This window comes from Molothrus ater, chromosome W (assembly GCF_012460135.2).
Source record: "Molothrus ater isolate BHLD 08-10-18 breed brown headed cowbird chromosome W, BPBGC_Mater_1.1, whole genome shotgun sequence".
NCBI classification, from domain to species: domain Eukaryota; kingdom Metazoa; phylum Chordata; class Aves; order Passeriformes; family Icteridae; genus Molothrus; species Molothrus ater.
This window is the reverse complement of record NC_050510.2, coordinates 116,193-404,550: the sequence shown is the minus strand read 5'-3', so window position 1 is coordinate 404,550 and position 288,358 is coordinate 116,193. Positions and strand designations below refer to the sequence as shown.

At 42.8% G+C, this 288,358-nt stretch overlaps 2 protein-coding genes across 2 annotated transcripts; one reads left to right on the top strand and one right to left on the bottom strand.

The window, feature by feature from the left end:
- Positions 1-54,242: 54,242 nt before the first annotated feature.
- On the bottom strand, positions 54,243-85,550 carry LOC118701515 (uncharacterized). Its single transcript, XM_036406171.2, has 5 exons — positions 85,415-85,550; positions 63,149-63,299; positions 59,483-59,584; positions 55,902-56,119; positions 54,243-55,139 (listed from the first exon to the last, which is right to left on the bottom strand). The coding sequence occupies exons 2-5, from the start codon at positions 63,259-63,261 to the stop codon at positions 54,754-54,756; spliced, it is 819 nt and encodes a 272-aa protein (XP_036262064.1). The 5' UTR covers positions 63,262-63,299; positions 85,415-85,550; the 3' UTR covers positions 54,243-54,753.
- Positions 85,551-85,755: 205 nt separating this feature from the next.
- LOC118701514 (guanine nucleotide-binding protein G(q) subunit alpha) lies at positions 85,756-281,110 on the top strand. The gene is made up of 7 exons (XM_036406170.2): positions 85,756-86,300; positions 182,808-182,992; positions 222,844-222,998; positions 250,496-250,624; positions 251,585-251,714; positions 269,662-269,815; positions 276,443-281,110. Exons 1-7 carry the CDS (start codon positions 86,165-86,167, stop codon positions 276,631-276,633), a joined length of 1,080 nt encoding a protein of 359 aa, XP_036262063.1. The 5' UTR covers positions 85,756-86,164; the 3' UTR covers positions 276,634-281,110.
- Positions 281,111-288,358: the final 7,248 nt, after the last annotated feature.

The following is a 288,358-nucleotide window of genomic DNA, read 5'->3' as shown; positions in this document are numbered from 1 at the left end:
AATTTGCTTAGGTTTTGTTAAAATTCTTTAATTCACTAAATAGTAAATCCAAAAAATTTAGCCAAATCATAATAATTTTAAAGCTTTCTGAAGCAGAACTGGGAAGCTTACTACATATTTGTATGATTTCAAATATATATAAATTATTATACCAACTTTCAGGATAAAAATGTTTGAGACAAATTATACATCCATAAAACCTTTAGCCACACCATTTTTCAGTAAAAAGACAAAACAAGTCAGACAAAAATCAAACTCAAGATTATGTAGAATGCTTTAATTAATATTAGATCTCCCACTGTGGAAACCCAGAGCACTGGGAATACTTCTCTGTCTGCTCTGGGGTGCCCTGATCCCCAGGGGAGCACTGACTTTGACCCTCATTCATGGAGAAAGTTTCCTAGACTTTAGATAGACTAGAATCCACAAAAGTGGGAAATAGATTATAGAGAGTAGTGTAGGTGTATCACTTGGTGAGAAATTTAGGTTTTGGGATTTTTAGTATGTTGTGGATGGAAGCAAGATGGAGGGCACAGGGTGTTGTCCTGAGTTTCTTCTTCATGCTTCTTCTTCCTTCTTCTTCATGGGTTTGGGTGGCATTTTATAATTGAGCAGAAAAGTCTGCATTGCGGGCTCTTTGGGATCAGTTATTGGGTTAAAAGGGAAAATAATCTAGGTGTCAGTTCTTAATTGGATAGTTTAGTCTTAAAAGATCTTGTGAAAAGAGATTGTTAGCCATTTTGTGACTTCTAATGAAAAGCTGCCGAACTCATGGTTGTGAGACTGTTTTACTGATAAGAAATAATAAACACTTGAGTCAGAACATGAGCTACTGTTTCAAGTGCTTTCAATCCAGACCCAGAGTAAACCTACAACTGGTACCCCTGACATCCCACCAAGTCACTTGCAATGAAAACACGAACAAATCACAAACATTAACAAACTGACAATGCAAGCAATTATGGTGGCACTTTAAATTTCATCGATTTTCACACAGCTCCATTGCATGTGTTGGTAGGTTCCTGTAAAAGAAAAGTGAAAATTTGGCCCACTAGAGTGATTATTAAAAGGAAGTAAAAACTTCTTGTGGCTAACAGAAAGTGACAGGGTCCATGTGAAGAAATGGTTATCACTTTTAGGTGTGATTTTGCTACTGGCAAGTTCTGTGCTCTCAAACTGTTTTCCATATCTTCAATGCAGGGATGTTTGAGATTCCAAGAAAAGAAAAAAGAAACAAACTTCCCTGGCAAAATATGCCTGAACAAAGCAAGTTGCTAATTGCATTAACTTATTCAGGTGGAGTTTTAGCTTTTATTCTATGAAGTGCTTGTAGCACCACTTTTGTTGTTTCCCACACGTTTTCAGTGGGATTTCCTCTGATTGATTGTTCAGCCATGGGAATGAGACTGCTTATAAAAAGTTTTGCAATGGTTGCAGCCTGTAAATTAGGCATTTGAGTTGCTTTTATTTCAAGATTTTAGCAGGATTCTGCTTTTCGCCCTGGAGCAGTTCGCCGTATCAGTTTGCTTCTTTTGTTCCAGTGGTTTTCCTTTCAGACATGATCGAGTTTGGCAGCAAGCAATGCCACTGCCTAAAGCTTTTCTTAATAACTAATCACTTTTATAGCAGTCAATCATCTTTTAGTAACCAATTGCTCCCTATCCCAATTTCTTTTTTTTTTTTAATCAAGTCCACCCCAGAGGTAGGAAGGCGACTAATAAATTAACCAAGTGTTATAAATACATATTATAATATTGGCCTTTTGAATGCTATATGTATAATGTTTAAATAGCTTTGCTATAAAGATAGTTTTTTATTTCTGTTGTTAACTAAGCTTAGACATAGTAGTGAAATAGCTGATATAGTATGCTTGTGTTAAACTGCCTGCTTCATTGGGATAACATTCAATGAACATATGATAGAGACCCCTACTACTTACATGCCAATTATCAGCACCCACTGTCTGTAGAAAACATGGACCAAAGCCCAAACTGGAGGTGATAACAAGAACGGACTAAAACCACAGCCAAGAAATGTGCATGCTCTAAAAAGGAGGACCCGAGGAGGAGACATGCTAAATAGTTCTTAGAACGTGTAAAATCATTTGGGGAAAAGTTTAAATATGCATAATTGTTTTTGAATATGTAGTAGGCTGATGCAATACAAAGGGTATGTAAAGGGCATCTCCAAAATAGCGTGTGCTCTTGGCAGAATGCCAAGCACCCAGCCATAAATCTTTGCTTTATTGTCTTTGTCTCCTATTGTCCTATATTAAACTTTTAAATTTTACCAGGAAAGTGAACCTCGTTTTTCACACAAGGAAGGATAACAAAATATTTTCTCCTAAAGTTTTCCCCCACAGAGGAAGCTGCATGATAAATACCTAGACTTGCATAGGGACAACACCATCCCCACCAGACAGCAGCTACAGAACTGGCCTCCGAATTAGAACCTGCCAATTTTAGTTCTCCACAACAGACCACAGACTGGTGGGGGGAAGGTTCCCCACAAGATAGGAGTTGCAGAATTGTCTTCAGGACTGAAACCTGACAATTCTTGCTTTTCACAACAAAAACCACAAAAAGCACAGGAGCATGAGTCCCCTCCAAACAGGAACTTTAGGTTCTGCACAAAACCAAACATAGACAAAGGAATCAAATCCCCACATTCATTTACCACAATTTCCACAATTACCTCACAGAAAGATGCCTTTAAACTTCTAAGCCTACAGAAGAAACTACAATTTCCACGACCCCTTGAATAATCAAAGATCTTTTTGATGATTTTCCCCCCTTATTGATAAAATTGAAGGTGGATCAAAAGGCCCTCATTTCTACCAGGAAACACATCTCCTCTCGATCGTAATTCCAAATCCAGTGAGCAGATCAAAATGGCCTCATACTTCAGCAACCTAGCATCCATGAGCCATTTATCTGCCTTTTGTTGTAGTATACCCTGCACGTTATGCCATGCACATACTACCAACGGGGCCCCAAAAGTTACTTTCTTTGCCTCCTCCAGCAACAATGCTGCAGCTACAATCACTTGCAAGCACATGGGCCAACCCCTGCTTACAGGGTCCAGAAGCTTAGACAAGTAACCGACCGGTTTCCTGGCCTCAGCCCAGTCCTGCGTTAGCATGCCATGGGCTGTGTGACTGCTGACATCCACAAACAGCTGAAATGGCCGTTTCACATCAGGGAGGCTCAGCACTGGTGCTGCCACGAGTGCTTCCTTCACTCCCTTAAATTCATCCTCATCCTTTTCTGTCCATTTAATTTTGTCTGTGGTTAGTTTTTTGTATAAAAACTTCACCTTTCCACTGTATCCTTCAATCCATTGCCGGCAATATCCCAAAAACCCCAGTAACTGTCTCACCTCTCTCTTTGTCCATGGGGGAGGCAGAGCGATAATCCCTGTCACCCTTTCAGGATCTAGTTTCTTCTTTCCCTTGGTTAACCAATGTCCCAAATACCTGACCTTGGGTTCTGTGAACTGCAGCTTTGACTTTGACACTTTTAATCCTTTTTCCCCCAGGAAATTCAAGAGCCCTATGGTGCTCTTCCTTACATCCTCCTCCCTTGGACCTGCAATCAACAAATCATCCACATATTGTAACAATTTGGTTCCTTCCACTGGCACAAAGTGACTCAGCACTTGTTCAAGGGCTTGCCCGAGCAAGTTCGGGGAATCCATGAAGCCTTGAGGCAACGACATCCACCTAAATTGCTGCTTTCTGTTCGTTTCTGGGTCTTCCCATTGAAATGCAAAGTAATCTCTGCTGTCCTTTGCTAAAGGACAAGTCCAAAAAGCATCTTTCAGGTCAATCACACTGTACCATGTGTCCTCGGGAGAGACGTTATTCAACAAAGTGTAAGGATTTGAAACCATGGGGAACAGTGTCTTAGTCCTCTGATTCACAGCCCTCAACTCTTGCACTAGCCTGTAGCTACCGTCCGTTTTTCGCACTGCCAAAATTGGGGTGTTGTGTCTGGACATGCACGGCTCCAGCATTCCTTTTTTCACTAGTTCATCAATCACCGGTTTCAGCCGCTTCCTTCCCTCCATAGGGATTGGGTACTGTTTGACCCGAATGGGGTCTTCTGGCCTCTCAATTTCAATGTGAATTGGCTCAATGTCCAATCTCCCGGCCTCCCCTTGGATGTACCAAACCTTTGGGTCAATTTTCTCCTCGTCCTGGGCAGTGAGTTGATACAATTTCACTGTGAGCTGGGAATTCTGCACCACTAGACCGATTTCCAGTGCCACCATCAAATCCCTTCCCAGCAGATTGAATTCTGCCTCTTCTATTAACAACATATTTTGAATGCATCACTTGTTTTCTGATTCTATTTAAACATCTTTTATGAGCGGGACCTTAAATGGTTCCCCCTTTGCCCCGACTACCATCACTGTATCATTGCTTATAGAACACCCTTGTGGTAATCATTGCACTGTGGTCCGTTCAGCTCCAGAATCTACTAAAAATCATACCTCCTGCCGGTGGGGTCCTAGTCTCAATTTTATCAAGGGCTCCTTCGGTGTTCTGGACCCCAAACTAAAAAGCCCCTGACACCTCTAATCTTCCTGAAACATTTTCTCATATTTGTCCTTCTTGGGACAATTCCACCGAATGTGTTCCTTCTGCTTGCAGTAATAGCACACAAAGTCCTTTTTCTGGTTGAGCCCTTACCTTGGGAAGGGTTCTGTTTTTTCAATGGCGCTGACTTTGCCGAGTCTCGGACCTGTTCCTGTTTTTGTGCCTCCCTTGCTGCAGCCACTAACACTTTTGCCTGGATTTTCTGCTTTTCTTCATCTCTCCTCATGTAGATTTTCTGGGCTTCCTGGAGTAATTCCTGCAATTCCCTATCCTGCCATCCATCTGTCTTTACTAATTTCTTCCTTATGTCTTCCGATTATTTTGCCACAAATTGGGTTTTCTACAGGACCGCCCCAATCGGGGAATCAGGGTCCTTCCCAGAATACATTCTGAGGCTTTTCCGGAGCCTTTCCAGCCACTCTGTGGGTGTCTCATCCTTTCCCTGGTATTCTCTGAGCACCTTACTCATATTTTGCCCTTTTGGCACCTCCTCCTGAATACCTTGTATCATCATATTTCTAAGATTTATCATTTTCTGTCTACCTTCTTCTGTCTGGGCATTCCAAGACGGCTTCTGGTCCGGCCACCTCTGATCCCCTCACTCCCCCTGTGGGTTCCTGTGTTCCCAGTCTCTGATCACGGCTTGCCTGATCATCTCCCTTTCCTCATTGTTGAACAGCAATCTCAAGATTGCATTGAGATCCTCATAAGTGTAGATGCTGGTCCCCAGGAACTCATCTAATCTCTCTGCCACCCACAATGGATCGTCCATCAGTTTTCCCATTTCTTTCTTGAAAGCCCTCACATCTCCGGTGTCGATTGGCACGTGTACGAAGCCAATGACTCCCGGAGCAGTTGGTACCTCCCGTAAAGGGAAGAGATTGGGCTTTTCCTCCTCGTCTCCACTATCGCCAGTGGTCACTTTCCTCGTCCTTCACCCCGTTTGATGGGCCGGAGGAGAGTTAGCTTGGTTCATGGGAAGGATCTGTTTCTCCTCAGATTTGGGCGGTGGCAGGGGCTGGGGCTGCTTGCATGGGAGCAGAGATGCCAATGCCCATTCACATGGGAAGGGAGGAGCTGTCGCCTGCTCCGGCGGACATGGAGGCACCATAGCCAGCTCTGGTGGGAGCGGAGGTGCTGAAGCCTGTCCCTGCGGGAGCGATGCCTCTGGGAGCAGTGCGGATACCTGAGGTACTTGGGCTTGCATGGGCTGGGGTGGAGGGACTAGATAGGGAGGTGGAAGGTTCTCCAGTGGCTCCCATTCCCTGCCCCGAGTTGCTGAGCGCCTGTGGGCTCTTATCGGGAACAATCCCAAGCAAGCAGATTTCCACATCTCGGCATACTCAATCTCTTCAAAATTCTGTGGGTACTGATCGACTATGTGGTTGTACAAGGTCTCGCACATCCATATTTCAAAGGTGCCGAAAACTGGCCAGACCACGTACTTTGCGATCTCCTTTCCTCCCCACTTTTCCATACAAAAATGGATCCTCTTTTCCTTGGATTTCCCCACCCTCCTGGGGCTGTCTTCCCAATGTTCTAACATCCACCCCAACGGGCTTCCCCTTGGGATTTCTGGCAAAACCTTTTCGGGAACCTGGGGAGGGTTTCCCTGCGGTTTTCTTGGGCACTTGCTCTTTTTCAGTACCATCTTTTGAAAAAAAAAACCCCTTTTGCTATTTTTCTCACCTCAAGTCCTTTTGGGTGGGATTCTCGGTGTGAATCCTGAGTCTCTGTCCTGTACCGGTTTCTTAGTCTGTGAAAAACTACCAGTTTACTTGGCCACACAGAGAACTGTTCCGTGGGCTTTTCGACTGGTAAAGAGCTCTCTTACCTGATTTTTTGGGATCTGAAGGTTTACCAGCTCCCAAACCTTTTGGGAACGTCTCTTCCCTCCTGATCCAAACCGTGATTGAACCCCTAAACTCCGTACGAGTCTCAGGTCCCACGTGCGTGGCAAGCAAAAGCGCACACTTCCCCGCAACCACTTCCCTCACGGGAGAGTGGAACTGTGATCTTGGGGTCCACACTTGCTTCGTGATAGAATCACGTCTCACTCACACACGCTCGATCACACCCCACTCAACCACACGGTACTCACAGTTCCTTTTCCTGCGTGGATTCTTGGTGCACGTAGATTTTCCGAGTGAAAAAGCACCGCGGCCTCAGAGATGCCTCTCTGGATTGCTCTGAGTTTCCCGAGAGATCTGGGCCCATTTTATCCCTCTTTGGCTGTGATTCTGGCTTCGGTTCGGTGTCTGATTGGTTTCGCTGACTCCCAATCCTGTCAGACCGCAGTAATCAGCAGGGTGCCTCCTGACCAGAGAGGGGTCCCTGAACCCCAAATTCAGATCACATTGGGGTCACCAGAATTGTTATAAATGATCAATCGAAAAGCCAAATTTATCAAAATGCGAAAAAGATTTTATTTTTCTCCGCGACCAAAATACGGTCCTCAAAAGCTCCACAGCCAAAGAGACAGCATTGAGCCCAGGATCGGCGCTGGGTGAACCTAGATCTGACCTCTATTGCATCAGACCTTCCTCTGTTCACGAGTGTCGCTTCTTGCGAGGCTATTTTATACAGTTTTTTATGCTTGAGGCAGAGGCGCCCCAATTTCTTTTGTAACTCTGCATATTCAAGACAGTTTAATTCACTGTGCAGAGCTGGACAATCGCTGTTTCCTGAGCGGTAGCCGGTGTTGATTGGGTCAGGGGAAGTTGCGTATTCAGATGTATTTTTCTGGCGACTACTGCTATCTCAATCAATGGTATCAGTTGGGCAATGATCATCCTTGGGCATCTTCTGATCACTCTGGAGAGCGGCAATCATCGCACTGGCCACGTCTATTCATAAGTAAACTGGGTATTGTTCTCCTGCAGCCTTCAGGAATCTCGAGATTCCAAGTAGACATCTGCCTCTGGGCTGCTTGTGGTCAGAGACTCGTTTGGATTTCACAATCTTATAAAATACATTCTCTCTATAAGCATGAATTATTTCATAACATATATTACACTATAGATGACTTTTTAAGCCAAGACAGCCCTAATGTTGTGGTATGGACACCAGAAGGAAAGCAAAGCTTTAGAAAATTCAAAGACAAATTGGTTAATGCCCCAGTCTTAGCTCTTCCAGACTCAGAAAAGGAATTTGAGTTATATGTGGATGTTAAACAGGGCCATGCTAAAGGAATTTTGGTACAAGAACATGGGAGAACACAGTGGCCTGTTGCTTATTTTTCTAAGCTGTTTGAGTGGCCAAAGGCTGGCCTCATTGTCTGCAAAACTGTGCAGCCATAGCTTTGATGGTAACTGAAGCCCAAAAACTGACAATAGGAGGATAGCTGATTATTAAAGTTTCACATCAAGTTAACCCTTTGTTAAGTGAAAGACCCTCTAAGTGGATGACCAGTGCTCGGTTACTACAGTATTGTAGTGGTTTGGTTTGCCAATTTGGGATTTCACTAATCTTGAGATTTCCCATCTACTGGAAATCTCAAAAAGGAAATCTCAAATCTCGTTCCTTTCTCTCACTCGAGGGAGGATTGAAGTATTGAAAGGGTTAACATCTCACCGGCCCTCTGGTTTCAGCCACATGATCTCATGCTGCAGTAGCGCTGGGGGGAGGGGACTTGATGGTCAGCCCTGCTCCGGTCAGGGCTCTGCAGCCTTCCCCACTTTCCTGCCTGGCAGCTGGCGGCCAGAACAGGCTCGGAGTCCCCTGGACCCCCGGAGAGGGGCCCGGCCCCCCGCGGCAGAGCCTGCCTGGGCCGGCCTGGGCCGGGGCCAAGCTAGGACGGGACCCAGCGGGCACCCCAGAAAGGGGGGCGGAGGGGGACAACGGGCCCGTGGCAGGGCTGCCCGGTCCGGCCTGGCCGAGACAGGGGCTCGGGGCGCTACCTTCTTGCTGACCGGAAGAAAAGGAGAACTTTCCCGGGATTTTCGTCTTTAACATGTGTTTTTCACAGAGGCGCGTTCAGCTAGCTTCTCAGTGGTTTAACAGACTGTGAGTTACACAAAAAGCTTTTGCAGCACTTCCCTAAATTCCTCCCATGTCAAACTATGACATGTATGAATCTTGTTTAATGGAACAGGAGGATTTAGAATTGAGAAGCCAGGAAGGGTTTAACCCAGCCTCCTGTCTGAATGGCCCAGAAGAGGGGGGCCAGGAAGAAACCCATGACTGCATTCAGGTGATAGATCTCCAGACCCAGCCTAGGGAAGATTTACGAGACACTCCCTGGCCTGAGGGAGAAAATGTTTATTGATGGGTCTTCAAGGGTCGTAGGAGGGAAGTGATTTACAGGACACATTAATGGAAGGGAATTAAAGGAAGGAGGGAGGTTACCGCCCACATGGTCAGCTCAGACAGTGGAGCTGTATGCGCTTATGAGAGCCTGTGAATTATATTGGGACAAGATAGTGAATATAATATACTATATAATATATTATATAATAATATATTATAATATATAGTATGCATATGGGGTGATACATGCATTTGGGAAATTATGGGAAGAAAGAGTTTTATTAATCCTCAGGGGAAAAAACGTTAGCTCTTGAGAGCCTAATTTCTTGCCTATTGGAGGTGGTGAATTTACCAAAACGGGGGGTGCCAATAATGCATGTTAGGGGACACCAGGCAGGGTGCTCAGAGCAGGCAATAGGTAACTGACTGGCTGATGAAGAAGCTTGGAAAGCTGCACTGTTGCTAGAAATCTCTAAGATCCTCCCTTTTCTCCCAGTAACCCCACCACTGCCAGAGAAACTGTCTTTTCCACCAGAGGAGCTTGAGCTAATTAAAAAGAGTGGGGCAGAGGAAAGAGGGGATAATTGGTTTACAAAGAATGGTAAGCAGTGGATATCAAAAGCTCTGGCCTTACAGATATTAAAACAACTCCATGAAGGAAGTCATTGGGGCTCTCAAGGACTGGCAGAAGCCTTCCTCAAAATGTATGTTGCTGTGGGTCTTTTTACTTTGGCAAAGCAAACTATTAAGGGTTGTTTGATTTGTGCTAAAACCAATAACAGGGTTGCAAAGAAAATTGGCAAGGCAGAGAGGCCTTGGGTTGTATGTCCTTTCCAAAGATGCTGGTTGGATTTTACCAAAATGCCCCGACCATCAAGGTTTAAATATCTTCTGGTAATAGTATGTCAGCTAACAGGGTGGCCAGAAGCATTTCCAACTGTTTCAGCAACTACAGGATCAGTTATTAGTTTTGGAACTAATAATTCCAAAATATGGGATTGTGGAAGCAATAGACTCAGAGAGGGAAACTCATTCTACAGGAAAAAATTCTTCAAGGGGTTATGACTGCTTTAGGAATATAATGGAACCTCAATACCCCCTGGCACCCCCAGAGCTCAGGCCGGGTTGAAAGAATGAATGGAGAAATAAAGAAACACCTTTTGAAGCTGGTGATAGAAGCTAACATGCCATGGGTACGGCTCTTGCCACTGGCTTTAGCAAGAATAAGGGCCAGACCGAGAAAACAAACTATCTCCCTTTGAATTGATGTTTGGAATTCCTTACCCTTGTAATTCTCAATCAGTAGTTGGGTAGAAATAAGTGATGCATATTCAAAACAATACGTGGTCAGGATACTGTGTCTTGTGAAATCTTCTCGACAGGAAGCTCAGCTGGCACAGACCCTGCATTTGGACTTTGCTGTTCATAACATCCAACCAGGAGACTGGGTTCTAGTTAAGGAGCAGAAAGAAGCACCACTGATGGCGAAGTGGCGTGGACCTTTGGAAGTGCTACTGATCACAGAAACAGCCATCAAGACAGCTGAACATGGGTGGACCCATCACACTCAGGTCAAGATGTCCGAAGCCCCGGAGATTTGGACATCTCAGCTGGAAGAGAAGGACAGGAGACCGTGAATGACACTCCACAGGAGTGCACCAGAGCAGTAGCCAGTGTGTGGACATTGGGGGAAGCCCTGTGTGCCTACCCACAGACTGCCTGCTGAAATAGTCTGTATGGCCATCCCTCCTTTCACATCTCTAGTCACTGGGGGGCTGATCCTTGCTGTCATTGTTTTCTTTATTTTAAGTTGTTTCTGTGCCTTCACTTGCCACAGGTGGTATGGAAGACAATGTGAGAATTACATTAAGTGATTAGATTACACCATTAGAATGTTTTTCTTAATAATCGTACCTTTATATTGTCAGTTAGGTTTGGGCCAGAGGTGGGACAATCATTCTTTACTCCTAGGAGAAGAAGTAGCAAAAGCCTTTAACCTTAGCAATTGTTGGGTCTGCGGAGGGCCAGGAAGATCTGAAGACTGGCCATGGATGGCCAGCCCAGTCGAACCTAAATGATGGGTCAGCATTCTGAGTGAGGTCCATAATGGATCAGGATTTTGGGATGAGGAAGGAAGTCCATGGCAGGTTCATTCTTCTGAAAGAGGCATTTATTGTCTAAATAGAACAGGAGGTGTATACGTGGGGAAAAGTGTTTGTGAGTGGATTTTGTCTTTGGGTTTAGATTGTTGGACCCCCAACTGCCCTCCTTACGACTGTTCCAAATATCAAGGCAGATGGAATCAAACACATGTTAAGCTCTCTAATGGTAGCTGGGTAAGGTGTTCCTACCATAATTATCGAAGGGATTTTGAAAGCTGTAAAGCAGTGGGGAAGGGCAGGTTTTTTGACCACTTATTTTTAAGCTGCTCCCGAGATAATTCCACAAGTAGGACACATGTTGTCTGTTGCCCCATTTTTTAAGTTTTTCTAAGCCTTGTGATGTTTACATTTTTGTAACGAACTTTCTCACACACTTTATGTAAATAACTTATTGTTATGCATTCTTTTATGGAGGAGGAGAAATTTGATGGACTGTTGGTTTGTCCAGTGTCATTGGAGAGGTGGCACTTTCACCCTCCTCACCCTCCAATCCACTGTCACTTTTGGAAACCTATAAATGTTGGAGTCAGAATTAAACTTCACTCTTTTTTGCCTTGGAAAATCCAGTGTCCGCGTCTTTCTGTTTCGTGTCCTAGAGTGACAGTTGTCCATGACTATCAGTGGAAGTGGCAACACTGGAATGGAACTCGAACCCTTTTTAATAGGTTCTGGTCCAGATCAAACAAAACAGTTGTGGGATGTAACTCTAGGTGGAAACCTCATGTGGGAGCTTGGAAATACAAGTACTGTGATTCTTATGATGGGGCAACTATTGTTGGAGGACCGTTAGGCCCAGGAAGCAAACTGTGTTTTGACTCACCAATTGATGATGAAAATTGGGAAGGCCCCTTTGGTAACAGGACCTGGGCCTTTAAAGGGCATTATTGGATTTGTGGCCAATATGCTTATCACAGGTTACCGCCAAACTGGTCAGGAATATGTTATGGAGGTTATATTATACTGTTCTTTTTGCTACCACAACTTCAGGGAAATCAGTTAGGAATCAAGGTATATGACCATCTAATTAGAGAAAAGTGGTCAATTGATAGATCTCTGGATGGAGGGAGGTCCCAAAAGTGGGGAAAAGGTGAATCCTGAGATAATCATGCACCAGTATGGACCAGCTCCTGGGAATCCAAAATAATTGATATCAGGTACCAGAGAACCCATTTACAATTTCAATCAGATAATTAGGTTACAAGCTGTCTTTGAAATAATAACCAACCAGACAGCTACAGCTCTTGACCTTCTTGCTGACCAATCCACTCAGATGAGGAATGCAATATTTCAACATCAGATGGTATTAGATTATCTATTAGCAGAAGAAGGGGGAGTGTGTGGAAAATTAAATTGCTCTGCTGTTTGCAAATAGATGACAATGGAAAAGTAGTGAAACAAAGAACAAAGGGAATAAGAAAGTTAGCTCATGTACCAGTCCAAACGCGGAAATAATTGGAATGGGACATGTTTCCATGGTTACCTGGTGGACTATGGGTTAAACTGTCACAGACATCTTTTTATGAAAATCCTTTCTTAGGATTTTTTCTTCCTGAGAAGCTGAAAGGCTCCAGGAACAAAATGTAAACAATGGTTATCTGCTGCTGTGGAATGCATCAGGTGGATTTTTGATTGGCCCATCTTGGATGTTTATAATTAATGGCCAATCAAGGCCCGAGCAGTCTCGGAGAGAGTCCAAGACAGCTGCCTTTTGTTATCATTCTTTTCCTATTCTATTCTTAGCTTAGCTAGCCTTCTGAGATGAAGCTTTTCCTTCTATTCTTTAGTATAGTTATAATGTAATATATATATCATAAAATAATAAATCAAGCCTTCTGAAACATGGAGTCAACATTCTCGTCTCTTCCCTCATCCTGAAAACCCCTGTGACCACTGTCACATTAAACAAATGCTTTTTTTCCTCTTATGTGCTGTAGCATGTATGATTCCTTGCTTAGTGCAACTTATTCAACATGTGATCCAGGGGAGGCAGGTAGTAGCCATGCTTACAGATCCAGAAATAGCTACAAAAGGACAGAAAAATTATGTCACTGCAAATAATTGCAAAACCAAAAAGGACCCAGGAACAAGAAATTAAGTCAATGATAATTGAAGTTTGTAAAGACAATTATTGAGAAAATAAGAAGAGAGACTGAAAGGAATGAAAAGAAGGTGTCTTTATGAACAAACTGTGGGCCTGATGGTAGATAAGGCCAGATACTGAGACGTGAATGAAGCAGTGGGGGGAACCATAAATTCCATAGGAATTCCACTAATTGACACAGACTGTTACTTACTCAAGACTGTGCTAAATCTCTTGATTTAGAGAAAAATAACAGAGACCCAAGGAAAAAGAAAGGGGGGGGGGGGTTACACATTAGAAAGAGGTCTGTATTAAGCAATTTGTGAAGTCTGTACCTCTCAAGTACCTCAGCCAATGGGGAAAGAGAGAGGGACATGCAGCTGGGAAATTAAGATAAAAAGGAGTCTGCGTCATCTAACAATTTGAGAGACCCCAGGGGAAATGCCCATGACCTCTCCCTTTATTAGAATGAAGTTACAGGACTCCTCTGTCTCCTTTTTGGACATAAACCTCTGGTCTTGGTGGATTAATTTTCCTGACACCTGGGCACCCCTTGCTCTGTCCGTTTTCTGGCAGCAGGGTCTCAAAGAGACAGTAATAATTTTGGGCACAGATATATGTTGCAGCAGAGATGGACATGACACTCCAAGTTTCAAGTGGCAATAGTGATATTTAAGGTTCACAGATCATATTTATATGGTTTTCAAAAACCGCATAGTCGATCCCAATTGTCTAGTAACTTGTTGCCACCCAGTTCACTGGCCAATAGCTGCCTGCATATGTACTTGCCAAAGATTGGCCAGCATCCATTCCTTGCAGTTAAGTCCTTCCACTTTTCAGTGCTTTCTTCCTTAAAGATGTTTACTTCCTTTTCTCACGGATACAGGCTGATCAAGTCAAGGTCAAGGTTACTTGCATCTGTGAGGCCTTCAGGCCAGCTGTTAGCCTTCACAGATAGATATGGAATACAATAACATTTTGGGTTACCCAAGACACAAGTCTACATCTTTCTTGTGCTGAGGACACCAGAGCTGTACGTGGTACTCCAGGTGGTGTTTCACAAGGGCAGAGTAGAGAGGGAGAATCACCTCCCTCGACCTGCTGGCCAGGCCTCTTTTGATGCAGCCCAAGATATGGTTAACTTTCTGGGCTGCAAGTGCACACTGGTGGCTCATGTCCAGCTTTTCATCCACAAGGACCCCCAAGTCCTTCTCCACAGGGCTGCTCCAAAGGAGTTCATCTCCCTGTCTGTACTAATGTCTGGGATTGCCCCAACCCCAGTGCAGCACCTTGCACTTAGACTTGTTGAACTTAGTGAGGTTCCCATGGGCCCACTTCTCAAGTTTAACCAGGTGCCTCTGGCTGGCATCCTTTCCTTCTGTTGTGTCAGGTGCACTGCTCAGCTTCGTGTCATGTGCAAACTTGCTGAGGGTGCACTCAATTCCACTGTTTATGTCACTGATCAAGGTATTAAAGAGCACCAGTCCTAAGACAGAGCTCTGAGGGACACCATTTATCACTGGCCTCCACCTGGACATAGAACCATTAACCACAAGTCTCTGGCTTTGGATGCCAATTCCTCATTGTGAGAGACTGGACTTTTATGGGTTAATAACTCAAAACATTCCTTAGTTGGTGAAGGAGCCAGGGTGCTTTGTGGAGCTGTGTTTGGAGGTGAAGCAGCCAAGCTTTTGGGTGTGTAATGGCTAAACGTCCAAGACAGAGGGTGAACATGGGCTATGGGTGAGATAAGAGAAGAACCTCTGGAGACAGGATGAAACCTCTTGTCATGCTAAATTGCCCTCCCTTGTACAAACCACTGGGTTATAAAACTCCCTTCCTTTCCCCCCCCCACCAAGGTCTGATGGGGCATCCCTGGCTCAAATGCCTCAGAGACAGCTGTCATGTCTTAGAAGGTGTCATAAACAATCAAAGACTTTCAAAGTGGCCCCTGACTAATTTCTGAGGCCTTTCACCAGAGGACTGAAAGTTCCCCACCTGATGGGAGGTACCTGAGTGTTCCCTAGCGTCACCTAGTGTACACCCAGCCTCAGTGTATTTTAACCCATCGGACTTTGTGTTTTGTAGACCTCTCACCCCCCCCCCCCCCCTTGTGACAAACCATCACTTCGATCACAGGACATCTAAGCTGCAACAATCAAGACTCATCAAAGGCAAAGGTCAACAGGGTGATGAGGTTTTCACACTCTTGTTCTATCTCTCTTTCTTTTCCCTTATATGTGTCCATGGGTAATATTTTTGTGTTTTCATATTGTAATGCTTTCATATTGTTATAGACAATAATAATAATCATCATCATAATCATCAAAATGGCTACATACCTGCTTTCATTTGCAACCATATAAACCCTATAAAATAGACCCTATATACATATATTTACACACACATCAATCATCCAGTATTGTTTCACTCTAATCCACCACAAGGGATCTATTAACAAGAACTTGGGTTATTCTCATCTCCTGGGATGGGTCATAACATACATCCACCAAATAGTCCACCCTTCGAATCCATGTGTCTCCAATTTGGAAATAAGGATGTCATATGAGACTGTATTACAGGCCTTACAAAAGTCTAGGTAGGTGACATGGGTCATTCTTTCCTTGTTGACTGTTGCAGGCACTCAATCATAGAAGGCCACCAGACTGGTCAGGCACAATTTGTCCTTAGTAAGCTATGCTGGCTGTCTCCGATCACCTCATTGTCTTGCATGTGCCTTAACATTGCTTCCATGAGGGTCTGCTCCATGATCTTCCCAGGCACAGAGATGAGACACCAGTCTGTAGTTCCCCAGTTCTTCCTTTCTACCCTTTCTAAAATAAGAGTGATGTTTCCCTTTTCCCAGTCACTAGGGACTTCGCCTGACCATCATGGCTTTTTAAATATGATGGAGAGTGGCTTGGCAACAATATCATCCAGTTCCCTCAGGACCCTGGGATGCATGTCATCAGGCCCTATAGAAAAGTGGTCTCAAACCATCCCTTCCCTTACAGTGGGAAGGACTTTGCTCCTCCAGCCCCCACCTGGAGGTTCAGGGATTTGAGAGAAGTGGGAAGACTGATTGCCAGTGAAGACTGAGGACAAGAACTCATTGAGTATCTCAGTCTTCTCCGTATCTTTTGATACCAGTTCTCCCTTCTCATTTATCAGAGGGGGTATGTTGCTGTTGAGACAGTCATAACAAACAGAAGAACACCATGTATTTGAGAAGGCTTCTCTCTGTTTAATTTAGCAGCATGCTGTCTTTTATACCTTCTCACAAAGTTTATACCTATTCATTGGCTACAATAGATCAACATAATGTTCATTGGTGCAAGGTGGTCTCCAGCACTGTTTTCTACCAAGGAAGGGACTGCAGGCCCCTTGTTTATCTTTTCTTCTCCTCTGTTTCCATGCTGACGACCTTGGTAGAACTCCTTTCAGGGGCAAAGATGACTCTTATCAGCTTCTCTTCTTCAACTAACTTTCTCTGGCTAACAGACCAGCTGTCAGCCCCTTCCACAGGGATACACTTGCCTTGGCCTTTCTTTTCTGACCTATGTACTTACAGATCCCCTTCTTGTTATTCTTTCACATGCCTTTCCAAGTCCTGTTCCATCCGGCTTTCCTAACCCCCTTCCTACACATCTGAACCATATCCCAATATTCTCCCCAGGTCACTGGTCCCTGCTTCCACTGGCTGTGCATTTCCTTCTTACTCCTCAGTTTGAGGAGCAGATCCTTGCTCAACCATGCTGGTTTCCATCCTGCCCTGCTTGATTTCCTACACACTGGGATGGAGAGCTCTTGCACTCTAACAAAAGTGTCCTTAAAGAGTTGCCAGCTCTGGTCAGCAACTCTGTCCCTAAGGACAGTTACCCAGGGGTTCTCATTCACCAACTCCTTAAACATCTGAGAGTTAGTTCTTCCAAAGCTCAGGGTCCTAGTTTGTCCTCACCAGGCTCTTTGAGATCACGAACTCAACCAGGGCATGGTTGCTACATCCCAGTCTGCCTCCAGTCTTAATTTCTCTGATGAGCTCATCTGCACTGGTGAGCACCAGATCCAGTAATGTTTCTTCTCTGGTTGCTTTGTCTAAATATAAATGGCCTTCTTATCAGTCTTAGTAACTTAAGACAGGAAAGACAATTTTACTACTGCCCTTTTTTAATCCATCAGACACCATATATTGTGACAGACTTTCATACCTCTAAAGCAATATAGTGATTAATTGGTTGTACCACATAAGGCTATCATCTGAAAGAAAGCAAATGAAGAAAACAATACCTGGTCAATGCAGAAGTAAGCCAATATAATGAAATGAACTTTCAAATCACATCACTGTGTTTACTTTTCTACTTTCAATTTTTTTTCCTCTTTTCCCCTTTATAATTCAAAGTAATTCAAAGAAGGTAACAATCTTCCCTTAATCCCTTCACTGTTGTGGTGGGTTGACCCCAGCCAGCAGCCAAACATCCACCCTACCTCTCACTCACTCCCCTCTCCTAGGGGATGAAAGAAGTAGAAGGAAGGCAAAAAGATTAATGGATCGAGTTAATGACAATTTAATGTGTAAAGCAAAAGCTCCCTGGGCAAGGAAAGCAAAAAGAGCAGTTCATTCTCTACTTCCCAACAGCAGGCAGATGTCCAGCCACTGCCTGGGCAGCAGAACCACAGCACATATAGTTGTTGCATGGGAAGACAAACACCACAATCGTGAACATCCTTCCTTCCTCCTCCTTTCACTGAGCTTTTATTGCTGGGCACATCATATGGAATGGAATATCACTTTGGTCAGTTTGGGTCAGCGATCCTGGCTATTCCCCCTACTAATCTCTGGCCCATCCCTAGCCTAGCCAGGGCAGGGGGAAGAGAAAAACCTTGAGACTGCGGGAGCACTGTTCAGCAGTAGCCAAAACATTGGTGTGTTATCAACACTGTTTTTGGCACAAATGCAAAGCACAGCATCGTACATGCTGTTATGAAGGAAGTTCACCCAGTCCAACTATGTTTCTTTTGTTTAATATCTTATTCAAACTTTTTAATGCTCAAAAACATCCTACTTCCTTTGTGTTTGTATTTTCTTTTATATCTTATACCACCAACAATGCCAAATATAAAGCTTGTTTTCCTCCAACAAACCCCTTTGTCCTAGGGTGACGTTATGATGCTTGTATCCCCATTCATGTGTTCTGTTAATGTTGGATATTATGTTCTGTACCTTTAAGACTGGCTCTGAAGAGGGAAAGTTTTGTTTTGGTTTTCTTATCAGCCTGGCAGGACACAGAGACTGCAGCTTTTGCTTTTTCTGCTTTTGCTTTTCGCTTTGCTCTCTCTCGCTCTTGCTTGCTTCGCTTCTGCTTGCTTTTGCTTTTGCTCATTAGCTAGTTTAGCTAAACTGTCCAAATTTCTTCCTGGACTGTTTCTCCTTTCCTTTTTCTGACCATTTCGAACCTGCTCCGGACTGGGACCTGGGAATACCGAGAGTTTGCACCTTGTGGCCTGCAGCAGCTGCCCCAGTGCCGGAGGGACTGAGAACAGAGCGACCACCCCCCCAAGAGAGACTTTCTGAATTTGTCATCTTTTTTCAGAGCGGTGTCATCCGCTATTGTTCATTTTGTGTGCTGAGGGGTGCTGTGCCTGTTAAATAAACAGGTTCTTTCCACTTGTCTCTGAGGAATCCTTCGCGAACTGGTTGGGGGGAGGGGCCGTGTGGGTTTGCTTACTGGAGGGGCCCTCCTTTGGAAATTCTCTTCCAAATTTGCCCTAAACCAGGACACCCTTTCATCTACCTTCTTTACCTGAAATTCCTTCCCAGAATGCACCTGAAAAACCACTATCCATTTGCAGTGGTTTAGGAATGGTACTCCCCAATTTATTTGTCCCACTGAGCCTCAAAACCCTCCCTCGCTGTTACAAATGGAAGAGGGAAGACCTTAGACAAATCCTTGCGTTTCCAGGTTTCTGGAAGTAGATAGCAGTTTTATTGAGGTAGCCACAACCCCAATACCCACTCTCACTCGTGAGTTCTTAATAATGACCAATCAGGCCTACTACAACATGAATTATTTATTGAGGAGATCAAGGAAAACAGACATAAGACTTAAACAGACTTACTACACAGGAAAAACAAAAATAACTACTAGTAGATAAAGATACAGTGCATGATTATAGCGGTACCTGTGTCACAGCTAGCAAAGAAATAGTATAGATTAGGATTAGGAATCAATGTCAATTACCAAAGAATTATAGCCATGTGCAGAGAATCTCCTTAATTTCTCTCAATCCCAGGGAAGTAACTCGATGCAAACATCTTAACATTGAGGAGAACTCTTGTGGGTTAGGATCTTTCCTTTTGTTTCTTTTTCCTCATGGAATTTTGTCCCATAAATTGCTAGGAAACAGTATCGAGTGGGTACTTAAGAGCGACAAAAGAAGTGGTCAAGCTCAGGGGAGGAGGGCATCTGGCTGAGCTTCTCTTATGTGAGAGTTTCTCTTGGAGGGGCAGAGATACCGCGAGATTTTGGCTGGTAAAAGATGGGGCTGGGGCAGCTGCAAGCACTCTCTCTCTCTCTTTTGGCTTTGGAGGAGGACGGTTGGATCTGCTGCTTGGGTGTGAGAAGTGAAGCCCACTCCTTAGTTGAATTTTTAAAGATTGAATAAAGGACAATGTTAAAAATAGGTTAGAAACTGTTGGAAAATAGTTGATAGATCATTAAGCATGTACTGTTAGTTTGGTTATTGTAAAAGGGGTTAAAAGGGTAGTTATAAGAAATACGGTACTCAACGTACCATAACACACCTAAGTAAAGCGCACCACCCCCGAAGCAAAACTAGCCAGCCTGGACAGAACTGTTATGGGGAAATCAAGCACCTTAAACCATCATGCAAATGAAAGATCCAAAATGAAACCAATCCAAAGGGACAAAAGAAAGGATAAAAAGGGGCTTCTGACCCACTGAATCTGTGCCGCTTCATCTGGGACATCGGGGACATTGCTACATCACTGCTGAAAAGAAGACCCAGCGCCGGTGTTGCAGCATCCTCGATGGGAACGCTCCTGCTCGGCCTGCGGGCCCACTTGCTTTAGGCCTTTCTTTTTCTTATAATAAATGCTGAAATCACTTTAGTACTGGGAGCCTGCTCTCGTTTTTATCAGACAATAGGGGACAAAATCAATAAAGCAAAAGTAACAGTGCTGGGTGCATAGCCGTAGCCAGAGGCACGCCAGCTAAAAATAGCAACCCTTCTTATATACCCTTTCTATTGCATCAGTCAAATACATATTCATAAACAATTATACATATCAAAACATTTCTTTTAACTCGTTTGCATATTCCAGGAACTTTTTAGCATGGCCCCTCATCTGATCCACCTTTTTAGAGCATGTGCAGTTATCTTGGTTGTGGTTTTGAGGGTCATGTGTCACCCCCCCCCCATCGGCCCCCTGTTCTGTGGTTTCAGCAGGTGACAGTTGTTGATAGTCAAAGTGTCAGTAGCAGGGGTCCTAATGTTATCTGACCATGCAGATGTTTTAGCTATTTCAGTTATTGCAAGTTAACCACAAGTACTCCAAATAAACATCAGCTACTTCACAAATATGTCTGAGTTATTTTAATTATTGCCAGTTAGGTACAAAAATAAAAGCATTAGTTATTATTTCACAACTATAGCTACTTCTGCAAAAGTTAACATTATATTATAATGCACAACACATAGCATTGTAATACATGTTATGAAATAATTCATGCTTATAGAAAGAATGTATTTTATAAGATTGTAAAATCCAAACGAGTCTCTGACCACAAGCAGCCCAGAGGCAGATGTCTACTTCGGAATTTCGAAATTCCTGAAGGAATAGACATGGCCAGCGTGATGATTGTCACTCTCTGGAGTGATCGGAAGACACCCAAGAGCGATCATTGCCCAACTGATACCATCGATCGAGATAGTAGTCGCCAGAAAAATACATCTGAATACGTGACTTCCCCTGACGCGATCAACACCAGCCACTGCTCAGGAAACAGCGATTGTCCAGCCCTGCACAGTGAAAGAAACTTTCATGCATATGCAGAGTTACAAAAGAAATTGTGGTGCCTCTGCCTCAGGCATAAAAAACTGTATAAAATAGCCTCCCTGGAAAACGGCATTCATGAACAGAGGGAGATCCGGTGTGATAGAGGTCAGATCTAGGTTCACCCAGCGCTGATGACAGGCTCAACACTGTTTCTTTGGCTGTGGGTTTTTGAGGACCGTAGTTTGGTCGCAGAAAAATAAAAACTTTTCGCATTTTGATAATTTGGCTTTTCGATTGATCATTTATAACAGCATCTACTTTAATATTTTCAAAAGCCAAAACTATAATATGTGTTTATCACATTGGGGGAGGGAATTCACTGTCACCACCGTAGCCCAACCTTGTCCTGCTTCTTCTGCTGTGCGGTGAGCCTCTGCTTGTGAGAGCAGCCACTGAACTGGGACCTTATTAACACCCTACCTCATTAAAAGAGGGACTTTTCACCACCTGCTTGGGTCCTGGGGAGCCCGAGCCCACCTTTGCCTGCCCTGCTCGGATCCAAGCTGCCACTGCCCTGCCGCTGCTGCTTCTTTGGCACTGCTCTGGGTTTTCACTACACTCTGCCTGCTACAGCTGCGGAGCGTCTGATACATCTCATCCACCACCCTGGGATTTTTGTATTTTGCTCATTCCTGCCATTGCAGCTTCCTGCTTTCGAGAGTCCTACTGGGGCACTGGGATCAGCAGCCCCTGGGGGGTTTGTAAAGCAAGCCTTTCTCCCGTTCCTTCCCATCTTGGTCAAGTCTGCCATTACCATGCAGTCCTCAAGCTCGCACCAGAGCACCCCTGCAGCCCTGCAGGAATCACTGAACCAGACCTGCCCAGCAGGAGCCCGCCAGCACCCCTGCCGGCTGTTACCATAACTAAACCAAAGGGGAAAGTGCCTGCAGCCAAGAAGGCCATTACTGGATTTCTAGTTCTGTTTGTTGTTGCTGCCATAGTTATCGTTGTTTGTTTGCCTTGTTATATATACTAGAAAAGAACTGTTATTCCTATTCTCATATTTTTGCCTGAAAGCCCCTTAATTTCAAAATAATTATAATAATTCAGAGTGAAGGGGGTTACATTTTCCATTCCAAGGGAGGTTCCTGCCTTCCTTAGCAGACACCTGTCTTTTCAAACCAAGACAGGTTTTGGTGCCCAATATGGGACCTGAGGGCATCTAGAGAAAAGGGTGAAAAAGGAATAACAGTTCCTGGGTAACATAACTTTTGTGTGCTGAATATAGAAACCTCGTTAGGCAGCACCATGAGGTCTAGCTTACCCTGGTTCAGGTGGCACCTGTTCACAGCTATATTTCTCCCATTTGCAGCTCTTTATCTAAACATGGGTTCTATGACTAAAGCTACTGTGGCTGTTAACCAATTTGCACTATGGGTCATTAAGGTGAGGAATTTGTGGAATTTTAACTTCCTCTGGAAGGCAGGCACATGGATACAGGGCTATCACATACTAACTGTATGTTTTTGGTGTTACGTTAGCAATGGTACCTTTTGTAAGGAAATAACACCAGGGGAAGTTTTCTCCCAACCCTTCAACCACTTCTTTGAGCCTACTCCACCAGCTTTTGGAGGGTTTAAATTTCCTCTAGATACTAACCAAGTGTTGCTGATAGGCCTAGTCTATTTAGCATTCAGAGATAAGGTGAGGTCGACTCGGATAACCTCCCAGACACCTACCCCAGAGACTAGGGATGTTGCCCCAGAACCTGACCTTGCCCCACTTCTTGACCCTGCCCAACAGCCCAATTCAGAAATGAACCATCCAGACTGGATGGAGGTATTGGTGGAGAAGATGAGCCATATGTTGAGGAATGCACCTCCCTAGCTGGTGGCAAACCCTGTCCCTGCCTCAAAGAGGGAGAGTCTGATGGTGCAGCAGTGGAACCCATGGATGTTACAACCATCCGTGTTCCAGCTGAACCACAAGGGCAGTCACAGCCAGCAGCAGTAGCCCCTGTGCAGAGGAGGAAGTATAAAACCAAATCAGTGTACTCAGTTAATGATGAGGGGGAACCAGGGCCCTCACAACCAGCAGGGGAGCTGGAGCCTGAAATCATCACCAAGTCCCCGTTGTATGACACTCACTGTAATCTGTGAAAAGACATTGTGTGACGGAGGCCCAAGGCTTGTGCAACCTGGTTATTTCGGGTTGGGGACCTTACGGGTACAGGCGTGCAACTGGATAGTGGCAATATGGAGAATCCTCAGGATCTTTCCCCCACAGGGAATTCCCCAGAGCCCTTCCCTGGAGAGACCCACCATAGAATTTTCCCCACCTGGGCGGACAGAAAGGTCTTCCTCATGGACTCTTGCATAACAGTGATCCATCCCAGTTCCTTTCCTGTCGCAGACATCTTTCATGAAAAATCCTTTCTTAGGATTTTTCCTTCTGAGAAGCTGCAGTTTCAGCAACCAAAAGTAAACAATGGTTATCTGCTGCTGTGGAATGCAACAGGTAGACCTATGATTGGTCTCCTATGGATGTTTGGATTTCCCGACCACTCATGGCAGAGCTGGCTCTTGCTCTCTGTCTGAGACACAGATCTTTGTTATTCATTCTTGTCTATTCTTAGCTTAGCTAGCTTCTGAAGAAACCTTTTCTTTTCTATTTCTTTTTAGTATAGTCTTAATGAAACATATATCATAAAATAATAAATCAAGCCTTCTGATCATGGAGTGAACATTCTCGTCTCTTCTTCATCCTGAAAACCCTTGTGACCATGGTCACACTTTCCCCATATGTCCCAGCTTCCCCTGGTTTCTCCTTTCCCTGTTTCATCATTGGTTGTGGTACCCCTGGTAGCCAGTCCCTTCTTCCCTGAAAGCCAATCCCCTTTGCCCTGCCCCTTGGTACTTCCCCCATAGCCTCCCCTACTTAACCCTTGTGCAGAGCACGTGGTGTGTCTTTTGTCTCTAGTTCCCTTTTGGTGTGTTCAAATAAACCTCGCTGGAACTGACCGCATAAAAGGCCCTTCTGCCTCTCCTTGCTGAGCTTGCTGTGGTGAGTGTGGTGTGTGGACTTGACTGCCTTGCCTGAATGTTTACCCAAGCAGTATTTCCACAGGAGATGCTTATTGGGAAATAGGTAGCAGCAACCACTATCTAAAACCCCACACTGCTACAATTGGTGCACCAACAGGGCCTTGACTGTAGAGCTTCCAGTTAGCCCTTTGAAAGCGTCTCCACTGGCCAGCCACTGGATTTTAAGTCAAGTATTCCAGTTCCTCTAGAGAAAAAACCCCAATTTTCTGGGGAATTTCTCAGGGGCTGACTGATAACCCTTGAGGGCCGGTCGAATCAGTCAGACTCCTCTGAGATTTTTCTTTTGATCCATTAGTGTGGTAAGTGAACTCTAGTGAAGGTCAGCTTTTTGGGTATTTTTTCCTCTTTTTATCTTGTAGGAGGGAGAGGGCTCATGGGTTCTAAACTAACCATTGAGCTGAAAGAAGTTTATTCCCAAGTTTCTAATGCCCTTGTTAAAAATAATGTTAGGTTCTCTAATAGGGATTTAAAGGTTCTTTTTCTTTGGGTCTTCAAATTCTTTCTGAGTGTTACATGTGAGGTAGTTTTGTCTGTTAAGTTTTGGGATGATGTTGGGAAAAACTTGCTTCATCTCCAAATTGAAGGGGATTTTCAGGGTGGGAAGTTCTATCCACTTTTTCATTTTATCTGTGAGGTGATTCAGGGTTTGGGAGAGGGTTCTGAGAAAACTAAAAGTTCTGTTCCCAGTTATTGTGTTCCTACCCCCCTGTTCCTGTGCCCTCATCACCTCGGGACAGGTCTGGAGATGGAAACTGTCAGCGATGGAGAGAGACGGGGAGACTGACTTGGTGATCAGAATCCAATTTTACTGTGGGATACGAGCACTTATATACTATTTTAGACAAGCACTTATATACTATTTTAGGGAGACCAGTAATGTGTACTACAATGATTAGGTTAAAATCACATACACAAACTTATGCATGTAACAATATCTCTTGCTTGCAGAGTTTAATGGGATTTTCTTTTTCTGGTAAACCTGTCTGATTTAATCTTCTTGCAATCTAGGTCTAATTTTCAAAGTTCCATTTGCTTTTGCCAAGGCATCCTGTAATCAAATCTGTTACGTTAACCAGGTCCAAAGTCCATCATCTCTCTTGTGTCCCCCAACATTCCAAGATGTCCCCCTTTCCTTTCGACCAAAAATACTCTTTTGATGGCTTTAATAATTAATCTCTGCACACATTGAAAGGTATCATGATTAATACAATTATTATCAAAATTACCAAATACATACCTATCCCAAAAAGAATCTTTTAGTTAAAAACTCTAGCCTCTAAAAGGTTTAGGTTTGATCTTTATAAACTAAAAACATTCCTGATGGTAGCCACATGACTGGATTTAGAAAGGCTGCCAGAAGTGTAATTGTACCAAAAGTTTTGATTCTTATACACAGGGTGATAGGTAGAAACATTTTTAGACTGATTCCTTCCCATGTATATAAAATTAACACAAAAATCCAATTTCACAGAACCCGGGAATTCTAATTCTTGGGGTTCCACCAATGATGTTTCAGGAGGGTAAGGGATCCAATTTAATGCTATTTGATCTGCTTTCAAAAAAAAATTTTTAGTGTAAAACTCTGGAGGAGCTATATTCCCCCCTAATTTTTTGGTTTTTAATAACATGTGTACTTCTCATTATGAACATGAAGATATCATCAAAGCAAAACAATATGTAGCATAACAATTCACTTATACTAAGTAAAAATAAATCAGATAATAGATACAATTAGTATTGCACATGAAAAATAAAATGGTGATTTAAAACAATGCCTTATCAATTTCTTCAGTATTGTACTATTACTTTGAGTCTGTAGTAATTGGCAAGCTTTATTTTTTAAAGCGAGGGCTTGGAAAATCATTTTGGGGTAAGATTTCTAAGTTCCCCTTAAAAGGAGGTTTAGCTGTTATAGGTCTAAATTTGGTAAGTCAAAATTACTTGAATATAATTTTGGTGCAGAAAAATTTCTCTATTAGTTAAGGCCAGGACTTGGCAAGGGTCCAGGCTTTTAACTGGAAGAGTCTTTTTAATATATTTTATAAACCTCTTAGTAATAGTAGTTAGAAAAATAATATATGTTTTATAAATAGTCATACAACAATAAGTGAAGGTTTTTAAAGTAGCTGGCTTTCTCATTTGTCATCAGTTAGTCAATGGTACAATAGACAAATAGCAAATGAATAAAGTAATGCTTGTTATAAAAAGTCAGTGAATTCACATCACAAAATCAACAGCATAATCAATGTTACTTAATATATCAGTAGAAATTATCTTAAGAAATTGAGGTTATATTTCCCTAGACATATATGGCATTAAAGCAAAAAAGTAAAAGAAAGCATTAAATAACTCATAACTAACTACAGTCATAATATGGAGACTCATTCTTCAGTACTACATATAAAAAATAAAATAGCAAAAATTGTTTTTATTTGTATCGTCAAATAGCATTATCTTGTAATTTAAATGAGCACATTTTGACAAAAATTCATTCAAACTTTATGTCATTCACTTTTATAGCAAAGGAATTGTATCCTATAACTCAAACAGGTATACTTCAACAAAACTTAAAATCAACTTCACTAAAACTTAACCTTAATGAAATATCTCTAAAAGAACTTAAAGTTAACATCACTGAGACTAAATAAAAATAAATCTTAACAAGAATTAACTTATTTAAACTATTATTACAAAAAGGTTACTGAAAATTTGTCATATAACAGTTAAACATCAGAGTAAAAAACATGCAAGTAAACAACTGTACTGAAATCTTTACAATAAAATTACCTTGTTAGAACTATGGAGTAAAAAGCAAGCACTTAATAAAGCTGACAGTGGAATTAAGTCTCAAAAAATCAGCATAGATAAAGTTCAAGGTTTGTCTTGAATGTGAGCTAAAGAATCTTGAATTTAAAACTTATTTAATTCCTCTTAGTGAACGATGTAGTTTTGCTATGTTACTAATATGTAAAAAGACACCACCTCTATACTAACACCTTTGAATTTTTTTAGTAACAATCTTGTTAAAAATCACAAATCACAAGTTAGAAGGTAAATCTCAACACTGGCTGGTGCCAGGAAGGCAGGGCTGCACCCCCTGCAGCAGCTTTAAAGATTGCTTGTAGGATAGATTTAAGCTTGGCTTAGTAAGAGTAATGGTGTATAAACATTGAAGGCTAAACTAAAAAGAGATGTAGTTATATAGTACTAAATAGCTGTACCAAAAATTCAAAACAAAATACATTGTTAAAAAAAAAGGCAAGTAACTGGAAATTTGACCAAAGCTAGGTGTCCCTCTGAAATAGAGATTTTTGGAGTTCACTTGAATTAGCACTATGAATTTAGCATTTAAAGTTTAGCCTGTAGAACTATGTATTGAATTTTAACCTTTTTACTTAAGAAACCTCTGGCATGGTACAAAGGGCATAGGAAAATGCAAATTTCTGAAGTTTCTTGCATAAACAACAATACCAGAGAAGACCAAGAGATGCAAAAAAGCCCAGATAAAGGGACTCCTCTGTCTCCAAGCTAATCAAGGCTGACAGATGTACTCAGATAAGCACCAAGGGACCAAAAGCACATGCGCAAAGGAGAAAAGTTCAAAAGTTCAGTCATGAGGAAGACCACAATCTTCAGCCTCAGACACCACCAGAGACCCCCGTGCGACCACCACAGCAAACAACACATGCCCAGAAGGATGTGGATCTAATTACCATGTGAGGCGAGGACAGGCGGGGCCAGAGGTTGAATATGCATGGAAAAGTTGTGCAATGTAATGCATATGGAATACCTTTGTGAATAAAGATGTAGCTCAGACCAGGGCTCGAGGCACAAGTTTTCTCGAGAGCTATCTCGCTTGTGCCAGGCGCTGACATACATACCCACTTCATAACTATATCTGGTTGTGGAGTTTATTTATTCCGTGTATTGCTTCACCTCAGGGCTTTAGCTCTGTATGAACTGTGGCTTTTGATAGCTGGGCTGCTCCTTCTAATACTTGAAAGTGCCTTGGGCACTTCAGCCAGGGACCATTGTGGGGGTGTCAAGTGTTCCAAATGACTCCTGTACAAAATCTGAATGCATAAAAATTCCCCACTGTGTTAAAAAAACCCTCCCCCACAAAACCAGGGGGACAGACAGTAGAAAAAGTTTAACTCTGGCGATCCGCCCATCAGGCCCTGTTATTTGCACCAAGTGTTGGCTCCCCTCCTCCCTGCTAGAGCTTCACTGCTAACAACCATGAGAAAGGATGCCTTCCCTTCCTTTGTCTGGGCGGGGGCGAGGTTGATGGCTGTGGCCGCTCTTCAGTACCAGAGGTGCCAGTTTCAAGCAGGCAGGGAGAGTCAGAGTGAGGAGAGACAGAGCAGGGTAGGGGGCCGGCAGCATCTGGCCGCTCTCGCTTTTTCAAGGTCTTAAAAAGTATTCTCCAGGATGGGAGTAAAAGTGTTATAAATGATCAATCGTGAGCCAAATTATCAAAAATTTCAAAAAGATTTATTAATCTTTCTGCGCGACTGAATTTCAGTCTCTGAAACTACCACAGCCAAAGAGACAGCGTCCAGCCCGGGGTCGGCGCTGGGTGAACACAGATCCGACTTCTATCGCATCGGACCTCCCTCTGTTCACAAATGCCACTTCTTGCGGCGAGGTTTTATACAGTTTATTGTGCCCGAGGCAAGGGAGTCCCAATTTCTTTTGTAATTCTTCACATTCATCGTTGTTCTTTTCAACGTGCAGAGCTGGACAAAGATCGGCTCCAGGTGCATAGTCAGCGTTGATGGGCTCCGGGGAAGCCATGTATTCAGATGTAAAAGTTTGGTGTCACTGGCTATCTTGATTGATGCAGTCGGCAAGGTGATGATCGCTCTTAGGTGGTTTCCCACGACTCGAGATACCGGTGATCATTGCCCTGGAAGCGCCTATTCTTACGCTAAAGCGTTGATCATTATCTTAGCTGTGTCCGGGAATTCGTTGGCATCTAAATAGACATCTGCTCTCGGGCCGGGGTGGTCAGAGACACGTGTTTGGATTTTACAATCTTTTATAACATACATTCTTTAATAGCATGAATTATTTCTACCATATATTATAATCCCTCCCCTTTAATATCACCAATTTAATTCATGCTCCCTCTATTACCCAAATTGCTAAAATCTATTTTTTCCTCTTCTACCCGCCACCTTTAAGGGTCTTTCACAAAGAGAACAAAACTTTATTAAATCATCCTATGCTCTCCTTGTGGAATCCCCTGATACTCAGTATTGTTTACACTCGTTTTGACTCGTTTCTCAAACTTTGCCAATACTTCAGCAGCATTGCTCGCATACTTCCTCTCTCCCAGGCTCATGATTTTAGATGTGTTGCTTCCAGAAGCCAATTCTGGGTCCACGGGCACTATTGCTATTTTCATCCCCTGTACCACGGAATGAATCAGTCTAATAAAACAAGGAATTAGACATGGAAGAAATAGGATTCTGGCTACTGAACACAGCACAAAGAATATTATTTTGTTCCACCAGGCCCCATCAAACAATCTGTCCCACCAAGATGATTGCAAAATCGAATTCCATTTTTGAACTGGTACATGGGCCACTTTCTTGATCTCAGCTGCCAATCCTCTTATGGTTTCCCCATAATCATCAATCTCAATACAACATTCTGATTCATTGAACTTTCCACACACTCCCCGTTCTTCGGCCAGCAAATAGTCTAAAGCTATTCGATTTTGGTACACAAATGCCCCTACCTGGGTGTGCTGCTGACTTAGTAAATCCAGGGCCTCTGAGGTGTGATTCAATATAATTTCTACCACTGCTTGCAGCCCAATCAGCTGGTTCAGTAGATAAATCGGAGTCCTATATCTGTAGCTTCCATCTTGAGCCCATGTGGCCGGCCCATAATAATCAATTATTCTTGCAGCCGGCCCCTCTTCCTCCCCCCAAGTTTGCCTGCCACTTTATGACAGGTATCATCTTTTTCAGACTTCTTCTCTCCCTCCTCACGGTCTCATACAAAGGAGCCCCTAGTAGGTTACTTTTCATTCAAGGGAGAGTAATGAAGACCGGCCAGATCATGCCCAGAGTGCATGATCCCTTCCACCTCGGGCGTAACTCACTGTATGCCTTTTTCCTGCAAATCCAATAAATTCCATCTGGGGCTTTCCATCTAATGTTCGTTTTCCCTGGGTCTCCCCAGTATTCTCTCAGGCCCTCCAAGGATTGGTAAGGGTTGGCTCCAAGACTTTTGACCCAACACAGTGCTATCTTTCTGTTCCATTCACAATTGGTCTCATTTTTCCGTCTCCAGTACCCCGTAGGGGGTTCCGGTTGCCAGACCTTGCCCTTATTGTTTGAATTTACCGTCAGGGTTGTTATACACAGAGTGTATCCCACCATTTCGGCATATTCCTTTCCTTCCCGACTGATGCAAATGGTTCCAATCACCCTTTGGTCCAAAATCCACCCTTCAGGCCTCTGTGCCAATTTTGACACCCTCGGATTGTCCCATTTCAGAAGCTGTTCTGGAGCCAAACCTTCCCCTTTCCATGGCCATTTCTCTGCTGACTTCAGCCCCTAGCAAATCCAGCAATTTGACAATCCCAGTTCAGTTGCAATTTCTTGCATTAAATCGATAAATAAGTTTTGATCCGGGGAAGGTAGTTCCCCATCAGCGTATTGTTTCTCAAGCAATTCATACTGTTCTCCCAGAGTTTTTAATCTCTCTTGTTCAATTCTTTTCTTCCTCAATTCTCACTCCCTTCTCGTCAATTCCTGAGTGATTTCCCTCATTCTTCCCTCAGGATCCTCACCGTCTTTGTTTTTCACAAAGCAGACAACTCTGTCATATTGCAGGCACGCTCTATCATCATTTGCCTGTGCCAAATCCAATATGATTGGTTCCCTGCTTAGGGTGAATTTGCAGTCAAATTTGACATTTCTTCCCATCCAATACATTTTCCTGTTCATCATGCACATCCCCAGCCTCACATAGTCATACACAATGGATTCACCTGGTGATATGCGACAAAAATTGATTCCGTTTTTCCCCCAACCCACATTGTTCGATTACATTGATTGCAAACAGGGATTGACATTATTTCCACATTCCTTTTCCATATCTCATGCTGGTGCTTGCCTGACTGCCCGTTCTGTGCTCCTGCCTCGGGATCGATACACCAGATCCCTTTGTCCAATTTACATAATTTGACCCTCGTGCCGTTCACCCAACAGTACCTGCCAGGCTCCCTGATGCACTCCTCCGGGGCTTGGTATGCTGAGGTTTCCCTGTCCCCTCATTCAACTGGGACCACCTGAGTGCAATAACCACACTCGTCTGTGGAGCTCTCATTTCCACCTCTCATCGGGACCTCAATGTGCAGACTCTGCGTCCCGCACATGGCTAGGCTCAGGCCAATCAGGATTTCCACCAGGCGTACTCCTCTGCCTTTGCCTCCGCCCCCTGGGGTGCCACCAGCGGCGAGGAAGACCATCTTCGGGGCAGCAGGAGTATTCTTCAGGGAATATATTTTCTGACCTTGCCACATACCTCCTTTTGAAGGCGCCCCACCGTGAAATTCTGACGGCATCTGAGCTGCACAGTACCTTGATTGATTTCCGGCACTCCATATCCAGAACCTCTGCCTTAGACCTGAGCTTTCCACGCACCCCGTTCTGAAAAATTTGGAACCACTCCTGCGAGTCCAATTCAATGATTCCTAGATTTGTGGCTAGGGTTAGGATACGGTCAGTCAGCTCAAGCTCCTCTTCCAGACACTGAGTGCACAATCCCTTTGGCCTCTGCCCCCTTCTGCACTGTACAACAAAAACACCCTGACAATATTCACACTTAAAATGTACAAATGGATAGCATACACAGTCAGACAGTATACAACTTATCCGTTTGCCGTCAGTCATTTACAAGTATGTTGGAGTTTGATTTTCAAGTCACCTGGGGAAGAAATGACCCTCCACTTGGGTGCTCCCTCATGGTGTTCGACTTTCTTCACCCTAGACGTGTGTGTCCAGCCTTTCTCCGCAGTCCGAATGGTTGTGTCTGTTGTCAGGAGCACAAGAAAGGGACCTTCCCAGGGAGGGGAGAGGGGTACATCTTTCCACACTTTCACAAGCACTCTGTCACCCGGTTGAATTTTGTGGATAGCAAATCCCAGAGGAGCACTCTGAGATGCTATCCCTTATTTCCTAAGTTCCTGTAAATTTTTGTTTATCGCAACCAAACATGGTTGAATCTGGCTGTCCTCGAGCCTGGGGTGTCCCACCGGCATCCCATGCCTATATGGCATTCCATATAGCATCTTGAATGGTGAGAGCTCCGTCTCCAAATGAGGCCTCGTCCTGATATTAAGCAAGGCAAAAGGTAGGCATTTCAGCCAAGACATCCGAGTTTCTAAAATCCATTTAGATAACTGTGCTTTCAAAGTCTGATTCATCCTTTCCACCTGTCCTGAGCTCTGGGGATGCCACAGAGTGTGGTATTCCCATCAAATGCCTAGTGCCTCAGCCATCTGCTTAATGATTTTTGACATAAAATGCGTTCCTTGGTCCAAATCAATGTAATTCACCATCCCATATCGGGGCACAATTTCCTCCAGTAATTTTCTGGACACTGTCTGAGCCGTTGCCCGTGGACTGGGGAAAGCCTCCACCCAATGGGTCTATTTGTCCACGATCACCAGCACAAATTTGAATCTCCCCACTTTGGGCAACTCTGTGAAATCGACTTGAATCCTTTCAAATGGTCGGTACACAATGGGGCGACTCCCCGGGATGGCCTGTCTTGCCTTAGTCTTGTTAATTTTCTGACAAATCAGGCATCCTTGTACCTCTTGTTTGGCCAATTTGTAAATTCCCCAGTACCCGAAAAATTTCAAAAATTGCTCTGCCAGGGCCTGTGCCCCCCAATGTGTTCGCTGGTGAAGTTTCCTCAAAATCCTCCTGGTAAAACCTTTAGAGACTAGTTCTCTCCCATCTGGCAATTTCCACTTACTTTCTTCCAATTTCCCCCCAATCTTCTCATAGCTTTCAATCTCCTTTTGGGAGGGTTGAGGAGGGTCATCTGGGACCTCGATCCCTTCAATCTCTGGGGTACTTACTGTCATCAGTGCCACGGTCTTGGCTTCCTGGTCTGCCAAATTGTTTCCCCGGGTTCGGAACTGAATCCCTGCCTGGTGTCCCTTCACGTGGACAACCGCAATTTCCTCCGGCCCCCTTAGAGCTTCTAAGATTTCCGGATCAATTCCCCGTGCATCAGTCCCTTTCCCCTGGTGTTGATCAGCCCCCTTTCTTCCCAGATTTTCCCAAAGTTGTGAACCACTCCAAAGGCATACCTAGAATCTGTAAAAATTGTTCCCTTTTTCGCTTCCAGTCCTTTCCAGGCTCTCAGAACTGCGTACAGTTTGCAAGCCTGGGCCAACCAACCCGCTCTCAGGGGACCTGCTTCAATCACTTTTCCCATTCATCTGTCCACGACTGCATACCCCGATTTTCTTTTCCTGTCAATCACCCTGCTTGACCCATCTACAAAAAATTTTTCAGCTTCATCTAATTCTTCCTCCTCCAAATCCTCTCTGATCTTCGTCTGCAACTCAACCACTTCCACGCAATCGTGAACGAGCTCCTCTGAAGCTTCACCAAACAAAAACTGCGCAGGGTTCTGCACAGTTGTTGTCTGCAGTTCTAAATCCTGTGAGTGAATCAAAATGGCCTCATACTTCAGCAATCTAGCATCAGTGAGCCATTTGTCTGCTTTCTGTTGTAGTATGCCCTGCACACTGTGCGGTGCAAATACTACCAAAGGTGCCCCAAAGGTTACTTTCTTAGCTTCCTCCACCAGCAATGCTACAGCAACAATTGCTTGCAAGCAGGTGGGCCAGCCCCTGCTGACCGGGTCCAAAAGCCTCAACAAGTAACCTACTGGTTTCCTGACCCCTGCCCAGTCCTGTGTCAGCGCCCCGTGTGCTGTGTGATTGCTCAAGTCCACGAACAACTGGAATGGTCGCTTCACATCAGGGACGCTCAGCACTGGTGCCGCTGTGAGTGCTTCCTTGACCACCCAGAATTCCTCTTCATCCTTTTCTGTCCATTTGACCCTGTCCGTGGTGAGTTTCTCGTATAGAAACTTTACCTTTTCGCTGTACCCTTCAATCCACTGCTGGCAATATCCCAACAGCCCCAAAAGCTGTCTGACTTCCCTTTTTGTTTGCGGGGTGGTAAGGCAATAATCCCTGCCACCCTCTCTGGATCCAATTTCTTTTTTCCCTTGGTTAACCAATGTCCCAAGTACCTGACCTCGGGCTCTGTGAATTGCAACTTCAACTTCGACACCTTCAACCCATTTTCCCCTAAAAAGTTCAAAAGTTCAATGGTGCTCACCCTCACAACCTCCTCCCTTGGACCTGCAACCAACAAATCGTCTACATATTGTAGCAATTTTGTCCCCTCCGTTGGTACAAAGTGACTCAGCACCTGCTCAAGTGCTTGCCCGAATAAATTTGGGGAATCAATGAAGCTCTGAGGCAACGATGTCCATCTGAGCTGCTGCTTTCTGTTCATCTCTGGGTCTTCCCATTGAAACGCAAAATAATCTCTGCTGGCCTTTGCTAAAGGACAGGTCCAGAAAGCATCTTTCAAATCAATCATGCTGTACCACGTGTCCTCGGGAGAAATGTTATTCAGCAAGATGTAAGGATTTGAGGCCGTGGGGAACAAAGTCTTAGTTCTCTGATTCACAGCCCTTAAATCTGGCACTAGCCTATAGCTACTGTCCATCTTTTTCACAGCCAGAATTGGGGTGTTGTGCCGAGACATGCACGGCTCCAACGTTCCTTTCTTTATTAATTCATCAATCACCGGTTTCTATCCTTTCCTCCCCTCCATGTCTCGGGTCGGCTGTTTGTCTCTGCCCCGAGACGCGTGGGATGGTTCTGAGGCAGCCCATGCTCCGAAGAATGAGTCTGGACTCTTCACTTTTCAGTCTTCAGGTTGTTTATTATTTCTTATCTACAAAATTTTCTTTCTGCCCAGCCGAGGTCTGCACAGCAAGGCAGCCACAAGCACTCTGACCACCCCTGAGGCTGTGTCGTCTTTATATACTACAAACTACATATATCATATTTACTTTTAATTCCCAATACCTATCATCTATGTTAGACAGTGCACTTCTACTCCAAACCAATCCCCAAGTGCCAACATCACAGCAGAAAATGGAGAACACGAAGAAGAAAGAAGGACGAGACACGCCCTGATTCCTCCATCTTGTCTCCATAACCCCTGTACCAAAAAACCCCAAAATCTATATTTCCACCCTGTAAATACATCATTCTTGCACTATTCAAACCCGTGTGACTCTCATATCCTCATACACAGGTGGCAATTCGCTGGAAGGATCAAAGTCAAGCCACCAGGTGTTCCAGGCAACATGCCAGGGTCTTCGAGCCCCCCGAGAGGGTTTTCAGCAACTCTGGACATCCAGAGGGATGCGCTGAGTTCCCACATCTCCCCCTTCTGTTTGCACCAAAAACACCTCTTTTGCAACTCGACTCATGACTTGCCGCACACACAAAAAGATGCATGGCATGATGAGCATGAGGACTAAGAGCACTATTAAAACATAAAACCCTATTCTTAGAAGTTCTTTCCACAAAGGAGAAAGATCAAAAAATCCAACCAAATCATTGATCCAAGACCCAGTGATTTCACCAAGTTTCTTTATACTGTCTTTTATCTTTTGAATATTTTTGTGAATTGACCTTGAGTGATCTGAGAGATTCATGCAGCAGACCCCTTCGAATTCTTCACACCCACGTCCATGTGCAAGCAGCAGATAATCAATTGCCGCTCTATTTTGAAGAGTTGCTTGTCTTACACTGTGTATGACTTTCAACATGTCGCTCAGTGCAAGAGAGACGGATTGAGCATGTTTGCTCAACCAGCAACCCATGTGGTCCAGTTGAGTCAAGGCCACCCCTGACGCTGTCTGAGGTGAGAAAATTGCTGTTGCAATTCTCCGTGCCTTGTCCCAAGTGTACACTCCACCATCACAATCCGCACTATAATGTTGCAATGATCTTTTCTCTTTATGTTTTTGTTCGCTCAATAATTTCGAATCTGGTGACAATATTGAAATCCTCCCAATGCTGCATGGACCACCTTTGACATTTGCAGGGATGCCATGCCAAATTCTGTCCCCACAAATGAAAAAGAATCCTTGTGGCAATTGCACTGGAACTTGGAGCGATCCTCTGGTTGTCGCCTTGGTGTATTTGCACCAAGCCGATGCATTTCTATAAAAAGCATGATTCGGACTGACATCAATGATCTTATTTTTGTCACATCCGGGATTTCAAATTTCATGCATAGTTCCATTGTCGTGGACCCGAAAATTTCCAATTCCTGAGGTTCAGTAGAAGCCACAGGAAGGGGATGTGGCCAAGAACACCACTCATTCACAGGATCTTTAATGACCTGTGAAATCTTGACTGGAGAGTGTCCTGGAATTGGCTATTCGTCCACTGGCAATCCAACCATGCATGTCGAGAATGGTCTCCCTGGTCTTGAGTGTGTCAGGCAAATACTATCTAAATTTGCTGCCTGGGCTAAAGCCTCCCAAACATTTTGTTTTGGTTGATCAATGGGTAAATTTGCCTCATTGCTTAAAGCAACAGATGAAGAGATAAGGCACATGAGCATTATGAAGCTCATGACTTCATTCTTGTTGAAAAGCATTGCCATCTTTTGTCACTCAAACCCCAGAGGAAAACCCTCAAAGATCTTGTTCTTTTATTTTTCTTCCGAGTCGTTGTCTGCAGCTTGAGCCTCTTCTTCCGTCTGCGTCCTGTTTCTCTGCTTCCAGGATCAGCGCTCTCTTGCTCTCGCGTCCAATATGGCTTCACGTGTCGCGCTGACACCCACTTCAGTCCTTGTCCTGTGATGATTAGTTTGAAGGGACCCTCTATTTGTCCTGTTTCTGGGTTTCTGATCAGAACCAAAGGATTTTCCCTCAGTTTTGCCTGAGAGCTGTTTGAAAAATGTCTCAAGATTGGCGGATTGGGCTCTGAAGACAGACTGTTAAGAAAATTCAACACATACAATGCTTTGTTCAATTTCATGTGAGGCGTTGTCTCTGGCTCCCCCCTTTTCTGTTTGTCCAAAAGGGTATGATGTGTTCTTTCAATGATTGCTTGTCCTGTGGGACAGTATGGAATACCAAATGTGTGTCTGACACCCCACTTTTTCAGAAATTTGTCAAGCACCCTGCCTGTATATGTTGGGCCATTGTCTGTTTTTATTTCTTGAGGTACACCTAATGATGCAAATGCTTGCAGAAAATGTCGACAAGCATGTTCTGCTGTTTCCCCTGTATGTGCTGAAGCAAAGACTGCTCCCAAAAATGTGTCAACTGAAACATGAATATTTTTGAGCTTCCCAAATGATGGATAGTTTGTGACATCAGCTTGCCACAGTTGAAGACTTTGCAGTCCCCGTGGATTGACTGCTCCTGTGGAAGCAGGTGGCTGCACAAGCTGACAGTCTGGACAAGCACTAATGATTTCCCTCGCCTGACTCTTTGTGAGATGAAAGGATTCCATCAGTGCCTGTGCATTCTGATGAAAAAATGCGTGGCTTAATCTTGCCTGCTCAAAAATGTCCGGAAGGGTTTGTGAAATGGGCATTGTCAACCTGTCTGCCTGAGCATTCCCTTCTGCTAGAAATCCTGGAAGTGATGTGTGCGCTCTGATGTGAGTGATAAAATATTCGTGTTCCCTGCTTTCTAGCAATGTTTTCATGCTTGCCATGTATGAATATAAAACTTCATTGCTGGTCTCTTTCAAAAGCGAACCTTCCAATTGTTTGACCACACCCACGACATATGCGGAATCTGTGACCAGATTGAGAGGTTGTTTGAACAACTGAAATGCTCTGACAACTGCTGCCAATTCCACAATTTGTGGAGAGCCTTGAACTGTCTTCACATTTGAGTCCCATTCCCCTGTTGTTGAGTTCATCCAAGTGATCACTGACTTGTGTGTTTTCCCTGAACCATCAGTGAACACTGTGATCCCACCCAGTGGTTCTTCACTTATTCTTGGCTTTGCTCTGTAGCATATTTGTGATTGCAACACTTTGGGCTGTGGGAAATGAATTGTGCAAATTCCTGGAAAGCCTAACAATGCAATTAGCAAGTCTTTCGATTTTTGCATCGCCCAATCGAAATAATCTTTTTTCAGTGGTAAATGGATGGTTGAGAATTCCCTTCCTGCCATTGTCAGCAACCTTGTCCTCGCTTTTATGATGATCTGTGCTGCCATCTCCAGATCTGTGAGAATTGTCTTTGGAGGCCTGTATGGTAGAAAAATCCACTCTATGATTAATAGAGAGTCTCTTTGAGACGAATCCCACTGAAAGATGAAACCATGGAATTGCGCTTTCTCTCCAAGCACTGCTAACTTGAAGGGCAACGATTCAACGAATCGGTGTGCCTGCCTTTCCTGAATGGCATTTGTAACTTTTTCCAGTTCCTTCCTTGCTTCTCGCGTGAGTGTCCTGGGAGATTTGATGTCTGTGTCCCCTCTCAGAAGATCGAGCAACGCTGGAATGTCACTGTTCGTGATTCCCAAAATCGGTCTCATCCAGTTGATTTCTCCTAGGAGTTGTTGTAAATCATGCAAATTGCTGACTTTCATGCTGACCTCCATCTTCTGAGGTTTTAGTGTTTTCTCTGAGATCTTCCACCCTATATATTTCCAAGGTGCGACCTCCTGAATCTTTGAAACACTGATTTCCAAACCTGCCTTCTGCACTTCTGCAATCACACAGTCACGAGCTTCTTGCAGCTCCTGTTGTGTTGATGCCGCAATGAGCAAATCATCCATGTAATGAATGATTTTCACCTTTGGAAATTTCTTTCGCACTGGCGACAAAGCTCGCGCCACATACCATTGGCAGATTGTTGGCGAGTTCTTGAGTCCCTGAGGAAGAACCACCCAATGTTACCACTGCAGAGGCGTTTCCTTGTTGATACTTGGAACAGAGAAGGCAAGTCTTGGAGCATCATCCAGATGGAGTGGAATACTGAAAAAACAATACTTGAGGTCAATGACCACAAGCGGCCAATCTCTGGGAATCATCGAGACTGAAGGAAGTCCCAATTGAAGTGGTCCCATGTCTTCGAGGACTTTGTTGATCTTCCTGAGGTCATGCAACAGCCTCCACATGCCTGATACTTTCTTTTTGATGATGAACACTGGAGAGTTCCAAGGGCTGTCTGTTGGCTTGATGTGTCCCTTCTGCAATTGTTCTTGGACCAGGTTTTTCAATGCACTCAACTTTTTCGCTTAAGGGGCCACTGATCCACCCAAACTGGATCATCTGTTTTCCAGGTCAACTTCAGTGTGGCGAGTGCCGCAGTGACCCCCACTAAAAATCCACCTCGATCTTCATACCCCATTGTGCCAAAAGATCTCTCCCCCATACTGTGATCGGCTTCTGCACAACAAAGGGATGAATGATCGCTGTCTTGTTTCCTGGTCCTGTGACAACGATGGAATTCTCACTCTGCAGACACAGAGAAACTCCCCCTATGCCTGAGAGAGATCCCAAGGGTGCAATCAAGCTCCAATCACGGGGCAAAAAGATGTAAGATATTACTGTGATGTCTGCCCCTGTGTCGAGCATTCCTCTGACGATTATTATTCTGTCTCCACAAGTCAACTGACAAGTGAGAGTGGGTCGATCTCGGCCTATATTTTTCACCCATGTGGTATGTATTTCAACATGTTCCTTCAAAGGAAACCCTTCTTCGTCAAACACTGACATGACCTGTTCCATGGCATGTGGTGGCAAGGCGAAAGCTCTTGCTACCGGAGTATTTTCTGCCACAATCAACGGTGGACGAAGAGCTCTGGCCAAAACTGTCAACTCTTCATTCTTGTCTGCTGAAACAACTGAAGGATAGATGATAAGTCCAAGGATACTACTTCTGTCTTAACCTATTATTAGGAAATCTTGTCTCTTGGGTGAAGCCCCGTTGACACCTGTTGGTATCACTGTGTGACTTCCGTCCAAGAAGCATACTAATTTGGAAGCTGCCAATGTGCACTGCGCTGCTGGTGGGAGGAGTTCTGGAACACTGGGGAGTCCACTGAGGACTTTGCTTGAGGGCGTCAGCTTGATGTTCTCCAATGACTGTCCTGTCTGCTCTTGTGTCATCGCCATCACTTGTGTCAACACACGCTGACAATTCTGCGCGCTCTTTTTGGCGTTTCCCAGACACTGCAAGGGATTTCCTTCCACATCCGTCTGAGAATAACATTCTTTCGCAGAATGTCTTCTGTGGGGAGCTTTGTGGATAATTGGCTAGCTGAGAAAGGTCACTTTGGCATGATACCGTTGGATAAGTTTCAAGGAGACAAGCTGGGGATTAAGTAGTCAGTGTCCAATCACTGACAAGAGTCATGGTGACCTTGCTGCAACATGAAGATGGGGGAGAGAATCTTTTGCCAGAAAAATGAAGATAGCCTTGGTAGAATAGCCGCAGGAATGTAGATGTAGAAACAAAATAATCATTAGAGCATAGAAGTAGGTGTGGTTGATTTATGTGTGTTTAACCAATAATGAGCTCAGCTTTGTAATATGTATAAGCTTCATTAACACCAATATAAATATGTGTGAGCTATCAATAAACTTTGGGATTTGCATGATCACTCATATTGAGTGCCGCTCTTCCTCCGCCGACCCGACAGTCTTCCTCTTCCACACCATGGACAGAGTGGCCTTTCCGTCTTTGGTGCATGCACTTGTGCGTTCGCTTGTGCGTGTGCTTGTGGGCAGTTCTTCTTCATGTGTCCAAACGCCCCACACTTGTAGCATTGTCCTCCTGATGAGTTGTTCTTCTTCTGAATGGTTGCGAGAACTTTGTCCATCTTTTCATTCTGCTGTTGAAGCATTTTCTCCAGCACTTTCTCTTCTGACTGTTTTTCCAAGTGTCCTCTCATCTGTTCTTCCCATTCTCCTCGCAGCTCCTCCCTCACGATTGATACAACATGCTGAGGTGTTCCCACTTTGCTGCATGCCTCCACCAACTCTGCCAAGGACGGCCGTCCAGGGATTGCACTGATGACCCACTGACAATCCGGGTTGGCATTGCCAAAGGCTAGACTTTCCATGAGAGGTCTCTTCACCGCCTCATCAGTCACTTGTCGATCCACAGCTTGTGTGAGTCGATCTATGAATGATGAATATGGTTCTGTGGGACCTTGTCTGATGCTTGAGAAGGGAACGTCTGGAACTCCTGCTGGAGCAATCTGCAGGATCGCTCTTCGCGCTGCTTCCTTGATGTCATTCAACACTCATTGTGGAAGTCGCACTGCTTGCTCTGCTGGATTGTCACCTGGAGGATCCCCTGCTAACTGTGCCACTGTGAGATTCGCATTTGGCCCACCTTGGTAACCATTCCTCAACTCTGTGAGATACCTTCTCCATCTTCTGTCCCAGATGAGATTTTGCGTGTTGGTGAGAATCATTGACACAAGGCATCGGATGTCATATGGTGTAAAATCGTACATATTGAAAGTCCCCTTCAAGAGCTGCTTAAAATATGGTGAATTCAGCCCATTGTCTTTGATGGCCTTTGCTAAATCTTTGATCACATCGTGACCCATCCTGTCCCACCTTGAATTCTGACCCTGTGCATCATATGTCACTGGCATTGTGAGATCTCCCGAACCTTGCAACAAATCCTTTTCTTTTGACAATGCTTTTTTGATGTTTTTCCAATCCATTGTTTTCACTGGCTCTTCTTCTTCCTCCTCTGGAAACTCCATTGGTATTTGCATGCACAGTGGAGTTGTGGAGGTCATTGGTGTCTCCGAGGTCCACATTCTTTGCCTTGAGGTCTTTGGCCTCGCTCCTAAATCCGAAAAAGGAACTTGAAATTCTCGTGGTTGTGCCCTCTTGGCTGTATCAGAAAAATGCAGAAAACTCTGCTGCTTCTGCTGCCGAAAACATCCATGCTGGAATTCCCTCTGATGCAATGATTCATATCATATCTTCTTGTGGTTGCGCTTTATCTGAAGTGTCTTGAGCTTCACGAAATTCCGAAGTTGAAGGATAATCCATTTGTTGTGTTGTTGTTCTCAATGTGGCTTTCTTCTTATATGGTGTTGGAAAAAATCACTGCATTGTTGCAGTCCTACCACCAGATGGCGCTGTGGCTTGGCCGAACAGGTCTGGCATGTCCTGCACTGCGGTCATCCCACCATAAGGTGGCGCTGTCATTCGCCTGGGTGACTGCGATGACGTCACAAACTCGATCGGCTCTTGCTCGGCTGACTGCAGCACTCGCGATTTTGAATGAGACTGAGACTGTGCGATTTTTGACTGAGCTAGCAATGGAGATTGGATACGTGAACGTCTCCCCGGGATAGGAGAGGTTTGGATCATAGGGACTGGGATTGAAGGGACCGGAATCGGAGAGGGGGTGGAGCCCCGGGATGTCGAACCCCGAGCATGCCCCTTCCTCGCCCGAGTCGTCACAGGGGATCGGACCTGCCTCCGACCGGGCTCCGCCCGCACCTTCCGCGCACGCGCGCCCTCGGGAACGCCTCCTGTCTCCCCTAGACTGACGTCACTGTCTCTGTCCCGTTCCGCTTCCGATGTCTCCCCCCTAGCTTGATTCGTCTCTGATTCCTTCTCCTCCTCCTCCGACGCTGTATCCACATCCCCCACCGGCACGTGCAATTCCCTCCCGGCTTGTGCCTGTGCCCGTGCCGCAATTAGAGCAGACCTTCGTGTCCCGACTTCTGGGTATGGCGTCATCACCGCACGCCTCCTGCGTCTCCCTACGGGTGCCGGCTGGGGCTCTGCAGCTGCCCCGTCAGGCTTATCCCCCGCGTCTGACGCTGTGGCCTCGGTCTGAAAGCCCTCCCTGAATGTCTCGCGAGTCTTGCCCTCCGCGCGCACTTTTGGCATCGCGCCGCTCGAAATCTCTGCCGGCGCCGCGCCCGCAGAAACCGCACCAGATCCCATGTCTCCCACCACTTCCATGCCCCCCCCTCTAGCTAGCACCACCTCCGCGCACCCGCGCCCGCTGCGAGAGAGCGCTTCTCCCTCCCCCTCTGGTCCCGCTTCGACCCCCCTTCCCGACTCTGCCGTTTCCCCTCCTCTACATCCCTTTGGCTCCTGCGAATCGGGGGGACGCGCCCCGATAGTGGTGCGGTCCGACCCCTCGATCTCGCTCGGGGAAGTCTTGACTCTGAGCTCTTCCGGGATTGAGATGGTGTCTGAGTCGGAGCCTGAAGCCCCTGCATTCTCTGGGGTTTCTGGGCATTTTAGGGGTCCCTTGGACTTTCGGGGTGGTGGAATTGGAGTTGATGAAATTTCCTCCTGCTCCCCTTCCTCGGGAGCTGTCTCCCCCGGGACAATTGGGACTAGAGCCAACCTCCGTTTCGGGCTTTGCTCCCCTCCCTCCACCCCTGTGGGATTTCTAACAAGCTGTTGTCTGGCAAGCCTCCTAGATTTCGTTGAGGTTGCCTCCAACATCACCCGTGCAGGTGATAAGAGTTTCAGGGTCGTTTCATCCTTTCTGGTAGCTAAGAGATAAAGATGCCTATTAATTTCCTGCCAAAAACCCACCTCAAACAACAGACGCGTCTCTCAGTACAGATAATTACAGCGTACCCATAACAAGAGATCTTCAAGCTCTTTCTTTGAAATTGCCATGGGATGTGCCTCTGCCACGCCCTGTAAGGCGGACAAAATCCCTAACTGTTCTTGGGACTATGTGCCCCCCATGTTCTTGATTTTGACCTTCTCACCAAATTTTGAGTCGTCAGGGCAGTCCGAAGGCTCCTGGTCACCGGCCAGCAGGTCACAGGAGAGTGGATCCAGGTGCGCTTTCTGGCTCCGCTTCGGACTGGTCTGCTACGAATCTCTTCGGCAGAAGTGAGAGTGCGATGGTCTCGAGAGTGGCTGCTGCTTCTTCAGGCTGTTCTGGCTGCTTCCCAAGGAGGCTTATCAGTGCCCTCCTGGGAGCAAGTCCAGCTCAGGAGCTGCCCGCTCGGTGCCTGGGAGGTGCCCACCCAGGGACGCCAGGTCTCGGGTCGGCTGTTTGTCTCTGCCCCGAGATGCAGGGGATGGTTCTGAGGCAGCCCACACTCCGAAGAATGAGTCTGGACTCTTCACTTTTCGGTCTTCAGGTTGTTTATTATTTCTTATCTACAAAATTTTCTTTCTGCCCAGCCGAGGTCTGCACAGCAAGGCAGCCACAAGCACTCTGACCACCCCTGAGGCTGTGTCGTCTTTATATACTACAAACTACATATATCATATTTACTTTTAATTCCCAATACCTATCATCTATGTTAGACAGTGCACTTCTACTCCAAACCAATCCCCAAGTACCAACATCACAGCAGAAAATGGAGAACACGAAGAAGAAAGAAGAAGGACAAGACACACCCTGATTCCTCCATCTTGTCTCCATAACCCCTGTACCAAAAAACCCCAAAATCCATATTTCCACCCTGTAAATACATCATTCTTGCACCATTCAAACCCGTGTGACTCTCATATCCTCATACACAGGTGGCAATTCGCTGGAAGGATCAAAGTCAAGCCACCAGGTGTTCCGGGCAACATGCCAGGGTCTTCGAGCCCCCCAAGAGGGTTTTTGGCAACTCTGGACATCCAGAGGGATGTGCTGAGTTCCCACATCCATGGAGATGGGGTACTGTTTGACCCGAATGGGGTCTTCTGGTCTCTCAGTTTTGACACGAATCGGCTCTATGTCCAACCTCCCAGCTTCCCCCCTGACATTCCAAACCTTTGGATCTATTTTCTCCTCGTCCTGGACAGTGAGTTTATACATCCTCACCCTGAGCCGGGAATTTTCCACTGCCAAGCCGATGTCTAGGGCTACCATCAAGTCCCGCCCTAGCAAATTAAAGTCCGTGTCCCTTATCAGTAATATATTTCCTGTACATCTTTTGTTTTCTGTCTCTATCTCTACATCTTTTATGATCGGAACCTTGAAGGGTTCCCCTTTTGCTCCGATTACCATCATTGAGTTGTCGCTCAGAGAGCACCCTTGCGGTAGCTGCTGCACCGCGGTTCGTTCCGCCCCCGAGTCTACTAAAAACCACATCTCTTGCCTGTGGGGTCCTATTCTTAATTTTATCAAGGGCTCCCTCGGTGTTCCGGACCCCAAACTGAAAAGCCCCTGACACCCCTAATCTTCTTGAAACATTGCCTGGTCCTTGACTTTGTTGGGACAATTCCTTCAGATGTGTCCCTTTTGCTTGCAGTAATAGCACTCTAAATCCTTCTTTTGGTTGTTTGGTCCTTTTCCTTGGGAAGGGTTTTGTTTCTTCGCCAGCGCCGCTTTCGCAGTGTCTCTGACCTGTTCCTGTTTCTGTGCTTCCCTTACTGCAGCTACCAATACCTTAGCTTGAATCTTCTGCTTTTCTTCGTCTCTTCTCATGTAGACCTTCTGGGCTTCCCGGAGCAATTCCTGCAACCCCTTGTCCTGCCATCCATCTATCTTTTCTAACTTTTTCCGTATGTCTTCCCAAGATTTTGCCACAAACTGAGTTTTCAACAAAACCGCCCCAATTGGGGAATCGGGATCTGTCCCCGAATACATTCTCAGGCTCATTTGGAGCCTCTCCAACCACTTTGTGGGCGTCTCATCCTTTCCCTGGCATTGTCTGAGTACCTTACTCATGTTCTGCCCCTTGGGTACCACTTCTCTGATACCCTGAATTATCATGTTCCTTAGATTTATCATTTTCTGCCTCCCCTCCTCTGTCTGGCCACTCCGGATGGTTTCTGGTTTGGCCACCTCTGGTCCCCGCTTTCCCCATTGGGATTTCTCTGTTCCCAATCCTTGATCACGGCTTGTCTGATCATCTCCCTCTCCTCATTGTTGAACAGCAACCTCAGGATCGCGTTGAGATCCTCACAGGTGTAGGTGCTGGTCCCTAGAAATTCATCTAGCCTTTCCGCCACCCCCAAAGGATCGTCCATCAATTTTCCCATCTCTTTCTTGAATGCACTCACATCTCCGGTATCGATCGGCGCGTGTATGAAGCCGATAACTCCCGGAGCCGTCGGCACTTCCCGTAAAGGAAAGATGCCAGGCTTCTCCTCCTCATCCTCACTGTCTCCCATGGTTTCCCTCCTCATTCACCACCTTGTCCGATGGGCCAGGGGAGAGTTGACTTTGGGGAAAATTACCTGTTTTTCTTCAGTCTTGGGGAGGGTTGGCGGCAGAGGCTGCTTACTTGGGAGCGGAGGTGCCGCCGCTTGTTCACGTGGGAGGGAAGGCGCCGCAGCCTGCGCCGGTGGGAGTGGCGGTGCCGAGACCTGACCCAGCAGGATCGCCGCCTCGAAAGGCAATGCAGGCACTGGCGGTGCCTGGGCTGGTCTGGGCTGGGGCAGAGGGGCAAGGTAGGGAGGTAGAAGGTTGTCCAGGAGTTCCCATTCCTTTCCCCGGTTTGCCGCACGTCTGAGAGCTTATACTGGGTATAAACTCATACAAGTGTATCTCCACATTTCGGCATACTCAATTTCCTCGAAATCCTGCAGGCGGCGATCAAATACATGGTCATACAGGGACTCGCAAGTCCATGCCTCGAAAGTGCTGAACACCGGCCAGACCACCTATTTTCCGATCTCTTTCCCTCCCCATTTTTCCATGCAAAAATGTATCATTTTCTCCTTGGACCTCCCCTCTCTCCTGGGGCTGTCGTCCCAATGTTCTAGCATCCATCCCAACAGACTTTCCCTTGGAATTTCTGGCAGAACCTTCCCAGGACCCTGGGGAGATTTTTCCTGGGGCTTTTTCTGGAACCTGCTTTTTCCCAACCCCATTTTTCTAAAAATCCTGCCTGCGAATTTTCTCACCTTGTCTCCTCTGGCTGGGACGCTCGATATGAGTCCTGAGTCTCTGTCCGATGTCAATTTCCTGAGCTTGCGAAATGCCGCCAGTCTTAGTCACGCAGAGAACCATTCTGGGAATTTTCGACTGATCTCTGATTTTCTTACCTGTTTTCTCCGGAACAGAAGGCAGACGGGCTCGCAGAATTTTCCAGGACTGTCTTTTTCCCCTTTTTCTGACCCAACTGTGACCGATTTCCCCCTGAACTCCCTACGAGTCCCGGATTCCACGTGTGTTAAGAAAAAGCGTTAGCTTCCCCCTTGACCGACCACGTCCCTTGCGAGATGGTGGAAATGCGATCGTGGGGTCCACACTTGCTTCGTGATAGAATCACATCTCACACACACGCTTGGTCACACCCCACTCAACCACGCGATACTCACGGTTCCTTTCCCGCGTGGATTCTTCATGCATGTTGATTTCCAAGTGGAAAAAGCACCTCGGTCTCAGAGATCCCCCCTGGATCTTGCCGAGTTTCCGAGAACTGGGCCCATTTTTATCCCTCTTTGGCTGTGGCTCTGGTTTCGGTTCGGTGATTTTTGATTGGTCTCGCGAACTCCCAATCCTGTTCAGACCACTGAAATCAGCAGGGCACCTTCTGGTCGGGATGGGGTCCCCAAACCCCAAATTCAAATCATGTCGGGGTCACCAGATTGTTATAAATGATCAATCGTGAGCCAAATTATCAAAAATTTCAAAAAGATTTATTAATCTTTCTGCGCGACCGAATTTTGGTCTCCAAAACCACCACAGCCAAAGAGACAGCGTCGAGCCCGGGATCGGCGCTGGGTGAACACAGATCCGACTTCTATCGCATCGGACCTCCCTCTGTTCACAAATGCCACTTCTTGCGGCGAGGTTTTATACAGTTTATTGTGCCCGAGGCAAGGGAGTCCCAATTTCTTTTGTAATTCTTCACATTCATCGTTGTTCTTTTCAATGTGCAGAGCTGGACAAAGATCGGCTCCAGGTGCATAGTCAGCGTTGATGGGCTCCGGGGAAGTCATGTATTCAGATGTAAAAGTTTGGTGTCACTGGCTATCTTGATTGATGCAGTCAGCAAGGCGATGATTGCTCTTAGGCAGTTTCCGAGGACTCAAGATACTGGTGATCATCGCCCTGGAAGCGTCTATTCTTACGCTAAAGCGTCGATCGTTATCTTAGCTGTGTCCAGGAATTTGTTGGCATCTGAATAGACATCTGCTCTCGGGCCGGGGTGGTCAGAGACACGTGTTTGGATTTTACAATCTTTTATAACATACATTCTTTAATAGCATGAATTATTTCTACCATATATTACAAAAGTGACTTAAGGTCTTCCTTTAGGATGGGGGACTCATGCTTGCCAGCAAGCATGGTATCATAGACGTCTCTCTCTTTGGGCATTTCCCTTCCCATTCCTTTAGTTCCCCTGGCTCACCTGTCAGTAGCAGCAGACAGGGATTGCAGGCCCAAACACGGCTCTCTCACTGTCACTATCAGTTGCAGGGGTTCGCCGACTGCCGCCAGTCAGGCCGGTTCATTTCCTCACACGGAGGCTCCAATTGTCGGCAATGGAGAGAGATGGGGAGACTGACTCGGTGATCAGAATCCGATTTTACTGTGGGATACAAGCACTTATATATTATTTTAGGGACACCAGTAATGTGTACAGCAATGATTAGGTTAAAATCACATACACAAACTTATGCATATAACAACATCTCTTGCTTGCAGAGTTTAATGGGATTTTCTTTTTCTGGTAAACCTGTTTGATTTAATCTTCTTGCAGTCTAGGTCTAATTTTCAAAGTTCTGTTTGCTTTTGCCAAGGCATTCTGTTATGAAATCTCTTATGTTAACCAGGTCCAAAGTCCATCATCTGTCTTGTATCTCCCAACGTTCCAAGAGAAACCACCTAAAACAGGCACAGGAGAGCTACCCGCCTTCTGCCACCTCTAGCCCTCTCCTGTCCCCTTTCCAGGCTAGTACTGGCCATGCTAGCCTGGGCTCTTACCCAACCCATTTTCCTACACCTCTTTACCCTGTGCTTCCATTAACTTCTATGGGACAAGATGGTGATGGCCACATGGCCGTATCTTCCATTTTGAATGCTATGGCAGGAAACTTTCCTGCCCTGGGCACTCAAAATGGTGTTTGGGATCCACCTCTGTCATGATCCGCTATTGCAAGTGGGGGTCGTGATGGTTCCTTAACTGATCTCAGAGTGGAAAAACAACACAGAGGGGATTTCAGTATTAATCAAAACAAATGTACCTTTTATTGAGTGCCCACAGCAAATGCGATAGAAGGATTAGAAAGGAGATAAAGGTTAGTGAGAGAGAAAAAAAGGGGGAGGATATAGCTACCAACAGAGAGACAAAATCCTTGTGGTCCAGCCAATAGATCTGTCTTGTCATGTTGGGGAGAATCTTAAAGTCTTTGGTTAACTCTGGGGTCTTTTATAGTCTTATGTCGATGGAACAAGTACAGGACAGTGGATAATAAGTCCATTGAGAACAAGTACAGACAGTTCAGTTCTGAACAGGACAAACCAGTCCCAGCAGTGAGTGGGGCCCATTGTTTCAGGACTGGTTCTCATGAGAAACCACTCTTGGTCCAGCAAAGACACCTGTAGGCAACACTTGGCAGACATCCCACTTCAGTCAGGCCAGCGCCCCTGTGTCAGAATTTTAAGGGTGTCAGTCTCAGTCCTTGGGAGGGAGCTTCAATCTCCGTCCTTGACGGTGGTCATGAGGCAGATGAGGGATCTTCCGTGGGGGATCACCAAAGTTAAAGCGAGTGGCATCTGGCCAAGAGGTGGGGAAATTCATGGGCTATTGTGATGAGCGAGGATCAAGCATCCACCTCAACCAGGCCAGAACTCCAGTCAGGGTCTTCAGGGTCTTAGCCTCTGTCCTTGTGACGGTCATGTGGCAAATGAGGGAAACTTCGAACCGTCTCTTACGACCTCCGAGCCCTGCCTCCGCAGTGGGTGCCACCTCTGCATTGGGCATTCCTCCTGAGGCAGGCACCACCCCTGTTTCCACCCCCGGGCCTAGTTTCCCCACCCCCTTGATCGCCCTTCCCCTCGCTGTGGCCCCTCCTCCCGTCACCGCCCCTACGCCAGAGTTCCCCACCCCCGTGTCAGGTTTCCCTGTTCCCACAGTTGCCCCTCCTCCTGCGTCTGCCCCTCCTCCCATCGCCACCCCTGTGTCGGGTCTCTCTACCCCTGCTCTTCACTCCGCCCCGCCTGCCCCCGACTCAGCCCCAGTGCCGGGCGTCCTGCCATGCCTGCCACTGTCCCTGCGGTCAGCCTCCTTCCCTTCTCCCCCCCGCCAGCCGCGGTCACAGCGGCCATGCCTGCGGCCCCCTTCCCCTCAGCCGCACCCTCTTCCTTCTCATCGCTGGTGGCCGCGGTCCCCGCGGTCAGTCCCCGTCCCCCCTCACTCCTGCCTGCCCCTTTCGCAGCTGCACCCTCCCTTTCCCCAGCCCCGGTCCACCTCACAGCCCCCCCCGCTTGTTCAGACAGCAGTGGTTTCTCAGTGGTTTCTCAGTGGTTTCTCACGCGGCTGCGGTGGCACTGGGTTTCCCCGCCGAGGCACCAAGTTTCCCTACAGCTGCAGCTTCCGTGCCGAGTTCCCCCCCCCCCCCCATACCGGCTATCCTGGATGTGGGGATTCCCCTCCCAGGAGCTTCCCCCCCATGCCCTGCGCGGATCCCCCGCTGGGTCTCCCCCCGCCGGGTCTTCCCCCGCCCCCTCCGCCTGCTCTCCTTCTCCCCCCACCAGGTTTCGCCCCCCCCCGTAGAATCCTGCTGCTGCTCCCCCGGGTCCCACCCCACACCCTACACCCCCAGCCCTCACCAGGAGGGAAGCTAATCAAAACCAATAATGTTTAAGCATGAAAAGCTCCAAGCACTGAGTGTTCCTCAGCTGGGGATCTGGTGCTCAGGCTAGCACATCTGCCTCCTTTCCAGAGGAAAACAGTGATTCCTCAGTTCAGACAGTGAATTTCAGGATCACTGGCCAAAAGTTCAAAGGGAAGCAGTTTCTGATTCTACTCGGGATTCTCGGGATTTTGCTCAAAAAATTACAAGTCCTCACAGCCCCAGTTATATACAAAAGAAGGAGAGTCCCTAAATGGGAATCTATTCCATACAGTGAACTAAAAGAATTATGCAAGGCATCTAAAGACTATGGATGAAAATCTCCATATTTTAAAAATCTGTTACAATTAACTTTCTCAGCTCACGTGCTCGTCCGCCATGATCACTGGCATGTCATGTCCCTCCTCCTTTCACCTACAGAGCTTCTTCTGTGGGAATCAATTTGGAAAAAACAACTAAAAGCATTAGTAAAAAATTACAAAACTGAGGATAAGCAAGCTTATTTTACAGTAGAGCACCTGAGCAGGGAAGGACAATTTGAAAATCCACAGCAGCAAGCCCTAAATCTATACCCAGCTGTTTTAGAAGCCATTAAAAATGCTGCCCAGAATGCCTTATTCCAAACACCTGATGGTACCACCCCACAACAAGCTTTGCTGACATTCATCAGAGTATTAATGAGATATTTTAATATGCACTGAGACTGACTATTATTTAGAGATTGTTCTCAAAAAGGTAATTCAAGCCATTGAAGGAGCAGGATTTGAAATTGCTATGGAGAAGATTCAGCACACCTGCCCGTGGACCTACCTTGGACTCCGAATTGGTGAAAGGACCATTGTACCCCCAGCAGCTCACCATCAAGGACAACCCAAGAACCCTGAGGGACCTTCATTAGCTCTGTGGGAGCATAAACTGGGTTCGTTCACTGCTAGGGATCACGACCAAGGACCTTACACCCCTTTTCAACCTCCTGAGAGGCTCTGATGACCTAGACTCACCACGAACAATCACACCAGAAGCCCAGGTTGCGATCGAAAAAGTATCAGAGGGACTGTCCACGAGACAAGCCCATCGTGCTGATCCTACTCTGCCTTTCCAATTTGTCATCTTAGGTAAGTCACCCAAGTTCCATGGGCTCATTTTCCTGTGGGACCCCACTCTGAAGGATCAGCTTTTAATCACAGAGTGGGTGTTCCGATCGCACCAACCACATAAGACTATCGCTACACCACAAGAGCTGATGGCTCAGCTCATTATAAAACTAGATCACACCTCAAAACCCTAGCGGGATGTGAGTTCATATGCATTTACCTTCCATTGACATCAGGTGATCTGGAAGCTTTGCTCCAGACCAATGAGCACCTCTAGTTTGCTTTTGACAGCTACCCAGGTCAAATCTCTATCCACCTACAGAAACATAAACTATTTAATGAGTGTTTTAATTTGGTCCCAAAATCATTTAAAAGTTGAACTCCTTTAAAGGCACTGACTGTTTTTAGTGATGGCTCTGGAAAATCCCACAAGTCAGTTATGACTTGGAAAAATCCTGACACTCAAGAGTGGGAGTCTGATGTTCAAATTGTTCAGTGATCCCCACAAATTGCAGAATTATCAGCCGTTGTCAGAGCCATTGAGAAGTTCAAACAACCCTTGAATCTGGTTACTGATTCGGCCTATGTTGCCAGAATAGCTGAAAGAGCAGAACATTCCTTATCAAAGGAGGTGCCAAATCCAGATTTATACAGCTTGCTTTCGAAGTTAACATACCTCCTCTCCCACTGAGAGCAACCATATCACATTATGCATGTGAGGTCACACACTGACCTCCCAGGACCAATTACAGAAGGCAACCACAGACATTTTAGCCATGGCAGGGCAGACCACCCTACCAGACATTTTTAATCAAGCCAAAGTGAGCCATCAATTTTCTCACCAAAATGTACCAGCCCTTGTCCATTTGTTTAAAATCACAAGGGGAAAGGCAAGAGCAATTGTGGGCTCCTGCCCCAATTGCCAGGAGTTTGCTTTGCCCTCCATGGGAGCCAGGGTTACCCCCCAAGGCCTCAAAAGTTTACAATTGTGGCAAACAAATGTCACACACTACACACTCTTTGGGAGACAAAAATACATTCATGTGTCCATAGATATGTTCTCTGGGGCTGTATTCGCATCAGCCTACTCAGGAGAAAAGGCCAAAGACATTATCAAACATTTTCTCCTAGCATTTCCCACCCTAGGCATTCCCCAAGCCATCAAAACAAATAATGGTCCAGCTTACACCTCCAAAAATTTCAAACAGTTCCTAGATCATTGGGGGGTGAAACACACCACTGGCATACCCCACTCCCCAACAGGGCAATCTATTGTAGAGAGAGATCACCGTACCCTCAAGAGAGTCCTTGATCAGCAGCACGGTAGAGTTGAAACACTACCAAATGTAGAAAGATTATGTAAGGCTCTTTATGTCATCAATTTTCTTAATAATTCATTCACAGAGCCAAATCTCCCCATTGTCAGGCACTTCTCCAACACTAGCAGAGCTCAGCTCAGAGAGAAACCCCCTGTGCTGATCAAAGACCCTGAATCCAAGGGAATAATGGGTCCATTCCCATTAGTAACTTGGGGCAGAGGCTATGCTTGCGTGCCCACAGAATCTGGCCCAAGGTGGATTCCTGGCAAGAATGTCAAGCCATTCATCAAGTCACCAAATGCAGCACCCAGAGGCACTTTCTCAGAACCTCAGAGACAGCAAAGAGATCAACCTCAGGTAGCATGGAGGAGAAGAAAGCAAAAGACTAAATGCAGACATTTGTCACAGAAGAAGATGACTCTCCATTGCTCCAGAAGATCATAAGACTCTATTGAATTTTATTCGCTCATTGTTTTGCACTGTTTTCCCTCTTTAGTTGGTTTTACTGCTACCTCACTTTAGTTTGTTGCACTGTTATCACTTCTTGTTTTCCCACCCCTTTTCTACTCAGTAAAAACTTAATAAAGCCTCATTTGGCATTATTATAATGCAGCAGTGGCTCTCAATTGTCAGCGTCCGGCTAGCTCCAGCACTGCTAGCAGCACGAGGGGGCCCTTCTCCCGAGAGCTGGCTTTGGGATAGCGCCTAAGGCAGTGCCCAGCTTGCGGCTGTAGGCACACCTTGTGCAGGACGGAGTCTAGTAAAGGCTGCAACCAGCGGAAAGAAGACGGCGGACTCCAACTGTGGCTTAATCCAGGCTTTAATGAATCCCGGAGGGACTGACAGGAGAAGACGGGGGGAGGCTGACAACAGGTTTTAAGGGGTAGGGAGGTGCCAGGCATTGGGCCAATGGGGGTGCAGTGGGGAGTGGGGTCCAAGGGATTGACACGTGGGCAACACCAACAGGAAACATTCTGGGGGGGGGCCCCGGTTCCTCAGCCAACCATCGAACTCCCCTGCTGGAACATTCTAGCAGTAAGGGTGGGGAGTGAGAGTGATTGGCGGGGTACCGGGGAGGGATCAGAAGAAAAAAATACAAGGGTTTCCAGGGAAACCAGGGCGGAGTTTAGGGGATACATTGTTGGCTGGGGTGGAGCCAGGAAGACAGACAGCTCCAAAGGCGGGAAGGGAGAACTGGGGCAGAACCATTTTCAGACAGGAGGGGAATGGAACAAACCAACCTAATAACTTAACAAAACACATTGCAACATCTCCCCCTTTTTCATTTAAAAAAAGAAAAATCAAGTGAAGGCTTAACACACATCTTGCGGGTCTTGACCTTCAAGTTCAGAGTCCATGTGTAAGTCTTCAGCGTCTTGTAACTCAATAGACTGTCCCTCTTCTTCGGCCGACACTTGATTAACATTAGGGGGGGACGTCAACTTAACTAAAAGTCCTTTAACTAATCTCCAAACAACCGCTGACGCAACCAAAACTGCAAGTATAACCAACAGGACTAGCAAAGCTGTCTTTAAGATTGAGCCGATCCAACCAGAGAGGCCCCAGTTTTTGAAAAGGTCCCCCAGGCAATCCGATGTGTCTTGCTTGATCTGATGGACCATGTCCTGCATTTTTTGAATGGAGGCTCTCGCGTCCTCGGCCCGGGATGATAAATTCAAACAGCAGAGGCCCTCGAACTCTTCGCACCGATGGTTATGTAAAAGCAACAGGAAATCAATTGCTGCCCTATTCTGGAGCGTTGCCTTCCTCGTTATTTCCTCGTCTGATAGGAGGTCTGATAAGGTGGCTGATGTAAGATTAGCTTGCTTAGCAACCCAACACTCTAGGCGAGCCAATTCTCCTAGTGACTTAGCCACTGACACCCAAGGTAAAAACAAAGTGACGGCTACAATTTTTGGCTTGGACCAATGGATAATTTCAGAGTCACACTCCGGATCGAGATCCTTAAGGTCTCTTTTGGACCGGACTGATTCCGGGGCAGCTCTTTTCACCTTCCAATCATTAATTTTGGTCAGGTTGGGTGTAAACAGCGACAGCCGACCCAAAGTACAAGGACCTCCGACCAGGCGAGAGGGGATGCCTGCCCACGCTCGGTCTCAGCAAATAAAGAAAATTCCCCGGGGTAGGGACAGCGGCTTGCTTCCCAGGGTGGATGCAATGCGTATTTTAACGGCCGTCTCACACCACTGGGCAGCAACATATTCATTCTTTATTGGTTTTATACGAATATACCTGCTGTCCCAGGGGGCTGGGGAAAACCAAAACAGAAAACAAAGCGAGGCATTAGCGGAGCCGAGCAAATCCAGTTCTGGAGGTTCGGAGGTCAGAGGGGCCAGCCCCTTGATTCCATCCCTCCAGACATCGCTGGGATTCCTACGGTGAGAAAGGGTTTGGGTCACGAATGGGACAAGGGAGGAGTTGAAAGGGGAGGGCAACTCGCCGGGAGAGAGAGGGATCCCCACGAGGCAGGTCGACATCGGGTCCTCTGCTGATGCCATACTGAGGCAAATGTGTTCTTGGCCGAGGGCGTTGGCGAGAGTTCTCCAAACGTTGGCCCTTGGCTGGGGGATGATCCACGGGCTCGCAGGTGGGATAACGGGCCACAGAATGATGGCCAGCAGGAACATAACTGAATAGGGAGCCATCCGGAGGGAATAACTAAAACAGCAAGAGAACAGAGTTAACAAAACAAAGCTTGAGGTTTGGTTCTGCCCTCAGAGTGGGGTGAGGTTTGAATAGGAGGGTTTCCGCTTCCTTCTCCAGCAGACCTCCTCCACCTGTGCCACACTGCCAGTTTGTCTTGACCGCTTAGGGAGGAAGGGCCTGACCCACTTCGATGGCACCCACCTTAAACCTGAGGGGGTGGATACGCAGGCGTATCCCCTTCCCCAGGTGACCAGGTCGTATGGCCCTTCTGTCTTCCAGGTCTCCGGATCTTTGACTAAAACCGGAGGCCTGGCCTTTAGGTGCAGCTGCTCATGGTGACCGAAGTGCCGCACAATTGGGGGATTTAAGTTATCAAATGAACAGTTCAAAAAGTTGATGGTAAAGAGTGCCTTTGGCAGCCGGACGTGAGGGGACTCCACCTTCACAGCCGTTCGTTGTTGTTCGAGTACCCTTTTCAGGCTCTGGTGGGTCCTCTCTACCACGGCTTGGCCTGTCGGGGAATAGGGGATGCCGGTCTTGTGCTCTACTCCCCATTGCTGCAGGAAGCTCCTTAGCTCCCTGGACTTGTACGCTGGACCGTTATCAGTTTTGATGACCTTAGGGATGCCCAGAACAGCGAAGGCCTGCACAAGATGCTTTTTTACATCCGCTGCTCTTTCCCCTGCGTGGGCAGAAGCATAGACAGCACTGGAGAAAGTGTCAACAGAGACGTGAACATAACTGAGCCGGCCAAAGGAGGGGACGTGAGTCACATCCATCTGCCACACTTCACAGCTAGACAAGCCTCTGGGGTTTGCCCCAGAGCTGAGGGACGGAAGCTGATGAGATTGGCATTGGGGGCATGTAGCCACAATTGCCTTGGACTGCTCTCGCGTGAGTTGGAATTGACGAACGAGGCCAGGGGCATTCTGATGGAACAGCTGGTGGCTAATCTTTGCTTGATTGAATATGTCAGGGAGTGGGGCCATCTGGGCTGGAGCAGCAAGAGCATCAGCTTTTCGATTGCCCTCTGCAATGAACCCCGGCAGGTCAGTGTGTGATCTGACGTGCATCACAAAGAAAGGTTGCTCTCGGTGGGAGACTAAAGTAATCAACCTTGAGAGCAAATTGAACAAAGGTATGTTAGACACCTCTTGAAGGACTGCGTTCTCTGCTCTGGACACTACACCTGCGACATATGAAGAATCTGTAACCAAATTGAATGGTTCAGAGAACCTCTCGAAGGCTCTGACGACAGCGTCCAACTCAGCTACTTGTGGAGAACCCTCCACTTTAGCAACATCAGCCTCCCACTGCTGAGTTTGAGGATCCTTCCAAGTCACTACGGACTTATGGGATGCTCCGGACGCGTCAGTGAAAACGTTCAGGGCTTTCAGAGGGGTTTGACTCTGAACCTTTTTTATTGATAATGTGAATTGGACGTCCTGATTAAATAATTTATGGGCCGGCCGATCAACAGCAATTTGACCGGTGTAACTGTCCAGTGCAAATTGTAGCGTCTCGTTTTCCTCAAGCAGCCTCTCAAGGGTTTTCTTTTTGAATTGGCCCGATCGCAATTGAATGGGAATGTGAATGCAGTCAAAATCACAGCCTGCAAGCTCCCTGATCCGCGATCTTGCTTTGCGGATGAGTTCTGCCACCAGCTCCTGTGGCTGTGTCATTCTCTTGGACCGGTGATGACTGAGAAAAACCCACTCTATAATCAGAAGAGGGTCTCTCGAGCCTTGGTCCTTGCCCCTAACTGGCTTGTCCCATTGAAAGATCATACCATGTAGGTGTGGCAGTTTCCCCAAAACGATGAACCTGAATGGCAGACCCGGTTGATATCTGTGGGCCTGCCTGGCCGAGATGGATTCCTGGATTTTCTCCAATGCTGCCTGGGCCTCTGGGGTGAGTGACCTGGGAGAGCTGAGCTCCTCTCCCCCTTTCAACAAATTGAAAAGGGGGGCTAGGTCTTCGGTTGGAATGCCTAGCCAAGGCCTCACCCAACTTAAAGACCCACACAGTTGATGGACATCCGCTAAGGACTTTACCTTCGTTTTAATAGCCAATTTTTGCAGAACAATGGTCCGCTTGGTGATTTCCAAACCCAGGTACTTCCAGGGTGGCATCCTCTGAATCTTGTCCTGTTGGAGCTCGAACCCTGCAGCAATCAATGCATTGATTGTCAAGTCAAGCGCATGGGCAAGTATGTCATCGGTCGGAGCACAAACTAATATGTCATCCATATAGTGATAGATGATAACGTCCTCCACGGCTCTACGAATTGGGGACAGCAAGGAAGCCACATACCACTGGCAGATGACAGGGCTGTTCTTCATGCCTTGTGGAAGAACACGCCAATGGTAGCGTTTCCTTGGGGCTTCACGGTTGATGGAAGGAACCGTGAAGGCAAAACGTGGTGCATCATCAGGGTGTAAGGGAATTTGGAAGAAACAGTCCTTTATATCTACGACAGCCAGATTCCAATTTTGTGGGAGCATCGCTGGGGACGGCATCCCTGGTTGGAGAGATCCCATATCTTCAATGATGTTGTTAATTTTGCGGAGGTCGTGAAGGAGCCGCCACTTGTCTTTATTAGGTTTTTTAATCACAAACACTGGGGAGTTCCAAGCTGACATGGACTCCACCAGGTTTCCTTTAAGTAACTGCTCCTGGACGAGCTCATTGAGCGCTTTCAATTTTTGTTTGTTGAGCGGCCACTGTTCTACCCATACTGGTTCATTTGATTTCCAATTCAGTTTCTGGGTAGAGCGCTCTTCAGTGGCCACTGCCCGAAAAATCTGGGGAGCTGTCGGGAGGTCAATTCTGGCTCCCCATTGGGCGAGGAGATCTCTCCCCCACAGGGGTTCCGTGTAGTCTAAAATGAATGGACGTACTGACGCCAATTGCCCATCCGGACCCCGAATTTGGACGATGCTCTTAGATTGTCGGGCCAATTGTATACCCCCAACACCTTGTACGCGCCCAGCCACGTCCTGCAGTTCCCAATGTGACGGCCATTCCCGAGAAGGAATGATTGTCACATCTGCCCCTGTGTCCAGGAGACCTCTGATTGATCTGTGGTCCCCTCCCCTCGAGAGTTGGCAAGTAATTCGGGGCTTTTCTCTCCCCAAGACTTGAGCCCAGGCTACTGTTGGAGGGGTGTTCTGTTGAGATGGTGAAAGTAGCTCTGGACACAGCCTCAACTCTGGCACTGGGATGGCTTGAGCCACCACTTGACCTTTGGGGAGGAAGAGGGGAGGGCGGACACAGTACAGCCCCATCGAGAACTTCCCTGGGTCAGCTGTCAACAAGCCCGGGATGACATTGATCTCGAGTGGAGTGAATTTTGTGTCTCCGACAACGACATACCCACAACGTCCGAGCCGTCTCCACTGGCCGGGGCACTCTGGGCACACGGTCACCAGCTGGAAATCAGTGTTTCTTAGATGCAGAGGTCGAGTCAGCTGCAACCTATAGGGAGCAGATTTAGATGTTGTGGTCAGAATAGGCTGTGGCTCAAGACAGGCTAAACAGGTCAAGTCTGGTGAGAAAATAGCATTGGGCACAGGCGGTTCTCCCCCTTTCCCCTCCCCGCAAGATGTTATTGAACCCGCCTTATTTTTATCGTAGCACGGGGGGGGACTGCGCTCAGTCTTTCTTTTTTTGTGGGGGATTCCCCCTCTGTGATTTCCCCCTTTTAAAATCCATGAACTCCCGCCTTAGGGGGCAGTCTGGCATCCAGTGCCCCAGCTTGCCTCACAGGTGGCATGGAGAGCCTGCCTTCCCATGTGGTCCCGGGGCGGATCGGGGTGTTGGGTGGTCATTGACAGGAGTGGCGTCTACTAAGGAATCATCCAGGGTATCAGCAGCAGCAGCTGTTCGGCGAGGTGGCATGCGGGCCCTCTGGTCCGGGTCTCCTGCTGTTATGGCGACCCGGTGTGCGCAGACTTCAATCATTTGCTGCAGGGTTGGCGGAGGATCTGGTGGGAGGCTAAGGATAGCCTCCTTGCAAGCAGGATTGGCGTTAGTACGGGCCACCTCCCTTAAGAGCTCCGCTCTGGTTCCCTCGCTTTTCACCTGCAACTCAATAGATTTGCGAAGCCTTTCCACAAATACAATGAACGGTTCATCTGCGCATTGCTTAATTATTGAGTAGAAAATGGGGGGTGCAGTTGATGGTAATCTCAGGAAGGCTCTTTCTGCCGCCTTACTGCTTTCCCGCAATGCCTCAGGAGGGATGACCCTCGCCTGAATGTGCCCGTCTGCCCAATTCCCCACGCCACAAATATGATCAATTGAAATCATCTCCCCATTTGAGTCAAGCCCAGTGAGGGGATTTTCCCACAATGATGGTAGCACCTCTACCACTTCCCTTCTCCATATTGTCTCCCATAAAGATAATTCAGTTGGGTTCAGAAGACAGGAGAAAAGGGTTCGGAGATCACTAGGGGTGACCTCCGGCCCTGCTATTGTGGCCTTCAGGATCCCCCGGAAGTACTCACTCTCCCAGGAGAAATCCTTTTGGGCCTTACAGAGCTCTTTAATCTGATGGTGTGGGAAGGGAGTCCACTGAGTCACCACTCCTCTCTCCCCTCCTGGATGGTAAATAACTGGAGCTGCTGATGGAATAGGAGCAGGCTCTGGCTCAGGGGTTCCCACCCCTCCCCCCCCGGACGCCAAAGCGGGGGGGAGGCTGACAACAGGTTTTAAGGGGTAGGGAGGTGCCAGGCATTGGGCCAATGGGGGTGCAGTGGGGAGTGGGGTCCAAGGGATTGACACGTGAGCAACACCAACAGGAAACATTCTGGGGAGGGGCCCCGGTTCCTCAGCCAACCATCGAACTCCCCTGCTGGAACATTCTAGCAGTAAGGGTGGGGAGTGAGAGTGATTGGCAGGGTACCGGGGAGGGATCAGAAGAAAAAAATACAAGGGTTTCCAGGGAAACCAGGGCGGAGTTTAGGGGATACATTGTTGGCTGGGGTGGAGCCAGGAAGACAGACAGCTCCAAAGGCGGGAAGGGAGAACTGGGGCAGAACCATTTTCAGACAGGAGGGGAATGGAACAAACCAACCTAATAACTTAACAAAACACACTGCAACATTATAAAGCAGAGCAATAGGGCTCAGGAGCTCAGTCCCTGGGCAGGGACCGGGTGCCCGAAGCTAGCTCGCTCATGCCAACGCTGCGGGGCTACCATCTAGCAAGCATGGTGATTATCAGCTCTATAGTGATTGCAAGCTCTCAGGATTTCAGCTCTGCTTGCTAGGTAGTGGTGCCCTGGGCTGGAGGCTGCAGCAGACGGAGAGAGAGGAGAAGGAGAAGGCGCAGGCTGTTCCACGAAGATGGCTTTATTTGGGGAGGTCCGTGAAGGGTCTCTGCTCTTCTTCTTTCTCAACTAATGGGGTACAGTATGCTTCTTTTATAGGGTTGGAAAGGATCCAAGCTTGACCAATGGGTAAGGGGTTAACATGACATTGCCTTATAGGGTTACAGAGATAGGTTAGGGGTGGAGGACAGGCAAACAGGAATTTTCTTTTGCTGTTTCAGCATTCCTATTGTTCATATCCTCCATGGTGCTTTTCCTAAATCTATGGGGTTTACTACAAAAACTGAGGGGATAAGATGGGAAGATGTGAGGGGCTGTAAAGTTATATAAGTCTAAAAATCCATTTTTTCAAACTCACAGATCAACTCATCACCCCCAAGCATCCTGCCATGTCTCCAGCAGCAGGGAATCCCCAACTATTCCAGATAGGATTTTGGATGCTCCTCATCTTTCCATCAGCTTGTACGTGGATCATCCCTCAGCTCAATCAGAACATCTGGGTCACACTAGCCAAGACTTTGAAGCAATAAAAACTATGCCTGTCCATGGGCAGTGTGGACAACCCTCTCTCAATGTGCCTGGTAGGGATTCCTTTAGCAGCAAATGAATATACATATACAGATAAGAAACCAAATCTGGTAGACACCTAGGATGGGTGTACCAAGACCCTACCTTGAGCACCAGAGGAACCCCAGTAATTAGATCTTTTGGGGTCCTCTAAAGCTCAATACTGTGTCTAATTTCAATATCAACTTCCCGACCACCACTTGACCTGCCTTGAACTTATTAAGTCTACCCATAGGAAAGATGTAACCCCGTTTAATAAAAATTATACCACTCCAAATTGGTACAATTACACCAGTCCTACACTTTCTTCATCCTCACTTCATCCCAAAGCGCTGCCCAGGAGAGTGTTTCTTATCTGTGGAGACCAAGTATGGGCCGGTATCCTCTCATGCCTTCAAGGGGGTCCCTGTAGCCTTGGCCAGCTTACTACCCTCACCCCAAACATAACTTTACTCAAAAACTGGAAACAAAAAATGAAATTGGCATGCCAAAAGAAATCATATACTGAATTTTTTGAAAATTGCCATAGCCAAGTTTACAATTGGAACAAAGAAAAGAGAGCCACGGTCTCAATGTTTTTACCTTGGGTGGCCGCAGCCAAGGCTCTTGGTGAGCTTTCTCACATGGAATGTTGGCTTGGTAAACAGGCAAACGTTACCTCCACTGCACTCAGTGACCTGCTTAGTGACACTGAGACTACCAGGCACACAGCACTGCAAAACCGAGCCAACATAGACTTTTTACTGCTTGCCCATGGACATGGCTGCCAAGACTTTGAAGGAATGTTCTGCCTCAACCTTTCTTTACAATCAGAATCTATCCACACAAGCATCCAGAAGCTGAGAGAACAAATAAAGGACTTAAAGGTGGAAAAGAACCAAGATTGGATCAATGAACTTTTTGGACAATGGCGGTTGACAGGATAGGTTTCATTTTTTGTTAAAGGAATTTTTTGGATTGTAATCATTGTTTTTATTGTTTTACTCATGTTTCCCTGTTTAGTTAAGTGTCTGCAAAAGTCCATTGGGGAAGTCTTCATAGTAGGAAAAAACAGGGGAGATGTGGAATCCTCAGGATCTTTCCCCCTCAGGGAATTGCCCAGAGCCCTCTCCTGGAGAGACTTACCATAGAGTTTCCCCTACCTGGGCGGACAGAAAGGTCTTCCTTGTGGACTCTTGCATAACAGTGATCCATCCCAGTTCCTTCCCCTATATGTCCCAGCTTCCCCTGGTTTCTCCTTTCTCTGTTTCATCATTGGTTGTGATATCCCTGGTGGCCGGTCCCTTCTTCCCTCTGATATGCGGGAAAAAAGAACTAACTCCACAACTTGTAAAAGTTGTAAAGCTGGTATGTTTATTACAGTGCTGGATGCATGTGGGGTTCGTTCCCCCTAAAAGACATGCGCACCCCTGAGAATTCCCGAACCTTTTTTTTATCCCCCTTTACTTGTACATATGCATAGAGTTTCACAGTAGGTTCATGCACATTCATTTTACTGGTTTCACATTACAGCTTGCAACTAGTCCTTGTACAGAGAGAACTCTCTGGTCATCCTGTCTGTCTCTTGCCTTCATTTCAAAGTTCAATGGGCCCCTCTTATCTTTTTAGCTTGGAAGTTCATATTCTTTTTCCTTGGCTTAGGCAGTTTTGCGAGCACAGCAGAGTTAACAGACTAAACAAGTTAAAACAGCATATTTCATCTATGCTAGCAAGCTACAGACTTAATAATTCAAAGTGGCACATTTCACCTAAATCCAAAATGGATTTCTACCCTGTTAAATTTCCACTCTGTTTCATTCCCCCCTTTCCTAGAAAATAAGTAAATTCTTTTACTCAATGAAAATCCCAATGATAATAAGTGTCCCTTAATGCTTTACCATGTACATTTGATAAGGAGGTTAACACAGCCACTCGCTGCAGTATTCTCCAATTCCAAATTAGCAATATAAAAGATAACCCTAAACTTACTCCAACTAATACCAAGAAAACTACAATGGGGTGACACAACATATTAAAGATCCCATTTGCAGTTGGTGACCATCCAAATATTACATCCCACCAGTGATGATCTGCATTTTGTTTTATTCTTTGAAGAATTCTGGTTATTTCTTTTGTATCATGATGGACAGTAATTAGGGTTTTCTCTCCCCTTTTTTTTGGATTTTCTTCAAGATCTCTAATAGGTCTTGGTGTTTAATTAATTGTTTTACCAATGTGAGGTCCATTCCAATAGGAGTAGGTGATAGTCTTTGATACATTGTGTAATTGGTTTTAATCCACTGGTGGGATGTCACTGGGGCCAAATATGAAAAATCACACCCGATAATCTTAAGAAAATTACAAATACAAAAATTAGAATGATTTCTACTAGGCAAAATAACATTGTTGTCATGGATTTTTAGAATAGCACAAGCAGTTCTGAAGCATACACAACCTTTACCAGTATATACAAGAACAGTTTTCTGATCAGTGACTGGATGAATCTTGAAGTGGGAAATACTTTGGTGTCAAGACACACATCTTGAGCATTAATAGTATTGCTTTCACAAATGAATCTTAGTTGTTCCCTGTGGAGACCCTGGGAGGCATTCCCTGGTTTAGGGAGACACAAGAAACTCCCCTCAAAAATCTGTTAAGACCCCATTGGCTTATTTCCCTGTTCCTATGTCCCTGAGCCACTCCCTCCCTATTCCCTGATTGGCCCTGATCTTTGTACTGCCCCAAGACCAGGTTCACCCCCGGCCCCCCTTGGGAGACTGAAAAAGGTAGACCCTCCATGTGTGTGTGCTGGGGACTCTGAACGGCTGAATTAAACATCTCTTGATATCATGCAAAGGCCCTTTTTGCTTTCTTACCCTGGACTTTGCTAGCAGCTATTCAGGCTGCTACAGTAACCTAGTAGCACAAGATTCTAAGTTTACTGTTTGCCACTTTTCATTCACCTTTCATGCACATACCCTATGTTCTGAGGGGTAGAACACTGTTTTTTCATTATTTAATCCTAGTCCAATGATGGGGTGGATAACGTAAACAATGGCATTACGTATGGTAAGCACAAAGGCAGTGACCACATTAGAAGCAGGATCATAGGTTATTAAATAGTAACCCCAAATGTTTCGGGGTGTGTCCTGCCTGGCTTCGTCTGGCCTCGCTGCTGGACCAAAGGCAGCAGCTGTGGCGTTTTTCACCCCAGAGATGCCTTTGGCTGGCTAGGTGCTGCAGCTGGGCGCTCAGAACAAGTCCAGGCAAAATAGGAACTCAGTTTACCTTTGGTGGAAAAGGTTCAGGCAACGGTGAAGAGAAAAGAAGCGGGTTCTGCCATGGAGCTTAGATCCAGAGTTTTATTGTAGCATGGTAGACTTCTGAATGTGGTAACAGCTCTCAGACAGACAGACCCGGCCACATGGTCTCGTGTCCTTTTAAGCCCCGGGGACAGGGGGAGGGGAGGGACAGGTGAGGGACAACCAGGTGTGAGCAGGGGAAGGGTCAGGGGATGTGGATGCTAGGACAAACCAATGAGCCCAGGCCTGGGGGGCATCTGCCAATCACACGACGCCTTGCTGGAAGGTGAAGATTAATGGACAGCTCCCAGGCAGGAGGGCAAAGGGGGAGGGGGAAAGGTTGGCGTACCTGAGGGGGATGGGATAGGTGAGACAGGAAACCACACTGCAACAATAGGTGAAATTTACCATAGTCCACCAGGACTGAAACTTCCTTTCAAAATCAATCGCATTATCCCAGACAACTTTCCTAATTTCAGCTGGAAAATCACCTTCACCCCCTTCTCGTATGATCAAAGCTGCTGTTGCTTGCATCCATAACTGTGCTTGTATACAACTGAAAGCTAAAGACACATTATCTTGAACCATACTAAGTGCTTCTACTATTAACTTGTGGTCTTGGTCCCGATCCTTTTCTCACTTCGGCAGTACTTTTGAAATCTGCCACTGGCTAGTTCTTAATGCCAATAGAGATGACAGTGAAACAGAGTGGAAATTTTCCAGAGTAGAAATTGAGAGTGGTGGATCCAGGCATTCTGCTCTTTGACCTTGATCGTGGTGAAGGTGGTGAGAAGGACCTGGAATGGTCCTTCCCACTGTGGTTCCAAAGTCTTTTCTGTAAGAGACTTAACATATACATAATCCCCAGGCTGTATGTTATGTACTGGCCCATCTAACTCCCTTCTCCGAGTTCCAGCCACATGTTTCTCAATTTCTCTGAGCTGTTTACTTTAATGAAATGTGATTCTCTAGGATATTGTAGCTGGAACTCTGAAATGTGGTATCATTTCTTGTAATAATACCCTGGTTACCTCTCAAGCCTTGACAGTTCTGGTGGAGAACGCTTCTGGCCACCCTGAAAATGTATCTGTAAATACTAATAAATATGGATACCCCCCTTTCCTTGGGAGTTCTGAAAAGTCAATTTGCCACTGCTGTCCAGGCCCATGGCTCCTTCCAATATGACTAAGTTTTGGTCTGGGGGTATTTTTGGGTTTAGTCTGGTGGCAAAGATCACACTGTTGGGTCACTTGAGTAATAATGGCATATAAATTCCTGGCAATGATTCTTTCAGTCAAATAGGTGTTCAGGGCATCTATTCCCCAGTATGTTTTGTGGTGCACCTCCCTTACTAGTGACCACAACAAATGGGAAGGGATTACCAGCTTCCCTTCAATGGTAGCCCACCCCTCTTGGTTGTATGTCCCTTTTGGATCTTTGAATAGTTTTCTTTCTTATTATGTTCTGGCTTACCTTCAAGGGAAATTTGTCCATCTGGAATTAGAGCTCCTTCAATAGTTACCTCACCTTTCACTGCTTCCTTTGCCTCTCTATCCACCAGCTCATTTCCTTCCTCCAATTCTGAGCTCACTCTCTGGTGTGCCTTAATATGCATAATTGCTACTTTTTCAGGCAGCTGAACTGCTTCGAGCAGCTGGATTATCTCTTGTGCATGTTTGATGTTCTTTCTTTGTGAAGTTAGCAGTCCCCTCTCGCTCCAGATGGCTCCATGTGCGTGCACAACTCCAAATGCACACCTCAAGTCTGCATAGATGTTTATTCTATTTCCTTTTGCCATTTCCAAGGCACAGGTCAGTGCAATTATCTCGGCCTTCTGCACAGAGGTGCCTGTTGGTAAGGGTCTGGATTCTATTACCTCTCTGCATGTAATCACTGTGTACCCAGCATGTCGCTTTCCACTGGCAACATGGCTACTCCTGTCAGTGAACCAGGTCTCTGCATCGTCCAAAGGAGTGTCCTTTAAATCTGGGGGCTGGAGTAAGTAACTTCAATGGTCTCCAGGCAATCGTGGTGTACTGCTTCTCCTTGATTTCCATTGAGAAAGGAAGCTGGGTTGACAATATTTGTCACCACTATCTCTACATCATCTTGTTCTACCATGATGGCCTGGTATTTCAGGAACCTCTGTGGTGAAAGCCAGTGGCCGCCCTTTACTTCCTGTACTGTGGCTGATGAGCCGTCCATAATTAGAAAGCCACAGCGGCACCACCCTGCCATGCCTAAGAAGGTTCAGAGTTCCTTTATTGTCTGGGATTTTGGGGTTTGGCATATTGCTTCCTTGTGAGCCTGCCTGTCCTAGGGTGACGTTATGATGCTTGTATCCCCATTCATGTGTTCCTTTTATGCTGGATATTACGTTCTGTGCCTTTAAGACTGGCTCTGAAGAGGGAAAGTTTTGTTTGGGTTTTCTTATCAGCCGCTCCCCCATGACTGGCAGGACACAGAGATGGGGCAGTACATAGTGCTGCTTTTGCTTTTTTGCTTTTGCTTTTCGCTTTTTGCTCTCTCACTCTTGCTTCTGCTTTGCTTCTGCTTGCTCTTGCTTCTGCTCATTAGCTAGTTTAGCTAAACTGTCCAAATTTCTTCCTGGACTGTTTCGCCTTTCCGTTTTTGAACCAACTTGAACTTGCTCCAGACTGGGACCTGGGAACACCGAGAGTTTGCACCTTGTGGCTGCAGCAGCTGCCCCAGCGCCGGAGGGACTGAGAACAGAGCGACCATCCCCAAGAGAGACTTTCTGAATTGGTCATATTTTCAGAGTGGTGAAAGAGTGGTGTCATCCGGTATTGTTCATTTTGTGTGCTGGGGGGTGCTGTGTCTGTTAAATAAACAGATTCTTTCCACTTCTCTCCAAGGAATTCTTCCCAAACCGGTTGGGGGGACGGGCCGTGTGGGTTTGCTTTCTGGAGGGGCCCCCTTTGGAGATTCTCTCCCAAATTTGCCTTAAACCAGGACACTTCCCTAAAGTCCGTTGCCCAGCGCTGACCTCATACCCCAGGTAGATTACTTTCTGTTTCACTACCTGTGCCTTTTTCTTTGATACTCTGTATCCTTGGAGTCCTAGGAAATTCAAAAGGCTTACCGTCCAGGCCACACATGCTTGCCTTGTCTGAGTGGCTACTAGAAGATCATCCACATACTACAATAGCCTTCCTTCTTCCTGTGGAGCTTCCCAGGACTCTAGATCTTTTGCAAGTTGTTCCCCAAACAGAGTAGGGGAATTTTTTGAATCTTTGAGGGCCTTGAGGCAACATAATCCATGTGAGCTGGGTTTTGCGCTTGCTTTTAGGGCTTTCTCATTCGAATGCAAAAATTTTCTGGCTGGCATTGTGGATAGGGAGGCAAAAGAAGGCATCTTTCAGATCTAAAATGGTAAACTAGGTTAGTTGAGGTGTCAAACATGTTAGCAAGGTGTATGGGTGTGCCACCACCGGGTGCAGATCAGGCTTTTACTGCCTGACCCTAACTGGTTGTCTTCCTTAACTTACACACAAGGTGCCTTATGCTTACGAGTAGCTTATGCTGGACTCTTTTTGTGTAGCCATGGACAGAGCCGTGTTTCCTTGTGATACAGGGACTGCATTCTAGGGGAAGGCAATGCCTCAGGACCAAGAGGGTTCGGTGTGGGTACCCCTCGGCCCCAGGGGGTGAAAAATATGGGGGGGACAGATGTCCCAAAGTTGAGACTGTGCCTTTTTGGAGTGGGACGAGGCATCCTTAAAAGTCGACCCTAGAAGCAGCTCTGGTCCGTGTTCAGTGGTGAGAGCGCTGGACATGAAAGGAAGAGGTCACCATTGGCACAAGAAGGACTCCTCCTCTTGATGAACTGAGGATTGAGTATTCTGAAGGGTGGTGCCAGACTGAGAGTCAATGATTTGGGGGATGTATTGTATTGGGAATTTGGTGGGGAGGAGGAGGAGATGTATTTGTGAAGTTTTCATTTTCCTTGTGTGTTTCTTTTTTTGTTTTTTCCCTTTCCCTTGTAGTTTAGTTAATAATTTTTTTTTCCTAAGTGGGAGCCTGCTTTGCTTATTCCTGGTCACATCTCACAGCAGAAACCAGGGAGAGGGTATTCTCATGGGGGCGCTGGCATTGTGCCAGTGTCAAACCATGACACTCTTGTTTACGAAATCTTAGTCTTTTCCAGTTCTCTTCCCACACAATCTAATTAAAACATTGTTTCCACTGACACTCACTTTGCTGCCTTGCAAAAGGCTGTGTCTGTTACAGCAAAATCTCTGATATGTCCCCAAACACAGACCCCCCCCCCCCACCCCCCATATCTCAAATTCATGAGAGTCAGGGCTTAAGTTGCTGTGGGAGGGGAATTCCTGGAATTCCTTTTATTCGTTTTACCACAGTTAAACATAAATCACTATACTGTAGTTTTTCTGCGGAAAATGCTACACTTGTTGTAAACAAAATCCTAAAATCTCCACAAACACAACCATACAATCCCAAGAATCAAATTACCACAATGCAGGGGAAGAACCACACAAATTCACTGGGAAAGGGGGTATCTCTCTAAGTGCCCACTTTTCTCAACACAACACAGCACACAACACTTCAGCATCTACCTACATCAGCTTTCTCTGGTCCTCACAAACTCTGGACACAATCAAAATAACAGCACACAGTAAAATTCCAGGGATCAAGTCCAAACTACTGGGGCAGAGGAACCCCCTGAGTTCATCTAGCCATGGTTAAAATGTGCGCAGTCTGCACAAATCACCACCTTTAAACACAACAAATGTCCTCACCCACATTTCTCCACTTGTTCCACTTCTCCGCGGGGCACTCTCTGCCCCCACAGCCTGCCCCAGCCTGTGCCCCGGGCCTCACCCGGCCGCTTCAGACACAGGTAGAACTTTCCACCCCCTGCACACCGTGGGTACGCTCACTCGCTCGCTCTCTTTTATCCACCACACACTCACATGATTACAAACACATGTTCGGACACCACAAGCACACAAATTTCGGGTTCACTCGACTGACCCCCAGAGTCGCTAGAGGCCAGTCTATCGAACAATGAACCTGTTCCCCAAGTCGTTCCATCAACCGGGGACTTCTGCCACTGACCGTGCTGTCGGTCGATAGCTGCCTGCAGGCACAGGGACGAGGCTGTGCGCTCAGATGTCTCTGAGCGACTTATTAGCCTATTTCTCTCTCCCCCAGGGCCCTCCTCTGATATACATACCGTTTATCCACACACCAGCAGGTCCTTGTCTGTCCCCGCAGGAGGCAAGCCGAGACAAAAGGAGCTCGTCTAGGGAAAATCCGGGGCGCGCCTAGGAGTCTGCCCCCCCCTCCACCCCTGGGAGGACAGAGACAGTCTCCTGGCTGGCCATGCCAAAATGATTTGCAGATAGAAAAAACTCCACAACTTTGTAAAAGTTGTAAAGCCGATATGTTTATTACAGCGCTGGATGCATGTGGGGATCGTTCCCAGTAAAGGACATGCATACCCCCTGAGAACTCTCGATCCTTTTTTATCCCCCTTACTGGTACATATGCATAGAATTTCACAATAGGTTCACACATATTCATTTTACTGGCTTCCTGTTACACTTGCAGCTAGTTTTTTTATCAGAAAGTACAGAAAGAACTCCTGGGTCATCTTACCCTGTTTCCCGCAGCCTCAGCTTTGGTTTTCATCTGTTTCAAAGTTCAAGGGGTCCCTCTTATCTCTCTCGCATTTTTCCTTCAGCAGAGGCAGTTTTTTTAAACAGCACATTTCACCTAAATCCAAAATGGATTTCCACCCTGGTAAATTTCCACTCTGTTTCATTTACACAAGTAAACCTGGGAGGGTACCCATGGAGGGGAGCACTGGTAAACCTGGGAGGGCACCCATGGAGGTGTGAGAGATGTAGTATATGGTAGAGATAATTCATGCTGCTTAGGTATAAAATATTGTAAAATCCAAGCTATGTCTTTTGACCACCCCAGCCGGGAGCAGAGTCTTATTTTTATTCAATTAGTTCCCGGACAACTTAAGATAATATCAAGTTTGTTAACGTATGAATGGAACCTTCCTGAGTGATGATCAACGACTTCCCTGGAATGTAGGAGTGATCTGCACCTCCAAGATTGCATCTACTACACTTAGCACCGGGCACCACCCTGTTACATGTGAATGCGGACTTCTCCGAAGTGTTCTGACTACATCTAGACACCTGGAACCACTTTTGTCTATCCCTGCACATGTATGGCCCCAGTTCTGCATGTGAAGAGACACAAAGGAACATTCGGTCATCTCTGCCTCAGGCAGAATAAACTGTATATAAGCTCGCTGTGTGAAGCAGTCGGGGTGAACCGAAGGGGAGACTGACATTTTGGCGGTCAGATCCAGGTTCACCTAGCACCGATCCGGGGGTTGACGCTGCCTTGGCTGTGGTGGTTTTTTTCCTCGAAATTCTGTTTTGCTGACAATCAAATCATTTCTAAATTTTCTTATAAATTTGGCTCCCAATTTGATCATTGATAACAAGAGACAACTGCTCACTTTGAAAATTTAAAGAGGTTTATTAAACCTTAAAAAAAATACAACAAAGGACTACATAAGGAAAAAGCTGCAGCGCTGGGAACTGCCCTTCGTGCATACCACACAGCCAGTTTTTCTTTAAGATGGATGCTCAGTCTTTTATACCCCTGGGGGGTTGCCTCAGCTACCCCTGCCCCCCCCCCCAAAGTCTGTCAGTCAGCTCTTCTTTGCCATTTATTGGTGGAGACTGCTTTCTTGTAACTTGATTGGAGGTAAGATGTTGCCATGCCGCACCGCCCCAGCAATAAGCTTTTCCATTCCCAACTGTCCCAGGTAAGGGACACATGTGCACTCCTTCTTTTTACCTGTTCTAGACAAGCCTGGCTGTCTGATGGCAACAATACAGGGGGGGGAAAGGGAACTATGGGGAGAACAGAGGACATCTAAACTACAATAACATAACTATAAATCACTTAAAGCTTTTCTTAATATTCACGTAATAGTTATCTTTTTATTGCGAGAGCAAATCATCTCATTATCCATCTATAACAGAGGGTAGCACAGGTAAACCTGGGAGGGCAGCCATGGAGGGTAGCACAGGTGAAACAGGCACCCATGGAGGGTATGATTTGCAGAAAGAAAAACTAACTACAAAACTTTGTAAAAGCTGTAAAGCCAGTATGTTTATTACAGCACTGGACGCATGTGGGGATCGTTGTCCCCTTAAAGGACATGCGCACCCTTAGGAACTCCCGATCCTTTTTTATCTTCCTTACTAATCCATATGCATAGAATTTCACAATAGGGTCATACATATTCATTTTACTGATTTCCCGTTACACTTGCAGCTAGTTTTTTATCAGAAAGTACTGAAAGAACTCCTGGGTCATCTTACCCTGTTTCCCGCAGCCTCAGTCCCGGCCTCCGTCTGTTTCAAAGTTCAAGGGGCCCCCCCTCTTATCTCTGTCGTTCCGGCTGAAGCACTTTCTTCAAGCATAGGGTTTTTTGCAAGAACAGGCAGTCAGACCTAACAGCCATGTTTGCAAGCTACAGACTTAATTCAAAGATGTACATTTTACCAAAATCCGAAATGAATTTCTGTAACTGCGGGCTGTGGTCACAGGGAATATGTTCTCCGGCCAGCTCACTCCCCGAGACCAATGGACAGTCACAAGAGAGGCCACCCCCAGATCTCTATGGAGACCTTCCCAGGTGGCAGTGCGTACAGGGGCTTGCAGCTCCCTGTAGCAGACAGTTGTGGCGCGGGTGACACAGCAGCAACCCAATACGAGGGACTGAGGCGAAGGAATCAAGAGGGATCACTTGTTTAAATTCTAAGGAAGGTTTATTTCCCCAGAGGAGTCAGGGACAAGTGACAATAACTGAGGGCAAAAAACTGCTTTTAAGGAGGGGAGGGAATAAGGGGAGGACACAACCTTTTACTAATAGGAAGGCATTAGGGAAGGAGTGCGGGGTAAGGGCTATCCAATAGAAGCCAACAAGGGGAAGGAGCAAACCTTGCAATCCAATCTTGCTTCGAGGAAGGGATGAAGGACAAGGAACAAAAGGCTGTGCTATCTTTGATAGACAAGGGGATTGACATACACTTGGCGGGAAAATCTTGGGGTAAACAACTCAGGACTGAACCATCAGGGAAGCCAAATGAGGTACATGGAACGAACCATTACAAACTTATAACAAGGAATATTTAAAACCCACTACAGAAAAACAAACTTTAAAATAACAGACTACCACAGATTTCTACTCTGGAAAATTTCCACTATGTCTCAGGTAGCACAGGTAAACCTGGGAGGGCAGCCATGGAGGGTAGCAGAGGTGAAACAGGCACCCATGGAGGGTTGCAAGGGTAAAGCCAGGAAGGGGCCCCAGAAAAGGATGACGATCCCATAATACCCCCAGAGAGTCCCTTGGTCTTGGAACCAGATTATACATTCACCCAGAGGTAACTATGGAGATCATGGTAAAATATTGTTATTTTCTGTGGTTAGAGTATAAGTTGCTGAAGAGGCTTAAATGGCCACCTTATGGAAAAGACAGAATTTGTTTGTGTCAGATTTTGTGGAGGTACTTAGAGGAGAACTGGAAAGGATGGATTGAAAGGGAATGTGGATTGATATGGATTAGACAAGCAACAGGAGAAATATATGTGTTAAGAAAAAAAGGGGAGGAAGAGGAAAACAGTGAGGATTGGGATGCAGGTCCCCTGTATCCTCACCTCCCGGAGCAAGGGGATCAGGGAAACGCTGTACCTATGGCCCCACCTGAGAATAATGATGGTGTAGGGGGAGGGGAGCAGCATATCATATCTCCCCCTAGAACTAGAAGAGGAACTCAATTTAGAACATCAAAAGTCCCCTGGACCCAAGAGACAGGGGTATACCAGATGCCACTCTGCCAAGTTCCTTTGAGGGGGTCAAGGAGGATGGTTTGGGTTTGTAATTGTACCACTTACTACCCAGGATATAAGAGGGTTGAAAAAAATAATTACCCCCATATTTGGCTGATCCCATAGGGGTGGGGGAAAAGATAGAGGAATATTTGGGAAATGCGGATTATACATGGAAGGACTGGAAGGACTGGGATTTTCTGTTGGGGATTTTGTTCGGGCAAGCTTTGCAGAAAATATTAAGAGAGCTTATTCCACCCTCAGGAGTTAGGTTGTTGCAGTATGTGGATGATTTGCTTTTATCAGGGGAACAGGAAAAGGTGGTTGAGGAGGCTACTGTAAAGCTAAGGAAAAAAAAAACCCAACAAATATTTGGGACACATTCTGACTGGGGGGATTATGGTGTATTGATCCAGACAGAATACAAGGGATTTTACAAGTGCCGTTACCCTGGACAAGGAAAGGAGTTGCAGCGGTTTTTGGGGGTTGGTGGGGTGCTGCAGAGCATGGATTGAGGATTTTTCTGTTGTGGGCGGACCTTTGTGTGACTTTTTAACCCAGGATAGTCCTGGTGTAGTGGTGTCTACACCAGAAGAAGAGCAAAGCTTTGGAGAATTGGAGGACAGGTTGGTTGATGCCCCAGTCTTGGCTCTTCTGGACTCGGAGGGGGAATTTGAACTATATGTGGATGTTAAACAGGATCACACTAAAGGAATTTTGGTGCAAGAGCATGGGGGAACACCGAGGCCTGTTGCTTATTTCTAAGCTGTTAGAGCTGGTAGCCGGAGGCTGGCCCTTTTGTCTGCAGAACTGTGCAGCCACAGCTCTGATGGTGGGAGAGGCTGAGGGCTGACAAGGGAAGGGTATCTGATTGGTAAAGTTTCACATCAGATTAAAGCTTTGTTGGCTGAGAGAGCCTCCGAGTGGATGACCAGCGCTCAGTTGTTACAGCTTGAATCTTGTTTGATGGAAGAGGAGGATTTAGAGTTTGGAAGTGGGGAGGGGTTTAACCCAGCCCCCTATTTGGGCGGCCCTGGGGAGTGGGGCCCAGAGGAGACTCATGGCTGTGTTCAGGTGATTGGCCTCTAGACCCTGGCTGGGGAGGATTTGCGGGATGCTCCCTGGCCTGAGGGAGAAAATATGTTTATTGATGGGTCTTCAAGGGTGATAGAAGGGAAACTATTTACAGGATACTCTATCATTAATGGAAGGCAATTAAAAGAAGGGGGGAGGTTATCGCCCACCTGGTCAGCTCAGACAGCAGAGCTGTATGCCCTTGTGAGAGCCTGTGAATCAGATCAGGACAAGACAGTGAATGTTCTTACTGATTCTAAGTATGCATATGGGGTGATACATGCATTTGGGAAATTATGGGAAGAAAGAGGTTTTATTAACTTGCAGAGGAAAAAATGTTATTTTATGAGAACTTAATCTTTTGCCTATTGGAGGTGGTGAACTTACCAAAAAAATAAGAAGTTAGCAATTATACACATCAAGGGGCACCAGGCAGGGTACTTGGAGGAGGTAATAGGAAACCGACTGGCTGATGAAGAAGCTCGGAAAGCTGCATTGTTGACAAAAATCTCTAAGATCCTCCCTTTGCTCCCAGTAACCCCACTGCTGCCAGAGAAACTGTCTTTTCCACCAGAGGAACTTGAGATAATTAAAAAGAGTGGGGCAGAGGAAAGAGGGGATAATTGGTTTACAAGGAATGGTAAGCAGTGGATACCAAAAGCTCTGGCCTTACAGATATTAAAACAACTCCATGAAGGAAGTCATTGGGGCTCTCAAGGACTGGCAGAAGCCTTCCTCAAAAGGTATGCTTGTTAAAAATAGGTTAGAAACTGTTGTAAAATAGTTGATAGATCGTTAAGCAGGTACTATTAGTTTGGTTATTATATTGTAAAAGGGGTTAAAAGGGTAGTTATAAGAAATATGGTACTCAAGGTATCATAATACACCTCAGTAAAGGGCACCACCTCCCAAGCAAAAACGAGCCAGCCTGGACAGAACTGTTATGGGGCAATCAAGTGCCTTAAACCTTCATGCAAATGAAGGATCCAAAAAGAAACCAATTCAAAGGGACAAAAAACAGGATAAAAAGGGGCTTCTGACCCACTGAATCTGTGCCGCTCCATCTGGGACATCGGGGACATCGCTACATCACTGCTCAAGAAGATCCAGTGCCATAGTTGCAGCATCCTCGACGGGAACGCTCCTGCTTGCCCACAGGCCCCCTTGCTTTAGGCCTTTCTTTTTCTTATAATAAATGCTGAAATCATTTTAGTACTGGGAGCCTGCTCTCGTTTTTAACATGCTGCTGTGGGTCTTTTTACTCTGGCAAAGCAGGCTATAGAGGGTTGTTTGATTTGTGCTAAAACCAATAACAGTTACAAAGAAACTTGAGGGGTGGAATGGGGGTGTCATGGTTTGACGCTGACACAATGCCAGTGCCCCCATGAAAAATACCTTCTCCCTAGTGTCTGCTGTGAGATGTGACCAGAAATAGAGCAAAGCAGGCTCCAACTTAGGAATAAAGGAAAGAAAACTATTAACTTACAATATATAAAAGAAACACACAGAACTCAGAATGAAAACCTTCCAAAACCATTCCTTGTCCCCCCACCAAATTTCCAACACATCACAGTAGTACAAAACCTTGGATTCTCAATTCAGTTACCACCTCTCAGATCACCAACTCTCAGTCCATCCCCACCCTTTAGATAATCAATTCTCAGTTCATCAAGAAGAGAGGAGTCCCTCTTGTGCCATAGGCTTCCCCAGGAAACACAGTTGAAACCTCGTGTGTTTCCATGTCACACGTGGCACCACCCGGAGAACATTTGCCATCATGACATCTTCCTTCCATGTACAGTGCTCTCACCACTGCACATGGACCAGAGCTGCTTCTAGGGTTCCCCTTTTAAGGATGCTTTGCCCTGTTCCAAAAAAGAGCACAGTCTCTCACTTTTGGGAAACCAGTCCCCCCCAAATTCACCCCCTGGGGCCGAGGGGTCTTGAGAACAGAGATCTTCTTCTTCACTGAAGATCAAGGGCACTAACCACCCTCCTCACCCGTTGTCTCTGTTCCCGCACTCCTTCACATAACATCACTGCACTCCCTTGGCTTCAAGCCATTGCCTCCCCCTAAATGCAATCTCTGTGTCAGGAAAAAATGGTTCTGTCCATGGCTATACAAGAAAAGTCCAGCCAAAGGCCACTCCATCATCTCCTCCCACCTAGGATTCTTCTCAACTCTTTTGACATCTTTCACTTGCACAGACTTTCATCACACTTGCCCATTTCCTGCTATTTCATATCTATCTCTCTTCTCATTCAAATCCAGGAGGATCAGTATTTGTAAAATTTCCATCATTCAAGAAAAGGGTTAAATATCTCAGGCTCTACCTGCCCAGAACTCCCACGACTGCCCTGCCTGGCACCTACTCCACGCTGCACCCCCCCTTCTCCTTCTCGGCTCAAATTTCAAGGTGGCACAAGCACAGGCACAGGCTCTCTCTCTCTCTCTCTCTGGAGGGGAGGGGGGTGGCTGCCCGATGCCTCTCGGTGCTCCTCCACCCTTCCATCCTGCAGGGGCCTTCACCCCCTTTCTCTGTCCAAGGCCCTGGCCTACCTCACCTGGCCCCATGGCTTCCCCTCCCCCGCCCAGCCTGCAGCTGGGCAGGGGAGGTCTGACCTCTTTCACCCACTGGAACCAAGAGAGCTTTCCCCTGAGAGTTCTCTGCTTTTAACCCCCTCCCATGACTACCCTGCCTTGTGGGGGGAGGCCTTGGGCTGTACATCCCTTCCAGAGATGACAGGTGGATTTTACTGAAATGTCACGAGTAGCAAGATTTAAATATCTTCTGGTAATACTAAGTGTTGGAAAGAATGAAAGTTTGACAAGAAAGTCTCAGGTATGTATGCTTGGCAGAAAGATTTTTGAATGTAGAATCTGAAGAAGGAATAGAAATGGAAGCAAGTTTTGATATAGAAGAAAAGAATTGCTGAGCCAGTCTTACTGGATAACCAAGGAGGCAAAGGGTATGTTAGTTAGAAGGGGTTTCTATGACTTAGAGCAAAGGATAAACCCACCTCAAACAAGATGTTTTTACCAAGCAGAAAGATAGCACAGGCAAACAAGTCTGCCGATGCTGCAAGTAGAAAAAAGGTCTCAGAATTTTCCACTGCAAGAAAACTGAAAAACCTCTAGCTTAAACTGTAAGGTACTAACTTTTAGTGATTTGAGAATAGTAACATGAATATGCTAATTATAGTAGCTATGATAGGCTATAGGTAAAAGTTAAGGTATGGATTGGTTCCTCTGTACTAAGATGCTCAGAAAAGTCTATAATGCATTTTAACCAAAACCAAAGGGTCTCCAGGCCTGCCTGCAGCTGGAGCTGACAGCTGTAGGCACAGGCTCTCTCACCCACGACCCTGGACTGCTGTAACTCTTGGATACAATAAACTGCATTTTGAAGAGCTGCCTGGAGTCCCACATCTCTCATTCAGGCTCTTACTAGTATGTCTGTTAACAGAAGCATTTCCAGCCATTTCAGCAACTATGGGATCAGTTATTAAAGTATTTTTGGAACAAATAATCCCAAGATAAAGAATTGTGGAAGCAATAGACTCAGAGAGGGAAACTCATTTTACAGGAAATATTCTTTAAGGAGTTATGACTGCTTTAGGGATACAATGGAACCTCCATACCCCCTGGCACCCCCAGAGTTTGGGCCAGGTTGAAAGGATGAATGTACAAATAAAGAAACACCTCCTGAAGCTGGTGATAGAAACTAAGATGCCATGGGCATGGCTTTTGCCACTGGCTTTGGCAAGAATAAGGGCCAGACCCAGGGGAGATATTCAATTATTTCCCTTTGAATTGATGTTTGGAATTCCTTACCCGGGTAATTCTCAGCCTAGTGGGGGGGAGGAGAGATAAGTGATGTATATTTGAAACAATATGTGGCCAGAATTCTGTCTCTTGTGAAATCTTTTCGACGGGAAGCTCAGCTGGCAGAGACCCTGCGTTTGGACTTGGCTGTTCATAACATCCAACCAGGGGATTTAGTCCTAGTTAAGGATTGGAAAGAAGCACCACTGATGGCGAAGTGGCGTGGACCTTTCCAAGTGTTGCTGACCACAGAAACAGCCGTCAAGAAAGCTGAACATGGGTGGACCCATCACACTCAGGTCAAGGTGTCTGAAGCCCTGGAGATTTGGACATCTCAGCTGGAGGAGAAGGATGGGAAGCCACAACTGACACTCGGCAGGGGTGGAATGGAGCAGTAGCCAGTGCGTCGACCTCGGGGGAAGCCCTGTGTGCCTGCCCACAGACTGCCTGCTGAAACAGTTTGTGTGGGCATCCCTCCTCTCAGATCTCCAGTCATAGGGGGCCAATCCTTGCTGTCATTGTTTTCTTTATGTTAAGCTGTTTCTGTGCCTTCTCTCACCACAGGATGTGTGGAAGACAACATGAAAGTGAAAATTAGGTTAGGAGATTAGATTATGCCATTAGAATGTTTCTCTTAATAATCTTACCCTTATATTGTCAGTTAGGTGGGGGCCAAAAGTGTGAAAATAATTCTTTTAACCTTGGGAGAAGAAGTAGCAAAAATCTTTAACTTTAGCAATTATTAGGTCTGCAGAGGGTCAGAAGGATCTGAAGACTAGCCATGGGTGGCCAGCCCAGTTGAGCCTAAATGGTAGGCTAGCATCCTGAGTGAGGTCCATAATGCAACAGGATTTTGGGATGAAGAAGGAAGTCCATGGCAGCTTCATTCTTCTGAAAGAGGCATTTATTGTCTAAATAGAACAGGAAACCTATATGTGGGAAAAAGTGTTTGTGAGTGGACTTTATCTTTGGGTTTAGATGGTTGGACCCCCAACTGCTCTCCTTATGATTGTTCCAGATATCAAGGCAGATGGAATCAAACACATGTTAAGCTCACTAATGGTAGCTGGGTAAGCTGTTCCTACCATAATTACCAAAACAATGGAAAGGTGATGGTCCAAACATGGAAAGGATGGGAATGGGACATGTTTTCGTGGTTACCTTGTAGACTATGGGTTAAACAAATGCTTCTTTCCCCTCTGATGTGCTGTAGCAACTCTAATCTTTTTACCATGCATGATCCCTTGCTTAGTACAACTTATTCAACATGCCATCAAAGTGATGCAGGTTGTAGCCATACCTACTGATCCAGAGATGGCTACAAAAGGACAGAAATTGATGTAACTTCAAATAATTGCAAAACCAAAAAAAACCCCAGGAACAGGAAATTAAGTCAATGATAACTAAAGTTTGTAAAGACAATTATTAAAAAAATAAAAGAGGAGGGATTGAGAGGAATGACAGATTTGTCTTTACAAACAAGCTGTGGGTCTACTGGTAGATAAAACTAGCATTGAGAGATAAAAGAAACAATGGGAAGGATTCCACTGATTGATGAATGGAAAAAGATGTTTGTTTTTACAAATAAACTTTAGGTTTGTTGATAAATGAAATTGGACATTGAAAGATGAAAGAAACAATGGGGAAAACCCCTAAATTCCATAAGAATTAAAAATTAAAAGGGACGGCTATACATTAGAGGGAAATCTTCGGTATCAGGCGTATCGGGAAGTCTGTATCTCTCAAGTACCTCAGCCAATGGGGAAAGAGAGAAGGGAAATGCAGCCGGGAAATTAGGATAAAAAGGAGGCTGCGTCCTCCAAAAATTTGAGAGACCCCAGGGGAATGCCCCATGGCCTCTCCCTTTATTCAAATAAAGACAAAGGACTCCTCTGTCTCCTTTTTGGACATAAACCTCTGATGTTAGTGAATTAATTTTCCTGACAGAGCCATCAGGGACTGGTTCTTCCAGACATGGTGGAAGCTTCTAGCAATTTCTCACAGAAGCCACCTCTGTAGCCCCCCCCCCCCCCCCCCCACCAAAAACCATGCCATGTAAAACCAACACTGGGTGAGAAGGCTTTCTATGGACAGAAACTTAATAATGATTTCTGGTTTGGATTCCTCTGTGGGCTGTGAGGATCCTGGTTCCGCATCATCATCCACTGGGTGAATTAATTTGGTTTTTTGTTTCCTTCTCCGGACAGGGGCAATTATTATTGGCTTAGGTTCTCAGTCTAGTTTAGCTGCAGCCTGAGTGACCGGGGTGTCTGCTGATTCATCCTCCCACCCCTCTGGCTGTATCTGCTGCTCTACAGTATCTAGCAGCGTGTGCTAAGCATTAGCCAGGGCCCAGCTTATTGCAATGAGCTGCTTCTTGTTACTTTAACATCAGACATATAAAATCCATTTTAATATTTGTGAAAAGCCAATATTATAATATGTACCTATAACATAAAGTAACTTTATTATAAAGATTTAGTTTTTATTTCTGTTGTTAATTAAGCTTAGACATAGTAGTGAAATAGCTGATATAAGTATCCTTGTGTTAAAATGCCTGCTTGGATGGGATACCATCCAATGAACATGGGATGAGGACACCTGCTACAGGTATGCCAACTATTGGCACTCACCGTCTGAAGATAGTGTGGGCTGGGGCCAAAACTGAAGGTGATGATAAAAAAAAGGACTAAAACGACAGCCAAGAAATGCACATGCTATAAAAAGGTGGATATGAGGAGGAGCCATGCTAAACAGTTCTTGGAGCATGCAAAATAGTTTGGGAAAAAAGTTTACTATGCATAATTGTTTATGAATATGTAACAGGATGATGCAATAGAAATGATGTGAAGGGTGTTTCCAAAATAGCAGGTGTGCTCTTGGTGCTCTTGGCTGAGTGCTGAGACGCACCGACCTGCACCGACAGTAACATCTTTCGCTCTATGGTCTTTGTGTCCTATTGTCCTTTATAAAAAGTTTTAACTTTTCACAGGAGAGTGAATGTCTTTTTCCCAATGCCTAGGTGCCAGAGAGCCATTATTAAATCAAGCAGCATGGTGACAACTGATTGCTGTACACCAATACAAAGTGTTTCAAACCAGAATGTATTTTTTTTTTTTTTACTGTCTCCTGCCCCTTAAAGATAGGCACCAAATTTTGTCCCGGTTTAGAGACAAGTTTAGGAGAAAACTCTCTGGAATGAGTGTTTCCTCTAAAGAAAAGGGCTTCAGCAATCCCTTTCTGCCAATGAGAAAATGAATACCAGTGGGTCAAAGTGAAAAAATCCCAACTGTTTATTGACAAAGTGCCCACATGGCAAGGGGAAAAAGAAAGAATAAATGCTAGATATTTAACCGTCAGAACCTTACTTCCCACCCTGCCCCCTCCCCTATCCCTCAGCAGAACAAAACAAACAAAGAAAAAACCCAAAATGCCAGGGGAAGAAACAATCCGGCTGGCCACGTGGCAATGGGGAACAAAATGGCGCCGGCTTTTTGTCTCAGGGAAGGGAAAAGAAGTTCATGCAACAGCTCCAGCAAAACAGATGGGAACATGTTGAACCTCTGGCAACGGTCTCCTCCTCAGAGCAGATGAAGGTGATGGATTTTGGTGTCCTTTCTCTTGCTGATTCAGCTTTTCCCATGGTCTGGGGCTGGGCGGAGTGGCTCCCACGGATCCTGGCCGACTGTCGCCCTTATCGATTGTCTAATCTTGGACCAAAAGCAAGCCGAACAGTTCAAGAAAAAACAAAAGCCGCTGAAGGATTGCTGCTGCAGTCTCTTCAAGGCCAGGAAAAGGGGAAAAAGAAACTTCTTGCCTAAGCTAACAAAAAACCCAAGCTAGCTAAGCAACAAAGTAATGCCTGTCCATAGAGTACCAAGCACGACCGGGTGTGAGGCTTTGAACAAAGCTGCTGCAAGAACACCCCCAGGGCTCCCGCCCCTCCCCCAAACCCACCTTAAAGTTACAGCAACCATTTCTGGCCATAAAGCAGACAATCAGGAATAGAGTATCATCGTAAAATCGCCCCAAGACAGTCTCAGGTACCAATAATTATACTTTTCTATCCGTAAATATAATTTGAGCCTGCTATTTACTTAATAGATCTCTTCCCAAAAGAGGAATTGAAAGGAATAAGAAGGAGGTGTCTTTACAAACAAACTGTGGGCCTGATGGTAGACAAGGCCAGAAAGGGAGAGGTGAAAGAAGCAATGGGGGGGACCATAAATTCCATAGGAATTCCACTAATTCACAGACTTAAGACTATGCTACATCTCTGGATTTAGAGAAAAAGATCAGAGACACAAGGAAAAAGAAAAACAGGGGGAGTAGACATTAGAAGGGGATATTAGGTGTTTTAGGAAGTCTGTATCTCTCAAGTACCTCAGCCAATGGAGAAAGAGAGGGGGAAATGCAGCCGGGAAATTAGGATAAAAAAGAGGCTGCATCCTCTAAAAATTTTGAGAGACCCCATGGGGAATGCCCCATGACTTCTCCCTTTATTCAAATAAAGTTACAGGACTCCTCTGTCTCCTTTTTGGACATAAATCTCTGGTGTTTGTGAATTTTCCTGACATTCTTAGCACCAAATTTTATATTAATACATTAATCTGGGACAAGATAGATACATATATATACCTACATACATATGAATTTTAAAATCCACATCAGGTAAATTAAGAAAATGCTTTTACTGAAATATCATTATTAGTAGTATTATAGAGTTTAGAATAAAATTCACATATTCATTTACTGGAGTTAACATACTTAAAATATTTAAAATTTTCTTAAATGCTTTTAAACATTATACATAGAAAACTGTTATAAATCTAAACAAAAATTACTCATTTTGTAAATAACAAAAATATTTTAATGCTCTAAAACTGAGAACTATATTATTCTATTGACTATTACATTTTCATTTTTTAATTTCCTCTTAGTCTTATGCTTTATGGTGGACTCAATTCATATTGACAACATATGTGCACAGTTGTAAGAGCCAGCACGTGATCAAAACAGGTGCTGGAGAGGATATTGCATGTGAAACTAAAAGATGGAGAGTGATGCACCCCTCTAACTACCTAATAGACTATTATGACTTTCCTGGGAGATTTTTCAACATTCCCAGCTATTTATTTATTATGGAGGTGGGAAAAGGTAGGGCAGCTGTGGGAATTTTGAAATATTTTACAAATCCACTATTGTAGCAAGGCGACCCCCGTGGCAGGGAGAAATCATGAGGAGGACTCCATGAATAACAGAAGGCTAATTAATTACTTTATTATACTATATAATTCTATACTATATTACATTACATCTAAACTGAATCTGCCAAGCACTCAACTGCACACAATCTCGTGACTGTCAGCCGACAGTCCCCACACACACACACGTGGATTCAATTGGTCAGTGAATCAAAACACTCACACCAGAATCCAATTACCAATTCCCTTCAGGTAAACAATCTTCCACAATGCATTCCACTTGCGAACAACACAGGCACAGCAAATGATATAAGAATTGTTTTGATCGTTGTTTTCTCTACTTCTCTCAGGTTTAGAGAATGTAAATCCCACAATCCACAAAAACTAGAACTTAATATTTCCATCCAATTGTGTGCTATTACTCTGGGAGCTACTAAAGGCTATGTTAAAGACAGGCTTTCTAGTACTGGAATTGAAGGCAAACTGGTCTGGGTTTGTGAAAAAGGATGGTAGCGAAAAGCATTGGTTGAATAAAGGTTACAACCACAGGATAGAAAATGCAATATATCGCTGCCTTGAAATGATAGAATATTAGGTTCTTACAAGCAAGGGAAGTATGCTACTGTTTTTATCTGTTGTAAACATCTTTTATTTCTTCTGCATATAACAGAAGTATTCAAGTATTTTTCAGGATTACCGGAACAAAAAAGTTACTAGTGTCTAGTATACTTTTATCCCCCACATTTTAATTGCCATCTAAAGGTGGAGAAGATACTTCTCCCCTTGTGTAAATTATTATATTCCCCCCCCTTTACCTATGAGCCAAAGGCATCTCCTCTAGGAAGAGAATGCAGGGGTAAAATAAAAATGTGCATTTATCGACTAAAACCAAAGGTAGCAAAAGCAAATAAAACACGCATGATCGGGAGCTGCACCCCAGGAATTCCTGTCTCCTCCAGCCGCTCATTCCCATCGTGCAGCGGCGCAGGGAAAAAGTGAAGCGGCAGCGACAGAGGCAGTCCGCCATATTTCTACCTCACCACGCCCGCAGAGACAAGCCATTGAAAAGCCCATTGAGCTGGGCTCATAGTGTGCATGCTCTAGTTCCCACCTGCTTTCTCTTCCTCTCTGGTGGAGCCCTTTCTACTCGTCCTCCCTCTCTTCCTTACTACCAAGGCAGGAACAAGCCGCGACAGCTCTTCAGCAGCAGTTCTCCTCGCGCGAGGGGTGAGCGACCGTGCCTGGAAAAAAGGTTCACCTTAAGGAAGTTCTCCCGCCAGGCGCACGCTGAGATTGCCGGGCAGCGGCTTTACCCACTTTCGGAGGAGCCGAACTCTCGCTTTAGGACAGAAGGAGCGACAGGGAAGCGTAATTGACGCGGAGGGGAGGGATTAACGGACATTAGCATTTCCGTGGGGGGTGGTTATTTCGGAGGGCGGTGGGGGTGTAGTTTGCGAGGCATATTCGGGTGGTGGTAGCGGTAGCAGAGGCAGAAGTAGTAGTAGTAGTGAGGGAAGGAGGGAGAGGGGTGTTTGTGCTGAGCAGTTTGGCTGGTGAAGAAAGCACTGCTGCCGCCACGGCTGTAGTGGGGGCTGTTTTCATGTTACTTGGTGCATAATTTAGAGGAGGAGCTGGAAGCGGCGACTATTTGAGGCAGGGAACGAGGGGATTTGTGCTGCTGGGGGCCTGCTTTTTCTTTATCTGTGTGTGGCATCGAGGCAGCTCGCTGCACTTGCCCTACAGTGTCCGGGTGGGGACTTCCGGGTAGAGAGCGTCTTGTCCCCCAGGACTGGTGCTCTGGTGGGGTGTGTGTGCGCGCGCGTTTTTAGGGTGGGGGTTGTGTCTGAACCAGTTAGGAAGAATGACTTTGGAGTCCATGATGGCGTGCTGCCTGAGCGAGGAAGCCAAGGAAGCCCGGCGGATCAACGACGAGATCGAGCGGCAGCTGCGCCGGGACAAGCGGGACGCCCGTCGGGAACTGAAGCTGCTGCTGCTGGGTGAGTGTGGGCCACCATCAGCACACACGCCTTAAGAGCCGCTAGGGTGTAGGCCAGACATTGCTGTCCCAGGCCCTGTCCGGCTGGCCCCCTAATGCATTACATGGCGTGGTTGGTTCGGTTTTCCTCAGGTGCCTGCCACCTTCACCGCGGGGCGGCCGTGGAGGTGGTGGCAGTGAACCGCTCGTCGTTCCTCCGCCACCGCGTTGTGTGCGCGTGCTCGTGTGCAGGCTTCGCCGAGGCGCTTATAGCTGGGTAAATAACCGTGGTTACTGTGGGTGGGTTTGATATGGTGGGGAACCCGTCCTTCCAAAATGGAGAGGGAAAGGATGGCTGGTCAGTGGAGGGGGTGTTGGGGGAATATCGGCGATGATGTGTATAGGAGAGTGATGGTAAGGAAGCAGATTAATGAAAGAACTTGCAGGGGGATTGTTTTGCAGATTTCTGGTGCATTGTTCTCTGAGTCTTAGGTTGCTGGGTCACCAGTTGCATTTTTTTCATTGTGATTTTTATTCAGTGAGGCAAAATGGGATAAGGGGCTTATGCTCAGATTGTAGACTGACTTTTAAAGCAAAAGGAGAAAAAAATCATAAAGACCAAGATGCATCCATGAAGGCGAAAAGTAACCTTAAAGTATACTGGTGGATAGCAGGATCTTTAAGACCTTTGGAATTCACCCACTGTTCCAAGAAGTAAAATCTATCGTTTCATTTATCTTTAATTAAAACAGGTTGTTATTTTGGAGCCACGAGTGTGCAAAGGCAATGTTTGTTTAATAGGAATTTGGCTTGTGTTAAAATAAGCTTTTTAAATTAAAACACATTTGTTTGTATATGAGGTGCTCTACTACACTCTGTAGTTCTTGTAATACAGCTTCTGTCGTAGACTAGCAGGCCTTGAAATATGTCTGCACCAGTATTTGGGTGTATGGGAATGTTCCAAGTGGATGTGGGATGTTTATGCCAAAGACTTTAGTCTTGGGTCAGGTACATGAAAGTAATTATTTATATTGGGGAAATAAACTGCCTTTACACTAAGGTGATTTAAAAGGAACTAATTTATTTTAGTGCTTGCTTATGAACGTGTTACTTTCTACTTTAAATAATACAGCTTGTCTCCTGTATATGGAGAAAGGTATTGGCATCCTTAACTGATGTGGAAAAAGGAGGGGTGGAGACAGATACGATGCTACCAGTAATAACATTCTGTCTCATTTCGGCCTAATTTTGGGTTGATGGAAGTGTGTGCTGTGGCTATTTCAAGATCCAAAACCAAGATAAAATAGAGGACAGATAGCTTGCATTTTAAAAATTTTATGGATGTTCAAGTATAATTACTTAACTATATGCATTTGTTGCAGGAGAGGCAGTTGATGTTTGACTTGTTACTCGGGTCAAAATTGTTGCTGCATTTCCTGGTCTTGTAGTAATGCTAGAGGTTTCTCCCAAGTTTTTAAAAATGCATGAAACTTACTGAATGGTACCAACATATAGTGCACAGAGAAGGAATTCAGAGATTTGATTCCACAGTCAGTAGTGCAGATCTGGTATTGTTTTATAAGATCCACCCACTGGTAATGGTAAGTGTATGGTAATGGTAGATTAGGCCCTATTTGTGGCATTACTTTTAGAACAAATGAAATAAAGTGTTTTCAGAGCAAATAGACAAGAAGCCATCACTTAGAAGAAAACACACTGATTGCCTGTATGAATGTTTTCTTCATATATCAGTGTCTGTATAAACTGTGCTTCTGAACGTGTAAGCATGATGTACATGAAACTGAGGTAAATATTCTGCTTCATACTTGATAGCATATCTGCATTTGAGTAGAAATCAGTATAGAAATTGTTCTTGTGTACACATTTTTCGTGTTGTACTTTGTCAACTGCAGTCACATTTGATTGAAAGTGTTTGTGCACATGCAGCTGTTTAACAGTTAATATTGTAAAATGCAGTATAGCAGTAAACTACTGTTGAAGTCACGGGGTTGGATAGAGAGTCAAGTTTCAATTTATTAAAAAACCCCAAACAAACCAAAACTCAAAGTTTCTAAAAATTTGTTTTAATTAGTGTATTTCTTTTAGGTATCTGACAGTACTTTCAGTCACTCTCCAGCCTAATCATTTGTTCAGTTCTTAAGCTTTTGTTATTTGTTTGGGTAATTCATATGGTTAGAATGGACAAAATCATTTTAAAAATGGGAAAATAATAATTAAAATGAGGAAACTGGGAAATGTCTGTAGCTGTTTGCCATCCATTTTTTAAATTGACTTGACCTTTACTGTCCCATTAAGTATCTTTAGTCATCAAAACTTGAAGTAACAGTAGTGCTTAACTTTATTTTATGTAAATGTAAGGCAAACTTTTAAAAGAAGTGCCAACTTCTCACTCCCACATTGAAAATTGTTGTTGGATTTAGAAGCCTAAATGGGTTAAAGGCTCTTGAACATGGAACAAAAGGTATATCCTTTTGATAATAAGGTGAAAACACAGCTTAAGCTGAGCTCAGTTAGCTGACCACATGTGCTTTTTGAACTTGTCGCAAGTGCGAAGTAAAAGGTATTAAATCAAAAGATTTTAAGGAACAAATGAGCATGTCTATGCCATATTTTTTGATCTCATTTAAAAATCAGACATACATACAAATGCACACATGTAGCAAATATAAAGAAAAATTCTGTGTCAGAATAGAGGATATTTTCCCCTCCTTTACTTGTAGAAATTATAGTGCTTCCTTGCAAAATGAAATATTTCCCTCCCATCTATGTTGGTTACTGTTACTGTGTGACACATTATGCTGTGTGCACCTTTCTTGTGTATTAATGATATGTTTTTACTTTTCATGGGATCAGAGTTTAAAATGTTGAAAGCAATTTCTGGAAAACTTTTTGCATGGTAAGATTATTTTAAATTATTAGTTAAAAAATAAACTCTCTCCATGATTAAACATTAAAATACCACTTTTAGGTGCTGCATTGAACATCATTGTCCTGTTTTAATCTACTGTAAAAAATTAAGCAAAGTCTCTCTTACTATTGTAATTCTAAAAAGTGAGAACTCTAGCATATACACTGAAAATAGTTCAGCTAGCACAAGTTGGTTGCAATGTTTAATGTACTTTGGAGCAAATTCAGTCTTCCACTGATTTGGTTTTTATCTCCTGTATTTTTGAAATTCTTCTGTATTCCATTACTACTGAACATTTTGTAAAACCTTATGATTGTTCTCCAGAGCATAAAGTTGTTAGCATTTATTTGTTGTTTGCTGTTGTAAATACGTATGTTGCTATAGTACAAAAAAGTCATGTGTTTTTAGTGTTTTATATGGATATGCACTGAACAATGTACAGTATACTGCATGCTTATATTTTAAGCATGTATGTATGTATTTATTGTTAAGTAGCAAGAGGTATGTGATCTAACTTTTCTATGTATATAATTTTGACTGTCATCAGTGGAAGTTTTACCTGGTTTCAGAAAGCAATGTTTGGGCTTAAATGTTAGTTTGTAGCCATAAGCCTTCACTACTGGACATAATATGCCTGTACACTGTATGTATTTGTGTTATGCATTATTTTCTCTTCAGAAGTATCTAAGAAAATAATCAGCAATATCTATAAGTTTTGGCAAAATTAGGTATTGGAGATGAATCAGTGAAGCAAGGTGTTAAATATGAGTATCTTTTCATTATCTATATGTTACCAAAGAAAACAGGTGGGACGTAAACCAATTGAATTTAGCATGAATTTCAACTAGTCTTGAGTAGAAAACTTTGTTTCTTTGTTTTCCAAACCTATAGGATATATATATGTTGTAGGGTTTTATTTGTATACCTGTGGTAGCTGAATGAAAGATTTGTGTACAGAACTCTGCAAATTAGCAGACTTAGACTTCAAAAACCTTGAAGAGGAAGTGGGCCCGTCAAGCCAACAATCAGTCTTCTTTCTCTGCTGTAATCTGAAATATGTATGCCAATAGTCTCATCTACTTATATAATAGATAAACTGATACTACAAGTTTGAGGATTTTTCGTGCACAATTTAAAAATGCTGGTATTGATTAGCATATCCTAATTGACTATTTTCTTTGCTCTTCATTAAAACAGAAAATGTAATTATTTTGAAAGAGCATTGCAACCTTTTTTTATTATCTTGTATTGATCCATACTTATATTTGCACTGAACACTTGCAAATAAGTTTAGGTAATTACAACAGTATGTATTTATGATTAGAAAACAAGCAAATAATATATATCTTGATTATCTATGTTGAAACTAGATTGGTAAGTATATCTTAATTTGGAGAAGCTGTTTCTAAGGTTATGTAATTTGATTCCGGATGACAAACACTGATCTATCTTATATATATAGACATATACATTCATTTATAAAAATAATTTTTTGAGGAAAATGTAAATCATATTGATATCTATGTGATATTGTGATTTCACATTTGCTGGAAAAGAGCATATTAATTTTTTAATGCATGATAAATGAATATTTTATTTTCAGCTCTTATAAAGAATTTTCTTCTCGGTTATTTTGTTTTGATTTTCCTCCTTCTTTAAAAGTTATCTACTTTAGTTAATGGAAATTAGTTTAGAACCTTAATACTCAAAAAATTCTGACTAACTTAGTTTTGCTCATATGTCAAAAAATCAAGGGACTCAAAATTTGTACTTCCTTTTAAAAACGTTGAATTTGTATGGGAGGGAAACATGATAAAACAGAGGACTCTCTTGAGAAGGGACTTTGGGGTATATATTGTAATGTTTAGAAATATTTCTGGTTTTAGCTACTTCAAATTGTTTGGTGTGTAAAGGCAGTGGTAATTTAATAAGAGACAGCATTTCTTTTGAAGTACTATGACAATCTGCAAAATTAATTCCGGGAAGGGAGAGCATGATAAGGTAGATGTGTGTTTCTTGCTCTGCTGAATGGATTAATACTCAGGGAATGTGTTCTCATACTTGAACAAGATGGCATGCAGCCGTTGCTAATAAAATTATGGGACATTTTTCAACATTCAACTGTTATTTGCTCTACTTATTTAAAAAGTAACTTACAAGAATCAAGAGCAACAAAGTAAAATAAAAACTGAGGAAGCACTTGAATATTGGAAATACTATGAAGCTATATAAATAGTATTCTTAAAATCAGAGAAGTAAGTGGGCAACAGGCTTTAAGTATTGTGTTAACACTGTGCAAAGAAATAAGATACTGAAGGACACAAGTCTAAGTGATACCACAGTTTGAAAAGTTTTCAGAGTTCCCAGGGAAGTTCTAGGAACAATATATATCTGTGGGTTCTTTTTTTTTTTTTTTTTTTTTTTTATTATTATGCTAAATTTGAGAATAGAATAGTTCAAATGCCTGACCACTTCAGGGTGGATCAAAAATTAAAGCCTGTAATTAAGGGCATTGTCCAAACGCCTCTTTAACATGGACAGGCTTGGGGCATCAATCACATCTCTGGGAAGCCTGTTCTGGCATTTGACTACCCTCTGGGTAAAGAAACACTTCCTAATGTCCAGTCTAAACCTCCCCTGGTGCAACTTTGAACCATTCCCACACATCCTCTCATAGTATCATTCTGGACAAAATGTCTAGCACACAGATGGATAAGCATGTCATGCAATGGGTGAGCAACTGGCTCATGGGTCAGGCACAAAGGGTTATAGTGAATGGGGTAACATCAAGCTGCTGGCCGATCGCTAGTGGGGTTCCACAGGGCTCCATCTTAAAGGCAGTTCTCTTCAACATCTTCATAAATGACTCGGACACATGACTGGAAGGGATACTAAGCAAGTTTGCAGATGATACAAAAGTGGGAGGAGCTGTTGACTCCCCTGAAGGCAGGGAGGCCCTGCAGAGAGACCTCAACAAATTAGAAGACTGGGCAATCACCAACTGTATGAAGTTTAACAACGGAAAGTGCTGGCTTCTGTACTGAGGGTGGGGCAGCTCTGGATGTATGGACAGACTTGGGAATTAGATGCTGAAGAGCAGTGTTGCAGAAAGGGACCAGGGAGTCCTGGTCAATGGAAAGTTGAATATGAGTCAGCAGTGCCCTGGGGCGCATCAGGCACAGCATCACCAGCCAGTTAAGGAAGGTGATTGTCCAGCTCTGCTCTGGGGCAGCCTCACCTTAGATATTGTATGCAGTTTTGGTCACCACAATATAAGAAAGCTATAAAGCTACTAGAGAGTGTCCAAAGGAGGGCAATGAAGATGGTGAGGGGCTGTGAGGGGAAGCCATATGAGGAGTGGCTGAGGTCACTTGGTCTGTTCAGCCTGGAGGAAACTGAGGGAAGACCTCATTGCAGTCTACAGCTTCCTTGTGAGGGGAAGAGGAAGGGCAGACACTGATCTCTTCTCTGTGATGATCAGTGAAAGGACCCAAGGGAAGGCCCTGAAGTTGTGTCAGGGCATATTTGGGTTGGATATTAGGAAGAGGTTCTTCACACAGAGGGTGGTTGGGCACTGGAACAGGCTCCCCAGGGAAGTGGTCACAGCACCAAGCCTGCTAGAGTTCAATAAGTATTTGGACAATGCTTTTGGTACATGGTATGACTCTTGGGGATGGTCTTGTGCAGGGCTAGGAATTGGACTTGATTATCCTTGTGGGTCTCATCCAACTCAGCATATTCTGTGATCTTGTCTGGATACCAGGGAGAAGAGATCAGCACCTCCCTCTCCACTTCCCCTCCTCAGGAAGCTTCAGAGAGTCATTAGGTTGCCTCTCAGACTCCATTTGTCCAAACTAGACAAACCCAGAGTCCTCAGCCACTCCTCACAGGATGTGCCTTCCAGTCTTTTACCAGCTTTGTTGCCCTCCTCTGAGGGCACTTCAAGGACTTTCAAATCCTTTTTTAATTGTGGGGTAAAGAAGTGCATGCAGTACTCAAGGTGAAGCCACTCCAATGCTAAATACAGAGAGATAGTCACCTCTATTGACCAGCTGGTTGTGCTGTGTTTGATGCATCCCAGGATGTGTTTTGCCCTCTTGGCTGCCGGGGTACACTGCTGACTTCAATTGAGCCTGTTGCTGACCTTCACCCCTAGCAGGGCTATTCTCTAGCCACTCTTCTCCCAGTTTATACTCTTAAATTGTTAATCTGAATGTTAATTCTCTTGGTCGTGTTAGAGAACGTTGGATAAAAATTCCTGAAACTACTTCTATCCATGTTTCTGGGTAAATGGGTTTCAGCCAGAAAGACAGAAGTTTTCTGTAGCAGCAAATGCTAACTTATAATGCCAGAAAAACTGAAATGCATGAATGCTGAGAAAGGTGTCAGGTGGTTTTAGGAACCTATCAGGCTTGGGAAACTGAGGATCTAATATGGGACTTGTTTTTTTCTAAACCCTGATATTTGCTTTACTAAGTATTAGGCATGTCACTTCATCTCATAGACCAGGGCAATGCTAGCAATAAAAATTCAGTGCTGTATCTGGATGTGATGGAGTTAATTTTCCTCATAGCAGCCTGTATCATACTGTGTTTTGGATTTGTGACTAAACCAGTGTGGATACCATCAATGTTTTGGCTATTGCTGAGCAGTGCTTTCACAGTGCTAAGATTTTATCCTTTTTTTCCCCACTCTGCCCCGCCCCCCCTTCCCCCATCACTGATCTCAAGTCATTAAGGGGGGTGGGGGGCTGGTAGGATGTGCTCAGCAATAAAAGATCTGGGAAATAAGGAGGAAAGAGAGAAATGCCATTTATCTTCCTAAATAGCATTGTACACGCTGAGGCTCAGAAAGTGTCAAAACAGCCTCATTTTGCTTTACTTACATGTGTAGCTTTTTCTTCACCTATTAAACTATCCTTATCTTGATACATGTGGTGGTTTGACAGGAAATATGTTTTCTGGGATGCTGTGGTCAGGCCAATGGATGCTCAGATTTTAATATTGGCACCTAATGTGGCCATTGGGACATGGATCTGCCTCTGAGAACATGGGGTTAAAAGCAGAGCTCTCCCCTGGGAGGCTCTCTTGGGTTCTGGTCAGTGAAAGGTTCAGACCTCCCCTGCCCCAGGGTGGGGGAGGGGAAGCCACCCAGCCCGGTGAGGTGGGCCGGGGCCCTGGCCAGAAGGGAGGTGAAGGCCCCTGCAGGATGGAAGGGTGGAGGAGCACTGAGAGGCATTGGGCAGCCCCCCCCCCCCCCCCCCCCCACCGCAGGAGAGACAGAGAGAGAGCTGGTGCCTGTTCTTGGCCGGCCGAGAAGGAGAAGAGGGGAGTGCAAGAAGGGGCCTGGCAGGGCAGCCATGGGAGTTCTGGACAGACAGAGCCTCAGATTTTTAATCCTTTTCTTGGATGATGGAAACCTTACAAATGCTAATCCTCCTGGAGCTGAATGAGAAGAGAGATAGAGATGAGATAAGAGGAAATGGGCCACGAGAGAAATAGAGAAGAACTCAGGTGGAAGAGATGATGGAGTAGCTTATGCTGGACTCTTTGTGTGTAGCCATGGACAGAGCCATGTTTCCTTGTGATACAGAGACTGCATTCTAGGGGGAGGCAATGCCTCAGGACCAAGAGGGTTCGGTGTGGGTACCCCTCGGCCCCAGGGGGTGAAAAATATGGGGAGGACAGATGTCCCAAAGTTGAGACTGTGCCTTTTTGGAGTGGGACGAAGCATCCTTAGAAGTCGACCCTAGAAGCAGCTCTGGTCCGTGTTCAGTGGTGAGAGCACTGGACATGAAAGGAATAGGTCACCACTGGCACAAGAAGGACTCCTTCTCCTCTTGATGAACTGAGGATTGAGTATTCTGAAGGGTGGTGCTGGACCGAGAGTCGATGATTTGGGGGATGTATTGTATTGGGAATTTGGTGGGGAGGAGGAGGAGATGTATTTGTGAAGTTTTCATTTCCCTTGTGTGTTTCTTCTTTTTCCCTTTCCCTTGTACTTTAGTTAATAATTTTTTTTTTCCTAAGTGGGAGCCTGCTTTGCTTATTCCTGGTCACATCTCACAGCAGAAAACAGGGAGAGAGTATTCTCATGGGGGCACTGGCATTGTGCCAGTGTCAAACCATGATAATACACAATGGCAAAAAATGCACTCGAGCTAAAAACTCTTACAGATCAATATGCTTGCACAATTCTTGGTATGTTATAAAAAATAACTTTCCCCTGTGAAACATTGTCCTGTTCTTACCTTGAATTTCTCCAGGATTTGCTTCTAGTCACTTGTTATATTTTGACCTTTGATATTAGATATATGACCCATGAGCACTTAGAAACTGAGACCAAGATAGTAATTAATCTTTGTATTGATTATGAAGCTAAATTAACTGATTTCCTAATGCTAATTGTAGGGTGAATTTTTGAGTCCTTTAATCATTCTTATAGTTATCTTTCTCATCCTTTCCAACATCACTTCTAAATTACAGACTATGAGAAATGAGCACTGAGGTGTATACATTCTTTGCTACAAGTGCAGAAGTAAAATTTTTCTTGTGATAGTTGAGTTGCCACTGTTGAGATTTGTACAAGGAAAAAAATGACCTTTTTAGTTATGGCATCAAACTATTCATCTTTAAATGGCTATGTACCATAACTAAAATATTCTTCAAAACAATTGCATTTCAGGGTAGGTTGATTGACCATTTGCAACCTGCTTTCTCTATTCCTGTATAGTTAACCTTATATTTACCTGTATTCAGAAGCACAGTCTCTGCCTGTTCCCGGTTTACAGGTTATTCATCGTCATATCCTCTTTGTAATTTACCAGTTCACAGCTTTTGTATCACCTACAGATATTGTCAGTAGTAAGTTAAGAGGTATTTTTTTAATCTCATGGGAAAAGATATTTAAGTTTCTTATCAGAATAGGGGTATCACTGGGATCCTGTTAGAAACAAAGCTGCCTGAGGACTTTCTCTTATGTAATTTAATACTTTCTGCTTAAAGAAGGAATGTGTGCTGTTTGTTTGTTGTATGATACCAAATCAGTTGCTTAGCAGAAGCCTAGTTCCTCAAAACTGCTGCATTTATAAACCAAACCACTAGAACTGTTGTAACTGCTTAACTCTTGGTATGCAATCTCTCCCACGTCCCATTCTCATCCTTGGGGTTTTGGGGTTTTTTTTGGTGATATTTCAAGATTTATGACAGAAGGGCTTCTTGGTCAGTTATCCCTTTGATAAGAGGTGTCCTGACTTACTGAGTAACGATAATGTTCTAACTTTAGTAACTGCTCTGTAACTAATATCTTCAGTAACTGCTGTAGTGGAAACTCTTTCAGTGTCACTTTAAATATGATCTGTGTTTCCCTAAAACCAAAACAGAAATATTTGCAAACTGTATGTGGATTTTTTGGTGTTAATATGAAGAACCATATCCATTTAATAGCGGACCAATGCAGTTTTAAGTTTTTGGTTTTTGGGTTTTTTTTTTTGCATGAAAATATGAAGTTTAGAAAACAACAAAAAAAACCCCTCCCCAGTCTTTGGAACCCTTTAGTTCTTCATTTGACTTCTCTTCCCCCCTCCCTCCCCCTTAACAATTTTTAATACTTCTGAAGGTTTTAACTTACCTATTTCAACTTTCTCTTTACATCCCCTCTTATCCAAACTACTTTTACTGTTTTTCATGCCTTCTTGTTTTGTGGAATTGAGGCTGTCTAGCTATTTAATGAAATGTTATGAAATGCCTCTTAGTTGTTCCCATTTTAAATTTAATTGCAGCTGTTCTCACTCCTAATTCTGTCAGGTTTTGTTCAAGTATCTCTCATGAAACATGAAGTATTTGTACTACTAGTTTTGGACTTTTTTTGCTTGCATATAATAAATGTAATCAAGTCATGATAACACCCTCTAAAAATTACTTTTTACTTCAGTTCTGACACAAGTTCTTTTTCTTCATATGATAAGATGTATTTCTGTATGGTGCTTTTCTGTGTTAGAAAATCATCATTTCTGAAATACAGACATTCCAATGTAATTTGATTGGGACTTGTAGCATCAATTATGTTGCCCTGGGAGACTGTTACCTCCTTTTGTTTTCATTAAACCATTTAAAAAACCCCACTCAGTTGTTTGTCAAATCACGTGTGACATGGTTATCTGACATGGTTCTAGCTTTTGTGTCAATTCTTTCTATTAGATTTTAAAGTGAAAACCTTAAAGATTGCTGTCTAGAAGCCAATTTTGAAGCACAGAAATGTTAATCACTGCACTTTGACTCATGTAAATCTTTGCTTCGATTATATCTCCCTTTTTAAATTTAATTTGTATATTAGCAAGCTTTTGGGTTTACCACCTATGCATCTAGCATTTTTGTAGACAGTTAAATTTCCTCTTTTAATTTGATGCTTTGTTCAATTTTAATCTTATTTTTATTTTTTTCTGCTAAATAAGTACACTATTGTTTTCCCTCTCATCCTTCTCTTTCAGTAGTGAAATAATACTCTGGCCTCTTTGTCCAGTCTGTCTTTCTGAATGTTTTTCATTTTAACAATGAGAACTATCCAAATTCTGCAACTCTGTCTTCCACATACATCCAGTGATGCTCTATCATATATTCTTTACCTGTCCAGGAATTTACCTTTAGGTGATCTGGTGTTTTTTTTTTCTCCTGGTATGTAACAAAATTGTCATTTAAATTTGATGCCAAGCTAATAAATGTAGAATGTTTAGATATTTATTATTTGGAAGAATTGCAATTATTTGTTTATTGGCAAAACTGAAGTATCATCAGTGGATATTAACAAATGACATGTTCACATATGTTCACTTTTGCTGTCATTGTCTGTGTTAAGCAAGTTCCTTCATCTGTTGTCAGGGACTTACATCCAAATAGAGTGCACATTAATGAAATAGCTATCCCAGCCATATGCGCCTACCCCTTGGGATACCTGCAGACTTCTCTTATGTACTGTATATGCTGTGTTCATGGCTTGTCTACCTCATGAGTACAATATGACTATAAATTAATGTCTTTGTGAAAGGAGCAATGCTTGGTGAATATTGGCAGTAGCTGTTTAGCATTTCTGTGAAATATGAAAAAAGTGTTGTTACACCTTGAGAAACAATGACTTTAGAGGACTATTAGAAGGCCTTCTGCAATTTCTGCAAAGGGTCCAAGTTGTCCTTAACAGCTGTGTGGCTCTTGTTCTCCTGAAGGAATTGAATGCTCCAGGACTTAACTGCAAGTGGAAGGGTCTGGGATGCTTACTGTTTAAGAAAATTCAGACCCTAGGTTCTGAAGCAGTCGATTTATTACAGGTTGAGCTGAGTGCCTCCAGACAGACCCTAAACAAAGAAATCCCCGTGCCTTTATACCTTCACAGTCTGTGCACCTGATCTTCATGTGTTCTTCATGTGCCTTGCACACACCTCTTGGTCCAATGGTGATTTGTGGTCTGGGGTCTTCTAACACCTCACTGATTTTATCCACACGGGCTGTGCCAACTTCAGTAGTCCCACATCTGTGCTCATCCAGCTCCACAATATCTTTGGGACTTTTCTCAATTCTGAGGGTATTCCAAAATAATTTCTGGTTATACCTTCTTACATTTTTTCTTTTATCACATTCATTCCCATAACAATTAAATCTATTCCTTCTGGTGCCAACCTTATTTCTATATCCAAAGCCTGCAACAGATCCCTTCCCAAGAGACACACTGGTGAGTCCTCAGCTATTACATTTTCCCCATACACTCTTATTTCCAATCCTTTGTTTCTATCCTGAAATTTTTTGCCGACACTGTCACCAATAAATTCCCTTCCTGTTCCTTTATCTTTCTTTTCACCTTCCATTCTTCCACCTTTTGCTTTTCTTCCCTTCCATCGTATACAAACATGGCTACACTCAGTATTTTTTTACATGTTTACACTTTCACCATACTAGATTTCACAGAATCACAGAATCACTAGGTTGGAAGAGACCTTTAAGATCATCGAGTCTAACCCATGCCCTAACACCACCTCGACTAAATCATGGCACTGAGTGCCACATCCAATCTCACAAAAGCTGAAAATAAGGCACATGAGCCTTTATATATACATTTAAACTTGAAACAGCTCTAAACAGCATCCTCCCTTAGCCTTGGCATTTTACTTCCCCAAGCTGTTAATTCTCCTGAGGACCACAGATAATGGTTGTAAAATGCTAACACTGGGGCACTACTTGGCAGAACCCTATGTTGCATAGCAGTGGGATTTGGCACCATGTGCAGGGGCATAGGATACAGCCCTGCATTTTGCAGCAGCAGGGAGGTAGGAGCAGGAGCAAGCGAAGGGACAGCGAGCAAAGTGACAGAAGGAGATAAAGCAGCTGCAGTTTGCCAAGGTAGGGGGTAGAAGAAAAAGCAAGCAGAGTGGCTGAAACAGCCGCAGCAGCTGCAGTGTAGGGAGGAACATCCTCCCCCATTTCAGATACTAGTTCTGTGATTGCAATCACCATTTGCTTTCTGACTTAGTTTTAGGTTTTCTCCTTGCATAAGCCAAATTATCCCATATAAACTGATGCCGATTTTTGCCCCAAAAGGCGAGAAATTACTGCTTAAGAGACTCAGTCAAATAAGCAGGAGGTATTTTATTACGACGTCGGAGAAATCCTAAAATGGGATTTCTGAATCCTTACAGCAAAAGCGTACCTTTTTATACAGTTTTAGGTTTGGGATTACATCATATTCATGCATATACATATGGGGAGTGGTGTAGGCGGAGCGTGGGCGGGGACTTCTCTTTTGAGGATCTTCTCAGGGGTCGTTCCGGTCGGCCTTCATCAGCTTCGAGGAGTCTTCCTCTTTAAACTTTTGAACCTCTCCCCAAATTTGGTCAATTCCCGGTGTAGTTGGCTTAGTCTCCAGGCCTTGGCAAGGGTCTCAGGGTCAATTTGACATGTTGGCCCTAAACGTGCTTTACCCAGCAGTTCTTAACTTATCACTGTCTGTCCTTATCTCTTCCCTGTCATTGTGTTCCATACCTTACCCAATTTATTGCTCTATGTGGTTTCCTAACATTGAATATTTCCCATAACTGCTTTATATTCTATGCTTTAACCCATCATCTCTTGAAAGTAACTGTTTTAGGGGCTTCAAAACAAATAACACATATGATTAGAATGATGATTTTCTAAAGATATTCTTAAAGATGTTTGATGGTTTTGATCAAATGTGTACCACAACCTGGCCAGGTTTTCTATGGATTTATCCTTGTTTTTGTAGTGACAGATGGGCATTTCTCCTGATGCAATTCTATAGCACACTTTTTCAACAGTTCTTTTGTTCCAGACTTTTGTTTTTGTTTTGTTTTATTTTTTCTTCAATTCTGGAGGATTTCAGCCAAGGGCATCCCCTTCTCTACTCTGGCCATATTCCTCAGTTTTACCTTGTTTCAGAGCTCTAACCTCAAATTTCCTTTTACCTAATTTCAGTGACTTGAACTCCAAATTTCTTTTTTACCAAAATACAGGTACCATTTTTCAGAGGACTTAAAACTCTCTTAGACAAACTCCTTGTCATCTCTTATAGAGTAAGGCTGGACTCAAACCTGCCTCCTTGGAATGCTGAATTTGAACCTGCATCCCACTTGCCTCTGTGTCAGAATTTAAACTCATTCTAGAGAGAAAGCTTCCACTGCAAAGAGCCCCCATGAACTCACCTGTCTGCCAGCAGTATGGATATTTGGAGTCAGGAGGATCCAGAGGCAAGACCTAGGATCCCATCTGAGTTGCTGTTTGTTTAAGAAAAGTTCAGACCCTGGCTTCTGAGGCAGAGTTGGTTTGTTTCAGCTTGAGCTGGTGGCTCCAGAGAGGGACCCCGAACAAAGAATCCTGTGCCTTTATACCCTCACAGTCTGTGCACCTGATCTTCACATGCTCTTCACGTGCCCCAGGCATGCCTCTTGATCCAATGGTGATTTGTGGTCTGGGTCTTCCAATACTTCATTGGATTCTTTCTTCATGTCCACCTGGGCAGGCCATTAACTGCTCTTATCTTCCAGCTTGGGCCAGCCTTGGGGCCCTCTAGGGTCTCAACCCTTCTCTGAAGGTATCCAATCTTCCTCTGTTTTCTCCCCTGCTTAGCAATTCATGCTGACAGAGTTCTTTTAGAGTTCACCTCTGCTAAGTTTTGAGCTGAGCCCACTCATGCTAAGCTGTAAGTTACAATTAAGCTTAAACTTACCCAATTAATTTCTAATATTCTATAAGTAATTTTTTAAAGTAAATTTATAATCCCCAGCACTTACAGTACATCTTCTCTCTTTGATCATAGTCTAGCTTTTGGACATGGCCAGACAATCTCACCAAGATGAGGATTTGGAGCCTGTGGGACTATGTTGTCCTATGTGCTTGTGGTGACTAGCAGGTTATGTATAATTTTCAGATGTGAATAAACATAGCTGAAACATGGTTGGGATTTGACTCCTGCTCTCCAGCGCTGACTCATGCAGTCCAAGCTCTTGTACTCCCTGAAAATGAGTTTCCTTGTGTAGTAGAACTTTTAAACCCCTGACTCATTCTGCTTGGTGGGCAGGGATTTTGAGGCTAGTGAGTTCACAGTGAGCATGCTGCAGCATCATCTTGCAGATGTGTATGAGCTATGTTACCAGTTCACCCAGACATTTAATTAGCGTGGCTGGAATCTTACTATGTTGTCCCTCACCTATCAGTTCCTTGTGTGCCTAGGGATTTATAAAATATTATTTTGCAGACACTCCTGGGCCGCTATGACTGGCTGCTTGAGGAAAATCTGTGAAAACCTTAGTTCTGCAGTTTTCAGGACTTCCAGCAGTAGTAGGCCAGCAGACTTCTCAGGGAATAGCAGCCTCTGCTAGTAGTCTATCATGTAGGGTAGACAGCAGGATATCTTGTTACTTTGGATTATGGGCTCCAATAGATAGCCTAGGTCTATGTTTCAACTGAGCTCTGAACATCTACAGGATTGAAGCAGAATGCAGCTTCAAGTAGTTGACTGTAAGCCAAGAGGCATTAAGAACTGACCTGGTGTAATAAACCCCAGTGTGGTCAGCATCATACCACACCAGTACCAACACCTCCTGATAAATAAGGTTTGATCATTATAAAAAACTCAGGTCTTCTGCCCAGTGCTCAGAGGTTCAGTCTACTGCCAGCAAATTCCCTTTGCACACAAAACAAAGCCTTTAAGTAACTATATTGGGTTTGCATGGACAGATTTTGGTAATGGGAAGGCTATTGGGGTGGTTTCTGTGAGAAGCTACTGGAAGCTTCCTCCATGGCTGGCAGAGCCAATGCCAGGTGGCTTCAAGATGGACATGCTACTCACTAAGGCTGGGCCAATCAGAAATGGAGGTAATACCTCTGTGGTAATATATTTGAGAAGAAGAAAAAACCAAACAAGGTATTGCACAGATGTAATTGCAGCCAGTGAAGAGCAGGATGAGAATATGTGAGAGGAACAGCTATGCAGACACCAAGGTCAGTGGAGAAGGAAAGGCAAGAGGTGCTCCAGGCACTGGAGCTGGGATTCCTCTGCAGCCCATGGTGAAGACCATGGTGAAGCAGCTGTCCCCCTGCAGCCCATGGAGGACCACAGGGATGCAAAGATCCACCTTCAGCCCCTGGAGGAGACCCACACCAGAGCAGGTGGATGCCTGAGAGGAGGCTGTGACCCCGTGGGAGGCCCATGGTGGTGCAGGTTTCCTGGTAGGGCTTGTGACCCTGTGGAGGACCCACAGTGGAGCAGGATGTGCCTGAAGGACTGCACCCCAGGGAAGAGTGACCCACATTGCAGCAGTTTGTGGAGAACTGTTGCCTGTGGGACAGACTCGCCTTGGAGAAGTTCATGGAGAACTATCTCCCGTGGGAGGGACCCCATGCTGGAGCAGGGGAAGGACCCCTCTCCCTGAGCAGTAGCAGAAAGATGAACTGACTGTAACCCCCATTCCCCATCTCCCTGTGCTGCTGAGGGGGAAGAGGTAGAGCTGGGAATGAGGGAGGGGTGGGGGGAAGGTGTTTATAAGGTCTTATTTTACTTCTCATTATCTTGCTCTGATTTTGTTGAATAAATTCAATTATTATCTCTAATTCGAGTCTGTTTTGCCCATGATGGTAAACAATGAGTAATCTGTCCTTGTCTTTATCTTAACTCATGAGCACTTAATTATATTTTCTCTCCCCCGTCCAGCTGTGGAGGGGAATGATAGGCTTTGGTGGGTCCCTGGCATCCGGCCAGGGTCAACCCACTACAGTCTTTTTGGTGCTGTGACTCAGAGCATGATTTTGAAATAAGGATAGTAATTGGGAGAGGTAAAGGGGAAAACAAGTACTGAACAATGTTAAAGAATAGAATGATCATGGGAAATTGACATTCTCATCTCTTTCCTTCCCAACACTTACTAATGTAAGCGTGCTATAAAGTCAGATCTTGCAAAGGCCAAGATCTATCTGTAGGTTCCTTTTTAAATGTAAAACTGCTTTTCAGTGCCCTTGTGATAACTAGGCAGTGAAATCCTTGAAGACAGGCCTTGACAAATAGGAGATTTTTAGCCTTGAATTAATCATTCTTGGCTCTTATCAATTATTTTCTAAAAAGGGCAAGCAGACTTCTGATTTTTCCTATTAATCCCTCCTAGTGTTCCTCCATTATCGAAAGAGGCAGGGGAAAGGGCACATCGTGAGAACAGAAGCCACCCCTGTAGAACCCTGCTACTAAAATCTTGCCACACAAACCCAATACATCTAGAAATAAGGTTTAGGCTTGCATTTGTAAATTAAGGTTTTCCTTCCTGGCATTCTCCTTTTTAATTTAATTGTTTTACTAATGAATACTCTTTCTGGAGATTGTAGGTCAAGATCTTTCTCACTGTTTTCCAATTTGGATGATTTAATTGAAGAGATTAAATCTATAGGAAGATGACTTGAAACAAGACAGGAAATAATTGATTCCCTTATCATTTTCTCTCAGAGTAGAGAAAATGATTCTCTGTGTGTTTTTTAAGTGAAAAACCTCACTGACCAATTGATATTGCAAATTCAAGCTTTTAATGCTTTCACAATAACCTTGTTCTGAATTTGGGCAGACTTTTAAGGCTGTCAGCAAGCAAGGTAGATTTGTTTTCTAATAATGCAGACTATTGCAATTGTATATTGTGACAGAAATGTTACCTAAGAGTGTTTATTCTTAAGCTAACAGTATCTCTGCAATGATAAGTATCATGGACCTTATTTACCTCCCAGTAATCTCACTGAAATAATAGTTCTTCAGAAAAATGCTGGAAATGACACTAGATTTTGTTCCTGGATAAATTAATGAATCCACACTCACCATTATTTCTCAAATAAAACACTGATTCAGGCTGATCTAGGTTTTGGATGTTGGGGTTTTTGTTGGTTGGGGTTTATTGGTTGTTCTCTCCCCCATTTGCTTTATAGTGTGTTTATGTTGTAAATCACCAGATATTTGGACAAACATTTCTATTTGTCTTTGAACCATTTAATTACTATGACCTGGATCCCGCTGAATGATTTGGTTTCTAAATGATAAGGAATTTGCTTTTAAGTGAGCGCCATGAATAATTATTTTCATATAATAACTTTTCTGTTTGGAAAAGTATCATACTGATGCTAAATATTCAAGTTGGGGGAGTAGAGAGAATATATTACTCTTGTAGATGATACTGTTATCACCCAATTTATAGGCTGATATGGAAAAGAGACAAAGGTACCAAAGCAGTAGCTTTTACTAACTTATGTTGCACTAGAAATGCTTGCCGAGGAGTAGTAAGATTTTTGTGTTACCCAGACATAAATGCTTGAACTAAGCTTCACGTTTTAATATATTGGGGAACTTGTCATAATTCCATTAAAAAATACTATTTATAGGACTTGCTTGGAAGATGGAACAAATAATATAGAGATTTTTGCAAACTAGTTTGCATGAATAAAACAGAAGAGTAATCCAGAAAATATTACTTATAAATATTTCCGAAACTTAGAAATGTTCATGAAGAATTAGACAAAAAATTTTGTTTGAAATAAGTTGCAATAGTTCAGAAATTGAAAGTAACAAAAATCAAGAAAAGAAAATATAACAAATATAGCTATTAAAAAGTGACGGGAAAAAAGAAAATTTACAGCAGTTTGCAAAAATGCAGGTGGCAAAAATGCCTTTATTCCACTTGTGGCATTGTGTGTCTGTGTTGAAAAGAACCTAGTTAATCAGCAAATCTACTCTTTCAGTACACTGTTAGCCTATGTTAAGGAAACTTCCCAGTCTGACCATTCAGGAGCCACTCAGGCAGTCACACTCCCAACGCCAAAGACTAACTGCTGGGACCGAAGCGGGCGGCTCCAGTTAGCCGACGGGTGCCCGGGCACTCGTCTCCCTGCACACGCCACTCACATACAGTCAGGTTTCCCTTAGCAGAGTCTCGGATGTCTCGTTCCATAAAGCCATTTAATCACAGCGCAGTAACACTGAAACAGCCCTAGCTGGTGTCTCCGAGGAGGGACCCCCAACAAAGGAGCTCCATGGCTTTTATCCACTCACAGTCCATGCGGAAGTCTCTTCCTCCCGATTCTTAGGCTCCTGTTATGTTTCTCAGTGTCCATTCACCTAGCGCCCGGCGCCACTGTTTTTATCATCCTTTGTTATGCAAAGGGTTGGGAGTTCACGGCCTCTTGTCTCTGTCCCACCCAGAGCTCAATCCGCATCTTGAACTGCAGCTTGCAAACAGAGCTACCTACATCACATGAATTCCTCAACAGTCCTTCCTTTGTTTTAATTGAGCATTCCTGCTAATATACTAATTGGAAAAAAGAAACAGACTTTCAAGGCATTTATCCACTGCCCTTATATACAACATTGTTACAAGTAACAAACATAACGATTTAGGCTAATAAGACTGTCATAAAGAAAAGGGAAAATAAACCCTTCAAGGCATTTAACCATTTGCCTTATTATTGCAAGTGATGAGCATTGCAGGATTAAGGCTAACAAGGTTATCATGGGTAGAAATTATTATCAAGATACAATCATGAAAGAGTCTCAGAAGCCAGTTATTGACCAACTGGTTGATCATTCACTACTTGTTTGATATGAAAATGGTGTAACTGGTTATCCGTATCCAAGACTTTAGCAGCAAAACAGAGAACACTATAAGACAGTATATGGTCACTTCCATTAGGTTTTAATTTGGATTTTCATGAAAATATCTTGACTAACACTTCATCCCCAGGTTGTATAATACATACTTGTATTTCAGGTGGGCTGGGCTGAAACCATTTTGCATACTTTCTTCACCCTTTGAACCCTTTCTGTATACTTATAACATACTGAGTCAGGCATTCATATCCTTCCAACACGCTGGTCTTAGCTAGGATATAAGTCCCTGGTGTAGCTAAGTGCCTCTCAAAGAGGCACTTATGTTGGTATTAGTGTATTAGTCCTACAGGTTGTCTCCGAGTATTCCAGACATCCCAAAGAGCCAAATTTAAGGCTTCTGGCCATTTCAGATTAGTGCACGTGTATATTTTTGCTATCTTTTCTTTTAATGTCCTATTCATCTTTTCTACTTGTCCCAAAGATTGTGGGCAATGCAGTGTATGTAATTTTCTCTCTGTCTTCAGTCTTATACAGCTGTTCAATTATATTTGCAGTAAAATGAGCAACTCTATCTGATTCGTATAGAGGTTAACTCGTTTCCCTTTTCTCAGATGTGCTGCATGCATCAAACCTACTAGTTCTGCACCTTGTGAGCTCATCCTTGCTGGGAGTTGTTGTGCTTCTATCACCTGCTTCTGGCTCACCACAACACACTCAGCCCATCACTACCCTTGTAGGTAGTAGGATGGGCCATCTGCAAATAGAACTGTATCTGGGTTATGTGAGGGAACATCAGTTAAATCAGTCCATGGTTTACTTGGGATATGTATAATTTGCTCATTGGTGATGTTCTCCGTCATCAGGTAGAGGCACTAGGCTTGCTGGATTCAAGGTGTTATATCTTTTTAAGATTCCATTATCTGCTATTAGGAAGATCAGTTCATATCTATGTGCCTGTTGTGGCATCAAAGCTTGGGTCACACACTGTCTCACCAGTATTTTCACCTCATGTGGTGTCATTTTCCACCTATTCTTTCCAGATCTATTCTCTTGATTCAAAGAAAATCACTTGACAGCCTAAACGGTTCAGAAAGCATTCCTTTACTCAATGTCAAGAACATGCTAGGGGTGTCCTTTCCATAAGCACACGTTCTCAATCACTGTTCCCTCAGGTTTATTTACATTGTAATATTCAAAAATTCCCCAAACCATGACCAAAGTCTGTCCTCCTTTGTTAAGTAATAGGTATGTAATTTAATATTTCTTGGATTTTCAGTCCTTTGTGTTCTCGTGGAACAAGATAGTCACCTATTGTCCACTGTTTGGAACTGCATCCCCCCTGTTTTATGTTTCAGGGTGTTTTATTTGATTCCAGAGTCTTCCTCATCATGTTCTCTGTTTGAACTTATAGGCTTGCGCACATGTCAAATTCCTCTTGTGCTGAGTTGTGCAGTTCTTATCTGGTAACATAAGACTCATACAATTAACCTCAGTGTCTCGGTTTGGAAAGACAGGAGTCTGCTATGGAAGGCAGGAGCCTCCTCTGAAATGCAGAATGTAAACCCTTCCCCACCCCTCCGAATTTCTATAAATTTTAAATTAAGGGGCTCTCAGGCAAAAAATATGGGAGCAGGAAATAACAGTTCTTTACCAGGAAAAAAAAAAAGGATAAAATAAACAATGCAGTACACTAGAACAACACTGACAGAGTCAGAACCCAACCTGACACCCTGTGGGTCAGGGTGTTGGTGGCAGTCCAATTGGAAATGTGGCTGCAGTCCTCCTGAAGTATCAGGTGTGGTTCTGTTGGAGCAAGGGGGATCTGCAGAGAAGGGTGTATTCCTCCTCTGAAGATCCAGTGGAAGAAGAGACAGCTGCTGTTCTTCTGGGGAATCCGATGGAGAAAGCCATGAGGGTGTTTCAAAAACTTCTGGATTATATCTGGGTAGCAATGCTTGGCTCCTCCCTCTGGGCGGAGCATCTCACAATGGGATGTTATAGTTCTTATCAGTCATGCAGTGACATTCAATAGTCTGTTATCAGCAGATGTCCCCACCCAAGGGAGGTGTGAATGTGGTCACTCAAAGAGAGAGATAAAGCAAACTGCCCACTTGATAAAGGTAATCTGCCATACAGATGGTAATGGAAAACAACTTGCATTGCAATCTTCAACACTCATCAAGGCAAAAGTTAAGACTTTCATCTAGACAGGTTTTGACTTATTTAGTGCTCTGAAGGTCTTAGGTCATTGTGATCAAGCCACAGCTGGCAAGGTTTGCTCATCTTCTCAGCCCCATGCTATCAATATTCCAGTATGAGCTAATAGTAATTAAAACAAAGCTACGAATGTTGGTTATATGGTAAAACCAAACTATAGATTAAAAGTTACAAAGTTTAAGCAAAATTAAGTAAGTAAAGCTAAATTATAAAATGAAAGTTGCAATATTTTAGGCAAACTACAAAAACAAGTAAAACAAACTACCGAATTAGGCAAAAATACAGGGTTCTTTGCTTAAGTCTGTTGCTGTTTTCCCAAAAGCAAGCCTAAATATGTAACTTTCTTTTGACCCAGCTGAAGTTTGGATGCAGATGCATGGTGTCCTCTTTTCACCAGGGCAACAAATAAATTTATAGTGTAATATAAAGGCATTCTCATCACTACTTGCTAATAACAAATCATCTACACACTATAGAAAACCTGATTTGCATGGTGATTTCATACCCTTTAAATCAACCTCCAATATTCATGGAAAAAATGGTAGTGGATCCAAAAAATTCTTGGGAAAAGCGTGTCCAAGTTAGTTGCTGTCTTTTCCAAGGCAAGGAAAACGAAAGTTAATTTTTTTCATCTAATGGAATACTTCAAAATGCATTGGGCTAAGTATTGGTTTGTCTGCTTCTGGATATTCTTCTTGTCTTCTAGGGGAATAGAATCCTGTCTCCCTTTATTTTAATACATAGGGTCTGTGTTGAGACCAACAGTCCCCCATCTGTACTGGTCCCTGCCACACTGGCATATGTTTCTTAAAATATCTTCTGATGTTGGGGGCTGCCTGGTCTACAAAGACACTAACTGCAAGTGTGTCATTAAAGTTTTGTGATGGTCATTGCCCTGCTGAGCAAACAGACCAGGTTATAGCTGGCCAATTCTCCTGGCACAATGTTATTGCACAGTCCTTGCAAAATTCTACTGTACCTAAAAATTTTTCCTAATTTTGCACAACCATGGCCAAGGGCATCCCCCTAATCTATGCTGGGTTTATTTAGCATCATTTCAAAAACTACAATGGACTTGATACCCCTTTTTACATGCTAAAAAAGGGACTTATCATGGTTTGACACTGGCCAAATTCCCGGCACCCATGAAAGTCGCTTACTCACACTCCCCTGCCACAGCTGGGCAGAAGAGAGGAAAAACTAAACAAAGGGTTCATGAGTTGAGATAAGGACTGGGAGAAAACACTCCAAGGGCAAAACGGGCTCAACTTAGAAGTACAAAGTGAATTAATTACTAACAAAATCAAAGGAGGATAATGAGAAATAAAATAAGCCCTTAAAAACAACTTTTCTTTCCCCAACCCCTCCCTCCTTCCCACTGACAGTGCAGGGAGACGGGGGTGGGGGTCCTGGTCAGTTCGTCACCTGAGGCTTTTTTCTGCTGCTCAGGGAAATAAGTCATTCCCCTGTGAGACCGTGGGGTCCCTCCCACGGGAGACAGTTCTCCGTGAACTCCATCATGGTTCCAATCTCACAAGCAGCAGTCCTCCCAAAACTGCTGTGGCATGGGTCACTCTTCCACAGGGTGCAGTCCTCCAAGGACAGGCTGCTCCAGCTTGGAAGCAGGGGCCCGCTCTCTTCACCGTTTCTTCCACTGGATCACAGCATCCTCCAGGCATTGTCCTGCCCCAGCGTGGGCACTTCCCCCATGGGCTGCAGGTGGATCTCTGCATCCCTGTGGACCTCCATGGGCTGCAGGGGACAGCCTACTTTATCATGTTCATCACCACAGCCTGCAGAGGAATCTCAGCTCTGGTGCCTAGAGCACCTCCTCCCCCTCCTTCTTCACTGACCTTGGTGTCTCCATGTTGTTCCTCTAACATGTTCTCACCTCCTCCTCTTCTCTGGCTAGAAAAAACTGTGCCCCACTTTATTTTGATTTTCTTCTTAAATATGTTATCACAGAGGCATTACCAACATCTCTAATTGGCCCAGTTTTGGCCAGCAGCATGTCCATCTTCAGACCCATCAGGGATTGGTTCTGCTGGACATGGTGGAAGCTTCTAGCAGCTTCTCACAGAATCCACCTCTGTGGCCCCCCACTACCAAAAACCAGGCTGTGCAAAACCAACACAGACTTCATCCCCCCCTTCTGTGTGCACCAATGGACTCTACCACTTCTTGTGCAGTGTGAGTGACTCCATACCCCCTGCGTGGTACAATGGACAAGCCTGTCACCAAAAACCAGGAATAAAGCTCTCTAACACTCTAATTCCAGTATTAGAAAGCAGCATTACTTTATTTTGGTGCTGTGTGTGCAGGGAATATCTCCACCTATCACTGCAGCTAGCTAACAGACTAGTTTATATCTATGTAACTTATACATATGGGCTAAATGTCCCGGGAATTCTTTTATGTATTTAAATAACTTCTTGGAACTTATATGCATTAGAGGATCTCTGGTAGTCATTTAAGGAACATCCCATTCCTCAAATTATCCTTTTTTGGTCACAGGCCTCAAAAAACCCATTTTCCTCTTCTTGAATGCATCCCAGAGATGTAGTCTGGCCAAGATATACCTTCTTATCAGCATTGCTCAGGCCCATAGTCTTTAGTCTCAAGGCTAAGATATCCACTTGCACACATTAATCACTGATATGGGTGAATACAGGACTAAGCACTGTCTGTTAAAGCTAAAGGAATGCACAAGACTTAAACATTATTTATTACAATTAAACATTTTCCCAATATTCCTCCCCTTTGATACTTGTTGAAATTTTCAGCAAGTCTCACTTAAAAGCTATATAATATTTTGGGTTACAAAATTTAGTACAAAAGTTCACATAAATGCCTACAAAGACTATAATCACTATCATCACAGTCACTATAATCCATTTGACCCATTGAGATAGGTGCGGAAACCAAGATGATATCTTTTCCAACAACTCCTGAAATCCCCAAATTGTTTCCTAATTAGTTGCTACTTTCTGAGTTTGATCAATATAAACACAGCAACTACTGTTAGTTATGGTACAGACTCCCCCTTGGGAGGCCAACATCATATCTAAAGCCATTTGGTAATAAAGCCTCTTATTTGGCCTTATCATAATGCAGAGCACTAGGGCTCAGGAGCTCAGTCCCTGGGTAGGGACCGGGTGCCCGAAGCTCGCTCGCTCATGCCAAGACCGCAGGGCTACCATCCAGCAAGCATGGTGATTATCAGCTCTGTAGTGATTGCAAGCTCTCAGGATTTCAGCTCTGCTTGCTAGGTAGTGGTGCCCTGGGCTTGAGGCTGCAGCAGACGGAGAGAGAGGAGAAGGAGAAGGCGCAGGCTGTTCCACGAAGATGGCTTTATTTGGGGAGGTCCGTGAAGGGTCTCTGCTCTTCTTCTTTCTCTCCTAATGGGGTACAGTATGCTTCTTTTATAGGGTTGGAAAGGATCCAAGCTTGACCAATGGGTAAGGGGTTAACATGACATTGCCTTATAGGGTTACAGAGGTAGGTTAAGGGGTGGAGGACAAGAAAACAGGAATTTTCTTTTGCTGTTTCAGCATTCCTATTGTTCATATCCTCCATGGTGCTTTTCCTAAATCTATGGGGTTTACTACAACTCCACTTTCTGTTTTTACAAAAAAGGCATTCGCTATAGTTCTTTTGAAACAGTGAACAAGGCACGAGAACATAGCTAACACAATAACAACTACAAGGAGAATCAACAACATTCCCTTAATCAAGGATGCAGCCCATCCTGTTAATTCCCATTGCCCAAAAAGTTCATTGACCCAGTCTGGGATTCTTTCTACTTTCAAGTCCTTCACGAGATCTTTCAGTTTCTGGATGTTCGCATGGATGGATTCCGAGCGTGAAGAGAGGTTGAAGCAGCACATCCCTTCGAAGTCTTCACAGCCGTGTCCATGGGCAAGCAGCAGGAAGTCGATTGCTGCTCGATTTTGGAGCGAAGCCTGTCTTGTGGTTTCTTCTTCCTTTAAGAGATCACTCAAGGCTGCAGATGTAGCGTTAGCTTGTTTACTGAGCCAGCACCCAAGGTGATTGATTTCACCGAGGGCTTTAGCTGCAGCTACCCAGGGTAAAAACAGGGAGACAGCAATCTTTTTTGGTTTGATCCAATCGTATAATTTAGGATCACAATTTTCATCAAATTCAGTATAGGACCTTTTTTGTCGTTTTGATTCGCTTTCTTTTTTCCAATTATGTAACAGGGTGATGTTTGGTGTAAGGGTAGAAAGTTTTCCAAGGGTACAGGGACCTCCCTGGAGTCGGGAGGGGATCCCAGCCCATACTCTGTCACCACAGATGAGAAACATTCCCTTGGGTAATACTTTGGGATGGAGAGAGGACACAGAAATCACACGAGCCGTGTAATTGCACCGATCGTGAGAGTTATAGGCTTTGTTAATTGGTGATATCTCTTTTCGATATGTGTTTTTGTTCTGGTCAATTTCTGGCCAATTGTTTTTTGGACGTCTAAAGTAAAATTTGACGCAGTATGTGGCCTTGGAGGACCCCAACAGATCTAATTCTTGGGGTTCCTCTCGAGCATCTGGCAGAATTTTTGTCCACTCGTCCCAAGTATCAACCACATTGGGTCTCTTACCTGTGGTGCGGAGAATCTCTGAGTTATAGACAGGCCAGTCATCTGCTACAAAGGGAATTCCTACTAGACATGTGGAAAGTGGGTTATCAATGCTTCCCATGGACAAGCACATGTTGTCCTGTTTTAATGTTTTTGCTAAGGTTACCCAAACATTATGGCTAGGCTGTGGGCTAATCCAGCCGAAGGCACACGGTACGGTGAAGAACATCCAGGCAGCAATGAGGACAGCAGCAACGGAGATATTTTTCATCTTTGGGCAGGAATAGGGCTTCTGATAGGGAATATAAGCAGAATTTGTTATCTTTATGATGAGAGGGTTTTCTGCCTTGTTCTTTTCTTGTTCCCCTCCTCCCCCCCTTTTTCTTTTAATTTCTAAGCTACACTATGGGAGGAGGAGTGGGTAGAGGGTTAAGGGGTTTTAAAAGATTAGGGAGGGGGAATAACGGTGTTTCTTTTTTTTTTTTTTCTTTTTTCTTTCTTTAAATACAAAAAAAACCCAGTGTAACAACATATAGTTCAGAGAACACTTTTGTGTTAAGGCTATCTATGGTCTGATGCAGCAGACTGTTGTTTAGCTTTTCAGTTTTGTCTGCTGTCTTGTAATGGGGTGGTCTGTTCTTGTGTTTGTGGGTATTCGGCGACGTCTTCGTCTCCAGGCAGAGCTGGTTTGGTTTTGAGGTGGTCTTGTGTTTGCCTCTGGAGCGTTCTTGTCCCCGTTTGCAGGAGTAGTGTTCTCAGTGCCTAGGTATGGCTTTATGTTTTTTCCGGGGTACCACCTCGGACCGGATGGTAGTAGCACGCACGCATATCCTCTACCCCAGGTAATCAACTGGTGAGGCCCAGAAATTTGGTGTGTTTCAGGGTCCTTCACGAGCACAGGTGGTTTCTCAGTGAGCTTTGCTTGGGTGGTATTTGCAAAGTGGCGAAGTATTGGTGGGTCAGGCTCTGATGCTGTACAGTTCAGGAAGTTGATGACGTAGAGAGCCTTGCAAAGTCTTTCCACTGGAGATGTGATTCTCATGTCTCTGTTCTGTTGATCAAGGACTCTTTTGAGGGTTTGATGTGTCCTTTCCACGATGGATTGTCCTGTGGGGTTTACAGGTATGCCGGTCTTGTGTGCTATTCCCCATTCACTGAAGAACTCCTTTAACTTGCGGGAAGTGTAGGCTGGTCCATTATCTGTTTTAATCTCTTTTGGTACACCCAGGGCGGCAAAAGCAAGGAGAAAGTGTTTTATTGTGTGCATGGTATTTTCTCCTGCATGTGATGATGCAAATACTGCTCCTGAAAACGTGTCGACCGATACATGCACGTATTTTGATCTTCCAAAAGGTGCGAAGTGAGTTACATCTGTCTGCCACAGCTGGCAGCTATTCAGACCTCGGGGATTGACTCCCATCCCCATGGATGGTATCTGATAGTTCTGACAGTTCGGACACGTAGCCACGATAGCCTTTGCCTGATCCTTTGAGAGCTTAAACATTCTCATAAGGGCAGGTATATTTTGATGAAAAAACGCGTGTGACAACTTTGCCTGGGCAAAGATGTTAGGAACATTAGCAGTTTCTGCTGCCATTGCTAATGCATCCGCTTTTCTGTTGCCTTCTGCAACAAAACCTGGGAGGTCTGTGTGTGACCTCACATGCATTATATGGTAAGGTTGCTTTCTGTGGGAGATTAGGGATATTAATTTAGAGAGCAGTTGGTACAACTTTGGATTAGAGACCTCTTTGAGAAGAGCATGTTCTGCTCTCATCGCTATCCCAGCGACATAAGCTGAATCTGTAACCAGATTGAAAGGCTCATTTTCAAACTTTTCAAAGGCTCTGACAATGGCTGCTAATTCTGCGATCTGTGGAGATCCCTCCACTATTTGTATGTCAGAGTGCCAATCTTGTGTTTGGGGGTCTCTCCATGTAACCACCGACTTGTGGGAAGACCCTGAGCCATCTGTAAAGAGGGTTAGAGCCTTGAGAGGTTTGCTACTTTGGATTTGTTTTGGAATCAAATGGAAGGTTACATCAGGGTTAAAGAGTTTGTGTTTTGGGATCTTAACTGAAATTTGGCCCGTGTAGCTATCCAGGGCAAACTGGAGGCTTTCATTGGTCTGGATCAAATCCTCAAAGTCTGTAAGAGTTATTGGTAAGTATATGCATTCGAACTCACAACCTGAAAGAGATCGAAGGCGAGTCCTTGCCTTTTTTATTAAATGTGCTATGACCTCCTGGTAGGTGGTAAGTGTCTTTGTGGGCTGGCTATTTGTAAAGATCCATTCCAGTATCAACAAAGGGTCTCGAAGCTGTGAGTCCCATTGGAATATCAGTCCATGGAATCGAGGTGCTTTTCCCAGGATGATGAACTTGAAAGGCAGACTGGGCTCGAAGCGATGGGCTTTGCATGAAGACAGGGCTTCCTGGACTTTAGTGATGGCACCTCTGGCTTCTTCTGTGAGAGTGCAGGGAGAGTCCAGGTCCTTAGGTCCGCGAAGAAGGTTGAACAAGGGAGCAAGGTCTTCTGTTGTAATTCCTAGCAGTGGACGTACCCAGTTGATGGATCCACACAAGCTGTGTAAGTCCCTGAGGGTTTTTGGGTCGTCATTTATGGTGAGCTGCTGAGGTACGATGGTCCTTTCCCGGATCTGGACTCCAAGGTAAGTCCATGGCTTGGTGTACTGGATTTTATCCTCACAAATCTCCATTCCTGCCTTTTCTATGGTTTCAATAGTCTTTTTAACTGTATTGTCCAAGTAAGCTTTGTCTGAAGCACACACCAGGATGTCATCCATGTAGTGATGGATGATAGCATCGGGGAATGATTTCCGAATGGGAGACAGGATGTGAGCCACGTACCACTGGCAAATAGTGGGGCTGTTTTTTAGTCCTTGAGGAAGATAACGCCAATGATATCTTTTGAGCGGGGCCTCCTTGTTAAGAGAGGGAACGGAAAAAGCAAACCGTGGAGCATCCTCAGGGTGCAGAGGAATGCTGAAGAAACAGTCCTTAATGTCTATGATAGCAAGTATCCAGTCTCTAGGCAGCATCGATGGGGAGGGCAGGCCAGGCTGGAGGGGGCCCATGTCCTCGATGGCCTCGTTGATTCTGCGAAGGTCGTGGAGGAGCCTCCACCTGTTTGTCCCAGGCTTTGGTAGAACGAAGACTGGAGAGTTCCAAGGGCTGTTGGACTCCACTATGTGGCCTTTTGCGAGCTGTTCTTCCACGAGGGTGTTTAGGGCGCGCAGTTTGACTTTATTGAGGGGCCACTGTTCAATCCAGAGTGGCTTGTGACTTTTCCAGGTGAGACGAGGTGTTTCTGGCAGCGCGCTTACTTCAGTGACCCCAATTAGAAATCCTGAGTGGGAATATGTAGAGAAGCTCCCCACTGGGATAGAACGTCTCTGCCCCAAAGGGTGATGGGGGCCCTTACCACAAATGGACGAATGGTTGCCAGCTTGCCTTCAGGCCCTTCCACAAGGATGTTGTTCTTGCTTCTCATGGACACTGTGGCTCCACCAATCCCTGAAATCATGCCTGCAACAGGTTGTAGATCCCAGTGTGCTGGCCATTCTGAGCGGGCAATGATGGTCACATCAGCACCAGTGTCCAGCATCCCTGGTAGGTGGGTCTTCTCGCCTTTGCAGGTGAGGCCGCACTCGATGGTAGGCTTGGATGGTCCCACAACTTGTGCCCACATAGCTGTAGGGTTGAGAGGAATCTGTTCCCTGTGATCCTTTGGGAGTAAAAAGGCTTGTGCTATTGGAGTTCCCTTTGAAAGAAAAAATGGTGAGTCTATGCAGCATACCTGGACGAGAATCTCTTGTCCTGGCTGCACTGTCAGCACTTCTGGAACAACGAAGATCTCCTTTGGGCTATTAAGAGAGTCACCTATAATTAAAATATGCGAAGGACCACCTTTTGGCCCATATTTGCCTGTGGGAACACGGTGAACATTCTCATTATTAAAGTCAATGGACAAAGCAGTTACCAGTTGACGGCGGGTTCCCATCTGGGTTGCCCCGTGGGTTGGATCCTCTTCTTGTGGTCCGGAACATCCTGGGCTGGTGCGGGGTTGGGTCTGGGTGGCCTTTGATTTGTTGTCAGCGCCCGGGGCTCGACCGGGCGGGGCAAGAAGTTTCCCGAATGCTGCTGGTAGCGCTGCTGATTCTGGGGTCTTTGGTAATTGTTACGGTGGTATCGGGGGTGTGATCTCTCTGGGCAGTCCTTTATATAATGTCCAAGATCTCCACAGTGATAGCATTTAGGTTGGTCTTTAGAAGCTATTACTGCATATGCACCAGAAACTCCTTCAGCAATACCTTTAGCAACTGCTTGGGCCACTGTATTTTCCGTGGACGTGTGACGTGTACAGCATTCCAGCATTTGCTCTATGGTGGGGTCTGTATCCATGGGTAGAGACCTCAAAATGGCTTTGCATTTTTCATTAGAGTTACACAAGGCAAGTTTACATAAGAGTTCCTTCTTTGCCTCTGTGCTCTCGATCTGTTTCTCCAAAGCATCTCTAAGTCTGTCCACAAATTTGATAAAACTTTCATCTGTCCCTTGTTTAATAGCAGAAAAATGCATTGTTGGCATTGACTCATCATGCACGAGAAGTAAAGAGGTTTTTGCTGCAAGAGCGATGTCCTGCAGTGCCTCTTTATTCAAGGTTTCCAATTGGTCTGCTGGTTTCTGTAAGTCACCTTCACCAGCTAGTTGGGCTACTGTAAAATTCGTCTTATTAGCATCCGCAGAATATGAATCTGATAGCGTTTTTAAATGTCTTTTCCAATGCCTGTCCCATAACAAATATTCTGCTGGGGACAGGAGGCAGTGTGAAATATTTTTTACATCGTGGGGAAGTAAGACATGTGCTGAGAACATGGCTTCTAAGAAATTTCTAAAAATATGTGAGCTTCGCCCATGTTCTTTGGCTATATTTCTTAATTGCACTAGTTCCTTATTGGAGTTAGCTTTCCACGTCTTTATAGCGGACTCACCACCATTCCGTCCTTGCTTATATTCTACTGGGAAAGCATTAATCTTCTGTGCCAGCTCCCAGTCTCCAGCCTTTGTCGCTTCTACTTTAATACGAGCCCATGGATCCGTGTGGATCGTATCAGAATCAGATTCACTGCAAGAGCTCTGGTCCTCTGAGGAGGACTGAGGGAGGGTTGCTATCCGTGACTTGCGCTTTTTTCGTTTAGAAGCGTTTTTCAAAGGTTTCAATGGCTGGGGGGGGAGACATGGCATGACCTGGCTGGGGGGAGGTGCCACTGGAGCTGGGATGGCAGCACAGCACGCACAGGACCGGGTGGGGGGGGTAGCACCGTGGGGGGTGTCTGGGACTGTGCTTGTGTGAGGTGTCCCTGCTGTGGCAGGCAGGGAGCAGGGGGAGGGGGCGGGGATGGACAAGGCCTCGGGAGCGGTGAGGGTGTGGCTCGGGGAGCCCGCGGGAGGGGCCGGGCCGGTCGGAGCTGGGGCGGGGGGAGCGGGGGCGGCGGGCGCGGCGGCGGGAGGGATGGTGGGGGACATCAGCGCAGGGGTGGGGGGGTACCCAGCAGCGGGGGGAAGAGCCGACGCAGGGGTGGAGGGGGCGGCAGAGGCAGGAAAAGGGACCCCCGGGACCGGAAGCAAGGAGGAAGCCGAGCCAGGGGTAGGGGGGATGTGTGGAGTTACAGATAAGATAGGATTCGCGGAGTTGGGCAGCGCAGGTCCTGCAGGAGTGGAGGATGTGGCGGGGGGAACTAGGGTGGGCAGCGTAACCTCTGCTTTAGGAGTAACGGAGGCGAGAGGGACTTTAGGACCAAAGGGGTGGTGTGAGATATGCAAGTGACATTCCTCTGAGTCCTTATCGATCTTGTTACTATTTGAAGAGGAAGTATCTGTTAAGCCCTGCAAGATTTTTTCTCTGTTAAATCTTTCAACGGTTTTAGTTATTATATGGAATAAAGGCAAATAGTTAGTTACAGAGAAATCCTGGTTTGTTTGGGAGATATATATTGTGTTCCCGATCATATCCCAAAACGAATTTTCAATGACTGCTTTCTTATCAGTATCAGGGTATTGCGAAATAATCCAAGTTACAAATTTTTTAAGATTAGTTTTTGAGAGCTTGCCTTTAGAAAAGGAGAAGTTGTTAGCAGATAAGATTTCTAAAATAGTTGAATATATCTCTCTCTCGGTTTTACTTAGTTTTAAAGTACTAAAAATTTTACCCATGTTAATGGTTAGCCCTTCCAGCAGAAAAAACGTGAAAAAAAAAAGAAAAAAAACCCGAAAAAAAAGTTTTAGAGCCCCAAAGTTATGCGCGCAATATTAGCTAATACTTACAATTCCTGGGGTCCAAGATCTGTGGAAGGGGTCTGCTGCGTCAGTTCTCCTCGGAACTTTCTGTCGTTCAGATGTAAGTTTTGAGTGTCGAACTGACCCTCCTGGGGAAAGGATTTTCTAAAACGAAAAGTCCCTTCACAGAAGGAGCGGCTTCCCGAACAGGCAATCACAGAAAACCCCAGGGGGGCTTCGTTGCTCAACCGACGGATATCGCCTCTGGGGGGGGGTCCGAATCCGAAGTCGTTGGGCTGCCACTTTAATAAAGCCTCTTATTTGGCCTTATCATAATGCAGAGCACTAGGGCTCAGGAGCTCAGTCCCTGGGTAGGGACCGGGTGCCCGAAGCTCGCTCGCTCATGCCAAGACCGCAGGGCTACCATCCAGCAAGCATGGTGATTATCAGCTCTGTAGTGATTGCAAGCTCTCAGGATTTCAGCTCTGCTTGCTAGGTAGTGGTGCCCTGGGCTTGAGGCTGCAGCAGACGGAGAGAGAGGAGAAGGAGAAGGCGCAGGCTGTTCCACGAAGATGGCTTTATTTGGGGAGGTCCGTGAAGGGTCTCTGCTCTTCTTCTTTCTCTCCTAATGGGGTACAGTATGCTTCTTTTATAGGGTTGGAAAGGATCCAAGCTTGACCAATGGGTAAGGGGTTAACATGACATTGCCTTATAGGGTTACAGAGGTAGGTTAAGGGGTGGAGGACAAGAAAACAGGAATTTTCTTTTGCTGTTTCAGCATTCCTATTGTTCATATCCTCCATGGTGCTTTTCCTAAATCTATGGGGTTTACTACAATTTGGTTCTAATTTGCTTATAAAATAAAACAATCACGTTACATTTCATATGGTTTCCTACAAAAGTGGTGTTAACACAATCCACTTTACCTAGTCCTTTTGGGGATTACATCTGTTTATACATGTTCTAGGATAAAGTGATTCCTCCACATCCCATTCCTGATCTACTTCTTGACTTATATTAAATGAGGTACTTACCCACAACGTTGCCCATTTTATATCAGTAGGGATTGGAACTCCAATTAAGTGCATTCCTTTTCCCAAATGTTCAGGCATATGAACACATATCCGACAATCACTCAGATTATCTGTCTTTGTTACGTCCTCTATCAATTTCAGGTGGAGATTGAAGCTCCATTGTTTTCCCAGACCTGATCTCAATGGTATTGCTAAACTTAGTCCACTTAACAAGATAGTTAAAAACTTCATATTGCTTTAAATAGAAATATCAAAATAAAAATACAAACACTATTGTAACATATCTTTGTTTACACGTTATTTCCCAATAACTTGTAGTCCTCTCATGTACAGTTTATGTGGGATCTTATTAAACTTTAATTGTTGAGGTCCAGTTGATTCCACTTTCCATTTAGACTTCAGTATGGCTTAAAGTCTGCTGTAATGAATCCATGGACCGATTCCATCAAGCTTGGCTGCTGTATGGGTGGTTAACAGAACTTAATATGGTCCTTTCCACCTTTCCTTTAAAGGTTCATCATTCCAGGTTTGAAGATATACCCAATCTCCTGGACCCTGAGGGTGTGCTTTAACATCTAAGGTCACTGGTGATGCTAAAACAATAAACCTATACACGGATGAAAGTGTTTTTCCCAAAGATATTACATACTCCTGCAAATTGTGATTCCCTATTATGTGATTTTCTCCAGGTATAATTACAGCCTGATATAGTCCCCTATAGAGGATTTCATATGGGCTTACCTTCTCCTTAGAGCTTGGATGAATTCTAATTCTCAACAATGCCAGGGGAAGAGCCTGTGGCCACTTGAGTGATGCTTCCTGACAAATTTTACTCATTTGCCTCTATGCTCTGATTCATTCTTTCAGCCTTCCCACTAGATTGTGGTCTCCATGATATGTGGAGATCCCATTTTATTCCCAGATTTCTGCTGAGATTCTGAACTATTTCTGCCACAAAATGAGGTCCTCTGTCTGAGGACATACACAGTGGTAGCCCAAATCTGAATATAATTTTTTTAAACAAACATTGGGATACTTCTCTTGCCTTGTTGGTTCAACAGGGAAAAGCTTTGGGTCACCCAGAAAAGGTATCTATTAGGACCAAGAGGTACCTAGATCCATCCTGCTGAGGTGACTTGGAGAAATCAATTTGTCAGTAATCTCCCACACTATTTCCTTTCTTAATAGTTCCTAGTGGTGGCCTTTTAAGCATTTTTGGGTTGTTTTGTAGACAAATCCAGTATTTCCCTACTATACTCTTAATAATTCCTACCATCCTGATACTAAGCACCTGTGTTTTTAAGTTCTCCATCATTGCTTCTCCTCCCCAATGAGTTTCATTATGTTCTTTCTCTGTTATCTGTTTCATTATTACTTGTGACACTATTACTTGTCGGGTTGGGGTTACCCACCAACTCTTGGCATTTAACTGAGCCTTTAAGGCTTTTGCAAGCTGTTAAACTTGATCATAGTACCTAGGAGTAATTTGGGGAAGCATCCCTTTGATGAAATTACAAGTAGAATACTTGGTTCTGCAACCTCAACTTTTCATTATCATTCTACTTAACCTTATGACCTAATATGTGCCTTGCCATTCATTTCTCTCAATTAATTCCCTATCTCACAGTGTTCATCAATTAACTGCATTCTCCACCAGATGATGTGGTGGTTTCAGTTCAAAACCGGGCAGAAACACCAATTTCGTGTAGTGGTTTTGGTTCACCAATTTGAGATTTCACCAATTTTGAGAATTCCTGGCCAACGCACCAAAGAGTGTGGTGGGTTTCAGTGCTGGCCAATCACCAGTGCACTCACTTCCTGCTGTGAGATAGGATTAGGAGGAAGGCAAAGCGGGCTCAAAAGTTAAAAAGAGTATAGAGAAAAAATTATTAACAGTAGCTAAAAGAAAGAGTAATAAGAATCAGAAAAAAGCCTTCAGAACACTTCTCCTACCCCCACAACCTTTTCTTTCCCATGGACAATGTAAAGAAACAAAACCAAAAATTTCAGTCAGTTTACCACCCCTAGAATAGTCTTTCTTCAGTTCACTTAGGGAGAGAAGTCCCTCTTATTAAGATTATGGAGACTTCTCCACAAGAAAAAAAACAGTCCTCTCATGGCTCTCTCACGAATAGCAGCTGCCCAGAGAAATCTGCAATCATGAAGTCCTTCCCATTTTCCACAAGTTTTTCCCGCAGCTGTGTTTATGGGCCATGTCAACTTATGGGGTAGTGTTTTAAAGATGAGCTGTTCAAAGGCAAAAGTTCTCATTATCTATCTCTAAAATCATCTTCATCTCTGGGAACAGAGGTCTTCTCCTGGGGGCACAGGACTACTCTTCTCTCCTTCTGTGTTCAAACTTCCCATAGGATCACAGCTACTTTAACATCTGCTTCCTTTGGCATGGAGGCCTTTGCTTGATATCAAATTGAACCCTTCATCTCCCCATGGATTTCATGTGTTGTCGGGGCCTCTCGCTGGTCAGAGTGACCCCAAGAAATGTTAAAAAGTCTCTTTTTTGAGCCCGGCGCTTGAAGAAGGAGTCAGGGCTCTTCATTTCTCAATCTCAAGGTTGTTTATTGTATCTTATCTATAAAATTCTTTCTCCTGTCCTGCCGAGGTCTGCTCAGCAAGACAGTCAGAGGCATTCTCCCTGCCCCCGGGGCAGTGTTATGTCTTTATACTAAAAACTACGTGTACACTATTTGCGATAACTTCCCAATACCTATCACCTATATTAGACAGTGAGCTTCTACTCTAAACCAATCTAAAAGTGCCAACATCACAGCAGAAGATGGAGGCCAAGAAGAAGAAGAAAGGCAGGACACGCCCAGATCCCTCCATCTTGCCCCCTGAATCCCCATTCAAAAAACCCCAAAATCTACTTTTTCACCTTGTGATAAATTCACTATCATTCTACTTAATTTGTCATGGCTTGCAGATCTTCATCTAAGTTTGGTAACTTGCTCCACGGGTCATAATGAAAACCACAGGCATTTTGGGCTCTGTGCCAGGGTCTCTGAGACCCCTGGCAGGGGTCTTGGCTGCTCAGGACAGCCAGAGGGATGTCCTGGGTCCTGACATCTCCCTCTTCTGTTTGCACCAAAACCACCTCTTTTTCAACTTTGTTCATGGCCCGCTGCATGCACTGGAAGATTCATGGTAAAATGAGCAGAAGAACTACAAGCCCTATCAAAATATAACAACCTATCTTTAAAAGTTCCCTCCACAATGGTGAAAGGTTAAAAAATCCAACCACATCATCCGTCCAGGATCTAGTGACCTCCCCAAGCTTGTTAATGCTTTCTTGTAACCTTTTGATGTTTTCATGAATCGATTTTGAATGATCTGACATGGTCATGCAGCACATCCCTTCAAATTCTTCACATCCGTGTCCATGTGCCAGCAGCAGATAGTCAATTGCTGCTCTGTTTTGGAGGGTTGCTCGTCTCACACTGTTGATGTCTGTTAACATTTCACTCAGTGTAAGAGAAACAGCCCGAGCATGCTTGCTCAGCCAGCAACCCATATGATCCAATTGAGTCAAGGCCACCCCTGCTGCTGTCTGTGGTGAGAAAATTGCAACTGCAATTCTCCGAGCCTTGTCCCATGTGTGCACATTGTCATCACAATTTGGACTGTATTGTTCCACTGATCTTTTCCCCTTATACTTTTGCTCTTTTAAAATTTTCAAATCGGGTGTTAGCAATGAAATTTTCCCAATGCTGCATGGACCACCTTTGACATTTGCAGGGATACCAGGCCAAATTCTGTCCCCACAAATGAAAAACATTCCCTGTAGCAACTGTGGTGAAACCTGGAGTGATGCTTTGGCTGTCACCTTGGTGTATTTGCACCAAGTAGATGCATTTCTATAAATTATATGATTTGGAGTGACATCAATTGTCTTATTTTCTGTTTGTGTCACCTCTGGAAGCTCAAATTTTATGCAAAAATTCATTTTTGTTGACCCTAGAATTTCCAGTTCCTGAGGTTCAAAAGGAGCCACAGGAAGGAACTGTGTCCAAAGACGCCACTCATTCACAGGATTCAAAATGACCTGTGAAATCTTTAAAGGGGTGTTTTTTGGAATTGGCCACTCATTCACCAGCAAGCCCACCAAGTATGTTGAAAATGGTTTCCCTGGCCTTGAATGTGTCAAGCAGATGCTGTCTAAACCTGCTGCATTGGCCAAAGCTTCCCAAACATTTTGTTTTGGCTGGACCATGGGCAAATCTGCCCCATTGGCTAAGGCAGTAGGTGGGAGAATGAGGCACATGAGCAACACTTGATCGAATCTCAAGCTCATGGCTTCACTCCTTGTGAGAAGCTTTGACATGCCGTGACACCCAAGCTCCTGAAAGAAACCCCAAGTCCTTGAACTCTTTATGTGCTGTTCGAGATGTCCACGTTCTTGTCTTCTGCTTCCGTCTGTGTGCTTGCCTCTTTGTTTCCGTGATCCATCTTCTTGTGTCCAAGTCTGATAGGGCTTCACGTGTCTCGCTAAAACCCACTTCGGACCTCGCCCTGTGGAAATACAAGCGAAACCCTTGCCCCACGTGATTAGTATGAAAGGCCCTTCAATCTGTCCTGTTTCTGGATTTCTGACCAAAACTAAAGGATTCTCCCTTAGTTTTGCCTGAGTACTGTTAGAAAAAATGCCTGATAATTGGTGGAGTGGGTTCTGAGAAGGAGCTGTGGAGAAAATTCAGCACATCCAATGCCTTGTTCAACCTCATGTGAGGCGTTGCCTCTGGCTCCCCCCTTTTTTGTTTATCCAAAAGGGATTTCAGGGTATGGTGTGTTCTTTCAATGATTGCTTGACCTGTGGGAGTGTGGGGAATACCGAATATATGTCTGACACCCCACTTTTTCAGAGATTTGTCAAGCATCTTCCCTGTATATGTTGGACCATTCTCTGTTTTTATTTCCTGAGTCACCCCTAATGATGCAATTGCTTGCAAAAAGTGTCGACAGGCACGTTGTGCAGTTTCTCCTGTGTGTAATGATGCGAAAATTGCTCCTGAGAACGTATCAACGGAGACATGGATATTTTTGAGCTTCCCAAAAGATGGATATTTTGTGACATCAGCTTGCCACGGCTGGAGGCTTTGCAATCCTCTCGGATTGACTGCTCCTGTGGATGCAGGTGGCTGCACAAGCTGACAGTCTGGGCAAGCACTAATGATTTCCCTAACCTGGCTTTTTGAGATGTGAAAGGATTCCATCAGTGCCTGTGCATTTTGATGAAAAAATGCATGGCTCAACCTTGCCCGCTCAAAAATATCCGGTAACGTTTGTGAAATGGGCATGGTTAACGTGTCTGCCTGGGCATTCCCTTCTGCTAAAAATCCTGGAAGGGACAAGTGTGCTCTGATGTGAGTAATGAAATATTTATATTCCCTGTTTTCCAGCAGTGTTTTCATACATGATAAGTATGAATATAAGATGTCATTGCTTGTTTCTTTCAAAAGTGAACCTTCCGATTGTTTGACCACATTCGCAACATAAGCTGAATCTGTGATCAGATTGAGAAGTTGCTGGAACAATTGAAAGACTCTGACCACTGCTGCCAATTCCACAATTTGTGGTGAACCTTGGACTATTTTTACATCTGCGTCCCATTCCCCTGTGACCGAATTCTGCCACGTGATTACTGATTTGTGGGTCTTCCCTGAACCATCAGTGAATACTGTTATCCCGTCCAATGGTTCCTCAATTATTCTTGGTTTTTCCCTGTAACAAAATTTTGATTTCAGCAATCTGTGACCTGGAAAATGAATCGTGCAAATGCCTGGCTACCCTAACAAAGCAATTAACAAATCGTTTGATTTTTGCATTGCCCAGTCAAAATAATCTTTTTGCAATGGTAAATGAATTGTAGAAAAATTCCTGCCTGACATTGTCAGCAACCTTGTCCTTTCTTTTATGATAATTTGGGATGCCATCTCCAGGTCTGTGAGGATCGTCTTTTGAGACCTCTGTAACTTTCTCGAGTTCTTTCTGCGCTTCAGGTGTAAGAGTTCTGGGAGATTTGATGTCATTGTCTCCTCTCAGCAGATTGAGCAATGATGGGATATCATCATTTGTGTTCCCCAAGACTGGTCTCATCCAGTTGATTTCTCCGACAAGCTGTTACAGGTCATGCAAATTGCTGGCTTTGGAGCTGACTTCCATTTTCTGTGGTCTTATTGTTCGCTCCGAGATCTTCCACCTTGGACAGAGGCCCAACGGCTTTTCAGTCCTTGGAATTTGTGGGCAGTTTCTCTTAAAGTGTCCAAATGCCCCACATTTGTAGCATTGTCCTCCAGAATGGTTGCTTTTCTTTTCAAAGTTCGCAAAAACTTTATTCATCCTTTCATTGTGCGCTTGGAACATTCTGTCCATCTGTTCTTCCATTCATCCTTCCAGTTGTCCTTCCAGTTCTTGCTTCACGATGGATGCAACATGCTGAGGTGTTCCCACCTTGCTGCACACCTCCACCATCTCTGCCAGGGAGGGTTGATTGGGCATCGCATTGATGACTCGCCTGCAGTCCTGGTTGGCATTGGCAAAGGCAAGGCTCTTGATGAGGTGTGGTTTCGCTCCCTCATCAGTCACCTGTCGGTCCACTGCTTGTGTGAGTTGATCTGTGAATGAAGAAAAAGGTTCAGTGGGACCTTGCCTGATGTCTGTGTAGATGGTGTCTTGGACTCCTGCAGGTGCGATTTGTAAGATTGCCCTCCGTGCTGCTTCCTTGATGTCATTCAGCACTTCTTGTGGAAGCCTCGCCGCTTGTTGCACTGGATTGTCCTCTGGAAGATCACCTGCCAATTGTGCCAAGGTGAAGTTCGCGTTTGTTCCACCCTGCTATCTGGCTCTCAGCTCACCAAGAGCTCTTCTTCATCTCTGTGTGTCTGTAAGAATCATTGACACAAGACATCTAAGATCACAAGGTGTTAAGTCATATGTGTTGAAAGTCCCCCTCCGCCCTCCTTCCCCTGACTGAGTCCGTGTCAGAGGACCCGGAAGGTTCTGGGGATTCTGGGTGTTCTGGGGACCCATGGGACCCTGGAGACTCTGAAGATGATGCCAATTCCTCCCACACATGTTTGGTAGGGATTGTTTCTGCCCCTCCCTGATCGGTAAGAGCAACTGCCACCTGCTGATGGCAGGGCGATTCCTTTTCCCCCATCCTTGGGGGACTATTTGGCTGCCTGCTGATAGCTGGCAGACCCCGTGGATTTCCGAGGAATTGCCTCTAGCATTACCCTTGCTGGGGATAAAAGCTTCAAGGCCGTTTTATCTTTTTTTTCAGAGATTTTCACAGGGTGTGTGGCTGCCACGCCCTGTAGGGCTGACAAGATGCTGAGTTGTTCCTGGGAGCATGTACCCCCCATGTTCTCAATTTTGACCTTTCTTACCAAAAGCTGAATCATCTGCAAGGTCAGTCTGGAGTTTGTCCTGGTCACTGTCCAGCAGCTCGCACGTGGGGATTTTGAGGCTGGCTTCTGGTCCTTCTCCTTCCGGGTCGAGCTTGAAACGAGTCGTCTCGGTAGAGGTCAAGATGTTCTCTCTGGATTTTTTCCTTGAGAGTGCTTGTTTTCTTCTTAGGCTGGGTTTCAGCGGCTGATGGCTGGTGGCATGGCTGCTTGCCAAGAGCCCACCTGGGTGCTCTCTTGGAGCCCACCCAGGGAAGCCAATGTGTCGATTTTGTTTTGGCTGGTGCCCGGTAGTTGCGGTGGTAGAATCTTGGCTGAGCCAGCTCAGCCCGGGGCTGCTCCTGGGGGCCAGCAGGTTCGTCTTGGCCCTTGGCTAGTGGCAAGATGTCAGAAATCGCAGCCATGGCCAGGCCCACGGCAATCCCTCCTCTACCTGTAGCCGATGGGGGGAGCTGGCAGGTGCTCCGGAGGAAGGGGCCCTGCCTGGCCGAGACAGAGGGCCGTGCCGGCCGGAAGAGAAAGAGAAGTTCCTGGGTTTCTTTTGTCTTTAACGTGTTTTTCACAGAGGCGTGTACAGCGTTCTATTGGCTAAAAGCTTTGCATCACTTCCATAAATGTCTCCCATGCAAAACCATGACACATACTTAGAATCAGTCCATATATTAACTTTCTTACCTTCTGATAGTCCTAGAGCTCTTTGTAAAGCTCTGCCTACTGTGCAGATGTATTGACAGGTAGTGGGTTGGCTTCAATTACTTTACTGTGGGTTACTACAGCATATTCTGCTTTCCACTTGCCTTCTGGGGTAAAACTACTGCCGCCTGTAAACAGTTCCCCGTCCAGGTTTTCAGAGGGAATATCCTTTAAGCCTTCCCTGCTGGAATAAATTTGTTCAACAGTTAATTCTCTGATCCAGGATCAAGAAACATAGCAGGATTTAGAGCAGTGATAGTCTTCAATTCCTGCTCCAGCAACACAACCTGATATTTAAGCATCATGCTTGGGGACAACTAGTGGTCCCCCTTTTGTTCTAAAACAGAAATGACCATATGTGAAGCATAAACAGTCATCTTTTGGCCCAGTGTCAAATTCCAGGCCTCTTGTATAAGAACTGTGGCTGCTACTATTCAAAGGCAGGCAGGACGTCCTTTACTTACATTGTTCAACCACTTGTAAAAATATCCCACAGCCCTCTTCCAGATTCCCAACTTTTGAGCTAATACACCTAATGCATAGTGTAAGTGCTCAAATGTTTCGTTAAGTCTAGTAGTCCTAATGCTGGGGCTGACATCAAGGCTCTTTCCATATCTCTAAGAGCAGTTTGGCACTCAGGAGTCCATTGTAATGTTTCCTTAGAATCCTTTAAAGTCTCATACAAAGGCCTAAGTAACAGTCTGTACTAAGAAATCCATAATCAACACCACCTAGCCATCCTGAGAAATGTTCTCACCTGGCCCACTGACCTTGGTTCTAAGGTTTGACAAATTGCCTCTTTTCTTTTGTTCCAAGGCTTCCCTGTCCTCATAAGATGGTGAATCCTAAATAAGTCACATGTTTTTAAGCAATTTAAGCCTTCTTCTTGGATACCCTGTAACCAGCCTGTTCCAGAAAGTTGAGTAAAGTTATAGTCATTTCAGTGCAGGTCAGCAAAGTAGCTGAGCCTTATGGCCAGTTGAAGGACTTTCCCATTTGAAAGCAAAGGCTGATTTTCAGCTTCTAGAGGTATGCAGAAGAAAGCATCTTTAAGATCTAAAACTGTGAACCATTCATCCCCTTCTTTAATAGTAGTCAAAAGTGTGTATGGATTTGCTACTATCAGATGTAGATCTATCACTATTTTATTAATAGCTCTGAGATCTTCTCTAACCTGTATTCATCTGAGTGGGGTTTCTTGACAGGTTAAATAGGTGTGTTATATTCAGATGCACATTATTTTAATAGTCCATGTAACTTGAAGGTATGAATCAACTTCTGTAACCCTTTTCTAGCTTCTAATTTCAAAGGATATTGTTTCAACCTTACTGGTTTCGCCTCAGGTTTCAATTGTATTTTTACTGGTTCAGCTGCTTTTGATTTCCCTGGAACTCCTGTAGCCCATACCAATGGAGTCACAGCATTTTTGACCTCTGGAATTTCCTCTTCTTTCTTTTCAGGTTGTTGTAACATAAAAACCTGGGCTTCCAGATCTTTACTCTCAGGAATCTGCACTTCTATTTACATGTCTTTGAATGAAATCTGAGCATCCAATTTGCTTAAAATATCTCTTCTTAACAGGGGTATAGGACATTCTAGCATATATGAAAACTGGTGGGTTACCCATCTTTTTCCCAATTTAAACCTTAGAGGCTGGAAAAAGTGTCTGCTTTCAGCCTCCCCCGTGACACTGATGCCTTTTTCAAACTAGAAATGAAACAACACACACTTTCTAGATAATATTAGTACAGGAAGTAATATAAAAGTGGATCTTTAATGGAGCTCCAGGGGTAGCTATGGAAGAATGTCCACAAAAGTCCACCCCCATGGGAGTGAATACAGTTTTATAAGTTTGGCAATTAGCATAATTGACAAAAAAGTACCAATTAGGAGGACAAGTGGTGATGCAATTCCCCCCAGGTCAAGCCCCTTCTCTGGAGCCCCTACCCCCCTTGGTACTAGCTATACTTTGTTTATGAAAATGTGTCTTGAAGAGTTGGTCTCAACCTTGGTACCCAGTGAGAACCAAGATAGGATAGGGGCCCTGGAATTTGTTTTTTCTTTCTGCCTAGGGAAAGGGCATGTAAAATTACTGGGAAACTAGCCACTAATACAATAGGCTATAAATATATGTGCAATTCTTTACACAGAAAATATATAAGAGAATTTACAGAGAATATATAAGAAAAAAAGGCAAAAACCAAAACGGCATCAACACCCACATAATTTACAGTCTCCTGACTAAATTTTCTTTTACACGTATTTAAAACTGAATGCACCACTCCAGTATCTACTAAGAAATCCATTTTCTCACTCCTCAGTGTTAATGTAACCAGAAGTTCAGTTGGGGATGACACCTTAGGTCCTCATCACACATCTTACTTCCTGATCTGGAGCCCTGGGTAGAGTCCAGGGTCCAGCAGCTCTTACTTGTTCCTTTCGCCCCAGACATTCCCGCTTCCAGTGTCCCTTATTTTTAACTACCAGCATATCATTCCAGTCAGGGTCCTGGGTTTGAACAATGATTTCAAATACTTTCACAACTTTCTCTGGGTCTTCCCTGATAACTCTTTCTAGGACCTGAGGTCCATCACTGATAATGGTATCTTTAACTAGCACTGGCTCCTAAGTTACGACTGCTTGCCTCAGTGGCACTTGCAAAATAGCTCTGGAGTTCCAGACTGCCTAGTACAGCATTACAGAAACAGTAGCACTGCCCTGGTCATCTGCCAGCCCATGGGCATCATTATCAAAACATTCCCAGGCACAATACAGTAAGGTGATCGGCAGTACAGCAAGCAGTGAAAGCAAAAAGTGGCCACTAACAAGCCCATGACACTGAAATACAGTCAGGGAAGTGGAGACCTATGGCAAGTACAGGAGCCTGCTAATTATCAGCTAAGCAGCACTAACAGATCTTGCCAAAAGTCTCAGTTTAACCCCATCCAGCAGTGGTAGCTGCTCGTTCATTTTCCTGTCAGCTGAATCATGGAAAGAATCGGAATGGTACAAGAAACTCATTCACTGCTTCCCCTGGGCAGGCAAGTGTTCAGCTATCTCCAGGCAAGCAGGGCCCTATCATGTGTAAGTTACTTAGGAAGACAAACACCATCACTCCAAATGTCCCCCACATCTTCCTGCATCCATTTTATCCCCTCTCTCAGGGGCTACCAGTAAATCAACCTCCTCTTCCTCTGCGCAACCATAATTTTTACAATGCTTCCCAATACTACAAGCTGAGCATCATTGGTTTTTGGGGTTTTTTTTCCATTCCAGATGATTATGCAGCATGAAAAACAAATCTACATACGACACCTCATTCCATCAATTATAACATTGTATTGTAACTTAAAGTTCTATTCTTTGGCCGTTTTCACCATCATCCAAAGAGTACAAAAGCCACCAATTATTACAATATTCAATTATCTGTTTTCTGGAGAGATAGCCTCCCATTACACCTCCCATCTCTCTACAGTATTTCAAAATACATCCTGGGGGGTAATTCTCCAAAACTTCCCTTTTGATGGGAGACCAGAACTCATCACAGAATATAATAAAAGACAATTAAATTTCCCTTTGAGAGGGATGCACAACACCCACTCCCACCTTTTTACCCCGAGGCGTGTGCAACACTCACATACTGCAAAGCTTGAAACACAGGTCACCTGTGTAAGCTCACCTACAAAATAGCCAGCACAGATTTCAGTATGTAGGCAGTGGGACTCTAACCCACAAGGTACCTTCCTTTTTACCTTTTTTCCATTTATTATTTTTAACCTTCCATAGGGCTGGCACTCTGGGCGTCCCCATAGTAATGTGTAAGCAAGCCCAAAACCTGGTTTCCAAATTCCCTTTACCTTAATAATCCAGTGAGACTTTCCAGCAGCCTTGTTGTACCCCCTCCAGTAATGCCTTACTAAATCCTAGGGGAACTTGCCTTGAACTCGGCAGATCTAGGGACTGACAGGATCTTCCCGAATAAAATCTTTGGTGCATGCTGGAGTCCTCAGGATCCTGGAACCTGTGAAGTGTCAACAGAGTTGTCCCATCCGGGTTGCCAGAGAATCACTAAAAATCAGGAATAAAACTCTCTAACACTCTAATTTCAGTATTAGAAAGTGGCATTACTTTATTTCAGTGCTGGGCATGCACAGGATATATCTTCCTATCACAGCTAGCTAACAGACTAGTTTATATCTATGTAACTAATACATATTCATTACATTTCCTGAAACTCATACATATATGCTAAACGTGGCCAAAAATTCTTTTACATATTCAAATGATTTCTTGGAACTCATTTACATTAGAATAAGGGTCTCTTGAGGATTGCTGGTTATCATTTGGGGAACATCCCACTCCAAATTATCCTTTTTTGGTCACAGGCCTTTAAAAATGTTTCTTCTCCTTGAATGCATCCCAGCAATGTGATCTGGCCAAGATATACCTTCTTATCAGCATTGTTTAGTCCCACAGACTTTAGTCTCAAGGCTAATGTCACCAAAATCATCACAAAGAAATATAAAGGCTGTTTTGTTAATTACTAGACATACATTCTTACACAATTTTTGGTCAAATTAAGCAAGAATTAATAAATAAAATAAATTACCAATATACTAGCTGATATTTGTTGCTTCTGGTTTTGTAGCAATGACGTTGAAAAGAGTTCAGTTAATTAAAAAAAAATCCTGGTTGGTAAGTATGAAATATTCTTCTCAGGCTTATGAAAAGCTTTTACTATATAAAGGACAAACTTCTACTTTACAAAACAGTATCTTAAATAAAATTTTAAAATGCACTTTATGTGTATGTGTCAGAATTTGATCACCTTTTATGAAATAAATATGCTACAATCAGCATTTAATTAACTGGAACAAAGTTTAACAGTGAAGATATTACAAAATAATTCTTGCTTTTACTGTTTTCCTTTTTTGGATGGTGACAGCTCAATAGTATTTGTAATAAAAGAGAATAGTTATTTAGCACTTTTTACATGTTCAGTGTGTTGTACACCCACTAGCTACTTTGTACAAAAGAACATTGCTATAGGCCATGTATTATTTTAAATAATAGGAAAAATAGTTATTTATTGATATGAAGAAGACAAAGCAAAATGAGTGAAAACAGGCGAGATTAGATTTGGACCTAGGAAATTAGCTAGCTGAATTCACAGGACATGAGAATATAAACCATGAACTTTCTTGTCAGTCATTTTCTAACTTCATGGACCAAGAGAATCTAAGAGAATTTTTCTCTTATGGCTTCAAATAAAATTAATATATATCCTGAATTTAATTATAAAGATGATAATTTCAAGTAAACAAATCATAGTGTAATTGCATTGTGCATTGGTTTCTAAGACTGCCAGTAAAATTCATAATGGTAAATATGAATAGATGTATCTTTTTATGTTAGCAATCCTTCCTAGCAAAGGCCAAGACATTATTCTTTAATAACATCTCTTTCCCTGTATTGGGTTTACAGGGTGGGGCGGGTGCAGGGGTGTCTTCTGTGAGAATTCATTAGAAGCTGACCTGTGTTGGGCAGAGCCAGTTTCAGCCAACTCCAAGCTGCTGGACAAAGTTGAGACAATCAGTAAAGCTGGTAGTGACTCTGTGATAACACATTTAAGAAAGGGTAAAAAATGCTGTGCAACAGCAGCTGGGAGAGAGGAGTGAGAATATGTGAGAGAAACAATTCTGCAGACACCAAGGTCAGTGAAGGAGGGGGAGAAAGTGATCCAGGTGCAAGGGCAGATTCCCCCGCATTCTGTGGTGAAGACCATGGTGAAATAGCCTGTCCCCCTACAGCCCAGGGAGGACCCCACACCACAGCAGGTGTACATGTCCTGAAGGAAGCTACAGCCCATGGAGAGCCCATGCTTGAGCAGGTTCCTGACAGGAACTGCAGTCCCTGAAGAGGGACCCATGCAGGAGCAGTCTGTTCTTGAAGGAAACCGACCCACGCTGGAGCAGGTCATGAAGGACTGTATCCCGTGAGAATGACCCCATGCTGGAGCAGGGAAACAGTGTGAAGAAGGAGTAGCAGAGAGGAAGTGTTATGAACTGACTGCAACTGCCATTCCCCAGGGCTGTTCAGGGAGAGCATGTAGAAGAGTCAGGAGTGAAGTTGAGCCTGGGAAGAAGGGAGAAGTGGGAGTAAAGTATTTTTAGTTTTGTTCTTATTTCTCACTATCCTGCTGTTACAATTAATTGACAATAAATTAAATTATTTTCCCAATTTAAATCTGTTTTGCCCATGTCAATAACTGGCAAGTGATCTCCCTGTCCTTATCTTAACCCACGAGTTTTTTGTCGTATTTTCTCCCTCTGTTCTGTTGATGGAGGGGTGTAAGAGCCGAAATGAGGGATGCAGGACTCCAGGCGGCTCTCCAAGATGCAGTTTATTACATCTAAGATGTTACAGCAGTCCAGGGTTGTGGGCGACAGAGCTGTGCCTACAGCTGTCAGCTCCAGCTGCAGGCAGGCCTGAAGACCCTTAGTTTAGGTTACAAATGCATTATATACTTTTCTTTGCTGAGCATCTTAATACAGCAGAACAAATCTATACCTTAACTTTTATCTGTAGCCTATCATAACTACTATAATTACCATATTAATGTTACTATTCTCCAATCACTAAAAGTTAGTACATTATAATTTAAGCTAGAAATTGTTTTTCAGTTTTCTTGCAGTGGAAAATTCTGAAACCTTTTTTCTACTTGCAACATTTGCTGACTTGTTTGCCTGTGCTATCTTTCTGCTTGGTAAAAACATCTTTTTTGAGGTGGGTTTATCCTTTGCTCTAAGTCATAAAAACCCCTTCTAACTAACATACCCTTTGCCTCCTTGGTTATCCAGTAAAACTGGCTCAGCAATTCTTTTCTTCTATATCAAAACTTGCTTCCATCTCTATTCCTTCATCAGACTCTACATTTAAAAATCTTTCTGCTAAGCATCCATATCTGTGAGACTTTCTTGTCAAACTTTCATCCTTCCCAACAGAGGGGAGTGATAGAGGGGCTTTGTGGGCTTACAAAGCAGTTCTACTGGCAGATAAGAATTGCCAAAACTTTGCCCAAGGAACTCCAGCCCCGTGGCGTCAGCCTCCAGTTCTTCAGATGCTGGTGCTGTGGTCTCACTGCATCCTTCTGCCACCCACTGGACTCTGCCAGTGTCAGTGCTGCTGTTTCTGAGCCATGTGTGGGTGTGTGTGTTGGGGTGGATGAGAAATGAGGAGGAACATCAATAAGAATTTTACACTAGCCTTCCGGAGGGCAGACTTTGGCCTATTTAGGAGACTTATTCAGAGAGTTCCTTGGGAAGCAGCCCTTAAAAACAAAGGAGTCCAGGAAAGGTGGGTGTACTTGAAAACAGAGATCTTGAAGGCACAGGAACTGACTGTCCCTGTGTCCCAAAACATGAGTCAATGAGGCAAATGTCCACCCTGGATGGGCAACGAGGTTTTGAAGGAATTTGGGAATAAAAAGAGGATGTATCATCTGTGGAAGGAGGGACAGGTCTCTCAGGAAGTACTTAAGGGGGTTGCAAGGGTATGGAGGAAAAAAATTAGAGGCCAAAGCTCAGTTCAAACTTAATTTGGCAATTTTTGTAAAGGATAATAAAAAATGTTTCTACAAATATATTAACGGCAAAAGGAAGGGTAAGACCAACCTTTGTTGTCTACTGGATGTGGGAGGGAACTTAGTAACTGCAGATGAGGAGAAGGTGGAAGTGCTTAACGCCTTCTTTGCCTCAGTCTTTAGTGGGAGGACGCTTGCCCTCCGGACAACTGTTCTCCTGGGTTGGTAGATGGTGTCAGGGAGCAGAATGGTCCCCCTGCTATCCAGGAGGAGGCAGTCAGAAAACTGCTGAGCCTCTTGGATGTTCATAAATCTATGGGACCAGATGAGATCCATCCCAGGATGATGAGGGAGCTGGCAGATGAGCTTGTGAAGCTGCTCTCCATCATTTACCAACAGCCCTGGCTCACTGGTGAGGTTCCAGATGACTGGAAGCTGACCAGTGTGACGCCCATTCACAAAAAGGGTGGGAAGGAGGATCCTGGTAATTATAGGCCAGTTAGCCTGACCTCAGTACCCAGTAAGGTAATGGAAGAGTTTATATTGAGTGTTATCGCTCTACACTTAGAGGATGGCCAGGGTATCAGACCTAGCCAGCATGGGTTTAGGAGGGGCAGGTCATGCTTGACCAACCTGGTCTCCTTTTATGACCAGGTAAGCCGCCTGGTGGATGCGGGAAAGGCTGCGGATGTTGTTGTTTTGGACTTCAGCAAGGCCTTTGACACTGTCTCCCACAGCATACTCCTGGAAAAGCTGGCAGCTCATAGCTTGGACAGGAGCACTCTTTGCTGGGTTAAGAACTGGCTGGATGGCCAGGCCCAGAGAGTGGTGGTGAATGGTGCTGCATCCAGCTGGTGGCCAGTCACCAGTGGTGTTGTTCAGGGGTCTGTGCTGGGGCCAGTTCTGTTCAATATTTTTATTGATGACATGGATGAGGATATTGGATCTTTCATTAGTAAATTTGCAGACAACACTGGGACACTGCAGATGACATCCTGGGAGCATGTGCTGATCTCTTGGAAGGTAGGAGGGCTCTGTAGAGAGACCTGGAATGATTGAATGGATGGGCAGAGTCCAATAAGATGAAGTTTAATAAGTCCAAGTGCCAAGTCCTGCGTTTTGGCCAAAATAAGCCCCTGCAACATTATAGGCTGAGGATGGAGTGGCTGGACAGTGCCCAGGTGGAAAGGGAACTGGGTGTACTGGTCAACAGCCAGCTGAACATGAGCCAGCAGTGTGCCCTGGTGGCCAAGAAGGCCAACAGTATCCTGGCCTGTATCAGGACTAGTGTGACCAGCAGGACCAGGGAGGTCATCCTTCCCCTGTGCTTGGCACTGGTGAGGCCACACCTTGAGTACTGTGTCCAGTTCTGGGCAGTTTAGGAAGGATGTTGAGACGCTTGTGCATGTCCAGAGGAGGGCAACTAGGTTGGTGAGGGGCTTGGAACACAAGCCCTATGAGGAATGACTGAGGGAGCTGGGGTTGTTTAGGCTGGAGAAAAGGAGACTCCGAGGTGACCTTATCACTCTCTACAACTTCCTGAAAGGTGGTTGTAGTCAGGTGGGAGTTGGTATCCTTCACCAGGCAGCAACTGACAGAATGAGAGGACAGAGTCTTAAGCTGTGCCACGGGAAATATACGTTGGATATTAGGAAAAAGTTTTTTACAGAAGGAGTGATAAAGTACTGGATTTATCTGCCCAGGGAGATGGAGTCACCATTCCTGGCTGTGTTTAAAAAATGACTGGATGTGGCACTCGATGCCATTGTTTAGTTGAGGTGTTAGGGCATAGGTTGGACTTGATGATCTTTAAGGTCTCTTCCAACCTAGTGATTCTGTGATTCTGTGAAACGTTCACTGGGCACCAAGGAGCGGTGGCCCAATGTTGGACCAGCTCAAGCTTTGTGCTGCTGACAGTCTGTCTTGGTTTAGAATGGGAGGAAATTCAGGTAAGTGATGCAAAGCTTTTTGTGTAACTGACAATCTGTAGAACTACTGAGAAGCTAGACACGCTTTCTGTGAAACAGCCATGTTAGAGATGAAAAATCTCAGGAATTGTCTCTTTCTTTTCTGGTCAGTAAGGAAGTGGCGGGCTCTGGTCCCCAGTCCTGGCCAGTCCGGGCCGGGTGGTCTTGCCGCGAGCCGGGCCCTTTCTTCCCTCCACGTGCTGTCTGCTGGCCCCTCCCCATTGGCTCCGGTCTGGCTGGGCTGGGCCCTAGCAGCTGCCAGGTAGGAAGGCAGGGGAGGCTGCCGAGCCCTGGCCGGAGCAGGTTTAGCCACAGCTGTAAAGATTTTATAATCAAATTCCTTTCTCTCAGCGCGGCTGAGACTAGAGACTCCTGCAGCTTGTGCAAAAAACTAACTATGAGGCCGATCTTGATAAAGCCTAGTTGCAGCTTTCCGCTACGAGTTACCCGGCAGGTCAGGTAGGCTTCAGGTGTAATGTTAACCTTTTCAGTGCTTCAATCTTCTCTCGAGTGAGAGAAAAGAACAAAATGCAACTATGTAAAGGAATAACATGAAAACATCAAAGTCAGTAAAGAAGAAGTTAAGTCTCAGATGGGAGGGGTGAGGAAATTCTTTGTTTTTAGAGTTGAAATCTTCTTGTAAGCTATAAAAAAAGACTTTTTCCTTATAATGGATGAAGCTATGGAGAGATGAAAGTGTTCAAATTGATATTGAGCAAAAGCCTCTATGCTAAGATAAGCAGATGTTGAAATGGCTGTGATCCCATGAGAAGTTGGAACAAAGAAAGAGAGAAGTCTTTTGCTTTTAGAAGAAGAAAAAGATTTCTGTTCTTAGAGGGGAAGATGATTTTAGAAATAGATAATGAGAACTTTTTCCTTTGAAGAGCTCATCTTTAAAACAATACTCTATAAGTTGACATGGCCCATTGATAAGCTGTAAGAAGGCTTGTAGAAATGGGAAAGATTTCATGATAGCAGGATTCTCTAAGCAGCTGTTACTCATGATGAAATCGAGAACCATGAGAGAACTGTTTTTTCCTCTTGTGGAGAAGTCTCCATAACCTTAACAAGAAGGGCTTCTCTCCCTCAGTGAACTGAAGAAAGACTATTTTAGAAGTAGTAAACTGACTAGAAATCTTAAGTGTAGTTTCTTTACATTGTCAGTAAGAAAGAAAAGGTTGTAAAGGGAGAAGTGTTCTAGAGGGTTTGTTTTGATTCTTACTACTTTTTTTCCTTCTAGTTACTTTTAATAAAATCTTTATATTCTTTTAAAGTTTTGAACCTCCTTTACCTTTCTTCTAATCCTATCTCACAACAAAAAGTAAGTGTATTAGTGATTAGCCAGCACCAAACTTGCTACATTCTTTAGTGCGTTAGAGAAATCTCAAAATTGGAGAAAAATTAGCGAACCAAAACCACTACATGAAATTAGTGTTTCTACCTAGTTTTGAACTAAAACTGCCACACAGTCGTTACAAAATTCACTCTGGAACAGTTTCTGATTGCGAAGTGCAGCTTTTTTTCGGGTTGCTACTGTTGTGAGCCCAGAAAACCCACCTGAAACAACCCCCTCCAAAGCGGAGTCTCTGCCTTAAACAAAAGCCACCAGGTAGAAGAGGGTTTGCTTGGTTACCCCTGACTTTTTAGAGGCACCCCAGCAATCCCTCAGCTTTGTTTCCAGATGCAATGCCAGGTCTTAAAGTGACAGTAACAGTTTTGGGAACAAATAGATATGGAATACAAGAACAATTTGGGTTACCCATGACACCTCTAAATTAATTTTATCTGCTTTAGAGATTTAAAATAATTTAAAATCAATTATGTTTCCTCCATGAGTACATACACATGTGCCTTCTTAGAGTTGCTGAAAAAGGACTTAGAGGTGTTGTGTAGTGTTCAATAAGCCAGTTGACAGCTGTTTTGTGTTTCTGTTGATAGCTGTTTGTGTTCCTTTTGCTTGTTTTTTTGTTGAGCTGAAATTATAATATAAAATTATGAAGAATATTGACTTGTGTGGATAACATTTTAATAGCTGAAAATGTAAGCTAAAAATTTAGACTTGAATACTTCTCATTTGTCTGTTTTACAAAGAAATTATGTATAAAATAACTGTTTATTTCATGGAAGTAAAAGTTTACTTTGGAGAAAAGTTAAAAAAAAAAGACAAGCTACAAGACCTCCTCTCTTGCGTGAGCTGAAATTTCATTATGATTCTTGTTAGGATCTAGTCTTAACACAGAAGAGCAAAGAAAACTGTGAATAAAGCAGATTGAACCCAGAAAAGTTTGAATTATACTCCAAAACTTGATTAAAACTAAACGAGCTTAGATGTTGGTGTCAAGAAAATTGATATATTTTATTTAATAGTAAGAGAGGCAAAGAGAAAGAAATAGAAAAAGTGGGGGGGGGGACGGACAGGGTGGGCATTCACTGCTTCTGACCAGAGGCTTTTGCACCATACACCCAAACCCTTTATTTGCCCCTTCTTTAGTGTGAGGGTCTGTGTGAGCTTTGCAGCAGATAAACCTGGGGCTGCAGTCTCCACCCCCAAGGTGTGAGGCTTAATCCTCCTGTGAATATATTCTTCTTCCCTCAGCCTAAACCTGAGTCACTTTATCTTATCTCCATCAAGTACAGTGCAGGGCCTCAGTCAGGGCATGGTGTTCTTCCATGCAGGTTTTGTCGTACAGTTTTGCTATAATAGGCAAAAATCTTTCATTAATATGTTTAAGCCATAAATTATAAGATTTCAGTCTCCAACAATTCTTTGCCAGAATATCAGAATAGGGACTGATTCCCTACCTAAGCCTATTCTTGAGTATCTTATTCCATAACAAATAAAAATAACTAAAAATGTTTTTGAGTCAGTTCTGCAAAACCAGAAGCAAGTATAACTAGTGAAAAGTAGAACTATTGAAAACATTATAAAACAAAAACCTTAATTAGCCAGTGACTGTAGTGAATTTAGAATTTTTCCTCAGATGCAGAGGTAAAGCAGGATTTATAATGTCAATAACTCTTATGCCAGTAATCAGCTTGTGGACTTTTATTAAACAAAAAAAACCCACATAACATTTTAAGAGAGCAGATCTGAAGAAACTTTGGGAGAGCTTGGCTTTTTCTAAGGTACATAAATCTGTACCTCAGAAGTATAGCTTATTCACTAGAGGTGATGTTGATTAAAACAGTAGTTGTAACTCACCACTTCTAATTCTTGCATTTAGTAAGACTTTTCATACTAGAAAAGTATCAGGGAGTAGATACTGTTTCTGAATGGCAACAAAGAATACCACTTATCTATAATTTTCATTGTGTTCTGATTGACATAATCTTATGATTTTTAAGGCCTTTTTAATAGGGAGCAGTTATTTATTAATCTAGCCATTTTTGGTTGATATTTTATGTGTGTGTTTATAAATGCTATAAAAACATCACAAAAGTAATTATAAAAACTTTTTGGGGAGTTGCTGATCGGGTATTACAAGATTTCATAATCAAATCTAAATAAATATGTACTTTAAGCATATAACAAGCTGCTAGGTAAGTATAAAGAAAAGCTGCAGCTTTTCTTTAAGAGAATGTTGGGAGTATGAGAAATATTAGTTTTGATTTGTCTGAAAAGGCTGGAAACCATTTTTCTTTAGGTTACTGAATTAGCTCAGCTGAGCAGGTGGACAGAATGGAGCTGAATTCAAGCTAGTGTGGCTGATTGGGCCCTACAGGTGAATGCTGTCCACATAATGTGATGTTCTGTTGTGCTAATAATTTTGCAGAAGAAATGGAATATTATGCTGTTCTTTGCAGTCATAGGAAAGCAGTGCTTTAAATGACATAATATGTTAATACACTGTGCTGTTATGAATGCAAATGCAGAATGAAGTGACCAGATGATTTGACTGATAAAATCTGCCCATTCGTCCCTCGTATATTCTAATCTCATGTTCTTAGTGACCCAATAAAAGCTTCTGTCCTTCCCTTCCCCCAAGAATAAATTTTGTTTTAATTTATTGTCATGAGCAAATACTGCATCTAAAAATTTACATTGCATTTCAGTAATCATGTAGTTAGCACCAAAATACCTATATAGTATAGTGCATAAGGCTAGCAAGGATGTCCTCTGAGAACTTAGCTGTTCAATTTGCTTTCTCTTTTTGCTTTCTTTTTTTTTTCTTTAATAAGTAGAACAGGTTTCTTTGTGTGTGCAGAATCTAATTATTATTTTAATTATCAACTTGTTCTTTGATAATATTGCCCTTACCTGTTTTCTTAAACTTGCAGTGCCAGTGGTATATTTGTATCTATAAAGTCTTCATCACTGTGTGTGTCTATCTACACACATTAGCGTATATGCATAGGTATATTGATATTAAAATATACAAGGAACATGATTAAAACACTAATTTATTTAATGACTTCTGATGACCTGTCTTCCTAGTTTGAAATAGTTGAAATTAAACTTGGGGTCTCTTCTGAGACTATAGAAGTTGTATTGTTCCTGTTCAGCTGGAGGGCTGGCTGGCCCTGACTAATCTGTATGGGAACATGGCCACCTTCCATGGGGAATGCTGGTGAAGGGAAGCTGGCTGGGCTTCCTCCTCCCCTTGCTGGTGGACAAAGTCCATAGAGGGAATAGTTTTCTAATAAAGCCTCTTATTTGGCCTTATCATAATGCAGAGCACTAGGGCTCAGGAGCTCAGTCCCTGGGCAGGGACCGGGTGCCCGAAGCTCGCTCGCTCATGCCAAGACCGCAGGGCTACCATCTAGCAAGCATGGTGATTATCAGCTCTATAGTGATTGCAAGCTCTCAGGATTTCAGCTCTGCTTGCTAGGTAGTGGTGCCCTGGGCTTGAGGCTGCAGCAGACGGAGAGAGAGGAGAAGGAGAAGGCGCAGGCTGTTCCACGAAGATGGCTTTATTTGGGGAGGTCCGTGAAGGGTCTCTGCTCTTCTTCTTTCTCCCCTAATGGGGTACAGTATGCTTCTTTTATAGGGTTGGAAAGGATCCAAGCTTGACCAATGGGTAAGGGGTTAACATGACATTGCCTTATAGGGTTACAGAGGTAGGTTAAGGGGTGGAGGACAAGAAAACAGGAATTTTCTTTTGCTGTTTCTGCATTCCTATTGTTCATATCCTCCATGGTGCTTTTCCTAAATCTATGGGGTTTACTACAGTTTTCTTTGAGAGGGACTTCTTGCAATAGCTGTGAAGATGTAGAAGTGCAAGAGGACAGCAAAAAATTGCTGGTGACTCTCCAAGGAAAATAGACATTAAAAAGCACTCTCAAGGACAACCCACTGTAAGCCACAGGAAATGTGTTACAATATTTGGAACTGTGCTACCCTCTGGGTAGGCTTATAATGTTGCCCTTGGAACCAGTAGGAATTTCTCTGTATGCACACACATGTGGGTGGCTGTTGTGAGAAAGAGATAAAACTGTAAGTGACCCTATAAATTCAGGACCAAGGGAGAATACAAATTCAACATTTGAGTCCCTCAGATTATGTGAGAGAGAAAAATAAAATGTGAGTAGTGTTTTCATTGTCTTGCTACATGTCATGCCCTGTTATGTCATGGCTCCTTATTGTGAACTTTCGTCCAATTTGGTCTATGCATACACACTGGGGGAGAAAGGATGAAGGAATACTATAAGTTTTAAGGAATGGATCTTTTGGGGACACAGCTTCTCTTAGCATTTATTAATATCCTGTGGGAAATTTTCACTTTGAACAGTGGCTTTAGTAAGGAAGAACTATGTTTTGTGCATAGCCAAGAAAGCAACAGTTGCAGTCTTGGAGCATTAATGGGAAGGGAAAGAGGGAAAGGATTTCATAATGCATTCTCAAGGCTGGTAATTGAAAAGTTTTGTACCCTTTAGCCTTGCTCTCCTACCTCCCTCCAATTGCTTCCTTTTCTATTCCTCTGTTGGAGGTTATGGCTAAAATTATCCATATGATTCCTAAGTAAAGTTTCCTGTGTTTTGTGTGTTTTCTTGGTTTTATTTTATTTTATGGAAGAGTGCTTTTGTTTATTCCTCATCAAATTACTAATATACCTCTTCTTTCCCCCCCTCAAAGTTTAATTATGTAATCACATGTAATGACACTGAGGCAAATCTGAGAAAACAGAGTAGCCAGGATGAGAGTATATGGGAGTGAGATGAATGCTCTTTTGAGAAAGGTCTATGAATGGCCTCAAAACTAGGTAGATGTAGGTCTAGATAGTTACTGCTTTTTCAGTCTTCTTAAGAAAGAGGAGTGTGAAGAAGTTCTATACACTGGTAGAAGCAAAAAGGGTTAAATATGAGAAGAAAATATTTATTGTAAGACAATATTTTACTTACACTAAGATAGTATTATTCTTATGGTACTCTTAAGATGTACTCTTTGAAAACCAATAAGGATATACAGTGTGTAATAAATACTGTAAGGTATATTATTTTAAAATTCATGTTATCCATGAGGATTCAAATTGTTAGAAGGCTTTGGTTTCAAGACCATGGACTTATATTTTTTGTGTTTGTTTGAAGTAAGAATTACTTTATCATTTTAGTAGAAGTGGCATGTTTGAGCCTTGAAAGAATCCTTTTTTCGGGTATAGTTCTGACTGAGCAAATAGGTATTATGGACAATTGAAACTATCAGACAAGCATCTGAATACTAATATTTGATATATAATATATCAACTTATGTTAGAAACATAAAGCTATTTTATTGACTATATTATATAGCACAATGAGATCCCAAATAGCTACATGGGAGAAATGTGTTTATCATGTTAGAATGACCAGCTTGATCTGCATTTACGTTTTGTACCATCTAAACCCATATGATAATGTTTTCTTTCACATGACTAAACAGCAGGTCAAGGGAGGTGATTCTCCCCTTCTGCTCCACTCTCATGTGACCCCACCTGGAGTACTGCACCAAGTTCTGGGGTCCCCAGCACAAGAAAGTCATGGGCTTGTTGGAGTGGGTCCAGAAGAGAGCCATAAAAATAAAGAGGGCTGGAACACATTTCCTATGTAGACAGGCCGAGAGAGTTTGTGCTGTTCAGCCTGGATAAGGCTTTGGGGAGACCTTAATGCAGCTTTTCAATATATAAAGGGGGCTTACAAGAAAAACAAAGAGAGACTTATTGCCAGTGCCTATAGTGACAGGATTTCACAGAATATTCTGAGTTGGAAGGGACTCACAAGGATCATCGAGTCCAACTCTTACGTGAACAGCCCATATGGGGATCAAAACCACAACCTTGGTGTTAACACAAATGGTTTTAAAGAGCTTAAATAAAATTTAGATATTAGGAAGAAATTCTTCCCTGTGAAGATGGTGAGGCCCTGGCACAGGTTGCCCAGAGAAGCTGTGGATGCCCCATCCCTGGCAGTGTTCAAGGCCTAGTTGGATAGGGCTTTGAGCAACCTAGTCTAGTGGAAGGTTCCTCTGCCCATGGCAGGGAGGTTGGAACTAGATGGTCTTTAAGGTCCCTTCCAACTCAAATGATTCTATTATTCTATGCTATCTAGGCAAAAGCCTAGAATTTGAGTGACTGTCTCTTCTGGAAACAGTTATTTTGCCGGTAGGCAGGGTCACCACCAAAGACAGACACCAGCTTATGGAATAAGTATAATTTACTATAGCGCAAAATTGCAAAGAATTACAAAAGGATAATCTAAGAAATGCACCAAATCATTAGCAAATAATTACAAAAGGATAAGCTAAGCAATGCATCTAATCATTACTACAAAAGATTGCCTGTAGTTATTAAAAAAGATACATCACCAGTTACCCTAATACTTTATCCCTTCATCCAGATCCGCAAACATCAGCTGGGGGAAGCTGTCATAGTGAAGGACTGGAGAACCAGATCCAGTAATTGGGAAATTCTGTGGTGTGTCCACCTTGCATGCCATGAGGCTTCTGACTTTGCTGTGAGAGGGGTCCTGTTTTTATACTGTTGAATAAACAATCCACGATAAGATCTAGCGCAGGAACATCTTGTTTCATTCTCCTTTTGGGTTTCTCCTAAAGCCTGGCCATGGCTCAAGGAGGAACCATGGGAGTTGTCTTTGATCTTACACCCTCAAACAAGGCCAGATGTGGCCTTTTCCAGTTTCTAAATATGGAAAGGTAAATATATGTTTTGCCAATGAATGAATACATATATCATATTGCTAATAATACTTAGTTAATTAGCAGATACATATATCATATTGCCAATAATACTTTGTTCATAGAATTAACATAATTCACAGAGAATTCACAGAATGACTAGGTTGGAAGAGACCTTAAAGATCATCGAGGCCAACCGATGCGCTAACACCTCAACTAAACAATGGCACCAAGTGCCACATCCAGTGTTTTTTTAAACACATCCAGGAATGGTGACTCCACCATTTCCCTGGCAGACCATTCCAGAACTTTAGCACTCTTTCCATAAAAAACCTTTTTCCTAATATCCAACCTATATTTCCCTTGACACAGCTTGAAACTGTGTTCTCTGGTTTTGTCAGTTGCTGCCTGGTGAAAGAGATCAACCCCCACCTGACTACAACCACCTTTCAGGAAGTTGTAGAGCGTGATAAGGTTACCTCAGAGTCTCCTTTTCTCCAGGCTAAACAACCCCAGCTCCCTCAGTTATTCCTCATAGGGCTTGTGTTCCAAGTCCCTCACCAACTTGGTTGCCCTCCTCTGGACACGCTCAAGTGTCTCAATATCCTTCCTAAACTGAGGGGCCCAGAACTGGACACAGTACTCAAGATGTGGCCTCACCAGTGCCGAGTATAGGGGAAGGATGACCTCCCTGGTCCTGCTGGTCACACTATTCCTCATACAGGCCAGGATACTGTTGGCCTTCTTGGCCATCAGGGCACACTGCTGTCTCATGTTCAGTTGGCTGTTGACCAGTACCCCCAGGTCCTTTTCCGCCTGAGGACATTCTAGCCACTCCGTCCCCAGCCTATACCATTGCAGGGGGTTATTGTGGCCAAAACGCAAGACTTGCCGCTTGGATGTAATGAATTTCATCCTGTTAGACTCTGCCCATCCATTCAATTGTTCCAAGTCTCTCTGCAGAGCCCTCCTACCCTCCTAAAGATCGACACACAATCCTAGCTTAATGTTGTCTGCAAACTTACTAATGAAAGATTCAATATCCTCATCCATGTCTTCAATAAAAATATTGAACAGAACTGGTCCCAGCACGGACCCCTGAGGGACACCACTGGTAACTGGCTGCCAGCTGGATGCAGCACCGTTCACCACCACTCTCTGGGCTCGGCCATCCAGCCAGTTAATGAGTGGATACATATAACATTTGGTTGGAAGGTTCATCTAGAGGTCAACTTTGGCTCAGGGCCTGTGGTTCTAGCCTTAGTATTCAACAGTGGCCAAAAATTTCTAAGGGGAAAAAATCATGAGAGCACTAAGAAGCACTTGCTGTTCTTAGTCTCTCATTTAAGATAATATTATTTAATAATATAAAAAATGCTACTTGACATAAATATTGCACTGGAACAGAAGCGTACCTATTCCTATGGCTTCTGTTTTTAATACAGATGCTTATGCTGGCTTTTGTATGATAAAGCAATTAATTTTTAAAGCATTTATACATTTTAAGAAACAAAATACTCTGTAGTATCCTTTGATTTCCTGGATGGAGGCCCTTAATACAAGTGGCAGGTCAAAAGTTAATGTTATTTTGTCAAAACAGACCTTACAAATGTAAAATATGTGAAATAATAACTCCCCCTTTGAAAAGTGTACTTTTATCTTTTTTCAATTTGGTTTTTAACATATTATTAAAAAGTAACAAATTGCAGAACATACGAGGTTTTAATTTGCATTTCTGCTGTATACAAACATATATCAAGTATACTTTCCAGATAGTACTTATTTAAAATATCAAATAGAAAATTGAGTAACAAATATTTTATCTACAGTTTATGAAAGATAGATGTACAAAGTATAAAGTTGTATTTCTGTGGTAAATTTGTGGGTTCAGTTTTTTCCTAGATATGTTTTGGTACATGATAATTATGTATAAGACTAGAAAACATCAAGAAATCCAGACCCCTCTTTTCCAGTTATAATGATTGAAATTTCATTCAGTAGAGAAAAATGTTACTCAGTGAGGCTGGAGGGGGAAGACAAGACAAAACAGGAGGAGCTGTTGATTCCCCTGAGGGTAGAGAGGCCTTAGAGAGAGGGCTTGATAGATTAGAATGCTGGACAATTGCCAGACTTGTGAAATTCAAGAACAAATGCTGGATTCTGCACCTGGGACAGTGCAATCTTGGGTGTAAATATAGATTGGGGAATAAGAGGCTGGTGTGCAGCCCTGCAGAAAGGGATTTAGGAGTTCTGGTTGATGGTAAAACTCAGTATGACTCAACAAAATTCCCAGGTGGCCAAAAGGGCCAACTATGTTCTGGGGTGCATTAAGCACAGTATAGCTATCTGATCGAAAGAGGTACTTGTACCACCATAGTCAGGATTGGTCCAGCCTCACCTTGAGTATTGTGTGCAGTTTGGGACACCTCAATATAAGGAGGGCAACAAAGATGATGAAAGGCCTCAAGGGCATGAATTATCAGGAGCAGCTGAGGATACCTAGGTTTGCTCATCTTAGAGAAGAGGAAACTGTGGGATGACCTCATTCCTGTCTGCAACTTCCTCAAAGGGGGCAGCAGAGGGGAGGTGCTGAACTATTCTCTGTTGTGTTTGGTGACAGGACATGACGGAATGGCTTAAAGCTGCATCAGGGGAAGACAGATATTAGGAAATAGTTCTTCACTGACAGGGTTGTCAAGCACTGGAACAAGCTCCCCAGGAAAGTGGCCATGGCCACAAGCCTGTTGGTGTTCAAGAAGCATTTGGACACTGCTCTTAGGTTAATGTTTAGGTTGCCCTGTATAGAGTCAGGAGTTGGACTCAATCCTCATGGGTCCCTTCCAACGTAGGTTATTCTGAGATTAAAAGCATATTCTATCTTACCATTTTGTAGTTTCCTTTCTGCAGGATGTGTGCCAGGAAAAAATAGTATTAATGCAATAAATTGTGCATGATGTTTGTATATAAGGGGCTACTGCTGCCTTTAAGCAACTTGACTACCTTCCTGACTCTGCTATAAGTGTGCTATCAGCCAATGCTTTGATCTTTTCATAGTGCAAATCATGGAACTTTAAAAGGTCAAAAATATATAAAAATAGTTTGATTTCAGTGCTGTAATAATAATCTTAAACATCACTTTCCACTGGTAATAATGCTGTAATCATTACAGCTTTTTTTAGCTAACCTTTGAGATCCATTAATCCCAACTTTTCCTTGTTTTGTTGTAGCTAATAACGCTGCTCATTTTCTTCCAAGTTATTTTAGTTGTGGGGAAAGTATCTGAGCAAATCCCTAGACATGCATATATTTCATGTTCTGCCACTACTAGGCAGCTTTATTTTCACCTAAAGAGGATTTTTTAAACAGAAATATGTGATTTCATAGTTAAAAAAACTTTTTCTGTACGCTTTTTTTGTGACTAACAGTAGAAAAATATTGACTTTCTTCCTCTTGATCATAACAATCTAAGAGAAGTTATTAATGTTAAGATTTTGTAAGTTCCTGTATATTGTGTTGAAAATTGCATATTCACTTCCTAATAATTTCTGTGTAATCCCATAATTTCTATAAGATCACAAATTCATATGGTTTTATCCGATTTTAATGCATTCTGTGATGGAAATTTTCCATTATTTCTTTTTTTATTAGGATTACTCTTCACACTTTTCCCCTGTACATAGAATCATGGAATCATTTAGGTTGAAAAAGTCCCTTTATATCATCAAATCCAACTGTAATCCTAATGCTGCCAAGTCCACCACTAAGCGATGTCCCTTAAGCACCATGTCTACATATCTTTTAAATCCCTTCAGGGATGGTGACTCAATCACATGCCTGGACAGCCTGTTCCAATGCTTGATAACCCTTTTGGTGAAAATTTTTTCCTAATATCCAACCTGAACCTCCCCTGTCACAATTTGAGGCCATTTCCCCTCATCACTTGCTACTTGGGAAAAGAGACTGGCACCAACCTCACTACAATCTCCTTTCAATTAGTTGTAGAGTGATAAGGTCCCTCCTCATCCTCCTTTCCTCAAGACTAAGCAACCCCAGCTCCCTCAGCTACTCCTCATAATGATATAAAATTTCAATTGCCAAACCGAATTTCATTTTTATATCTTTTATTTTAAAGAAAGCAAGCAAGCAAGCAGCGCTAGGTCCTTAGTCCTGCTGCCCACACTATTGCTGACACAAGCCAGGATGCCATTGGTCTTTTTGCCTACCTGGGCACATTCTGGCTCATATTCAAAGGTTGTCAACCAGCACCCCCAGGTCCTTTTCCTCTGGGCAGCTTTTCAGCCATTCTTTCCAAGCCTATAACCTTACATGGGGTTGTTATCGCTGAAGTAGAGGACACGACACTCCATGCAGTTAAGGAGGGCTGTGTAAATATTTGCTTCACTGTTGCTGCTGGCTTAAACACTGTGGGAACCCAGAACATCCCTCTGGCTGTCCAGGACGGCTGGGACCCCTGCCAGGGGGCTTGGAGGCCCTGGCATGGAGCCCAAAGCACCTGTGGTTTTGATTATGACCCGTGGAGCAAATTACCAACCTTATATGAAGATCAGCAAGCCACAACAGTTTAGGTAGAATAATAGTGAAGTTATCACGAGGTGGAAAAGTAGATTTTAGGGTTTCTGGAATGGGGGTTCAGGAGGCAAGATGGAGGGAACTGGGCATGTCCAGCCTTTCTCCTTCTTCTTCTTGGCCTCCGTCTTCTGCTGTGATGTTGGCACTTTTGGATTGGTTTAGAGTAGAAGCTCACTGTCTAACATAGGTGATAGGTATTGGGAAGTAATTGTAAACATTGTACACGTAGTTTTTAGTATAAAGACATAACACCACCCTGGGGGCAGGCAGTGTGCCTGGAACTGTCCTGCTGGACGGACCTCGGCAGGGCGGGAGAAAATTTTTTATAGATAAGATACAATAAACAACCTTGAGACCGAGAAATGAAGACCTCTGACTCCTTCTTCAAGTGCTGGGCTGAAAAAAGAGACTTTCTAACTTTTCTCAGGGTCACTCTGACCAGCTAGAGATCCCGACAAAACACAAGATCAGTCTATGGGAAGAAACAGGATGGTTTATTGAGCATTGACCTAAGAAGGGATGGACTTGGGAAAGCACAGAGAAATTACATTTTTATATATGTATGTCTAGTATTACATTTTCTTTTGCATGTGTGTATGTGTGGCTGTATAAAAACAATATTGGATCCAGTTCTGTTCCCTTAGAGACTTCTAGAAAAGCTGAAGCCAGGAGTAAATATAGTTTTAATTCAGCACCATTGCATCATAATCTTTGCAAAATTTAGTATACCTTTAGATCTCCAAATATAGTTTATTATCAGCCTTAGGCTAACAAAGCCTTAGTACAGTGCCACTCAATTAAAGAATCACAAAGCTGAATAAGATATAGACTCCTTCTGTTTTATTTTTGTGAGTTTAAAAAATTTAGTTGGTCTATACATTGTAATTTTTTATACTCACAAAGAGTAAATAATTGGAAGTACTGTTTTCTATAATATAATGCAGATGGCTTTATTGGCATGTTTTCTTTCCAGTTGTGTATGATTTTTATTGCTACCTAAACTCCCAGTAAAGAATTACAAGCTTCAAGTTTTATTTTATTTTAAAGCAGAGTAGATAATACAAACATGTTCTTACCATCTCAATGGCTAAATTTGTATTTTATGATTTTTTTTTTATTGAGGAATATGGATTTCCTCTTAAAGAAGCAATATTTTGACCAAAAATGGAAGTTACTTTGTGTTCCAATGATTTAGAGATATGTGGAAAATCACACTGTGAAAGGCCAGTGTCCACAAAGGACAGAGGAGTCCCGCAAGAATCAACTTTATTTGAATAAAGGGAGAGAATCCACAAGGCCATACCCTCATGGGATCTCTGTCAAGTTTTTTCGGGGACACGGCCTCCTTTCATCCTAAACTCTTGACTGCATGTTGCCCCTCTCCTTTCCCGACTGGCTGCAGTACTAGGAAGGTACAGACTTCCCGAACTGCCTATTACATATCCCCCCCTCATCATGCATTGTATGACCATTAAAATTAGCTTTAAGCCCCCCCGGGCAGAAAAGTTAATATTCATAAGTCTATTAATCCTGAGCATTTTCTTCTGAAGTTCAGAAGTTCAGACTGCTGGGTTCTGCAACAAACTTGTGCAGCTTGATGTTCATGAAGACTCCCACACCCATTCTTCCAGAACCTGATAAGTTCTTTCAGATCAAGTAGTTTGTGCAGACATTAACACCCATTTCTCCTATCAGGGGGATTTGGTGCATATTACTTTTTTATGTGTTAGTTAAAGCAAAGTTTTTAATAAGAGTTAATCCTGTCAAAAATGAATACCATATATTATTCTGTGCTTTTTGGGTTCATATTGAACACTCTTATACTAAATGTATCACATATCTTGCAGGAAAAATAGAAAATATTGCAGAATTATTAAAGCAATGTGTGATATGGTACTTACTTCATATATATAAGAACATGACACTATTGCATAAGTTTCAGAAGAAGGGGAAAAACTGAGATCTGAGGTGTCTTGGTTTAGGGCAAATTTGGGAGAAAATTTCTAAAGGGTTTTTTTTAGAAAGTAAATTTAAGTGGCCTTTTTAAAAATGGTTTGGGTAAATATTTATTTGGAGAAAGGTGGAAAAAACTGTTATTTAATAGGCAAAGCATTTCTTAGTATAAAAGAAAATGAACAATATTAAACAATAAAATCTCTTGCCACTCTGAAAAGATAAAAAACTCAGAAAGTCCCCTTGGTGGGCTGTAGCTTGGCTCACTTTGTTATTAGTCTTTCTGGTGCTGGAAATGCTGTTGCCTAGGCCAGGCCTGGTGGGCTATAGGTGTGAACTGACGGTGTTTTTCTGGGTTTTTGGTCTAGAGCAGGTTGAAACAGTTTTAAGAAAAATAAAAATTATAGTTTAGGGAACTTTTCTGCTTTAGTTAGTTAAAAATTAATTAAAAAGTAAAAGAGAGCTCTCGCTGTCTGTGTTGCAGACAACAGAGTCTAGGAGAAGGATGTGGAGGAGTAAGTGCAGTTTCTGATAACAAACTTTGCACTTCTTTTCTCCCTCCCTTTGCTTTTGGAATTAGTCTTAAAGGTACAAAACTTATTTTTGGGCTAAATACAAGAATGGGGATATAAGCTTCATAAAGTCATTTTAGGACATTTTACTCCTTATTCCTATATTGTTAGGTTATTACTAAAACTAATATATATTTTCACTTTATAAACATACATTTTAGATAGATAGATAGGTAGATAGATAATGGTAGTGATATTTAGCAAATAATGATATGTATATATGGTTCTTATTTAATAATTAGATCTCTTTGAGGTATGCATTGTGTTGTTCTATCTTTTTGTATAATTTACTATGTGAAACCTGGTCCCTGATCAAAGACAAATTTATGAATGGGTTTGTTTGTATTTGAGGTAGAATTTATCTAAACTGTTTTTTCCTAATAAATTTCTGATATGTATTATTGGGACTTTGTTTATTGTATGCAGGGGCTTAGATTGGGTACGGCCTGCTTGGTTGATGGAGCCTTGGATGTTAACTAATTAGGTGGTCTTTGCTAGATGTTGTTCTTAATTTTTGAAAGATTTCTTGCTTAATGTTTTTAAGGTGTTTTTTAATTATCTATTGTACTTTTTTACTTTGTTTGCAGCTGGTGTATGGTAGGGGATATGGTATCCTTACTTAATGTTATGGTTTTTAGCCTAGGTGTTGATAAGGTTGTTTTTTAAATTATTCTCTTTATCTGACTTAATTTTTTTAGGGGTATTATGCCTCTAAAGGACTTGGTTTTTAAGGCTTAGGATGGTGTACAGGCCGTAGCATGAGGTACAGGGTAGGTCTTAAGCTATTTAGTAGTGTTTTTTTTCATTGTGAGCATATAGCACTTGCCTTGGTGGGTTTGAGGTAGTATGATGTAATTAATCTGCTAGGCCTCCCCATACTTATATTTGGACTACTGTCTACTATACTATAGGGGTTTTAACTTCCTTGGCTTGCTTGCTGGCAGTACACGTCTCACAGTCATGGATAACTTGAGAAATATTGTTTATGATTCAATTTATTCTTTGGTCTTGTGCCTCCTTAGACGTGGTATTTTTATTTTGATGACTTGAGGCATCATGGGCCCATTGAGTTAGGAATAACTTTTTTTTTGTGTTGCTAATTTAAATCTCTCTTTGACACTTTTATTTTTGTAGCATGATTTACTTGTTGATTGTTTTGGTGTTCTTTATTAGTTCTACTCTTGGGGACATGGGCATCTACATGGCGGACTTTCACAGCTAGTTTTTTTTATCTTCATAGTGATGTTTTTTACTCTTTAGTAGCTTAAATTTTTTTTTTCAATGCTGCTAATTAGGTTTTTTTTACTTCTCCAGCCATCCCCACAGAGCATTGGTTACTATCTATGAATTGGTATAAAGGTATAGTGTCGGGTCGGCGGAGGAAGAGCGGCACTCAATATGAGTGAACGGCAAATCCCAAAGTTTATTGATAGCTCACACATATTTATATTGGTGTTAATGAAGCTTATACATATTACAAAGCTGAGCTCATTATTGGTTAAACACACATAAATCAACCACACCTACTTCTATACTCTAATAATTATTTTGTTTCTACATCTACATTCCTGTGGCTATTCTACCAAGGCTATCTTCATTTTTCTGGCAAAAGATTCTCTCCCCCATCTTCATGTTGCAGCAAGGTCACCATGACCCTTGTCAGTGATTGGACACTGACTACTTAATCCCCAGCTTGTCTCCTTGAAACTTATCCAACGGTATCATGTCAAAGTGACCTTTCTCAGCTAGCCAATTATCCACAAAGCTCTCCATATTTCCCCCGTTTTTCTGTTGAACAAGCATGGTCTGATTGAATGTGGCAGATATCATCTTTTGCACCATATTCTGTAAGCATATAGAAAAACACGGTAAAATTAATACTAACAACAAAGCTACAATGGCTACTATAATGCTAACATTAACAATAAAGCGTAACCATGATCTTAAGCTTAACGATTTGAGCCATCCATCAATACCAAGGCCTGATTCTACCTGTAAGTTCCCAGTTAACCTCCGCAACTCAGAGAGCTGTGAGTGAACAGACTGTGCATGATCAGAAAGAATCATGCAACACATGCCCTCAAATTCTTCACAACCATGGCCTTGTGCAAGTAAGAGAAAATCAATTGCAGCCCTATTTTGAAGTGTCGCATGGCGAATAGAATCAACATCAAGCAAAAGACTAGAAATTGCCAAAGAAGTTGCATTTGTTTGTTTAGCAAGCCAACATCCCAACTTGTTTAAAATAGCATGAGCACCTGCTGCTGATACCCCTGGAGTTAAGAAAGATGCTGCAACTATGGCCGCTGGGGACAAAACTTTACATCATCCCGGCAGTCTGCTGCAAATGCATGAGCCATTTGTTTGCTTCTACGATGGCGGCTCATGTTTTGTATCATGGACATGTTGGGTGTAAGTAGAGACAGCCGTCCAATTGTACATGGTCCCCCATGCAGCATTGATGGGATACCGGCCCAAGCACGGTCTCCGCATATCAGGAAGTATCCTGCTGGCAATTGAATAGGGTCATTTGATGAGACTGACACTCTGTTGTATAATTGCACCAGGCCGATGCATTCCGGTAGACAGCCATGCTGGAAGTTACAACATTAGAATGGTTTTTGACTGACAGCAGGCTTCTATAGTTAAAATGAATACATGCATCTGCCATCACTGAACCTAACAGCTCCAACTCTTGGGGTTCCTGCGGTGCTATAGGAAAGTGAGAAACCCATTGATCCCAATTATCCACACTCGTCCTAGCATTGCTGACCTTACAAGTTGGTACATGTGAAGGGCATGGCCAGGGATCTGCCGGTAATCCAACCAAACAGGTTGTAAATGGATTTCCAGGAGAAGACAATGACAGGCAAATAGCCTCCTGTTTAGTTAACTTTGCCAGGGTGACCCATATGTTAGTCTTGGGTTGAAGTGGGGCCCACGCTTGATGGTCTGCACTGTCCACAAAAAGAGCAAAAATTAATAAAATAATAGCATAAGATCTCCACATCACCCTGATCTTTCCAGGCATTACTTTGAACCATCCACACATTTCAGAAACAAACATACTTGTCACAAACCTTTAAGAATATCTCTCTTTTTTCCCAGATTTAGCTTCTTTAGGTCCTTCAAACAATCCCTCCACACTTGGTTGGGATCCTGATCTTCTGAAATAGGACCTATCACACTTGACTGTGACAGGGGAACACCCCTACCACACTTAGATTGTAAAACGCATGACTTAGATTGCCCTAAAGCACGTTTAATTAAATGCTGAATTTCCCACCTAAACCATGCAAGGATTTTCTGTTCTGGTGATTCGTACAACTGTAACCCTTGGCGGCCAGGTAGCCCTGTAAATGATTTAAGTTCTCTCTGCCAGGAGTCTAAATGCCAATAGAAACCACAGCTCCTACACCACAATTCAGGTAATTTGGATTGATGTACCCACTTAGTTTCCTGACAACCTCCACAAAACAGCAGTATCCAAGCAGCACAATGTCTATCTTGACAGCTAATACAAGCTAAATTCTTAGGCCCTTCAAATTCAAAATCAGAAAGCACTGAATGCAAGCTTAATATATTATCAACAGATTTGCACCGATCAACTGCTTGATCGATGGCAAAACTACACTGTCCTTTCAGTTTAAGAAGTATTGGTCGAAGGATGATCAACAGCCTCGTCTCCACTCGCTAACGATCCTCTTCACTCAGTTGATTGAGGTGTTCCATCAAACACAGCTGCTCGGGTCCACTTAGCAGGTACCCACAGAGATCCAGGTCAATGTATCCTTCTTCATTGGTATCTGTATCTGATCAGGTTCCTTTCCCGTAATCTGTAACGCCCGTTCATGACCCTTTTTGAGCAAATCAGCCAAAATTTCAATTTTTTGAAGAAGGGTTTTATGTTGTTGAAGTGGAGGAGATATCCATTCCAAGGCCCATATCTCCCCTGTTTTTCTGTTTTGCTGAGTAAGCGCACCCAGTAAAAACTTAGCTCCACACCAAACTGTCAGCTGTATGGGAAGGTCAGGATTGTGTCTCCGAACACTGCCTTGTGTGACACAGTCCGGTATCTGTTGCAGTGTCTCAACCTGTTCAGAGGTTACATGAACAGGCTGTGCCGGATCAGTTCCCTTTAGTAAAGGTCGAAGTTCATCTAACAGTTCATTAGGGATACCAACAATCGGGCTCAGCCATTGCAGATCACCAAGTAACTTTTGAGCATCATGCAATGTATGTAATTTAATGTTTAATTGCAATTTCTGAGGGGTAAAAATTTGATCAGTAAGTATCCACCCCAAATATTTCCAAGGTGCAGATAATTGAATTTTCTCAGGAGCTACAGTCAGTCCATAAAGCTTCAAAGCACCATATATTGCTTGAATTTGTTGACCTGTAAAAGGTTGTGGCTGCGCAAATAAAATATCATCCATGTAATGATAAATGATTGTTTCAGGCCAGGCATGCCGCAAAGGTTGTATAGCATTGTCAACATACAGTTGACACAAGGTGGCACTTTTGCGCATGCCCTGGGGAAGAGAAACCCATTCAAATCTTTTGTCCGGCTCTTCCCTGTTTAGAGCTGGCAGAGTAAATGCAAATCTCCGAGTGTCTCGAGGGTGAAGAGCAATAGTAAAAAAGCAGTCCTTCAGATCAATAATCAAAAGTGGCCAGTCCCTTGGCAACATAGCCAGGTTAGGTAATCCTGGTTGTAAGGCTCCCATAGGCTCCATTTGTTCGTTTACAGCCCGCAAATCATGTATCAAGCGATACTTCCCTGACTTCTTTTTGACAACAAAGATAGGGGTATTCCATGGGCTTGTTGACAACTGTAAATGTCCTTGTTTATATTGTTCATGTACCAGTATGTGAACTTGTTCCAGACTCTACCTTTTTAATGGCCACTGCTTAGCCCATACTGGAACATCCGTGGTCCAGGTTAATGGGATTGGGAAAGTCCATGCAATGGCCATTAGCCTAAGGGGTGTTCATTTGTCAGTACCACCCCTATTTGAGCCAAAATGTCCCGACCAATAAGGCACTGTACAGTAGGAGGCAAAGGTACAATTGAGAAAACACTCCACACAGTTTTGCCATCAATAGTCAAAGATAGCATGGGTGATTTTTTTGCAAGTGTCAGGCCTCCAACTCCGGTTACTGGCATTGTGGCTGACTGCAATGGCCAGTTGTGGGGCCAAAAGTCTGGAGTAACAATGCTGGAGTCTGCGCCAGTATCCAACAGCCCTTCCAAGGATTGCTTTTCACCCCGATAATCCAATATTACAGTGCGCTTTGGTCGTTCATTCAGGTTCATTGTTAAAAGAGTAAGCCCTCCAGTGGAACCAAATCCATGCTTTCCTCTCGACTGTGTTTGACGAGGGGGTAAAGTTTTAGCCAACTGTTCCAAAGGAATCAATTGAGCTATCCTTTGTCCTTTTTTGATTTGCATAGGTGGAAAAAGAGTATGCACCATAACACAAATTTCCCCTGTATAGTCAGCATCTATTATTCCAGTTAAAACAAATAATCCCATCATGGAAGCTGAGGAACGACCCAAAAGTAAAGCCCCCATAGGTAATCCATCAATAATGAGTGGTCCCTTTATTCCAGTTGGAACTTTTTCCGGTTGGGTGGTCATCAGGGTTACTGTTGCTGCGGCTGCCACGTGAAATCCGAGGCTCCCGGTGGTGGCTGGTTGAAGGGAAGTTGAGCTGAAGTGGTGACAGCTGCTACTTGTGTCTGAGCGCGGCGGCTGGTGGACACGCTGGCTCTCCCGTTTCCCGAGCGGCGTCGGCAGGCTCCAGTGTTGTGGGTATCCAAGCGACAACTTTGGCACCAGACGCTGAGTGCTGGACAAGCCTGTCGCGTGTGCCCCGTACCTCCACACCAGTAGCATTTGAATCGGCCAGTAGATGGAGCCCGTGGAGTATTTATTGCTGCTGCCTGGAGGGGTGTGAGTGCGGCTAACACCTGACTTTGTGATGTTTCTGCCTGTTTTTGTAATCCTGCTCCTAACTCCTTAATAGCATCTACTAACATTGCCTGACTTCCTAAAGGTACATTTGCCAATCTTTCTAAAGCTTCTTCTATAGACCAGTTAGCTCCCAGGGTATTTAACACATTCTTAGTAGCCTGATTACTGTTCTGGAGAGCACATTGCTTTAGCAAGGTCCCTTTCATGAATTCGGGAACTCCTGCCCGCTCAATAGCGTTGGCTACCTTATCTATAAAAGCTCCAAACGTCTCATCTCTATCTTGCTTTATTCCCATATAAGAAGGAATTCCCCCCGGTTCATTTATCCTGTCAATAGCCAACCGTACCAGACGTATAGCCTCCCGACACTTATCAGGACCAATTAACGCTTGTGCCTCTGTCCGAAGAAAAGGCCCGAGACCCATTAACTCATCCAGGGTAATTCCGTGTAACGGGTCACCTGGCTGCTGCATTACTGCCACACATTCTTGACAGTGACTGCCAGTGTGCATTAAACAAAAGCTGCTGATGCTAAGTGAAGATAAGCTTCGCTATTCCTCTGCAATCAGCCGGCAGCAAAACCTGAGTCCCCCAGATATAATCCAGCATTTGTTTTGTGGGCTCACCGGTTACCCCAAATTGACTAACTGTGGACCGTAACTGTGATAGCAACTTCCAATCCAAAGCAGTTATTGTTGCTTGAAACCCTCCCCCTGCCAGAGGAGAATAAATCACCGGACAGGCAACATCCATAGCAGCTTTTATAGCCTCCTCATCCCCCGTATCCATGATATCTTTTGCTACCGCTGCCCATGCCTCCCTTCACCCCTGTGCAATGGCCCCTGCTAGGTCATTTTCTGACCCAGGGATCGGCGCATTACTAGGAGGAGGAGATGTAGGGTTTGACACAGGCGGAGCAGACGGTGCTTTTGCAGCACACGCGGCGGTGGGAGCTGCTGCCTGAAGCAGGGGCCGATGTTGGCGGGGAGCTGCTGCTTGAAGCAGAAGGCGATGCTGGTGGCAGATTGACTGTGGACGTGGCAGGGGGTAATGGACAGTTATACCAGTCCCCATAACCCTTGTTCTTTTCATGCGCCCTACTAGCTTGCTGAGCAGCCTTTTCCTCTGCCTGATATTGCAACAACTCCTCATGCACAACTTGCCACAACTTTCCCAACTTATTTGCAGTTTTATCATCATCTATGACTGCCTGCCACAACTTATCCCCAAATTTGCGCCACTCTGTTAACTCATGTACTGAGTGAGGATTTTGAAAAAGTCCCTGTTCATACCCATAAGCTAACAACCCAGGAAGCTCTTTCTGCAAATCTATACCCTTAACCTGACACTTTTGTAAAAAGCCAGTAAATAAATCATATGCTGCTTGCCTTTCTTTATCCATTTTAAAAATAACAGCTCGCTTTTTTCAGCCCTTCAAGGTCTCGGCAGCATGTATCGGCCGGGCTCTCCGTTGAGGTCACCCAGGGCGTGGCACCTTCCCTTTTTCAGCGGTGCTTTCGCCGTCCTCGGCTGCGGTAGGACCCGAACTCCTTACACCGATCCACCGTGGCTACCGGCAATCACGTCTTGGGGTCACCATTTGTCGGGTCGGCGGAGGAAAAACAGCACTCAATATGAGTGAACAGCAAATCCCAAAGTTTATTGATAGCTCACACATATTTATATTGGTGTTAATGAAGCTTATACATATTACAAAGCTGAGCTCATTATTGGTTAAACACACATAAATCAACCACACCTACTTCTATACTCTAATAATTATTTTGTTTCTACATCTACATTCCTGTGGCTATTCTACCAAGGCTATCTTCATTTTTCTGGCAAAAGATTCTCTCCCCCATCTTCATGTTGCAGCAAGGTCACCATGACTCTTGTCAGTGATTGGACACTGACTACTTAATCCCCAGCTTGTCTCCTTGAAACTTATCCAACGGTATCATGTCAAAGTGACCTTTCTCAGCTAGCCAATTATCCACAAAGCTCCCCACAGTATAGTTTTGGCCACTTTTCTTTTTTAGTAATGTTTAGGGTTAGTTGAATCGTTTTGAGTTTAGTAAGTTGACTTGATCTACTTTTTCTTTTAGTAGCTTTTGTAACTTGTTGTGTGGGGCTTTATATGGCTGCTTTTTACTTTTGTTTTATCTTTATAATGTGGTAAGAATTATTAGTAAAAAGAGTAAAAAGAGTGCAGTGTGTTTCTTTTGCTGGCAGTTGGTTGTATGGTGGAGCTTTTTTAGTACTTGTTATTCTTGTTCTTTTTTGTTTATGAGACTAAAGTTTTCACTTTCAGGCTAATTTGTAATTATTTTTAAAATGTTAGGGTGATTTAGTTTTTTAATATGAGCGCGTTGTGTGATGAGGGCAATTCACTTTCTCCATGTAGCATTGGTGGTATGGTGGGTAGAGGGAACTTTTGCTTTGAACATTTACTCCAGCACCGGTAGTTGGGGTGCCAGAAGGAGTTGTGTTTTAGTGCTTATTACTTTTGTGGTGGCTTGGACTCTTTTATAGGCAGTTAAAATTTCTTTTTTTTGTTGGGGTGTAGTTGGTTTTAGACTCTTTCTAACTGACTCTAAAATTTTAGTGGTTGATTTTTGTCATGAACGGCGGAAGAATTGCAGCACACAATATGCGTGAACAGCAAATCTCCTAGTGTCTCAAGGATGTAAAGCAATAGTAAAAAAGCAGTCCTTCAGATCAATAATCAAAAGTGGCCAGTCCCTTGGCAACATAGCCGGGTTAGGTAATCCTGGTTGTAAGGCTCCCATAGGCTCCATTTGTTCATTTACAGCCCACAAATCATGTATTAAGCAATACTTCCCCGACTTCTTTTTAATAACAAAGATGGGGGTATTCCATGGGCTTGTTGACAACTGTAAATGTCCTTGTTTATATTGTTCATGTACCAGTATGTGAACCTGTTCGAGACTCTCCCTTTTTAATGGCCACTGCTTAGCCCATACTGGAACATCCGTGGTCCAGGTTAATGGGATTGAGAAAGTCCATGCAATGGCCTTTAGCCCAAAGGGTGTTCATTTGTCAGTACTTCTCCCATCTGAGCCAAAATGTCCCGACCAATAAGGCACTGTACAGTAGGAGGCAAAGGTACAACTGATAAAACACTTTGCACAGTTTTGTCATCAATAGTCACAGACAGCATGGGTGTGTTTCTTGCAAGTGTCAGGCCTCCAACTCCGGTTACTGGCACTGTGGTTGACTGCAATGGCCAGTTGTGGGGCCAAAAGTCTGGAGTAACAATGCTGGAGTCTGCGCCAGTATCTAACAATCCTACCAAGGTTTGCTTTTCACCCCGATAATCCAATATTACAGTGCTCTTTGGCCGTTCATTCAGGTTCATTGTTAAAAGAGTAAGCCCCCCAGTGGATCCAAATCCATGCTCTCCTCTCGACTGTGCTTGACGAGGGGGTATAGTTTTAGCCAACTGTTCCAAAGGAATCAATTGAGCTATCCTTTGTCCTTTTTTGATTTGCATAGGTGGAAAAAGAGTATGCACCATAATAGAAATCTCCCCTGTATAGTCAGCGTCTATTATTCCAGATAAAACAAATAATCCCATCATGGTAGCCGAGGAACGACCTAAAAGCAAAGCTCCCATAGGTAATCCATCAATAATGAGTGGTCCCTTTATTCCAGTTGGAACCTTTTCTGGGTGGGTGGTCATCAGGGTTACTGTTGCTGCAGCTGCCACGTGCAATCCGAGGCTCCCGGCGGTGGCTGGTTGAAGGGACGTTGAGCTGAAGCGGTGACAGCTGCTACTTGTGTCTGAGCGCGGCGGCTGGTGGGCGCGCTGGCTTTTCCGTTTCCCGAGCGGCGTCGGCAGGCTCCGGTGTTGTGGGTATCCAGGCGGCAATTATGACACCAAACACTGATTGCAGGACAAGCCTGTCGCGTGTGCCCCGTACCTCCACACCGGTAGCATTTGAATCGGCCCGTAGATGGAGCTCGTGGAGTATTTATTGCTGCTGCTTGGAGTGGGGCGAGGGCTGCTAGCATCTGATTCTGTGATGATTCTGCCTGTTTCTGTAACCCGACTCCTATCTCTTTAATAGCATTTACTAGCATTGCTTGTGATCCTACTGGAACATTTGCTAATCGTTCTAAAGCTTCCTCTATAGACCAATTAGCTCCCAGGGTATTTAACACATTCTTGGTAGGCTGATTGCTGTTTTGGAGGGCGCATTGCTTTAGCAAGGTCCCTTTCATGAATTCAGGGACTCCTGCCCGTTCAATAGCGTTGGCTACCTTATCTTTAAAAGCTCCAAATGATTCATCTCTATCTTGCTTTATTCCCATGTAAGAAGGAATTCCTCCCGGATCCTTAATTCTGTCCATAGCTAAACGTGCCAACCGCATAGCTTCCCTACATTTTTCAGGACCGATTAATGCTTGTGCTTCCATTCGAAGAAATGGCCCGAACCCCATTAATTCCTCCAGGGTTACCCCATATAACAGGTCGCCTGGTTGTCGTACTATTGCGACGCATTGCTGACAGATCGCCTGCCAATGGGCATTGAACAAAAGCTGCTGATGTTGAGTGAAGATAAGCTTTACTAATGCCCTGCATTCTGCCGGCAGCAAAACCTGAGTGCCCCAGATGTAATCCAGCATTTGTTTTGTGGGCTCACTGGTTACTCCAAATTGACTAACCGTGGATCGTAACTGTGATAACAATTTCCAATCCAAAGCAGTTATTGTAGCCTGAAACCCTCCCCCTGCCAGGGGAGAATAAACCACTGGACAGGCAATTTCCATAGCAGCTGCTATAGCTTCGTCATCCCCCGTGTCCATGATTTCTTTTGCTACCGCTGCCCATGCCTCCCTTCGCTGCTGTGCAATGGCCCCCGCTAGGTCATTTTCTGACCCAAGGATCGGCGCATTACTAGGAGGAGGAGGTGTAGGGTTTGACACAGGGGCAGGCGGTGCGGACGGCATTGTTGGAGCACACGCGGGGGGGAAGCTGCTGCCTGAAGCATGCGCTGATACTGGCGGGGAGCTGCTGTTTAAAGTAGGCGCTGATGCTGGCGGGGAACTGCTGTTTAAAGCAGGAACCAATGTCGGCGGGGAAGTGCTGTTTAAAGCAGAAGCCGATGTCGGTGGGGAACTGCTGTTTAAAGCAGAAGGCGATGCCGGCGGCAGATTGACTGTGGACGTAACAGGGGGTAACGGGGAACCAAACCAGTCCCCAGATTTTGAATCTCACTAGGCACCTTCTGCCAAAGGCTCCAGGACAGACTATGGCTCCTGGATGAAGAGTAGAGTATGTTTTTTATATCTGGTCCTGTCCTGACTGGGCTAAGGGTTATTGTATGAGTGATTCTTTGCTCGATTTGGGTAAAGACTTGTTGCTGTTTAGGGCCCCACTGGAAAGTGTTCTTCTTGTGGGTGACTAAGTAGAGGGCTCATAATTTGGATATATTTAGGAATATGCATTTTCTAAAAGCTTATGGTGCTTAGGAAAGTTTGTGTTTCCTTCTTCTTGGTCGGTGGAGACATGAATGTGATTATGTGGATGACATTGGTGGGAATCTGATGCTATTTTGTTACCTTATTCTTAGGAACTGGATTTCTTGAGTAGGTCCCTTAACTTGGTTCTTCTGGGTGGTAAAATGAGTTTTTAGGAGAATTTGGATGCTTTTCTCTCTTTTTTTAAACACTTTTGCTGCTGTGTTCCCCCTCATAATAATGTTATTCATGTACTGTACATTTTCTGGAGCTTTATCTTTTTTTTTAGTGTAGTCTGGATTAGTCTATGGTAGATGGTAGGATTGTGTTTCTATTTTTGGGGCAGTTGGTTTTAGGTGTATTGCACACCCCTCTATGTGAAGGCAAACTGAGGTCTGTATTCTGCTGTTAGAGGAATGGAGAAAAATGCATTGGCAATGTTAATAGTGGCATATTATTTTGTTTTGGGTTTTAGCTCGTATTGGAGTTCTAACGTGTTTAGTATAGCAGTGCTCAGCAGTGGAGTCACTTCATTTAAGGTATGATAGTCTACAGTTAATTTATTTTTTTTTTTTATTTGTGTATATCCTAAATGGAGCTGTTGAAGGGTGAGTGGGTTTTCTTGACTACTTTTTGGCTTTTTAGCTCACAGATTATTTTGTGAATGGGAATCACTGTATCTTGAGTTGTTTTGTATTGGTGGTGGTGTACTGTTGAGGTGATAGTTGGTATTTGTTGTTCTTTTACCTTTAGGAGTCTTATTGTAGATGGGGTTTGAAGCCCCTAAAACAGTTACTTTCAAGAGATGATGGGTTAAAGCATAGAATATAAAGCAGTTATGGGAAATATTCAATGTTAGGAAACCACATAGAGCAATAAATTGGGTAAGGTATGGAACACAATGACAGGGAAGAGATAAGGACAGACAGTGATAAGTTCAGTGCATTTCAGAGCCAAGAAGAACTGCTGGGTAAAGCACGTTTAGGGCCAACATGTCAAATTGACCCTGAGACCCTTGCCAAGGCCTGGAGACTAAGCCAACTACACCGGGAATTGACCAAATTTGGGGAGAGGTTCAAAAGTTTAAAGAGGAAGACTCCTCGAAGCTGATGAAGGCCGACCGGAACGACCCCTGAGAAGATCCTCAAAAGAGAAGTCCCCGCCCACGCTCCGCCTACACCACTCCCCATATGTATATGCATGAATATGATGTAATCCCAAACCTAAAACTGTATAAAAAGGTACGCTTTTGCTGTAAAGATTCAGAAATCCCATTTTAGGATTTCTCCGACGTCGTAATAAAATACCTCCTGCTTATTTGACTGAGTCTCTTAAGCAGTAATTTCTCGCCTTTTGGGGCAAAAATCGGCATCAGGTTTTTGATAGTTTAGGTAAGGTGTTTAACTGCTTAATGTCTTTGTTTTTATAGCTGTTATTTTAAACAACCACCTGAGTTTTTTGGGTTTTTGAAATATTTATTTCAGAGGAAGTCTGTTTAAAATGCATGGGGCTTCTGGGCCAGTCACAATAGGGTGAATTTTTTACTCTTTTTTAGTTAGGTTTACATTAGTTTTTACTAAAGTAAAATCCTGGGATCCCCGTGTCATGCCAGCAATAGAAACAGATTCTGCCCCCACATGTCTTAATGGGATTAATGTGCACTGTGCACTAGTGTTTACTAAGGTCTTATATTTTTATGGTTCTGATGTGCTAGGCTGATGAATTTATACAGTCTAAAAAATATGGGTTTTTTAAACTTTTACTTGGCTAGAGGTAGGGCCCCTCTAAGCCTGGTTATCTCTTTTATCTTGGGCATATGTTTTGGAGGTTCTTTTAAGGGGATTGGATATGTTGTCATTATTATTATACTTGGTAGTTTGGCTATGGGCAACTGGAGTTGTTTCTTTTTTAGTGAAACTTTTTCTCTGAGTCTTGCTTTTTTAAAATTTATGCACTTCTTGCGTTAGAGCAGTAGTAGATTTTCTATTTTATTTCGTTATGGTTTTTTTTATAATCATGTAGGAAGAACTATAGTTCAGCTTGTGGGGTGTACCTTCTCTCCCTGTCTGGAGGATGTTTATGTTTGGTATTAGAACTTCTGATCTGTATTGTTGAGATTTGGAGAATGCTTTCTTTAATTTCTTCTCTGAGTTTTTTTGTGATTCTCTTCTATTTTATCTTTTAATTTCTGTAGGCGTGTTTCTATAGCTGTGATTTCTGTATGTGTTGGGCTATGCACGGCATCTGCATATGTTTGGAACTTCTTGGTTATATTAAGTACGGTCTTTTCCCTGTCATCCCGCTTTATTATTGTTAAAGCAGAAGTGTATTTTTGTGGCTTAAGTTGTATAAGTTTTTGTTACATTATGGATGTATATGGTATTAAGTCTGGATTTATAGTGTTTAGGTTATTTGAGAAGACAATCTTTGCTACTGATTTTTTTTAAGTGTTGAATTTTTTGTTCTATGATCTTTTACTGGGTTTGCTGTATATAGAGATTGTCTGCACACAGATATTTTTGTGCCACGCTTCCCAAGACTTGTGCCTAGAGACTGTGAGTGTTAGCCCCCCTCATCATTTTTTGGTTGATAACTGGATTATGTGACAGGGATTTTAAATGCTTCACTTGAGTACCATCCAGAATTGTATCTTTGATTGCAGTATTTTAAAGATGGACTAACCAACTAATTATAGATTCATCAGGTTGCCGAGTATAATCTTTTTTCAGGCTATGAAGGTCCTTCAAGGAAAAGGACTTAATATTGAATTTTGGTTTTGTGTCAGTAATTGGCTTTGAGGGTCCTTCCCCCGGATCATCATTGTCTACTGGCCAATCGGCTTAGGTTGTGTGTTTTCTGCCTCTCATGGTAGGATCAATAGTAATTGGTTGAGGCTTATTGTCTGGTTTAGCTGCAGGCTTAGGCTTACTATATGGTTTAGCTACAACCTGAGTAGCTGGGGTGTTGGCTGCAGCCTGAGTAACTGGGGTAGTTGTTGATTTATCTCCCTGCCCCCTTGTTTCTATTTGCTGTTCTATAGTATTTAGTAGTGTGTGATAAGCATAGGCCATGGTCTACCTTATTGCAATGATCTTTTTTTCTTTAGAGTCATCATGGCAGTTTTTTTCTAGATATTTCCCCACCTTGTCTGGGTTTTGAATTTGTTTACGTGAAAATTTTCAGGCTGGGGGATCAAAAAATTCTTTTAGGGTTCGACTTGTTTTTTTTTCATTCTGTATACTACTTAGAATTTTCCACACCTGGGTTTACTTTTGGGTTAGGGGGTCTCATCAGGTCTTTTGGACATCTCAGCCCTCATTCTAGAGAAGTTGTAGACCATATAGAGCTAGCTAGATTAAATACTAGGAAAGTGGTCTCTTTAACATTTAGGGGAAACTGTGTGGGGACCCTGGGAGGCATCCCCTGGATTGGGGAGACACAAGAGGCTTCCCTCAGGGGCTGTTGGGACCCCATTGGCTCCTCCCCTTGTTCCTATGTCCCTGAGCCACTCCCTCCCTATTCCCCGATTGGCCCTCATCTTGGAACTGCCCCGAGACTACTGTGGAGCCCCTACCTCTGGGGAAAGAGAAACCTGGACTCCCTGGATGAGTGTGCCCTGGGACCCTGAACATCTTACCGTGTGGCTGAATTAAACATCTATGCAAAGGCCCTTTTTGCTTCCTTACCCTAGACTTTATTAGCAGCTATTCTGGGTGCAGCAAAACTGAACATATTCAAAAAGTGTCTTAACAGATTCAAAGGAGAAGAAGGAAAGGCTGAAAAGGCTCATCTCCTGCTCCTCCTCTAACAAACTGGCTGTAATTACTAATAAACTAAAACATGTTATTGGAACTAGAACACAGCGTAGGATGAAGAAACTATAAACTATATATATTTTGAACAGATTCTGTAATGGGTTTCTCCTCGAGCCAGGTCTTATGAGCTCTCGGAGAACCTATCACACCTGAGATAGCCCAGCTACCCTGAATGGCATAAAATTAGCAGGATGGCTTCTGAGGTAGTGTTGGAAACTGAAAAAGGTTTAATAAAAGGCAAAATAACAAAGCTCTTACAGAGAAAAACTGAGCCAGGGGCAGGAAGTTCTTGCTCCTGCTAACACACCCCACAAAATCAATTATTTCCTTTGTTCTCTTCCTTTTCTAGTGAATTACCTAGGTGGGACCTCTTGGCCTCTGTCCAATCGGACAGCCCCAGGTCTGAGGTGAAGTCCCAAAGGTCCTATGAGGTGTCTTTTGTACCAAATTGAGAGAGAAACTTCTGGGCTTTTTGCCTTTTTAAGCAAACAAAGAATAATTTAGTCACTCCGTCAAGAGGGGGCACATTCCTACAATTCTAGTACCTTTGTAAACTCTATAAATTATTATCACTGAGCTTAGCACAATAGTTATTCTAATTCATGCCCCTCTACTGTAAAAACTGTGTTAGGGACAATACTGGAGCTATTTTGCGATAAGAAAATAAGCTTAGGGACTAGAAAGACATTAAAACTTCAAAAACTTTTAGAGACTAGAAACACCTGAAGGCTTCTTCCTAGAAAGATTATGAATTTAAGTAACATAGCTACTGACTGATTTATCTTAATACAGAGTAAGTACAACTAAAATGTAATTAGTATAGGTTTTTTCTACTTTCTTGAGCCCTATGTTATGCACCAAAAAATGGTTTTGTCCTGCTTTAGGGCAAATTTGGGAGAAAACTTCTAAAGGGGTTTCTCTAGAAAGCAAATTTAAGTGGACCCTCCCCCAGCTGGTTTGGGAAAATATTTCCTTGGAGAAAAGTGGAAAAAACTGTTTATTTAACTGGCAAAGCATTTACTAGCACAAAAAGAAACCCAAAACAAAACAAAAACCCCCCACTATTAAACAATAAAACCTCTTGCCATTCCAAAGAGATGACAAACTCAGAAAGTCCCCTTGGTGGGCTGTAGCTCGGCTCACTCAGTCTCAGTCCCTCTGGCACTGAAAATGCCCTGGCCCAGGCCAGGCTCAGTGGGCCAGAGGTGAGAGCTGCTGGTGCTCTTCTGGGTTTTTAGTCTAGAGCAGGTTTTAACAGTTTTAAGAAAAACTACAGTTCAGGGAACTTCTCTGCCTCAGATAGCTAAAAACTAACTAAAAAGTAAAGGAGAGCTCTCTCTCGCTATCTGTGCTGCAGACAACATAGTCAAGGAGAAGGATGTGGGCGAGTAAGTGCAGTTTCTGATAACAAACTCTGCGCTTCTTCTCTCCCCCCCCTTCGCTCTTGAAATCAGTCTTAAAGGTACAAAACTTACTTCTGGGCTAAACAGATGAATGGGGATACAAGCATCATAATATCACCCCAGGACATTAAGATAGCCTGAAACTTTTTTTTTTTTTTTTTAAGTATGTAGTAGTTTTTCTTTGCCTGGGTTTGTAATTTTATAAACTCTTGGAAAAAAAGCCATGTTCTCTCCTGTCTGGTAGATTACATCCTGCTGGCCAGTTTTTGCCCTGCAAAGATGGTATGTATATTTGGTGCTTTGCTCTTGATCACATCACAATCTGGGGATCATAGTGAAGGCTGATTGTGGAAGCAGGTTTGGTCTAACCTTTCAACTCTGGAGAAGTTTCATTGCAGCAATAACCATTTGTGTTTCCACAAAAAAATAAATAGGTCTGTATATAACATTGTGCTTGATTTTGTGAGAATGTGTCTGTAAGGAAGACTTGTATTTGGTTTATACACATGGGAGATGGGTCTGAATGTTTCAAAACAAAGTCCACAGTGTCAGTCTCTTTTGATCTCAAATTTTCAGGATGACATACTCTGTGATTTAAACTTTTTATCATAGTCTCAATAAGAAATACATCAAATGGGCTTAATCCCCTTTTGCCCAGACTATCACGCAAATTCACTTATTCATCATTGAAGTCATAAGGTTTCATAAGTTAGAACCTGTCCTAGGGTGACGTTATGATGCCATCATAACGTCACCCTAGGACAAACCCATAACTCCTAATATTATTCACCTGTTAACAAAAATTGTGTATGGTTAGTCTATTTCTGAAGGTAGATATTTGGGAAGTGAAAATGTGATGCTGTTGAGTCAGGGACGGAAAGACTCCAGTCTTCAGGTGGATCAGAAGGCTCAAGAAGAATCTTTATTAGCAAGAAGCAGCGAGCTTTATAGTCTCACTTGCTAAGTGGGACCAAAATGGTCTCAAAGTAGAAAACATCTCACATTATTGGTGCCTATGAATAGCACGCTGTGGAGAACCATAACTATAAACAATGGTTACAGAAAGAGAGATAAAAATTGTTTGAATTCTTTCGTCTAAGATTCCCAGGCTCAGCCTGGGAGAAATTGTCTCTGTTCTCTCTTCAACTGAACTGAGAATATCCACAAAAATGGATTCTAAAATCCATCCCACTATGATTCCTGTACTGGGGTGTTTCCAAGTCTCATCACATTTAACTTTTCCCCATAGTTGGGTTCTCAATGGTGACTCCTTCCACAAGGGACATAGGGTTAATACTCCCAAGTGTCTATTGCACTCTTGATTCTCCCAAGGGCAAATGTGTGGTCCAGATCCCATTACTTCCCACCCATACTGTAGGTCCTAATGATTTTACCATGTCCTGCTGAAAGTCTATATCTCTCCAAGTCTTGTTATTTGTTAGGTGAGACTAGGTGTCATTAAGAAAGGTAGAATAATTTCTACAAACACATCCTAACCTTAGAGCTTGAGCCACAGCCATGAGTTGCTGTATCTCAGGATTCTTACTAGTATGAGTGTATACTTGAGTGCAATTCCACTTTTCTTTTATCTTTGGATCCTTTTGCCTTGACCTAATTAAATCAGAATATTTTATACCAACCTGTAAGGGGTCTTCTGGGAGGCCTGGATTCCCTTCCCAGTCCAGACACCATTGAACTGGCTGGATATATTCCCATTGTCCCGTTTGACGGCTGTTCCATGTTTAGGGTATTTGACATCTCCAAGGGGTATTAGTGCAGTCTGTCGGCCGATAAATATTCCTTGGGGTTATTTCCAGATCTGGTTTTAAGATATTACAACTCTCAACATTCTTACACATCCATTGTAAGGAGTATTCTTCTTCCATCCCTGTCCGAAATAGCATGGGTGCTATTTCCTTGCCACATGTGTTCCCAAATTTTTGTCAAATTGCTGACTAAAACTTCCCACGGAACTGGATTTTCTGCACAAGTTGGTGTTGGCAAACAAGCTGTTATAGAGGTTACATTCTGTAATCTGCCAAAATCTTGCACTAGCTTTAAGATCACATTTCCCTTCTCAGAGATTAACAACATAGTTTTTATTATTATTATAAATATGCAATTATTTATCATCTTCATTTAGATCCAATAAATAATATCCCCCTAGAAAATCATATTGTATACCTAAAACAATAGGATTTACAGACAATAAAAACTCTGTGGTGTTAATTAATGGTTTTTTTGCTGTGTTTAATGCGTGGTTGCTGGTTTTACCTGTGTGTGATGGACCCAGGGTTTGATTCCTTCCACCTTAAGTGCCATGTAGGTTACCAGGAGGACGTGAAAGGGTCCTTTCCACTTTTCTTTTAAGGGTTCAGAGTTCCAGGTCTTAACATATAGAAAGTCCCCAGATTGGTATGGGTGAACAGGTGCATCCAAAGCAACTGGTCCCAATAGGGTTATAAAATGGCAGAATCCTGCAAGGGTTTTCCCTAAAGAAATTAAGTATAGATTTAAATCTGTTTTTCCCTTTGAATGTATTTGTCCTAGGTTACAATATAAAGATGCATTCTATCCCCATCTTCAAGAGCTGTTGAAACCAGGAGGTGCATTGTTTTTCCTTATCTCCTGTTAATGGATCCATCAATGCCTTGCCACATGACTCAGAGATAACTCCCTTCAGGAGCCATTTCTGTTTAATGGGCAATCAAGGACCCACCGCATGACTCCTAGAATGATATCAGCCCATTGTTCGATGCTCTGCCCAGGGGGGAGGAGCTAAGCATCCCCAGCTGGATATAATCTGGGGTTTGGGACAGAGCAAGCTGCCCTTACCCACTGGTTTCCAGAGGACAAGAGCTACCAGATCTTTTCTATAGGATCACCACTTCAACAAGACCATTTTGTCTGGACTGCTACCACCACCCTAACTAGCAGGGTGTGAGGTTGCATTCTGACTCTGTCAGTGGTTTTTTTCCCCCTTTTCCTAATAAATTGTATTACTGACTTGGAGTCTCTCACTGCTTTTGATTTCAAACCACAACAGTATTTCTCCAAGATAGGATGGTGTCTGACACAGGCATCCATACAGCAATTCATAGGGACTTAAGTTTTTGACCTTGGCTGAATTCTGACTCGCAAAAGAGCCAGAGGGAGGGCCTGTGGCCATTTTAAGCAAGTTTCTTGACACATTTTGCTAATTTGTTGTTTTAATCCTTTCCACTTTCCCACTTGATTGTGGTCGCCGCCAAGGTGTGTGTAAGTCCCATTTTATACCTAGAGTTTTGCTCAGCTGTTGCACCACATCTGCTATAAAATGTGGGCTTCTGAGGACATCCCAAGTGGTACCCCAAATCTCGGTATGATTTCTTTAAGCATGATTTTTACCACTTCCCTAGCTTTATTGGTGCGACAGGGAAAGGCTTCTGGCCATCTGGAAAAAGTATCTACCAAACCAAAAGATACCTCTACCTGTTTTGTCTGGGTAATTTAGAGAAATCTATTTGCCAATAATCTCCAGGTGAATTTCCCTGTTTAATTCTTCCAGCAGGTGGCCTTTTCCCATATATGGGATTGCTTTTTAAACAAATTGGACATTTCACTAGGTATGATTTTGCTATTTCAGTCATTCCTATGCAGAGTATAGAGCTTTGGAGACTAGATATCATGGACTTAGTTCCCCGATAGGATTTGTTGTGTTCTTTTTCCATTATTTTTCCCATTACAGAAGTTGGAACTACACATGTTGGCTGTCTGTTACCCACCATCCCTCCTGATTCTTTGTGGCTTTTAATGTGCTTGCTAAGCACTGATCCTCACTGTCATAATTAGGCTTAAATTCACATATGTCAATTTATCTTTGTGGTACTAAGGCTAGGATGCCTTTTTCAACTACTCCTTGAGCTGCTTTGCCTGCCAATTGGTTTCCCACTATAACATTCGTTTGCCCAGGTTGATGTGCTTTGCAATGCATCACTGCCACCTCCTTTGGTTTTTGAATTTCTTCCAGAAGTTGTAAAATTTATTCTTCGTGTTTAATAGCTGATCCTTGAGCTGATAGGAGTCCCCTTTCCTTCCATATAGCTCCATGGCCATGAATTAGACCAAATGCATACCTAGAATCAGTCCAAATATTCACCCTTTTGCCCGCTGCCAAATTCAATGCTTGTTTTAATGCTATTATTTCTGCCTTTTGTGCTGACATCTTAACTGGTAAAGATCGAGCTTCCAATACTTCAGTAGTGGTTACCACTGCATATCCTGCCATCCATTTTCCATCCTTCATGAAACTGCTCTGTCGTGGTTTAGGGCAAATTTGGAGGAGAATTTCTAAATTAGGGCCCCTCCAGTAAGCAAACCCACACAGCCCCTCCCCCCAACCGGTTCGGGAAGGATTCCTCGGAGAGGAGTGGAAAGAACCTGTTTATTTAATAGGCACAGCACCCCCAGCACACAAAATGAACAATACCGGATGACACTGCTCTGAAAAAGATGACAAATTCAGAAAGTCTCTCTTAGGGGGGGTGGTCACTCTGTTCTCAGTCCCTCCGGCGCTGGGGCTGCTACTGCAGGCCACAAAGTGCAAACTCTCGGTGTTCCCAGGTCCCAGTCCGGAGCAGGTTCGAAATGGTCAGAAAAAGGAAAGGAGAAACAGTCCAGGAAGATATTGGACAGTTTAGCTAAACTAGCTAATGAGCAAAAGCAAGCAGAAGCGAAGCAAGAGCGAGAGAGAGCAAAGCAAAAAACAAAAGCAGGAAAAGCAAAAGCTGCAGTCTCTGTGTCCCGCCAGGCTGATAAGAAAACCAAAACAAAACTTTCCCTCTTCAGAGCCGGTCTTAAAGGTACAGAACATAATATCCAACATTAACAGAACACATGAATGGGGATACAAGCATCATAACGTCACCCTGGGACATGCTCCCATCTGTAAATAATTCTAAATCAGGATTGTCTATTGGATCATCTCTCAGATCAGTTCTGCTGGAATATACCTGTTCAATAGTTTGGAGACAATAATGTGCCAGGGCTCCCTCATCCACTGCCTTTGGATCAAGGAACGCGGCTGGATTCGTGGCTGCTGTTGTCCTCAATTCCACATCATCCTGTTCCAAAAGCACAACTTGGTATTTGAGCATCCTGCTGGTGGACAGCCAATAGCCCCCCCCCCCCCCCCCCTTTCACTCTAATACATGTATCACCATATGAGGGACAAAAACAGTTATGTGCTGTCCAGTCGTGAGCTTCCTGGCCTCTTGGATCAGTAGAACAGTTGCAGCAACCACTTGCAAGCATCCTGGCCATCCTTTGCTCACATTGTCCAGCTGTTTGGAGAAATAGCCTGCAGGTCTCCTCCAGGTTCCCAGCTTCTGCATCAGGACCCCCAGGGCTAAATGTTGCCTCTCATGTACAAACAGTTCAAAGGGCTTGGTTAAGTCAGGAAGCCCTAATCCAGGTGCTGTCATTAATGCCTTTTTCAGTTTTCAAAAGGCAGTTCAGCACTTGAGAGTCCACACCAATTGTCCTTTTTTTGTTTCTTTTAGGGCTTCATAGATGGGCTTCTGTTGTGGTGAGGGAAACTTGGATGCTCAATATGAGTGTTTAGCAAGCTTTGTTTATTGAAGAGAGCATCAGACTTTTATGCACAACAAGTAATAAGCTCAGACATATTCTGCAAGCTAAGCAATCTATTGGCTATACTACAGTATCAGCTCTTCCTCATACCTTAGGGGTTACATCTTTCTTTTCTCATGTCTCTCTCACAGCTTGTTATTGTACCACAGCTATGCTCAAGGACACAGTGTTTTGCAGGTGCGGGGACCCAGATTAGCTGCATCCTCCCAATTCTTGGTCCAGAACGTGGCCCCTGTCACATAGCCATTCCGCCACAGGCTTCACTAAAAGTCCATTATTTAATATCCACAACTGGCACCACCCAACCACTACCAGAAAGCCTCATGATTCTTGGATGTTCTATGGTTTTGGAATTTGGCAGATTTCTTCCTTTCTGTCAAGGTCAAGAATTCTCTGCCCTTGAGTGATCTTGAAGCCCAAATAGTTCACAGTTGTCTTTCCTATTTGAGCTTTTCTTTTAGTTTCTCTGTAACCATTCTGTCCCAGAAAGTTCAACAGACTTATGGTCATTTACAGGCATAAGTGTTAGGTCTCTGCTGCTAGCAGAATGTCATCCACATACTGTAAAACTGCCCCTTTGGTGTTATTTTTTTTTCCATTGTTCTAATTCTTTTGCTAGTTGATTTCCAAATATTGTTGGACTATTTTTAAATTCCTGTGGTAGGGTGGTTCAGGTTAACTGAACTTTGAATCCAGAGGTGGGACTTTCCCATTCAAAAGCAAATTATTGTTTGGCTATTTTCATCCAAGGGTATGCAGAAAAAGGCATCCTTAAGATCAATCACTGTAAACCATTTATATTCCCATTTTAGTACTGTCAAAAGTGTGTATGGATTAGCTACTACTGGATGAATATCTGGTACTATTTTATTAATGACCCTTACATCTTGTACTAACCTATATTCCTCATTTTGCTTTGTAATAGGTAGTATTGGTGTGTTATTTTCTGATTCACACTCCTTCAATAACACATATTTAATAAGATTTTTATGAGCTTTTCCAGCCTCTTCCTTACCTCCCAATTAATAGGATATTGTTTTTGCCTTACCAGTTTAGCTTCAGGTTTTCGAGTAATCCTCACTGGTTTGGCTGCTTTTGATTGTCTAGGCATTTCAGTTGCCCATACCAACAGGGTCACAGTGTTCTCTACCTCCTATGGGATTTCTTCCAATTCATTTGACTCCTGTAACATAAAAATCCTTGCCCAAACGGCTTTTGATTCTGGTGTTTAAATTTGTATTTCCCCATCCTGAAAAATTATTTGAGCATCTAATTTTCCCAATAAATTTCTGCCCAGCAAGGGAACTGGGAATTCAGACATACATAGAAACTGGTGAGTAATCCAATTCTTTCCTAATTTAAATTTCATGAGTTGTAAAAAGGACCAAGCTTTGCTTTTCCCTGTAGCATCAATTGCATTTACCACTGTCTTGGTTTGAAACAAATTAGGAGGAAATGTCCTGAAAAGAACGTGTCCTCCAAAGAGAGGTAGGTTTCAAGAGCCCCTCCCCCACAGGTTCAAAAGGAATTTCTTGGAGGAAAATGAAAAAAAACTCTGTTGTTTGAAAAAGCAAAGTGCACACAGGCACAGAAAAGAAAATTAATATTGTTAGATAATAAACCTTCTCATTGTGGAGAAAGATGGTGGATTTTTAGAGTCCTGTTTGGCTTCTCCTGAGGTCTGGAGCCAGAATGCGGCATCCTGGAAGCCTTCCCCCCACTGGGCCACGGCATGGGGCTCCCGGCAATGTTCAGGTGTTTTGGACTGGAGCAAAGCTTAACAGTTCCAGAAGAAGAAGCTACAGTCCTGGGAGAAAAACTTCTTGCCTCAGCTAACAAAAAAGAAGCTAGCTAAAAGCAAAGACAGAACTACCTTTTTTTTTCTGCTGCATACACAGAGCTGAGTGCTGGGGAAAAGCCAAGGGAGTTACCTGTGTTTTTGAACATAGGCCACCGAAAGAATTCCACCGCCGCGCCCTCCCCTTTGAGCTTAAAGTTACAGGACCCATGTCTGGGCATAAAGCAGACGATAGGGGATACAGTATCATAACATCACCCCAAGACAACCACATTTCTACGAAGTTTCCCTTTACATGTATTCTATACAGAATAAGTTGCTCCTGTGTCCACCAAAAATTCCACTTCTTCTTTCCCCAGCCTCAATGTAACCAGGGGATCAGCTGGGGTAGAATCCCCTGGTCCCCTTCAATCTTCATCTTCTAATGGTCTAATCTTTAAGACCAGGTCCAGCTTTCCAGTCTGTGGGCATTCTCCCTTCCAATGCCCCTTTTCCTTGCAGACTGCATACTGGTCTTCCCCTAACTGTTGTCAGGGAAACAGTGGAAGCCTTCCACCTCCCCTTCCCCTCGTTCCCCCCACCCGACCTCCCCTGTTGGCCGGTCCCTTAGTACCCTCCACAGGTCCCCTAGCCACCCCCAAAGTTGCAAGCAGTTTGTCATGTCTCTTGTTTTCCCTTCTAGCCTGCCATAGTTCTTTTTCCCTATCCCTGTCGTGATATACTTTCCACGCTTCATCTAACAACTTTCCTAAGTCATGTGACTCCATTCCTTCCAGTTTCTGGAGTTTCTTTCTAATATCTGGAGTAGACTGCCCTATAAAGGTAGTTGCTAACTGTACAGCCTCCTCTGGATTCTCAGGATCCAGATCAGTATATTTTTCTGGCAGTCACCTTCAATAGTTCCATGAAAGCTGTGGGGGATTCAGTACTGTCCTGCTTTACCTCATACAGTTTTGACCAGTTCATGTCTTTTGGTGTAGCATGCTTTACATCAAACAATATTCATCTCTGATATCTTGTTAAACAATCTTGGAGTCCCAATAAATTAGGGTTCCACCTTGGATCTGTTGAAGGAAAAATCACATCTACAGTTCCTCCTAAGTCTCCATTAGCATGTGCCCCCTCCACCTGCTTTCTGGCCATGGTCAAAACTATCCTTTTTTCTGTGCTATCCAACAACATATCTAACATCATTTGTATATCATTCCAGTCAGGGTCCTGAGTCCTAATTATGGTTTCAAATACTTTAGCAACTCTATCCGGATCCTCTCTATAAACTCCTGCTGCCTTTTCCCGTGACATTAAATCCACAATTGAAAATGGGGTCTTTACTTTTCCTGGACCATGTTTCCCAACTGCCTGCCAGAGGGGAGCCATCAGAATATCCCCAGCATCCCCCCCAACATCTCCTTGCTGCCTTCTAGTGCGTCCTGCAATCAGGCTAAAATCCTCTGATCCCCTAAAGCGTTGTCTCAGTTCCAGTCCACTGTCCCATGACCTACTTATGCATCTAGCCACGTTCCCTGCTGATTCATCATTCACCCCACCTGCTCTTTGCCGTAGAGCAACCATCATCTCTAAATCATCCTTGTCCTCTCTTCCACACTTTAAGCACCTCTGCCCTAGGCTGCAGACAGAACACCTCCTTTTCAATCTTTTGCCTTTCTTTTCCTTTTCAAGTGCAAAAATTAATGGATCTTGCGGGGTCCTCCCACATTCCTTTTGCCACTCTGGATGATTTCTTAGGGTGAAAAACAAGTCAACATAAGGAGCTTCAGTCCACTTCTTTTCCCTTCTACAAAACAACATTAATTGCAACAGGGTGTTATACTGTAAGGTTCCATCCTTAGGCCACTTCTTTTGATCTTCCAGCATGTAAAGTGGCTACCACTGATTACAGAATTGTAAGTTTTTCACGCATGAGGGGAATACCCCAAATTTGTTTCCAGTGTTTCAAGATACATCCCAGCAGTGACACCTGTGATGCCCCTTTTGAGGTTTTGTTTCCCATTATAACAAAATACTGTTTAGGAGCTCCTTAGAAGGGAGTCTAACTCTTCCCTTTTGAAGGGACTCTAACCCTTTCCTTTTCTCACCTTAGGTAACTTTAAACCAAACCCTGTGTAGCTTTTGCTGTGCCTTATAGGTAGGTTAACAGTTAACATCTTTAAAGTAAAGAATGCCTTTATCTTACCAGGGGTCTTGTTCTGATTTCCTTTGGACCAGGGATCAAAAGTTCTCCCCGAGAATCCCTCGGTGCTGGCTGGAAGTCCTGTGATCCCTTGGATCCGTGGAAAATCAGGAGTCTGTCCCATCTGGGTCACCAAAACCGTTACCAAAAATTCGGTAAAATAAGAAACCCCTTAACACCAATGTAGCATTAAGAAGCAGGCATTCTTTATTTGACTGGATGCTCGGGGGGATAGCTCCTCCCAAAGCTGTGCATGCTGGGTACAGGAAAGTTTCTGTTTAGATACTGTATTTTGCATACATATTCATTGATTGTCCCAGACTAAACAAACATGTGATAATCATTTCCCTGAAATCATTAACGTATTTCCCCTCCCCTTTACTCGTGCGTTCATCTGTCCTGGGGGGGTCTCTCTGGTGGTCCCTGGTATTCCTAGACTCTGGTGTTCCAGGTGACCTGGCTGAGTTGGCAGAACACTGAGGCTGGCTAACTTCCAGTTGTCCTTCTTACACAGTGGGCATTGTGCAGTTTCCATAGGCCAGTAGTTTCAGAGAATAAGCATTGTGTTAGCTCACTAGGTGAAGGCCATTTATTATCTGGTAACACACCTATGAGGAAAAGAATTAGTTGCCTAGCCAACAGTGAGTGTGCTCATCCTTCCTCTTCCATTACGGTGCAGGCATCTCCTGTATCACACCAGGAAGCATGAAAGCCTCAGCAGTCCAACTGCTGTTGGATATACTTCAAAAGCTTTTTAGGTAAGCTGGTGTTCTATACTCTCCATCTTGGAGATTTGGTCTATACCATTTCTATAATTTAGCAGATTCTGACCAGACTGTCAAACAAAAGATAACGGCTCCTGGAAACAACAATTTGCAGGTGATAATGGTTGGATAATGGCCCTTTAGTTATTTTTGGCCACCTGTCCTGCCGACTCTAGTGCTTGGCTTTGACTTAATGACTCTGCTCCTAGCATACATTATTCCTTAGCATGAGCTGTGATAGCCAAAAATTTAAGTGGGAGTTTAATGAACAGTCACACACAGTAAAGACAAAATCTTGTAGAATCTTTGAGGTTAGATTTTGAGGAGTACTACCTGAAACACTTAAGAGTTGCAAGCACAGAATCATGCTTTAACCTTGCATTGCACTGTCACATGATGTTCATGAAATAAACAGGGGCAGGAGATTTTCTCCTTTTTAATGCCTTTATTAAAAGTGATCAGCTCGGGTGGGGAGAACCGATGGGTCCATGCTCACACCGCCGCTGCTCCCAAGAGTGGCTCGGAGGAGAAGGAAGAATGCAGCTTTGTCCACTGGTCTGTGGGCAGAGCTGGGGGTTCCATCCTCACGAGAGCATCGGGAAATCCCTTGCTTTTCGGTTGAACATTTGAGGTCCTCTGACTAGCTGGCATCTTTTTAGGTTAGGGGTAAAAAGGCCTTGGCAGATACTAGATTCTGTTCCTCACGTCTAGTCATCACTTTGATTTGTCAATTTTGTGTTGGCTCGTTGTTTTAGGGGTTTTTGGCTAGGTTTGGTCAGGGGTCTCTCCTGTTGCATGCTGGATCCGATGTCATTTGCGTGTCGACTCGATGTCCCTTCCCCTTCACTGTCTGGGTGTCATCCTCTAGGAAGCAGCAGGGTGCCACTCGACAAAAGGGGGAATTCTTAACCATCAACGACAGGTAGTTAACGAAAACAACCGGTGATTACAACAACAAACAGTTAGAACTCCACCCTGGCAGTAACTGGCCCAACATGCTAACTCTGCAACCTTTTAAAAAAAATGGGCAGCTGTTCTACTCATAACAGTTCATGTGTCTGAGACATAACACACGACAGACCTTCGTTGCTCCTCAGCCAAACAGTGTGTTTTATTGTTCGGGGCTTGCTGTTTTAGGCAATTCAAAAACTCTTGGCTCTAAACAGTCATTGGTCTAATCTCCACACCTCCTAGACTCTGAACCAGTCAAATGCTTGTACTTTAGGAGAGTTGTTATTGGTTGAAACCTCTGTCAGTCAGCCCACAGGCTGGCTTATGGAACTGGGCTGAATTTCTTATTTATAACCGGATTCATGTTCAGTACGAATCAGCTTGTACTGCAACATTGCACTGCTTGTGAAATACACTACTCTGAGACACCTAAAATATCATGTAAGGCATAAGACTTTCTTTGTCCTGGTAGTCAAGTATTATATCATAAATGAGGCCTGAAAGCTTTATAAAAATGATCAAAATAGAATCTAGGCTGCAAGGCTAAGTACTGCATGCATTTGAATGCATTGCATTTCTTAGGGAGCTAAATAGCTAGGTGTACATACAGCATTCATATGGCTGTGCAACTGTTTTAAATTTCAGTTCCTTCTTATAAAGTATTCATACGATTTGATTGCTTAGATAAGCTCAGCTAATCACAGAGAGACTGAATTTTGCCAAAGGAAAAAACGCTATGTGATATATTTTGTGCAAAATTCCAAACAAGCAAATCTTAACTTTAAATCGGTAAACATGCAGAATATTAATTTATTAGTTATTTATGCTTTGTGTAAAGTACAAAGATACAAAGAAATGTAAAGGAAGTCATGACTGTGCATTAACAAATACAAGCCAAATTTTACTTAAAGCTGATTTTATATATTTCTGAGGTTGAAGTTTGCACAACTATAATTGTTATATTATTTGGCTTTCTAACAATTATGCATTGGTTGTATATTGCTGCTTACCATAATGTTCTGAAAGTTGGCCACACAAGCTAATTTTTGTTCTTACTCTGTGATTTTTTTGTGATAGAACATCTAATAGTAATTCCCTATAGTTGAGAACTATTTATTTGGGATTGGAATTTTATGCATATAATTTTAAATACCCAGTGGTGTATTCTAGATTTTTTGGAGAAGTTTTGTTTTAGTTATTAACTCATTGCTTTTTTTTTTTGCTTGTATTTTGTCTTCAAAAAAATTTTTTTAATTCAATGTTGCTTCAGTTGTTACTGTGTTACTGCTGTCTTGATATTGAAGCAAGCACCTTGCAAGCACCATAACCACTTGACAGTGTTTTGCCCTGAACTTAACAAGCTGTCCACTTTATGCAGAAAAGTCATGTTTGTGTCCATTGGCTGAAGTATATTCTTATTTGTCTTGCAGGCACAGGAGAGAGTGGCAAAAGCACATTCATCAAACAGATGAGAATTATTCATGGATCAGGTTACACTGATGAAGACAAAAGGGGCTTTACGAAATTGGTGTACCAGAATATATTTACAGCAATGCAGGCCATGATCAGAGCCATGGATACCCTCAAAATCCCATATAAGTACGACCATAATAAGGTGAGATTTTTGTTTATTTCCATAGCTGAAATTTTTCCTCTTTTATCTTTAGGAAATGTACTGAAGGCCTCTAAAAATGATAAATCACAAATTATATTCTACCTAAAGTTTGGAAGAAAAGGGCTTCTTCTAGTCCTGCCTTGAGTTCTCTGCCCTTTGCAATGCTCTGACAACACAGGTGCTGTTCTTATCAAGATGTTTGGGGGGTTTGTGATAGCAAGAGGGTAGAGGGCAGGCTGCCATTTGCCTGTGACTTTAATTATCTTTTTTCCCTTCCTCCCAGCTCATGTTCTGGCCAGAGCACAGTTAAGTAATTTTTCTGGTTTGTACCAGTACTACTTAAGGTTTCCCATAAATATTATGTGGGGGAAAAAAATTAGAAAAATAGGTGGGAATATCTGCTTGTATGTGAGTATATTATGAAATAAAACTTTTGATACAAGGCCTTAGAATAAGCAAATTCTTTTAAAAGTGATGACATCATTGAAACTTTGAAAGAAAACGCATTTAAAGCATTTTAGAAGGTTTATCTTTGATTAACCTGACTTCTTTTAATTTTTGTTCCATTCATAAATTTTCCATTTAAACTCAAATGTATAACTGGTATCACTAGTATTAAAATGGAAATTTTGCATATGTATTTCAGGTCCATGTTTTTGCTGTACATAAAGCACTGAATTTCCTAACAAGCTGACTTGAAGACTTAGTTGATTGTGAAGCGCACTTTTTCTTTTTTTCAGAATCAGTACTGACAGCCATTTTGCTGTAGTATATGGAAGTCCTAATCATAAATCAGTAAATTGTTTTCTTGTATTATACTGCAAAGTGTTTTGTATTGTTCAGATTGAGTGTTCAATTTATATAGGCTGTTTTTGTATAGTTGTAGTGAATTAGATGTGTCATACCTGTATATGTGTGGCCAGACCTTTCTAATTAGAGCTGTTCATTTCTCTATATAAAAATACCTTGACTTTAAGTGAGTCTATCTTTGCAGTCACCTCCTTCACAAGCATTTCCATCAGTTCTAGGTGTGAATTAAAGTACAACTTGCCAAAGTTGCCAGGTTCTAGATGCAATTCCTTTAAAAACTTGGGGATTTTTTAATTCAAAGAAATTAAAAATGCAAATTTATTTCTCCACTTTCCTCCTTTTTTTCCCTCCATTAAGAAGGTAAATTCATTAGCCTCGCAACCTAAAAAACACAGGAAGGGCATTTCCTATTAATTTGAATCTCATTAAAAACTTGGTCTCTAGAAAATATCTCACAGTTCGAGTAACTGCATATTTTTAGCACAGTACTTGTACAGTAGCTTAGAAAACTACAGCTCAAGCTGATGTTTGTATTGCTGAGCCTAAAGAAAAGAGAGTGAAGTGACACTTATCAAATTCAAAAAGTCCAGTTAGGTAGACATTTGTGATCTTTGTACAGTGTAAAAAAATGACATCCAGGCTGGATTATTTTAATATCAGTGTAGGAAGAGGCATGTTGTAAGTTAAGGAAGTTAGTTCTTCCAGTGTTGTGTTGGCTTCATAGTAAGTGATATAATTAAAGAGGCAGAGTCTGAAATTCATTGTCCTATATTATAATAATCTAGGATCTTTGAAATATTTATTATCAGAATAATGAAAGTCAATTGAGAAATGTAAAAATTATTGTTTACATTGTAATGTCTCAAAACTGATGGTAAGGCATTGTATCATACTTCATCACACTTTTCATCACACTTTTTTGTCTTGTCAGTTTCAGAATATAAGCTCTACTGAGCTTTAAGATTATAGGTGAGGGTTATCTCTTAGGGATCTGATATAGGAAATGGTGGCTTATGGACTAGGTTTTTAGTTTCCATTTGAGTAAACTGTTACTGTGTTTCCATTTTTTTTAACCAGAAATTTTGAATTTTTTATATGCATCTTGAATTTTAGAGAAGCAGTTTATAAAATTCAGAAAAGCCTTAGGTGGAGTTTTTTTGTCCTGTTTTTTTACAGAAATTGACTTGAGCAATTCTCAAAATTGCCTGTCTGCAAGGTTTTTGTGAATGTACAATAGTATCTCATGTGCAGCCACTGACACTCAAATTCAATTTAAAAAAATCTTATATATATTTAAAAATAATTTTTAAAATTATCTTTTTAGAAATCTGACCTGTATATTTATGTTCCTGTCAATTCTTTCAAATTCTGAATTAAAACAATAAATTTTTTATCTTCTGACATTCCCAGTGTTGTCCATAGTGGCTTAGAAGTCATTGCTCCAGGTAATGTAGTCCCCCGTTTCTCCTTTTCTATCTTTCTTCATATCTAATTGCTGAAGGAAGGCTTTTTATTTTTCCTCTCCTGTTGTTACAGAACTTTTACTAAATAAATTTACTACTGTGCTAAAGAACTACTAGCAGTTTTACCCATTATTGTTCCCTTTCAGTGTAATTTCCAGAAGACAGTTGCCTCTTCTTACAGACTGTCAGGAAGATGTCACTCAGCAGTGGTTGTCAGGCAGAAAATCTTATTTGAATCCATAATCATAATTTCCCATGAGACTTCTTAACTGTTTATAACAAGATACCTAATGTAAGATAGAGCAAGTTACAAGAAACCATAGTCACTAAAAACGTAAAATTATGCCTTAAAGTAGACCAAGAATTTTGCTGTAAGTTGTTTCTATTGGTGAAGTTGTTTCTTTATTTAAGCCTATTTCCCTATAGGAAATGTTTAAAAATTAAAAAAAGCAGATATGGGAAAATGGTTTTAAAGTCCAAAATCTTACTGAAATTGTCTTCAAGGCCAAGTTTACTTTGTTAATAGCTCCACATCCCCACCCCCATAGAAGTAATCTACTGTAACAAACTGTCCTGGTTTAGGGTAAATTTGACACAAAACCTCCAAAGGGGTTCCTCTAGAAAGCAGATTCAATCAGCCCCTCCCCCAACTGGTTCAGTAAAATATTTCCTTGGAGAAAAATGGAAAAAACCTGTTTATTTAACAGGCAAAGCATTCACCAGCACAAAAAAATGAACAATATTAAACAATAAAGCATCTTGCCAATCTGAAGAGATTGACTCAGAAAGTCCTTTTTGTGGGTTGCAGCTCAGCTGATCCAGTCTATTATCAGTCCCTCTGGCACTGGAAATGTCGTGGCCCAGGCCCAGCCTGGTGGGCCACAGGTGGAGCTGCTGGTGCTCTTCTGGGTGTTCAGTCCAGAGCAGGTTTAAACAGTTCCAAGAAAAAGAAAAACCACAGTTCAGGGAACTTCTCTGCCTCAGATAGCTAAAAACTAACTAAAAGCAAAGGAGAGCTCTGTCCCACTGTTTGTCCGTCTGCAGACAACACAGTCCAGGAGCAGGAATGTGTAGGAGTGAGTGCAGTTTCTGATAACAAACTGCTGCTTCTTCTCTCCACCCCTTTGCTCTCAGAACCAGTCTTAAAGGTGCAAAACCTATTTCTGGACTAAACAGATGAATGGGGATACAATTCAGCACCATGAAGTCACCCCAGGACACAAACACACAAAAGTAAGATATCAGGATCAGGTATGGAGTCAAATTACATAAATTCTCATCTCAAGTAGTGGAGTCTTAAAAGTTTTGGATCTCTTCAGTGAAATTTCATGTTGAACAACAAAGTAGTAATTTCACATGACATTTTTTTTCTCCCTGGTTAAAGTAGGTATAAAGTCAAAACATTAGGGCTATGTGAACAACATAGGTTGGAGCAAACAACCTCCCTCATATACCTTACCTGGTATTCAAAGAGTATGAAGGATTGAATCCCAAGCATCAGCATGCAAGCTGTGTGTGAGATGCATTGACTCTCAGATGATGAAGAATCTGCAGGATTTATGGCCTTCTAAAAAGAAATTATTATATTTTTGGGATGTTGAAGTGAAATGTTTCTAAAGAATAGCTTATTGGTCTGGAATACACATAAAAAAAACCCTGAACTGTGAATCTTTGTAAAAACTGTTCTTCAGCGTCTCAAAGCTGAAGCAGAGCTTAAAAGCAGGTTGCAGGAAAAGGGGATTTATACTAGTCATGTTAGTTAGTGCTCCTAGTACTCTCAGATGTCTTCCTCCAGACACACAAAACTAAAGAAAAATTACCCAGTAAATAAAAGTCTTGCAGTCAGTTAAATGCTTCTAATACTATGAAGCTACTGATGAAATTTTTTTCCACAAGAAATAGATTACCTAAGAGCAAGCCGATATGGAAAATAGTGCAGTAAGATTTCAAGTATTGTAATCAATTAACATCTATGCAGATAAAGAAATTAAAGATTACTTTTTTTGTTCATGAGCCTTGTTTAATATGAGGTAAAAGCTGGTTCCCCAATAGCTTTACATTTCCTCCTATGAGGATTTGCTTTAAAAAGGGCTTAAATAAAGCCATGAACATTTTTTCTTCAGTGCTTCATAAAGAATAAACTTCCACAATCCAAAACAGAACTCAGTCTACCCCTAACTGCTTTTCTTTTTATCTGTCTTCCTCTGTCAGTCATTTATTTCTCTCTCACCCAGCTGGTCTCTCTCCTGTTTTATTTTACATTTGACATTATAAAGTTATCTGTTTATCTGTGACCATATTGTCCTACTCTCTATTGTTTTCATTTTTCATTACATTTAAAGCAAATTTTTTTAAAGCCATTGCTTACTTCCCTTTTTTGTTTTCCTTTTGGTTAGAGCTGAAATTTCTTGCATTTGCCTGTATTGCTCTGAGTGAAGCCCCTCTCGTTGGGCCCCAGAGGCTCCCCTGATGGGGGAAAACCTCCTTTTAACAGTTCTGTGCCAGGATTGAGAGACGCATGGGACTTTTTTTGGTCTTCAGCTTGCCGTGCATTGTTATCTTATCAGAAAATTGGCATGCCATCTGCCAGACTTAGCGTGCAAGAAAGTACAGCAAAAATGGTCACAAGATGTACGGTTTCAAGGTCTTTTAAAGCTGTTTTATCCAATTAAGTCTTAAAACGTACTTTATTTCTACCTTTCTACCAATAACTAATCCTTTGTCTGTCCATGTAACCTCTGCACTGCGGCAAATCACCCTGTGCCACCAACACTGCAGAAAATGGAGTAGATGAAGAAGACGAAGCTTGAGACAACGCCCAAGATCGTCCATCTTGCCTCCTATCTACCTCTATACTAAAATCCCAAAACTCTAAATTTCTCACCGTGTGACAAACTACACTATTCTCTATGATCTGTTTCACACACTTGTAGACTCCAATCCATCCCAAAGTCTTGGAAGTCTTCTCCATGGGCGAAGGTTAAAGGCAGTGCTTCTCTGGGGGCCAGGACCCCTCAGGGCAGGCAGAGAAATATTCCCCGTGCCCTGGGTTCCTACATTGCTCAAATGATTTTGTAAATTATTTGTTTCCATCTCCTATATTCTTCTTTACTTTTTCATATTTTAGCCCAACAGAAGTGACTTTTAGATTATATTTTTTTCCAAGTGTAGGAAAAATGATTGTCTATCAGACGTAAGATAGGTTAGCGGAGTCACTCAAAAAACTAAAAATATCTTTTGTTTGCATTTTAAAACAGCTGCAAGCCCACAAAATTAAATTAATTAATCATACTGAAGTTCATGCATCTGCTAACATTTAATTTTGAAATTAATAGGACCTAGATTATTTAATATATATGCCAGATATAGAATACTGTAGGCATACATTCGAAAACTCAATGTTAGCTACTCATATTTCAGTGCATTAAAATTTCTTCATTCCTTCTTTTATATTTTATTTTAAGAGAAGCACTTTATCTTTTTTGGAATATAATGTTTTAAGTGATTAACTACCCTTTGCTAATGGGAAATGAGAAGTCAAATACAAAAGCATATGTGTGGGGTGTGATGTCCATGTTTTATCTTTCCAATTCCACCATTTTACTCCTAGTAGAGAGAATGGGCGGTTAAAACGCTTGCTTACAGATTCTTGTAGATTTTGTGATAGATCCTGCAGATGTTAAAGGATGGTAATTATACAAGATGTTTCTAGCTTTTTTTTTGGTCATTGTTATTTCTTTTTTATAAGTATTCTTTCTCTTTTACTTTAGATATGCTTGTTACAGTTATTTTTCTTATTGAGTATCTGAAAAGAAATATTCATATGACCATGCATTCTGACAATAAAAATATTAAATACTCTCTGGGCAACTTTTCTATGTAATATAGTAGAGGTCTGGAATTTATTTTAAGGTAATGAGTAAGATGTCACAGTCTTGAAATGATTCTGATTTTTTTCCTTCATTAGCAGTAGTTTAATAGCTATATGGGTATTTATATTATATATAATTTTTTCTGAGAGCAAAATATTTAACTTCCTATTTAGTTAATTCATTTGTACAAATTGTGTTTACATAATCCAGCATTCAATTCTGAAATAATTTCATATTGAAATATTTTTTTTAAACTCTCTGAAACTTTAGAAAATATTTTCTGCCCCCAGTAAACATTTTTTGGGAAACTAACTGATGCAGTTATGTTCCATTTATGTTATGTGAAATTACTAAAAGCTTTTCAGTCTCATGTCTTCATTGTCCATTTCTACTAACTCACAAGATTTGCTTGAAATAAGATTTACTGCCATGAATTAAGAAACTGTCAGCAAAAATGGGCCATTTTTTCTCAAGATTTTATTAGTGTCTCTTTTTTAGTTTGCACTTCTTATGTGGTAAAAGTTGTAACATCCTGTAGTGGTTTTGGTTTGCTAATTTTTTGTTTCTTGGGTTTCGGCACCAAATAATGTGGTAGATTGAGCGCTGGACAAATACCAATGCACCCACTAGAATTACTTACTCATTTTCTGTTGCGAGATAAGAATTAACAGGAGAGCAAAGCAGGCTCAAACTTTAAAGGGTATAAAGAAAACTTTATTAAAAGAACTAAAAGAATAATAAGAATCAGAATAAACTTTTAAAACACTTTTCCTGCCCCCTAACTCTTCTTTCCTTTCTCACTGTCAACGTACAGAGACAAAACCTGGTATTTTCAGTCAGTTTACCACCTCTAGAATAGTCTTTCTTCAGTTCACTTACGGAGAGAAGTCCCTCTTATTAAGATTATGGAGACTTCTCCACAAGAAACAGTTCTCTCGTGGCTTCAATTTGCAGGAATAGCAGCAGTCCATAAATCTACATTTGTGAAGTCCCTCCTATCTTTCACAGCCTCCCCACAGCTGCATTCCTGGGCCATGTCAACTTATTAGGGTGCTATTTTTAAGGATGAGCTGTTCTAGCATAAAAACAAAAGTTGTCTTCATCTATATCTGGGAAAGAGAGGTTTTCTTCTTCTATTCCTGGGGCAAGGTTTCTCATCGCTCTCATTTCTCTCTGTTCAAACTTCTCATTTGATCACAGCTACTGCAACATCTGCTTATTTCAACACTAGTGCCTCTGTTCATGGCTGTGGTTAGAACGCTACATCCCCCCAATGCATTTAATGAGTTATAGGGAAAAAGAGTCTGATGTATCAATTATATTCTTTTCCATAGCTTTACAAGAGGATTTCAGCCCAAAACTAAGGCATCTCCTCATTCTCCTCCAATCTGGAATTTGACTTCTTTACTGACCTCAGTGTCTCATGTTGTGTTTTACGTGTCTTCGCTCTTTTCTTCACTCAAGATAGGATCAATGTTTTGCAAGTTTCATCTGTGCAGTGAGTTAATATCTTGCCCAGGCCTTCGGGTGGTCATGTGATTTTTGCAGGAGCTGTTTACGATGAAGATGAAAGTTTCTTCAGCGGGCTTTGCTGGGAGGATGGGGGAGCGGCTAGGATTTCAGTAGCCAGGCTAGGACTCAGCTGCAGCATGCTGGGGCCGATGGCCTCCCCTCCCCTGCCAGGCAGCTTTGAACTGGTCCCACAGCCTCCTCTCCCCCTGCCCGGCCAACATGCTGGGAGGGGGAGAGGGAAATTCTCTCTCTAAAAGCCAGAAGAGAAAGAGCTTTTCCCAGGCTTGCCTGTCTTTAAAATGTGAATCTCACAGAGGCGGATCTAGTTTTTTTAATGATTTAATAGGTTGTTAATTCTTAGAGCTAGCTAGCTATTGGTTTTGCTAGACACAGAGGAAGCTCTTTGTAGCTCTTCTCAAAAATTACTTCCATAGTTAGCTCTTTCCCTCCTCACCACAAATCAATTAATGCAAAACCAGCACACATCTGAAATGCAAGAAAGCTTCCTCTTATTATACAGTTCAGGTTTGGTTTAGAAAATTGGCTAAATGTTAAGCAAATTAGTTGTGGAGGTTTTTTAAATATTAGAAATTAACCAACTTTTTTTTAATCAAGTGTTTGGTTTTTTATTATTAGTGGCACTACTACTAGTTTTGTATTTATAGTGGGATATATTGCCTGATAGAGGTATTCTCATAATTACTTTGATTGTTGAAATATTTTTGCATTCTTTTCTCCTTGCTTAAAGTAGGTATAAAATCTAAACATTAGAGTTTATTACATATTCACACTATGCAATTCTGGTCACATGCCTACCTGATTTCAGAATATGGAACTATGTGCCTCCATTCTTACAACAATGTGAATACAAAATCTAACTTTAGGTGTCTACCTAAAAGTGAGGCATGAGAAAAAGGACCAGTGTTTTATTTCTAGAACAGGAGGTGGGTGAAAAAAAACTTAGGTATGACATTATTGATGTTAATTTTGTTTTGACAATATGCTTTTCCAGAATCAAAGGGCAAAGCCTCTGTTGCATGCCTTAATTTTGGAAAACTGTATATACATTTTGACTGGTTTCTGTAGCTTATTTATTATTATGGTGGACCTAAGATATTGGATAAGAAGGAAATGATTTGTTATGAGCAAGTGGCTTCTGTGGACAGTCTTCAGTTTGACAAAACTGAGCTTAGTATTGTGTTCAAAGGGTAACTGAGACAGGGTTGCTTTGAATCCCTTCTTTCACTTCTCTAATTCTCATGTGCATTAGAGTTCATGAAATGTATGCATTGAGTGGGGTAAGTAATACTGTGAAAAAACTGTTATGATTATGGTATTTTCATGCTAAATAAGTTTGTTTAAGGTTGGTGACTTTGCATTTTTCTTCCCATGACCAATAGGGCAGAGTTTAAATGTGGCTTTTGTTTTAGTTAACCTTGTTAGCTAATTTGTATACAGTGCAGCTATAGATTGCATGCACATGTTTTGCAAATTTGGAGCTTTTCTTGAATATTTTCAAAATGTAACTTATGTGACAAGTAGTTTGTTTGGAGATGTTCCTCTATTTTTAGATTTTATTTTCTTTAATAAGCTATGACCTTTGTTTTGAGAACATATGCTCTCAGTATGTATTGTTGCTGTACAAGCAGATAAATGAACTCTTGGGATGTGCATACTTTCTTTGCATCTTGCCTTCAGTCCTTATCCAGCTGGTTTTTTGGGCCAGAGAACCAAGTGCAATCAATTGTACAGGTTATACAAAAAAGTAACTGTCACTGGAGCATAAAAAAGGTCTTGGGCACACTTGTTCCCTTTCTGGACTCTGGTACAGACATATACTGGGTGGAGACAGAATGGAAACATACCCTGGAGTAAAGAGGTACTAACACTGCAGTTGTGTAACCCTGGTGAATCCCATAGCAGTCTTTGGGGTGCCAACTGCACCACTTCATGACTTTTTTTATGTTTTTATTTCTGTTGATCCAAAAAAAGAAAAACACAGAGATCAAAATTATTGACATTGAATTTTGTTTTATCATATTTTTCTTACCTAGTCTATATCTATTTGTAATCTACAGAAGGTTTGCTGTGTCTGTTGTAGAAAAGAAGCACCACCTTGACTTTGGAAAGTCTGACAGCAAATGTTTTTTTCTGACTGTACCATTTATAGGGCCACACTATGTTGTTTTACATTTGTTAAGAGGTTTAGAACAAAATGGAAATCAAATTTTTGTGTGCTCATTTCTATTAATGTTTGTTAAATTATTTTTGCGGTAGTCCAGTAGTTTATTCTTTTATTGGGTTTGCATGGCAAGGTTTTGCTAGGGAGGAGGTACAGGCGTGGCTTTTGTGAGAAGCTGCCAGAAGCTTCCCCTATGTTTGATAGAGCCAATGCCAGCTAGCTTCAAGAGAGACCCATTGTTGGCCAAGGCCATCAGTGATGGTGGTACCACCTCTGGGATAACATATTTAAGCAGGGAAAAAAAAACCTGTGCAACAGCAACTGCAGCCAGAAGAGAGGAGTGAGAATATGTGAGAGGAACAACTCTGCAGGCCCCAAGATCAGTGGAGAAGGAGAGACAGGAGGCGCTTCAGGCACCAGAGATGATTCTCCTGCAGCCCATGTTGCAAGACCATGGTGAGGTAGCTGTGCCCCTGCAGCCCAGAGAGGTCAATGGGGGAGCAGAGATCCACCTGCAGCCTGTGGAGGAGACCCACACTGGAGCAGGTGGATGCTTGGAGTCTGTAAGCCTGTGGGAAGCCTGCACTGGAGCAGGGTCCTTGCAGGACCTGTGGAGAGAGGAGCCCACGCTAGAGCATATTTGCTGGCAGGACTTGTGACCCTTGTGGAGGACTCATGCTGAAGCAGTCTGTTTCTGAAGGACTGCACCCCATGGAAGGGACCCACGCTGAAGCAGGTGAATGTCTGAAGGAGGCTATGACCCCATGGGAAGCCTGTGCTGGAGCAGGGTCCAGGCAGCACCTGTGGACCTGTAGAGAGGAGCCCACGCTGAAGCAGGTTGGTTGGCAGGACTTGTGAAACTGCAGGGTAGTCATGTTGGGAGCAGCCTGTTCCTGAAGGACTGCACCCTGTGGAAGGGACCTGCACTGGAACAGGGGAAGAGTGTGAGGAGTGGTCCCCCTGAGGAGGAAGGAGCAGCAGAAACAGTGTGACAAACTGACCATAAACTCAATTTCTTGTCCCCCTATACCACTGGGGGAGGAGATAAAGAAAATTGTTAGTAACATGAAGCTCAGGAAGGAGGGAGAGGTGAGGGGGAGGTGTTTTTAAGATTTGGTTTTCTTTCTCATTATCCTGTTCTGATTTGATTAGTAATAAACTCATTTCCCTAAGTTGAGTCTATTTTGCCCATGACAGTATTTGGTGAGTGATCTCTCCCTGCCCTTATGTCAACCCATGAGCTTTTCATTATATTTTCTCTCCTCTGTTCAGTTGAGGAGGGGAGTGATAGAGGGGCTTTGGGCACTTGGCATCCAGCCAAGGTCAACCCACCACAATTCTTTACTGCTGCTTCTGCTCAACTAGGTGCTTGACATTGGAGAACTATAGTAGCACCAATAATTCAAAGATCCTTCAAGGATCATTTAAAACACAAATCTGCTGAGTACAAAACATGAATAACTTTTACACCTGCAGGGTGCACTCGGACTACACTAGAACTTAGTGCAGAAACAGGCTTCCTGTCTCATCTAAGTATTTTAACAGGTGTTCTGACATAACAGAACTTTTCTGCAGTGTATTTCAGTATTTCTTTTGAACTGGCTGTAGATGCAAAGTTTATATGTTATCAATCTTCTTTTAAAAAAACTGAAAAGATGTGAATAGTTTGGTTTGGAAGGGTTTTCCTTACTGTTATGATTTTTATTAAGAGTTAGAATCATAATGATATTCCATTAAAAAAAACCCCAGCATCCTCCATTCCTATGACTAAGCTATAATGTCATATGTTGCTATATCATTTGGTAATAAAGGTAAAAAGGCCAGAATAATTTCATTGTACCGGTCTCTGAAAGCTAAACTTAAAGGCACATATCACAGTCAAATAGGAAAAATCATGTATAATTTTAAGTTTTTGGAGGGTGGGGGTTTTTTACTTAATTCACAACATGTAATCTGATAAAATTGTGTGTTTTCTGGCATGAAATATTTGTATTTTTAAGAAAATTTTTTTATACATTTTTAATGTTTTCTTTGATGTTCCTATGCATTTTTTTAAAGCTGGCTTCATTCAAACTCTGGATTGAAAAGGGACTTTTGAAAGCTGAAATCTTTTGCGGTAAGGCTTTTAAATACTTTTTCCCCATGAAACCAGTACTTTCTGGGTTTCATTTGGTTCTTTTTTTCTGCCTTTCCTTTCCTCTACTTTCTCTGTCAGCTTGAAACTTTAATACTCCCTTGACCTTTTAAAATTTAAAACATTAAAGGATTGAAAATAAAGCTGTTCAAAAAAGTGCAAAATATACTGGATATTTGTGGTGGATTGACCCTGACTAGATGCCCGGTGTCCACCAAAGCTGCTCTACACTCCCTTTCCTTAGCTGGAGAGGGGAGAGAAAATATAACAAAATGCTCATGCCATGGGTAACCCAAAATGTTATTGTATTCCATATCCATCTGTGCCCAAAAATTGTTACTGTCTCTTTAAGGACCAGCAGTGCAGGCAGAAACAGAATCAGGAGTTCGGGGGATGGTAGGGCAGGTGCTTTAAAGTCTGCTCTTTCCCAGGCAGCTTACTCTCTTTTTTTTTGACTCATGATTTTTGCCTTGCTGGCTTCTTGGGTTTTGCCTTAGGCAGAGCTCGCTCTTTCTTGGTTGCTTTGTTTGGCTCTTGGTTTCTTGCTATAGAGCCAAGGCAGCACGGGCAGACGCTTTTCCTTTTTGGACTCTCTTTTCGGTTTTTTTTCTCAACTTGGAGAGACTGCCTTGGGGCGAATTCTGAGCAGTGGCCCCTGCTCCAGCAAGCCAGTCTAGATCACCATTGGTGCCCAGCCAAGGGGAGAAGACCGTGAGCTGCTCCAGCCCAGCCACTTTGTTTTTCCTGCTCCTGTCATCTCCTGCTGCAAGGAAGGTGAAGTCCCATCCCTCTGTGAGTTTCTAGCCCTTGATCCAGAGAATACCAGTTGTAGCTCTAGACGTCAGGGAGATAAGCAGAGCAGAGCGGGACATGGGAGGAAGACTGACACCATCTTTCCCTTTGTCCTTCAAACCACATGCTTGGCTGCAGAGGGCCATCTTGGGGGGATATGCCTGGCATTTTGGGTCTCTCTGTTCTTGGGGGAAATCTGTGAGATTTAGCAATGTTTTATCTAGCAGTTATTTACTGGTTTGGTTGTTTTGGGGTTTTTTGCCTGTTGCTGTTCCACTTGTTAGTAAACAGTTACTGTTTCACCTATATCCACTTGTATTCATTCCTCATTGGTGGAAAGGGATTTGTTAGAACTTATAAAAGGAGGCAACTCATTCCAGAATGTTGTCCTTTAATTTGTCTCAAACCAAGACAAATTTGTCACCCAACTTAAGGGGCATGAGCGAGAAAGTGGAAAAATTACAATTTTGTCTGGAACGTTTTATACTGGATACAAAACTCACTGGTCAACATGCTGCCCTGTTTAATCATGGGTCTCTGGCACCTAAGCTTATATACATCTCCATATATATGGTACAATTTGCCTGGGAAATGGTTCTTTTTCAGATCAGGGACACAAACCAAGATTGCTTTGTTGATGCACTCTGCAATATCAGTTTTTGTTAAGATAACATCAGAGGCAGTGAGATGTGTATTCGCTGCTGTTTTGCCTGTCTTGGTCTCAGCTGCAACTTCTGGAGGTTTAATAAAAATCACCCCCAGCCTGCTGGAAGAAAAGTAGGGGATGATTTTTCCCAGCCTTTTACATCCTTCTCCCCCTTCAGGTCTGACACATTACCTTTTGAGAATGTTCATTTCCGTCTGGATGTTAAAGACACCATGTTTTTGTTGTTATTTCTGTTAACTCTCCTCTATATGGCCTACAACACATTTAGAATCAGGGCTGAGATTTCCAGGGTGGTTGCTCAGAGATCTGCCCCAGTGGTGGAAAATCTGAAGTGGCATGGGATGTGGGAGGATATAGGCTAGATCCTGAAGAAAAACTCTGCCCCAATAATTTGGAATTTTGTCCCTGAACCAATTCAGAACCCAGATAAGGTAGGGAAATATCTGAAAGAAAATTGCAATGACAGCTTCAATGAGGGGTAGCTCATTGCACTGTGCTGGGTCCTGGCTAATGCTTATCGCACACCCTACAGCAGCACCTACAGCTGGAGGGTAAGGAGAGCAAATCAGAGGACACCATGGTCACTCAGTGTGCAGTTAAACCAGAAGGGCAGCCTAAGCCAATAGCAGTTGCCCCCATCCAGAAAAGGAAGTATAAGACCAAATCCATTTGCCCGATGGATGATGACAGGGAGGCAGGACCCTCACAGGAATCAGAGGAATCAGAACCAGAAATAATCACCAAATCTTCATCCTTAGAAAGTCTCTGCAATCTCAGGAAAGACCTCGCCTGACAACACGACAAGTATATTGAGCTTGTTGATCTGAGTCTGGGACACTGCAGTGATGGTTCAGTTTTGGATGGTATTAAAGCAAGGCACTTGGGATCTCTGTTGTGTCATGAGTATCGACCAGGGGATCATGAGGAGGTCCAAACCCCTCAGCCTCTGGACACAAGTCTTGGCCATTGTGAAGGAGAGATACCATTGTCCAGAAGATCTCCAGCTTCAGCAAGGCCCTAGGAAGACCACGGAGCAATGAATCCAATGCTTACGAGAACGTGTTGTGCTAGAGATCCTTTTCTCAAATGACAAAACCAATAAGAGTCCAGACCTGGTAAAATGTACAACACTGATGTGACTCAAACTCACATGACACAGGCATACTCACATTTCCTAGCATCACCGCAGTGGAATGAGGAAAATGAGACAGTGGGTACTATGGCTTCCTCTTGTTAGTTATTCAGGTACAGGGAGGGCCTTCCCCCACCCATCAGAGGTGATTTGAAAAGGGAGCTGAGCAGGTGGTTCCCTTCCTCTCATTAGCCATTCAGGCACAGGAAGGGGCTTCCTCTGCCCATGGTAGATGATTTAAAGAAGGCTTTAGGGAGCATAGTGACCTAGAGCCGGCAAACAGGGGCATGGCATGTCTTTGAAGGTGTTGCATGGCAGTTTGTGCGGACAGGTTAAGCAGGCAGGGTTGCAGCCATCGTCCTGGTAGTGAGGTTTTATTTTGTGTTGGGGTTTTGTTTGGTTGGTTTTTTGGTTTTTTTTTTCCTTAGCAATGGTCTCCAAACAGTCAAAAGCTATAGTTAATAAAAGTGTACCAACCCAAGCAGAACCCCTCAAGGAGGACACATTTGTCAAGACCCTTTTGTGCAAGGAGTGTTTGAACCTGTCAGTAGTACCAGGTGATGGTGAAAAAGATGCCTGCATGCAGTGCAAACAGGTGAATGATCTGCTCTGTCTGGTGGTGGAGCTTAAGGAGGAAGTAGAAAGACTAAGGAGTATTAGGGAAAGTGAAAGGGAAATAGACTGGTAGAGTTTCACCCTTCCATCCCTGAGAGAAGCTCACCAGGAGTCAGAGGACTCCCATGCCTCTTACCATCAGACAGAAGGAGAAGACCTAGTAGATGAAAGGGAGTGGAAATAGGTCCCTACTCGAGGAGTTAATAAAAATACCTCCCGACCCCTATCACCCACCCACGTGTCACTTCAGAATAGATATGAGGCCCTGGATGAGGAGGGTCAGCCAGATGACATCAAAGAAAATGATCTGGCTGGAGAGCCTCCTATTAGACTTTGTCTGTCAGATGGATCACTACCTCTAGTATTAAAAAGAAAAGAAGGGTAGTCATAGTAGGTGACTCCCTTCTGAGGGGAACAGAGGGCCCTGTATGTTGACTGAACCCATCCCACAGGGAAGTCTCCTGCCTCACTGGGGCCTGGGTACAGGATATCACTGGGACACTGCCTTAGCTGATTCAGCTCTCTGATTATTACCCACTGCTGATACTCCAGGTTGGCAGTGATGAGATTAAAAAGAAGAGCACCAGGGCAATTAAAAGGGACTTCAGGGCTCTGGGTTGATTGGTTGATGGGGCAGGAGCAGAGGTGGTGTTCTGCTCAGTCTCTTTGATAGCAGGGACAAATGATGATTAAAGAAAGAGGAGAACCCACATTATCAAAAAGTGGCTTAAGGGCTGGTACCATCAGCAGAATTTTGGGTTCTTTGATCATGGGGCAACTTTTATGGCACCTGGCCTGCTAGAGCCAGATGGGCTCCATCTGACTAACAAAGGCAAAAGGATTCTAGCCCATGAATTGACAGGACGCATTGAGAGGGCTTTAAACTAAGTTCAGGGAAGGGGATGCCACTACACTATCCAGAAACAAGCCCAGAGGTGGTAAGTCAGTCGGGGGTGAAATCAGTAGCCCATTTGAAGTGCATGTATACTACTGCATTCAGCATGGGTAACAAACAAGAGGAGCTGGAAGCCATGGTACAGCAAGAAAGCTATGATGTAGTCTCCATCATGGAAACGTGGTGGGATGACTTGCATAACTGGAGTGCTACGATGGGTGGCTAGAAGCCCTTCAGAAGAGACAGGAAAGGGAGAAGAGGTGGAGGGGTGACTGTATATTAGGAAGGCTCTCGACGCCATGGAAATTGAAATTAATTATAAGGTTGAGTGCCTATGGGTAAGAATCAGGGGGAAGGCCAACAAGGCTGACATCCTGGTGGGAGTCTGTTATAGACCACCCAACCAGGATGAAGAGGTGAATAACTTATTCTACAAGCAACCGGAGGATGTTTCAAGATCACCAGCCCTTGTTCTTGTAAATGACTTTAACCTGCCAGACATCTGCTGGGAACTCAGCACAGCAGAGAAGAGGCAGTCTAGGAGGTTCTTAGAGTGTGTGGAGGAAAACTTGTCACAGCTGGTGAGTGAGCCTACCAAAGGAGGAACTACACTTGATCTTCTGTTTGCAAACAGAGAATGGCTGGCGGGAGATGTGGTGGTTGGAAGCCATCTAGGGCACAGTGATTATGAAATTATAGTTTTCAATATTTGGTGAAACAACGAGGGGCATCAATGAAAATTCTACACTGGACTTCTGGAGGGCAGACTTTGGCCTATATAAGAGACTTATTTGGAGAGTACCTTGGGAAGCAGCCTTTAAAAACAAAGGAGTTCAGGAAGGATGGGCGTGCTTCAAAACAGAAATCTTGAAGGCACAGGAACTGACTGTGCCTGTGTGCCGAAAGAGGAGTCAATGAGGCAAACGTCCAGCCTGGGTGGGCAACAAGGTTTTGAAGGAACTTAGGAATAAAAAGAGGGTGTATCATCTTTGGAAGGAGGGACAGGTCTCTCAGGACATATTTAAGGGGGTTTCTAGGTCATGTAAGGAAAAAATTAGAGAGGCCAAAGCTCAGTTCAAACTTAATGTGGCAACTTTTGTAAAGGATAGTAAAAAATGCTTTTACAAATATATATTAATGGCAAAAGGAAGGGTAAGACCAACCTTTGTGCTCTACTGGATGTGGGAGGGAACTTAGTAACTGCAGATGAGGCGAAGGTGGATGTGCTTAACGCCTTCTTTGCCTCAGTCTTTAGTGGGAGGATGCTTGCCCTCAGGGCAACTGTTCTCCTGGGTTGGTAGATGGTGTCAGGGAGCAGTCAGTCCTGGCTCACTTGGGAGGTCTCCGGTGACTGGAAGCTGGCCAACGTGATGCCCATTCACAAGAAAAGATGGAAGGAGGATCTGGGAAACTACAGACCGGTCACCCTGACCTCAATGCCTGGCAAGATTATGAAACAGTTTATATTGAGAGCCATCACATGGCACCTAGAGGATGGCTGGGGGATCAGACCCAGCTAGCATGGGTTTAGGAGGGTCAGGTGATGCCTGACCAACCTGATCTCCTTTTATTACCAGGTGACCCACCTGGTGGTTGCGGGAAAGGCTGTGAATGTTGTCTACCTGGACTTCAGCAAGGCCTTTCACATCATCTCCCACAGCACACTCCTGGAAAAGCTGGCAGCCCATGGCCTGGTCAGGAGCACTCTTTGCTGGGTTAAGAACTGGCTGGATGGCCGTGCCCAGAGAGTGGTGGTGAACGGTGCTGCATCCAGTTGGTGGCAGTCACTAATGGTGTCCCCCAGGGATCCGTATTGGGTCCTGTCCTGTTTAATATCGTCATTGATGATCTGGATGAGGGGATTGACTCTCCCATCAGCAAATTTGCAGATGGCACCAAGCTGGGAGCATGTCGATCTGCTGGAGGGTAGGAGTGCTCTGCAGAGAGACCTGGACAGGCTGGATAGATGGACCGAGTCCAACAATATGAGGTTTAATAAGTCCAAGTGCCGAGTCCTGCACTTTGGTCACAACAACTCCCTGCAGCACTACAGTCTGGGTACAAAGTGGCTGCACAGCAGCCAGGCGGAAAGGGACCTGGGGGTACTGGTTGACAGCTGACTGAACATGAGCTAGCAGTGTGCCCAGGTGGCCAAGAAGGCCAATGGCATCCTGGCCTGTATCAGAAACAGTGTAGCCAGCAGGACAAGGGAAGTCATTTTTTCCCTGTACTCAGCACTGGTGATGCCGCACCTTGAGTACTGTTTCCAGTTCTGGGCCCCTCAGTTTAGGAAGGGCATTGAGATGCTCAAACATGTCCAGAGAAGGATGACAAGGCTGATGAAGGGCCTGGAACACAAGGACTATGAAGAATGACTGAGGGAGCTGTGGTTGTTTAGCTTGGGAAAAAAATGAGGTTCAGGGTTGACCTTATCAGTTTCTACAACTTACTGAAAGGAGGTTTTAGTCAAGTGGGGTTTGGTCTGTTCTCCCAGGCAACCTCTGACAGAATGAAAGGACAGAGTCTTAATCTGCACCAGAGGAAGTTTAGGTTAGACATCAGGAAAAAATTCTTCATGGAAAGAGTGGTTTGGCTTTGAAATAGGCTGCCTCTGGACATGTTGGAATCACTGTCCCTGGACATGTTTAAAAAATGACTGGACATGGCACTCAGTGCCATGGTTTAGTTGATAAGTTGGTGTTGGGTCACAGGTTTGACTTGATCATCTCAAAGGTCTTTTCCAGCCTAGTTAATTCTGTGATTCTGTGATTCTATGACAAGAAGGCTCCAGACGTATGAAGACACTGTCCATGCCCCCAACAAGAGCCCAAATCCTGGCTGTGGAAACAGACTTGACCAAGCATGTGCAGAAATTGGAAGACAGGATTGAAGAGACCCATCAGAAATTCAGCAAGGAGCTTAAAGAGGGCCTTCTCCAAGTCTCATCAGTACAGACCAAAGCCCCTGTTATCAGAAGCAGACCTTGCCTAGCTAGGGAGAGGAGGTACACTCCATGACCCAACCCATGGTTCCTCCTGTGCAAAAATGGGGAAGACAGGAGAAGATGGGATGGAAAACCCACTTTTGTCCTTACAGCACAGGTGCATAAGCTAAATGAGGGAACTACTAACAAAAGGAGTCCTACAAGAATGAATCTATCTCCAGAGTCTTGTGACCAAGCTGCTAAACATAGCAGAAGGCAGGATGACATGTCAGATCCCCTTGAAGGAACCTCCAGAATGCTTCCCCCCACCCACCACCAGATGATGTTCTGTTGATGGCCATTTATCTCTTTGGGTATCTTTGGGCTACTCCCTGTCTGTTGGTATATTAAGCCTATCTCCTCAGAGTGATGCTATATCTCTTAAAAAAATAAAGAAAATTCCTTTCCCCAAGGCAAAGTCAAGTTAAGCCTAACTAGAGAGACAAAATAAAAATTTAAAAGTTGTATTGTTTCCAACAGTGCCTACAGGCAGAGGTTTTTCTTCTGGTCGGAGAAGAGGAGGAAGTGAGGAGATGTGAGGGAAAACAACATGGCGGCACCAAGGTCAGTGGAAAAAAGAGCAGGAGAGGAGGTGCTCCAAGCACTGGAGATGAGATTCTTCTGCAAGCTGTAGTGAGGACTATGGTGAAACAAACTGTCCCACTTTAATGCATGAAGTCCACAGGGGATGCAGAGATCCACTTGCAGCCCATGGGAAAAGTGCTCATGCTGGAGCGGGTGGATGCCAAGGAAAGCTGTGATCTAGTGAGAGACCCAAATAGAGAGGGCCCCTGCTTCCAGAGATAGAGAAGGAGAGCCCTTGCTTCCAAACTAGAGCAGCCTATCCTTAAAAGACTGCACCCCATAGATGAGTCACACATACCACAACAGTTTTGGGAAGACTGTCTGTGGAAAGAACCCCAGGGCATAGCAGAAAAAAGACTTCTCTCCCTGAGCAAACAGAAAAGGATTTCGAATGTCAAACTGCCCAAAACCTCCACACCCTGTCTCCCTGCACTGTCAGTGGGAGTGGTGGGCTGGGGGGGAAAAAAGGTGTTTTAAAGGCTTATTTTACTTCTCATTATCCTCCTCTGACTCTGTTAATAATAAATTTACTTTATACCTTTAAATTTGAACCTGTATTATCCTTAGAGTATTTTTTCCTAGTCCTTATCTCAACTCATGAGCCCTTTGTTAATTTTTTTCTTCTCCTCTACCCAACTGTAGCAGGAGAAAGTAAGCCAATGACTTTTGTGAATGCCTGGCGTTTGGCCAGTGTCAAACCACGATAGGACAGAACCTATTTCTATTACTGGGGTGACAGAGGTATCTCAGCATTTGACTTTGAAGCTGAGGTGAGCTTGACTGGGAAGGAGGGGAAAAAACCACCCTATTGTGACTGGTCCAGAGGCTCTGTGCATCCTTGGTATAGATTGCCTCCGGAGTGGTTATTTCAAAGACCCAAAAGGACTCAGGTGGGCTTTTGGGATAGCTGCTGTGGAGACAAAAGGCATTAGACAGTTGAACACCTTGCCTGGTCTCTCAGAGGAACTTTCTACAGTAGGACTCCTGTTGGTTGAAGAACATCATGTACCGATTGCCATCAGAGCAGTGCATCATCAGCAATACTGCACAAACCAAGACTGTGATTCCCATCCATATGATGATCCATGAACTGGAGACACAGAGACTTGTCAGTAAGACTCACTCTTCAACAGCCTCATTTTGCCTGTGCATAAATATAATGGGTAATGGAGACTAACTGGACTATAACTGAGTGCTGCCATGACAAACATGCTCAAACTTCAGTATGGAGTCCAAGGCAGCAAAGTGGTGCCACTATTGACATTGCTAATGCATTTTTCTCCATTCCTCTAGCAGCAGAGTGCAGGACACAGTTTCCTTTCACCTGGAGGGGTGCATAGTATACTTGGAATCAACTGCCCCAGGGGTGGAAGCACAGTCCTACTATTTGCCATGGACTGATCCTGCCTATACTGGAAAAGGGTGAGGCTCCAGAACACTTGCAATACATTGATGACATCATTGTATGGGGGAACATGGCAGAGGAAGATTTGAGAAAGGGGAGAAAATAATTCAGATTCTCCTGAAAGTGGATTTTGCCATCACACAAAGTAAAGTCGATGGCCTGCCCAGGAAATTCAGTTCCTAGGGATGAAGTGGCAAGATGGATGCAGACAGATTACAACAGCTCGTGAGTTTAGATAAGGACAGGCAGAGATCACTCACCAATTACTATCATGGGCAAAACAGACTTGGCTCGGGAAATTAGTTTAATTTATTACCAATCAAATCATAATAGGATAATAAGAAATAAAACCAAATTTTAAAACACCTTCCCTCCAACCCTCCATTCCTCCCAGGTTTAACTTCATTCCCAGTTTTTGATACCTCCTTCCCCTGAGCAGCGATAGGGGGTTTGGGGTTGTGGTGAGTTCATCACATATTGTTTCTCTGTTCCTTCATCCTCCCATTCTTCTGCTCTAGCGTGGGGTCCCTCCCACAGGAGACAATCCTCCATGAACTTCTCCAACGAGTCCTTCCCACAGGCTGCAGTTCCTCACAAACTGCTCCATCATGAACCCCTTCCACAGGGTACAGTCCTTCAGGCACAGCCTGCTCCAGCATGGGTCCCCAGCAGGGTCACAAGTCCTGCCGGCAAACTGCTCCAGCGTGGGCTCCTCTCTACATGGGTCCACAGGTCCTTGACAGGACCCTGCTCCAGCATGGACTCCTCACGGAGTCACAGCCTCCTTTGCGCATCCACCTGCTCTGGCATGGATCTCCTCCACAGGCTGCAGGAGGATCTCTGCCCTGCCATGAACCTCCATGGGCTGCAGGGGCACAGCTGCCTTATCATGGTCTTCACCATGGACTACAGGGGAATCTCAGCTCCAGTGCCTGGAGCACCTCCTGCCCCTCCTTCTTCACTGACCTTGGGTCCTGCAGAGTTGTTCCTCTCACATATTCTTACTCCTCTCTTCTGGCTGCTGTGTGCAGCAGGTTTTTTCCACTTTTGAAATACGTTATCCCAGAGTCGCTACCAATGTTGCTGATTAGCCTGGCCTTGGCCAGCAGTGGGTTTATGTAAGCCACCTGGCATTGGCTCTATCAGACATAGGGGAAGCTTCTGTCAGCTTCTCACAGAAGCCACCGCTGTACCACCTCTGCTACCAAAACCTTGCTGTGCAAACCCAATACAATGTTATAAATTCTCTTGCAGTCAGTCTGAAAGAAAATATTTTAATATTTTTCAAAAGTAGTTTGTGGAACATTTAATTTAGATCTACAGTAACAATTTGGGGAAGAAAATAATTTCAACATTTATTCTCTTTTTAAAAAATTTTTTTCAGCTCCCTGCCATTTCAAAACTAGCATGTTTTTTAAACCCTTATCTGTAGTGAAAAGGTCAACTGGTTCTGTGGTAATGCAGGTGCTAATAGTATTGGACTGAGATATCACTAAAATATATGGAGACCATTTGACTAGCATGTTTGTACTGTGGCTGACTGTATAAAATGGATTTTTCTAAAAGAAAATTGGAGTTACTTCTCTGTTTCAAATTTGCTTGTGGGAAAAGGTTTTAAGGATATACATGAGGAAATTGAGGAATATGTGAATGGACAGATTTTTCAGGGGTTGCAAATGAGTCTCTTGCACAATGGGATGTCTGCAAGGGAGAACAAAGCACTCAGGTAGTTTCTAAACTACCTTCAGGAAGTTTCTAATAACCCTATCTGTCCCTTCTTGGATGCTTATCATCTTTTGTGGTCTTTATGCAGAGCTTTCTGTGTGCTGTTCTTGGATACCATATGAATCAGCAGTGTGTGTGATGTTTTACCCATCTGATAAATAAAATTGCAGCAACAATATTTTTAATATTCTTCATTGAGACTGGCTTTATTAAGAGAACTGCTTTCTTAAGTTGCACTGCAATTAATTTATGCTATCCAGTAGGTCTTTTTTAATTTCTGTCATTTACTAGCTAGGATAAGCAGTAGAAAACAGCTTTTTATGAATGCATCCCAAGCAGATGGTATAATTGTCTGGGTGTGCTGAAACAGATGCCATACTTAGAAGCATTTTCTACATAAAATCAAATCATGTCTGTTTCACATTCTAATGTACGTTTTCTTTGGGTCCTGCATTGCTAGGTTGAACTACATGAGAATTGGATTGTATGATTTCTTTTCCCTTCGGAAAGGAATGAAAATTAGATCTCTCATATAAAGCTATCCCAGTGAGACTAAATATACATAAATATGCTTTGGAGAGGATTTGACAGTATAAGAGTAGGTGATATAGCTGAGATGCAGGTTGAAATGTCAAACCTTAAACCTACATAAACCTACTTTTAAGGTTGGGGTTAACACCTGACTAAGTATTGTATTCAGTAATGTTTCTCCAGTGTTGAGATAGTCTCATTAAGCCATTATTCCTTAGAATGACAGCTATTTCTCAGCAGGGTATCAAATTAAGTTTTTTTTACTAAACACCTGTGCAGGTTTTGCCTGAGATAGAGTTCATTTTCTTCACAGTAGCTAATATGGGGCTGGTTTGGATTTGTGCAGAAAAAAATGTTGATAATAGAGATGTTTTAGTTATTGATAAGCAGCACTTGCACAGTGTCAAGGCCTTTTTTGCTTCTCACCCCACCCCACCAGCCAGTAGGCTGGGGGTGCACAAAAAGGTGGGAAGGGACACAGCTGGGAAAACTGACCAAAGGGGGATATTCCATACCATATGGGGTTATGCTCAGCATATATGTATCAGCGTTGGAAGGAGGGTCGGGTCTCTAAGGAAGTATTCAAGAAGGCTGCTGGAGCATGCAGAAAAAAAATTAGGGAGGCCAAAGCTCATTTTGAACTTAATATGGCGACTTCTGTAAAGGATAATAAAAAATGTTTTTACAAATACCTTAATGCTAGAAGGAAGGGTAAGACCAGCCTTTGTTCTTTATTGGACAAGGGAGGGAAGTTAGCATCTGCAGATGAGGAGAAGGTGGAAGTGCTTAATGCCTTCTTTACCTCAGTTTTTAGTGGGAAGATGACTTGCCCTCAAGACACCTGCCCGCCTGGAATGGTTGATGGTGTCAGGGAGCAGAATGGTCCCCCCATTATCCAAGAAGAGGCAGTCAAAGAACTACTGAAATGCTTGGATGTTCATAAATCTATGGGACCAGACGGGATCCACCCCAGGGTAATGAGAGAGCTGGCAAATGAGCTTGCATAACCACTCTCCATCATTTACCAACAGTCCTGGCTCACTGGTGAGGTTCCGGATGACTGGAAGCTGGCCAATGTGATACCCATTCACAAAAAGGGTGCAAAGGAGGATCCTGGTAATTGTAGACCAGTCAGCCTGACCTCAGTACCTGGCAAGATAATGGAACAGTTTATATTAAGTGCCATCACACAGAATTTACAGGATGGCCAGGGTATCAGACCCAGTCAGCATGGGTTTAGGAGGGGTAGGTCATGTTTGACCAACCTGGTCACCTTTTATGACCAGGTAACCCGCCTAGTGGATGCAGGGAAGGCTGTAGATGTTGTTTATTTGGATTTCAGCAAGGCCTTTGACACTGTCTCCCACAGCATACTCCTAGACAAGCTGGCAGCCCGTTGCTTTGACAGGAGCACTCTTTGCTGGGTTAGGAACTGGCTGGATGGCCAGGCCCAGAGAGTGGTGGTGAATGGTGCTGCATCCAGCTGGTGGCCAGTCACCAGTGGTGTCCCTCAGGGGTCTGTGCTGGGGCCAGTTCTGTTTAATATTTTTATTGATGACATGGATGAGGGTTTAGAGTCTTTCATTAGGAAATTTGCAGATGACACTAAGCTGGGAGTGTGTGTCGATCTGTTAGAGGGACGGAGGGCTTTGCAGAGGGACTTGGAACGGTTGGATGGATGGGCAGAATCCAATGGGATGAAGTTCAATAAGTCCAAGTGCCAAGTCCTGCACTTTGGCCACAATAACCCCCTGCAACGTTATAGGCTGGGGACAGTGTGGCTGGACAGTGCTCAGGAGGGAAGGGACCTGGGAGTACTGGTCAACAGCCAACTGAACATGAGCCAGCAGTGTGCCCTGAGGGCCACGAAGGCCAATGGCATCCTGGCCTGTATCAGGAATAGTGTGACCAGCAGGACCAGGGAGGTCATCCTTCCCCTATATTTGGCACTGGTGAGGTCACACCTTGAGTACTGTGTCCAGTTCTGGGCCCCTCAGTTTAGGAAGGATGTTGAGATGCTTGAGCATATCCAGAGGAGGGCAACGAGGTTGGTGAGGGGCTTGGAACACAAGCCCTATGAGGAACGGCTGAGGGAGCTGGGGTTGTTTAGCCTGGAGAAAAGGAGGCTCAGAGACGACCTTATCACTCTCTACATCTTCCTGAGGGGTGGTTGCAGTCAGGTGGGGGTTGGTCTCTTTCTCCAGGCAGCAACTGATAGGAGTAGAGGACAGAGTCTTAAGTTATGCCAAGGGAAATATAAGTCGGATATTAGGAAAAAGTTTTTTATAGAAAGGGTGATAAAGTACCGGAATGGTCTGCCGGGGGTGGTGGTGAAGTCACCATCCCTGGATGTGTTTAAAAAAAGACTGGATGTGGCACTAGGTGCCATGATTTAGTTGAGGTGGTAGGGCATGGTTTGGACTTGATCTTGAAGGTCTCTTCCAACCTAGTGATTATGTGATTCTGTGAAAACAGAAAATATTTGCTAAGATTTGTTTTCCCATGGAAGAGAGATTCTTTAAATGGGCATCTTAAAATCAAGTAGTCCACAAAGATCATTGATACGAAACAACCTTGCCTGCTGCACCTCAAGCATATTGCTTTCTTCTGTGTATCAGAATACTCTTTAAAAATGGACTGCATTTGTGTATGTCTATCATAAATCTTTTTGGTAGGTTAGAAAGCTGTAACCGAAACTGCAGGAAAAACAAAAACTTTCTAATGACATCTTTTCAGTGTTAGAGAATCAAGGCATCACTTTATTCTAGCCAGGATGTTGTTCTGGCCAAGATGTGCAACAGAAATAATTTCATCCACACATTGCCCGGATTGTGCAGAGAAAATCATTCCATCACATGATTTTTACTACATTTTTCACATACTCATACAGTCAAAACCCAGAGAAAGTCATTGGTTCAATCTTCATTTGTCCCAAGTTACACAGTTCTTAGTATTTGATTTCCTACTGGTTATTGATCCCTTTGCCTTCAATGCTAAATAGGTTCTCATTCTTTGTTCTCATTCCTTGTTCTCTTATCTATCTTTTCCCAGACCAGGTATCTCTGACCATGCAAGGGGTGATGTTTGGAGTTGATGGTCGTTATCTTTTGTATATCTCCTGTTCTTCTCCCAGTCTGTTGAGATGTTAAGCTCATCAGGCCTTGAGTAGTGAAACAGTCCTTTGAAAAGAAACTTCAATTCCTTTCCCCCTGGGCAAAGGAAAACAAAACCCTTGACTAAAGTTATATAAACATTTAAAACCTTGTATCATTTCCAACAAAGCTAGTTTGAAAAAAATTACATAGATAATATCAAAAAGAATATTAAAAAACCCAACTTCTTTCTAAGTTTCTTCTAACATTGACTGTGTGACATAATGACTCTCACTTTTAAAATTTTAATGGTTTATTAAACTTTAACAAAAATGCAAGAAAGGACTGAATAAGGAAAATTACAGTGCTGGGAGTCTCAGTGACTTGCAGCCAGGTGCTTGTCTACAAATTGGATGCTCTGACTTTTATACCCTTAGTGCCTCCCAAAGTTTATTCAGTTAACTCCTTCTGTGCTGTCTATTGGTGGAGATCACTTTCTTACATCTTGATTGGAGGTCAGGTGTTATTATGATGGGCCTCCTAATAGTAAGCCGGCCCTCCTCAAATGCCTTGACTACCAAAGCTATTACAAGGGGGAGGGGAAAGAGGACTATGGGAGGGCATATTACAATAACATCACTATACATCTTAACATACACACCATATCTATTTCTTAATTGTGAGAGCCAACCATCACATTACTCATCTATAACAACTGTAACCACTTGTAATGGTTCTAAAAAGAAAAACTCAGTGGGGAAAAAAGTTAATACTGCTCGAGCCCCTCCCCCCTGCCCAAGTGGAGGGGAAAACAGGACTGTGAGAAGTAAAAAAAAAAACATTAGTCACAATTTTACTGAGGCAAAAGGTGCAAACAATACAACAATACAGAGAAAAATGGTTTATCTATAAAATCAGCAAAGGCAAAATGTCACCTGGCCCCCCACCCCTAGGGCAAAACCAAAATGGTAGCTCCCCCCATGCTGTCTGCCACGTGGCACCTCGGAGAACAGGCAGCACACCGGAGAGGGTCTTGTGGCTCAAACCTCCTCCCCCCAGACTGGGAACAATAGAAAAACAGGAACAAAATGAAACCCAAGGAGATAGTTCAAACCAGGAACTATGCTGCCAAGATGCACGGTCCTGAGCAAGCTCCCTCCCCCGGGCAGCAGCAGTGGTGGTGGCGGTGGGGGATGCTGTCACTGTCTGGATCTTCCCTTACTTGCGGTGAGTATCCTTCCCCAACAGCGAGTGGCAATGGCAGTGGGGAGTGCTGGGTCTTTCTCTCAGCGAAGGCAGCAGCAAACCGGCAGGCAACATGCAGCTGGGTCCCGAGCAGGCTCTGGCTGCACACAGCTCGACTGGACTGGGGGCCACCCCTGCCGCTCCATTTCCCAAGGCAATCTCTGGGTCAGAAGCTGTCTTCTCAAGGCTTTGGGCTCCACGGCTGGACAAAATGATGAACCGGGGACCTGTGGTGATGATGGGGTCTGGAAAGCCCCAGCCCCTCCCCAGCTCCAGGCCAGAGAAAGAATGGCAGACCTTATGCTTCCCCCTACTGCCTTAAAAAAGACAATCCACTAAAGATGATGTAGAAGAGTGTAGAATACATGATTTTGTAAACCCTAATGCTAAATTCTGCCTTCTATCCCTGTAACTAGGTCACCACTGTTGTAAGATTCCAGAAGGTTAGTGCATCTATGGAAAGAATATGGGAACAGATCCATTTTCTGTCCTGCTTAGTCACTGAGGAACATGAGTGCTTTCAAAAAATTAGAACATAAGTAGAAAACTGAGACTATGAAACTGTCATGGTTTAGGAATGGTACTCCTCAATTTAGTTCTCCCAATGAGACTTTCCAGACAAGACTGCCGCTTAGTCATTTCTCCGACCCCCTCTTCCACCCCCCCCTCCCCGTGGGTGGCCAGAGAGGAGAACTGGATGCACAAAAGGCAAAGGTCACAGGGTGAGATAAGAGCAATTTACTGTAAACAGCAACGAGATAGGAAAACTAACAGTAACAGCAAGAATATCAATAAGAAAAACATAGAAAAAGAGAACGGTTCATGTCTTAGGATGCAAATGCAAGATATGGCAAGGGATGTATATTTTTTTGCCATCTGTTAGCTGTGGGGCAGTTATCTTCTGTTAATTGAGCCATCTGTTAAAACCAGGTGATGCAGTTTTCTTTATCTCTTCCACTACCCATCCTCCCTCAGAGGAGATATCTTCTGTTAATGGGCCATTGAGTCTCACTGCATGACTGATAAAATTACATCATCCCCTTGTGAGATGCTCTGCCCAGAGGGAGGAGCCAAGCATTCCTACCTAGATATAATCTGAGATTTGGAACACCACAGTCAGCCTTCTCCCACTGGATTCCCAGAGGAGCAGCTTTCTTCTCCACTGGATTCTCAGAGGAAGACCAGGCCCATCTACACCACCACTGGACCTTCAGAGGAAAACTACACCCTTATACAGGATCACTGCTTCAACAGAACCGCATCTTTCACTCCAGGAGGACTGCAGCCACCATTTAATCAGACTGCTGCCAACACCCTGACCCACAGGGTGTTAGGTTGTATTCTGACTCTGTCAGTAGTTTGTTTTCTTTTTTGTACTATTACATTTGTGTTTTTAATTTTCCTAGTAAAGAACTGTTATTCCTATTCCCATATCTTTGCCTGAGAGCCCCTTAATTTCAAAATTATATTAATTCAGAGGGAGGGGGTTTACATTTTCCATTTCAAGGGAGGCTCCTGCCTGCCTTAGCAGACACCTGTCTTTTCAAACCAAGACAGATGACATGCAAAAATGCTCACCACAGATCCAGACTCAACCCAACTACAGCCACAGCCATAACTGGAAGGAACCCTTTTTCCCTGGAAGCGAGACAGTCCCTTCCCCTGTGTCCTAGCGTAACTTTATGATGCTTAATCCACATTAGTCTTTTTAACCCAGAAATAAGTTTTACACCTTTAAAACTAGTTCTAAGAGTGAAGAGGGGGAGACAGAAAAGTAGTGAGTTATCTGAGGTGTCTGTATTCAAAAATATAGGGTTAAATCTTCAGCTTCTCACAAACTGCGTTGTCTGCAGCACAGACAGCAAGAAAGAGCTCTCCTTTGCTTTTAATTAGTTTTTAGCTAGCTGAGACAGAAAAGTTCCCTGAACCGTAGCTTTTCTTTTTCTTAAAACTGGTCAGTCATGCTCTAAACTGAAAACCCAAAATAAACACTGAAAGCTCACACCCGTGGCCCACCAGGGCCCAGAATGCGGCATTTTCCAGTGCAAGAAGAACTAATAAGAGACTGAACGAACCGAACTACACCCCACAAAAGAAACTTTTTGAATTTACCATCTCTTTAAAGCAGCAGGAGGTTTTATTGTTAATTATAATAATTTTTTATGCTTGTGAATACTTTGCTTGTTAAATAAACAGTTTTTTCCACTTTTCTCCATCAAAATCTTTTTCTGAACCAGTCAGGAGAAGGACCGCTTAAATCTACTTTCTAGAGGAACCCCTTTAAAAGTTTCCTCTTAAATTTACCCTAAACCAGGACATCCTGGCAATGACATAGTGTTATCGCATAACATGTCTTGGCCATGCCCCCTCCCACTGATCTGGGGTAGAAAAAGGACAGAACCTTAGAGATTTAAAAATATATTTATTTTTAATGCAATCAAGGGGAAAATAATATTGCCAGAATGACCACCATAAAAGTATAATTATCTTCAAGCTCAGAATTAGTTTTTAACATTGTCAATAATTTTCTGAAGGCAATGGTGAAGAAGAAGATAGCTATTTTGGTATCATCTAACTCTCTGATTTCCTGGTTTCAGAAACATAAAATCATTGTTAGAAAATAACTCTAATAGTATTCCTAGAAATTTCAGTTTTCTTTTTCTGGGATGATTCTTTTTAATACCTGTAGAATTTAAGGAAGAAACTTGTAAAAATTAAAAATTTATGTGATTTGATATAGATAATTCGATTAATATTTCTATAACATCTGTGGCAAATAATGTGCAATGTTACATGTATTCCTATATCTTCAGAAGGACATGGAAAATGTTCTTTGACTGCTGATGTCAAGTGTATCAGACTCTGAAGTTAGATCATCTAGATTTTGTTTGCAGAACATTACAGCTAACTAGTAATTGCATTTTAATTACCAATTTGAATTTGGTGATACTCGCAGAATCCTTTTTTGTTTTGTTTGTTTCACCGCTTTGATAGCAGTTGTTGGTGTTGCAAAAGAAAGAAATCTCAGATGGTACAATTTTTTAAGGGGTGGTAGCTTTATTTTTTTGTTTCAAGTAATGTTTATTTTTGGGTACAGCAAAAAGTATCAGTGAAGACTAAGAAGTACTAGGTAAAGGTTATACTGCGGAAACTGGATGAATGATGAGTCCTCAGATTTTTCATGAAAGCAGTTTGAGTGCTAACATCAAAAGTAATGTTCCAAGATTGATATTATATTAGTGGAAGGAAACTAAACCAAATATTTAGCAGTTTTACCACCACACATCATGCATACTTGAGTCTTTTTCTGTATTAAATTCATGCTTTTGTATCTCATTAGGCTTCAGTAGAATTACTTTTGTTTTTATGGGATTGAGAAAACAAGCCAATAGATGAGATCCTGGTTTTAAATCTCTTTTTGACCAGAAATTAGAAGCCAGTAAAAGATACCAACTGACAAAGACTCAGAGAAAGAAAAATTGCAATCTACAGCAAAGTATAGTACCTCTGGGGAACAAGACACCATAGTCTAGACGTAGCATAAAGACTTGAAATCTGTGTGAAGGGTTATTACTTTTTTAAGAAAAGCAGCTTTGTTGTCAAGAGCTGTATGTCAGTAGGATACAAGTAGTCATAAGTCTACCCAGGGAACCAGAAACATTTTTTATTGAGGAAAGAATGTTTCTATGTTTCTTTAAAAAGGCTGAATTAGATTTCTGCTGCATATGTGTCACTGGTATATATTGAACTTCATTTCAGAGGTTTTTGCCACATAGTGCAAAGTCATATTAGTTCTGGGGCAGGACAAGCAGAACTGAGAAACAAAGCTATTTAAAATCTTCATCTATTTTTTAGTAATTTTATGTCTAAATTATTAACTGAAAAAAGTAATTACCTTTTATGATGCTCCTGATGTATAATACTTGAGCATCTGTCAATTATGATGAATTTCCAATGAAAGCTTAAGAGCAACTTTTGAATACTGAGTCCGTCTTTTACCTATGTTAGCATTTTGATATCAGCTGGCCATACTTTCGGACATCAAGAACAATAAAATAAATAATATCTGAATATATTGTGTATCGGTTTGTTACAAGTAGTGAGCAAATACTTGGGGTATCATTCTTTTGGAAGACTATAAAGCAAATTGAATACATAACTGGGCTTCAGCAAAAAATACAAAATCTTTTGGGAAAAAATATATCTTCCTGTTTCACAAGAGTATTGGCTTGTGCTTAGTTGAATGCCATTTTGTAAAAATTTTGTTATCAGATAGTAGAAACCCTTCATGATCTGTCCAGTTTTGGGATGGGTGAACATGATGTTCCAGAAGAAAATAAACTTTGTTAGAACTTGGAGACTTGAATTCTTAGAATAGAGAACATATGTTCTCCATATCTCAAAGACAAACATTTTTCAGATTGAACTTGGGGTTCTTGATTTCCCTATGAGTAGACAATAGCTGCAGGTATAAAATTTTTTTAAGTAATGAGTTGTAGCATTCTCCTGGACTGCCTCAAAAGAGAGGTGACAGGTTGTACATGTGAAAGTAGGATAAATTACTTTAAAATTAACAAACCCAGTCCTTATTTTATGTACTAACCTGATTTAAAATGGAAAGGGGTCTGTGTCCTTACTGAAATGAGTCAAGTCTGAAATGCAGACTAAATTTGAGAATAGAATCCCTTTTTTTTTCTTTGCTAAGTTTTCATCTGTTCTTTTACACTCTTAGTGTATATACATATAAATGAATCTCTTTAAAAGGCAAGTTTTCTCCCTCCTTCCCATTCTTTCTGCTCCTATCAGTCTAACTCTGTCAAGTTGCTTAAGAGATGATAATTTTAAAGCAAGCATATTATATGCCCTAAAATTAGATTTGAAAAATGAAAACTTTCTTAAAATGTAGCTTAATTAAGTATAAATTTTCATAAGAATATTTTATAAATTTCAGCCACATAATACTGGATTAGGATAAGCTTATTCTGAAATAATGGCCCATATACTCATTTATTAATTTACCTTCTCTCGTATAATTCCGATTACTATTTTTCTTAGTTTGAACACACCTTAACATCATTCATTCATAACCACACATTGGTAAGATGGCCAGTCTGAAAAATTATTCCTGTTAATCACATTCACAATATATGAATGTCTTGGTTTGAAAAGACGGGTGTCTGCTAAGGCAGGCAGGAGCCTCCCTTGAAATGGAAAATGTAAACCCCCTCCCTCTGAATTAATATAATTTTGAAATTAAGGGGCTCTCAGGCAAAGATATGGGAATAGGAATAACAGTTCTTTACTAGGAAAATTAAAAACACAAATGTAATAGTACAAAAAAGAAAACAAACTACTGACAGAGTCAGAATACAACCTAACACCCTGTGGGTCAGGGTGTTGGCAGCAGTCTGATTAAATGGTGGCTGCAGTCCTCCTGGAGTGAAAGATGCGGTTCTGTTGAAGCAGTGATCCTGTATAAGGGTGTAGTTTTCCTCTGAAGGTCCAGTGGTGGTGTAGATGGGCCTGGTCTTCCTCTGAGAATCCAGTGGAGAAGAAAGCTGCTCCTCTGGGAATCCAGTGGGAGAAGGCTGACTGTGGTGTTCCAAATCTCAGATTATATCTAGGTAGGAATGCTTGGCTCCTCCCTCTGGGCAGAGCATCTCACAAGGGGATGATGTAATTTTATCAGTCATGCAGTGAGACTCAATGGCCCATTAACAGAAGATATCTCCTCTGAGGGAGGATGGGTAGTGGAAGAGATAAAGAAAACTGCATCACCTGGTTTTAACAGATGGCTCAATTAACAGAAGATAACTGCCCCACAGCTAACAGATGGCAAAAAAATACACACTCAGCTACACTTTTCAACCTAAGATATTATCCACCCCTTATTCTATTACCATTTGCATCTTAGCCAAATCAATAAACTCTACACAGTGAAACTTTACACACAGTTTTCACTTAAGAATAGGTTTCCCTGTGGTACACAACGGGCTTCTCCATCTTTCTGCATTACCCAATAAGTGTAACCATATCCTTAAGCAAAAACAATCCCGCAGATGGGTTCATCTTTGCCTGAGGTCAGACTAATCCAGTCTTTCCTAAAGTACCTTTCATGTGTACCATAGGGACTTTATGTCCATCCACTGTGTGCAAGGGTTCAGACTCGGCAGGACTAGCTCGATTGATAGACCCACGGGTGTTGACCATCCACATGGCTTTTGCAAAGTTAATGTCTCAATTTGTAAAGGTTCCCCCGCCAGGTTCCTTCAGGGTAGTCTTAAGCAGTCCGTTTCACCAATCAACTTTCCCAGCAGCTGGTGCATGATAAGGGATATGATATATCCATTCAATACCATGTTCTCTGGCCCAGGTGTTTATAAAGCCATTCTTGAAATGGGTCCTGTTGTCTGACTCAGTTCTCTCAGGGGTGCCATGTCTCTACAGGACTTGCTTTTCCAGGCCCAAGATGGTTTTCCGGGCAGTAGTGTGAGGTACAGGGTAGGTCTCCAACTAGCCAGTGGTGGCTTCCACCATGGTCAGCACATAGTGCTTACTGGGGCAGTGTGATGTAGTCAATCTGCCAGGCCTCTCCATACTTATATTTGGACCACTGCCCATCATACTATAGGGCTTTCACCCGCTTGGCCTGCTTGATCTCAGCACACATCTCACAGTCATGGATAAAGTGAGAAATAGTGTCCATGGTTAAATCTACCCCTCGGTCTCATGCTCACTTATAGGTGGCATCTCGGCCCTGATGGCCTGAGGCATCATGAGCCCATTGAGCTAAGAACAACTCTCTCTTGTGTTGCCAATCTAAGTCTGTCTTTGACACCTCTATCTTTGTAGCCTGATCTACCTGCTCATTGTGTCGGTGTTCCTCATTAGCTTGACTCTTGGGGACATGGGCATCTACATGACAGACTTTCACAGGTAACTTCTCTACCTGAGTGGCAATGTCTTTCTACTCATCGGCAGCTCAGACTGGTTTTCCTCTACGTTGCCAGTTGGCCTTTTTCCACTTTTCTAGCCATCCCCACAGAGCATTGGCTACCATCCATGAATCAGTGTAGAGGTAGAGCTTTGGCCACTTCTCTCTTTCAGCAATGTCCAGGGCCAGCTGAACGACCTTGAGTTCAGCAAGTTGGCTTGATCAACCTTCTCCTTCGGTAGCTTGTGCAATTTGTCTTGTGGGGCTCCATACGGCTGCTTTCTACTTCCAGTTCATCTCTACGATGCAACAAGAAACATCAGTGAAAAGAGAGTATCGTGTTTCTTCTGCTGGTAGTCTGTTGTACAGAGGAGCTTCTTCAGCCTGTGTCACTTGTTCCTGCTCTTCTTCATCAGTGAGACTAAAGTTTTCAACTTCAGGCACGTTTGTAATTATTTCCAAAGTCCCAGGGCAATACGGGCGTGCTGTGTGATGAGGGTAATCCATTTGCTCCATGTGGCATCAGTGGCATGGTGGGTAGAGGAAACCTTTCCTTTAAACATCCATCTCAGCAGTGGTAGTCAGGGTGCCAGGAGGAGTTGTGCTTCCATGCCAATCACCTCTGAGGCAGCTTGAACTCCTTCATGGGGGCCAAGATTTCCTTCTCTGTTGTAGTGTAGTTGGCTTCAGATCCTTTGTAGCTTCGACTCCAAAATCCCAGTGGTCAGCCTCGAGTCTCTCTAGGCACCTTGTGCCACAGGCTCCAGGACAAGCCATTGTTCCTGGCGGCAGAGTAAAGCACATTCTTCACCTCTCATCCCGTCCTGACTAGGACAAGGGCTACCGGCTGAATGATCTGCTCAATCTGGGCGAAGGCTTGTTGCTGTTCAGAGACCCAGTGGAAATCGTTCTTCTTGCAGGTAACCAGGTAGAGAGGGCTCACAATTTGACTGTACTCAGGAATGTGCATTCTCCAAAAACATGGCGCCTAGGAAAGCTTGTGTTTTCTTCTTGCTGGTCAGTAGAGACATCACAGTGATCTTATTGATGACATCAGTGGGAATCTGATGCTGTCCATCTTGCCACTTTACTCCTAGGAACTGGATCTCTCAGGCAGGTTCTTTGACGTTGCTCTTCTTGATGGCGAAGCCAGCTTTCAGCAGAATATGGATGATGCTCTCTCTCAAATGCTTCCATTGCTGTGTTCCGCCACACAATGATGTCATCAACATACTGGAGATGTTCTGGAGCTTCACTCTTTTCTAGTGCAGCTCAGATCAGTCCATGGCAGATGGTGGGGCTGTGTTTCCACCCCTGGGGCAGTCAGTTCCAGGTGTACCGCACTCCCCTCCAGGTGATGGCAAACTAAAGCCTGCACTCTGCTGCCAGAGGAATGGAGAAAAATGCATTGGCAATGTCAATAGTGGCATACCACCTCGCTGCCTAGTCTCCAGCTCGTACTGGAGTTCCAGCATGTCTGGCACAACAGCGCTCAGTGATGGAGTCACTTCATTCAAGCTATGATAGTCCACTGTCAGTCTCCATTTTCTGTCAGACTTGCGCACAGGCCAAATGGGGCTGTTGAAAGCGTGAATGGGTTTTGCTGAGCACCCCTTGGCTCTCCAGCTTACAGATCATCTTATGGATGGGGATCACAGCATCTTGATTCATCCGATACTGCCCGTGGTGCATCATCGAGGTGGCAATCGGTACTTGTTGCTTTTCTACCCTCAGGAGTCCTACTGCAGATGGGTTTTCTGATAGTCCAGGCAAGATGTTCAATTGCCTAATGTCCTCTGCCTCTACAGCAGCTATTTCAAAAGCCCACCTGAGTCCCTTTGGGTCTTTGTAATTGTCGTTCTCGAGAAAGTCTATGCCTAGAATACACGGGCCCTCTGGGCTGGTCACAATAGGATGTTTCTGCCACTCCTTCCCAGTCAGGCTCACCTTGGCTTCCAACAGGGTCAATTGCTGTGATCCCCCCATTACCCCAGCAATGGAAACAGGTTCTGCCTCCACATGTCCCAATGGCATTAGGGTACATTGAGCACTAGTATCAACTAACGTTTCAAATTTTTTTGGCTCTGATGTGCCAGGCCATTGGATCCACACCGTCCAAAAGATCCAGTTTTCCTGTGCCTCTTCCTGGCTAGAAGCAGGGCCCCTCTAGCCCTGTTTATCATTCCTTCCCTGGGCATACATGCTAGAGATACCTTCAAGGGGATTTGACAGATCATACCCAGCAGCTCAGTCATGGGAGGCTGAGGCTGCTTTCATTTAAGTGGAACTCCCTTGGTTAGTGTTTCCCTCCTTGTGTTGACACACCCATTCTGCCAGGACAGAAGTAGGTTTCTGTTGTATTGCACTAAATAGTATATTTAGTTGTTGTTTTGCACTGGGTTTGGTATTTTGCACTGAATAGTATGTTTGTATCCTCATGGGTTTCCCCCCTCATATCACATGGTCTTCCCCTCTCCCCTAAGCCCGAGTAGTGGTGATCTCTCCCCATGTTACTCCTCCCCTCGCCCCTCCCCCCTCCCCTCACTTGTATCGCATTGGCTGTGGCCCCTCTCCTCTGCCCCCCTTTCCCTGGGTTTAAAATCTCCTGCCATCAGACATTCCGGCCGCTTTCCCCCCAGGGACACCACCTTGATTCCCAGGTGGCTTCTATCCAGAATAAAGTGGGCCTCTGGTCCCCAGAGTAAAGAGCGCCTCAAGTCTTTTACTTTTGTCCTTGTAAGACTGCAAGGGGCCAAGGTGCAGAGCTAGCTGGATCGGACCCCCGAAAAGGCCCCAGAGATCACTCTTACAGGTTTCACATCCCATGTCTTCCCCATGGTTACGCAGGAAGAACCACAGGTCAGCTCGGAGGGTGTACCATATCTCTCTATCTGGGGGATGTTGGGCTCTGATTTTGCTGCCTGTGACTTTCACTGGTGCCGTATGGGAACTGTTCCTCCTCACCTCCTCCCTCATCTCCCTCATCTCCTCTTGGAGGCTTCTAATTACAGCAGAGACATGGGCCTGCATCAGGCCGTTGATCATACTCTCATAATTTCTAAGCTTGTTGGCGACAGAACCTACTGTCTCGGTTGGTATCGGCATTAATTGTTGCAATGAAGGTGGTGTATTGAGATGGCCCTAGATTTGCCAGTCTACAACAGTTGCCCTGTGCACCTGGCTTTGTCAGGGTCATTATCATGCTGTCCATCCCTCCCAAAGAGTACCTCCAATACTGCTACTTCTCTCAGCTGTTGGATCCCTTCCTCAAGGGTCTTCTAGCGCATTCTATGATGGTGCCTTTGCATTCTCTCCCTGTGGACAAACCTCTCTCTGACACTCATTAAAAGCTGCTCCCAGAGGGAAAGGGGACCCTGGCTCCCTTATGAATACCTGATTCACACCTGAGTCCTGGGTCAGGGGTCCCACATTCCTTGCCTCACCACCATCTAGTTGCACACCTGTACCCATAAGGTCCCAGACCTAAAGTAACCAGGTTATATAAGCCTGACGTCCCTGTTGTACGTCTTTGTGCAGATTACGGAGACTTTCATACGTCAGGGACTTTGTGATGATCTCAACTGTTGGCTCCCCTGTGGGTTGTGAAGGCGCTCCATTCTTAACCTTATCTGGGTGTTTTGATTTCATCTTAGACTTCCTCATTTCCACAGGGGTGACTGTTGCTGGCTGTGACTGGCCTTGCAGTTCAGCTGGAACCTGGACAGTTGTAACGTCTGTGGGTTCCACTGCTGCACCATTAAACTCTCCCTCTTTGAGGCAGGAGGAGGGTTTCTCACCAGCTGGAGAAATGTACTCTTTCAGCATCTGGCTCATCTCACGTATCTCCTTTACCAGAACCCCCACCCAAGCTGGGTGGTTTATTTCTGAGGGGGGCTGTGGGGCATGGTCAGGCTCTGGGGCAGCATCCCTAGTCCCCAGGGCCGTGTCAGGTTCTGTGGCAGTATCCCTACTTTCTGGGGTAGGTGTCAGGGTGGTTATCTAAGTCAATCTTCCTTTATCTCTGAATGCTAAATAGAACAGGCTTAACAGGTATATCAGCAACATCGACCACTGTATGATGTCATTAGCATTTAGATAAGATTTGAACCCTTCGAAAACTGGTGGGGAAGACCCAAAGAGATGGTTAAAGGGTTGGGAGAAAATTTCCCCCGGTATAATTTCCTCACAGTAGGTACCATTATTAAAGTAACCCCAAAAACATACAGTTAGTGTGTGATAGCTCTGACTCCATGTGCCTGCCTTCCAGAGGAAGTTAAATATCCATGAATTCCTCCCACTATTAACCCATAAAGCAAACTGAATAACAGCCACAGTAGCCTTAGTTATAGGAACCATGTTTAGATAAGGACATTCAAATGGGAGAAATATAGCCATGACCACATGCCACCCAAACCAGGGCAAGCTAGACCACATGGTGATACTTAACGAGTTTTCCATATCCAGTACACAAAAAATTAGGTTACTCAAGAACTGCTATTTCTTTTTCACCCTTTTTCTCTCGATATCCTTGAGCCTCACACTGGGCGCCAAAACCTGTCTTGGTTTGCTAAGGCAAGCAGGAGCCGTCCTTAAAATGGAAAATGTAAACCCCCTCCCTCTGAATTAATATAATTTTGAAATTAAGGGCCTTTCAGGGAAAGATATGGGAGTAGGAATAACAGTTCTTCATTAGGAAAAAATAAAAATGCAGTTATACAAAACAACAGTGACAGAATCAGAATACAACCTAACACCCTGTGGGTCAGGGTGTTGGCAGCAGTCTGATTAAATGGTGGCTGCAGTCCTCCTGGAGTGAAAGATGCGGTTCTGTTGAAGCAGTGATCCTGTATAAGGGTGTAGTTTTCCTCTGAAGGTCCAGTGGTGGTGTAGATGGGCCTGGTCTTCCTCTGAGAATCCAGTGGAGAAGAAAGCTGCTCCTCTGGGAATCCAGTGGGAGAAGGCTGACTGTGGTGTTCCAAATCTCGGATTAAATGCTTGGCTCCTCCCTCTGGGCAGAGCATCTCACAAGGGGATGATGTAATTTTATCAGTCATGCAGTGAGACTCAATGGCCCATTAACAGAAGATATCTCCTCTGAGGGAGGATGGGTAGTGGAAGAGATAAAGAAAACTGCCTAATTAACAGAAGATAACTGCCCCACAGCTAACAGATGGCAATAAAATACACACTCAGCTACACCTTTCAACCTGAGAAAATGAACTATTTGTAAACATAGAAAATGAAATAAATTCAATTGTTTTCTTTCTTTCAAATTAGGCTCATGCACAGTTAGTTCGAGAAGTCGATGTAGAGAAGGTGTCAACTTTTGAGAACCCCTATGTAGATGCACTGAGAAGTTTATGGAATGACCCTGGAATCCAGGAATGTTATGATAGACGACGAGAATATCAGTTATCAGATTCAACAAAATAGTAAGTATATAGTAGGTACACATAACTGTATCTTATTTTCTGTTCTTTCTATCAAATTAATTCATACTCTTTATCTTTGTATACTATATTTTTGTGTACTTACATGTACAGTTTCTTTATGTGTGTGTACAAGTATCTGTGTGTGCATACATATTCAGCACAAACCTGCACTTAATTATGTGAATGTAAAGACTACTGTAAGGAAGGTAGTGAATCTAGTTTAGTATTATGTATGTGTTTCTCAAAACATAAGTGTATGATAATTTGAAATCTTACATTATTACTAGGAAAGTGCAATCAAAGGTAGACCTCTGCAATTCATAAAAATTGCAATGCCCTTGAACATCTGTTTTCCTTGTTTAAAATAGCAATGGAATTTAGCATTGGACCCTGAGCATTGTCTAAATGTCATCTCCAAGAAATTCAGATGCTATGAGTAATATACTACAGAGGTCTGGTAAAATTTTTCATCTGGTAAAAAAAAAAAGTATGGTTAAGTCAATGGAACAATGCATACACATAACAAAAATCTGGAGATTTATCTGCATAGTAGCCTGAGGGTCCTTATCTAGCACAATCCTTTATACATGATTGAGTCAAGACAAACTTTAAAATACCTTGCTGATACAGTTTAGGCAGCTAGAGAGCTACTTTTGTGTGAATTAGGTCTGCTGAGATTGGCTCAAATGCTCTCTAATTACCATACCACATTTTGCTTCTGCTTTATCAAGCCTCTCATACAGGCTGTTCTATGTTAGGTCACGTGTAGGGGGGTGAAGGGCAAGGAGACAGAGACCACTCTCCCCAGATGTTCATGTGGCACAGAGACCTTTATTTTCCATGCCCTCCCTTATATAGAAGATTTGAAAGACCCAGTCTGGGTGCTCTCATTGGTTTGAACTCCACACCCCTTCGGGTCTTGGACCACTGAAATGCCTGTAGTCTTATGAGAGATCTGATCAGCCAAAACCCTTGTCACTCAGCCCAGGGGCTGGAAACATGGCACCAACATCTAACCCTTTCTTTTCTATAAATTTCAATTTGCATTATAGCTGCAGCATTTATGTCCAGGACCTGATAGGGGAGAGCTCAGGTAAATATGCCACAGGCATTAGGCTTATAGGTTACAGATTACAACTTTTTTGTAAAAACAGCAAACCATTTAACCAATGAAGAAAATGAAACAGTCTGTAAGAACAAGAATCATTCAACCCTTATTAAAGAAAAAAAACAAAAACAAACCCAACTGGAAAACTAGGAAACAATCTGTAGACAAGGAAAACAGTTTGTAAACAGGGAAATAATTTGTAAACAGACTGAGTCTTTATGTGAACTGTAGTCCCAGATTTCCATGAGGTAGTCATCAATCACTCTGATCACACGGCTCTGTGATGTCTGCTGAGGGTTTATCAGGAGGGTGCTGTCTGTGGTCCTGAGCAGGACACAGTGCAGGTCGGATGCATCTGGCAGGTACCCAACATGTCCCACTGTCTGTTGAAACACATACATATCCCCGACCCCAGGTAATGAGATCCCAAGGACCCTCCCATGTATTGGTAAGGAGGTCTTGTACCATTACCTTGGGTTTGGGCAATTGAACATTGCAGGATGATTGTAGTGATAAGAAGTGATTTAGGATAACTGGATTCTAATACTTTTAGGTGATTCAATGTGTATATACCTTTAGCTATTCTGCTTTGTGGAGTCTCACCACACATACCTCCCTTTTGTTTATTAAGTATACCTTTTAAGGTACCATGTGCCCTTTCCACTATGGCTTGTCCAGTCAGTAAATGAGGGATACGGGTTTGGTTTGATACACCCCAGAGCTGTAGAAATCGCCTGGTTTTCTGTGAGATGTATGCAGGGCCATTATCAGTTTTGATGGTTTGGGGAATGCCCAAGGATGCAAAAGCTGATCGCCAGTGTGCCATGGCATCCTGTCCTCTTTCCCCTGTGTGTACTGTAGCCCATATTGCTGAGGAAAAGGTGTCAATTGACACATGGGTGTATTTAAAATGGCCAGATTCAGGGATGTGTGTGACATCAGTTTGATAGATTTGCAAAGCACGCAGTCCACGGGGGTTCACTCCCATCTGCAATGGCGCAGCGTGACCTTGACAGTCAACACAGATGCTAACAATATTATGAGCCTCTGTGTTTGACAGCTGAAATTGCCGCTGCAAAGCTCAAGCACCTTGGTGGAAAAAATTGTGCAATGCCTTTGCTTGTGCCAGCAAATCTGGTTTTGGTGCTGTCCAAGCAGGGATAGCTAGCATATCTGCCCTGGCATTGCCCTCTGTGATAAAACCTGGTAAATTTGTGTGGCTCCTGATGTGTAGGATGTAGTATGGGTAAGTCCTGGCCTGGATGGTTAGACATAGAAATTTTAGCAATTTAAACAGTTGCTCATTATCAATCTCTTTTAGTAGTGTTCGGTCTAACCTTTGTGCGATGTCAGCCACATATGTAGAATCAGTTATGACATTTAGGGGAGAGTGAGGAAAACATTGAAAAGCCGTAGCTACAGCCCGTAGCTCTACTATTTGAGGTGATCCATTCTTGTGTCCCTCCAATGTTTGCCACTCACTCTCCTCTATCCATGTCACAATGGCCTTTCCTGTTTTCCCAGAGCCATCAGTAAACACCGTAACACCCTTTAGGGGTGTTCGGCTATTTAGGGGTTTTAGAGAGTGTAGTTTCACCACTTAGCTTTAGTGATTTACGGCTTGGTAAGTGGTAAGTGATTTGTCCAGTAAAGTTTTGAAGGGTGCATTGCAAGGCTGTGCAGTTAGCAAGACTCCACTTGAATTCCTCTTGTTTTATGGGAATAATAATTTGTGCAGGGTCTTTTGCATTCACTTGCAGACACCTGTGACAGCATTTAATGATTAGCTGTGCAGTTAGCTCAGACACAGTAGGTGCCGACTTTTTTGATCGATGAGGTAAGAATACCCACTGTAGGATGTGCAAAGGGTCAGGCCATTGTGTGTTCCACTGTCCAATAATGCCCGTAATATGAGAGTCAGCAATGATAAAGAATACGGTGATACATACCTCTGGGCATATCCAGTGGACCTGTCTGTTTGTGATAGCTTGCTCTACTGTTTCAAGAGCAGCTTTTGCGTCTGGGGTTAGTTTTCCGGGGGAAGTTAATTCGGGATCCCCTTTCAGGAGGTCAAATAAGAGTGCTAATTGTGAACTGTTTACTCCCAGATATGGTCTGACCCAGTTTATAGTACCCAAAAGTTTCTGTGCACCATTTAAATTCTCAAGCTTGGTTGAAAATTGAATTGGCTGTGGCTGTATTGTTTCGTTCATAATTTTAAGTCCCAAATATTTCCAGGGTGCTTGTTATTGCACTTTCTCTGGCACCACCTGTAGCCCAAATTATTTCAGTGCTGGCAGCAGGTTTGGCTGAATCTGTAAGAGTTCCCCTTTTGTTTGGGATGCAACCAAAATGTCATCCATGTAATGATAACAGTATGCCCCTGGAAACTGTTCTCTCATGGATGAGAGTGCTTGTGCAACATACCACTGACAGATACTGGGACTGTTGCGCATTCCTTGTGGAAGTACACACCATCGATAACACTGCGCTGGTGCAGCGTTATTAATGGAGGGCACCGTAAAGGCAAACTTTGAGGTATCGTTTGGCTTCAGTAGAATAGTGAAAAAGCAATCTTTTAGGTCCACAATCAGGATGTCCCAGGAGCCAGGTATCATTGTAGGGGAAGGCATACCGCCTTGTAAAGCCCCCATGCCCTCCATCACTGAATTGATTCTTCTCAGGTCATGGAGCAATCTCCATTTACCTGATTTCTTTTTTACCACAAATACAGGGGTATTCCAGGGGCTCATAGAGGGTTCTATGTGTCCTTGTGCTAGTTGTTCTTGTACAAGTGTTTTTAGGGCATTTAACTTTTCTTCCTCAAGGGGCCACTGTGGTATCCACACAGGCTGATCTGTAAGCCATTTTAAGGCTGGTGTGGAACACCTTCCGCCCTTCAACACAGCGGCCCCTGTTAAAAATCCCTTCCTACCCGGACCCCCCATGCAGACAGAACATCCCTCCCCTACAGTTTCAACGGTGCAGTAGTGATGTATGGCCATATTGTAGCTGTTTGGCCCTCAGTATTTTTTATCAGCACAGGATTGCTGCTTCAGCATCTGTGTGACCCCTCCTAGGCCAGCAATGGCAGATCCCAAAGGTGTAGTAGGCCACGATGGTGGCCACATGTTGGCAGAGATGATGGTGATGTCTGCTCCTGTGTCAACCATCCCACTGACCTTTATCCATGAGGGCTTTGCCTTAGGCATCATCATAGTACAAACCATGTTGGGTCTTTCATTAATCATGATTTGAGTCCAGTTCACCTGGGGTTGCCCTGTGGATCCAAAGCCTTGATCTTGCTTTCTAGAGTCTGTTTTGGGGATATAAGACTTAAAAGGGACAAGTTGAGCAATTCTAGTTTTTTCGGGAATGGTCACTGGTGGTGTAGGGATGGAAACCATTGCATGTATTTGTCCAGCAAAACTTGTATCGATAACAATAGGGTACAATTATACCTTGCATTGTGGTACTGGACTTTCCAATTAACAGTGCACTTAATTCTTCCCCGATCGGCCCCCAAGTCTAGAGAGGGACCCTGTGTACCTGTGAAGTGCATATAGTTATTGTGACAGAGGTGGACACATCCATTCCAGCTGCTTCTCAAGTCCCTCTTGTGAGCTGATCACATAGGCTTGTGCCGGGGGGTGGGAAATTACTTGTGTCACCAAGCGATTTCTGTCCTTGCTCGGTATCCTGTTTCCCTGGTTCTTAAGAAATTGACCATTAGCATGAAGTCTTGACATGCATACCTTGGCCACATGTCCGGTCCTTCCTCATCAGCTGCAGCTGGTATATGCTCTGTTCTGTCCTTGAAACATCCCCCGTGGAAAGGACTTCTGGGGACAGTTTGCTCTCAGGTGGCCTTCGTGACCACACTGGAAGCATTGAGGTGCTACCTTTGCAGCTGCTGTTATAGAATCTGCTAACATAGTCATGTTATGAAAATTGGATCCAACCTTAGCACAGGCATTTATCAGGTCATTTAGTGATGGGTTCTCATTAGGTAACAGTTCTACCACCCTCCGGCAATCCTCATTGGCATTTTCTTTTGCCAGCTGTAAAATTAGCTGATTTCTGCACCAACAATTTGTTTTTCCATTGCATCTTGCAATCTCTCTATGATTTCTAAGTATGGTTCTCTGACTCCTTGCCTTATCTTTGAGTATGTTTGGGTTGGGTTTGTCATGCTAGCTACTTTGAACAGTGCTTGCAGACCCAATTCCTTTACTTGTGCCAGTATTAGTGGGTGTAACCTGGCTTGGAGCTTCATATCGTCCACTGGCATGAGACCCAGAAGCTGAGGGACCCTTGCCCCATAACATGGGTCCTCCCGTGGAATCTTTAGATTTTTTAACCCTTGTTTATAAGCACTGCTCTTCCATGCTGATTCAAAAACCATATATTGGACAGTTGTAAACATCAGTTTTGCTAGTTGCTTTATAGCAAAGGGAGTTATCTCCTCAGTGGTTAAGAACTGTAGCATATTAGCAACTGCAGTAGAACCCAAACCATGCTTGGCCACAAGTTGACACAGTTCAGATAGAGCTGGCCATTGAAAAGGGGTATATTTGTCAGAACTAGTCCCATTGCCTCTTATTACAGGATAAGCTCCCAGTGTCTCATCGTCTGGTTCCCCGTCCCCCGATATAGGGACATTAATGAGTTCTGCTCCCTCATAGTCTCCACTCACAATAGCAGCAAGCTTTGCCTTTTCCCAGATGCTTGCAGGATCTGGCAGGACTGTCAGCAACAAGACGACTGTGGTATTGTCGTGGTGTTCTGCAGGGGGATGATGATACCTTGTGTCCCTTGCCGGCATGTAAGGCTGTAGTTCTGGTAGTGGCGGGGCTGAGGGGGTAGCTGCTCTGCTTCTGGGTTGGATGTCTGCTGGGGTTCCTGGTGGATGCGTTCCCAGACCTGCCCTTGGGGGTAAGGTCGGTGGCGGGACCACTCCCATCGGAGGTGAGGCTGTGTTCCACGGAGGCTGGCTTGGGTGCAGGGGCCCGCCCCCTGTCGCAGGCGGGGTCATGGGGGTAGGCACATCCCTCGAAGGTGTGGCTTTGGAGCCAGCCCACTAAATCTCCGGGGAAGTTGGTGTTTCCATGGTGATGGGAAGTACAGGCGGACCCGGTGCGAATGGTGGGGGGGCGATGTCAGCGGCCACGTGACACGGTGTAATGGCTGCGGAATTCCCCTTTAACCTGGGAGGGCTCAGAGCGGCCGCATGGCATAGTGTCCCGAGGGGGTAAAAAGAACCCACAACGTGGTCTGTTCCCCCAGAACGGGGTGGCATGGCATACCTGCCTGGATCGGCGATATATTGGCCCGGGGTAGCTGCATGGTGATTACAACAGTCCGGACTGGACACAGGGCATCCCGGAGCTACAGCGGCATCCCTCTCTCCATGTGGCCAGATTGTGCAACCGGCGCTGCTGGTTCCCTGGGCATTGCCGACAGTTGCGGCTCGGGCAGCCCCCGGATGGTCTCCGTTTCCCGGGATTCCCCCACTCCCTGGGGCTGTGCGGTTTCCCACGATCACTCCACAGTGGTCAACCGTCGTCTCAATGTAGCAGGGCACGTCTTCACAGTAGCCGGGGCCAGCCGGCTCCCACGCAGGGTGGAACAGAGGAATGGCTGCGCTACTGCCCTTCCTCTTTGCCTTTCATAATCTAATTGTTTTAACAAGTCCAGAACGAGCGTTCATGGTTTATAATACCGATGGCTGCATCATTGCCAAATAAGACTGCCTCAAATATATTTTGTCCAACCCTCTCCCAAAAAGGCAAATTTAAAACGTTCCCTTCTGATATGTGCAGTTAATGGTTTCTGCACCACGTGAATAAAGCTTGTAGAGCTCGTTCATTGTGGTTTATCCCTCTTCTTTGAAAGAAGAAAATCAGTACCTTCATTATGGAGTTTTCTGGTCCTGACATCCAAGCTCCCATGGTCTCCTAAGAGATTCCAGTCCACAAAAACAGGGCTAGAAACCTTGTAGCACTTTCTTCTACTTAGCAAAGTCCTGTTTTTTCACCGTATCGGCTCTTCCACTAATCCCAGCTCCCAGGCTGTATTTCTCCGGTTCCAAACATCAATCCGGGCTCTGATGCCCTTGTAATCCGGCTCCCACACCAATTCCCAGCTCTTACACTGCTTGTAATCTGGTTCTACACCAATTTCCAGCTCTAATGCTGTGTGTCCCCTTTGCTCTTTGCTGCTGAATTCTATCACTTCAGGGTTCACCACGTGTTAGGTCACGTGTCAGGGGGTGAGGGGCAAGGAGACAGAGACCACTCACCCTAGATGTTCGTGTGGCACAGAGACCTTTATTTTCCATGCCCTCCCTTATATAGAGGATTTGAAAGACCCGGTCTGGGTGCTCTCATTGGTTTGAACTCCATGCCCCTTCGGGTCCTGGACCACTGAAATGCCTGTAGTCTTATGAGAGATCTGATTGGCCAAAACCCTTGTCACTCAGCCCAGGGGCTGGCAACGTGACACCAACAGTTCTATGCAATATGCTGTCCCATAGAGCTGGTTACCATCACAGTCTATCACTTTTACTACTTATATATGCATATTTTGATGCACAGTGGTTCAAAATACTGTAAAATCTCTCTTGTATTGCATGGATTCTCAGTGTCCCCAAATATAAAATATTGTGTTTTATTTTTCAATGGTAAGAAAGCTAAAAATCATAGGAAATTACATATAAGTGAAAATTTCTAGCGTACATAAGTAGGAAAAGAACATTTTAAAGCCAAATTAAGCTAACGATGCTTTCTGATTGTTTTAATTTTTAAATGAACAGCAAACATAAGTAGAAGGTAAAACAGAGCTTTTCTTATACTTTGAGTTTCTTATATTTGTATGTCCCAACTTTGATTCCATGATAGATATAATACTGATTTCAAATTTGAAATTAATGCATATATTTTAATGTTTGCCTTAGAATAATACAATAAAATTAAAAATCTCCAAAGTAGGGAATAGGCATCTGATCTCACTTCAGATCAAATTGTACTGAATCTGTGAGAAACAACTGCTCACTTTGAAAATTTAAAAAGGTTTATTAAACCTTAACAGAAATACAACAAAGGACTACATAAGGAAAAAGCTGCAGCACTGGGAACTACCCCTCATGCATACCACGTGGCCAGTTAGTCTTCAAGATGGATGCTCAGTCTTTTATACCCCTGGGGGTTGCATCAGCTACCCCTGGCCCCTCCTAAAGTCTGTCAGTCAGCTCTTCTTTGCCATTTATCGGTGGAGACTGCTTTCTTGTAACTTGATTGGAGATCAGGTGTTGCCATGCCGCACCCCCTAAGAAACAAGCTTTTCCATTCCCAACTGTCCCAGGTAAGGGACACATGTGTACTCCTTCTTTTTTACCTGTCCTAGACAACCCCGGCTGTCTGATGGTATCAATACAGGGAGGGAAAGGGAACTATGGGGACAACAGAGAACATCTAAACTACAATAACATAACTATACATCACTAAAGCTTTTCTTAGTATTCACACAATAGTTATCTTTTAATTGTGAGAGCCAATCATCTCATTATCCATCTATAACAAATCTTAGTTTTGACCTAGTTCTAATGAAATCATCACCATAGCAGATCTTTGGAGTAGTATTAAAATAATACAGCTCATTAATGAGCTATAGAAACACAATTTTCATACATTTTCTTGCAGACGGGAAATATACTAGTTGATTGGTAATTTTTAAAGCTCAGCATATGTAACCCTTTAACAACATGATTTATTGAGGATTTTGTAGATTTTAATTATAAAATAATTCAGTTTATTTTATGGTCTGAAAAAATTGTTTTAGAACAAGTAATAAAACATTAGAATTATGAAGCACTATATATGAATCTTTACCTGAGCTTCTCTTATATTTATGCTTACAAATAGAGTTTCTTTACATCTGTAAGTCCAGGAAAAGCAATTAGCAGAAACCAAAGAGGCATTATTTAAAAATACAGTCCGGATGTCAACAATCAGGGTCAAAGAAACTTATCCAAACTTATCCTTTGATGCAAATAAGCAGACACTACTTTATTCAGGGTGCCGGGGACACTTAACAAACAAACCTCATCCATTTTATTTACTTTTTCTGCTGAATCATTGTTGTATAAATTCTTTTGCATACTATGCATACCATGCCTGCTCTTAAATTTACCCTTTACATTGATTGATTCCAATAGTTAATAACTTCATTAATATTCTTATCCTAAAACAATCATTGGTCATCTCTACTGAGGTCTACTGATTCCAATTCTTAATGTTAAAATCAAGATGGGAAGGGTAGTGGGTTTCCAAGCAGCATAATTGGAGGGCATGACAGTCTCCATCGCTTCTTGACTGAAACATAAGGGTCCAGTAACTTCTTAGTGAGATTTCTGTGGTTACGCATTCCAAACACATCATTCCTGATATTTCTATACTTTATACTTCACAATGTTCTATTTATAATCATGGCTAAACCTTTAATATGATTAAATTGATTATTTGATCAAAATATTCATGTCACACATGTTTAGGGATAAAACATTGTCCTTGATTTAGCCAGGACAGGGTTAGGTTTTGCAGTAGGCGGGAGGAGGCATGACCAGGGCCTGGAGGTTATTCTATACCATCTCACATCGTTGCTGGGGGTGGGGGAAGGGACTCCCTTCTGAGGAGAAGGGATTCCTTTTGGTTGAGCAAGTGTGGCAGACAGGGCAGTCAGGATGGGGAAGCAGTCACATCGGGTTGGGCTCTGCAGAGAGCATTTTTGCATGTGAATCACTCTCTTTCATACACTTTTGTTGTTAATATTGTTGCTGTTGCTGTTTGTTTTCTTGTCTCATTGCCATTTCCAGTAAATTGTTCTTATCTCAAACCGGGATCTTTACCTTTTGTACCTCCAGTTCTCCTTTCTGGCCAGCTGTGGGGGAGGAAGAGAGGGATGGGGAGCAAGTAAACAGCAGTGGGATTTGGAGAATCTTAGTGGGAGAACTAAATTGGTGTTATAGATGGATAATGAGATGATTGGCTCTCACAATTAAAAGATAACTATTGTGTGAATAGTAAGAAAAGCTTTAGTGATGTTTTAGATGTCCTCTGTTCTCCCCATAGTTCCCTTCCCCCCCCCCCCCCCCCCCCCCGTATTGATACCATCAGACAGCCGGGGTTGTCTAGGACAGGTAAAAAGGAGGAGTACACATGTGTCCCTTACCTGGGGCAGTTGGGAATGGAAAAGCTTGTTTCTTAGGGGGTGCAGCATGGCAACACCTGATCTCCAATCAAGTTACAAGAAAGCAGTCTCCACCGATAAATGGCAAAGAGCTGACTGACAGACTTTAGGAGGGGCCAGGGGTAGCTGATGCAACCCCCAGGGGTATAAAAGACTGAGCATCCATCTTGAAGACTAACTGGCCACGTGGTATGCATGAGGGGTAGTTCCCAGTGCTGCAGCTTTTTCCTTATGTAGTCCTTTGTTGTATTTCTGTTAAGGTTTAATAAACCTTTTTAAATTTTCAAAGTGAGCAGTTGCTTCTCACATTGGGGAGTACCATTCCTAAACCATGGCAAACATCTAAACAAAATTTGCCAGCTTTAAGTACCAATGTCACAAAGCAGAAAAAAAAGAAATTTATTACTGCAATTGACAAAGCACTTAAAAGGAAGTAAGCATCCAGTGCTTACTTTACTGACTTGGTGAGATTTCAGTAATTTCATCTGACTTAATATATAAAACTGGAAAAATTGTTGGCCACCAGCCCTCTTGTATGTTTTTAAACATGTGTCAATCTCTTTCTTCTTCTTCCTTCATCCCTTGCATGAATCTCTCCTGTAGTCTTGTCAGGTTTTTTGCCCCAGCATTTTTACAATAGTGGTATTTTTAATCTGTTCAGTGTTGCTTTTTCCCCCTCACCATTAGTATGTGTTGTCTTTCTAAATCTCTTTCCCTGTATTTTTTGTTGTTTCTAAATTCTGTTGCTAGCTTCTAATATATTCTGTAAGTTTCTATACTTGCACATTTTGTCATCTTCTGAGCTGCTTTGTCATTCTTAGCAACACTTTTGAAGTTTTCTATCCACTGCTAGTACACTGCAAGAAGACATCTGATAGATGTGCATTTACCAGAAGGGGTTAGAGGAGTGTCTAAGGAAGTAAGTTTCCTGAAAGGTGGGAGTTGATTTGCACCTCTTGGTAGCTCAGCAAATGGATTCCATATTTTCCTCTTACCACTGGGTGCGCCAATGGTTGTATGTTCATACTGTTTTCTAAGTAATTTCTTGACTTGTATCTGCACTAAAGTCAAGAGCGCAACTTATAAAAAGATATTATTCACTTCCCACATACATTGCTGGGTGACTTACCCACTTATTTACCATTAAACCACTTCCATTTATGGCTTCAAAGATACCATTCACAGTATGAGACAGATGCAAACCAACACCACAGTGTGGATAGCCTGAAATAATAGCTGAGTGGGATTAGATATTTTTCAATATATAAACTCTACAGACCTAAACCCAAATAGGAACAAGTTGCTAGTCAACAGTTTGATTATATCACTGTTTTTCAAAATCTAAAGGTAAGAGAAGCAACAGTTTTGCCAAGATACAGTTGTTAGAAGTATCATCTCACATTTGTGTTACAACTTGCAGAATGTGTGAAGACTCATCACCATAGGAAACTTTTAAAATGTAACTGGAAAACTTGCCATAACCTTGCTAAGAAACTTCACTTTCATTACCCCATTAGATAGATGAGTTATGGCATTGTGTACCTCCAACCAAGGGTTTTCTAGTTGTTACCCAAGCACTGAGGATATTAGTTTAGCTTCTCTTCCCTGTGTTTTATTACATTTTGGATAATTAAATATCATTCTCCCTCAAGTTCCTACCCCACTTTATCTATGCCAGTCAGTATTTAATGCATTTAATACACACATGGTTATTCCATCATGCAATAGACATACTAAATCTAAAAGGAAGGTTTGAACAAAGGCATGGAATTTGCTGTGTAATGGTGCTTCCTGTAGAAAAACTGAAGATTAAGCAGTTGAACTAGGGAAATTCAGAAAGGCAAGTGAGATTGCATTAAACAGTATACAGGATGCATTTCTTTCAAGATTTTTTTTAATTCAGTACTGAATATGCTTTTCATATCTATAATTTTTAACTCCATTTCCCATTTAGAAGTTTTTAAAAATTTGCACAACTGTTTTTTCATTTGATGACTAGTTTTTTAGCTGCCTCCTAATTTTGGTTTTGAGCCATGTAGAAATTATAAATTCAGAGAAGTAATTAGGTAGGATTTGGATGGGATAAGAATAAAAAGAACATAGTGCATCTTTCTTCTACACCTACTAAGCTTTACTACATTTATTTTACTTTAGACTAAGATTAGATATTTCTGGAAGCTGGTAAACATGCCTCAACTTTTTGCAAGTGGTAAAGAGGCTCAGAGATGCAAACATCCACATTTCTGAAAGTGCAGCCAGTACTTTACATTTCGCTTTGCTCACGGCATGTGTTACTATAGTGGAAATTTATTCCATTTACTGTACTGGATGCTCCCAAAGAGGATGCTTGTCTCAGTCTGGCAACTCTGACGTTGGAAAAAATCCTGCTACAACTACTTTGATATTTTGCTTATGTGGAATTTGGAGACGATAAAGTTATATGTATTTTTCAAAAGTGCATAAAAACTCCCTTGCCCTTCAGAGCTTATTGTTTTCTAGCACATGGTCAAAATTACTGCTTGTTTTGGGTAGTCTCATCAGTCAGTACAGTTTTTAGCAAAAAGAAAACTGACAGAACTCCCCCACCAAACCCAACAATAACTCAGTAAGTGTAGCGCCATCCAATTCCAGAAGAAAGAGGTCCCAAAGAACAGAAATATAATAAATGGAGTTAACCAAAGCTTATGACTTAAGGCTACTTAATCAGATTATTTTGTGGGGTTTTTTTTAATTTGAACTGTCAGTATGACAGGTAGTTGTAGAGAGCAATAAGGTCTCCCCTAAGCCTCCCTTTCTCCAGACTAAAAAACCCTAGTTCCCTCAGCTGCTTTGCATAAGACTTGTGCTCTACATCCTTCAGTTGACTTCAACCCATCGATCCAGTTGGCCCAGATCCCTCTGTAGAGCCTTTCTACCCTCAAGCAGATCAACACTTCCACCCAATTTGATGTCATCTGCAAACATACTGAGGGTGCACCCAATCCCCTCATCCAGACCATTGATAAAGATATTAAACCTGACTGGTCCCAGTACTGAGCCCTGGGCAGCACCACTTGTGACCAACTTCCAACTGGGTTTAACTCCATTCACCACAACTCTTTGAGTCCAGTCTCTGAGCCAGTTTTTTACTCAGTGAAGAGTATACCCATCTGTCCTGGTTTAGGGCAAATTTGGGAGAAAACCTCCAAAAGGGGCTCCCCCAGAAAGCAAACCCACACTGCCCCTCCCCCCAACCGGTTCGGGAAAAATTTTGACAGAGAGAAGTGGAAAAAAAGCCTGTTTATTTAACAGGCAAAGCACTCCTCAGCACAAAAAATTAACAATACCAGATGACAAAACTCATTTGCTGCTCTGAAGAGATGACAAATTTAGAAAGTCTCTCCTGTGGGTGGTCGCTCTGTTATCAGTCCCTCCGCCGCTGGGAAAGGCTGCTGCCCAGAGTAGGCCCCGGTAGGCTACAAAGTGCAGCTTCTCGGTGCTTCCCCAGGTCCCAGTCCGGAGCAGGTTTGAACAGTTCCAAGAAAAGGGAAAGAAAAACAGTCCAGGGAAAACTCGGACTGCCTCAGCTAGCTAAACTAACTAAAAAGCAACAGAGTGCCGTGTTCTGCCCCATTCATGCCCAGACACCACAGTGGAGTTCTGTGTTCCAGCCGAATGTGGAGGAGTGAGTGCAGGCTGATAACAAAACTCTGTGCTTCTTCTTCCACCTGCCTTTGCTCTCAGAGCCAGTCTTGAAGGCACAGAATATAATATCCAGCATAAACAGAACACCCAATTGGGGATACAAGCATCATAACGTCACCCTAGGACACCATCCAAGCTATAAGCATCCAGTTTCTCCAAGACAATGATGTTAGCAATGATGTTGAAGGGTTTACTAAAGTTGAGGTAGACAATACCCACAGCCTTGCCTTAGTGTTCTTAGGTGCTTCCATGGTTTCTAATGCATTGACAACCTCTGCATCTTTGCTGCTGCAAGGATCTCCATCCCCTACCTCCACTGAAATGGCTATGGTTCTGTGCACATTAATACAGGGACATTTCAAATGTACTCCAGAGTAGTCAACATATAGTGGATTGGATTGAAGGACGTTACAATCACACTGTCCCTCAAACATTGGCATGCTGATTCCAGGCTTATCTATAGCAAGCCTGGTTTTATCCCTTAATGAGGCGACTGGTGTTTTCGGGGTCTCTCAGACACCGGCTGCCATGGGTGCCCAAGACAGAGAAACCCAATTAAGCACGACCTGTCCGGGCCCCTCAGGCAGGCTCCAGAGCCACAGGCAGTCTTAGCAAGCTCAGCTCTTAGTGATTATCAGCTCATTCATGATTTCAGCTCTTGGCTTGCTAAGTGCCTTTGGCAGATGCCGGGAGAGAGAGGAGAAGGCTGTATGAGGTTCCACAGAGATGTCTTTATTGATGTCTTCTGTGAAGGTTCTCAGGGACAGCTCTTCTGCCGAGCTGGGCAAAAGTAGGGCTTTATATAGGGTACAGGAGTTTTAGAAATTGTCCAATAGTAAGGGTCGAGGTGAATGTGACCTATAGTCTTACAGAGAGATAAGCAAGGGTCTGAAGATGGAAGAGGGGCTTCTTAGGTCCAGTCATCATGACTAGGCATTTCCTATCTTAGGTTGCTGAATGCCATGGAGTCATTGCAGGCCCTGTGCCTGCTACACCTTTACCTCTTCAAATCTATTTTAAAGCTCTTACAATGAGCCCTGCTAATTCTTGCACAAATATATTTTTTCCCTTTTGAGAAAGATGTATCTCATTTGACACCAGCAGGCCTAGAGTCACATGGACTGACCTGTGATTAAAAACCCAAAATTCATCAGTCACAAAGCCAGGTATTGATCAGCTGGCTCTTCCTGTTACTTTCCTCATCATTCCCTGCAACTAGAAGGACAAAGGAAAACATAGGACCTTTCATTCCCCACAAAAGAGCGTCTGCTATGACAATAACCTGCCTTTTTTTCTTTATGTAAATGGTTTGGATATGGTGCATAGGCCAGCTTAACCTTGACAACACCTCCAACATAGATGGACCATCATCCTCATCATTGCTTTGTTCCACTTGAAGACCCTCATACCTAAGACACCTGGGAAAGTGAGGTAGTCACAGAGGAGATGCTCCTGCTGCATCAGGCAGGATGCCACCACCCCCATATCTTAAGTCACTGCATTTTGCCAGGTGGAGAGAGCATAGGGAATCCTCCATATCATGTGTCCTGTCTGCCAGACAAGACTATCCCAGGGAAGGTAGGGTGCAGTTCCAGTAGTCAATCTTCTTAGACTTCCTGATGCTGCTTAACCTACTTACCTCCTCCCTGTAATCTCCTGAACAAACTTTCTGTTAAATAATAAACTTAATTTCTTGGGTTTTCTCCCTTCTTTCTTCCCCTGTACTCCCACTCTCCTCATATAGATTAAGAAAAGGTCTAATTGCTGACTGTGTTGTAATAAGTCATCTTTACTAGTCTTAGATTAACCATTTTATTAGTGTGAATAACCAGCTCTATCTCAATAAATTTATGTGTAGAGATTTTGCTTTCTAGTGTGGTGCCAGTCACATTCCTTCTCCTAAGCAGTGCATTTCAGAGGCAGTATATCCCCAAGAATTTCTCCTGTGTTCATAAGGACTTCCAGCAGGACTTCATCTAAGCATGGGGTTTATTAACATGCCAGTATTAATAATTTAGTATCTCGCTCCACCAGATACCCTGAGTTTGGGAGGAGGTACTGGGCAGTATTCCTAAATTAAACAATCTTATTCTTGGCCTTGGAAAGGAAAAGGACTTAGAAATAGATGAAGGCTATAGCTATCTACCTTTGCCCATCCCTTAATGCCGTCTCTTGATTAATTGGAGTATATACTAGATTGAGTTGAGAGTTACAGAAATTCATAGAATCATAGAATGTTTTAGATTGGAAGAGACATGTAAAGATCATCTGGTTCCACTGCCCTGGGAGCTGGGATCCTAAGGACAACTGGCTTTGGTATTAAAGACTGAGGCAAAGAAGGCATTAAGTACCTCGGCCTTTTCCTCATCCTGACACTATGCTATTCTCTGCATCCAGCAAAGGATGGAGACTCTCCTTAGCCATCAAGATGGTATCCCTTCCCTGAAGTGTATCAACCTCACCATTTAACATTATGTCATCTGCAAACTTGCTGAGAGTGCACTCAATCCCACTATGTCATTAATAAAGGTATTGAACACTAAAGGTCCCAATATGGACCCCTGAGGGACACCACTTATTACAGGTCTCCATTTGGACATTGACCCACTGCTCTCTGTGAAACCATGTTAGGTCTCTCTAATCACCTTTCTGTCTTCCATGGTTTTTGACACCTCTTCCAGGATGATCTCTTCCATGATCTTCCTGGGCACAGAGATGAGGCTGGCTGGTTGGAAGTTCATCTGATTGAATTCATCCTGAGAAAATGCTAATATATCATGCGACTATTTCCAACAGAAATGTGACTTCAAAGATACTGAAAAATAGTAATTAATGGATGGAGATGGGTGTTTGTTTGAAGTGCCTGCCCCATGTTTGTTTATGTTGAAAATGTTTCAGAAGTTCATTTATTGAAAGTAAGTTCAGATATGTTTCAGTGGCCAGTCTTCATTAGGTGGCATAACTTGGGATTTTAAATAAAGCTGTCAGGAAAATGAATCCACAAACAAAAGAGGTTTATGTCCAAAAAGGAGACAGAGGAGTCCTGGAACTTTATTCAAATAAAGGAATAGGCCATGGGGCATTTCCCCATGGGGTCTCTCAAATTGTCAGAGGACGCAGCCTCCTTTTTATCCTAATTTCTCAGCCTCATTTGCCTCTCTCTTTCCCCATTGGCTGAGGTACTTGAGAGGTACAGACTTCCCAAATCGCTTAATAAAATCCCCCTTCTAATGTATACCCCTTGCTTTTTCTTTTCCTTGAGTCAATCAGTGGAATTCTTATGAAATTTATGGTTCTTTCTATTGTTTCTTTAATGTCTCAGTATCTAACTTTATTTGCCAGCTGAACCACAGTTTGTTTGTAATGACAAATCTCTCTCATTCCTTTCAAAGCTGAATGTTCAATTACAAGGTTATTTTGAATAGAATGTATTAACCATATTCATGAAGAGTGTTATTAGTTAAAACTACTCTTGTTTTGATACTGAAATTGGTCAGATAGAAACTTGCTAACACAGTTTTGAGTATTAGAAAGCAGGCATTCTTTAGTGCAGTGCTGGGTACTTGGAGGATCCTTCCTCTAATTGAGTGCACGGAGCATCAGGTAAACAGTTTTTATCATACACACCGGTTACATAATCATTAGCTAGCTTTGCTTACTTGATTTATATGTATTACTTTATTTTACATAGTCGCACCCCTTATTGGAAGTCCTTATATGGTCTTTTGGGGGTCTTCTTTGGTGGTCTTCAATGTCCCATGTCCTAATTTCTAGGTGGCCATTTCTTGACCCCAGCACTTAAGTAAGCACCATACTCTTATAGATGAGTAATGTGATGGTTGGGTCTCACAATTAAGAGATAGATATTATGTGTATGTTAAGGTATATAGTGATGTTATTGTAATATGTCCTCCCATAGTCCTCTTTCCCCTCCCCCTTGCAATAGCCTTAGTAGTCAGGGCATTTGGGGAGGGCCGGCTTATTACTAGGAGGCGTGGCATAACAACGCCTGGCCTCCAATCAAGATGTAAGAAAGTAATCTTCACCAATGGACAGCAAAGAAGGAGTTGACTGACAAAACTTTGGCAGGGGCTAAAGGTATAAAAGGCAGAGCATCTATTTTGTAGACGAGCATGTGGCTGCTGATCACGGAGATTCTCAGCTCTGTAATTTTTCCTTATTCAGTCCTTTGTTGTATTTTTGTTAAGGTTTAATAAACCTTTAAAATTTTAAAAGTGAGGGTAGTTTCTCATAATACTGTTGTTTTGCATGACTCCTGCTTTGTCAGCCTTCTCTAGGTACAGAAAGCTGTAGCTAGCATCCTTTTCTCACTCAAAAGCAAAAATCTCTTGACTTTCAGTACTCAAAGGGATAGAGAAAAAGGCATCTTTCAAATCTAATACTGTAAACCATTTTATTTTTTCACTCAAGTTTGTTAGCAAGGTGTAAGGATTTCCTACTACTAAGTATATATCTTCTACTATCTTATTTATGGCTCTAAGGTCCTGTACCAGCCAGTAATCCTTTCCATTTGCCTTCTTAACTGGCAAAATAGGGGTATTAAATTTGGATTCACCTTCCTTCAATAGGCCTTGTTTTATAATTTTTTCCACAAAGAGTTATAACCCCTTATGGCTTTCTATTTTCAAAGGGTCTTGCTTTTGCTTTACCAGTCCTGCTCTAGGTTTCAATTCAGTTCTTACAGGCTCTGCTCTTTTGAATCACCCTGGAACCTCTCCAGCCCAGACTATCGAAATCGCTGCATCCTCAAGTGATACTGGCAGATGAATCATGTCTGATTTTGGAGACTGTAGTGTAAAAATTAAGGCTTCCACATAATTAGGTTATAGAATAATTTGTATTTTGCCATTTTAAAATTTGATTTCAGCATTTAGTTTTTCCAATAAATCTTTCCCAAGGAGAGGCTTTGGTGAATTGGATAGATACAAAAACTAGTGAGTCATCCATTGTTTTCCTAATCAATGGGCTTGAGAAATTGCTGAGTTTCACAATTCCCTGTTGCACCAACAAACATTATGGAATCATTACTCAAGTTTTCTTTTACTGGATTTAGCACAGAGTAACTAGCTCCTGTATCTACTAAGAATTCAACCTCTTCATTTACCTCCTCATTCCCCAGCTTAGCTGTAAGCAGAGGTTGTGCAGGGGAAGAACCCTCCAGTCCCCTTCAGTCCTCATTGGTGATGGCCGTGACGGGGGGCTGTTGTGTTTCAACTGCGGACAATCCCTTTTCCAATGTCTGTCTTTCTTACAATGTGCACATTGATTAATACCAAGTCTCCCAGGGAGATTCAAGGTAGTTTGTCTATGCCCTTGTCCTCTTCCTTTCCTCGGGGGCACTATTCCTTTGGAAATTGCTTCCACAACTGCAACTACTTTTTGTTTGGCTATTTCTTGCTGGTTTTCTCTATTCTGATAAACTCCCCAAGCAACATCTAACAGCTTCCCGAAATCAACTGGTCTTGTCCCTGAGCCTTTTGTAATTTCCTTCTAATATCGTCTGAGGTGTTGGAAGCTAGGATTTTTCTTTTTTTTTTTTTTTTCTCTCAGGGAATTTTCTCCCATATGTTGCCTAAGAGATGATAATGACAGTTCTTAAAAGAGACACAAAATGTAGCCAAGGAGGAGGGTGAGGGGTGCAGCTGACTGCACTCTCACAGCTGAGGGGCTTTCTCTTGGGAAGGGCAGAGATACCTTGAGATTTTGGCTGGGGGGTGAGGGGCTGGGCTTGGCTCCTTTTTCCCTTGCTCTCGGGATCAGAGTGGAGAGGTACAGTTTTTGGTGCTGGACTGTTGCTGATGCCTAAATAAGCTACCTAGAACAGAGACCAGGCAGTGTTAAAGGAATAAACTAGGTATTTATTAAAAAGGCCTTCAAAGGATACACTTTGGGCAGTGCAAGAGCCCAGCCATGGCTCCACCCAAGATGGACTAAGATGGACTCCAAGTCATGAGTTTTCAGACTTTTATAAGTTTTGGTCCATTTACATATTGCGGTTAATTGTCCAATTACAGCTTCAGGTCATGAAGTCCTATCTTCCCAGTTTGCTCTCCTTAATTCACTGTTGTTTATACCTTTTGGGCCTGAAGCTGCAATGATGTCCTTGGTTCTCAGGCTGGAAAAGGATTGTTTTGTCTAACTACCCTGTGAAGCTAACACTTTATTTGAAGTTCAGAGTTATATACTAACACAGTACAGAATCTGGAAAATATGAAAGCTAAAACTTAGGGCATCATTGCTGCCCCAAGGATTTGCTGCCATTGTGGAGTTCTCATCCTGTACAGCTTCTACTTATTGTGGATGAGCTTCTACTTGCAAGAGCAGCTGTTGAACTGGGACCGTTCCAACACCTGACCTCACTGGGTAGGGGACCCCAACCCCCTCCCCCTTCCCAGAGGGTGCGTTGCCCAGCTGTGTGTGACAGCTGCTTGCACAAGTCCGGCTGCCACTGCCTAGCTCAGCTGTTTTTCTGACACTGCTTCAGGCTTTTTGCTACACTTTACCCAGCACCCTGTCTGCCTGACCTCCCGTGGTTCCTGCTGTGGCTGCAGAGTTTCTGCTACATTTTGTTTGCTACCCTGGGGTCTGCTTGCCTCTGCCATTCCAGCTTGCTGCTCTGAAGTTCCTGCTACAATCCATTATGCTTTTCGGAGGGGCACTGAGACCAGCTCCCCCTGTGGGTTTGTAAAGGAAGCTCCTTTTCTATCTCTCCCACCGGCTCACCCACCATTGGCCATGTGGAGAGAGGCAGCTGAACTAGCACCAGAGTGCCCTCTGCAGCCATGGGGAATCATTGCAACTGCCCTGCCCAGCCAGGAGCCAACAGCACCTCCTGCTGGCTGTGGCCATAACTACACCAAAAGGGAAAGTGCTTTACAGCTGAGAGAAGGCTGATATTGGGTTTCTGGTTTTGGTTGTTGTTGCTGTTGTTTGCCTTATCATGTATATAGATATATTCTAGTAAAGAACTGTTATTCCTTTTTCCATATCTTTGCCTGAAAGCATCATAATTTCAAAGTTATAAAAATTTGGAGGAAAGGGGGTCACATTTTCCATTCCAAGGGAGGTTCCCGCCTTCCTTGGCAAACACCTGTCTTTCAAACCAAGACATGATGATTGCCCCACAAATATGGGGGCTAAATGAGTTTCTCCCTCTGTTTCAGAATCGATATTAATATACTTTCGAGCCATTTCTTTCAGGTGATTTAAAAATTTGGTAGGTGTTTACCTGTCAAAATTTGCTCTTCCACCAACCTCCTACTGGTTTTAACAACCATCTCTTTCCATACTATCAAACAACATTTCTAACATAGTCTCTATATCCTTCCAGTCTGGGTCCTGAGTTTTAATCATCATTTCAAATGCTTTTGCCATTTTGTCTGGGTCATCTCAGTAGGTGCCAGCCATCAACTTCCAATTTTTAAGGTACGTTATTGAAAACTGCACTTTTACTGTGATTGGACTGTCTGCACTTACCGTCTGATGGAGGGGTGCTACTATTACATCTCTGTGTTTAGCTCTAGTTCTCCCTGCAATGAGGCTAAAACCCTCTGCTCCTTGATACATCCTCCCCATCCTCTCTATCTTCTCTTCTAGACTTGCCAATTCCCCCTTAATATCAGTCTTGGCAACCTGATTATCTGTTTCCCCATCCAACCTGTGATTAGGACTGACCATAAGATCTAAATCATCCTCCTTTTTGAGGAGATGTTTAGAACAAATTTTTCCTATGCTGCACATAGAACAACGTTTTAACCCTTTTCCTTGATTCTTTTTTTTCAAGAGCCAGATTAAAAGGGTCTGAGTGAGCTGGATTCAAGCCACAATCTTTCTGCCATTCCAGATGATTCCACAAAGTGAAAAACATACCTCATCCCATTTCTGTTCCCGTCTTAAAAACAACATTAACTGTAACAATGTATTATACTTGAATGTTCCATTTTGTGGCCACTTTTCTCCAGAGTCTAGTTTGTACAATGGCCACTATTATTTGCAAAACTTAATCAAATTCTCCTTGATAGCTGTTCTCCCAGGGGGCCCGCCAATCTTTCTCCAATGTCGCAAAATGCAACCAAGTGGGAATTTTTTTAAAATTATTGTCTGCTACCCATCTCCAAATAGTAGATCCAAACTGTTACAATACAGATACAAATACAAAACAATTAAAACAATTATCGATCAATCGATAAAACCAAGTCATACACTGAATTCCAGAATACCAAATAATCCACCAAACATGCCGGAAAATCTACATGCCTTATATGGTCAGGATTCCGAAAAGAATGCCTTAGTATTGAATGTGATCCTACCTGTGTCCCAGACTGGTCCGAAGAACTGTGGTCTTCTCCAGGAAAGTCTCGGTGCCAGCATGAAGATCCAGAGATCACTTGTATCCACAGGAGATCAGGCAGAGTGTCCCATCTGGGGGCCAGAAAATGATACTGAAATCAGTCAGACAGAAACTTACTAACACACTTTTGAGTATTAGAAAGCAGGCATTCTTTATTGCGGTGCTGGGTACTTGGAGGATCCTTCCTCTAATTGAGTGCACTGAGCATCAGGTAAACCGTTTTTATCATACACACTGGTTACATAATCATTAGCTATCTCTGCTTACTTGTTCTATATGCATTACTTTATTTTACATAGTCGCACCCCTTATTGGAAGTCCTTATATAGTCTTTTGGGGTCTTTGGTGGTCTTCAATGTCCCATGTCCTAATTTCTAGGTGGCCATTCCTTGACCCCAACTCTTGAGAAAGTGCAATACTGTTTTTTGGCATGACTCCTGCTTTGTCAGCCTTATCTACTTCTCCAAGTCTACATTCTTCCCTTTATTTGGTAAGAGTAAAATGTTGTTCTGTTCTACTATCCTTATCAGTTTTTTTATCAAGTTTAGGAGTCTTTTCACTTCTCTGTCTGATTTCTAGATGAGAAAAATATGGGAAAATGCAAAGCTAATTAGTCTATTCCTATTATCACTTTCTTTTTCTTTTTGTAATATGGACAGATAGTTCCTTTGAAAGTCTTTCAAGGGTATTATTAGCACCTTCATAGCCTGGTAACTTCTTTGAAGGCTGATTGTAGTTTTGGCCCCTGTCACAGGGAATATATAATTCATTAAAAGTAAGTGCTTCTTTCCCAACACTGACTAGGAAACAAAGGGTTTTCTTCTTTTTCTGATTGGTTAGTTTGCAGATCACAAGTATACTTTAGCAGTTTTTTCTGATGTTAAGAAATAGCTACTTGTTACATACACATTACTTTGGTAATGCACCTTCTGCCTGTTGCGATAGCAACCTCAGAACCTCAGCAGCCAGAGAAATTAATTTTTACAAAAGTAAAGTAATTATAGCTACAATTAACTTCTTAGACTCGGTCTGTAGTGTAAATTTACGCAGTTACTAGGTTACTGGGGTTTTTTAAAAGTAACTTTATGCAATTTTTTTTGTTTGTTTTGTTTTGTTCCTTTGTAAAATGCTTAGCTTAGTACATACCATTTGGGTGAGAGGTCATAAATACAATTTGTCTCATCAAAATAAGATATTTCTTAGCAGGTGGTAAAAATAAAATCCTAGTGCCATGTAGTTCTGCCCTAAATTGTTTGCACAGTTGCTGCTAACTGTATAACTGACTCCTCAGTAATAATAGTGACTACCTGGTTTTGGACTCCACCTTAAGACAATGGTCAGGATGTTTCCAAGATCTGTATCTTTAATATAATTTTTAAATTTGAAGTTAATAAACTAACAAAACATCTTTCTGGCAATAGTTGGCAACACTTTTTGTGAAAGTCCATGTTTATGACAATTTCCTTGTTTGTTTGAAAGAGTGCATGTGTGTAGCAACTTCTTGTGTATACTGAACCAGCAGTTGTGTCACAAAATCTGATTGCAGAATTTGTGCATGCATGTATGTGGTAAAGCTTCTAAGGGCTTCTAATTTTATCTAGGTATTGTCTTTTTTTTTAATTAGACCCTTATCTTAAAATCCCTTATGCATGCCTGTTATGTGATTAAAATTTTTATATGTGCACATGTCACGGGTAACCCAAAATGCTGTTGCATTCCATATCTATCTGTGACCAAAAATTGTTAGTGCCTTTTTAAGACCCTGCAGCCAGAAAACAGAACCGGGCGAGGGGGGGAGAACTTTGCTGCGGTCCTTTTTTAAGTTGGAGCCTGGAAGCTGAGATGTCTCTCTCTCCTGGCAGCATTTGCTGAAGGTGGAGGCTCCACTTTTGAGGGGCTTGTTTTATGTTTTTTGGCTTTTTTCTGGGCTTGCAAAAGTAGCCACTCAGAAAAACTGCATTTCACAATCAAAAACTGTTTCGGAGTGAACTTTGCAATGCAAGCCTCAGTCCCTGGGACCAGGTCACCCTGCATCGGTGCCAACAGACCAGTTCTTTTTCCCCAACACAACTGCAGTGCGGAAGACAGCAGCACCAACACCAGCGGAGTCCAGCAGGTGGCAGGAGGAAGCAGCAGGAGACGGTGCTTACTTCACACGTGCCGGCAAGTCTTCATCTGCCACTACAACTGCTCCGCAAGCTCCTTCCTTCCCAGAAGGGTTTGCCACCATCCTTCCCCCTTGTCTCCCAGACTGTGCGATCACCTGTAAAGGCTGCCATCTTGGGGGAAGGGTCAGATGCCATTTTCCCTGTCTCCTTACATGTGGTTGCCAATGGCAGGAGCCATTTTGGAAAGGGAATTTCCACCATTTTAGGTGTCTGTTCTCTGGGAGTTTGTGAGATTTAGCAATTTTGTATCTAGTGATTATTTACTGGGTTTTTTTGCCTGTTGCCGTTTTGCTTGTTAGTAAACTGTTATTTTTTCACTTATGTCTATTTGTATTTCGCTTCTCCTTATTGGTGGAAAGAGATTGGTTAAAACAAAGGGAAAGAACTTACTTTAGAGTGTTCCCCTTTAAATTGTCTTAAACCAAGATCACGTTTTCTCACATGAGTACTGTATTTGTCAGTAGTTTGATTAGAACTTCAGTAGATGAGTGCTTTAAAAGCCATGGTGAATTGTCTTTAATAAGTAATGATAAAAAAAAAAATTCATTTTCTGATGGTGTTCACTTTTACTCTTCATCCAGAGTAGTCTGAATTCAGCGATTCTAAAGACATTTCATGTAGCCCTATGATTTTGTTATATAACTTTTAAACTAAATGTCCTCTTCTGGTTGCAAATAAACCAGTGGAAAAGGTAACTCCATCCTGCTTCCCTGCTGGAGGTTACAAACTTCCCACACCCCAGTCTGTATCAGTCAAACAAGCTGAAATAATTTTCACAGCAATAGATCATGGAGACATTGCACAAGAGCAAGAGTTAAGCATGGACTGTGACTTATGGAAAAAGGTGTAGTTAGAAGCAGCTGAAGTGAGGATTTGGCCTGCACAGTTGCAGTTGGAAAAGGTGCTTGATGTGTTGATGTTTTCATTTAAAGCTGCTGCTTGTGCCAGAGACAATACCAGTGTGATTGTCATTACTGTTCTCTATTATGTGCTCACTGTCAGGATGCTAGGCATCCTCAGGTGTCAGGAGGGAATATGTGGATTGAAACCAATTCAAGCCTGTTGCTCTCTTCAATATTCTTCTGCTAGTTGTTCAGTTCTTATACCCTTTATTGAGCTTAGCCATGTATATGCTCCTCCAATGCTGGACTGGCTAACTCAGATATTCACACACTCTTAATGAACTCAGATAAAATCATTTACATCACCAATTGATCCACTCAACTCATTGATCCAACTTGATATGAAGAAGCCTTGAATATAATTCACTGCAATAATAAAGACTTATAAAATAGGATCAACCAAAACTATGATAAACCCTTTATCAATGGGTTATCAAAGGTGGGGCCTCAATTTGAGTGCTGTATGCAGTTTGGTGCCCACAATTTAAAAAGAATGTGAAGGTCTTTGAATGTGTCCAGAGAAGGACCACCAAGCTGGTGAAAGGGCTGGAAGGCATGTCCTGTGAGGAGCAGCTGAGAACTCTGGGTTTGTCTAGTTTGGAGAAAAGGAGGCTGAGGGGTGACCTCATGGCTCTCTGCAGCTTCCCGAGGAAGAGACATGGAGAGGTACGTGCTGAGCTCTTCTCCCTGGAATCCACTGACAGGATGTGTAGGAATGGTTCAAAGCTGCATCAGGGGACATCCAGATAAGGAAACATTTATTTACTGAGAGGGTGGTCAAACACTAAAAGAGGATTCCTAGAGAGGTGGCTGATGCCCCAAGCCTGTCAGTGTTTAAGAGGCATCGAGACAATGCCCTTAATAATATACTTTCAGTTTTAGCCAGCAGTGAAGTGGTCAGGCAGTTGGACTATATGATCATTGTAGGTGTCTTCCAACTGGAACTATTCCATACTTTTCTAAAAAAATAAAAATCTAAATGTTCTGTATTACTGTAACAGCTATGATAATATTTGAAAATTGTGTGTGCTGGTAGTGTGCATTTAAGTTATAATAGTATTCCAGTAATCTTTTCCTTTTATGTAAATATCCATGTTTATTAATTTCTACTTTCCATATTCCTGCTCAGCATTTTGAAATGGTCTGTCAACCTAATAAGTTACTTAAAAAAAATTATGCCATTACCCCATTCCTTCTAATGGAAAATGTGTATGCAGTTCTAGAAAAATAAAAGTATATTCTTACACAGTTAATGCAAAAGTCATTTTAATGGTATTGAGCATGTCTGATGATTTGTTCTACTGGCATTTTGGGAAGATTGTACATGAGTAAAGAGAAACAATTAATTGCTGCTATATTCCAAAATATTCAGATGTGGTACAAAGCAGCAGGTGCAGTAGAGCAGAAATACCCTGATGACAATCCCTATGATACACATGCTTACCCACTGATGATTTTTCAAAAAATTAATTATATTATTTTGAATCAGAGGGAACATGAGCTTTAAAGAGAAATATAAGGAGATTTTATTGATTTTAGAGTTTTGAATGAAATTTTGTATTGCTGATGCAGACAAAGCTTTCAGACTGATTGTCAGGAACATGTTTAATTCCCTCTAAGTTGATAAAATAATCGAAAGTTATATCTACTGCGAGCAACTAAGTACGATGCAGCAGCTCACTCCCCTGCTTTTCTCTTTCCCAGTGGGATAGGGAGGAGAATCAGGGGGAAAAAAGTAAAACCCATGTGTTCAGATAAGACCAGTTTCATGAAACAAAGTAACATGTAATAATAACAACAACAATAATAATGATAATAGCAATAATTATAATAAAAATGAGAGACTGGAGGACTCCTTTTAATTTCCTTTCCTCTTTTATGTCATTATTGCTTTTTTTTCCTGTTGTACTTCTTCCTATCCCACTCCTCATTTCTTTTCCTAAGACTACCTTTCTCTTTTCCTCAGTGACATTATGGTCTCACCGTCTTGCATTCCTGTTGTTTCTTCCCATCTATAGTTACCTTAACGACTTGGACCGCATAGCAGATTCAGCCTATCTGCCAACTCAGCAAGATGTGCTTAGAGTTCGAGTCCCAACAACAGGGATCATTGAATACCCATTTGACTTACAAAGCGTCATTTTCAGGTAGAAAAAAGTTTAACACCCATTTGTTTTGTTTATTTTGTTTCCTTTTACATTAGTAATACCATGAATAAGATATTGGTCAAATATACAAATTAGTCAATGTTTTTTTAAATTTGAGCTTGGTGTTAATTTTATTTTCATGTTTTTGTCCATATATGATTAGCAGCTGTTGTTAAAGGTGTAAAGAGGATGAGAGACAGATTTGTCTTTTTCTGAAGGTAATTATTATTGATAGAAAATCTGGAAATAATTTTTCAATAAAATTAGTACAAATGTACTATTATGAATAATTATAAAATGGAAAGGTACCACTTCTGTACTTGATTTTTATAGAGAAGTGATATTTTGCAAATTTAATGCCATTCTTACAATTTTCCCCACGGCTCATTTTGAGGGCAAATACAATTGCTAAAGATTAACTATGCAGTTACAAGTTAGACACCTGAGTGTCTAGTTACATTGAGATCCATAATAAATTTGGAGTACACTCTGCCAGCAAATTTGAGTTTCTATTTTGGCTATTAACAACTTCAGTAAATACAGATTATATACTATTTATACTCTTAAAATTAGGCAGCCTTGACAAGTTTGGAATTTTGACTGGCAATTTCTTGGGAGAATGGCAGGCCACCAACTTAATTCTGTGGATGCATTTCTGCTGAATATGCAGAGCATACATTCTAGAATTGTGACTCAAAATCATGAGTGTTTAGAATAACAGAAATTTGAGGGCTTTAAGACCCATAATAATTTAAATTCAGAAAGCAGATCAAACAAAAAAGCAAATAGGATAACTTATTTATTTACAACACATTCCATTAGTCTTTAATATGAATGATAACAGTTTTAAGAAGAAGCAAATTGGTTTCAATTAAATTCTTGAATTCAGTGTTTCATGTGTTTGTATGTTTATCTGCAAAGGTATTTGTGGAGTTGATGCAATCATTGTTAATTTTGCAGAATGGTGGATGTAGGAGGCCAACGATCGGAAAGAAGAAAATGGATACATTGCTTTGAAAATGTCACATCTATCATGTTTCTAGTAGCTCTTAGTGAATATGATCAAGTGCTTGTGGAGTCCGACAATGAGGTAAGCAAGCATTAGCATAAATCACCAGTTTTAAAGAAAAAAACCCCTAAAATTAATTTTAAATTTTATTTGAAAATTGATTAAAACACAAATTTGTAGAGAGTTTTGGTATGTGTGTTTTTACATGTTTATTTGGATATTAATTTTTTTTGACCAGTAAAGTTTAATGATAGATTAAATACTTCATGCTAAGCAGCAAAACAGAAGGTTGCTAGTCCTTTTAAGACACGTTCAAAGCAGGCTGGCTTGTTTTCCAAATATCTACCAGCAGTTGTATGCAACTGCATGGAATGAAATGAGAAGTTCTTAATGGATTAAGATGTTAATCTTCAAATAATATGACACAAACTAATCTCTTCCATGGAAGGTCAGTGGAACCCATCTATTTTGTGTTAAAGGTGGAATAGCTGACGGAAATGTTCTTATTGTAGCTATTTGCATGGTTAATGTTGTGTAGCAAAGCCATAAAAATACAATGGGAATTAAAACAAAATTCATATATTCTTTGCTAGAACAGACCCTATAGTAGTAAACTTCATTCCATTGACTTAAAGTATAGGATTTATATTGGCTTATATTTCCTATTTCTGTTTCTATTTCAAAGGATAACAGAAGTAAAAAACTCATGGGTGGTGATACATGAACTAAGTAGAAAAAGTGCAGGAGTACCCAGTGTTATGTACACAATTTTAAAAAGTAGGGGGGAAATTTAATGTTTGGACGTTTTCTTTCATAAAGTCTATTCCCATTATTCATCAAACTTACATGAGTTACTCACCAACACTGTTCTATGCAAGTTTTTAGCATTCATTTACAAAATTTAGGTGAAAAAAAGAAAACATTTTATTGTTCTTCATGACTGTATATATATGTTGATTTCATTATTTAAGAGAAGGGTTGATATACCAAGGTAAAACAGATGTCCTGGGGCAGTCATGATTGTATTCTCAACTTTTTCGATATTAATTTTTTTCAAGAAAGACTAGGAGTTCTGAGAGCTTTTAAATTTATACTTTTCCCATAAAAGAAAGAAATCTCATTACAGTCTTTATATCATCAGACATCTCCTTAAAAAGTACAGCTGTTACAAAGAAAAAAAATTCAGTTGATTATACAGTGAATATATCTTCTCATTTATTTTTGTATTTTTTTTAACTTGGAAGGTATCAGAATGCTTTTATTTTGTTTTGTAAGGCATATATTTGATGTTGTGGTCCAAACAGTAATGGAGTCTGGTAATACATCATAAAACAAAGCTTTATTGAGAAAGAAAGATGAACAACAATTCCCCCATATAGCAACTCACCCAATCACCAATAGTGAGTACAGGATCAGAAGCAATGCCATGGCTCTGGTGGACTGCCAGGGACATTTGATGTCAGGGTCATCTGGCAGAAACAGATAATCGTGCAAATGCATTTTAAATGTGGAAAAGAGTTTTGACAATGTAGGTCGGGGGCACAGAGTGTTGGCAGACTGTCTAAGATAACGGTATTGGTTAAGGGACAGGGTGTCAGAAGGCAAGATGTCACTTCCACCCTGTGATTCTTTCAAATCATCATTTGACATGGAGTTATAGGCAAGGGTGTTATTTTGATGGGTTGTTAGGTATATAATAATCTAGGTGAGGTTGGTGTTCCAACACCTGCAGGGTATGTTATACAGTCAGAGGTTGAAAGGTGGTGTATCACAAGACAGGTACTGTAGAATCACCTCTATCAAGTATCAGTTGTGCAGGCATCTGGAGGTGATTACTGTTATGAATGGAGAGGACAGCTTAAAAAAGTCCTGCCTTTGACTCAGATTTCTGGCAGTAGCTCTGTTGGGGGGGGGCTGCACCCCAGATCCCTCTTGCTTGTGCGTTCTTAATCATAGCCAATTCAGTCTATTACAAAATGAATAATTTATTTAATAGACACAAATTTAACAGATATAAGACTTTTACAGATTACTTCCTACACAGGATAAACAAAAGAAACACTACTAGTAGATAAACAATAGAGTGCACAAGTGAGTTACCTATTATTACAGCTAGCAAAGAAATAGTATAGATTAGGATTCAATGTATGTTACCATCCAATTTCTGATGGGGCACACATAGGATCCTTTCCTCTGTTTCCAGAAAAGTAACCACAAAGATGGGTCCAAGTTTTGAGAAGTCCTACGCATTTCCAGGGAGTGTGTAGGAGACTTCTACCTTCGTGAAAATTTGTGTAGCTTTTATAGTTGTAAAAGTAGTGCCTTTCAGTCTAGGATTCCTGGCTTATCTCTCTACATCTTACTCTCAAGGCAAGGGATGTTTATTATCAGCTGGGGATCTCACCTCCCTCAGTAATTCATGTGAGGGGGGAGAATGTCCAGAGCTATGCACCAGCTGATGGACAGAGAAGATAAGCAGATAAGCTTTTTTGTAGTAGAGGGGGGATGTCCTGCCACAATTGCTACTGCATTTTCCCAATTGCTGTGAGAGGCTGTGAAAGAGATTACAACCAGCTTTTGTTTATATCTAGTGGCCCCAACCCCAGTCAGGGAGTGGCTTGACATGACTGGAAAATGTTTTATAACACAGTCCACAACCCCATACACTGATATGAAACAAAACATAAATAATGACAAAGTAGATAATTTCAAAAAGTACAGCCAAAATATTTTGATAGATGCCCTGAGATATGGGAACTAAGAAGTAAGCCATGACCACAATTTGCCAATTCCCCAATGAATACCTTCAGTTGCTACCTGGTGCAAGGGCTTTAGTTGTTCCTGGATTTTCTTAAGGTCAGTTTAAATGCATAGATTTTGGCTGACACAGACACAGCAGGTAGTATTTACTAATGTGCAGATGCCACTTTGTCAAGTACTCTGAAGCTAGTGGTTTTGAACAGTAGTCTGTGGTACCTGAGCAACTTCTTGCTGCAGAGCTTGGATGGCACCAATTGTTACATTTTCTATATTTTCCAGAGTAGCAGAGAGACTGATGATTGCTTTCTCCAGCTCAGAGACCCCTAGACAAGGAAGTTCAGGGAAGCTGGTGAAATATGCATGCTCATTCTACTAAAGGGTTAAAACCACACCAGTGTCACAGGGCATCAGGATATTTATGGACATGGGTCCTGAAGAGGTTTACTTCAACATGCATTGCAGGCACGATTAGTCTGGGTGCGTAGACCTCCTCTCTCTCCATGGGAGCATTGTCATGGCACAGCTGCTGCACAGCCAGTATAGGCCGGGGGAACCTATTTTGATAAGGTCACAGCAGCAAGTGGTGTCTTTCAGGCAGTTGTCAATATTGGCATGGTAGGTTTGCATGGTGTAAGATGAATCCTGCTGCATGGTTTGTTATTGTTCATGGGACAGATGATAGCCCATAAAGTTTTGGAGGGCACAGAATTCTGATCCATGATTTACCAAAGTGACAGTCAGTAGTCAGTTTTTGAGAGACTAGCCTAAATAGAGTAATATCTAACAAAGATTTTACATGCACAGCCCCACAATTCCACCAATACCAGCATTCCTACCGCAGGAAAACCTTGGTTCACAGATGCAGTATGCTATGTACAAATCCAACAATCAGTTCCCTTCCTGACATTCACAGTCACCTGAGAGAATTAGCAAGTTAGGATACCAACCAGCAAGGTTCTGGTGTACCTCTTGGGGAAGAGTGGCTTGAAAGATGCTCTGCAAAAAAGGACCTGGGGGTGTTGGTCAACAGTTGGCTGAATATGGGCCAGAAGTGTACCCAGGTGGCCAAGAAGGCCAATGTCATCCTGGCTTGTGTCAGTGTCATGGTTTAATTCCAGCCAGCAACCAAGCCCCATGCAGCCACTCTCTCACTCCCCCACCAGTGGCATCTGGGAGAGAATCAGAAGGGTAAAAGCCAGAAAACTCATGGGTTGAGATAAAGACAGTTTAATAGAGAAAGCAAAAGCCATGCACACAAGTAAAGCAAAACAAGGAATTAACTGCTTCCCATGGGCTGGCAGATGTTCAGCCATCTCCAGGAGAGCAGGGCCCCATCACACATAATGGTTACTTGGGAAGACAAATGCCATCACTCCAAATATCCCCCCCTTTCTCCTTCTTCCTCCCACTTTATATACTGAGAATGATGTCATATGGTCTGGAATATCCATTTAGTCAATTTGGGCCACCTGTCCCGACTGTGTCTCCTCCCAACCTACCATGCACCCCCAACTTCCTTGCCAGCATGGCAGTACAAAAGCAGAAAAGTCCTTGGCTCTGTGTGTGCCCTGCTCAGCAATAGCAAAAACATCTCTATATTATCAACCCTGTGTTCAGCACAAATCCAAAACACAGCCCCATACCAGCCACTGGGAAGAAAATTACCTCTAGCCCAGCCAAAACCGTCACAATCAGAAATAGCGGGGCCAGCAGGACTAGGGCAGTGATCATTCTCCTGTACTTGGCACTGGTGAGGCTGCACCTTGAGTACTGCATGCAGTTTTGAGCCCCTCACAACAAGAAAGACACCGAGGTGCTGGAGCATGTCCAGAAAAGGACAATGAAGCTACTGAAGGGTCTGGAACCCAAGTCTTATGAGGAGCTGCTGAGGGAGCTGGGGGTGTTTAGTTTGGACAAAAGGAGGCTCAGACGAGAACTTATTGCTCTCTACAGCTACCTGGAATGAGGTCATAACGAGGTGGGTATCAGTCTGTTGTCCCATGTAAGAAGCAATAGAACAAGAGGAAATGGCCTGAAGTTGCACCAGGGGAGGTTTAGATTTGACATAAGGAAAAAATTATACATCAAAGGGGTTGTCAAGCATTGGAACATGGTACCAAGAAAAGTGGTTCAGTCAGCATCCCTGGCAGTATTTAAAAGATGTATAGGCATGGTGCTTAAGGACATGGTTTAGTGGTGGACTTGACAGTGCTGGGTTAATGGTTGGACTTGATGATCTTTGAGGTCTTTTCCAATCTAAATGATTCTATGACTATCCTTAAGAACAGCATCTACAGCATATTCAAAAGAGGGGCATGCTTGGAATAACCAACAAGAGTACAAGTAAAACAACTACAGTAAACAGCAATATAGCAGGAGGATTTTTCCAGATTGTTGTGGTTGAGATGAAGGCAGTTTAATAGGTAAAGCAAAAGCTGTGCACACCAGCAAAGCAAAATAAGAAATTCATTCACTACTTCCCATTGATGGGCATATGTTTAGCCATTTCCAGAAAAGCAGGGTTCCATCACATGTTAACAGTTACTTGGGAAGACAAATGTCATAACACTGAATGTTCCCCATCCCCCTCCCCTCATCCTTCCCACATATTCTTGTCCACCTCAGCCTACTTACTGGCAGGGCAGTGTGAGAAGCAGAATAGGCCATGATGCTGAAAAAGCACTGTTCAGAAATAACTAAAATGTTGTCAGCACTGTTTTGGTCACAAATCCAAAACAGCACCATATGAGCTGCTATGAAGAAAATTAAGTCTATCCCAGCCAGAACCAGTACACATATCAGTCTGTACATCCAGGATGGTCCAGTAATTGGGCTGAGTGAATGGCTCCTGGCTCATTATGGATCTTATCACTTCCAGAAATGCAAGATCACTTTTATGACAGACCAAAGGGGCAGTATGTGGATCCAATGACTGCCAACCTGTCAGCCTCAGTTCCATGCCCAGGAAGATCATGGAACAGAACCTCTGAGAAGCTATGCTAAGGCACATGGAAGACAGGGAGGTGATTTGAGACAGCCATCAAGGCTTCACCAAGGGCAAGTCCTGTCTGACCAACTCAGTGGCCTTCTATGATGCAGTGACTACAGCAGTGGACAAGAGAATAGCTACAGATGTCATCTATCTGAAGTTCTGTAAGGCTTTTGACAGTGCCCCACAACATCCTTCTCCCTAAATTGGAGATACATGGATTTGATGGCTCATTTATTTGTTGGATGAGGAATTGTCTAGATGGTTGCATCCAGAAGGTAGTGGTGAACAGCTCAATGTCCAGATATAGACCAGTGACAACTGGTGTCCCTCAGGGGCTGTATTGGGACCAGTGCTGTTTAATATCTTCACTAATGACATAGACAAAGGGATGGAGTGCACCCTCAGCAAGTTTGCAGATGACAAAGCTGAGTGGTGAGGAACGGGATGCCATCCAGAGGGACCTGGACAAGTTCAAGAACTGGGACCATATAAACCTCATGAAGTTCAACAAGGCCAAATGCAAGGGCCTGCACCTGGTTTGGAGCAAATATAAGGCCCCAAAACCTCACTTGATGAGCCTCTTAAAAGGGCTTACAGTTTTTCATGCACTCTGAGTTAGATGCACGGAAAAAATACTGACAAGATATCCTCAAAAGGCCAAAACAGCAACAAAAATATTTACTGGCAACATCAGAAAATCAGAGAACTTTGTCAAAAGTTTAAAGCAGCATTCAATCAGCATAAAACATTTCACAAAACATTAACTTAGTCCATTCGATGCAGCAGACTCCAAGCCCATTGGATTTTAAGTTACTCAAAACTCTGAGAATAAGGAATTAGAAGAAGAAGGAGAAAGAGACAAAGACAGAAAAGATATAGAAAAGAACAAGTATAGCTTCCCCTCCTGGTTCCAGTGGTGTTCAACTGATAGAAATCCCAAGAGGAGGTAGAGTCAAGAAATATGCTTGACTGCTATGAAAGGCTGTCAGCCACTGAGAAGCCTTGATCCAGCTCCAGCTGCACATTTCTGTACATTAACTATTCACAAATTTTTGTCTTTAGCCTTTTCACTCTCTACAGCTATCTGAAAGGTGGTTGTAGTCAGATGGGTGTTGGTCTCTTTTTCCAGGCAACAACTGACAGAATGAGAGGACAGAGGCTTAAGCTGCACCAAGGGAAATTTAGGCTGGATGTTAGGAAAAAGTTTTTTATAGAAAGAGTGATAAAGTACTGGAATCGTCTGCCAGGGGAGGTGGTGAAGTCACCATCCCTGGATGTGTTTAAAAAAAGATTGGATGTGGCACTCAGTGCCATGGTTTAGTTCAGGTGGTATTAGGGCATGGGTGGATCTTGATGATCTTCAAGGTCTCTTCCAATCTAGTGATTCTGTGATTTTCCATTGCAGCTGAAATAGGCTTTTGCTGAAAGCAATTTTGTGAGGTAGAGCTGGCTCATAAAATCAGAGCTAGAAATTGAACGAGGTATTAAATACTGCCTGCTCCCCACTGCTCCTGTCCTCTCTGCAGAGCCATACTGTCTTGCTTGGTTTTGGCAAGGCTTCCTTCATGTTGCATCTCAGGTCAGATCCCCAATAGAGGCCTTTCCCTATATTCCTTGTTATCCCATCTGTATTTCTAGAACTAGTTCATATTTCTTCAGCTGTACAAACAGGTAGTTAATGTGTTTGTAGGAAACAGTTTTCCCTTGGAGATTAGTTTAGCACTGGAAAAGGGAACCCAGGGAGGTGGTGAAATCTCCATTCTTGGAGGACTTACCTAGACAAAGCAATGACTGACTTGGCCTTGTGTTGTTAATAACTATACTTCAGTGAAAGGCTGGACTAGATGGACTTCAGAGGTAATTTCAGCTCACACTTCTGGTATAATATTCTACTGTTATTTCAGTGGTGTTTCAGTGGGATATGTGTGAGTATTTACAGATGTTTACATTTCAATAGATTAATTATTTGACCATTGGTTGTTCAGTGGTAACTAATGGTCTCAGCAATGCATCAGTATACTTACTACAGTCATGCTCTTTATGTTCTCTTAGGTTATAAAAGTAACTGCTCTCATCTAACTGTGGTGTTTTACCATTGATAAACCTAACCCTTACTCTGAAGCTACCCATGTAGTCAAACTCTACATTGGGTAGGACCAGTAGTATTGTATGATAACTCTGATTCTGGAAATAAACTGTAAATTCCTGCTCCTAATGTTATAATGAGTAATTTATGGTGAAATAAAGGGAAAATTCTCCAAATGTAAGTGTCCCAGTATCTTAGTGCAAAGAATGTAGGAGATTCCCTCTTGGGAAGAGCTATTCAGCAACAGATGTGCTTATGATGAAATTTTCCTACTCAATTCCTAACAGACCACCTTACAACACAATTTCCCTCTTATGTCTAATGATAAGCAAAGGATCAGTTTTGCAGAAATACATACATATTTACAGTTAGAATTAGACTTAAGTACTTTGCTGAATCACAGAATGCTTGAAGTGGGAAGGGGCATCTTGAGATGAACTAGTCCAACCTGCCTGTTTAAGTAAGGTCAGCTAAAGCAGGTTGCCCAAGAATAAGACATTCATAACAGTAAGAAATTAATTCTCCTAATATTTATCTGGTAGGCTTAAATTGAATATTTATCAGCTACCCCAAAATAAATTTACTGCACTTGTTCCTCATTGTAAATATGAGTGACAAGTTTAACAGTTTATAAAGTCATACATTCAAATTGTAATATTTTCATTAAAAGTCCACTACTTTCTATTAGTATTCTATCAGTATTTAAGCTATAACATTTCATCTCTTTGCTTCTTTATTATGCCTCGACTTTCTTTTAAACTTTCTGATTCTATCAAACTACAAAAAGCAAGAGGTTTTATTCATGTGAGCCTTTCAATAGAAACAAGAGGCTAATAGTTTTTCACAATAAAACATTTTAAATTCAGGTTTACAGTGATGGCTTTTTGGACAGTTTTTTAAAAGTGCTTAGAGTTTAATATGTGTTTAACAAAATCCTGTCTACCTTCCCTATAACAACAGGGAAAGGGAAAAAGCCTGATAAATATTTTTATATACTTCTGAAGGAGGGGCTCAGTTTTGGAAAGACCACCCACCCGAAGGTAGCAATTGCAGGGACAGAACGGAGGATCTAAATCCTACAGGATTGTCCTGGTTTAGGGCAAATTTTGGGAGGAAACTTCTGAATGGGGTCTCTCTAGAAAGCAAAACTCAAGTGGCCCCTCTCTCTACTGGTTCGGGAAATTTCCTTGGAGAAAAGTGAAAAAAACTGTTTATTTAACAAGCAAAGTATTCACAAGCATAAAAATGAATAATACTAAACAATAAAACTTCTCGCTGTTTTGAAGAGATAGCAAATTCAGAAAGTCCTTGTCGTGGAATGTAGCTCGGCTCTTTTAGTCTCTCATCTGTCACTCTGTGCTGGAAAGTGCCACGGCCCAGGCCCGGTGGGTCACAGGTGCAAGCTCCTGGTGCTCTTTTGGGTTTTTAGTCTAGAGCACGTTCAAACAATTTCAAGAAAAAGGAAAAACTACAGTCCAGGGAACTTCTCTGCCTCAGTTAGCAAAAAAAACTAGCTATAAAGCAAAGGAGATCCCTCTCCTACTCTCTGTCTGTGCTGCAGACAACACAGTCTGTGAGAAGGATGTGGGGGCGCAAGTGCAGTTTCTGATAACAAATTCTGCACTTCTTTTCTCCCCCTTGGCTCTTTGAACTAGTCTTAAAGGTGCAGCACTTCATATCTAGCATAAACAGAATAGATGATTTGGGATCCAAGCATCATAAAGTCACCCTAGGACATTTCACTTCTTATCCTTATATCATCAGCTTATTATATACAGACAATGGTAGTGATATTCATCAAACAGTGATATTTACACATGGTTCTTACTCCACAATTAGATCTTCCTGAGGTACACACTGTGTTGTTCTATCTTTCTGAATTATCTACTATGTGCAACCTGGTCCCTGAGCAAAGACAACCCCACAGATCGGTTTGTCTGTACTCGAAGCAGAACTGATTTAAACTGTTTTCCCTGTGTCATGGTTTGACACTGGCACAATGCCAGTGCCCCCATGAAGATACCTTCTCCCTGGTTTCTGCTGTGAGATGTGACCAGGAATAAGCAAAGCAGGCTCCTACTTAGGGAAAAAAAGAACCAGAACTTTATTAACTACTCTACAACTACAGATAAAAAGGAACACACACACAGGGAAAATGAAAACCTCACAAATGCATTTCCTCCTCCCCCCACCAAATTTCCAACACAATACATTTATTCCTCAAATCACCAACTCTCGGTCCAGCACCACCTTTTAGACAATCAATCCTCAGTTCATCAAGAGGAGAGGAGTCCTTCTTGTACCATGGGCTTCCCCTGGAAACACAGTCGAAGCTTCGTGTGTTTCTGTGTCACTCGTGGCACTGCCCGGAGTACATCTGCCGTTGTGACTTCTTCTTTTTCATGTCCAGTGCTCTCACCACTGAACACGGACCAGAGCTGCTTCTAGGGTTGTCTTTTAAGGATGCTCTGTCCCGATCCAAAAAAGGCACAGTCTCTCTTTTGGGACACCTGTCCCCACAATCTCTCCTTTGGGACACCTGTCCCCCCCATATTTTTTCACCCCCTGGGGCTGAGGGGCATCAACACTGAACCCTCTTGGTTCTGAAGCCATTGCCTCCCCCTAGAATGCAGTCTCTGTGTCACAAGGAACATGGGTCTGTCCATGGCTGTACAAAAAGAGTCCAGCAAAAGCCACTCCATCATCTCTTCCCACTAGGATTCTTCTCTACTCTTCTACTATCTCTCGCTCACCCAGACCTCTCTCACACTTGCACATTTCCTTCCTCATCTTCCACTCTATCTTCCAGGAGAGGTCAATGATCTGTAAAGTTCTCATTCTCCAAAAAGGGGTTAAAAGCTCCTACAAGCGGCCGGCTGAACCCCCCCCTTCATCTCCTTCCCAGCCGTGCTGCCGGCACAGGCCCATGTTTATCAAGTTTCAAGGTTACAGTCCCAGGCAGCAGCTCTCTTTCTCTCTCTCTCTGTGTCTCTCAGGGGGGGGCTGCCCGATGGCTCCCGGTGTCTCTATCTCTCTTCCACCCTTCCACCCCCGGGCTCAGGCCTACCTCTCCTGGCCACATGGCTTTTCCCCTCCCCCTGCCCAGCCAGCAGCTGCACCGGGGGAGAGACCCGAACTCTTTCCCGCCAGAAACCCAAGAGGGCCCTCCCAGGGGAGAGCTCTGCTTTTAACCCCGTGTTCTCAGAGGCGTGTCCATGTCCTAATGGCCAGGTTAAATGCCAATATTAAAGTCTGAATATCCATTGGCCAAAAACACAGCATCCCAAAAAACACATTTCCTGTCAAACCACCACACCCTGATAAACTTCTGACATATCACTGGGACCTTGTCTCTGTCTACTGTATATAGGGGCTCAGATTGGGCAGGGCTTGCTCAGTTGGTGGAACTTTGGGTGTTATCTAACCAGGTGGCCTTTGATAGATGCTGCTCCTAAATTTTGAATGATCCCCCACCCAATGCTTTCAAGGTGGTTTTTAACAGTCCATTGTACTTCTCTACTTTGCTTGCAGCTGGTGCATGGTAGAGGATATGGTATACTCACTCAATGCTATGTTCTTTAGCCTAGGTGTTGATAAGGCTGTCCTTGAAATGAGTCCCATTGTCTGACTCAATCCTCTCAGGCGTACCATGCCTCCAAAGGACTTGCTTTTCAGACCTAAGATAGTGTTATGGGCTGCAGCGTGAGGCATAGGGTAGGTTTCTAACTATCTAGTGGTGGCTTCTATTATTGTGAGCACATGGCGTGTTTGGGGCAGTGTGATGTAGTCAATCTGCTAGGCCTTTCTATACTTATATTTGGACTACTGCCTATTATACTATAGGGGTTTCAACTGCTTGGCTCGCTTGATCACAGCATACATCTCACAGTCATGGATAACTTGAGAAATACTGTCTATGGTTAAATCTACTTTTCGGTCTTGTGATTACTTATAGGTGGCATCTCTACCCTGATGGCCTGAGGCATCATGACCCTATCGAGCTAGGAACAACTCTTTCTTGTGTTGCTAATCTATCTTTGATAACTGCTATCTTTGCAGCCTGATCTACTTGCTTGTTATTTCAGTCCTCTTTGTCGGGTTCGGCTGAGATCCCACACTCTTCATTATCTCTGTTTTTGGGGACATGGGCATCTACATGGTGGACTTTCACAGATAGTTTTTCTACTCTGGTAGTGATGTCTTTCTACTCTTCAGCAGCCTAAATTGGTTTTCTCTTATGCTGCTAATTAGTTTTTTTCTACTTCTCCAGCCATCCCCACAGAGCATTGGCTACTATCTATGAATCACTGTAGAGGTAGAACTTTGGCCACTTCCCTCTTTCAGCAATGTCTAGGGTCAGTTGAATGGCTTGATCTACTTTTTCTTCTAGTAGCTTCCGCGACCTGTCATGTTGGGCTTTATATGGCTGCTCTGTATTTTTGTTTTATCTCTACGATGGGACAAGAATGATCAGTAAAAAGACCGTATTGTGTTTCTTCTGTTGGCAGTTGGTTGTATCGTGGAGCTTTTTCACCACGTGTTACTTGTTTTTGTTCTTCATCAGTGAGACTAAAGTTGTCATTTTTAGGCTAATTTGCAATTATCTTTAAAATCTCAGGGTGATTCAGTTTTCTATTATGGGCATGTTGTGTGATGAGAGCAATCTACTTGCTCCATGTGGCATTGGTGGCATGGTGGGTAGAGGGAACTTTTGCATTGAGCATCTACCCCAGCACTGGTAGTCAGGGTATGAGGAGGAGTTGTGCTTCAGTGGATATTACTTCTGAGGCGGCTTGGACTCTTTTATAGGCTGCTAAGATTTTTTTTCTGTTGGAGTGTAGCTGGCTCCAGACCTTTTGTAGCTTCGACTCCTGAATCTTAGTGGTCGACCTTGAGTTTTGTTGCAGTGCAAGCTGATCTGTAGTTAGCATTAATCCAGTTATAAATAAGAAATCCAGCCCAGTTCCATGAACTAGCCTCTGGGCTGACTGACAAAGGTTCCAACCAATAACAACTCTCCTAAAATGCAAGCATTTGATTGGTTGAGTCTGGGGAGGGGGTGCAGAAACCAGACCAATGTCTGTATAGTACTGGGAGTTTTTGAATTGCCTATAAAAGGTTGTGGGAAACAATAAACCAGGCTGTTTGGCTGATAAAGCATGGGAGGTCTGTTGTGTGTTAAGTCTCAAACATACAAACACCAATGCATCAAAGTTTCACCAGGCACCTTCTGCCAAAGGCTCCAGGACAAGCCATTGCTGTTCCTGGCTGCAGAGCAGAGCCTGTTCTTCACATCTGGTCCTGTCTTGACTGGACCAAGGGCTACGGCATGAGTGATCTGCTTGATCTGGGCAAAGGCTTGTTGCTGCTCAGGGCCCTATTGGAAAGTGTTTTTCTTGTGGGTAACTCGGTAAAGAGGGCTCACAATCTGGCTGTACTCAGGAATATCCATTCTCTAAAATTTTATGGTGCTTAGGAAAGCTTGCATTTCCTTCTTGCTAGTCGGTGGAGACGTTGCTGTGACCTTGTTACTGACATCAGGTAGGACTCCGACACTGTCTGTCTTACTACTTTACTCCCAGGAACTGGATTTTTCGAGCAGGTCCTTTAACTTTACTCTTCATGATGGTGAAACTGGCTTTTAGGAGAATCTGGATGATTTTCTCTCCTTTCTCAAACACCTCTACTTCCCTGTTCTCCCACACAATGATGTCATCAATATACTGTAGGTGTTCTGGAGCCTCACCCTTTTCTAGTGCAGTCTGGATCAGTCCATGGCAGATGGTAGGACTGTGCTTCTCCTCCTGGGGCAGTCAGTTCTAGGTGTACTGCACTCCCCTCCAGGTGAAGGCAAACTAAAGCCTGCACTCGCTGCCTTGGACTCCAGCTCATACTGGAGCTCTAACATGCCCGGCACAGCAGCGCTCAGTGGTGGAGTCACGTCATTCAATGCACAGTAGTCCACAGTCAATCTCCATTCTCCTTCAGATTTTTGCACAGGCCAAATGGGGTTGTTGAAGGGTGAGTGGGTTTTGCTGACCACCCCTTGGCTCTCCAGCTCACGGATCATCTTATGGATGGAAATCACAGCATCTCGAGTTGTTCTAGACTGTTGGCGATGCACTGTGGAAGTGGCAATTGGTACTCTTTGCTTTTCCCCCTTCAGAAGTCTTACTGCAGATGGGTTCTCTGATAGTCCAGGCAAGGTGTTTAATTGCTTAACACCCTCTGTCTCTACAGCTGCTATCCTAAATGCCCACCTGAGTCCTTTTGGGTCTTTAAAATACCCACTTCAGAGGAAGTCTATGCCCAAAATGCATGGCTCCTCTGGGCCAATCACAATAGGGTGTTTCTGCTACTGATTTCTAGTCAGGCTTACACCAGCTTCTACTAAAGTAAAATCTTGTGACCCTCTTGTCATGCCAGCAATAGAAGCAGATTCTGCCTCCACATGTCTCGATGGGATTAATGTGCACTGCACACCAGTGTTGACCAAGGCTTCATATTTTTGTGGTTCAGATGTTCCAGGCTAATGAATCTACACATATAAAAAAACATGGTTTTCCCTAGCCTCTACCTGGCTAGAGGCAGGACCCCTCTAAACCTGGCTATCCTTCTTTCTCTGGACATATGTCTTGGAGGTTCCTTCAAGGAGATTGGACATGTCATCATCATATCTGGCAGTCCGGCTATGGGCTACTGGAGCTGCTTCTTTTTTGGTGGAACTTCATCTCTCAGTCTTGTTGTCTTTTAATTCAAATGCCCATTGTGCCAGAGCAGTAGTAGATTTTCTATCCCATCTCCTCATATTTTTTCTACAATCACGCAGGAAGAACTACAGCTCAGCTCATGGGGTGTACCTTCTCTCCCTATCTGGGGGATGTCTACATTTGGTACTAGAACTTCTGATCTGTACTGCCGAGATTTGGAGAAAGCCCTCTTTAATCTCTTCTCGGAGTTTCTTGTGATTCTCTTTCATCTTATCTTCTAACTAACTAATTATAGATTCATCAGGTCATTGAGTGTAATCTTTTCTTAGGCCAAGAAGGTCCTTCAGGGAAAAGAACCTAATAGCGACTTCTGATTTTGTGTCAGTTGCTTTGACTTTTGATTTTGTATCAGGAAGTGGCTTTGACAGTCTTTCCCCCAGATCATCATCGTCTACTGGACAATTGGTTTTGGTTGTGTGCTTTTTTCCTGCCGCGACTGCCAGTGGCTTAGGTTCACTGTCTGGTTTAGCTGCTGGCTTAGGCTCACTGTCTGGTTTAGCTACAACCTAAGTGACTGGGCTGTTGGCTGCAGTCTGAGTGACTGGGATAGCTACTGATATATCTCCCTGCCCCCCCTGCCTCCATCTGCTGCCCTACAGTATCCAGCAGCATGCGATAAGCATGTGCCAGGGCCCAGCTTATTGCAATGATCTTTTTCTCCTTAGAGTCATCATGGCAGTTCTCTTCCAGATATTTCCCCACCTTGTCTGGGTTCTGAATTTGTTCACGTGAAAATTCCCAGCCTGGGGCATCAGAAAATTCCTTTGGGGATCAGAAAATTCCTTCAGGGTTCCGCCCATTCTCTCTGATTCTCCACAGTACTCAGGATTTTTTACTCTTGGGTCTACTCCTGGGTCAGGAGTCTCATCAGCCCCTCTGGAAATCTCAGCCCTGACTCTAGACAAGCTGCAAACTATATAGAGGAAGTCTACTAGATTAAATACCAGGAAGGTGGTCACTTTAACATTCAGGGGGAACTGAACATTCTCCAAAAGTGACATAACAGATTCAAAGGAGAAGAAGGAAAGGAAAGGTTGAAAAGCCTCATCTTCTGCTCCTCCTCTAACAAACTGGGTGCAATTACTAATAAATCTCTAAAACATGCTACTGGAACTGGGATGCAGGGTAGGATGAAGAAACCATAAACTATATATATCTGGAACAAACTATAGCACTTTTGTAAATTTCCTATAAATCATTATCACCATGCCCAGCAAAATAGCTATTCTAATCCATGCCCCTCTACTGTAAAAACTACGTGTTAGGGACAATACTGGAGCTATCTCTGGATTAGAAAATAAGCCTAGGGACCAGAAAGGTATTAAAACCTCAAAAAAGCCTAGGGACCAGAAACACATGAAGTCTTCCACCCACAGAGACTATGAATTCAAGCAACGTGGCTACTGACTGCTTTATCTCAATACAGAGTAAATACAACTAAAATGCAATTAGTACAGGTTTTTACAAGAAAGACATTGAGGTGCTGGTGCACATCCAAAGAAGAGTAAGGAAGCTGATGAAACATCTGGAACATAAGTCCTATGAGGAGTAGCTGAGCTTAATGAGTGTTTTTGGTGTGGAGAATAGAAGGCTCAGGGGAGACCTTATTGCTCTCTACAAGTGTTTGAAAGGAGGTTTTAACAGTGTCAGTCTCTTGTCCGATGTAGCAATTGACAGAACAAGCAGAAATGGCCACAAGTTGCACCAGGGGAGGTTCAGGTTGGATATTAGGAAATAATTTTTCACTGAAAGGATTATAAAGCATTTGAACAGGTTACCCAGGGAAGTGGTTGAGTCGCCATCCCTTGAGGGTCTTTAAAAGATGTGCAGATGTGGCACTTAGGGACATGGTTTAGTGGTAGACTTGGTAGTGTTAGGTTAATGGTTGGACGTGATAATCTTTTAGGCCTTTTCCAACTTAAACAATTCTATGATTCTATGTCTCAGCAACATCAGAATCTGCAAGATTCACTTTGATTTTGTTCTCTAGAAGCCTGTGTGAGGACTTAAAGAGTGCAATTACATGTCTCAAAACACTATTCCCATAAGATAAGCCACTACAACAGGAACTTGAGATAAGCATGGATGGCAAAAAGGAAGGCACTAATTCCAGGCTTAAACAGATGTGAAGGTTTGGAATTAGCACACCGGACAAAATTCCACTGTGCAGACTGTGGGAAAGGAAACCACTACTTACACCCATGCCAGTCCAAGTTGTGGGAACATCTGCGACCACCCCTTGGATACCTGGAACTTGGACTGTATAAAGGTGGTACCTCCAGTAGAATGACTCTGGGACCCCCACCACCGAAGACCAGGGTGAAGAATGCTGCAAGAATCCACATGGTGGTGGTATCTTTTGCTTAATTTCTTTCTCATTCTCTCTCCCCCCCCGCTCTCTTTCTATTTCTTTCTCTCTACCTCACATTTACTGTTAAATAAAATCTGTACTATTGACTTTGGCATATGGTCTTGTTTGCACATTAATTTGAGCAGAGACATCTCTCATTAATCAGATCATAACAGCCTGTTTGATGGTGAAACTGTTGTTTTCAGGAGGCATCTCCTAAAAAAAACTTCTGCAGTAGCTAATCAGGTCTGCCTTAGAATTTTCAAATAATAAAGTAGAGTTAATTCCTGGTTCTGAACTCAGTTTGTTCTGACTCTGTATTAACTACATCGTGTCAGCCTAACAGTTCTTCAGAATTGTATTGAACCACACAGAATTTTACAGTGTCAGGAAGCCCTTGCAAACAGAACTGTATGCTTCACTTATTTAAATTTCTACTATCACACAAAATGTTTTGCAGGAGCAATTAAACAAGGCTTAAGTAAAGGCTAACTTGATGTTAGAAACAGATTTACCATTTGTAAGATTTTATGTCATAAGCCTTTGATTTGGGCAAATATTCTCAGGTTATCAATGAGTAAGTTCTAAATTTACCCGGAACTATTTTAATGTCAATCTCTTTCAAAAAATTAAGGATTACATGCATTTAAAATTCAGGAAATTCATATAAAATAAATAAGGTTCTTGAAACTTGGTTATTATGTCTTGTTGTACATTTATCTCTGCCTTGAACCACATGCATTTCAGTGCCCATGAATTTGTTGACTGATCATAACTGTGCATAATCAGTATTTACAACAGTACCTGTTACAGCTATCGTGTCCATGACCTGTGTTCTAAAGAATAATCATGCTTGAGTCATTGAGTTTGCAAAAGGAAACTGCCTGCATATTTAATATACCACATACCTATGAATTGTAAATGAATCAGTTAAATCTTACATTTTGGTAAGAAAGTGGAAAACATGAAATTGATATGTTTATGAAACAAAATGGAATTGCATTGATTAAAAAAAAAAAAGTTATTTTCACAAATGCACAAATGTATCTCTTTTTTTTTTTAAATTCCAGAATCGAATGGAAGAAAGCAAAGCACTCTTTAGGACAATTATCACATATCCATGGTTCCAGAATTCTTCGGTCATTCTGTTCTTAAATAAAAAAGATCTTTTAGAGGAGAAAATTATGTACTCCCATTTAGTTGATTATTTCCCAGAGTATGATGGTAAGTATATTGCCACCAGAACTCATGCCCCCATTTAAATTGCAGTAGTGACCAAATGTAATAACGTTGCCCATATTTTGCTTGGAGGTTCTTAGGACAAAGATAATCACCCATTCTTCATTAAATCCATTTTCTTCTTTATAAATTGTACTAAGTACACCAAATGGTTAGTTTGTAGTTGAACGACTTACTGGTCATGTTTTTTTAAAAATTATATGAGAAGGAAAATATTATTAAGAATAACAGTTTTTAATGCTTCAAATTTTTAAAGTCACTGAAGTCTTGTGGAATTTTCTAGATTGCTAGGAATTCATCTTATACCTCCATTAATAGTGGACAAGACGGCAGTACCTTTCATGTCAAATTATTGATTCTAGATGAGTAACATCATATTTGCAATGGACCTTATTCTGTCCTTGTTCATAAGTTGGGATGAGGATTTGAACTGAAGTATAAAGCTAAAATTATATAAAAATACATTTTTCATTCTACTCAACATCTCACATACTCTTTTATAATTGGGTTTGTGTTTTGTTGTTTTTTTGTTTAAGGCTGGAAATCTGAATACAAGTCATAAATTCTCTGTGTCTCTCAGATAAATCAATATCACTTCTCCCACCCTTTTATTGTACCATTTCTTCTTTGTTTCCATTATTTTAATTTTATGTTACTTATATGAAATTTAATGTGCTTGTCCCTGAAAACATTATGTGGAACAAACAGCTGTTTCCAAAGAAGCTGTACTTTGAGAAAGTTCTCCTGAGGTGAAAACCTAGATATTCAAAGGTAACTGAGTGGAGACTTTGGCAACAGAGAAAAAAATCATATTCAAATAATAACATCTCTTTTGTCACACCAGAGAGTGAAAAGCAGATTCAAAAGCTACAAAAAAATTAAATCTCTCATTTTCAAAACAAGATAGTGATAGAAGGAAAAAGTTTCATGTTTTTCCTCTTTGAGAGGAAAGGATGTGTTCACAATGAACAGCCTGCAGGATCAGGCCATACTTAATTATGAATCAGTGTAAGTTTAGTTTGATAGTACTAAACAGAAGATAACTGACAGTTAAATAGAATATATTCTTGTATTTTTATGTTAGAAGTGTGGCAGGTGCCTTAGATGACATCCTGCAGGTGAGAAGGCTATACGGGCCCTTTTGTTATGATCACTCAAGTAGAGGTAAACCTGTGTTAAATTCTTGTCCAGAGAAACCAGACAAAAATTCATACATAAGAGTTGACATTGGAAGGGAGCTCTGAAGATCATCGAGTCCAACCTTCCTCCTCAAACAAGGTCATCCAGTGACTGCTTCACAGGTATATGTCCAGATGGCTTTTGAATATCCCCAAGGAGGGAGACTCTACAACGTTTTTGGGCAACCTGTCCCAATGCTCAGTCACCCTCACAGTAAAAAAGGAGTTTCTGGTGTTAAAATGGAAACTCCTGTGTTTCTTGTTCTGTAACTGGTCACCATCCACAAGAACCTGGCTTCATCTTCTTTGCATGCTTCCTTCAGGTATTTGTACACATTAATAAGATCTCTATCTGAGCCTTCTTTTCTCTAGGTTAAACAGTCCCAGGTTTCTCAGCCTTTCATCCAGTCCTTTAATCATCTTTGTGGCCTTTGCCTGGACTTCCTCCAGTATGCCCTTGTCTTCTTATACTGAGGAGCCAAGAACTGGACACAGAACTCCAGGTGTGGTCTCATCAGTGCTGATTAGAGGGGAAGGATCACATCCCTCGACCTGCTGGCAACATTTCTCCTAATGCAGCCCAGGATACCATTTGCCTTCTTTTTGTCAAGGGCACATTGGTGGTTCATGTTCAACCTAGTATCCACCAGGACCCTCAGGTGCCTTTTCTGCCAAGCTGCTTTCTAGTTGGGTGGCCCCCAGTATATATTAATGCCTAGGTTTGTTACTCTTCAGGTGCAGGACTTGGCACTTGCCCTTGTTCAATTTCATGAGGTTCCTGTCAGCCCATTTGTCCAGCCTGTTAAGGTCCCTCTGGATGGAGCCACTCCTCCCAGTTTTGTGTCACCAACAAATTTGCTGAGGCTACACCCTGCTTCCTTATTCAGATCATTAAAGATGTAAATACAATTGCATCCAGTATTGGCTACTGGGGTACCCCACTAGTTACTGTCATCCAACTAGACAATATCCACTGCTCTCCCCTCATCTACTAGGCCAGTCATTTCAACATAGAGGGTTGTCAGATTTTCAATCAGTCAGCTCAGAGAAACCTTCTTCCTCTTCTCCTTTACCATGGGTAAGGGAAACAAAAAAAGGTTATGGACAATTAGGGCCATAGCGAGTAGGCCAGACCTGAAAGTCATTTAAGTGTCTAATTCTGCATATCTTGCTGAACTTAACCCCTTAGAGAAGGTTATGGTTTAATTTGATTTCTTTTGGTGGAAAGATGGGGTGGATGACTTGTGGTTTGCTCCCATCTGGCAACTTAGTATCACACAGCTGCTTACTCACTTCTCCATGCCTGGGGAGAAGAATCAGAAAAAAGGCAGAATCCATGGTTTGAAATAAAAACAGTTTAATAATTGAAGTAAAGTAAAATATAGTCATAATACTAATGACAATAATAACAATAATAATGGTAACGAAAAGGACAGAATAAAAACAATTGATGTACAATAAAAGCAATTAGTGCACAATATAATTGCTCACCACCCCACTGACTAACGCCCATCCCGTCCCTAAGCAATGATTGGCCCCTTCTGGCTAACTTCTCCCAGTTTATATACTGGGCATGATGTTTTATGGTGTGGAATATCCCTTTGGCTACTTCAGGTCAGTTGTCCCAGCTGTGGTCCCTCCCAACTTCTTGTGCACTTCCTCACTGGCAGAGCATGAGACACTAAAAAGGCCTTGACTCAGAGTAAGCACTGCTCAGCAGCAACCAAAACATCAGTGTGTTATCAGCATTATTCTCATACTGAATCTAAAACACAGCACTGTACCAGTGTAGTGATTTTACCTTGGCTAGATGCCAGGTGCCCACCAAGCCACTCTATCACTCCCCAGTGGGACAGGGCACAGAAAATAAGATGGAAAGCAACTAGTCGGTTGAGATAAAACAGTTTACTAAAGCAAAAAAAAGAAAAGTGAAAGTTTGAGTGCACAAAAGCAATGGGAAAAGTTAATCTCTACTTCCCATCAGTGAGCGATGTTCAGCCACTTCCCAGGAAGCAGGGCTTCCGCATGTGTAGCAATGGGTCCAGAAAGCAAACATTGTAGAGTAATGAATGTCCCCTGTTCCTCCTCTCTCCCTTAGTTTTTATATCTGAGCTGACATTATATGGTATGAAATATCTCTTTGGTTACTTTGGGTCAGCTTGCTTGGTTGTGTCCCCTCCCATGATCTTGCCCACTCACAGCCCCTTGATGAGGGTAAGGAATGTTAGAGGGACAGTGCTGCTCAGCAGTAGCCAAAACTGGTGTGTTATCAACACCCTTCCAGCTACCAATGCAAAGCAAAACACTGTGAGGTCTGCTAAGGAAAAATGAACTCTATCTTAGTCAGACATAATACAACCAGCTGCTAAGAAGAAAATTAATTCTATCCCAGCCAAAACCAAGACAGTTGCAAAGTTTTTGGCTTGCACAGGTCACTGTGTCCCTCTCTGCTGTTCCAACACCTTCTTTGGAGATGTTGAAGATGGACGCATTTGGAGAACTTATCAGAATTAGGTATTTTTCAGTCGGATCACTTTTGCCATGTGGGTAGTACAATGGAGAAAGCAGCATTTGTCCTGGTTCAGGGCCAATTTGGGAGAGAAGCCCCAAAGAGGTTCCTCTAGAAAAGCAGATTCAATTGGCCCCTCCCCCAACCAGTTTGGGAAAAAAATACCTCCTTAGAGAAAAGTGGAAAAAACTGTTTATAAAACAATAAAACCTCTTGCTGCTCCAAAAGAGATGACAAACTCAGAAAAGTCCCCTCCTTGGGTTGCAGCTTGGCTTACTCAGTCTCTTATTAGTCCCTCCAGTGCTGGAAATGCCGCAGCCCAAGTTCGGCCTGGTGGGCCACAGGTGCGAACTGCCGGTGCTCTTCTGGGTGTTCAGTCCAGAGCAGATTTAAACAGGTCTAAAGAAAAGGGAAAAAAAACCCCACAGTCCAGCGAACTTCTTTGCCTCAGCTAGCTAAAACTAACTAAAAACCAAGGAGAGCTCTATCCCGCTGTCTGTCCACCCACAGACAACAACAGTCCAGGAGGAGGAATGTGGAGGAGTGAGTGCAGTGTCTGAAAACAAACTGTGCACTTCTTCTCTCCCCCCTTCACTCTCTGGAACAAGTCTTAAAGGTGCAAAACTTATTATTCAGCATAAACAGAACAAGACTATTGGGGATAAAAGCATCATATAGTCAACCCAGGACAGGATCAGAAATGGTAACCAGGATGGCAAACTGGACTGATTAAACCAAGCAGTTGTACTGCACAGTATGTCATAACAACATTGGATGAGAGACTGAGATGTGCTCAAGGGTGAGAGTATCACATGAAGATATGCTTTCAGAGATCATACTAAAAGACCAACTCAAAGACTGGAATGAAGAGCTGGGAGTAAGGAAAAAGACAAAAAGTGACCATGTTTAGAAAGGAAAGAATTCAAAAATATCTATCTGTGAGAGCGCACTCCCCTCCAGAGTCTTCAAAGAAAATAAATGCTGACAATTCCAAGTTAATGTAGCCAAGCTAAATTGTAGTGCTTTTTATACAAAACTTGACTATCATATAGAGAAACCCTTTTAAGATTGCTAAAAAGGGAGCTATGGACAAGAAACCTACTGATTTGTATTAGAATTCTTTTCCAAGATTAGTTAGATTGTAACCATTTAGCGTTGTAAATCTAGCATTGGTTCATTCCCTTTTTCTAAATACCTAAGATGGTAAACTTTCTTTTTAATCTCAGTTTTCCGTACTTGAATTACATTATGATAACCAGACTTATTATTAGGCAAGCAAAATTTGGATGTGGGCTTTAAATAGTGCAGTAGATTTTAAAAGAGGAACAAAACCTGTCAGTGCCTACCCACTGTAAAAGTGTTTAACAAAATTCTAGGAAGTTGATTAAACCAATAAATGTCTTATTTTTAAGAAATCATTGTCTTTGAAAGTGTTGGAGTCTTCTTTACAAATATTTAAACTTCCTAAGAGTAAAAAAAAAATAATAGGGACATTAACTTTGCTGCTGTTTCTATAGAATATGTGATGAAGCTAAAGGCTAGAACCTGTTGTGTTTAGACATTTTAAAAATTTAGAAGTCCTCTTTGCCCTGGTTCAGAGAAATTATTATGTTTACATGTCCTCTACATCTCAGAAAATGTGTAAGTCTCTGTATATGTCTATATATAGACATGCATATTCATGTGCATACAAGATATTGTAGAATCATGTTCTCCTTCCACAAGGCTTTGCAACCAATAGATACCAGAAAGTATTTTATCTTTTGTGATGCCATTGTTACATAATTTGTGCATTTATCCAAATTAGAAATGCTTAAATTTGTATTTAAATATTAAAAATAAGTTTTATTTTGCAGTCATTGAAAGTTATGTGGGCACATGCTAACTTCCTAAGTACAGAGTTCATAACCATTGAAGGACAGAACTATATAACAGCTGAGTGCTGGTTATATTGTCATATAACAAGACCAGAACTAATAAGGAGATAGGAGGAAGAGGCATGGCAAACATACATGTTCTGTATAAACCCACATTGCAGAAACAGGAGGACAATGGAATAATGGCCCATGAAAATTGCACTGGAACAGTATATGTATATACAGTATAAGAAAAAATAACTTGTGGCTGATGTTCCTACTTCTGTGCTGCTCTTTTGGCTGTGAACCAATTCTCAATCCTATAGATTGGAAGTCATTATTTTGCCTTCTGCCTTATGCAAAGCAGAATATGCAGTTTGGTTATGTAGACTTCATGCTCTGAGAATTACAGACTTTGCTTAAATTTAATAGAATTGTTATATATAATTTAGACATTTTATTTGTTAGAACATTAAGTTTTGCAATTGAACAGCTTCAACTAGCAAGCATGTATATCTTGCTATCACTAAATGTGGTGGTTTGAAATCAGAATTGGTGCCCCGTGTGAGGAAATTGAACCAAACCCACTATGCTAAAGTAAATTAAATTCCGTTGGGGACGGTGTCAAACTAGTTTAAGATGTAACTTGATTATGCTACATTTTAAAAGAATGTACTGTTTAAATACAGTAGACTGAAAATGGGCCAGATCTGTTAATTTTTTTTAATGAGTATGAAGCAACTAATTATTCTGTTGTTCATTTTGTGGGGTCATCAAGTTCATCTCTCCATTTTTAACACCTTATTGAAGAAAGAAGAAAGCACAAAAAGAACAGCTCTTCTATTATCACCTTCTGGAATTTCCTTCAATTTTTATTTTTTAATGGTCCCCACTGGGAAAAAAATAGTATATGGTAGTATTTGTTATTAAATTTTTTCCCTTCCTCTCTCATACAAAGATAACAGACTGAGTCTTTCTTCTGTTTTCTACTCCTGAGGTTCCCCACCTAAGTAAGCTCAAATATTGAATTGACTTTAAGAGAAACTGACTTTTTCTTCTTAATTATCAGGACCACAACGGGATGCACAAGCAGCACGAGAGTTCATCTTGAAGATGTTTGTAGACCTGAATCCAGATAGTGACAAAATTATCTACTCCCACTTCACTTGTGCTACAGACACAGAGAATATACGCTTTGTCTTTGCTGCTGTCAAGGACACGATTCTACAGTTAAACCTGAAGGAATACAACTTGGTCTAACTGTGCCTAAAAGGCCCTCCAAAACCACCTTTGTGTGATTGAAGATGCACAATAGGGACTGGATTATCTGTGAAAACAAGTTGCATAATACTAATTTATTGCTGGCCTGCACTCTGTGAATGTTCAGAGTTTTTTAGTTGATATTATGATTTTATTTAAACTATATGGAGGAAAACCAAAATATGCTGAAGTACAGTCACAGTACATTTTCTTATTTTTTAGGCAAAATCTTGTGACTCAGTGGTTTCAAAATTCTCAGTCATACACTCACAAAGGATAACAGGTTTTTGCTATTGCAGCAAAATCAAGCTGGTTTCCTCTTTCCCTGACCCTTTGTCTCCCTCCTTCCTCCCCCGCTATGTTTTGAAAGTACAATGGCCATTTTACCACTTGCATTCCTTGATAATATATTTTCTGTTGAGTGACTTGGCCAAGAAAGTTACTATCATCAGAAGTGAAGTTATCAGTCATTCAAATTTTACAGAATGTGCTTTCTCTGAAGGATCAGAAGTATTGATAGTATGATTTTTTTCATTCTTAAAATTAGTGTTCTCATTCTGTCTTCACTTCTGAGACTATTGGGAATTGCAAAATAGAAATAGTTGTGTATGGATTTAGAATTTAAACATACTTTCACAGTTCAGAAAGATGCATAGAAGACAGTAATAAAATAATTAAAGACATAAACCTCAGATGTCCATAGAATATCATCGAATCTCTTTTTAATTGCCATGTGCCATTATTTTCTCTTTAATCACTAATGACAAGTAGAAATGTCATGGACACTACATTTTCCCCAGTGGCTACAGCCGGAAACAGGGGTAGGGGTTTATTTTTCAGTTGTGTGCATTTTTTCTTAAGTTAGAGCTTTTTTAAAGTGTTTTTCCACGGTAGAAAAGAAGTTTTTTTGCTGTATAAAATCTTGCCAAATATGGCTTTTTATGAAACCAATACTTTTGAAACATAGGATAGTGATTGAAATGCCAAACTAATTGATTGGGAATTGACTTGACTGAGTCAACTACCAAATGATAAACATAGTTTTAAGTCATATGTTCCTGTTTTTATTGTGTTCCATTTTCTAATGCCAAAAACAACAGTGTGAGTGAACATGCTACTAAGTATATGTGTATAGAAGACAGTTTAATTCTCTCTTTATGTCAGAGATGGCATGAGATTACATACAGTGTTTTTTCTAATAATATCAAGCACCTCGTTTATTACTGATGAATGATCACATTCAGAAACCTTTCTTGATAAGGTTGCCTCTTAACCTATTCACAGACATTTTATAGGTTTCATGCAAAATAGTCTCTCTTGATGTTCTTTAGAAAGATTTCTTAATGCAAATCACTCTTGAAATTTAAACATGAAAAATTTTAATAACAAAAATGTAGCACCCATCAATGAGCAGCTTGGGTTGAAAGGTATTTTTTGACCAGGTGCATGATTGCTAGCAAGCTACAGAGAACTCTGAGGTCAGACATTGAATTACTTACATTGCCAAGTAGCAATAGGGTGCACTTAGCACAGAAGCTGCTGCCTCTCAACAGCAAAGGAGAGGTGGAAAAACAATCTCTTATTACTTGAGTAACGAAGTTAACAATAAATACTAATGAGATGTTTCTCATCCTTAATACTCCCTACTCTAAAACAACATTAATAAGAATAGTTGCTAGGTTTTGTTCCCTCATAAAACACCTTATAATTGGAAATTGATTGTAGGTATAGTGCAATTATGAATGCTATAATCATTGTACATGCATATATGCCAACATTCATATTGGCTTTATATTCATTAATTTTTGGCAAATTGATTGTGCTGTGTTGATATGTATCTATGTAATTGTATAATATGTCTTATAGCTGATTCACATTTTAAATAATGTTATTTTATTTACTTTTTAAAGAGAAGAATGTAAATTTTTTTCAGTTTATTCCTGACTAGGTATTTGTTGGTTTTATTTAAAAAGCTTATCATAGTACAGAACTGCAGTAGCATTGTGCTATATAGAATCATTTGAACATTCCTGAATAAAAGTAAATTGGAGACACATAGAGGACAGTCAAAAGCAAGACAATGCTTAAATCTTGTCAGGGCTTTATACAGATGTAGAAGCTGTTTTTGCTAGAAGAATTTATGCCATTATATTTAGGATTAGAATATAAGCTCTTAAATATCAATTTGTATTTGGCAGATTCAACTTCAGTTAATTTTACCTTTCTAATAGCCTTTTTTAGAAAAGTGAAATTAGACACATTTCAAACCATTGAACATAAGTACTAATGGGTATATTCTATTTCCCTAAAAATATAATAAAACCATCAGATCAGTTAAACATTAATTCAGAAATTACAGAAACCTTAGACTTAACAACCACAAAGTTGCTAATGTTAAAAATTTTAAGCAGTTAAAATGTGTTTAATAAAGCTAAAGCACATAGTTGAAGGCTATAAAAAGTGACACTGACATTCTAAATGTATCATCAGAACAGCTGTTGTTATTATATATGTAATTCTAACATTGGCCATGATCTTACTTATAAACATAACAAATCTTCTGTTTTAACTGTTGACTGGAGTGTGTGATAATATCCTTTCTTTCAGCCTGTGAATACATTGGCCACCATGGATTTAGTGATATAAATAGAACTGTAGGGGGAAAAAAGCAAAAAAATGCCAGTGTTGTTTAATGAAGGTTTGGGTTTGTTTTATTATGGGATATCGGGGGAGTGTATGGGGTTTTAAGTTTTAATATAAAAAGGATTTGTATAAAACAAACCAAAAATTTACACTTTATAGACATATTGTGATTGCAAAATTCAAATGTGTGTGCCACTGGGCTACTTCTGGTATATTTTAATTGAGTTGAACCTGTGACAATGTTTAGATCATTTAAACATATTCTGAAAAAAGATAATCAGCATGTTAACGCAAGCCTTACATAACTCACCTAACACAGCATTGCAGTGTGACAGTGTTTACAAAAGCATTTAATTTTTAAATAACAGGTGTTCTCATTTGCAATATATTTCATTGCTATTGCTGTTGCTGTTTTAATTGGTGATTTCCACTATGCATTATAGTGCTTGAGTCTAGAAGTATGTGCCTCTAACATGAAGCTGAAGGCAAAAATAAGACAGGAACCCTTTTAATTTTGCAAAATTACATTGTTTCATTGAATGTCATAAATAGGAGAGGAGAAAAGGAAAACATTGGGAAACTATTCTAGGTGTACAAGAAAGCTGTAAATACATTTTACAAAAACCTTAAACTTGCTTTTTCACTAGTTAGCTGGCACTTTGTTTACATATATAGGATTATGAAGCTATAAGGGCAGTTTACTTTTATAATTCAGACTTTTGATTTTCAAGGTAACCTGTAATTTTAAATCATACTGCCACATGATTGTGAAGCACTTTTTAAAGTTTAAAAGTGGAGAAGAGGCTTTATGCTGGTTATCAGTCCGAACTGCCTGCATGATTTGCAAAAACTTTAAAAGGTGATAAAAGGGCTGCATATGAAGATATTGCTAGACTCTGAGCTTTTGTTTATGAGAGGCAAGACTTTCAGATTGCTCAACTTTATGGTCCTTCCCTTGTTATGCATTTTTCACAAAATATTGAAATAATAGGAGAAAACAGAGACATGTTAACCCATATGGAAAAGAAAAATAATGTCCAAATAATTTATTATATGTGCTGCTAGTATTGAAGGTCTGCATGATTATCCTGCATTACATTAGCAAAATAATGAAGTGTGCACAGTATATTAACAAGGCCTACAAATTACCTACCTGTAGTTAAGAAATCAATAAATTAAATATGTTTTGGAGGGTGTCGCAAGCAAGGAAATTAAAATGGCCTGTTGTAGATAATTAATGGTTATTTGAGGCCTTCACACTTTTGCAGATAAAGTCCCTCTTTGGACATAAACAACTAAGATTGTATGTCCCCGTCCAATTTGCTAGTTTAGTAGCGATCATGAAAAACAATGTATTTTGGTTTGAAGAGAATGACTGATAGTTCCTCTTTTTTGTTGTTGTTTTTGCTTTTATTTACCATTTTATTTATCAGTCAAAACAAACATTTCCATGTAATCAGTAATCCATTGAGGGTCATTGTTTATCTAGTTACAGGGTTTTTACTGTAACTTTCTCTAGAGCTTTTTTACAGTAGCTGTGTTGCAGGAAAAAAAAGAATTGAAGAATCATTTGGGCAAAGCTGATGTTGAAGGTAGTGTCAAAAATGCAAGGGAATTCAACCAAATCAATCTTACTCTTGGTAATAAGACTGCTGTTTTTGTGATGTTAGGGGGTTTTCCATCAAAAGATGGTCTAAGATGAAGTCTTGCTGGATTTCTTATTTATCATGCTGCAGAAAATCCTTTTTTTTGCCAATATATTGGAAGGGGAGTCAGATACATTTTTAAAATTTGCAGTGTTTAACAAAATAAAGATCATATTTGTTATTCTGAAGTGTCATTTAAATGCATGTATCGTGTGTTGTTTGGGGGACAAAAATAGGGTGTGGTTTTCTGTTTCTCTGTTTAAAAAACTAATGCATAAATGCTGCTCCTCAACAATCGTGTTGGTTAAAAATACAATACTTTTCACCATAGCTTTGTACTATAGTATCTTCTTCGTTCCTTGACATTTAGCTTTTCTCAAATATATTTGGGCTTGTTCTCCCAAAATATTTCTTATGACAAATATTTGTCTTGGGAATGGCTTTTATCCCATATCAATTTTTTGGGGGTTTTGTTTTGTCCAGAAATGGTCACTCCCCCGCTCCGAGCTTCGGGAGTATCGCAAGGGGTGAGTGCCAGCACAGGATTCTGAGGGTTAGGGGCAAGGGGCTGTTTCCTTCTGGTGGGGCAATTCATCTCAGCGGCCACACTGCACAGTGCCTCTTACTAGAGATACTGTTGCTTTGTGGTTTTTGCCTGGTATTTTTTCTTCTCCTTTGGCACTGTGACTGGGCTTACTGGCTTGCTTCTCTGTTCCTCTGCTTGCTCGGGAGCCCAGAGATAGTTAGTGCTGCGCCGGGAGCCCACTGGGGGCACCCCTCTGTGCGGCCCGACCCCGGGACCAGCCATCGCCAGTGAGCTATCTATGGGACCAATTCCCCGCCCAGCCCTGCTCTTTTCTGCTGCTGTTTCAGGGCTTCTTGCTACATTTTAACCTGACACCTGGCCACCCCCCAGCTTCTGGCACGGCCCTGGAGACTGTGCTACACTTTGTCATCCTGGGTGTGCAGCTTCTGAGGTTCCTGCTACAGTCCATTTCGCCATCCGGAGAGACACCGGGACTGACGGCCCCTATGAGTTTGAACAGGAAGCCCCTTTTCTCTCTTCTGCCAGCTCACCTGCCATAGGCCATGTGGAGAGAGGCGACTGAGCTCGTGCCACAGCGCCCTCTGCAGCCGTGGGAGAATCAGTGTACCTGCCCAGCCTCACCAGGAGCCAACAGCGCCCCTGCCGGTTGTGACTATAACTACACCAAAGGGGAAAGTGCTTGTCGGCCAGGAGAAGGCTGTTATTGGGTCTCTGTTTTTTTTGTTTGTTGTTGATACTGTTATTGTTTGTTTGCCTTGTTATACATACATACATACATACATACATATACATATATATGTGTATGTATGTGTATGTATATATATATATACACATATATATACATATACTAGTAAAGAACTGTTACTCCTTTTCCCATATCTTTGCCTGACAGCCCTGTAATTTCAAAGTTATTATAAGTTGGAGGGAAGGGGGTCATATTTTTCATTCCAAGGGAGGTTTCTGCATTCCTTGGCAGGCACCTGTCTTTCAAACCAAGACAATATTGTATAGATGCATTGTCCCCATAATTAGTTTTTTAATTATACATGCTCTGTGCTCATTGTCCATATATTAACATTTCCTGATTATCCTTATTACAGTCAGAAAGTTCAAAACATTTAAGGTTCAGTACAGTGAATACAGTTATTTGGCATTATTACTAAAGATTTTTTTTGTTTGTGTACAACAGAAACTCAAAAGCATGGGGGAAAATAAATAACCATCTGTCTTTATTAATAGAAAACATTCAGAATTTGAAGGCTCTTAAGCGAAATTCTGAAGTATTTTGCATGATTGCAATAGTTCTGCAAAAGCAGACTGTTTCTTTGTTTTGTTTGCCTAAGTGATGATTGACAAAACAGAAAGAGGCCTACATATTGGTTTTCAAGATTGACTCATACTTTAGCAGCAATCATCGCATCTCACATCTTTATGACTGAAGAAACAGAATTTCAGGACGCTTGCAAAGATGACTTTGTTCTCTATTATGTGATTACAAGTTTAAATAAGATTTTTGGAATGCAAATAATTTTCCTAAGTAAGAATTTCAGTGAATTGCTGTTGCAGAATGCAAAGGCGAGGGATCAATGAGGAAGGACTTCTTTTACCTTTATGTCTTGGTGAAAATAACATCAACAAAAATACAGGTGCAAGTGATGATATTCAGATATGTGAAATAGGTGCTGAAACTATTCATGAGATAAATTGCTTATAGATGTGTGTCATGGTTTGAGACTGGCCAAATGCTAGGCACTCACAAAAGTCATTCACTTACTCTCTTCTGCTACAGTCGGGTAGAGGAGAGGGAAAAAAAAATTAACGAAGGGCTCATGTGTTGAGATAAGGACTGGAAGAAAAAACACTGTAAGGACAAAATAGGTTCAAATTTAAAGGTGCAAAGTAAATTTATTATTAACAGGGTCAGAGGAGGATAAGGAGAAGTAAAATAAGCCTTTAAAACATCTTCCCCCCCCCCCAGCCCCTCCCTCTTTCCCACCAATAGTGCAGGGAGATAGGGTGTGGGGGTTTTGTTCAGTTCGTCCCTCAAAATCTTTTTTCTTTTCACTCAAGGAGAGGAGTCTTTTTTCTGCTATGCTGTAATATGGTCTGTGCTCTCAGGGTCTGTCCAACCCCAGCTGCTGTAGGTGTCCCGGATAGTGAAGTCCTGCTAAGCACAACCTGTCTAGGTGTCCCAGGCAGGCTCCCAGCTGCAGGCAACCTTAGCAAGCAGCTCAGCTCTTTAAGTGAGATCAGCTCTTTGGTGAATTCAACTCTTTAGTGATTTCAGCTCTTTGCTTACTAAGTGCCTCAGCAGACACGGGGAGAGAGAGGAGAAGAGCTGTGTGAGGTTTCACAGATGTGTTTTTATTGTCAGCCTCTGCAAAGGGTGTCAGGGACAGGTCTTCTGACGAACTGGGAGAGGCAGGGATTTATATAGGGTATGTGGGTTTTGGGAAACAGTCCAATAGTAAGGGTCGAGGTGTATATGACCAATGGTCTTAGAGAGATAACAAGGGTCCGAGGAGGAAGAAGGGTCTTTTGGTCCAGTCATCATGACTAGGCATTTCTTATCTTAGGCAACAGACTGCCAGGGAGGCCTTGCAGGCCCTGTGGCTGCTACATTGGTCCACACTTTTTTTCAGATGGCAGATGATGATAGTTGGCATATCAATAGCAGGGTCCACATTACATGTTTGCTGGATGCTATCCTGTCAAAACAGACAGTTCACTCATAACTATCAGCTACCACTACTATGACTAAGTTTTTGTTAATAGCAGAAATAAAAGCAAAGTTATTTTAACATTATACATATAACATTCATCCTAATATTTGTGAAAAGTCAACAACAAGTATTTATAACAGCAAGGTCCAAATTCTTCAATAGAAATGCTGATATATTGCATGACTGATAAAACTTGCCATGTGGGATGTCTACTCTCTTTTCAAGAATTTTGATTTGAAAGTCTGATTGGACTGAACCACAGCAAGTAACTTTACAGCTGGGTGTCAACACATTGCATGATTTACAAAAGTCGCTGGGAGCAATTAGCTGAGTGAAGCCCATGGTAGATTTAGCCACCCATCAATAAAGGCATTTCTTTGCTCACTTTAAAGCAAACCCTGACTTCCCCATTACCATTACCTGCAAAAGCTATTTGAGGTTTATATATAATTGGCTCATGACTCGCCACTTTAAAGGAGGCAGAACTGTGCTGGCTTTGCCTGTTTGCTTACTTTTATACCCCACAGCTTTAATATGGTAATTTTATTGTGAATCTTTAGCCAGGGGGAAACAGGTGACAGCATTTCAAATAGGTACAGCTACTTAGTGATTTCAGTGTAGTTATTCTTCCTTGACACTTGAAATTTGTCTTCATATCTCTTATGAATGGATGTGGGGGGTTAGATAAGTCCTCTCCTTTTGCCCAGGCCTCCAGCAGCATGCAGTATCTTTACTGAGGTGGCCAGCATCCCGAAACCCACTCTCATTCACAAGTTCTTTAATAACAGCTGATTCAGTCTATTAGAGAATTAATTATTTATTTAATAGACACAAAACTAACAGGCATAAGACTTAAAACAAACTAATACTACACAGGAATAAGCACAAAAAGAGACTACTAGTAGGCAAATACAGCACGAGTTTAAAGGTACCTATTAATGTTACAGCTAGCGAAGAAATAATATAACTTAGGATTCAATGTATCTTACCATCTAACTGTTGGTGGGGCACACATTGAGATCCTTTCCCTCAGTCCCCAGTAAAGTAACTAGTGAATCTGCTTCCAAACCCTGGGGAGAAGTCCTGAACACTTGTCAGGGTGCATGTATTGGAGGCTTCTGCCTCCGTGCTAACATGTGTGTCTTTTATAGTTTATAAAACAGTGTCTCTCAGTCAAGAATATTTCTTTTATCTCTTCCCACATCTGCTCTCCAGACTATATCAAAACAGTTTAAATACACTGATGGACCACAAGTGCAGTAAACAGTAGCTCACTCCTTTAGAATCATCTGAAACCATGACTTTGTAGCTGTTTATATACACATCAGTCTTACCCACTGACCTAACCGAGTTACATGTGCAAAACTCATGGCAGTATGATATCACTAGGTCCTTGATTTGCCAAGATATATACACAATGTTGTCATTTTTGGGAGTAAAGCTGCACTTAAAAAAAAAAACAACCCAGCAAACTTATACTTATACTAGAAAAGTACTGACCGTGACCAGGTATTTTCAATAATGTTTGCAGTTACCATGAGCTGTTCTCAAAATTAATTTATGTAAAACCCTAGACTTTCTTGTTGCTGCTATTTCATTTATGAATCAGTTATTTGCTTGCATATTGTTCATTGACGTATAACTGTTGTAATGATGGAATATAAATGAGTTAAATTCTGTTGTATCTGAAACTATTAAAGGAACACTCTCAACTTTGACTTTAGTTTTGTTAAATTTAAGTGATGTTTATTCTGAGTTCTGTTAAGTTTAAGTTCTGTAAAGTTTAAGTGATGTTAGGTTTAATTTCTGTTCATTTGAAGTTCTGTTACATTTAAGTTCTGTTCAGTTTTAGTGATGTTAACCTTAAGTTCTGTTAGGTTAATTTTCTGTTATGTTTAAGTGATGTTAAGTTTGAGTGAAGTTCTATTGCAACATGCTCATTTAAATTAAAAGATACAGTTCTTTTGTTATAGAGATAAGATTAGACAAACTGAAGCAATTATAATGGAGAATTGGTAAGCAACTGTTTAAGAATATAACATAAGAAGTTGTTTAAAAATATGTGAAGATGTGGTTTATTAGATCCTTAATTTCATCAAAGATTCTATGGGTATAAATGTTCTGCATTGGTCAATTAACATAATTATTCATCACAATCTTTGATATTTTATCTTCCATAGGTAGCACAGAAGAATAAGTAACAATTACAAGTTGTAGATATTAATAATTGTATGCTGTTTAGTGCTTTCTTTCTTGCTTTTATTTTGCTTTATTGTCATATATGCATAGATGTGTGGAGAAATATAATCTTGATCTTTTAGAACAATTACTGCTGATGTATTAACAATTCTGAATATGCTGTTAATATCATAGCATGCATTCACTGACCTTTTGTAACGGGCATTATCCATAAGATATTATTTGATGTTACGCGTGCATTTCTTTGGTTGTTTGCAGTTTGTTCATGGTACCATTGACTACTTAGCTAAAGATAAAATACAAAGCCAGCTGCTTTACAAACTTTCACATAATGTTGTGTAGTCATCTGCAAGACGTATAATTTTTAAGAAACTTTCCCAACTGATATTAATAGAGGCTTTATAGGATATATTGAGGGAACCCTTCCAGTTAATGCCTTGGCTCTGGTCAAGCCCTGGCCCTAGCTGGTCAGAAGTATGCCAACAGACCTGGGTGTTTCTGCACTAAAAATGTAATCAGGTCACTTTGACTTGCCGATTTGGGCTTATAAAAGCTAGATCCCTTTTCAAGATAACTTGGAAACCTTTCTAGGGAAGGCTTCTCCAAGTCCTTATTGTGAAACAGGGCTCACCAGCTATTGCACACTCTGGGTGATGGTACAGTATTTAGGCAATTGATGATGTATTTTTATAAATCACCATCCTTTTTGCCATGTGCTAATGATTACCTGTATTACCTTCCTTATTTTTGCTCAATGTGAGTTTATTGCTTTATTACATGTATTGCTTTACTTTTATGTTGTCTTTATGTTTGTAGTAAGAGACACACATTGTCAAGAAAAAAAAGGGAGAATATGGCTCCTCAAGAACATTTAAATAATACAATATTTACACTAAAATTTTTGAAAGCAGATCATCAGTTTTGATCCCTGGCAGAGTGATACTGCTCCGAAGATTTGTGTGTGCGGAACCAATTTCTGAAAGTTTTACATAAGGATCCGCAATTGGGTATGCAATGGCAAGGCCTAGCTGATTTACTAACCTAGGGGAGAAGCTATGCATGTGTTCTATCGCCAATAGGTCCAAAGTGGTTACCTGCTTGTCTGGACAAACATCGATCACTGTGGGACTTTTATCTTCTTTTTGCTACGGTCAAGATTAAATGTGCAAGATGGTATTACTTGTTCGGACTCAGATGTTTATTAGTTTTTATCTATATTACAGTCTCACAAACCATGAGTTGTACAGCACTTTAACAAAATAAAAATGGAGCTCTATCTCTCTCTTACAAGGCCTTTTCAGGATAAACAGTCTAATTGAGAAATGACACCAAAATTATTTTTTTTTTTACTTTTAGCCCAATAACCAGCTACTCGTGGCCCGCAATGCAGATTTTTTATCTAATTACACAATACTACCCAAACCCATAAAGAAGATGAAGAAGAACTAGTTTCTGCCCTAAAACCTCCATCTTGCTTTATATATATTATTATATCTTAAAACCTTAAACTCTAAGTTTTCTATTATGTGATATTACACACTTCTATGCAAACTACACACCCATAATCCCAGTTCTATCATTCAATTTTGGAAGCCTTCTCTTTGGACTCAGCTTAAACGCAGTGTTCTCTTGGGGGTCAGTGTCTTTCAGCGCAGAAAGTCCAAAATTCTCAGTAACCAGGGTTCCAATAGCTCACATCTGAGAAGACAAGGCCCAGTGAGAGGAAAAATGACCTGATCACCATTCAGCCCTTGTAGCTAAGGCAGGAGCAGGGGTAGGACTGCCAGGAACATGGCTGTGTCTGGAGGCTTACAGGGGCAGCCTGCCAACAGAGACCTTGTGTCCCACTGCACCCATGATCATATTATTGTGTTCCTGCTGACCTTCTTCAGTTATTCGCTGTTCCACGCTTCCAGAAAGATATTCAGTAGTGTCAAAGTCAGCATTTCCAGCTAATGGACTACCTC

Excerpts from the sequence above, each read along its gene's own strand:
- LOC118701515 (XM_036406171.2), bottom strand. The coding sequence starts at position 63,261 with ATGATGAAACAGAGAAAGGAGAAACCAGGGGAAGCTGGGACATATAGG. Across the intron at positions 59,585-63,148 it reads AGACCTTTCTGTCCGCCCAG|GTTGCAGCTGACTCGACCTC; the intron begins GTAGGGGAAACT and ends TGCTCCCTATAG. Across the intron at positions 56,120-59,482 it reads AGACGGCTCGGACGTTGTGG|TTATTCCCTCCGGATGGCTC; the intron begins GTATGTCGTTGT and ends TTGCTGTTTTAG.
- LOC118701514 (XM_036406170.2), top strand. The coding sequence starts at position 86,165 with ATGACTTTGGAGTCCATGATGGCGTGCTGCCTGAGCGAGGAAGCCAAG. Across the intron at positions 222,999-250,495 it reads TTATCAGATTCAACAAAATA|TTACCTTAACGACTTGGACC; the intron begins GTAAGTATATAG and ends TCCCATCTATAG. Across the intron at positions 250,625-251,584 it reads TTACAAAGCGTCATTTTCAG|AATGGTGGATGTAGGAGGCC; the intron begins GTAGAAAAAAGT and ends TTAATTTTGCAG.